This window comes from Salmo salar, chromosome 16, assembly GCF_965601325.2.
Source record: "Salmo salar chromosome 16, fSalSal1, whole genome shotgun sequence".
Taxonomy (NCBI): domain Eukaryota; kingdom Metazoa; phylum Chordata; class Actinopteri; order Salmoniformes; family Salmonidae; genus Salmo; species Salmo salar.
In genome coordinates, this window is record NC_138306.1 from 51847244 (window position 1) to 52051076 (window position 203833).

Consider the following 203833-nt stretch of genomic DNA (forward strand, 5'->3'; position numbering starts at 1 on the left):
ATGTCAGGAGAGACAGTAGTGATAGCCTGACAGATGGATGTCAGGAGAGACAGTAGTGATAGACAGATGGATGTCAGGGGAGACAGTAGTGATAGCCTGACAGATGGATGTCAGCGGAGACAGTAGTGATAGACAGATGGATGTCAGGAGAGACAGTAGTGATAGCCTGACAGATGGATGTCAGCGGAGATAGTAGTGATAGCCTGACAGATGGATGTCAGGAGAGACAGTAGTGATAGCCTGACAGATGGATGTCAGGGGAGACAGTAGTGATAGACAGATGGATGTCAGGGGAGACAGTAGTGATAGCCTGACAGATGGATGTCAGGAGAGACAGTAGTGATAGCCTGACAGATGGATGTCAGAGGAGACAGTAGTGATAGCCTGACAGATGGATGTCAGGGGAGACAGTAGTGATAGCCTGACAGATGGATGTCAGGGGAGACAGTAGTGATAGCCTGACAGATGGATGTCAGGGGAGACAGTAGTGATAGACAGATGGATGTCAGGGGAGACAGTAGTGATAGCCTGACAGATGGATGTCAGGAGAGACAGTAGTGATAGCCTGACAGATGGATGTCAGGGGAGACAGTAGTGATAGCCTGACAGATGGATGTCAGGAGAGACAGTAGTGATAGCCTGACAGATGGATGTCAGGGGAGACAGTAGTGATAGCCTGACAGATGGATGTCAGGAGAGACAGTAGTGATAGCCTGACAGATGGATGTCAGGAGAGACAGTAGTGATAGCCTGACAGAAGGATGTCAGGAGAGACAGTAGTGATAGCCTGACAGATGGATGTCAGGGGAGACAGGTCATTGTAGTGTTGTATGAGTGTGAAGTTGAACTGGGCTTGTTGTTGTTGTTGAGCGGTATATCAGACACAGTTTGTGACCTGGTGGTTCGCTGACCTCACATCAGTTTCTCTCCATGTGTGGAATGAAACAGTTATTGTTTCTCAATATTGGTTTTTACTGACCCACAACTCTCTCTTCTTCTGTTGTCATCCGTACTCCTCCCTTACCTCTCTCATCCCACCCCTCTCTCTTCTTCTGTCATCATCTGTCCTCCTCCCTTACCTCTCTCATCCCACCCCTGACTCTTCTTCTGTTGTCATCCGTCCTCCTCCCTTACCTCTCTCATCCCACCCCTCTCTTCTTCTTCTGTTGTCATCCGTCCTCCCTTACCTCTCTCATCCCACCCCCTCTCTTCTTCTGTTGTCATCCGTCCTGCCTTACCTCTCTCGTCCCAATCCTCTCTCTTCTTCTGTTGTCATCCGTCCTCCTCCCTTACCTCTCTCATCCCACCCCTGACTCTTCTTCTGTTGTCATCCATCCTCTTCCCTTACCTCTCTCATCCACCCCTCTCTCTTCTTCTGTTGTCATCCGTTCTCCTCCCTTACCTCTCTCATCCCACCCCTGACTCTTCTTCTGTTGTCATCTGTCCTCCTCCCTTACCTCTCTCATCCACTACTCTCTCTTCTTCTGTTGTCATCCATCCTCCCCTACCTCTCTCATCCCACTCCTCTCTCTTCTTCTGTTGTCATCTGTCCTCCTCCCTTACCTCTCTCATCCCACTCCTCTCTCTTCTTCTGTTGTCATCCGTCCTCTTCCCTTATCTCTCTCATCCACCCCTCTCTCTTATTCTGTTGTCATCCGTCCTCCTCCCTTACCTCTCTCATCCACCCCTCTCTCTTATTCTGTTGTCATCCGTCCTCCTCCCTTACCTCTCTCATCCCACCCCTCTCTCTTATTCTGTTGTCATCCGTCCTCCTCCCTTACCTCTCTCACCCCACCCCTCTCTCTTATTCTGTTGTCATCCGTCCTCCCTTACCTCTCTCATCCACCCCTCTCTCTTATTCTGTTGTCATCCGTCCTCCTCCCTTACCTCTCTCATCCCACCCCTCTCTCTTATTCTGTTGTCATCCGTCCTCCTGCCTTACCTCTCTCATCCCACTCCTCTCTCTTATTCTGTTGTCATCTGTCCTCCTCCCTTACCTCTCTCATCCCACCCCTCTCTCTTCTTCTGTTGTCATCCGTCCTCCCTTACCTCTCTCATCCCACCCCCTCTCTTCTTCTGTTGTCATCCGTCCTGCCTTACCTCTCTCGTCCCAATCCTCTCTCTTCTTCTGTTGTCATCCGTTCTCCTCCCTTACCTCTCTCATCCCACCCCTGACTCTTCTTCTGTTGTCATCCGTCCTCCTCCCTTCCCTCTCTCATCCACTACTCTCTCTTCTTCTGTTGTCATCCGTCCTCCCTTACCTCTCTCATCCACCCCTCTCTCTTATTCTGTTGTCATCCGTCCTCCTCCCTTACCTCTCTCATCCCACCCCTCTCTCTTATTCTGTTGTCATCCGTCCTCCTGCCTTACCTCTCTCATCCCACTCCTCTCTCTTATTCTGTTGTCATCTGTCCTCCTCCCTTACCTCTCTCACCCCACCCCTCTCTCTTATTCTGTTGTCATCCGTCCTCTTCCCTTACCTCTCTCACCCCACCCCTCTCTCTTATTCTGTTGTCATCCGTCCTCCTCCCTTACCTCTCTCATCCCACCCCTCTCTTCTTCTTCTGTTGTCATCCGTCCTCCCTTACCTCTCTCATCCCACCCCTCTCTCTTCTTCTGTTGTCATCCGTCCTCCCTTACCTCTCTCATCCCACCCCCTCTCTTCTTCTGTTGTCATCCGTCCTGCCTTACCTCTCTCGTCCCAATCCTCTCTCTTCTTCTGTTGTCATCCGTTCTCCTCCCTTACCTCTCTCATCCCACCCCTGACTCTTCTTCTGTTGTCATCCGTCCTCCTCCCTTCCCTCTCTCATCCACTACTCTCTCTTCTTCTGTTGTCATCCATCCTCCCCTACCTCTCTCATCCCACTCCTCTCTCTTCTTCTGTCATCTGTCCTCCTCCCTTACCTCTCTCACCCCACCCCTCTCTCTTATTCTGTTGTCATCTATCCTCCCTTACCTCTCTCATCCCACTCCTCTCTCTTCTTCTGTTGTCATCCGTCCTCTTCCCTTACCTCTCTCATCCACCCCTCTCTCTTATTCTGTTGTCATCCGTCCTCCTGCCTTATCTCTCTCATCCACCCCTCTCTCTTATTCTGTTGTCATCCGTCCTCCTCCCTTACCTCTCTCACCCCACCCCTCTCTCTTATTCTGTTGTCATCTGTCCTCCTCCCTTACCTCTCTCATCCCACCCCTTTCTCTTATTCTGTTGTCATCCGTCCTCCTCCCTTACCTCTCTCACCCCACCCGTCTCTCGTATTCTGTTGTCATCTGTCCTCCCTTACCTCTCTCACCCCACCCCTCTCTCTTATTCTGTTGTCATCCGTCCTCCTCCCTTACCTCTCTCTTCCTCTTTCCATCCATTCTTTTTCCTCTCCTTCTACTCACTCAGGACGGGCAGTCCAGGACAGTGCGGCAGTTCCAGTTCACTGATTGGCCGGAGCAGGGGGTGCCCAAGTCAGGGGAGGGCTTCATAGACTTCATAGGCCAGGTGCACAAAACCAAGGAGCAGTTTGGCCAGGACGGACCCATCTCTGTCCACTGCAGGTGAGGATCTTTTGTGTGTGTGTGTGTGTGTGTGTGTGTGTGTGTGTGTGTGTGTGTGTGTGTGTGTGTGTGTGTGTGTGTGTGTGTGTGTGTGTGTGTGTGTGTGTGTGTGTGTGTGTGTGTGTGTGTGTGTGTGTGTGTGTGTTTGCCCAACAATGTTGATGAGTATGAGACATTGTTGTTGGTGCTCTTTGTAATTCAGACTGAACCCATTGTATGTACCTAACAATGTCAGCATATAACCCAGTGTCCTGAGTCTGTAGGTCTGGGTTAGAGTGTATAGGCATCCAGCTCCCAGAATGTTAAGGGGATTACAACCAGCCTCCCACCGTGCAGGTCTTAATGTTCTCCTTAGACATCATGCATGTCTCTCTCTCTCTCGCTCTCTCTCTCTTTTTTCCCTCTCTCTCTCCCCTCTCTCTTTCACTCTCTTTCTTACATCTCTCTCTTTCACTCTCTCTCTTTCACTCTCCCTCTCTCTCTTCCCTCTCTCTCTCTTTCACACTCTCTCTTCTCTCTCTCTCTCTCTCTCTCTCTCTCTCTCTCTCTCTCCCCACCTCTCTCTCTCTTCCCTCCTCTCTCTCCCCCTTCTCTCTCTCTTTCACTCTCTCTCTTTCACTTTCCCTCTCTCTCTCTCTTCCCTCTCTCTCTCTTTCACACTCTCTCTTCTCTCTCTCTCCCCCCACCTCTCTCTCTCTCTCTTCACTCCTCTCTCTCCCCCTTCTCTCTCTCTTCCCTCTTTCTCTCTTTCACTCTCCCCCCTCTCTCTCTCTCTTTCTCTCTTCCCTCTCTCCTTACTGCCACTGCAGTGGCCTGGTGTTACAACGTCATAGGCTCAGCTCATTCATAATTGATCACTCAGAGAGGCAGCCTCCTGGTATTTGTAAAGGGGAAGCCATTTGGTTCAACAAAAGAAGTCCACTTTGCATCCTTTTTCCTTTGCAAAGTCACCAAACACTATCCTGTTCCCAGATCGGTTTGTGTTGTATAGCCAACTCCTATGTTTGCATTAACAGATCTGGGACCAGGCTAACCAAACACCAGATCTACCTATATGGACATTGTTATGATGTCACCAGACTTTCACCACCATACTCTCATTGGGAAAGTATGATATCACCACCATACTCCCATCGGGAAAGTATGATATCACCACCATACTCTCATTGGGAAAGTATGATATCACCACCATACTCCCATTGGGAAAGTATGATATCACCACCATACTCCCATTGGGAAAGTATGATATCACCACCATACTCTCATTGGGAAAGTATGATATCACCACCATACTCTTATTGGGAAAGTATGATATCACCACCATACTCCCATTGGGAAAGTATGATATCACCACCATACTCTCATTGGGAAAGTATGATATCACCACCATACTCTCATTGGGAAAGTATGATATCACCACCATACTCCCATTGGGAAAGTATGATATCACCACCATACTCCCATTGGGAAAGTATGATATCACCACCATACTCTCATTGGGAAAGTATGATATCACCACCATACTCCCATTGGGAAAGTATGATATCACCACCATACTCTCATTGGGAAAGTATGATATCACCACCATACTCTCATTGGGAAAGTATGATATCACCACCATACTCCCATTGGGAAAGTATGATATCACCACCATACTCCCATTGGGAAAGTATGATATCACCACCATACTCTCATTGGGAAAGTATGATATCACCACCATACTCCCATTGGGAAAGTATGATATCACCACCATACTCTCATTGGGAAAGTATGATATCACCACCATACTCTCATTGGGAAAGTATGATATCACCACCATACTCCAATTGGGAAAGTATGATATCACCACCATACTCTCATTGGGAAAGTATGATATCACCACCATACTCCCATTGGGAAAGTATGATATCACCACCATACTCTCATTGGGAAAGTATGATATCACCACCATACTCCCATTGGGAAAGTATGATATCACCACCATACTCCCATTGGGAAAGTATGATATCACCACCAGACATTGACTATAACCTTTAAGAGCTCGGTCATCTCGGTTAACGAATGTATTGCGTAATTGTTGAGATAGTTGAGGGCAAGTCTATGGGCCAAATGTCCCCTCCCCTTCTGAAATTCAAAAGATGCAAAATCGGGATTTGTCCAAGTAATCAGTGAGGAAAAACCCAAGGAATGGATCTACTGCTGCTCATTGTCTCATGCATCCTGTTGTATAATGACAGATCAACAGCACCATTTATGTTTACCTAGTCTGCCCACAAGAGATTAAGAGAGAAGGCTGTGTCTAAGGAAGCTGCAGTAAAGCAGAGTTGTTATTCTCTCTCTCTATCTCTATCTCTATCTCTATCTCCAGACAGACAGACAGACAGACAGACAGACAGACAGACAGACAGACAGACAGACAGACAGACAGACAGACAGACAGACAGACAGACAGACAGACAGACAGACAGACAGACAGACAGACAGACAGACAGACAGTAGCAGAGCCCAGCTGTCAGTACGGGGCTTCCGGAGCTTTCCAAGAACTAGCAATGGAGGGAAGCAACATCCCTGACTCCTTCCCAATTTCCCAACATGGATTTTGACAGAAGACAGACAATTCCCGAGGTGTTCGAGTACTGCAATAACACTTCCGGTCTGTCCTCAAATGGCAGGGTTGCATCCCAAATGACACCCTATGTTCTATAAAGTGCACCATTTTTGATCAGAGACATATGGGCCCTAGTCAAAAGTAGTGCACTATATAGGGTACCGCTACTGTTAGTCTGTCTGAATTATCTGTCTGTCTGTCTGTCTGGACTATATAGGTTCCCTCCTTTGTTATCCTATTGTCTCTGTCTGTCTGTCTGTCTGTCTGTCTGTCTGTCTGTCTGTCTGTCTGTCTGTCTGTCTGTCTGTCTATCTGTCTGTCTGTCTGTCTGTCTGTCTGTCTGTCTGTCTGTCTGTCTGTCTGTCTGTCTGTCTGTCTGTCTGTCTGTCTGTCTGTCTGTCTGTCTGTCTGTCTGTCACCCCTCCTTTGTTCTCCTATTGTCCTCTCGTCATCCTTCTCTCCCTACCTTTCTAATCTTTGTGTGTTTCAGTCTCTTTCTACCTACTCGCACTGTCATATCAAAAGATGGTACATTCTTTCTTTCTTTCTCTCACACTTTCTCTCTTGCTTTGGTTTCCATCCCCCTCTATCTCTCATCCCTCCATATATTTTCTCAGTCCCTTGCACTTCCCGTCACTCTTCCCAATCATCCAATTATCTCTCTCTCTCTCTCTCTCTCTCTCTCTCTCTCTCTCTCTCTCTCTCTCTCTCTCTCTCGCCGCTCCCCCAATACCTATCTAATAGAGCCTGATGGTTTTTGTCATTAATTGGCTGATTACTTCCTGTGAATGGGAATGTAAATCCTCTCATTCAGCGCTGCTTTCCACATCTGTCAGATTTAGAAGTCTGTCTATTTAAAAGGGTTTGATGGAGTTTAAGAGCCAAGTGATGATCATGGCTAGATGGAGTACAGCTTATGTCAAATTAGTGTCAAAAGTTGAGCATTTTAGCATTTTTTCTAACCTTAACCTAATTATCCTAACCTGCTACTGTAGATTAATTCTCCTAACCTGCTGTGTAAGTTCTCCTAACCTGCTACGAAAACATTGTTTCTGAGAAAAGCTGTACCCCATCTAGTCCAAAACCCCCATGTGACAAGCTGTGACCAGCTCCCAGGGAAGAGCTTTCTCCACACTGCAGGGGAGGATAGGATTGGTGTGGATGGGGTTGGAGGGATGGAGGGATAGCAGTGGGGTGTGGTGGAACAGTTGTTGAGAGGACTGAATGCGGACAGACTTTGTGGTGACACAAGAAGGCGAGGAAGCAAGGACTCTATAGGGATGCTCAACTCTTTGTCCTTAGTTCTGTTTTTTTTGTGTGTGTGTTGGGGTTTTATCATTGGTGACCTTTCAACTCCAGTCCACTCCCGACTTTTGCAACCCCTGTCTTCTCCTCTTCCATCTCCAGTCAGAAACCGTCATGGGGTGGGTAGGATGAAAATACATGTCTGCTGTCATATCAATTATTGTCCCATTGGTGAAGAGGAAGTCATTTCACACCAAAGCAGCTTACGGAGACAGCCCTCAAGAATTTCAGGATCAGACATAAGACTCCCTATTTCTGGGGACTGTTACAGGGAAAGGTTTGCAATGGGGACTTAATGAGGAAGAGTTTATGTGTGTGTGTGTGCATTCATGTGTGTTCGAGATTGTGTACGTTCATGCGCGTGTGTGTTCATTTTGTGTTGTGTTGGTGTGTAGCCAGGCATCAAAGTCAATTGTGTACATGCTTCACATCAAGATAACCTCTGACATGATCAGGTTAGAGTCAGGTGTTAAACTGTGTAGCGACGGCACATGATGACTGGTATCCAGGGACAGGAGAAATAACTACCTTGATGACTGGTATCCAGGGACAGGAGAAATAACAACCTTGATGACTGGTATCCAGGGACAGGAGAAATAACAACCTTGATGACTGGTATCCAGGGACAGGAGAAATAACAACCTTGATGACTGGTATCCAGGGACAGGAGAAATAACAACCTTGATGACTGGTATCCAGGGACAGGAGGAATAACAACCTTGATGACTGGTATCCAGGGACAGGAGAAATAACAACCTTGATGACTGGTATCCAGGGACAGGAGAAATAACAACCTTGATGACTGGTATCCAGGGACAGGAGAAATAACAACCTTGATGACTGGTATCCAGGGACAGGAGAAATAACAACCTTGATGACTGGTATCCAGGGACAGGAGAAATAACAACCTTGATGACTGGTATCCAGGAACAGGAGGAATAACAACCTTGATGACTGGTATCCAGGGACAGGAGAAATAACAACCTTGATGACTGGTATCCAGGGACAGGAGAAATAACAACCTTGATGACTGGTATCCAGGGACAGGAGAAATAACAACCTTGATGACTGGTATCCAGGGACAGGAGAAATAACAACCTTGATGACTGGTATCCAGGGACAGGAGAAATAACAACCTTGATGACTGGTATCCAGGGACAGGAGAAATAACAACCTTGATGACTGGTATCCAGGGACAGGAGAAATAACAACCTTGATGACTGGTATCCAGGGACAGGAGAAATAACAACCTTGATGACTGGTATCCAGGGACAGGAGAAATAACAACCTTGATGACTGGTATCCAGGGACAGGAGAAATAACAACCTTGATGACTGGTATCCAGGGACAGGAGAAATAACAACCTTGATGACTGGTATCCAGGGACAGGAGAAATAACAACCTTGATGACTGGTATCCAGGGACAGGAGAAATAACAACCTTGATGACTGGTATCCAGGGACAGGAGAAATAACAACCTTGATGACTGGTATCCAGGAACAGGAGGAATAACAACCTTGATGACTGGTATCCAGGGACAGGAGAAATAACAACCTTGATGACTGGTATCCAGGGACAGGAGAAATAACAACCTTGATGACTGGTATCCAGGGACAGGAGAAATAACAACCTTGATGACTGGTATCCAGGGACAGGAGAAATAACAACCTTGATGACTGGTATCCAGGGACAGGAGAAATAACAACCTTGATGACTGGTATCCAGGGACAGGAGAAATAACTACCTTGATGACTGGTATCCAGGGACAGGAGAAATAACAACCTTGATGACTGGTATCCAGGAACAGGAGGAATAACAACTTTCAAAATGGATGCCTGATAGAGCTGTTTGCATGATTGTTGGACTTCATCTGTTATAATAATAATCATCATCATCATCATCATAATAATAATAATTTGGTGGGTGCTTATATTTGTTAAATTTCACACATGAACAAGTGTGTATTAATATGCATGTGTGAATTGGAAATGTAGTTTTTTCAATATCCCAGCATATCCCCTGAGACTGGTGTGTCTGTGTGTGTTTCCAGTGCGGGGGTTGGCCGGAGCGGTGTCTTCACCACACTCAGCATCGTGCTGGAGAGGATGCGCTATGAAGGCGTGGTAGACATCTTTCAGACGGTCAAGATGCTGCGGACACAGAGGCCGGCCATGGTGCAGACAGAGGTGAGGGGTCACTCCAAACCCACAGGTTCTCATGGATAGTGTAGGTTTTTGGTTGAACATGTAGTTTTGCCATGGGTGCTAGGAATATGCATCAGCATTGTGTTAGCATTGATACTGGCTGTAAGTCTTAGAGCTGCTGCTAAGTTTGGCTTGTAGTACTATATTGAATATTATAAATTGGGTGGTTCGAACCCTGAATGCTGATTAGCTGACAGCCGTGGTATATCAGACTGTATACCACGGTTATGACAAAACATTTCTTTATACTGCTCTAATTACGTTGGTAACCAGTTTATAATAGCAATAAGGCACCTCGGGGGTTTGTGGTATATGACCAATATACCACGGTTAACGGCTGTATCTAAGAACAGCCCTTAGCCGTGGTATATTTGCCATATACCACAAGCCCTCATGCCTTATTGTTTAAGTGAAGTATATTCTGTTTGCTGCTGAACAAAAGTAATGTTGAATGTTGTTTATTTTGTCTATGCAGGATGAATATCAGTTTTGTTACCAGGCGGGTCTGGAATACCTAGGAAGCTTTGATCACTATGCAACGTAAAAATCCATCTCGTCCCCCGAATCCTATGTCCCCCTCAACAGTCTCCTGAGCCATAGAAATGACAACAACAACAGCAGCCAGAAAACAAAATTCAACCAACAGAATAGCAAACGAATTGTAGATTTTTTTTTTTTTTTTTTAAAGCCAACAAGAGTGCAATTCCAATTGGACCCAATGGACTTTGATGCCGGTGAGGAAACCGTAAATGACTCCATCAGCAGAACTAATTGACGCCCCTCACTCTGAAGAAAGGAACCAAAAGTGGTGGCTCAAGCTGTGGGGTGGGAATAATTAAAGCGTCGGACTGCGAACCTTACCTCAAGTGTTCAGATGTGGAGGTGGACATTGTAAACATTTCGTGGACATCTATTAAAAAAATAACTACGTTACAAACAATACAAAGATAACAGTGAATGAAGGAAAAACCAACTAGGCGAACGTGACTGAGGTAAAAAAAAGGGATTGGTAAAAACTGCGAAAATGGTGGAGTGGATGTAGCTTAGATGGGGAAGCGTTCGCCTTTTTTACCATGTAAGGACAGAGGTTCAGAGTTCCTAGTTGTTTAGAAACACTTCTGATGGAAAACTGTGGTTGTCTGTGTACACAGATGATTGTCCCCAAAATGTCAGACACCTCTGATGAGACAAACACACTGAGTTAACGGTAAGGTACTGGCAAGAGAAGTCATCCTCCATTCGGTACCCCCTACCACACTCATTCTTCTCTCTAAGCAAGATAACTTCTACTGCCCATAGTTCTGTTACAACTTTAGAAGCTCAACTCCCAACTCCTCACATGTCCATCATCTCGTACAAAGGGCAGCCCTATATCCCTTCAACTCTTTGGGCTAAGAGGAGCTTCTGCAGTACAGAATATTCTGGGGGAAAGTGATGACGGTGTCATAAAGTGACTGTCAGCGGTGGATATCGTCAAATGCCAATTCAATCAACTTACCGTTTCAGTTTCTCCATCACTTGACGTGTGGAGCTTCTTGAGGACAAACCCCAACATGTTTATACAGTAACCACTGATATAGCTCTCTTAGCCTCAGTCACCATGGAAACTGGGTAAAAAGAGACCGCTCTTGCAAGACCAGATAAATGACAATGAAGTCCCTTGACTTTTTACTGTCACTCTTCGTTCAGGACTAGTTTTTACTGGTGCAGTGCCCAACATATTGAACGAGTGGAATCACCACAGGAGAACTTGGCATGGTGAATGGCGGCAACTGAGCTCTCTTTGCAAACTTGTACAGTGACCAACAACCCATTGTAATCATTTGTTAATTTTGTCTTACAATTACTTGTATTTCTGGGGGGTTTCTGTCAATACCAAACATGCTGCTTATTCTCCTGTATGCTGTAAGTGTGACTCTGGTATGGAATGACAATGGAGGTGCCTGGTCTGGCGGTGTCAGTTTGCACCCATACGGCTGAGACTGAAAACGCATCCACATGTTATGGTCCCCCCCCATCAACTCCTCTCAGCCTCCTCTATACTCACTGTCTCACTCGACATTCATCCCAAGCTTGACTTAAAGAGAGAGACTAGTGCTCTACTAACAGTGGAAGGACAGTGGTTCAAAGTTGTGAGGAACTGAGTTGATAAACCAGAGAAAGATTCCTGTCTATTCCACTATGGATGACTGGCCAAAGACCATTGTGGATGACTGGCCAAAGGCCACTGTGGATGACTGGGGAAGAACTGGCCATTTTGGATTTGAATGTTGTGATGTGAAAGTTATGTCCACGATACAAATGACTTGCACATCACTAAACTTTAAATCTAAACAATAGCAGGGCCGATTCTACGCACTATGTACACGTGTCTGATAAAAACAAGCCCTCAAAGCCCACAATTTTATTTTTTCTCAGAGGTCAGTGCTTTGGTATACCCAGGGGTATGCTTTTACAATGGATTCTGTGAAGGTTTTTGGATTGGTATATACACTAACAGAATGATGAAAGGAACTGTGTGTAGTCTTTCTGATTTCCAAAAAAGCCTTATTGTTATTGTAACATTATGGAAACATGAATGTTGTGTTATGATGACTATTGTTATTTTACTTTACATAGCTTACTTTTTATTTTATTTTTTTGTTTCGTTTTTTTTACAGAGATATTGTATCACATTTTTTTAAATTAGCAGGAAAAAAATGTATGCTTATTTGTTCATATTATGTTAAAAGACATTCTATTTTTTCACTATAGAAATGTTATGTATAACGTGTGGATGTGTGCCTATATATATATATATATATATATATATATATATATATATATATATATATATATCGCACATTCATATATATTTAAATGAAGAATATAAAGATGTATCCAAATGTATTTTTTTCTGTTTCTTATTTTTATTGTATTTTTTACCACCCATAAACTTTCAATTGCTCATGTAAAAGTCTGATGGATTTTTTTTGTTTTGTAACCATGAACTTAACCTTAAATATTGTGTGTTTCTCTGGAAACAATTAGGGGAGGTGTCTGGCCGGGCGCCGCTCCTGCAACCCTTTTTAAATCCTACCACTTGGTAGACCTGTGCCGATAAGGAGATGGTGTCTTTTTAATTGTTGTTGAAATTACTATTATCATTAGCTAACAATAGTCATGTATTTGTTTGAGTATTATTTTCATATGTAGTAGATTAAATAGTCTACAAAGCATTCAACTGGAGGAAAGGTATTACCCATTTTGCTGAATTTGCCAGACTAAAGGTACTGTACTTTTTGACCATGTACAGACCGTCATCTCCCTCTTTCTCAGAAGTCCATTATTTCCTCCTCTTTATTTGGGTGTTTCTTTTCAGACACAACACGATCATCCATTTGTTAGATATCAACTATGATCCAGAATATAACACCTGTAAATAAACAAACATATAGATTATATGTATTTGTTTAATTTAACTCTCAATGCTCTCTTACTTCAGATCACATACTGAACTGCAAAGATAAGGTTCTGCTCATTGCAAAGTTCACAGTGTAAAGTGTACTTTCTCCCTTTGTAACATTTGTAGTCCACTCTGCTCTCTGTTCTTAAGTCCCCTCTTTCTTTGTCATATCTACCATGTTAGCAATATCCCCTGCTAGCCACCCACAGCTAACTCTGTTATGAGATGCCAATGATGACCCCTCAGCACAGGCTGTCTAGCCCTAAAGTGAACAGGGCTGGGAAATGATGGCAACCAAAGGACTATTCCTTTCCAAAACAAAAGCTCTATCTTTCCACCCAAAGAAAGGAGAAGTGCTAGTTCCCAACTGCCTAAAAAGCCAATAAGTGGATTGTCCATTGGCAGTCATAGAGAGAAACAAGAGATAGTTTTGCTACTTAGCAACTGGCCATAGTGCGATGACACAGCCATTAAGGGCAAAGTACTACAGTACACTACCACTGATTCTGAATCATAACATGATGTAAGAGGGTTCATTATACTGTAAGAACCTAGTACCATACTGTGTTCATTCTTATTCTTTTTTTAATGTTTTGTTACGGGATGCAGAATGAGTCAGGACTGAATGGGAAGGAGCCGTGTGATGCAAAGACTAGGATGAAGGAAGACGAAACAACAAAGACATTTCCAGCATAGCCTTTTCAAGTGGGAATCGCAGACCTTTTCATATGAACAAATCTTGAAATTAGGACTTTTTGTGACTGAATTCAAAGACTGGTTAAGGGCCCATGACAAAAAACAAGACTGGACATCTTTGGAAGTTTGTGCGATGTGTTACTCTTTGACTTCATGTTAAGATGCCAGACGTTTGACAACAATAGCAGCCAAATCTACTGGAATATTCCGCCGAGGTGGGGAAATTAACAAAAGAGAAAAATTACTATCAAATAATAGAACCTATACGTACAACAGCCAACAAAAAGATAAAGAACCTAAGCTCAATCAAAATAGTTTTTTCTTTGTATGAGGGCCAAGTGCTATCGCTTTCAAACTGTTACTTCTAACTGAAACAATGATTGGTTAAAAACCACTGTGTATGTAGATATGTTGACTTTGTATTAAAAAAATGTTGTCTGAATGTGTGCTCTTATGTTGTTTTATTAATCTTTGCCCAACTATTGCACAGGTTTAAGTACAGTTAATTAGACCATCTGTGTATGGTAATAGTACACACATTATAACAACAAATAATACATTAATCCTAATACTTAATTATAGTATTTGAAAGGAAGGACAACATCTACAGGTCACAGAGTACAGGCTAGGTGCATAGTACATAAAGCGGTCTTTCTTCCAGGAAGACATGCTACTGTACCAATAGTCACTGTTCCTTTATGCCGTGTTGCGTTCGTAATCATTGGTAAATCATGTGTTATTGCTTAAGACACTCTGTTTGTTTCTTCCACCACTTGTTGCAAGTCATGGCTGTGTCCCCCAAATGGGAGCTTATTATGACAAGACAAAATCAGATAAACGAAGTTGTATTTGCATCTTTTTTTTTTTGCGAACTAATGTATCTGCACTAATCGGTACATCAACCTATAGCCCAGTAAAACATAAATTATCTCAAATAGCAGACATAACAGGTTGTTTAAAATGTGTTAAAAACATCTGTAGACCTACCTAGTCCATTTGACTGAGAACCACTGTGGGCTTGGACCATCCTTCCATAACATCTGACAAACCATGGAAGGGATAATCAACGGGGCTCTATGCGTTCTCTGGAAAATAATGAACGACGTGAAACCCCAAGTTGATTATCCCTTTTATACCATGGCTATAATTGAACAAATTTACCGCTACAAATGTGTTCATTTGCAGGTATAAATGTGTTCAACGTCCATTGAAGTAGCTAGCAAGTTTAACTAGATAGCGACAATAGTTGCCTTGGTAACCAAACCAAAATATTTGCTAGTTTAACTAAACAGGCCATCAGTCCTATCTTGCTATTATGAAAATGTAATTCAACAATGCCAATAATGTTTTCAATTCGACTTTTGCTTTCAAAAGCAGCTCAAACAGAACATTTAAGAACTATAGCCATTGAATTCTACCGTGCAATTATAATGGGCTTTATAGGGAAATAATGCACGCTTCTAGAATGCCCTTCAAGCCAATCAGAAATGAGTATTCAACAATGCCATGGTATAAATAGATTTACAATGTGAACACCCATTACATTTGAAACCCCTACTTGTTAAGTGTAAAATTCACCACTTAATGGTCATTAAAATCAATTAGTCTCCCTACAGATCCATAACTGTCCTGTAAATCACTTGGTTTTGTGTTTTCCCTATATTTGCTCATGCCCTAATTTAGAAACAGAGAAGTTGGTACAATGCCTTCAGAAAGTATTCACACTGCTTGACTTTTTCCACATTTTGTTGTGTTACAGCCTGAATTTAAAATGGATTAAATTGAACATTTTTGAATACTTATGTAATCAAGATATATTCGTGTTTTATTTTCCATAATGTTAGAATTTTTCTTCCACTTTGACATTGCAGACTATATAAATCAATTTTAATCCCACCTTGTAACACAACAAATTGTGGAAGAAGTCAAGGGGTGAGTATACTTTCTGAAGGCACTGTATGCAGTATATACAGTGAGCTCCAAAAGTATTGGGACAGTTACACATTTATTGTTGTTTTGGCTCTGTACTCCAGCACTTTGGATTTGTAATGATACAAGGGCAATGAGGTTAAAGTGCAGACTGTATAAAAACATATTCCTACAAGTATTTTTTTTAGAGTACTAATAATACTGTCTTCAATACAACAACAAAAAATACCAATATATGTCATATTTCTTCCTTGAAACATTTTATTGAAATACTGTAGAATTCAATGCATTCATATGAAGGACTGCTCCTTGTAAGGAGTACCAAAATGGCATCCAGTGGCTTCAAAGCCTCTCATTGGCCATGTTGTTACAATTTTCATTAAAAGATTGCACGTTTAGCTATTTTAACAAGTCACAATGACAGCATTCACACAAAAATGTCATAACCTTATTATGAAAAAGGAAAATGTCCGTCAAGACTGAAATGTTAAACTTTTTTATGATTCATTCAGGAAATACTATACGCCTTTAAGTTTCCACAGGCGTATGCTAAGTTGCTTGTAATAAGACATGGTAATCAGTTATGCCTGTCATACGAAAGATCAGTCTGTTAGAACACAGAGTATGTTAATCCAACATTATTGTCTACATTATTAGGTTATGTAAATCTCCTAGAAGAGTGTAATACAGTTAATATGACACACTACTTCAAGTATACTGGTAGTAATTGTTTTATTTAACAGAAGTGGCTGCTGAAGTCAATGACAAGCCCAGAGACAGCCGAGCTAGGGAAGTAGGATGGTACTTATGCAGTGGTTCAAACGGAAGCTTGTTAGGACCTAGCTAAGCAAGCGATCAAAGAATCGATGTGACACTGGACCCAAAAGGAGGAGAAATGTGTAATAAATGGCAAAGCGATAAATTGGATTATCCACAGCCCCGTGGCCGAGCTCTCTGTTGCAAATGACAAATCAATCCAATCAGGCCTGGGAAAGGGACCTATCGGAAAAGGCCTCATGCTGTGCAATTTTTTTGTAGGTTATCTATTTGCCAAGGCTTTTCGAATGCTGCATTATGGGTTTTCTCTGTAGTAGGCCTATGTGGTAGCATGATTTTTAGAAATTGAAAAAATAAATAACTTGCCATTTAGATGTTTATGTATGATCACCTTTATTGGCAGAATTGTACTAATTTGACAGCCTGATCTCATAGACTAGACGTAACATAGCAAATGTAAATCCGGGACACTCAAATGAGTATGATATGTTAGGTTTGGTATGGTCACATAAGACAGATGGTTACTTAAGGCAAAAATGAAAGGAAGGTGGTTGGCAGGGTAGAATGTGAACATCTAGCAACACAAAGGTTTTTCAAATCTCATCACAGGCAACTTTAGCATTTTAGATAATTAGCTACTTTTGAGCTACTTAGTACTTTTCAGCTACTTTGCAACTACTTAGCATGTTAGCTAACCCTTCCGCTAACCCTAACCTTAACCCTTCCGCTAACCTTTCCTCTAACCTTAAACCTTTAACCTAGCATCTAAACTTAAGCCTAACCCCTAGCCTAGCTAAACTTAACCAGCTAGCTAGCATTAGCCACCTAACCACCTAGCTAGAATTCGTAATATATCATACGGTTTGTAAATTCATAACAAATAGTACATTTTGCAAATTCATAACATATTGTACGTTTGCAAATTCGTAAAACATATAATACGAATTATAATTCCTAACATATCACAAAAATGAATACATACCATACTAAAAGTAACATATCATACTAAATGGAATATCTCGGATTTCCAGGTTGAATTTGAAAGGGCCATACTCTGCCACTGTTGCTCAAATTCGACTGAAAATAATCCTCATCTCAAATCCGCACAGTGGTGGTGGTCATTGTGTTAAAGTTAATCATCTATAGCTCAAGGATATGTCAGTTTGATGTAGGGTGTGACTGTCCTTTTTTTTATTTAACCTTTATTTAACTAGGCAAGTCAGTTAAGAACAAATTCTTATTTACAATGACAGCCTACCCCAGCCAACGCTGGGCCAATTGTGTGCCGCCCTATGGGACTCTCAATCACGGCTGGATGTGATACAGCCTGGAATCAAACAAGGGACTGTAGTGACACCTCTTGCACTGAGATGCAGTGCCTTAAACCGCTGTGGCACTCGGGAGCCCTCATCATGAGGGATGGGTTGTTAACTTTCATTCCATAGGCTACATGTGATAAATTGTCTCATACTGTGCATGTTCTCTAACAGATCCACACAATCATATTACTCCTATAGACTGAGAATGTGGAGAGACAATCCTAAAGTAAAATAGATCGCTGTCGGATGATATGCTTAAAATGTTTTGTGGCTTGAAATCACCTAATGTTAGAGGGCATTTATTTTATAACTTGGTAGTTTTACGTGTTATCTGGTTCCCACATAATGTTTAATATGAGAAGCAAGCGATTAGCTATTTCTCACTAGATCTCTCATGCATCAGAAACATCAGTAAGGAGACAGCAGTGGCCTTTATCATGAGAATAGCTCTCTCTCGCATCCACATGGCTTTGCTGCCATCTCCTGGATACACTGTAGAAAATAATTGTGAATTGTATTATTTTGTCATAGATTCACAGCGGTACTGTTGAAACCCCGATGATATTTACATAATTTCTTAGTGAACAAATGGTAAATCAGATTTAGTTATGTTAGTCTGCAAAGAATGAAGACGCATTATGTAAGAAAATACACATTTAAAGACATTATTGTACAGTGCCTTACGATAGACCATCACCGTTGCATTAATTGATAAATAGTCTATAGTCAGAAACTTTCATTGAATGTATGGCTACGTATCATAAATACAAACTCCACATGTAAAGTGTTGGTCCCATGTTTCATGAGCTGAAATCAAAGATTGCAGAAATCTTCCATACTCACAAAAATCTTATTTCACTCAAATTTTGTGCACAATTTATTTATTTATTTTAGAACATTTTTACCTTTATTTAACTAGGCAAGTCAGTTAAGAACAAATTCTTATTTACAATGACGGCCTACTCGGGTCAAACCCGGATGACGCTGGGCCAATTGTGCGCCGCCCTATTGGACTCCCAATTCCGTCCGGATGTGATACAGCCTGTTTACATCCCTGTTAGTGAGCATTTCTCCTTTGCTAAGATAATCCATCCACCTAACAGGTGTGGCATATCAAGAAGCTGATTAAACAGCATGATCATTACACAGGTGCACCTTGTGCTGTGGAGCTATTGGCAAAGAATGTAATGTTAATTTCTCTACCACAAGCCGCCTCCAATGTCGTTTTAGAGAATTTGGCAGTACGTCCAACCGGCCTCACAACCGCAGACCATGTGTAATCACGCCAGCCCAGGACCTCCACATCTGGCTTCTGGATCTGGATCATCTGAGACCTGCCACCCAGACAGCTGTAATAAAGTATTTTTGTGTGGAAAAACTCATTCTGACTGGCTGGGCCTGGCTCCCCAGTGGCTGCACCCCTGCCCATTAATGTGAAATCCACAGGTTAGGTCCTAATGAATTTATTTCAATTGACTAATTGTCTTATATGAACTGTAACTCACTAAAATTGTTGAAATTGTTGCATGTTGCGTTCATAATTGAATGATTTTTTTTTAATCTGCATCCATCATTGTGGTTACTTATGGAACTCCTTTTGAGGGGCTTGCTGAGAGCTGCGTTTAAGTGTCTCCCAGCAGTTAAGGGAAGAGCAGTTTGTCTGTCTCCCAGTGTCACGTCCTGACCAGTAAAGGGGTTATTTGTTCTTATAGTTTGGTCAGTACGTGGCAGGGGGTATTTGTTTTATGTGGTTCAGGGTGTGTTTGTGTATGTGTTCATGTAGAGGGGGTATTTGGTTTATATGGTTCGGGGTGGTTGCGTATGTAGAGGGGTATTTGATTTATGTATTCCGGGGTTTTTGGGTTATCGTTCTATGTTAGTTTATTTCTATGTTCTGTCTAGGTGTTTGTATTTCTATGTTTTGGTAATGGGGATTGGGGCCTTCAATTGGAGGCAGCTGTCTATCGTTGCCTCTGATTGAAGGTCCTATATTTAGGAGTGTGTTTGTCATGGGATTTTGTGGGAGATTGTTTCCGTGTATAGCTTCATGCCTTACAGGAATGTTAATCGTCGTCGTCGTGTTTTTGTATACGTGTTTGTTTTGGTTTTCCTTCTTTGTCCTAAATAAAAGAAGATGAGTGTACATAGTCCCGCTGCGTTTTGGTCTACACCCTGTGACACCCAGCAGTCAAGGGGAAGAGCAGTTTGTCTGTCTCCCAGACGCCAAGGGGAAGAGCAGTTTGTCTGTCTCCCAGCAGTCAAGGGGAAGAGCAGTTTGTCTGTCTCCCAGCAGTCAAGGGGAAGAGCAGTTTGTCTGTCTCCCAGCAGTCAAGGGGAAGAGCAGTTTGTCTGTCTCCAAGCAGTCAAGGGGAAGAGCAGTTTGTCTGTCTCCCAGCAGTCAAGGGGAAGAGCAGTTTGTCTGTCTCCCAGCAGCCAAGGGGAAGAGCAGTTTGTCTGTCTCCCAGCAGTCAAGGGGAAGAGCAGTTTGTCTGTCTCCCAGCAGCCAAGGGGAAGAGCAGTTTGTCTGTCTCCCAGCAGCCAAGGGGAAGAGCAGTTTGTCTGTCTCCCAGCAGCCAAGGGGAAGAGCAGTTTGTCTGTCTCCCAGCAGTCAAGGGGAAGAGCAGTTTGTCTCCTAGCAGTCAAGGGGAAGAGCAGTTTGTCTCCCAGCAGTCAAGGGGAAGAGCAGTTTGTCTGTCTCCTAGCAGTCAAGGGGAAGAGCAGTTTGTCTCCTAGCAGTCAAGGGGAAGAGCAGTTTGTCTCCCAGCAGTCAAGGGGAAGAGCAGTTTGTCTGTCTCCTAGCAGTCAAGGGGAAGAGCAGTTTGTCTGTCTCCCAGCAGTCAAGGGGAAGAGCCGTTTGTCTGTCTCCCAGCAGTCAAGGGGAAGAGCAGTTTGTCTGTCTCCCAGCAGTCAAGGGGAAGAGCCGTTTGTCTGTCTCCCAGCAGTCAAGGGGAAGAGCCGTTTGTCTGTCTCCCAGCAGTCAAGGGGAAGAGCAGTTTGTCTGTCTCCCAGCAGTCAAGGGGAAGTGCAGTTTGTCTGTCTCCCAGCAGTCAAGGGTTAGAGCAGTTTGTCTCCCAGCAAAATGAATCTGCATCTACTCCATGTCAGTACTGTTTACAGTATGTATCCTTGCTGCTGCATGCTGCATCAAACTGTCTCTTCCTCCCTCCTTCTCTCCCTCCCTCTCTCCACTCTTCCCTCTTTCCTCTGTATGTGTCCAGGATCGGCGACGCCACTGACTTATGGCTCCCATTAAAGTTGGATCATGTTCGAGAGAGAGGGAGAGGGCCACCGTTAACTCGCTCTCTTTCTAGCTCTCATTCCCTTTCTCTCTGCATCAGTGTCCCGAAATCGGGACAGCTGCTGCTCAACAGAGGTGTGGACTCGAGTCACATGACTTGGACTCGAGTCAGACTCGAGTCACAAATATGATGACTTGCAACTTGACTTTGACTTTAACACCAATGACTTGTGACTTAACTTGGACTTGAGCCTTTTGACTTGAACTGACTTGATACCCTCCCGAAGCCCAAATATTTAAAATTATGCTATTAAAAAAAGTGTGCAGCGCATCAACTCTTCATTTAACGGATTACAGTTTGAATCGGACAGCAGCCAGAGGAACGTCGGCGTGTGAATTCAGATGGAGCCATTGGATAGATGATACGCAAAATTATTATTTTCGGATATAAAAACTACGCAGTAAAAAACAAAAAAATGGATTGCAACTTGCAAAACATGCGGGAAGAAAATGACAGACTGAGGCGCAACAACTTCCAACTTTGTTCGACATTTGAAGCTGCACAAGAATGTTAAATCGGGGCTAATATAGCCGACAGCTATATCATTCATAACTTTGCTAGTGTAGCATGTTGGCCAACGTAACGTTAAATCAATGAGCCTGCACACAATCAGTCAGTGCGGGAACGTGATCATTGCACCCAGGTTTGAGCTGCAACTGGCTAGGCAGTTGGTAGCCTAAATCCTGCATGATGTTACTGCTGTTCCTAAAGACATTGACATATGTTAGCCTACTGTAACCACACACACAGTGTGTGTATGTGTGTGTTAAGGTTGGGCGATTGTGTACAAGCCTACATCGCCCAATTGCGCCCAAAGCGATCCTCGATAGTCGATCTCTATTGGGAGGGGTCTTTCTTATGGCTACCCATGTATTTCCATGGAAATATAACGTTTATTTGGAAAGTAAGAAATATATTTTTAAAAGCATTCATGATTTGCGTAAATGTATTATACTAACTATTACTCTTGTTAAAAATATGAAATGGTATTACATTTGGTGAAGGACTCAAAGTTTAGGACTTGAGAGTTGACTTGAGACTTGTTGGTCTTGACTTGAGACTTGACTCGGACTTGCCTGTCTTGACTTGGGACCTGACTTGGGACTTGAGTGCTAAGACTGGAGACTTACTTGTGACTTGAAAAACAATGACTTGATCCCACCTCTGCTGCTCAATATGCAATATTTGACTAGAATGGCTTTGTAAACAAAGCCAACATAGACATGTCTTATATGGTCAGAAAGCTTAAATTATTGTTAATCTAACTGTAGTGTCCAATTTACAGTAGCTATTACAGCAAAAAAATGCCATGCTATTGTTTGAGGATAGTGCACAACAACAAAACACTTTAATCAAGGCAACTGGTTTGACACATTCACCTCTGACAGTATATAATGTACTTACATTCAGAAATCTTGCTCCGATTTGTCATCCTGAGGGTCCCAGAGATAAAATGTAGCATAGTTTCGTTTGATAAAATCAATTTCTATATCCTAACATGATCCATGTTTTGTACAGTGTTTCGCATGAATTCCGACTCTTTCAACTTAAAACAATCTTTGAAATCTAAACTTTGTTTCACCCGGTCAAGTTCGGTTTCTGTGCAATCCTCAGACACTCTAGAAGGAATCCAAACATTGTTTCATCATTCTACATTACATATTGGCTACACAACACGTCTATTAGCCCACGAAGGACAGACATCATTACGCACCAATGAGACAGGCGGTGTTCACTTGATTGGCAATCTCTTTGTCCAATGACCAACTATCGTTTCAAAACATAGCTAGCTAGATAGCCAATGAGCTGGGCTTTACATGAGTAAGCGATGGCCTTTTGTAGGGGTATCTGCCATTGTCCTATGGCTGTGCGCAACACAATTCATTGTCCATTGAAAATCAACAGGACACAGGGGAGTTTACGTTGTGCAAGGCGCTCGTTTTCTTCTACAAACATTTCTCAAAACTTAAAGTACAACATGGCTACTAAGAGTATAATCGAACTTCAAGTATACACATTTGGATGAGATTGGATGAACACATTTGGATGAAATTGACCGGGAGAGTGACACGAGGAGTCCTGCGCGTGTGAAAGATTGGAAGGAGAAGATAAAACGTATTTTACTTCCTGATCTAAAAATAACGTTTTCTTCTCATGCTAATCCAGTTGTTTAAATGGTTGCATATTCATTTAAGATATTTGTCTTTGATTTCTATATACAGTTGAAGTCGGAAGTTTACATACACCTAGATTGGAATCATTAAAACTCGTTTTTCAACCAATCCATACATTTCTGGTTAACCCCTGTACGGCCTTGGACGGACATCCAGCGAAAAATCATATCGCCATTAGCATAACAAAATGTTATCATTTTTTTTATATTTTTTTTTATTCAAATTATATCGTTTTATAGATACACCTCTCCTGAATCGAACCACGTTGTCCGATTTCAAAAAGGCTTTACAGCAAAAGCAAAACATTAGCCATTTTCCGACCAACCACATGCATCACAAATAACCAAAAAACAGCTAAATGCAGCACTAACCTTTTACAAACTTCATCAGATGACACTCCTCGGACATCATGTTACACAATACATGCATTCTTTTGTTCGATAAAGTTCATATTTATATATAAAAACAGCATTTTACATCGGCGCGTAACGTTGACTAACTATTTTCCCTCAAATGCATCCGGTGAAACAGAGCTACAATTTACTAAATTACTATTCGAAAACATTTTTAAAATGTAATATTGTCATTCTAAGATTTATAGATGAATATCTCTTGAAAGCACCTGTAATGCCAGATTTAAAAATAACTTTACTGGGTAATCACACTTTGCGATAAAAGGGGATGCGATACTCAGAACAATAGGCTAGCAATAGCAATAGGCTAGCCATCTTGGAACAATCGCATATCACATCTAGTCTTGTCAATAATCCCTTACCTTTGATTATCTTCATCCTTAGGCACTTCCAGGAATCCCAGGTCCACAACAAATGTATTTTCGTTCGAAAAAGTTAATCCTTTATGTTCCAATAGCTTGTTCTTGTTAGCGCGTTCTGAAGGCTTCGCCAAAAGTTCCGACGTGCGCGGGGCTACTCTTTCAACAAAATGCATTTTTTTCTTATTTAGGTTCGTTCAAACATGTCAAACGTTGTATAACATAAATCTGTAGGGCCTTTTTCAATGAGAGCTCCAATAAGATTCGAGGGGGACGATTGCATTGTGTTTCAAAACGTTTCGAAAGGGGAGGGTAACCAGGGGCGCCGGCGTCATAATGGTGATGGCCCTCTCCGTGTGACCACGTTCCACAGCGTGTCATTCTGTCAGTTTTCACAGTAGGAGACTCAAATCACTGGGGACATCTAGTGGAAGCAATAGGAAGTGCTCAATGAACCATAGCTCACGGTGTGATTAATTGGCAACGTGATGAAGTTGAGTTCGCAATTCAGAATTCCACTTCCTGTTTCGATCTGTCTCGGGGTTTTGACTGCCATATGAGTTCTGTTATACTCACAGACACCATTCAAACAGTTTTAGAAACTTTAGGGTGTTTTCTATCCACAAGTATTAATTATATGCATATCCTAGCTTCTGAGTTTGAGTAGTAGGCCATTTAAAATGGGCACGAATTATTTTCAAAATGCGCTGTGGCGCCCCCTATCCTAGGCGACCGTCAAGAGGTTAACAAACTATAGTTTTAGCAAGTCGGCAAGTCGGTTAGGACATCTACTTTGTGCATGACACAAGTCTTTTTTAACACCAAAAAAGTGTTAAACAAATCAAAATGTATTTTAGATTTTAGATTATTCAAAGCAGCCAACCTTTGCCTTGATGACAGCATTGCACACTCTTGGCATTCTCTCAACCAGCTTCACATGGAATGCTTTTCCAACAGTCTTGAAGGAGTTCCCACATATGCTGAGCACTTGTTGGCTGCTTTTCCTTCACTCTGCGGCTCGACTCATCCCAAACCATCTCAATATGGTTGAGGTCAGTGATTGCGGAGGCCAGGTCATCTGATACAGCACTCCATCACTCTCCTTCTTGGTCAAATAGCCCTTACACAGCCTGGAGGTGTGTTGGGTCATTGTCCTGTTGAAAAGCAAATGATAGTCCCACTAAGCGCAAACCAGATGGGATGGCATATCGTTGCAGAATGCTGTGGTAGCCATGCTTGTTAAGTGTGCCTTGAATTCTAAATAAATCACAGACAGTGTCACCAGCAAAGCACCCCCAAACCATAACACCTCCTCCATGCTTTACAGTGGGAAATACACATGTGGAGATCATCCGTTCACCCACACTGCGTCTCACAAAGACCAAAAATCTCAAATTTGAACTCCAGACCAAAGGACACATTTCCACAGGTCTAATGTCCATTGCTTGTGTTTCTTAGCCCAAACAAGTCTCTTCTTCTTAATGGTATCCTTTAGTAGTTGTTTCTTTACAGCAATTCGACCATGAAGACCTGATTCACACAGTCTCCTCTGAACAGTTGATGTTGAGATGTGTCTGTTACTTGAACTCTGTGAAGAATTTATTTGGGCTGCAATCTGAGGTTCAGTTATTTAATTTATTTATCCTCTGCAGCAGAAGTAACTCTGGGTCTTCCTTTCCTGTGGCAGTCCTCATGAGTGCCGGTTTCATCATAGCGCTTGATGGTTTTTGCAACTGCACTTAACCTCTATGGACTATGTGGGACGCAAGCGTCCCACCCCTGGTACACCCTATCAACAACAGGTGAAATATCAAGAGTGCCAAATTTGAAAACAATTAAATGTCATAATTCAAATTTCTCAAACATACAACTATCTTACACCCTTTGAAAGATAAACATCTCCTTAATCTAACCACGTTGTCCGATTTCAAAAAGGCTTTACGGCGAAAGCATAAAGTTAGATTATGTTAGGACAGTACATTGAAAATAGCTGTGTGTAATGTTTTGTCAATGCAAAGACACCCGTCACCAAAAGCAGAAAACCAGCTAAAATTATGCACTAACCTTTGACAATCTCCTTCAGATGACACTCCTAGGACATTATGTTAGACAATACATGCATTTTTTGTTCTATCAAGTTCATATTTATATCCAAAAACAGCGTTTTACTATGGCGTTGATGTTGAGGAAATCTTTTCCCTCCAATACCGCCAGTCAAATCAGCACAACAAATTAAATAATTACTATTCGAAAACATTGGTAAAATATTATATTGTCATTCAAAGAATTATAGATTTACATCTCTTGAACGCAACCGGATTGCCAGATTTAAAAATAACCTTACTGGGAAATCACACTTTGCAATAATCTGAGCACTGCGCCCAGAAAAATACGCTTTGCGATACAGACTAACCGCCATGTTGGAGAGATCTAAAATCGAAAATACTATGTAAATAATCCATTACCTTTGATTCTCTTCATCAGATGTCACTTCCAGGAATCCCAGGTCCATAACAAATGTAGTTTTGTTCGAAAAAGCTCATAATTTATGTCCAAAAAGCTCTGTGTTGTTAGCACATGATCTATGCCCGCCGGACTTGTCTTCATGAACGAGGGGGATATATACGAGGGGGATATTTACGTTCGTTCAAACATGTCAAACGTTGTATAGCATAAATCATTAGTGCCTTTTTCAACTAGAACATGAATAATATTCGAGGCGGACGATTGCATTCTCTTTTAAAACGTATTGGAACGAGAGTACCCAACATGAACTCGCGCGCCAGAGTCTAATCGGCCACCACCGTTCCAAGGCTCTTGTTCGTTCATTTCTCACAGTAGAAGACTCAAACCACTTTCTAAAGACTGGTGACATCTAGTGGAAGCCATAGGAAGTGCTCAAAGATTAATAAGCCCCTGTGTGTTTCAATGGCATAGGCTTAAAGGTAATTCAACACATCAGGTATCCACTTCCTGTCAGAATTTGTCTCAGGGTTTTGACTGCCATATGAGTTCTGTTATACTTACAGACACCATTCAAACAGTTTTAGAAAATTCTGAGTGTTTTCTATCCAAACATGAACAATAATATGCATATTCTAGCTTCTGAGTTGGTGTAGGAGGCAGTTAAAAATGGGCACATATTGTTTTCAAAATTCTCAATACTGCCCCCTAGCCCCAACAGGTTTTAAAGAAACTTTCAAAGTTCAAAATGTTCCGTATTGACTGATCTTCATGTCTTGAAGTAATGATTAACTGTTGTTTCTCTTTGCTTATGTGAGCTGTTCTTGCCATAATATGAACTTGGTCTTTTACCAAATAGGGCTATCTTCTGTGTACTACCCCTACCTTGTCACAACACAACTGATAGGCTCAAACGCATTAAGAAGGAAAGAAATTCCACAAAGGCACACCTGTTAATTGAAATTAATTCCAGGTGACTACCTCATGAATCTGGTTGAGAAATTACCAAGATTGTGCAAAGCTCTCATTAAGGCAAAGGGTGGTTACTTTGAAGAATCTCAAATATAAAATACATTTTGATTTGTTTAACACTTTTTTGGTTACTCCATGATTCCATATGTGTTGTGTCATAGTCTGATGTCTTTACTATTATTCTACAATGTAGAAAATAGTAAAAATAAAGAAAAACTCTTGAATGAGTAGGTGTGTCTGAACATTTGACTGGTACAGTGTATATATATATAATATATACACCTGAGGCATATAATATATTAGTATAATATATGTGTCTTAATGCCTATTGATCCACATATTTCATTATAGTGATTGTGTTCCCGATACTCTATATAATATATATGTTTATAGATATGTGTTGTGTATTTCATGTATTGATGCAGGGCTCACCCTCTGCTAAAATAAAGGTTAAATAAAATAAGTAATATTAACTTGAGTTGTAACCAATTTTTTTTAATCCTCAATAGTAGTAAAGAGTAACATGACCTGTGGGAGCAAACTTCAAAGAAACTACATTTAGGTCCTACATACCCCCACTCTTTCAAATGTAGGAACTGGCTTCTCCAGTCTGACCCGTTTGCTGTCTCTGGCTCCATACCCAGCCCCGCCCGGCCAACTAGTGTCACGACTTCTGCCGAAGTCAATGCCACTCCTTGTTCGGGTGGTGCTCGGCGATCGACGTCACCGGTCTTCTAGCCATCACTGATCCATTTTTCATTTTTCATTGGTTTTGTCTTGTTTTAACACACACCTGGTTCCAATCCCATTCATTACCTGTTGTTTATTTAACCCTCTGTTTCCCCTCATGTCCTTGTCTGAGATTGTTTGTATGTTATTTTGTGTTGTGTATTTTGTAGTAGTGAGCTACTGGTATTGTTGCCCATGTTATTTTATGTACATTTTGGTTAAAACAACTCCAGTAATACCAAGTTGGTTTCTCCTGCGCCTGACTTCCCTGCCACATACACACACGACGATGATAATTAGAGGTGTGAAGGTTAATACATTTTATGTTGGGAAGCTAATGATCCATCATACTTACATTTTTACATTCCTGGGACTGTGTAAACTTTAAATGTTGTATTACCATAGCATTTTTGTATGATCTCTATAGTTATGTACTTGGAAATGTATCAATTGACCAATTCGGCCACTTGGGTACATTTCGGCAAACTCGTGAGGGACACCAGGGAGAAAGTATCAGTCTGGGACTTTGCACACACACTACTGCCCTCTGGTGGACAACATCTAAATTACACTCAGCATTCTAGGTCATTTTATGGCCTTTCTTTTGCGTTTAATTTAATTGAATTTATTTAAAAAAAAATCTTTAACCACATCAAATGTATTATATTATCCTACATTAATTTCACATCTCCACAAATTCAAAGTGTTTCCTTTCAAATAGTATCAGGAATATGCATATCCTTGCTTCAGGTCCTGAGCTACAGGTAGTTAGATTTGGGAATGTCATTTTAGGCTGAAATTGAGATGAAGGGTCCGATCCTTAACAGACCAGTTTGTCTGTCTCCCAGCAGTCAAGGGCAATAAAATGAATATGTATCTTCAGTACTATTTATGTATCCTTGCTGAGGCTTGCTGCATCAATCTGTCTCTTCCTCCTTCTTTCCCTCCCTCCCTCTCTCCTCTCCTCTCCTCCCTCCTTCCTCTGTCTGTGTCCAGGCTCAGTGACGCCACTGACTGATGGCTCCCATTAAAGTTGGATCATGTTAGAGAGAGAGGGCCATCGGTAACATTCCCTCTCTCGCTCTAGCTCTCGTTCCCTCTCTCTATATTTCTCTGCCTCTGCAGTTGTTTCTTTCTTGCTAACTCTCTTTGGCTACACTCTCATTTTAAATTTCTCCCCTCAACACCTCTCAATAGACTGAGGCTTTTTCTCACTCTCTTGGCGTACACTCCCCTTTCTCTCCCTCTCTCAGCATACTCTCTCCTTTCTCTGCTTCTCTCTGTACACTCTCTCCTTTCTCTCCCTCTCTGTGTACACTCTCTCTTTTCTCTCCCTCTCTCAGCGTACACTCTCCTTTCTCTCCCTCTCTCAGCGTACACTCTCTCCTTTCTCTCCCTCTCTCAGCGTACTCTCTCTCCTTTCTCTCCCTCTCTTACCGTACACTCTCTCCTTTCTCTCCCTCTGTCAGCGTACACTCTTTTCTCTCCTTCTCTTAGCGTACTCTCTCTTTTCCCTCCCCTGCTCTTGCTGTGTGAGAATAATAGTAACTGCATTTGAGTGTTGTCTCTAGTGCGAGTGTATATTTACAGTGCTACTAACAACCTGAAGTCAGTGGTGGTTCTAGACCATTTCAACTGGGGGGGGCCAAGCTGGGGCCAGTTGTACTGTTAGAAGGGCCAGTTACATTAGACGTTATTGTTGTCATATAATTTTCTTCACTGCATTGCAGGCATTCGCAGGCAAAATACCATGTTCATAATCATCACTGTTGCCACTGTCTAATAACGGATGTAAAAAAAGAACGATAGCAAAAATTTGTTATGTAAAAATTATTTCATACTGCACATTTAGGGGGGCCACAAGGGGGTCCAAAATTGTCACAGGGCCCCCCCCCCCCCAGAACCGCTAGTGCCTGAAGTACAGAGCCTTCAGAAACTATTCAACCCTTTGCCTTTTTCCACATTTTGTTGTGTTACAGGCTTAATTTAGAAACGTTAGAAAAGGCTACCGAGAAAAGGAAACATACTGTATACTGTACAATAAAAACATTAGAGAGTGCCCAAAGTTTACATTTGGCGTGACTGTCATTGTGCAATGCTTTGTATTGTCATCACATGCTCACATGTACCCGTTTGGCTTGTCTCCAAATTTAACCCCTTCAAGTTAAAATGCCATACAATTTAAATTCTGCATAATGACACAACATTTCATAGACGTCACTGTGGGAAAGTTGTGTGGAAATGCTTCAGTCTTCTGACATGGTTTCACATTTGTCTCCAGATAAAAAAGTCAAAATAGATCTAATAGATTTATATATTTACAATCCCCTTATCGAAACGGCTTACTCATTTACCCAGCTCTTATCAATACCTCTTATTAATTTGTAAATTGCAGTGCATGGAGAACGGCGTTATTTGGAGAACGGTGTTATTTGGAGAATGGTGTTATTTGGAGAACGGTGTTATTTCTATCGGGAAAAGTAGATGTTAAATGTTGTTCCACTTGAAACCGACAGGTTGCTCATCTTGTTCCACCTTTTTGATCGTTTCATCGTGCATAAAGGTGGTGGAATTATGAGGGAATTAAGTCAAGGTCAGAATGTGGCATATCTGTAGACACACCTCCATTTCAGTGATCTCCACCCCGAACGAATAGCTGACTGAAACCTCATGTTCAAGGAGAGAAAAGTGCATAAAAAGGGATTGAGTTCCATTTAGGAGTGGGTTACTCTGAATTGGCCCCAAACAGAATACAGACAAAAAGTCAACATAGTCAACATATTTTTGCATTCCACAGACAAACAAACATAATCCACAAACAAAAAGAAACAAAGGAGCAACTCCTAAACACCATGACATTTCACACTGTGAGAAGTTTCAATAGGAGGAGCCCACTAGAAACACAACGTCAATATAGTTCCCTCACCAAGACAACCCATTTGTCTCAGACTGTCACGTCCTGGCCAGTATATAAGGTTAATTGTTTTGTAGTTTGGTCAGGGCGTGGCAGGGGGTATTTGTTTTCTGTGGTTCGGGGTGGTGTGTTTGTGTAAAGGGTGTTTAATTTAGTAATTCCGGGTTTTGGTTTATGTTTAGTAATTCTATGGTTAGTCTAGGTTGTGTGTTTCTATGTTTGGTTGATTGGGGTTGGGACTCTCAGTTGAAGGCAGGTGTTGTCTATCTGCCTTTGATTGAGAGTTCCATATATTAGGGTGTGTTTGTATGTGTGATTTGTGGGTGATTGTTCTGTGTTTCGCCTTGTGCCTTACCAGACTGTTTTTGTTGATCGTTCGTGTTTTTGTTATTTTGTATGTTCGTTTTGAAAGATAATTAAAAAGCAAGATGAGCATTCACGTACCTGCTGCGTTTTGGTCCTCATTCACCGACAACAACCGTGACAGAATCACCCACCACCAAAGGACCAAGCAGCAGAGGAAGGAGCAGACGGAGTTCGAGTTGGACTGGCGGGAGAAGTGGACTTGGGAGGAAGTTCTGGACGGGGCCGGACCCTGGCATCAGGCTGGGGATTATCGACGCCCGCAGGGGGAAATGGAGGCAGCCAAGGCAGAGAGGCGGTGGTACGAGGCCAAGTACGCGCTGAAGGAGAAGCACGAGAGGCACCCCCAAGAACATTTTGGGGGGGGGCACACGGGTAGTTTGGCTAGGCGTAAGAAGAGCCGGAAGCCAGCTACTCGTGGTTATATGGAGGAGCGTATGGGGTGGAGAGCGCTATGTTTCGCTGAGGAGCGCACTATCTCACCCATACGCACGCACAGTCCGGTGCGCGTTATTCCAGCCCCTCGCAGGTGCCGTGCTAGAGCGGGCATCCAGCCTGGTAGGAGGATGCCTGCGCAGCGCATCTGGTCGCCGGTACGCCTCCGAGGACCAGGCTACCCAACTCCCGCTCTACGCACGGCTACCATCAGGCCCCTGCACAGCCCAGTCTGCCCTGTACGAGCACCCCGCTCGTACAGGGCTACTAGTTCCATCCAGCCAAGGCGGGTTGTGCAGGAGGTAAGATCTAGACCGGCTGTGCGCCTCCATAGCCCTGGGTTTCCAGCTCCTGTCTCTCGTGCGGACCCGGAAGTGCGTCAACCCAGTCCGACTCGTCCTGTTCCCGCTCCCCGCACTAGCCTGGAGGTGCGTGTACATAATCTGGTAATCCCAGTACCAGCACCACGCACCAGGCTACAAGTGCGTCAACCCTGCCTCGCCAGTCAACAGTCATCGTCAGAGCTGCCCGCCAGTCAACAGTCATCATCAGAGCTGCCCGCCAGTCAACAGTCATCATCAGAGCTGCCCGTCAGTCAACAGTCATCGTCAGAGCTGCCCGCCAGTCAACAGTCATCATCAGAGCTGCCCGCCAGTCAACAGTCATCGTCAGAGCTGCCCGCCAGTCAACAGTCATCGTCAGAGCTGCCCGCCAGTCAACAGTCATCGTCAGAGCTGCCCGCCAGTCAACAGTCATCGTCAGAGCTGCCCGCCAGTCAACAGTCATCGTCAGAGCTGCCCGCCAGTCAACAGTCATCGTCAGAGCTGCCCGCCAGTCAACAGTCATCGTCAGAGCTGCCCGCCAGTCAACAGTCATCGTCAGAGCTGCCCGCCAGTCAACAGTCGTCAGAGCTGCCCGCCAGTCAACAGTCGTCAGAGCTGCCCGCCAGTCAACAGTCGCCAGAGAGGTCAGACTGCGCTGAACTGCCGGAGTGGCCAGACTGCGCTGAACTGCCGGAGTGGCCAGACTGCGCTGAACTGCCGGAGTGGCCAGACTGCGCTGAACTGCCGGAGTGGCCAGACTGCGCTGAACTGCCGGAGTGGCCAGACTGCGCTGAACTGCCGGAGTGGCCAGACTGCGCTGAACTGCCGGAGTGGCCAGACTGCGCTGAACTGCCGGAGTGGCCAGACTGCGCTGAACTGCCGGAGTGGCCAGACTGCGCTGAACTGCCGGAGTGGCCAGACTGCGCTGAACTGCCGGAGTGGCCAGACTGCCCTGAACTGCCGGAGTGGCCAGACTGCCCTGAACTGCCGGAGTGGCCAGACTGCCCTGAACTGCCGGAGTGGCCAGACTGCCCTGAACTGCCGGAGTGGCCAGACTGCCCTGAACTGCCGGAGTGGCCAGACTGCCCTGAACTGCCGGAGTGGCCAGACTGCCCTGAACTGCCGGAGTGGCCAGACTGCCCTGAACTGCCGGAGTGGCCAGACTGCCCTGAACTGCCGGAGTGGCCAGACTGCCCTGAACTGCCGGAGTGGCCAGACTGCCCTGAACTGCCGGAGTGGCCAGACTGCCCTGAACTGCCGGAGTGGCCAGACTGCCCTGAACTGCCGGAGTGGCCAGACTGCCCTGAACTGCCGGAGTGGCCAGACTGCCCTGAACTGCCGGAGTGGCCAGACTGCCCTGAACTGCCGGAGTGGCCAGACTGCCCTGAACTGCCGGAGTGGCCAGACTGCCCTGAACTGCCGGAGTGGCCAGACTGCCCTGAACTGCCGGAGTGGCCAGACTGCCCTGAACTGCCGGAGTGGCCAGACTGCCCTGAACTGCCGGAGTGGCCTGAACTGCCGGAGTGGCCAGACTGCCCTGAACTGCCGGAGTGGCCTGAACTGCCGGAGTGGCCAGACTGCCCTGAACTGCCGGAGTGGCCTGAACTGCCGGAGTGGCCAGACTGCCCTGAACTGCCGGAGTGGCCAGACTGCCCTGAACTGCCGGAGTGGCCAGACTGCCCTGAACTGCCGGAGTGGCCAGACTGCCCAGACTGTCCCGAATTGCCAGACTGCCCAGACTGTCCCGAATTGCCAGACTGCCCAGACTGTCCCGAATTGCCAGACTGCCCAGACTGTCCCGAATTGCCAGACTGCCCAGACTGTCCCGAATTGCCAGACTGCCCAGACTCTCCCGAATTGCCAGACTGCCCAGACTCTCCCGAATTGCCAGACTGCCCCGACTGCCCCCCGGCGAAGCCAGAGTGGCCCGACAGCCTGGAACGGCCGGAGCCAGAGCCACCTCCAGAAATAGGTGGGTTGGGGAGGGGGGGTGTAGCACAGTGCCGTCGTTGACGGCAGCCACCCTCCCTTCCCTCCCTTTAGAAAAGGGGACTTTTTGTTGGTGTTGCTTGGGGTTATTTTTTGTTAAGGTGCTTCTGGGGTAGCACCTTTAAGGGGGGGGTACTGTCACGTCCTGGCCAGTATATAAGGTTAATTGTTTTGTAGTTTGGTCAGGGCGTGGCAGGGGGTATTTGTTTTCTGTGGTTCGGGGTGGTGTGTTTGTGTAAAGGGTGTTTAATTTAGTAATTCCGGGTTTTGGGTTATGTTTAGTAATTCTATGGTTAGTCTAGGTTGTGTGTTTCTATGTTTGGTTGATTGGGGTTGGGACTCTCAGTTGAAGGCAGGTGTTGTCTATCTGCCTTTGATTGAGAGTTCCATATATTAGGGTGTGTTTGTATGTGTGATTTGTGGGTGATTGTTCTGTGTTTCGCCTTGTGCCTTACCAGACTGTTTTTGTTGATCGTTCGTGTTTTTGTTATTTTGTATGTTCGTTTTGAAAGATAATTAAAAAGCAAGATGAGCATTCACGTACCTGCTGCGTTTTGGTCCTCATTCACCGACAACAACCGTGACACAGACCCTTCAAAGACGCCACTGAAACTTTATTTTTGTTACTACAGCTACAAATTATTGTCATTCTCTGCTGTACTAATAATGGCATGTTTTTAAGGGAAGCGGACTCTTCACTTGAAAGGAAATTATTTATGTTCAGGCTCTAAAATTACAGTAACAATTATAGCAATGAAAATGTCACCATGAAAGCTTTCAGGGAAGAGGTTGCTATTGTCAACACTTCAAACCAGTGGCGGATTTAGGTATTTAGCTATTGGCGACATGGGCAGCCGCCCAGGGCGGCATCTTGCCGGGGGGCGGCACGGGGCGCCGGCACAATTTTTTTTAAAATAAATAATGATTATATCATATTTGGAATGGTGACATTTGTGCGATCGGTTTTCTATCGATCGTTTGCACATCACGTCAATGATATCATGTCACCGTGTGGGACTGTGGGTATATTAACCTTGTCGGAGTGGGCGCCCTGATTCTAGTTTGTGAGCTAGGCAGGCTACAGCCTGGGAAGGTCTCCCACTCAGAAGTACGAGATGGGGAGGGGGACAGGGGTAGGTTGACCTCTGGTCTCCCCACTGGAAGCCCGAGGTAGGGGGAGCAGGGGAATCTATCAAATAGTGGACCTCTAACTTTGTACAGTACTAATGCAATTAGATGTGCAATTTAGTTTGTGTGTTTCTTGTTTCAATAGTGCAATAATCAGGTTCTCTTTATAAGTGTGTTATTCTACTTGTGTGATTTAGGATTTGTGCAATTTAGTTTTAGTTGTGTTTTTTGTTAGCACTAGGGTAATAGTGTAATAATTAAATTCTCTTTATTTGTATTTATATACTACAATTTGTTTCTATTGCTAATTAAAGCATGCCCAGAGTAAACTGCCTGTTACTCAGGCCCAGAAGCTAGAATATGCATATAATTAGTAGATTTGGATAGAAAACACTCAAAAGCTTCCACAACTGTTAAAATAATATCTGTGAGTATAACAGAACTCATATGGCAGGCGAAAACCTGAGAAAATCCAACCAGGAAGTGGGAATTCTGAGGTTTGTAGTTTTCAAGTGAATGCCTATCGAATATCCAGTGTCTGTGGGGTCAGATTGCACTTCCTAAGGCTTCCACTAGATGTCAACAGTCTTTAGAAGTTGTTTCAAGCTTCTATTGTGAAAGGGGAGCGAATAAGAGCACTCTAAGCAGATGGCCCAGGTGAAAGCCTTTAGTTTAGTCACGCGCGTGTCCGTGAGCACGAGCTCCGTACCCTTTCCTTTCTAATGAAAACAGTATTGTCTGGTTGAAACATTATTGAATATTTATGATAAAAACACCCTAAGGATTGATTAGAAACATCGTTGGACATGTTTCTACGAACTCAAATGGAACTTTTTTGACTTTTCGTCTAGACTTTGTGCCCGCGCTTTGTGCATTTTGATTACTGGACGCATGAACAAAAAGGAGGTATTTGGACATAAAGATGAACTTTATCGAACGAAACGAACATTTATTGTCTAACATGGAGATCTGGGAGTGCCGTCACATGAAGATCATCAAAGATCATCAATTAATTTTAATGCTATTTCTGACTTTTGTGACACCTCTCCTTGGTTGGAAAATGGCTGTATGGTCTTTGTGGCTAGGCGCTGACCTAACATAATCGCATGGTGTGCTTTCAACGTAAAGCCTTTTTGAAATCGGACACAGCGGCTGGATTAACAAGAAGTTTATCTTTAATCGTATGTATAACACTTGTATCTTATTTCAATGTTTATGATGAGTATTTCTGTCATTTGTTGTGGCTCTCTGCATTTTCACTGGATGTTGTTTGAGACAATGCATTTCTGAACATAACACAGCAATTTCAAATGAGGTTTTTGGACATAAAGATGAACTTTATCGAACAAAACAAACATTTATCGTCTAACATGGAGGCCTGGGAGTGCCACCAGATGAAGATCATCAAAGGTTAGTGATTCATTTTAATGCTATTTCTGACTTTTGTGACACCTCTCCTTCTCTGGAAAATGGCTGTATGGTTTTTTGTGGCTAGGCGCTGACCTAACATAATCATATGGTGTGCTTTCACCATAAAGCCTTTTTGAAATTGGACACTGTGGTTGGATTAACGAGAAGTTAATCTTTAAAATGGTGTATAATACTTGTATGTTTGAGGAATTTTAATTATGAGATTTCTGTTGTTTAAAATTTGGTGCCCTGCAATTTCACTGGCTGTAGGCCAGGTGTTCCGCTAGCGGAACCCCCTTCCCAGAAAGGTTAACTGGAAGAGGAAAAGTTCAATGTGAGGAATATTCCCAGTGCGACACTGCGTGGGAGGAAGAGCCAGCCATAGCAACCAAACAGATACAGCATACACAAGCTCCACTAAAGCCAGACCCAGTGGTGGAATCTGCATATATGTTTTGTGAGTGGCTGGAAGATTACGTGAGGAGTTGAAGCTTCTCAAATAGGCTATTTTTAAATCTGCAAAGGCAGGGTCTGTACTGATGATGTCTTTAATGTATAATGCAGCTTTTCCTGCTGCTCGATTGAGTTGCTGCACTAGTACTGGAGGATAGGATAACCTTCGGCTCGATAGGCCTACTTTTATATATGTTAACGTTAAGGTATGAAGTTTCTGCTTTAGGATGGAATACAATTTACTTTCTTTCCCAGAATTATCCTGGTTGAGATTGAATTGTGTTCAAATGTACCTGCTCATATTTATGTAGTGGATGGTGATGACATTTGTTTGGTTTAAGTGTAGCAGTAAAACGCCAAAGGACATTTGCATGGCTGTTTACATAGCCTGAAACAGTGCAGCCTAGCAATAACAGAAGGAATGAGAAAGGTAGTCAGGTCTAATAGCAGAATGACACAATGTGTAGAGTATGTGTTGTATTTATCAATGGGAAACAGTCCAATCCAGTGGCTTTCAGGAAGAAGGCCTGAAATGGAGATGTCCCTGCGATGAAATCCTGGAGTCATACATGTATGTGTTTCAAATGCACTAGCACCGACCTTGCTAATGAGGTAGTGTTTTCTTCCGTCTAAATGGTGATTCAGAAACTTCATCACAAATATAAAGTGAACACATCATCCCAGCAGGAATTCCTCCATCAAATTTCTCATGTCCTTTTATGGACATTATCAAAGCCTAAGAGATGAAATAGAACATGCTTCAAAGACAGGCCAAATACTTTTCATCCCATTACAGGATTATTTGTAAGTGCACTTGGCACTGTGTGTATTATAATGCAAACAGCACTGTTTGGCTCTGTGTGGCATTAGTTGACTCTGTTCAAATCAAATCACATTTTATTGGTCACATACACATGGTTAGCAGATGTTATTGCGAGTGTAGCGTAATGCTTGTGCTTCTAGTTCCGACAATGCAGCAATATTTAAAAATTATTAACTAGGAAAGTCAGTTTAGAACAAATTCTTATTTACAAAGACGACCTCGGTACAGTGGGTTAACTGCCTTGTTCAGGGGAAGAATGACAGATTTTCACGTTGTCAGCACAGGGATTCAATCTAGCAACATTTCGGTTACTGGTCCAATGCTCTAACCACTAGGCTACCTGCTGCCTCATACCTAAATATGAAACATGTAATCTAACAATTCCACAACAACTACCTAATACACACAAATCTAAGTAAAGGAATGGAATAAGAATATATAAATATAAATATATGGATGAGCAATGAACGAGCGGCATAGGCAATTTGGCTCTGTTAGGCTCTGTTTGGGTCTGTTTGGCTCTGTGTGGCACTGATTGGCTCGGTTTGGCTCGGTTTAGCTCTGTTTGGCACTGTTTGGCACTGTTTGGCTCTGTTTGGCTCTGTTTGGCACTATTTGGCACTGTTTGGCTCTGTTTGGCTCTGTTTGGCTCTGTTTGGCTCTGTTTGGCACTGTTTGGCTCTGTTTGGCTCTGTTTGGCACTATTTGGCAGTCAGACTTAACTAGAATGCCTTTAGAAAGTATTCATATCCCTTGTATTATTCCACATTTTGTTGTGTAAAAGCCACCCATCTACACGCAATACAACATACAACAAAGTGAAAACGTGTTTTTAGACATTTTTGCATATTTATTGAAAATTAAATATATATTTCATTTGCATAAGTATTCACACCCCTGACTCAATGCATGTCAGAATCACCTTTGGCAGTGATTACAGTTGTGAGTATTTCTGGGTAAGTCTCTAAGAGCTTTGCGCAAGTGGATTGTACAATATTAGATTTTATTGTTGATCATTGCTAGACAGCCATTTTCAAGTCTTGCCATAGAATTTCAATCAGAAAGACTTCTGGCTCCCAGGTGTCTTTAATACAGGTAACGAGCTGAGATTAGGAGCACACTCTTAAAGGGAGTGCTCCTAATCTCAGCTTGTTACCTGTATAAAAGACACCTGTCCACAGAAGCAATCAATCCATCAGATTCCAAACTCTCCACCATGGCCAAGACCAAAGAGCTCTCCAAGGATGTCAGGGACAAGATTGTAGACCTACACAAGGCTGGAATGGGCTACAAGACCATCGCCAAGCAGCTTGGTGAGATTATTTGCAAATGGAAGAAGCACAAAAGAACTGTCAATCTCCCTCGGCCTGGGGCTCCATGCAAGATCTCACCTCGTGGAGTTCAATGATCATGAGAACGGTGAGGAATCAGCCCAGAACTACACGGGAGGATCTTGTCAATGATTTCAAGGCAGCTGGGACCATAGTCACCAGGAAAACAATTGGTAACACACTAAGCTGTGAAGGACTGAAATCCTGCAGCGCCCGCAAGGTCCCCCTGCTCAAGAAAGCACATAGCCTGTCTGAAGTTTGCCAATGAACATCTGAATGATTCAGAGGACAACTGGGTGAAAGTGTTGTGGTCAGATGAGACCAAAATGGAGCTCTTTGGCATCAACTCAACTTGCCGTGTTTGCAGGAGGAGGAATGCTGCCTATGACCCCAAGAACACCATCCCCACCGTCAAACATGGAGGTGGAAACATTATGCTTTGAGGGTGTTTTTCTGCTAAGGGGACAGGACAACTTCACCGCATCAAAGGGACGATGGACGGGGCCATGTACTGTCAAATCTTGGGTGAGAACCTCTTTCCCTCAGCCAGGGCATTGAAAATGGGTCGTGGATGGGTATTCCAGCATGACAATGACCCAAAACACACAGCCAAGGCAACAAAGTAGTGGCTCAAGAAGAAGCACATTAAGGTCCTGGAGTGGCCTAGCCAGTCTCCAGACCTTAATCCCATAGAAAATCTGTGGAGGGAGCTGAAGGTTCGAGTTGCCAAACGTCAGCCTCCACCTGTCACGACTTCCGCCGAAGTCGGCCCCTCTCCTTGTTCGGGCGGCGTTCGGCGGTCGACGTCACCGGCTTACTAGTCACCACCGATCTATGTTTCCCTGTTCGTTTGGTTTTGTCTTAATTATACACACCTGTTTATGATTCCCTGATTATGTTCATTATTTAACCCTCTGGCTTCCCTGTTTGTCTTGTCCGTGATTGTTTCCTGTTTTGTGGTTGTTGGTGTTTCTCCCAACCATGTCTTATTGCTGTGGGAGAAGTTTTATTATGGTTTTGAGTAAAACGTTTTGTTTGCACTCATCCCTGTGTCCTGCGCCTGACTCCGATACTTCTCTAAATGAAATCATTACACAACCTTAATGACTTGGAGAAGATCTGCAAAGAGGAGTGGGACAAAATCCCTCCTGAGATGTGTGCAAACCTGGTGGCCAACTACAAGAAACGTCTGACATCTGTGATTGCCAACAAGGGTTTTGCCACCAAGTACTAAGTCATGTTTTGCAGAGGGGTCAAATACTTATTTCCCTCATTAAAATGCAAATCAATTTATAACATTTTTGACATGCGTTTTTCTGGATTTTTTGTTGTTATTCTGTCTCTCACTGTTCAAATAAACCTACCATTAAAATTATAGACTGATCATTTCTTTGTCAGTGGGCAAACGTACAAAATCAGCAGGGGATCAAATACTTTTTTCCCCTCACTGTATCTATATCATGATGCAGCCACCACCATGCTTGAAAATATGAAAAGTGGTAGTTGTTGATGTGTTGTGTTGGATTTGCCCCAAACATAATGCTCTGTATTCAGGACATAAAGTTATTTTCTTCGCCACATTTTCTGAAGATTCACTTTAGCAAAAAGGATGCATGTTTTGGAAAAATGTTATTCTGTACATGCTTCCTTCCTCTCACTCCGTCATTTAGTTACTTGTCTAACAGAACACAGAGGGTGTTCTTTAATAATGGAAGCCTCTCAAATATAACCCAGTTAGAATCAGGAATTCCCCAGCGTAGCTGTTTAGGCCCCTTGCTTTTTTCAATTTTTACTAACGACATGCCACTGACTTTGAGTAAAGCCAGAGTGTCTATGTATGCGGATGATTCAACACTATACACGCCAGCTACTACATCAACAGAAATGACTGCAACACTCAACAAAGAGCTGCAGTTAGTTTCAGAGCAGGTGGCACGGAATAAGTTAGCCATAAATATTTCTAAAACTAAAAGCATTGCATTTGGAACAAAACATTCACTAAACCCTAAATCTCAACTAAATCTGGTATTAAATAATGTGGAAATTGAGCACGTTGAGATGACTAAACTGCTTGGAGTAACCATATATTGTGAACTGTCATGGTCAAAACATATTGATGCAGTAGTAGCTAAGATGGGGAGAAGTCTGTCTATAATAAAGCGATGTTCTGCCTTGACAAAACTATCAACGAGGCAGGTCCTACAGGCTCTAGTTTTGTTGCAGATTAACTACTGTACAGGCGTGTGGTCAGGTGCCACAAAAAAGGATTTAGGAAAATTGCAATTGGCTCAGAACAGGGCAGCACAGCTGGCCCTTGAATGTACACAGAGAGCTAATATTAATAATATGCATGTCAATCTCTCCTGGCTCAAAGTGCAAGAGATATTGACTTCCTCACTACTTTTATTTATTAGAGGTATCGACATGTTGAATGCACCGAGCTGTCTGTCTAAACTACTGGCACACAGCTCAGACACCCATGCATACCCCACAAGACATGCAACAAGAGGTCTCTTCACAGTCCCCCAGTCCAGAACAGACTATGGGAGGCACACAGTACTACATAGAGCCATGACTACATGACTATTCCACATCAAGTAACTGATGCAAGCAGTAAAATTTGATTTAAAAAAACAGATTAAAAAAACACCTTATGGAACAACAAACATTGGGACAGACACACACACACACACACACACACGATAACATACACACTATACATACACATGGATTTAGTACTGTAGATATGTGGTAGTGGTGGAGTAGGGGCCTGAGGGCACACAGTGTGTTGTGAAATCTGTGAACGTATTGTAGTGTTTTTAAAATTGTATAAACTGCCTTAATTTTGCTGGACCCCAGAAAGAGTTTGTTTCTATTTGTCTTTGTTACTGCTTTTTGATATTTATGAATCTTATATTTGTATATATTTTTTATATTTATATAGTTTTAAATTACATGATTATTTATTTGTGTTGTTCCAAATGTCTGAGTAAAAATTACAGTTAGTGCAGAATGGTGCTTTTTTTAAAAGTTGTCCTGAAAAATTACAAGAGTACAGAAGCCTATCAGTACCTCCACAGTGGTAAGGAGGGCCGAGTTATTCTTCACCAGGAGGAGGGAAAAGGATTGGTATTTTTGAAGGTCGATGTTCATCCCAGCCAATCAAGCAGCTCTTACCACTCTGCTTGGGTACTTGTAACCAACAACGTCAGAAGTCTATTTCCAAAAATAGACATGATTAGAATATGGGCCAAACCGACAAATGCAGACAAAATGGTTTTATCAGAAACTTGGCTTAAGAAATCTGTGTCAAATAACTCGATTTCTGTTGATTGGTCCATGGTTTTGGAAGGGATCGGATGAGTAAAGGAGGAGGGGTTGCAATTTTTGTTAAATCCGAGTTTAACTCGATTACCAAAGCCAAACATTTTGAATTGCTTGCGGTTAAAGTGAACATATATAAGGACTCCCACATCACTGTAGTCGGCTGCTACAGACCGCCCTCGGCTTCGGGAAACGCACTTAACTCTCTTTCTGGTGTCCCGCACAAGCTAAATGATTCTGAATTCATTCTCTTTTTTAATGTTTTATTTTTGCATTTTCCAATTAAGAACATTCAAAACAAAAGTGAAAAGATATTAGACAACAATAGGACAAAGTGACAGTAACAGACGAGCGTAACTAAAAAAATATATATAATTATATATACAAACATACAATAAATAAGTCATAATAAAGAGTAAAATAAAAATAATGAGACATTGGATCATATGGTCACCTGCCGTAAGCTACATATTATACATTACGTGTGAAACATTATATAAGGGTTATGTAGAGATTCAATCAATGTGATGTGGGGGGAGATTCTCCATAGTCAATAAAAGGTTGCCAAATTCTGTAAAATGTCTTTAACTTATTCCTCAAGCAGTAAGTGATTTTCTCCAGTGGGATACAACTATTAACTTCCGATAGCCACATTGCAACTGGCAGGGAGGAATCCGATTTCCATTTCAAGGCAATACATTTCTTGGCAATTGGTAGCAATATTTCTGTTAGCTTTATAGTATGACTTTGCCTAAGATTGGTGTTAGTAAAGTTACCCAGTAGACAGACCTCCAGGTCTAAAGGGAATGCAACCCCGTGAATTGAGGATATGGTATCGCATACCCCCTGTCAGAAACCATGTAGTTTTGAACACTGCCAAGTGGAATGGAGGAATGTTCCTTCATCTGAGCCACATCTAAAACATAGGGAGGAGATATCAGGGTTGAACTTGTGCAGTCTAGATGGGGTGATATAGAGCTGATGGAGGAAATTAAACTGGATCAGTCTGTATCTGGAGTTCAATGTGGATGTAACACCATCCCTGCATAGGTCACTCCATAGACCCTCATCAAGATCAATACCCAGATCTTTTCCCCATCTAAGTCGGTGTTTATCTAGCTCAGGCAGTGTTAGTCCTGACATAAGAGCATCGTAAACACGGGAAATGGTCTTGAACAGTGGTTGGTCTGCGTGGCAGAGTTGTTCAATAGGTGACATCTTAGGTAGGTTCCATTGTCCCTTCTGAGTATGCCTAATAAAGTTTCATAGTTGTAGGTAGCTAAAGAAGTCCCTGTTAGGCAAGTGGTATTTCTGTTTCAGCTGATCAAAAGACATAAGAACTCCCTCCTCATAACAATGTTCCAGAAGAGTGATCCCCTTATCAGACCATGGTCTAAAGTTACTATTCTGGAAAAACATAGGGATCAATCTATTGTTCCATAAAGGGTTTTTAGGGGAAAGGAATCCCTCTCGTCTGAACAGCTCATGCAGTTTGCACCATGCCAGGACAGAATGTATGATTAAAGGGTTGTCTGTGATGGTTTTTATAGATTTTCTGTCCCATTTGTAAAACAATTCTGCCCCAGTGTCATCATTTACCTCAAGCTTTTCGATGTTCAACCATGAGGGAGAGGAACCATTGTCAAACCTCTGAGTCAGAAACCTAGACTGTGCAGCCCAGTAGTACATTCTAACATTGGGGAGGTTTAAGCCCCCTTGACAGTAATCAAGGGTCAGTTTATCCAGGCCAACCCTAGGGGTTTTGCCGGGCCAGATAAACCGTCTGGTCAGCTTGTCGAGAGAGGAAAAGAATGCTGCGGGTACAGGGATAGGGAGAGATTGAAACAAATATAGAAATCTGGGCAGGACATTCATTTTAATTACATTTATTCTACCCAGTAGAGTGAGAGGCAAGTCCATCCATTTACACAGGTCACCCTCCACCTTTTGCAACAAACTGGCCAGATTGAGTTTATAGAGGTTGTTCAGATTACCATCCACCATTATGCCCAAATATGTGAAGCCCATAGGCGACCATCTAAAAGGAAACTTGTGCTTGATGGTATGATGGTCAAAGACAGACAACGGTAAGATTTCGTTTTTATCAAAATTGACCTTATATCCAGAGAAAGAACTATAACACTGTAGTAGGATCTGCAAGTGTGAGAGGGAATGTTCTGGGTTTGTTAGAAATAAGATAAGGTCGTCTGCAAAGAGTGATAACTTATGGGTATGGGGGCCCACCTCAAAGCCATGTATGTCAGGGCACGTTCTAATAGCCTCAGCCAACAGTTCGATGGCGAGGGCAAAGAGTTGGGGGCTAATTGGGCAACCTTGTCTGTTCCCCCTATAGAGAGGGAAAGAGGAGGAAGTAATCCCATTGGTAGCAATCCTAGCTTTAGGAGATTTGTAGAGTGATTTTATCAAATTTACAAACACGCCACCTAAACCAAACTTTTCCAAGGTGTGAAAGAGGTATGGCCATTCACCCTATCAAAGGCCTTTTCAGCGTCGAGGGAGACTGCGACACTAGGTATTTTGTTTTTGTTAGCATGGTGAATTATATCAAAGAACCTTCTGAGATTATTGGAGGACAATCTATTAATTATGAACCCAGTCTGATCTGGGTTGACCAACAGGGGAAGACATGACTCCAGTCTCTTAGATAGCATCTTGGTGACCAGTTTACAATCTGTGTTAAGGAGAGAGATTGGTCTATAGGAGGCGCCCTTTAGTGGGTTTTCCCCTTTCTTGTGGATTACAGTAATCACTGCTTGAGAGAAAGACTCTGGAAAGCAGTTGTCTTCCCCGGCTTTTTTAAGTACCTCCATAAGGTAGGGGACCAACAGCTCCCTAAATTCTTTATAGAACTCTGGAGGGAAGCCATCCTCCCCAGGAGATTTATTAGAAGGTAAGGATTTAATGGCTTTCAACAATTCAAGAACTGAAGTGTTCACTCAGGCACTCTCTGTCTTCCTCTGACAGGCATGGGAGGTTGAGAGTGGAGAGAAAGGAGTCGATCTCTGATAGATCATCGCTTGATTGGGAAGTGTAGAGGTCTTCATAGTATTTCTTAAGTATTATTAATTTCAGTAGGGTTGCTAGATATCTCATTAGTAAGAGTTTCTATAGCATTAACTGTCCTCTTACTTTCCTCTGCTTTCAGTTGCCATGCCAATACTTTGTGAGCTTTCTCTCCAAGCTCGTAATAACGCTGTTTTGATTTAGTGATGGTCCTCTCAGCTTGATATGTGTTCAGAATATTATATTTCAGTTTTTTATTTACCAAAAGCCTGTATAGATCTTTAGTCGGTTTTCTCTAGCTCGGAGATTCCAGATTCAGTTCCGCACCGTGTTTTCTCTTCAACTCTTTTGTATAGGAAATGATCTGTCCCCTCAGATAGGCTTTGAATGTGTCCCACAGAATGAAACTGTCAGGAGCGGTGGGTTTGTTTGTCAAAGTAAAAATATTGATCTTTTCTTTGATAAATGCACAAAATTCAGGTTGATTTAGGAGTGTAGAATTCAGTCTCCATCTATATGCTCCATTTACCTTGGTAGGAATGGAGATTGATAATACCAGAAGAGAATGGTCACTAAGCAATCTGGGGAGATACTCGATATCTAACACTCTATGAAACAGTTGGGTCGATAGTAAAAAGTTATCTATGCGTGTGTGTGTTGTGTGGGTGTGAATAAAAAGAGTAGTCCCTATCCTGTGGGTGCATCTGTCTCCAGATGTCTAGTAAGTTAAGATCTTTCATGAATGACATGGTGAGCTTGCCGGCTTTGGTAAGAAGTGAGGTTTATCAGAGGACCTATCAAGAACTGTATCTAAACAAAAATGTAAATCTCCTCCAACCAGTAGCCATCCTGGTGGTGCCTGAGCGACCTGAAGACATTCTGTATAAACATATGGTTAAAGAAGTTAGGAACATAAATATTCAATAGGGTCCAAGACTCTAAAAACATATGCCCCTGCACCAAAACAAACCTGCCCGAGGGATCAGAGATGGTGTTGTTGACGCAGAAGGGGATGTGTCTACTTATCAAAATTGCAGTTCTGTAACGGCCGTCGAAGGGAGTAGACCAAGGCGCAGCGGGTTGAGTGCTCATAATTAACTTTATTTTAGAACACTAAACAAAACAAGAAATGAACGACAGCCAAACAGTTCTGTCAGGTAACACGAAACAGAAAATAACCACCCACAAACACAATGAGAAAAAAAAACTACTTAAATATAGTCTCTAATCAGAGGCAACGAGATACAGCTGCCTGGACGGGGCACTGTAGCCGGAAGTTCTGGACGGGGCACTGTCGCCGGAAGCTCTGGACGGGGCACTGTCGCCGAAAGCTCTGGACGGGGCACTGTCGCCGGATGCTCTGGACGGGGCACTGTCGGCGGAAGCTCTGGACGGGGCACTGTCGCCGGATGCTCTGGACGGGGCACTGTCGCCGGATGCTCTGGACGGGGACTGACACTGAAGGCCTGATGCGTGGGGCTGGCTTTGGAGGCACCAGACTATTGACACACACCTCAGGGCTAGTGCGAGGAGCAGCAACAGGACGTACTGGACTGGGCAGGCGCACTATAGGCCTGATGCGTGGGGCTGGTTTTGGAGCCGCACGCCTAGTAACACGCACCTCAAGGCTAGTGCGAGGAGCAGGAACAGGACGTACTGGACTGGGCAGGCGCACTAGAGGAAGAGTACGAGGAGCAGGAACAGGATACACTGAGCCATGAACCCTCACCGGCGGTCTGATGCTTGCAACTTGCATCACCGGTCCTGGCTCGATGCTGGCTCTAACATGACACCTGTGAGGAGCTTTCACCAAGCGCACCGGGCTATGTACGCGTATTGGCGATACCGTGCGTATCTCCGCATAACATGGTGCTTGCTTGATCCGTCGCTCCCATAGCTTCACCCAGTGGATATTGACTAAACCAAAATATACTCTCCATATACTCTCCTGTAAATGTAATCGAACTCACCACGGGAAAAAAATGGTTAGTTGAAAATGTACAAATCAATTATAGCGACCGGATAGCGGGGTAAACGGATTCAAATTCCAAGAAGATATCAGCAGTTCAGTCCGGATAAGAGAGAACAAACAAACTGCATCTTATCCCCCAGAGACCTTCCTGGTTCAGACGCGGTTCAGTTCTTTGAGAAAAGTGAACACTTCTCCCGGTGTGTTGAAGAGATGGCTTCGGCCTTTGTACTGAACTTTCATCCGCGCATGGTGGATGAGGTAGCCGGTGATGTTCTTCTCCTTCAGTGCTTTGGCGGCAGGTCTGAACTGCTTGCGACGTCTGGCGAGATCCGCGCTCATATCTGGGAAAAGGCTGACCCTCTTGCCATCGATGGTGATGTCCCCTTTGGCTCTTGCGAGTTGCAGTATCTTCTCTCTGTCTTGGAAACGGAGGAACCTGATCAGGACGGCCCGTGGGGACTCATCTGGCCGGGGTTTCGGCGCTGATGTTCTGTGGGCGCGTTCGATTTCCAGCGGCTTGGTGAAGTTGATTATGCCTAGGACATCCGGAGGCCATTGAGTGAAGAAACGGACCGGGTCATGGCCCTTGCTGTCCTCTTTCAATCCCACCACACGGATATTACTATGTCTGCTCTGGTTCTCCATCTGGTCTACCTTGTTTTTGAGGTAGGCATTGTACTTCTGCAGTTGTATCAGAACCTGGTCATGTCGAGCAATGGTTTCTTCAACTGTGCTAATGCGCAACTCAGCCTCAGTCGTTCTCAAAAGGAGATCATTCATGGAGGATTTCAGGTCGCCAATGGAAGAATGGAGTTCAGACGATTTCTTGTCAATTTTCATAGAAAGACCTTTGTTACCATCCTGAATTTCCCGGAGGAGAGTAGCCAGTATGTCGGCAGGTTCGCAAGAGTCTGGAACTGTCGTCTGAGTTATGAGGGCTAATGCTAATCTTGCTAGCTGTAGCGTTATCATTATCTTGGGAATCAACAACGTTTTGGTCGTCCTTCTTGCCTCTCGGTCGGAGGTCCATGGCTCTTTGGGAAGGTAAGTACTTGACAATTCATCAGCCGATGTTAGAATATTGTTTCAATGTTGTTATTTAGGTAATAATAGAATAACTTTGAAGAGCTCGGTTTGTCAACGTCTGTTCAGCTCCGCGGCATCCCGTGCTCCCTCTCTGAATTCATTCTTTAAGGAGATTTGAACTGGGACATGCTTACATCTGTATCGGACTCTTTTAAAGAACTGTGTGACTCTGAATCTCGCTCAATTAATTAATGTGCCTGCAAGACCGAATCCCAGAGCGCCTAACAAATCAACGTTATTGGACATTATTCTAACGAATACCCCTCACAAATACACATCGACTGGGATATTCTGTAATGATGTCAGTGATCACTGTGCAATTGCTTGTGTTAGAAATACAAAAATGATCAAAGCCAAGCCCCGTTATATTTTTAAAAGACATTTTAGACAGTTTGATGAGCAAGCGTTCTTACATGATCTGTACCATCATATTGACAGAGTAAGTCTGATTCCCAATGTTGACACTGCCTGGGACAATTTTTATATGAAATTTGTGTTCATTAGAAAGAGAAATGTCTCTTGGGCTCAAGCTAGACATACAAATGCTCCTGTTGACTGGGCCTCCTTCAGAGCGCTAAGAATCGAATCAAATCAAACTTTATTTGTCACATGCGCCGAATACAACAAGTGTAGACCTTATCATGTAATTCTTACTTACAAGCCCTTAACCAACAGTGCAGTTCAAGAAGAGTTTGGGTCGCACCCTAGTCAACAGCCAGTGGAATCGCGTGGCGCGAAATACAAATACCTCAAAAATACGATAACTTCAATTTCTCAAACATATGACTATTTTACACCATTTTAAAGACAAGACTCTCGTTAACCTGTTGGGGATAGGGGGCAGTATTTACACGGCCGGATAAAAAACGTACCCGATTTAATCTGGTTACTACTCCTGCCCAGTAACTAGAATATGCATATAATTGTTTGATTTGGATAGAAAACACCCTAAAGTTTCTAAAACTGTTTGAATGGTGTCTGTGAGTATAACAGAACTCATTTGGCAGGCCAAAACCTGAGAAGATTCCTTACAGGAAGCGCCCTCTCTGACTATTTCTTGGCCTTCTTGATCATCTCTATCCAAAACAGGGGATCTCTGGCATAACGTGACATTTTCTAATGCTCCCATAGGCTCTCAGAAGGCGCCAGAACGTTGAATGATGACTTTGCAGGCCATGGCTGAAAAACAGTAGCGCATTTGGATAGTGGTCGATGTGAGAACAATGAGACTGGGGCGCGCGTGCACGAGTCGACTCCATGTTTTCATTTTCAGTCTTTGAACGAAAACTGGGTTTCCCGGTCGGAATATTATCGCTTTTTTACGAGAAAAATCGCATAAAAATTGATTTTAAACAGCGTTTGACATGCTTCGAAGTACGGTAATGGAATTTTTGATTTTTTTTTGTCACGAAACGCGCCGGGCGCGTCACCCTTCTTTACCCTTCGGATAGTGTCTTGAACGCACGAACAAAACGCCGCTATTTGGATATAACTATGGATTATTTTGAACCAAACCAACATTTGTTATTGAAGTAGAAGTCCTGGGAGTGCATTCTGACGAAGAACAGCAAAGGTAATCCAATTTTTCTTATAGTAAATCTGAGTTTGGTGAGTACCAAACTTGGTGGGTGTCAAAATAGCTAGCCTGTGATGGCCGGGCTATCTACTCAGAATATTGCAAAATGTGCTTTCACCGAAAAGCTATTTTAAAATCGGACATAGCGATTGCATAAAGGAGTTCTGTATCTATAATTCTTAAAATAATTGTTCTGTTTTTTGTGAACGTTTATCATGAGTAATTTAGTAAATTCACCGGAAGTGTCATCAAGGCAAAGGGTGGTTACTTTGAAGAATCTCAAGTGATTCATTTAACACTGTTTTGGTTAGTACATGATTCCAAATGTGTTATTTCATAGTTTTGATGTCTTCACTATTACTCTTGTCACGCCCTGATCTGTTTCACCTGTCCTTGTGCTTTGTCTCCACCCACATCCAGGTGTTGCCCATCTTCCCCACTTATACCCTGGGTATTTATACCTGTGTTTCTGTCTGTCTGTGCCAGTTCATCTTGTTTGTCCAAGTCAACCAGTGTTTTGTCTCTGTTCCTGTTTTTCTCCAGTCTCTCTTTTTCTCGTCCTCCTGGTCCTTGTACCCGCCCGCCTTACCACTCTGCCTGTCCCTGACCCTACATGCAGTCATATACCTTTGCTCCCTCTCTGGGTTACTGAACTCTGCCTGTCCCTGACCCAGAGCCTGCCTGCTGTCCTGTACCTTGGCCTCTACTCTGGATTATCGACCCCTGCCTGCCTTGACCTGTCGTTTGCTCGCCCCTGTTGTTACAATAAACATTGTTACTTCACACAGTCTGCACTTTTGTCTTACCTTGATTCCTGATAACTCTACAATGTAGAAAACAGTAAACATAAAGAAAAACCCTGGAATGAGTAGGTGTGTCCAAACTTTTGACCGGTTCTGTATGTACTGAAAACTCTATTGAATGAAAATTCTCCGAAAAAATCTGTTGGTCAGCAGGTGGGAGCGTTTCCAGCGGTTTAATTAAATGTATTCAGCGTGAGCAAGGGAACCACGCATGCAAACCCTTAACGCACCTGTATAAGTCTAAATCGGGTACTTGCGAATAAAGTGATTCTGACTTCTGATGATGCCTCTTAATTAGCTATTTCGGTTCTGTTTGAACATGCCTCCTGTATGTGGTTGAAATTAAATCAGCCTGCAGACGTTTCTGTATCTCCTCTTTCATGCGTTTTTTTCAAGAGAGGGATATTTCACATTCCTGCCTCAAGAAGTCAAAGAGTAATTAGTCTCTCCTTTTCAATTGTTTCCTGGTTGTTTACGTGCATATTGAGACGAGGAATGTATGTCCGCCCAACCTTGAAGGGGCTCGGTCTTATAACAGCAACAAGTTTGTTTTGTCTGTAATGATGAGAGACTTGCCGCTGGTGTGATCTTAATGTGTAAGGTTCAAGGGGAGTTTGTTTCTGCTCTGCAATTCTACAGCTCCTCATGGCTAACAACAACAACATGCCGCTGGGTTGGTTTCAGCTGAATGCTTCCACCAGTACGATAAGGTATTTAAGTTTGGTTGCTCTTCCTCTTTCATGCTCGTGTGTGTGTGTGTGTGTGTGTGTGTGTGTGTGTGTGTGTGTGTGTGTGTGTGTGTGTGTGTGTGTGTGTGTGTGTGTGTGTGTGTGTGTGTGTGTGTGTGTGTGTGTGTGTGTGTGTGTGTGTGTGTGTGTAACAATGGTATAAATACTCTAACAAAGCCCTCTACTCATGTCTGGGCACATCTCACTTGAACTTTGACCCCTCACCTCTAACCTCTGCCTCCTACCATCAGGTATTCTTTTCCATGCCCCAGGCAACTTCATTACTAACCTTTAGACATACGAGTTACCATACCCGGTCTCAGGGATGGCCAACTCTGAAAATCTCTACAGAGTTCCCTACAACAGGATGTCCATGTATGGAACAATCTACAGAGTTCCCTACAACAGGATGTCCATGTATGGAACAATCTACAGAGTTCCCTACAACAGGATGTCCATGTATGGAACAATCTACAGAGTTCCCTACAACAGGATGTCCATGTATGGAACAATCTACAGAGTTCCCTACAACAGGATGTCCATGTATGGAACAATCTAGAGTTCCCTACAACAGGATGTCCATGTATGGAACAATCTAGAGTTCCCAACAACAGGATATCCATGTATGGAACAATCTACAGAGTTCCCTACAACAGGACGTCCATGTATGGAACAGTCTAGAGTTCCCTACAACAGGATGTTGTGGAACCTCTCGGGCAGTTCAACATGTTGATTGGAGACCTCTTTGCTGATGAATGTGATAATTTTTCTGCAATGTATTTGTATTTTTTTATGTAAAGGATGTGAAGGGCTGCCTTGTGAAAAATACATTTGGACTGAATGGGACTCGGTTTAAATATATATATATATATATAAGGAATCCAGGCAGCACCCAGTGAAAGGGGTGAAAGGGTTAGCATATCAGCTTGTGGGCTTTGGCACCAGGCCCTTATTGTAATTAACTGGCAAATTGGCAGATTAGTAGAGAAATCAAGCAGAACCTGTCTGTTTGTTCGTACTGGCCGCCAGCCCTGCTTGAGTGACGGATGGGCTGAAGATCCTGGTGCCACTGAATAGTGTAACTGTCATGTCCATGCTGGAGTGTATTTGTATTCATTATAAATTCCCATTACTTCCTGCCAAGGCAGCAGCTACTCTTCCTGGGGTCCGGCTAAATTAAGGCAGTTTATTCAATTTAAAAACAATTACAATACATTCACAGATTTCACAACACACTGTGTGCCCTCACGCCCCTAATCCACCACTACCACATATCTACAGTACAAAATCCATGTGTACATGTGTGAAAAGTGCGAGTGTACAGCTGTGAAAGGCAGTGTGTGATTAGGAAATGCGACAGGGAGATTTTGACGTCTTTAGTACATTGTAAATAGCAGTGCCTATGGAGCTGGTTAGAGAGATATCGCCCTGTGTTTTGTTTTCCCTTCAAACATGCCATAATTTCATGTGGGTCGGGGGGAGTCCCACAGGATGGTATGGCCACAAGGGTATTTCTTTAACAAATTAGGTCCCTTGGCTCATCTCTGTAACTCTTCCCTGGGCTCGGGAGAGGCAAAGGTGGAGTCATGTGTCCTCAGAAAAGTGACCTGCCTGGCTGTCTACTTCTCATCTCTTAACCCAGATGTCAGCTGCACCGATATGTCATAGGAAACACTGTTCGACTGACAACCGGAGTCAGCTTGCAGGCTCCCAGCCTTGTCACAAGGAGTCATTAGGAGAACCTCTAAGAACTTTGCACCCCTGGATTGTAAAATATTTGCACATTATTCTTTTTGAAATTATTCAAGCTCTGTCAAGTTGATTGTTGATCATTGCTAGACAGCCATTTTCAGGTCTTGCCATAGATTTTCAAAGCAACTAAGAGGACAAATCCTCTAATCATCATATACAGTGCCTTCAGAAAAAAAGTTTTTACACAAGTATTCACACCCCTGACTCACAGCTGCAATTGCTGCCAAAGGTGATTCTAACATGTATTGACTCAGGAGGGAAAATACTTGTGTAAATTCGATATTTCTGTATTTCATTTAATACATTTACAGAAATGTCAAAACATATGTTTTTGCTTTGTCATTATGGGGTATTGTGTGTAGATGGGTGAGAGGAAAAAGTATATTTAATCAATGTTGAACTCAGGCTGTAACACAACCAGATGTGGAATAAGTCAGAGGGTATGAACACTTTCTGAAGGCACTTTATATGATGGGTAAGAGGAGAGATTTGTCCTCTTAGGTGTGAACTTGCTTTTCATCATGGTTTTGCTGCTGCTGCCAGGGACGGACTGGGACCAGAAATCGTCCCGGTTATTTATAAAAAATATGATCATATTACTCCAGTGCTAGCCCCTCAACACTGGCTTCCTGTTAAGGCTAGGGCTGATTTCAAGGTTTTACTGGTAACCAACAAAGCATTACATGGTTTTCTCCTATCTATCTTTCTGATTTGGTCCTGCCGTACATACCTACACGTACGCTATGGTCACAAGACGCAGGCCTCCTAATTGGTTGGAGACATCCCTCTAGTGGTGTGGGGGCTGTGCTTTGGCAAAGTGGGTGGGGTTATATCCTGCCTGTTTGGCCCTGTCCGGGGGTATCATCGGATGGGGCCACAGTGTCTTCTGATCCCTCCTGTCTCAGCCTCCAGTATTTATGCTGCAGTAGTTTATGTGTCGGGGGGCTAGGGTCAGTCTGTTACATCTGGAGTATTTCTCTTGTCTTATCCGGTGTCCTGTGTGAATTTAAATATGCTCTCTCTAATTCTCTCTTTCTCTCTTTCTGTCTTTCTCTCGGAGGACCTGAGCCCTAGGACCATGCCTCAGGACTACCTGGTATGATGACTCCTTGCTGTCCCCAGTCCACCTGGCCGTGCTGCTGCTCCAGTTTCAACTGTTCTGCCTGCGGCTATGGAACCCTGACCTGTTCACCGGACGTGCTTGTTGCACCCTCGACAACTACTATGATTATTATTATTTGACCATGCTGGTCATTTATGAACATTTTAACATTTTAACATTTTGACCATGTTCTGTTATAATATCCACCCTGCACAGCCAGAAGAGGACTGGCCACCCCTCATAGCCTGGTTCCTCTCTAGGTTTCTTCCTAGGTTTTTGGCCTTTCTAGGGAGTTTTTCCTAGGGAGTTTTTCCTAGCCACCGTGCTTCTTTCACATGCTTTGCTTGCTGTTTGGGGTTTTAGGCTGGGTTTCTGTACAGCACTTTGAGAATATCAGCTGATGTACGAAGGGCTATATAAAAATAAATTTTTTGAAATTTGATTAATTGTCCCTTGAATTTCTAAGCAAACAGCTGGAGGCAGGGTTTCTCCTATAGAGCTCCATTTTTAAGGAATGGTCTGGCTGAAGCTGTTTCTGTCCCATTGGGACGTGACTTTGGCATGAGTTTGATGTGACTAAGCCAATATCCCACTGTGTTATGTGAGTCTAAGGGATCATTAGGAATTTCTCATGTATCATAATCCACATGCCTTCGTGTTTTCCAGATAGTTTCTCGAGAACTATGCAGTTCTAATAAGGGTATCTATCCAGAATCTAAACCATTAGGCACACAACAACATTTCAACATCGAAATTACATTGTAGAATAATAGTGAAGACATCAAAACTATTAAATAACACATATGGAATCATGTAGTAACCAAAAAAGTGTTAAACTAATCCCAAAATATTTTAGATTTTAGATTCTTCATTCTTTGTCTTGATGACAGCTTTGCTCACTCTTGGAATTCTCTCAACCAGCTTCACCTGGAATGCTTTTTGATCAGTCTTGAAGGAGTTCCCACATATGCTGAGCACTTGTTGGCTGCTTTTCCTTCACTTCTATTCATCCCAAACCATCTCAATTGGGTTGAGGTCGGTGATTGTGGAGGCCAGGTCATCTGATGCAGCACCTTATTGGCCAAGTAGCCCTTACACATCATAGAGGTGTGTTGGAACATTGTCCTGTTGAAAAATAAAAAATGATACTCCCACTAAGCGCAAACCAGATGGCATGGGGTATAGCTCCAGAATGCTGTGGTAGATCACAGACAGTGTCACCTGTGGTCAGCACAGGGAGAAGCTGTCAGAGGCAGCGGTGTGTTTGGCAGATCTGAAAGAGAGTGTACAATGTTTTTTAATGTGAGTTTAGCCCACTTGACAATTTAACAGAATTCAATCTTCTTCCTGCTGACGATCTGTACAACATGAGACAGAAAGCAATACAGTGCAAAATACAAATAGATTAAAACATAATGTGGAATATAATAGAGACACAGATTTATGCCATGTTTCAAATAATAATGTTACTACTACTACTAGCTTTCTCTATCCCTTCTTTTCCCGAAAATATCTATCTGATATAACTAACTAGTTGTTCTTGTTCTATAGGCTGTCTTCCTCCTCTCTGGTCTGCAGATGCATGACAATTTGATCATGATGTTGTGGCTGTAACAATTGATGGAAATTGAAATCGAACTAATCAAGATATAATCTGAGAGATTTTACCTTTTTATATCTCTGACTATAACTAGCCGTTTGTAACTAGCCGTTTGTAACTAGCAGTTTGTAACTAGCAGTTTGTAACTAGCAGTTTGTAACTAGCAGTTTGCTCTCACCTCATCTGGGCACTGCAACAGCCAGATAGAAGCAGCTGCACATCTGATCTTCTTCCCCATCCTCTTCTGTCTAGATTCTACAGAGAGCTAGCCTGTTCTCCTCAAAACATTACTAGCAAGCTAGCTATAGCCAACTTGAGAAGAGATCTCAGCTTTCTACCTAGCAAAGCCAACCAACTACACAGCAAATATACACAAAGCAAACAATCAGCCATGCTATTTCAATGGAAAAAAAAGCTAGCTAGCTAGCGTTAGCTTTGTAGCTGCTATGTGGAAACACTATCATTTCTTTTCTTAATTTATCTCACCAATGCCTTGCTGTAGCTTTCAAATTCTGTAAATGTAATTTAGTCATTTTAACAAATTTGATCCATATTTAGTAACGGGCCAGAAGTCATACAGAAGTCAAACAGAAATGAAACCTGATATGAAGTGAGATGGAATGTAGGAGGTGCTAGAATGCATTGATCCTATTTGCAAACCGATTCTACATGTACATTGCCAAAAATGTCGTCAGTCAGACGCCCACTCCCAAATACACACCGCACCAAACGAACGGCGAACTGCGAATGAACGGCAGATCAACATTCTGTGTGTGCATTCCCTTAGGCCATGGTTTATTTGTCTATCTCTCCCTCTCTGATCATGTCTAGATTATTCATGCCTTTTAATGCCTTGTATTTGCCTTGTTTAATGGAATCATTCATTTTACAATGTTGTAAAAAATATTTGCCTATGATAGACAATTCTCAGATCTTTCTTGATAGTCTATTCCTGTAATTCAAAAATAGTCCTCTTGCACATTGCTTAGTCCTCTTTATGGAGTCAGATAATGTAAATGTTGATATGCTTAATATTGATATTCATAAACTACATTACATAGTCATATTACGGGTTGCAGGTATAAAGGGATAATTAACGAGGGTCTATGTGTTCTATGGAAAATAATGCACGACGTAGAGTTGCATTATTTCCCAGAGAACGCTTTTAGTCCTGAGTTGATTACCCCGCGTTATACCACGGCTATAATTTAACACATTTGTCTCTAGAAATGTGCTAATTTGCTGGTAAATGTGTTTAACATCCACTGAAGTAGCTAGCATGTTTACTAGATAGGTACCGTAGTTCCCTTGGTAACCAAACTAACAGATTTACTAGTTTAGCTAAACCAAGAGAGACCACAGCCTGCCGTTTGCAATGGGAACAAATGAGTCATAATGGGCAGAGCTAGCAAGTAGGTGGGCAGAGCCAAGCACGAGCTAGCGAGATCCTATTGGCGCGTTCTAGCATGCATCTGCATATTTCCGTTAGAGAACGCCTACTCTGTAAAGTGTGCATGTGCAATAACTCAATTCGCCTTTGCACTCCTTCTAAACAATGTGATTTTTAAAAACTTTTGCAAAGGGTAGAGTCTACAAAACATAGTCCACCCTGTTCATAACTGAGTTTAGTTTTGGGAATTTGCAAAATCCATCTCATTCCATCTTCTCCCACTGCCGGCCAGTGGGCTTCATCTCACGAGCAGCGTTGCCAGGCGAGAGTTAGCCGACAGCCAGGGAGAAGTGCGCCGGCGCAGCACATCTGGCCACCAGTGCATCTCCTCGGTCCAGTTTACCCTGTTCCTGCTCCTCGCACTAGCCCTGAGGTGCGTGTTACTAGGCTGGCACCTCCAAAACCAGCCCCACGCATCAGGCCTCTAGTGCGCCTGCCCAGTCCAGTACGTCCTGTTCCTGCTCCTCGCACTAGCCCTGAGGTGCGTGTCACTAGTCTGGCGCCTCCAAAGCCAGCCCCACACATCAGGCTTCCAGTGCGCCTGCCCAGTCCAGTACGTCCTGTTCCTGCTCCGCGCACTCACCCTCCAGTGCGCCTCCATAACCCGGTACAGCCAGTGCCTGCTGTGAGCACTCGGCCTCCAGCAACGCTCTCCAGTCTGCAGCCTTCAGCGACGCTCTCCAGTCTGCAGCCTCCAGCGACGCTCTCCAGTCTGGAGCCCCCTGCGACGCTCCTCAGCCCTCGGCCTCCAGCGACGCTCCTCAGCCCTCGGCCTCCAGCGACGCTCCCCAGCCCGGAGTCTCCAGCGACGCTCCTCAGCCGGGAGTCTCCAGCGACGCTCCTCAGCCCGGATTCTTCTGAACGGGAGCTACGCCCAGAGCCAGAGCCACCTCCGTAGTGGGAGGATTGGGAAGGGGGGTGTAGCACAGGGACCGTTGTTGACGGTGGCCACCCTCCCTTCCCTCCCTTTAAGTTTGGGTTTGTTTTTGTGTTTTTGTTTTGTTTTTGAGGTGCATTCGGGGTCTGCACCTTTGGGGGTGTACTGTCACGTCCTGACCAGTAAAAGGGGTTATTTGTCATTGTAGTTTGGTCAGGGCGTGGCAGGGGGTGTTTGTTTTGTGTTTTTGGTTTATGTTCTATATTTTCTATTTCTATGTTGGGTTTTTGGCAATGACCTCCAATTAGAGGCAGCTGGTTGTCGTTGGCTCTAATTGGAGGTCATATTTAGTTGGGTTTGTTTTCACTTGTGATTTGTGGGTGGTTGTTTCCAGTATAGTCTGTGCACCTTACTGGACTGTTTTCGTCGTCAGTTTATTTTGTTTAAGTGTTTTCTTTAATAAAGAAAGAAGATGAGCACTTTACCCGCTGCGTTTTGGTCCAATCCTTACGACGCCTATGACACTTTGACAAAGTGGGCACTGCATATCACGGGGCGGCATCGGCACTCACCTAAAAAGCCCATATGCCACTGGGTGAGAGAAATTGTGATTGTTTTTGGGTAGTATTATTTGAGGTGTTACGTGTCGTTGGATGAGCATTTTGGCCAGTTTAGCTCGGAAAATGCCTCCCTGGTCAATCTGCCGTACTAGGCAGCTGCCTAATCCTGCCTAATGGCCAGGTCACAGAGGTCACAGAGGTCACTGGGATTTTGGGGAGCCAGTTTATGATCCCCACCCCAGTCTCTCTGGCACCATCGGGGCAGGGGATGGGGTGGAGTGCGATAACAGAGGAGCAGCACCACTGAGAATTCACTACAATCCCACTTTCGGATTGGTTCACCAAAATGTTATCGAAAGGTTGCAAGATCGAATCCCCGAGCTGACAAGGTAAAAATCTGTCGGTCTGCCCCTGAACAAGGCAGTTAACTGTCACATCCTGACCATGGTAAGCTGTTATTTTCTATGGTAGAGTAGGTCAGGGCGTGACGGGGCTTTTTCTAGTTTAGTTTTTCTATGTTGTTATGTTGTAGTTTTGTATTTCTATGTTGGGTTGTTCCAGTTTTTGTATTTCTATGTTGGGCTTTGTTTGAGATGATCTCCAATTAGAGGCAGCTGGTCATCGTTGTCTCTAATTGGAGGTCATATTTAAGTTGGTGTTTGTTCCACCTGGGTTTGTGGGAGATTATCTTTGAGTAGTGTATGTTTCACCTCTGCGTCACGGTTTGTTGTTTTGTCATTCAGTTTATTAATGTATTGCATAGTTTCACAATGAAAATAAAATGTGGAACGACACACACGCTACACTTTGGTCCACTCATTCCTACGACAACCGTGACATTAACCCACTGTTCCTAGGCCGTCATTGAAAATAAGAATTTGTTCTTAACTGACTTGCCTAGTTAAATAAAGGTTAAAAAAATTAATTAAAAATCATGCACTAAAATAAAAATTAATCTAGAACCACTGGAACCACTTTGAGTAATCTAAAGTGGAATTGTAAATGACAAATTACACTGTAATGCACTAGAACATTTTGTACATTGTACATTCCTATTGTGGGAACAGGAAATCCTTTATGTGATAAAAGATGGGTGCTGTGCTCACTCTGTACAAGGGAGATTTAACCCTGGTGAGACCAACATGTTAGACCAATATAAATGTTGTGAATCTGTATGATTGTGTACATGTAAGGGCACCCTTGTAAAATAAGCCTTAGTCTCAATGGGATCTCCCTGTTTAAATAAAGGTTAAATAAAAAATAAAATATATTGTAACATCATACAGTCCATCTACAGACATTATGGTTGTACAAGTGTCTAGTTTTCTTGCTGTAAAGCTTATTACTCTTATCTAAAGTATGCAGCAGGTCAATAATATGCATATAATGTGACAACGTTCAGCTGCATGTAGTCAGGGTCTGTTAGAAGCAGGCAGGCAGAAAACATTGATGAAGGCATCTGTTCATCTTTACAGGATAAGACGATAGAGCCTGACAGCAGGAGTATCTCCCTTTGAAGATATCAGGTGTAGCGCCTAAATCGCATAATGCCTGTTTAAGAGGACATTATCTGGATGTGATTTAGGAAAGCCAGACTGTAGGACCCTTTTCACATGTTACTACATGGAACACAAAATAGTTTTACCTGGACCCATAAATGGGTCAGCCGAAGAACCCCTTTTTGAACCCTTTTTTTCAAATAGTGGTAGCCTATATTGGGAAGTTGTTTGACCCAAAAGGATGGCCTCCTTTCAAAATGGCAGTTCAATGTGATCTTCAAAGGAAGACTACGGAAGTACAGTACAGTACAGTGGATACATAATGGCCTTTGAAATAGCTTTCAGCTGTAACACTTCAACTGGAAAGCCAATAGTTAATCTGCCCATTAATCATCTGGCAGTGTCTGGTACCTCAGGCCATCCCTGTCTCCTTCGAAGGCGTCGCCCTCCTCTTATCACGAGAGACTGTTTTAATTCACTCAGTCACTACTCATAGATGGTGTACAGATTCAATGTTGCCTTGGGTACATCCTCTTGTTCCTGGACTGGAGCAGCAGTGCTGTACACTGTTGCAGCTAAATGCTACTTAAGTTGAGCATTGATGTAACTGCCGGCGTTAAAATGTCTCATATTAGTGACATAAGGTTGTCTACATGGTTTGGTTGTATAGGCTCTGTGTTTCCTTCAGACTAATGGGCCTCCCTCATTGACCAGTGAAATAGGCTACTGCTGAGATTATTAATAACCATAATTGTCTGTTTGTTTACACCCTCATAAATATTTCACATTTAGGATATTGTAATGTACATAGTCATCATTGACCTGTGTATAAAGTTGATTGGACTTGTGGGGCCTCTAATGGAGCTTGTCTAATAGGAAATGATTTAGAAAACATACATGTTATGCCAAAAGCACTAATACTTAAAGGGGCAATCAGCAATTGAAACAATAAAATAAAAAAATCCCTGTCACTTTTCCTGTAAAAACGATGGAGAAATGCAACCACTCTCAAATTCAAAGACAGAACTATGAATGCATTGACTGAGCAGCCATATCAACATTATAGTTTTACCCATGTTTTAAGGCTATACAGTGTTTGTTTAGACTTTGTTTACAAACATTGGAATAAACAAGTTCATATTTTTGGTTCAGATGGGCTACAACACTTAAAGCAGTAATCAACAGTTTCCACCCCTGGTTCAATAACTAGCTGAGGGATAAGGTCTGGAGAAATGTAACCACTCTCAAATTCATAGGCAGAGCTTTGGATGCAAGGATTGGCCATCCATCATAACAACATTATAGATTTAACCATGTTTTAAGGCTATACAATGTTTGTTTACATTTACTTTTTTTTTTTTTACAAACGTTGGATTAAAACAAGCTTATATTTTGTGTTCTGATGGGGTACAACAGTTGAACTAAGCTCATGAAACATGTATAAGTTAAATTCTTCAAGAATCAATGGGTACATATTATAACTGTATAAGCAAAAAATCGATGTAGCAACTACCCCTAATCCCTTTTTTTCTGAAAGTCACATTTCAAAGCTGTAAACATATTATGATCATTATATTCACACTTTTTTTTATCTACAAGAAGTTTCAATGATTCAATCAACGATGTTGCATTCTCTCGTTGCCTATTATAGAATTTTGCTGATTAGCAACATTTGCATTTGGAATGCTCCCCACTGTCAATCAATTTTCTTCCAGGGACGAAAAAAATAAACGTTTTAACTGCTGCAGATGGGGAGTTCAGACGATTTTTGCATTGGGTTATATCAATTATGTATATTTTCATATACCGATGTCACTCGTGAGGTCCATTGCCGTAAGCCTACAGCTGTTACAACGTCATAAAGATAGTCTCGTGTGGACACGGTGGACTAGAGTCTACTAAACGGACCACAACCGAGGCGCGCGCACAGTAGCAGGCTGAAGACGCTTCGCCCTGATGTTTGAGTGACAGAGTGACTGCCGTAAAAAGGTAGGCTACATGTTACTAATTATCTTCTCTAAAATAGATAGGTTCATTCTAGGCTTTTATATTTCTATAATGTCCAGATAGTCACTATTTACAAGGTTGATATGCCTCTAACATATTCAAGGAGGATAAGGAAGAGTGGGGTAAGCTGAGCCTTTTTTTCACATTCAGTATTACTCCTTCAAGGGAAAAATAGAATTCATTCAAACAAAGATATCTGCATACATTTCAGGATGTTGTGTATCCCTGGAAATAATCAGAATTCATGTAAACATTACAGTTCTGAAAACATAGCTTGTTTTTGTATGGGGTAAATTGAGCCGCAGTACAGGGTAAATTAAGCCACCTACAAATGCCTGTACTAATGATATTTAATCACTACCTTTTTAAAACCATGTCTATCTTTATTTCCCAAACACAATTAAACACATTCACAATCACTTTGTTTTGTATTTTAATCATTTTAAGCATATTTTTACATCTTTACAACACTTATTTAAACACTTTTAACATACTCCATGCCCTGTTGTTACCTCATATCCCACCAATAATCCCTTGTATCAATTTGCTCAACTTGCCATTGGCTCAACCATTGGCTCAACTTACTCCAAAGCAAACATTTTGACTATATTAGCCCACACAGCTACAGGAATGCACTTTCATGCTAGGTTTATGACCTCATATTGGAGCTGATAGAGACCCCAACTGATGTATAAAACAATCTTTAAATGATCTACTTTGGTTTAGATAGAGGTTTCATGATGCTTCTAAAACAAAATAATTTGACTTGGTGAAAATCATTTTTTATTATTTTAATTTTACTTACCACTTATTCCATGTGGTTTCTTCCTACAGACTCCATGAAATTATGACCTCTTCCTAAATATTTGTCCCAAAATATATTTTTTGTATGGTTTCCTAGAAACAAGGAAGGCTCAACTTACCCCTTTGGCTCAATTTACCCCATGCTTCCCTACCAGGAGTTGCTCCCCTACAGCTTATTTGAGTGTAGAAAATAGTTTGTGTTTTGCATGCCTACATTACACTGTATTGTAAGCAGTTTCTTACACCATTTATCATGTCTTTTTTTATTTGACTGTACTATAGATTTGTTTTATTTGCTTATTGCTGTTTTTATGGCCTCATGATGGAATTGTTTTTTTAAATTAATGTCTCACTTTGTGAGACATATCAAGCAATCCCAAGCTTAGCATAAAACAATAAGGGTAGAACAGGCTACGTGCAAACGATACATTTAGGCCCTATAGGCTATTTAAAACTGGTTAGGCTACAGTAAATTCATTGACCACAGCCAGACTTCAAAAACTATACATTAGTAATCTGGTCTCACTGAAACATTTTGAAAGTTCTAAATCACCTAAATAAAACGAAAATCTAAATTCACATATTGTGTGAACACAGCACACTTGTTGCTCTTGAAAAGGATTCAGTTATCTGGCTGCCCATTCTGTAAAACTGTTGAGTTTTATGATATTGTAGAGTTGTATGATGTTACAGTGTTTTGAGGTTGGACTTTAGCACGTATAGCTCGTTAGCACGTAGGGCACATCAATTGGTGTTGGTGAACGTAACAATGATATTGTAGCATTGTATGATATTGTAGAGTTGTAAGATATTATAGGTAGTGTTAGTTAGCGTTGTACCAGCTATACCTGAGCCAACAGTTGCGAGGTCAAGCAATATGGAAATGAACTAGCCTTTATGCTCAGTTGGGGATGGTTATATACAAAACGTTATACTTACAAAGTACAAGCTGTTGAATATTGTTCAGTCAAAATCAATAGCCCGGCTATTTCTAAGACTGTAGGCTACAGTAATTTGTTAATTACTGTTAATTGACAGTGTTTTAATAATAAAAGGGAACCCATTTCAACCCAAGACCTTGTTCTTTCTAATAATTGTTGACAAAAGTCTCAAAAAATGTGTGAAAAGTGCCACACAGCCTCGGTCTCCCCTAATCTAATGAGTTGTGCTGTTTCCCACAGTGTTTTCGGCCTGCCATTCATCTAATTCAGCACTGCATGCGCTTTCTATCATGGGCACCAAAAATATGCGTTGGGAACGCCCCGCGTTCTGTGGTGATTTGCTAGTGTCAAAGGAGATCGACTTGATGGGACAATCAGAATCTCTGGAAGAATTTCAACCAACTGTCTCCACCACACTCGGGACATGATCACGAAATTCTCTGAATGAATTGACATATAAGCTACGGTACTTAAGGTGAACTTACTTCTGGCCTTTGCCTTCAGTTCCCAGCATTGGTTCCATGTTTAGGTATCGTGTTCAGCAACATGAACATATCCATTTGATATCATGATAATATGTCATTTTTTTTAGAAGCTTTGATCCAAAATGACTTACAGTACAGTAAATGCATAAATGTTTTTGTAGACGGGATCCCTGTGGGAATTGCTATCACCATGGTCCTACCAATAGAGCCACCCTGGAGCACGTAGGCTATTTCAACTGTAATATGGATAGTTTGAGATTGCAGGTGTATTTAAGCAAAAAGTCTAAGGATCAACACCAGCTTGTTTTTTATTTGTAGATTTTTATTTTCTCTTGATTTCAGTGCATTTATCCAGTGGTAATCCACTCTCATTAGTTGGAAAACAAAATTGAATGAGTATAGAAATTAGGATATTGGCTGATTGCTTCAGTGTAATTACTCGTGATTCTGCAGTCAAAACACGCAGGGAGACGGGGAAATCTGGAGCCTGATTGCAACAACATAATGCCATTCCTCCAAGGAACACAGGTGAAATTTGACCAGATAACTATTCCCAGTCTGGTCCCAGAAAGACTGACTGTCTAGCCATAGCTGGGGATAGAAAGGTCTCAAACAGTAAACACAAAATCAGTAACTACAGTGCATTCGTATTCAGACCCCTTTTTCCACATTTTGTTACGTTACAGCCTTATTCAAACATTGATTAAATATATTTTTTCCTCATCAGTCTACACACACTACCCCATAATGACAAAGCAAAAACAGGTTTTTAGTATTCAGACCCTTTACTCAGTACTTTGTTGAAGCACCTTTGGCAGCGATTACACCCTCAAGTCTTCTTGGGTATGACGCTACAAACTTGGCATACGTGTATTTGGGGAGTTTCTCTCATTCTTCTCTGCAGATCCTCTCAAGCTCTGTCAGGTTGGATGGGGAGCGTTGCTGCCCAGCTATTTTCAGATCTCTCCAGAGATGTTCAATCGGGTTCAAGTCCGGGCTCTGGCTGGGCCACTCAAAGACATTCAGAGACTTGTCCCGAAGCCACTCCCGCATTGTATTGGCTGTGTGCTTCGGGCCGTTGTCCTGTTGGAAGTTGAACCTTCGCCCAGTCTGTGGTCCTGAGCTCTCTGGAGCAGGTATTCATTAAGGATCTCTCTGTATTTTCATTTTTATAAATTAGCAAACATTTCTAAAAACCTGTTTTCGCCTTGTCATTATGGGTTTTGTGTGTAGATTGATGAGGAAAATATTTTTTTAATCAATTTTAGAATAAGGCTGTAACGTAACAAAATTAGGAAAAAGTGAAGGGGTCTGAATACTTTCCAAATCTTAGCAACTACATCCTTAGCAACTACATATTTAGCAACTACATATTTAGCAACTACATCTTAGCAACTACATCTTAGCAACTACATCTTAGCAACTACATCTTAGCAACTACATCTTTAGCAACTACATCTTTAGCAACTACATCTTAGTAACTACATCTTTAGCAACTTCATCTTAGCAACCCCAACTATCTACTAAGCTTGGTGAACTTCTTTGATTATTTTATTTTATTGAAATGAGAGCATATGATTTTCTGGACTCAGTGATTTGGGTTCATACCTTCAATGCAGTTAGCACAAGTTCCTCAGTGAAAGCATAGTAGGATGGCATTTGGAGAATCTGTTTCCTGTTTATCCTCTCTTGTCATGTCCCCATGATAGTCTCTAATTTTACCGGTGGGCTATGTGATCTCCATTTAGTTTGATGGCAGAAGTGAATGACTAGTAAGCTGACCTCTGACCTCTGTTAAGGACAACATTATATTAACGTTGGCGTAATGTTGATGTAACTGCATTTCCTGCCAAGAGATGGGCTACTACAGTTGTGTTTTTTTACTGTCTCCCACAATTTGGAATTCATGGGGTCAAAGTCTCTATGGGGTCAAAGTCTCTGGTGGAACCGGCCTTATCGCTGTGTTCAATAGAATTGTAAACGTAGCAATCCGACTGGTTCCAAAAGGCTATGTAGACAATGACAGTATGGCAGACAAAAGTTTTCAGTTGGTTCTGTGAACATTTTTGAAAGCTGTATGTAGTTTTCGAGGTCAGTCGAGTGTAAGCATTCCAGTTCTGTCAACGAATAAACATTCCTGCCACAACATATCATATCATATATAGTCTCTGCTGAATGGAAGTTTATTATTCTGTCCTGTGAGCTAAATCTGTTACTGAGCTAAATCTGTTATTCTGTTACTAATGCAGAGTTCTGTCCCATTTGTCAGGATGAAGAATAAAGACAACGGAAATCTGAAATGGACTAGTTCCTCCTCTTCTGAAGTGTTGGGAATAGCCGAACTTCCTGCAACCGCCACCATGAACCTCTCCAACGAGACGACTCCACCGTGCTTCTCCATCAACAATCCCCCCTTCAACTTCACCCACTCCATTGCTTCCGTCTACTTCTCCACTGTGTTCAGCCCTCTGGGCCTCACCTTCAACCTCATCGCTTTTGTGGTCCTCCTCAAGTCCTTCCAGCGCATGCACAGCCGCTCGCGCTCCTCCTTTCTCGTCTTCCTCGGCGGCCTGGTGGTCACCGACTTCATGGGCCTCCTGGTCACCGGCATTATCGTGATCTCCTTCCACTTCACCCAGTTCAACTGGCGCCGCCTGGACCCGCACTGCCACTTCTGCAACTACATGGGCATGTCCATGGTCTTCTACGGCCTGTGCCCGCTGCTGCTGGGCGCCACCATGGCTGTGGAGCGCTTCGTGGGCATCAACCGGCCGTTCGCCCGCTCGACCAGCATGCCCAAGTCGCGGGCCGTGTGCATAGTGCTGATGGTGTGGGCGGTGGCGGGGTGCATCTCACTACTGCCCCTGGTGGGTGTGGGGAGCTACCATATGCAGATACCAGGCTCCTGGTGCTTCTTCAACATTAGCTCTAAGGCTAGCGACATGGTCTTCTGTCTGCTCTTCTCTCTGGTGGGGCTGCTGTCCATAGCCGTGTCTTTCCTGCTCAACACTGTGAGCGTGGTGACCCTGGTCAAGGTGTGCTGTGGCCAGGACAGCACGCAGCGTCGCCGCGACTACGAGGTGGAGATGATGGTGCAGCTCATCTGGATCATGATGATCGCTACCGTCTGCTGGTGCCCCCTGCTGGTGAGTAGTGGCAGCCTATCAAAACGTGCACGCATACATACATACACACACATATACACACTATACCAAGCACGTACGGTACATGTCAGGAGGACACAATATCCACTCAAACACATCATTATAGTCATCATTCAGTATTGATGTGTAAGAAATTATCACATTTGTTCTTTGTAACATATTTAAGCAACAAGGCCCAAGGGGGTGTGGTATATGGCCAATTTACCACGGCTAAGGGCTGTTCTTATGCACGACGCAATGTGAAGTGCCTGCACACATTCCTTAGCCGTGGTATATTGGCCATATATCACCAACCCCCGAGGTGCCTTATTGCTATTGTAGACTGGTTACCAAAGTAATTAGAGCAGTAAAAATACATGTTTTTTCATACCCGTGGTATATGGTCTGATATACCACGGCTGTCAGCCAATAATGTTTGTACCCTGTTTTGTGCTGCTACCATGTTGTGTTGCTGCCATGTTGTGTTGCTACCATGCTGTGTTGTTGTCTTAGTTCTCTCTTTATGTAGTGTTGTGTTGTCTCTCTTATCGTGATGTGTATTTTGTCCTATATTTTTATTTAATTTATTTTTATTTTTAATTCCAGCCTTTTGCCTTTAAGGAAAGCCATCATTGTAAATAAGAATTTGATCTTAACTGACTTAACTAACATATATAATGCAATAGACCATCACTGCTGCATACTGTATACGTACTGCATTTGTATGGCAAATTAAGTCAAGAGATAATGATCAACTCCCACTTGATACAGGCACCAATACATGTGTATCAATATGTGCACACAAAAAGCTCTGATAATTGAGGTTGCTCTCTCGACCCTCCGCTAACTGAACTCTCTTTGGCTAACTTTCCGGTACCACTGCTGACTTGCCTCTAAAGCTAAGCAAGGTTGGTCCCTGGATTGAAGAACAGCTGCTGCTGGAAATGCTGTTGGAGGTCCAGAAGGGGGCCCTCTGGTCTATGGAGATCCCAATGCCCCAGGGCAGCGAAGGGGACATTGTCCTGCGTAAGGTGCCGTCTTTCGGAATGGGATGTTAAACGGTTGTCCTGACTCTCCGTGGTCACTAAAGATCCCATGGCGCTTATCGTAAGAGTAGGGGGTGTTAAACCCAGTGTCTTGGCTACATTACCAACCTGACCATCATGGCCACCTAATCATCCCCAGCTTCCAATTGGTGGTTTTATCCCCTCTTCTCCCCCTGTAACTCTTACCTAGGTTGTTGCAATAATATGTTCTCAGTCAACTTACCTGGTAAAATAAGGCTGAATAACTGGCTGAACAGCATAAACTGTGGGGCGTCTTTGTAAGCAATGTGCATTGCTTACAGCTAAGGTCAAGTTCAGGAAGAGGAACTGGCCCCTGTATTAGGGAGTGGGGCTGTATGCTGGCTGGAGATAAGGCCTGTAAGAGAGGGCCATCTCCGGCTGCAGACATACGGGGATATCCGGGCCAGAGTCTCTTTCCTAGATCTGCCTCTGTCCCTCTGTCTCTTTGTGTTCAATCGATTCAATTCAAAACTGATACAAAGTTTTCAATCGCACAGTGAATGAGTTCAGTTGATAAAAGTACTAACAAATACATAAATGTTATATTACATAAACAAACTGTCTCAGACATGTAATGTACAGGGCATTCAGAAAGTATTCAGAGCCTTTCCTTTGTTACGTTACGTCTTATTCTAAAATTGATTAAATCATTTTTTCCCCTCATCAATCTACACACAATACCCAATAATGACAAAGTGAAAACAGGTTTTAAGAAATGTTTGCAAATGTATTAAAAATAAAAAACAGAAATACCTTATTAGGCTACCTGGGACGGCAGGTAGCCTAGTGGTTAGAGCGTTGGGCCAGTAACCAAAAAGTTGCAAGATTGAATCCCAGAGCTGACAAGGTAAAAACCTGTCGTTCTGCCCCTGAACAAGGCAGTTAACCCACTGTTCCTAGGCTGTCATTGAAAATAACAATTTGTTCTTAACTGACTTGCCTAGTTAAATAAAGGTAAAAAATAAAATGTAAAAAGTATACAGTTCTCTGCAGCATTCCACCAATAAGGCCTTTATGGTAGAGTGACCAGACAGAAGCCACTCCTCAGGAAAAGGCACATGACAGCCCACTTGGGGTTTGCCAAAGGCACCTAAAGACTCTCAGACCATGAGAAACAAGATTCTCTGGTCTGATGAAACCAAGATTGAACTCTTTGCCCTGAATGCCAAGCGTCACGTCTGGAGGAAACCTGGCACCATCCCTATGTTGTGGCATGCTTTGGAATGTTTTTCCGCGTCAGGGACTGGGAGACTAGTCAGGATCGTTAATCTTTCCCTCGATCCTGACTAGTCTCCCAGTCCCAGCTACTGAAAAACATCATGATGCTGATCCTTGATGAAAACCTGCTTCAGAGCACTCAGGATCTCATACTGGGGCGAAGGTTCACCTTCCAACAGGACAATGACCCTAAGCACACAGCCAAGACAATGCAGGAGTGGCTTCAGGACAAGTCTCTGAATGTCCTTGAGTGGCCCAGCCAGAGCCCTGACTTGAACCCGATTGAATATCTCTGGAGAGACCTAAAAATAGCTGGGGAGCGACGCTCCCCATCCAACCTGACAGAGCTTGAGAGGATCTGTAGAGGGAAGAACTCCCCAAATACAGGTGTGCCAAGCTTGTAGTGTCATACCCAAGGAGATTCGAGGCTGCAATCGCTGCCAATAGTGCTTCAACAAAGTACTGAGTAAAGGGTCTGAATACTTATGTTAATGTCATATTTTTTATACATTTGAAAAAAAAAATGTAAACCTGTTTTTGCTTTGTCATTATGGGGTATTGTGTGTAGATTGATGGAGGGGGGGGGCTGGCTGTAACGTAACAAAATGTGGAAAAAGTCAAGGGATCTGAATACTTTCCGAATGCGCTGTATACACATCTCGTTATTTCTCACTCTCAAAGAAATGGGGCTTAGTCTGGTCTAAGCTACCAGTCTCTAAATGCCTCATTTCTCCTAAGCAATGCAGACTAAATTAGCTGACCTCAAAGTGCTGTAATACTTCTGGACCGTAGCCATTCAAGGCTCTTTGTAATCAACATTATGGCTTAGGTAGATGGGAGGCCAAAAACCACATCAACTCCCATCACAGCCTCACAATGTGGGTGTATGAAGTGCTACTATTCCACTGCTCTTTGTGTGTTCTGTAACACTTTATTTTGAATACAGTTGAGCATCTATCTACACAGTACCTACCATCAAAATAAAGTGTTGACTGTCAGTGTTTGTGTTTGTCAGTGTTTCCGTCAGTGTTTCCGCTAGATTATTTTTTAAGCGCCACCAAATCAATATCGAAGGCCTTTTTTAACCAACATTTTCATTTAAAAATTGAAGCCTAATTATTTTAGGAAGGAAGGGAAAGTGTTAGGTAGTGAGGTGGAAATAATGGTAGGGTAACACTTTATTTTACAAGGCAAGTCAGTTAAGAACAAATTCTTATTTACAACGACAGCCTATGAACAGTGGGTTAACTGCCTTGTTCAGGGGCAGAACAACAGATTTTTACCTTGTCAGTGCAGGGATTCGATCTTGCAACCTTTTGGTTACTAGTCCTCTAACCACTAACCACTCTAACCACTAGGCTACCTGCCGCCCCACTATCGTATGTTCTTCAGCACTTCTGGAGCCCTTTATCCAGTCTAACCTCCTGACTGTCCTGTACAGATATATAGTCTGAAAGGTGCTGTGTACGGCAAACCCGTAGAGCCTGTCTTCATGTTACACAGCCTGCGGATGGCCACCTTCAATCAGCTATGTGACCCCTGGGTATACATCCTATGTCAGGAGTCCAGACTAAGGCGAGTAAAAACAGCTAATGTTTATAGTGCCCCCTATCTTTACTCACTGCACATTGCTTTGGGCTGTGGCTCCTCCGGACCTCATCCATAGCCAGACCATCCAGATTAATGTATCATTCGTGCCACAACTATGGACTCATCTGCTTTGGACAGCCATCTTAGCCACTTCACTTCTCCTTAACAGCTTTTGAACTACATTATTCATAACCCCCAACTGGAGCATGCTCAGTCCAAAGGACATTCGAGGGATATTCGTTTCTGTTCTATTCCATATCAAGCCATTCACTTGCAATCTCGCTTTTTCCAGTGCACCCCCCCCCCCCCCCCCCCCCCCCCCCCAATGGACCAACGATGGCGGTATCTAAAAAAAACGTATAAAAATGATGATCAATCGAAATCATAAGCAACGCTTTGGCCATGTGGTCGTTGTGTATCTGCGTACTCTATGCGTGTGTGTTCCGTTGTTAATGATGCATGCGTGTGTGTTCCGTTGTTAATGATTCATGTGTGTGTGTTTGACCACAGCAACTCACTGTCTGCCAGCTGCAATCCAGAGACACTAAAAGGGACTGTTAGCATTTTTTAGATGCATCTGGAAAAGGCTAATTATTTGCTAAACACAAGCGCATATGTCATTTCTGAGGAGTAATGCTTATTTGTGTGTGTGAGTGTGTGTATGAATGTGTGAGAGAAGGCCCAAACTGCTGCACTCGTGTTCAAACTACTGATGACAAATCGTTCTCCCTCTCACTTCCCCTCTCTCTCTCTAACTGTTATTCTCTCCATTTCCCTCCCTATTCTTCTCATTTTCTTTCTGTCTCTCCATTTCCCTCCCTATTCTTCTCATTTTCTTTCTGTCTCTCCATTTCCCTCCCTATTCTTCTAATTTTCTTTGTCTCTCCATCTCCCTCCCTCCCCCTACATTTCACAGGTGTTTATTGCGCAGACTGTGTTGTCAGAGAGCCCAGTTCAGGTCAGCTACCTGCTGCTCTTCATCCGTTTCGCCACCTGGAACCAGATCCTGGACCCCTGGGTGTACATCCTGTTTCGCCGCGCCGTCCTTAAGCGCCTCTACCCCAGCTGGGACTGGTCCCGGGGCTCCATAAGGACCCTGTACCCGGCCTCCTTCGTCGGCACCATCCGCCGGTTCACCCGGTCTTCCCTGGGCGGTGACGTCCTGGGGGGTGGCGAAAGGCACGAGTCAGTCGAAACCCAGTCATTTAACGTGAAAGCTCCACCTTCATCGCCTTGACTGTTTCCTGTTGTTGTGCATTGGTACTCATCCTCGTCAGTGACATTTTTATTTATATGGTTTTTAGGTGCTGTCTAAACAGTTCTAAAAAGAGACTGAACGTGGATACGGCTGTGGCATTTCACTGGGCACAAACAGGTTGAATCAACGTATTGTGACGTGGAATCTATGTGGAAAATACATTGGAATTGAAAAAAACGTAAAATGTTTTTTTCAACCACAAGGTTATGTCGTCATTGTAACCAATTTTCAACATAGACAAACCTTGTATGAAATATGTTAAATTTGTATCTTTGAAACAATGGCAGAACTTCAACGTTATATCCACTATCAGAAGAAGAAAAAAAACAACAGGCTGAGCAGCACCTCCTACTGGAGAGTTGATCTATCTACAACTATAAATTTGGTTTCCCATCCAGGGTTTCAACCAAGCTCAGCCCTACTTAGTTGTTATGTACTATGTCACTGACTACTACCAATGTGCTATTGTGAGAATGATTATTGAGAGATCTCTTAATAACTAAATATACTGCTCAAAAAAATAAAGGGAACACTTAAACAACACAGCCTAGGTCTGAATGAAAGAAATAATCTTATTAAATACTTTTTTCTTTACATAGTTGAATGTGCTGACAACGAAATCACACAAAAATAATCAATGGAAATCCAATTTATCAACCCATGGAGGTCTGGATTTGGAGTCACACTCAAAATTAAAGTGGAAAACCACACTACAGGCTGATCCAACTTTGATGTAATGTCCTTAAAACAAGTCAAAATGAGGCTCAGTAGTGTGTGTGGCCTCCACGTGCCTGTATGACCTCCCTACAACGCCTGGGCATGCTCCTGATGAGGTGGCGCCTGGGCATGCTCCTGGACAGTCTGTGGTGCAACGTGGCGTTGGTGGATGGAGCGAGACATGATGTCCCAGATGTGCTTAATTGGATTCAGGTCGGGGGAACGGGCGGGCCAGTCCATAGCATCAATGCCTTCCTCTTGCAGGAACTGCTGACACCCTCCAGCCACATGAGGTCTAGCATTGTCTTGCATTAGGAGGAACCCAGGGCCAACCGCACCAGCATATGGTCTCACAAGGGGTCTGAGGATCTCATCTCGGTACCTAATGGCAGTCAGGCTACCTCTGGCGAGCACATGGAGGGCTGTGCGGCCCCCCAAAGAAATGCCACCCCACACCATGACTGACCCACCGCCAAACCGGTCATGCTGGAGGATGTTGCAGGCAGCAGAACGTTCTCCACGGCGTCTCCAGACTCTGTCACGTCTGTCACGTGCTCAGTGTGAACCTGCTTTCATCTGTGAAGAGCACAGGGCGCCAGTGGCGAATTTGCCAATCTTGGTGTTCTCTGGCAAATGCCAAATGTCCTGCACGGTGTTGGGCTGTAAGCACAACCCCCACCTGTGGACGTCGGGCCCTCATACCACCCTCATGGAGTCTGTTTCTGACCGTTTGAGCAGACACATGCACATTTGTGGCCTGCTGGAGGTCATTTTGCAGGGCTCTGGCAGTGCTTCTCCTGCTCCTCCTTGCACAAAGGCGGAGGTAGCGGTCCTGCTGCTGGGTTGTTGCCCTCCTACGGCCTCCTCCACGTCTCCTGATGTACTGGCCTGTCTCCTGGTAGCGCCTCCATGCTCTGGACACTACGCTGACAGACACAGCAAACCTTCTTGCCACAGCTCGCATTGATGTGCCATCCTGGATGAGCTGCACTACCTGAGCCACTTGTGTGGGTTGTAGACTCCGTCTCATGCTACCGCTAGAGTGAAAGCACCGCCAGCATTCAAAAGTGACCAAAACATCAGCCAGGAAGCATAGGAACTGAGAAGTGGGCTGTGGTCCCCACCTGCAGAACCACTCCTTTATTGGGGGTGTCTTGCTAATTGCCTATAATTTCCACCTGTTGTCTATTCCATTTGCACAACAGCATGTGAAATTTATTGTCAATCAGTGTTGCTTCCTAAGTGGACAGTTTGATTTCACAGAAGTGTGAAAGACTTGGAGTTACATTGTGTTGTTTAAGTGTTCCCTTTATTTTTTTGAGCAGTGTATATCCCCTGTTGCTATCAAAGTAATTCCAAAGGGAAGGTTTAACAGCGCAAATTAAATGTATCCATACTTTATAAGTCATGCATCATCAATTATACTATTTAGGCCTATATAGCATTTGCAAAGTCATCAACAGCTATTATTTCAATTCAACCATGGTAAAAAAAAATATAGAAACTGGGTGGTTCGAGCCCTGAATGCTGATTGATTGACAGCCGTGGTATATCAGACCATATACCACGGTTATGACAAAATATTTATTTTTACTGCTTTAATTACATTGGCAACCAGTTTATAGTAGCAATAAGGCACCTCAGGGGTTTGTGATATATGGCCAATATACCATGGCCAATATACCACGGCTTAGAGCTGTATCCGGGCACACGTTGCGTTCTGTGTAAGAATAGCCCTCGGGCTGTATTGCTTAAATAGACAATACATATAGGCCTAGGGTTTCAAGCTTTGGTTCATTTCAAATTGACTCTTCAAGGTAATTATTAATATGTTGGATTCATGTCTCCATCTCAACCAAAAATTGAAGTTAAAGAATATGGACTAAATTTAAATCAAAGTTTATTTAATGTGCGTTTAAAGTTTGATTTGATTTAATTTAGTCCTATTCTTTAAGTTAGATTGTTGGTTGCGATGAAGACGTTAATATGTTGTCTCCATGTCTATTTATTTAAAGTGCATTTAAAGTTTATTAGATTACATTTAGTCATATTCTTTAAGTTAGATTTTTGTTTGAGATGGAGACGTGAATCCAACATATCAATAATTCATTTTGTAGACAAACTGAGTATTGAATTGGGTTTGACTGTCAATGCAAGTAAATATCAACATTTGAAAGAGATCTTCTGCTTGTAGAGTTCCATCTGTGCCACTGGCTTAATCTGGCTTTAATTCCAGTTTGTCTACAAATAAATTATTGATATGATGGATTCACGTGTCCATCTCAACCAAAAATCTAACTTAAAGAATAGGACTAAATTAAATCAAACTTTAAATGCACTTTAAATAACGTTTGATTTGATTTAGTCCCCATTCTATACAATTGATTCTTGGTTGAGATGGAGATATGAATTGAACATATCAATTATTAATTTGTAGACAAACTGGAATTAAAGCCAGACTAAGTCAATGGAACAAAAGATAAAACTACTTCAAATGTTAATATTTGGTTGCGTTGACAACCAAACACAATTAAATTACAATTTTGCAATACAGTAAATAGCCTATTAACTTGTCGACAACTTAACCAAAAATGTAAATTAAAGACAAGGATTAAGCCAGAGGCTCAGATGAAACTTACCAAGCATTAGATATCCTTTAAATGTTGATATTTGGTTGTGTTGTAAACCAAACACAATTCAATAATACTTTTGTATCACGGTAAACAGCCTGAAGTTAAGGCTATCTTACAAACTAACATAACAGTATTTATTCAACCTTAAAATGAGTAACACATCCATGGCCACATTTTAAGGTTACCCTACTATAACTATAAATGTCTTCTGATGCAATGATAGAAAGCGTGCATGTTCAAGGTTGCATTCAAAGGTGGCAGGTCTGAGGAAATCGGGTGGATGCGTCATCTAGCTCGGACATCAGCTCTACCACCAGTATCACAGCATCGTCATTAGCTGCACCAGCTAAACTATATAGTTTTACATTTGATAGAAATTTAAATACAGAAATATCTCATTTACATAAGTATTCACACCTCTGAGTCAATTAAGTGATATGCCCGAGAAGCCAGTGTTTGGAGGATATCTTGGCACAGGTGTTGTTAGGCCCAAGAAGACAAACACCGGCTTCAAGGGCATTATCACTTTTATACAACAGGTTACCAACATATTCAAATAATGATTGACATATGTTCATTAAAAACGTTATTTTGATTAATTTATTCATACTATTTCTTCCTTCCACAAGATATAGTCCTGATACAAATCTTGGGTTGCTAGAGACGCGCGACCCAGTCGTTCAGTCTTTTTGTTCTGTATCTATGGACGCGACCCAGTCATTCAGTCTTTTTGTTCTGTATCTATGGACGCGACCCAGTCATTCAGGCTTTTCGTTCTGTATCTATGGACGCGACCCAGTCATTCAGTCTTTTTTTTCTGTATCTATGGACATGACCCAGTCTATGGACATGACCCAGTCATTTGTTCTAAAATGTTCCATTGGCATACTGGCTGGCAACGTTCTTATCCCTTGCTCGCTAGCTAGCCAACTATGGCTAACTTACAGTTATGTCAAAAAGTTCAGCCAGAATAACAGCAAAGTAGCTGCATTTGCATTTGTTTAAGCTGTTTTCTAGTGACATTTATTTGGATACAGTACATAACAATAAGCTGGTGAGGCGAGATTTCGCCTGGCATAGAAAATGTGCTCGCTCGTCAGAACACTGTTGTTCAGAGGAGCTAGCCAACAACACAGCTACAGTAACACAATCACTTCAAACTGAAGCTGGAAAGACTGCAAATGAGCTGTGTTTTATTTTACATTTTTTAAATAGATTTTTTTTTGTATCCATAAAAGTTATGCCATCTGAATTATGATTTAGACTGGCTGAGAAACGCTGCCTGCCTTTCTGTCTCGTCCCGACTCATGACATGTTCATTACTATGGGACAGCTGGAGATCGAATTTGAATATTGAAACAATGTTGCAAATGTCGGAGAGAGACAGTAAGGTTTGTACAAATCTCCGCTGTTGAAAACTAAATGTTAGTCTAAAAGAAATATTAGATAATATCTAGATTATTTTTATAGTGGAGATCAAGTTCATAATTTGCTTGGCTGGGCTGATGAGACAGTAGAATGCGCAGTCAGATGGAACAAAGTAAATAGGCATTATTATGTCATAGATTTAGCTGGTGGCAATTTGTGGAATAGACACCGGCTGGAATGCGGTTTTAACCAATCAGCATTCAGGACTAGACCCACCCGTTGTATAATACTTTGTAGAAGCACCTTTGGCAGTAATTACAGCTGCACTTTAGTTTCTAGGCCAAACTGTTCGGCCGCTACAGACATTTCTGTGAGAAGACCGATTTTCTGACAAACACAGCTGTAGCTCGGCCACTTTCCAACACAGATGCGGAAGTCCGACAGAGGCATATGCGGTGGATTAAGACGCATCTGTAATCATAGAAAGCGTGCATGTTCGACATAGCATTCAAAGATCGCAGGTCTGTGGAGATCTTCCCAATTGCTATAATAATCTGCGCAGAATCTCAAACAGCATTGATCTTTTGCACCATGCTCTTTTAATGTAATCTCAACAACAATCCAGGTCATTTGGTTGTGCTATTAGATAAAGCACATTGATAACACATTGAAGTTGTTGTATAAATATAAAATATCTGACATTGTATTCCCATTTGAACTTTGATGTGCTTTTAAATGGTTCAAAGTGCTGTGATAATACATTTATATGACAACTAAACCAGAAATCAGACATTGTTTTTCCATTGGAATTTGGCTGTGCTTTTAGATGGTTGAAAGCATAGTGAAAACACATTGGGAATTCAACAAACTTCTGGCTGTCTTTTAGAGTGGGTTGAGTAAAGGCTGAAATCTCATTGATCAACGTCTCAACCAAATATTAACAAAAATGTCCAAGTTGAAATGGCACGGTGTGCCCAGTGGGATGGCATTGGAGCTGAGAGCTGGTTATTCCTGTGCCCTAAGCACATGGTGTTGCCAGTGGGGTGATATTGTGTGGTGGTATTCAGCATTGTTTAGTAGAGACCAAAGAAATGTAGAGGCTGACAGCAGCATCTGGCTTAGATTTAGACTGGGTGACGTATCGCTGTGCTCATCAGTCACACATAAAAATGGATAAATGAAGTCCCTTCCTACACCAGAGTTTGTATTGAAGAATGCACTTCCTTGTCAGATTCCATGCCAAAGACCACCAGGTCATGGTGTGTGTGTGAATGTACGTGACTATGTGAACGTATGGGTGTATCACTGTGGTTAAGTGTATGCATGCGTGTGTACTAACTTTCTCCTGTTGCTATGCAGCTGCTTCACCTGACATTAATCACCCACAGTATTCATCACCAAAGATAACCAAAAGGACAACTGTCATCGGCTCTGTTGAGGTATCTGGCCTCCGCTGGTTGGTTGGCTGACTGCCCTATCTCCATCTGCTTTATGAATCCTATGACCCTCTGTTCTGTCCTCATGTTCAACTATGGTTGACTTTTATACCAGTGACGCATGGATGGGCCAAAGAAGAGGTGTTACTATGTAGTTTTACGTATACACTTCCTATGAAAGATGAGGAGAGATGGTCCCTGATGATATAGACATGAATTCATCAATACGTTAGCCATACGCATGTACACCGGTATACTCTTCCTTTTTAAACAGTGTTACAAATTCAAGTAATCAAGTTTCAAAGTCAACCCAAAGCTAGGAAAAGTGTTAAAGACAGTGTTATTGTGAAATGATGGCGAGGAAGAATACATGTCATGTTGCATGTTAGATCACTATGTATGTGTATAATGTCTCTTCTTCTTCTTCTTTTGAAGGATAACCGATGAAACAATGTAATATCTGGCTGTGTGGGGTTTGATGTATGCCATGATGACACAGGTGTAGTGTCTGAGCATGTGCAATGCAGATGTAAAATGTATACAGTCGGTGGAAGTTGGAATGTATTTTCTCCCAGGGGAAATAAAACCTGAAAGGTTCAACTAAAAGTGAGCTCTGTTTTATGGTTTGTTTGTATTACCCTTTGATTCAAACACCGCACTGATCTATTATTTTTTACTTGAAGTTTGACTAAATTTGACTTTTAAATTTGTGTTTTTGGGCAAAGGTACTTCCTAAGAATAATATATATTTTTTTTTAAATAGTATAAACTGTTATTGATACTGTAGTTGCTCTAGGAAGCACACAAGAACATTTGAACTTGAGAATGAGTTATAACATTTTTATTACTAATTGTAACAACACACATGAAATATGCCTTATATTTTCAGGTCTCCATAAAGTGATATATCAATACACATCAGACATAAAGTCTACCACACAACATTATGCTGATGTTCTGGTCAAGTCATGATTACATGTCATTTGTTTTTATACATTTATGATTCAAAACGTATTTATTTCTGAACTTTTCACACATATTTGACAATTCAAATAACTCTTATTTACATTCTGTTTCTAAAACAACACTGAATCATAATATAAAAGTTGTATTTGATGAAGAAAATCCTGCATTATCAATACTTGAAATGAAAAGCCTTTGAGAACAAAACATGTGAGCACATGATAGCTAACATACAAAGAATATGAAGACTTCCTTTTTCAGGCAAACAAGATAGAATAATGGAAAAATACTCTGCAATTAAACAGGAAGTTTCAAACGTATTTTTCCAACTTTCTTCACCATTCATCTTGAAATCATGTTGTTTTTCCCATTTCAAATCAAATCATAAATCACATTTTATTGGTCACATACACATGGTTTGCAGATGTTATTGCGAATGTAGCGAAATGCTTGTATTCTAAGGTCTGCACAACTAATTTCCTGGTTGTGAGTCAGAGTAGCCTTTGTATTCGAAATATGTTGACTCAAGTTGCTTCACCGTAGGAAACTTATGGGTTGTATTTCCTATAAGAGGATGTTGTAATGCTTGGTATGGCCGTAGAACAACTTTAGGGAATTCTAGCATATCAGTATCAATTTTAGAGATCTTTCCAAGGGTCATTACTGAAAAAAAGGTACACTTGACCTCTGTTCTTTCTCAGATGTCAAGAAGATCACTCTACTGACTTCTAAGTTACCGATTGCTGGATGAGTCTGTACAGGGCACTCATCCATTTGGATGAAATTAATGACAACACTGGTGGGGATACTGTGTAATGGGGGTGCTGTTCTCAAAATGAGGCATTATACTGAACTCTTTCATCACTCTGGGTATTTGAAATGACGATGTAAATACATATTGTATAAGTATGCACCTTGATGTCTTGGCCAAATACCCAATTTAACACTCCAGCCTCCTTTGTTAAGAAGGCTAAATCAATCAGCTCACTATTGCATAACTAATGTATGGGGAGTGCTTTGATTCAAAATGTCAAAATGGCCGCCATGGTGGTTTCTCAACCATGGTGGTGGAATATGAAACGCCACACTAATGGTGCCGCCCAAGGGTCAACTCTTTGATCATTTTTCTTATCCTGGTCCCTCTGTATCTGGAACAAACAAGCTCTTAACTCACTTCCTGGTTTCAGAGATGGATGGGCGATAACTTCCTCTATTGTCTGTATAAATATACAGTATTTCACATGCATGTGCCCGTGGACAACAGCGATTGGGTTTTGTACACATTAATGACATAACGGGGATATTTCCCTCTAGTATGGTGAGCCCTGAGCAGTATCCAAGAACACAATCAACACAATGCCCACTGCAAAGATTACGTAACCCACTTATGCAATGTCATTCAAAACTTAACGTATTCGGGAGGAACTTGTTTCATACCAAAGTAATAGAAATACATAGAAAATAGTTTGGGGAAGAATGGCTGAGTAGGCCTGCGTTAACCATCTAATACGGCCATTGAGAGGACAATTGTAAAATAGAAATGTTTGAAAGACATGAAAACAGTAATAACTGACTGACACCTCTACATTCTGTCATCCTTCACATCTCCAATGGCACCCCACACATCAAACAAGAAGACATCTGGGAAGGCAAAGTCCCCCAGCACTGAGTCCATAGCCTCAGCAAAGTCATCTGGGTTCATCTTGTCTTTGCCGGCCTCCACAATGGTGGTCGCTGCAAGAGAGTGTTCCCACATGAATGTTAAATAGTAATTCATCTCTTTTTGGTTTCACACAGTTATTAGATATAGGCCTAGTCTTGTGTTGCTTCACTTTCAAGTCTTATTCACTCATCTATTTAAATTAGTCTATTTCTGAACGAACATGAGAAAGCCTGAAATCAAGGTTCGATATATAGGCCTAACTATGTTGATTGATCTTACACAGTGCTTTTCCTTGGATTTGTTGATGTTTCATGGCATGTTATTATGTCAGTTGCCAATAGCATTCTGTCTACGTCGCTCGCTAGCCACTATCTTCCGTACAACTGTACTGGAAGTCAAATAGAAAAAAATCTGTTTATATTTAATGACACATTATTCAACTGAGTGTTTCATACAAGCCTGGCACATGTTTACTGGTTTATGATTAGAGGCAACCTCTTCTCTTTTCCAGACTTAAGAGTCCTCCAATTCCCTCTGATATGTCTTACTGCCAAGAAGAAGAAAGGCTCCTAGGGAAAAGTATCAAAACACCAAAAAGCACTGCAACATCTATATAGATTAGGATCTAAAGGTAATAGGTATTTTTTACTTGGCGCTCATGGAAAACAGCTAACTCATGTCTCTGGTATGCAACCTTTAAGATGTTGGGTTGCTCTGTATAGTGTCTGACTCTCCAACAGATGTCTTTTGGTATGAAGGATTTTTTTATCAGCAACCTAAGATCGAGTGATAACCTGCTCTTCAATGTCCCCAGGACCAAGCGGGGGATCTAGCTTTCTACTTGACCAACCCTCCGCCTCAGGAACGCACTCCCGGACCGCCTGAAGGCACCACAGACTCTAGGCTCCTTTAAAAATGTGTTCTTCGTGTCAGTGTCCCTGTCTAGTTTGCCAAGTCAGCTGTGTTCTTTGTACCAGTGTCCCTGCCTGTCTGGTTGTAGAGTCAGCTGTGTTCTTTGTGCCAGTGTTCCCGTCTGGTTGTAGAGTCAGCTGTGTTCTTTGTACCAGTGTCCCTGCCTGTCTAGTTGTAGAGTCAGCTGTGTTCTTTGTACCAGTGTCCCTGCCTGTCTAGTTGTAGAGTCAGCTGTGTTCTTTGTGCCAGTGTTCCCGTCTGGTTGTAGAGTCAGCTGTGTTCTTTGTACCAGTGTCCCTGCCTGTCTGGTTGTAGAGTCAGCTGTGTTCTTTGTGCCAGTGTTCCCGTCTGGTTGTAGAGTCAGCTGTGTTCTTTGTACCAGTGTCCCTGCCTGTCTAGTTGTAGAGTCAGCTGTGTTCTTTGTGTCAGTGTCCCTGTCTGGTTGTAGAGTCAGCTGTGTTCTTTGTGTCAGTGTCCCTGTCTAGTTGTAGAGTCAGCTGTGTTCTTTGTGTCAGTGTCCCTGTCTAGTTGTAGAGTCAGCTGTGTTCCTTGTGTCAGTGTCCCTGTCTAGTTGTAGAGTCAGCTGTGTTCTTTGTGTCAGTGTCCCTGTCTAGTTGTAGAGTCAGCTGTGTTCTTTGTGTCAGTGTCCCTGTCTGGTTGTAGAGTCAGCTGTGTTCTTTGTGTCAGTGTCCCTGTCTGGTTGTAGAGTCAGCTGTGTAATTTGTCTCAGTGTCCCTGTCTAGTTGTAGAGTCAGCTGTGTTCTTTGTGTCAGTGTCCCTGTCTAGTTGTAGAGTCAGCTGTGTTCTTTGTGTCAGTGTCCCTGTCTAGTTGTAGAGTCCGCTGTGTTATTTGTGTCAGTGTCCCTGTCTAGTTGTAGAGTCAGCTGTGCTCTTTGTGTCAGTGTCCCTGTCTAGTTGTAGAGTCAGCTGTGTTCTTTGTGTCGGTGTCCCTGTCTAGTTGTAGAGTCAGCTGTGTTCTTTGTGTCAGTGTCCCTGTCTGGTTGTAGAGTCAGCTGTGTTCTTTGTGTCAGTGTCCCTGTCTGGTTGTAGAGTCAGCTGTGTAATTTGTCTCAGTGTCCCTGTCTAGTTGTAGAGTCAGCTGTGTAATTTGTCTCAGTGTCCCTGTCTAGTTGTAGAGTCAGCTGTGTAATTTGTCTCAGTGTCCCTGTCTAGTTGTAGAGTCAGCTGTGTAATTTGTCTCAGTGTCCCTGTCTAGTTGTGTCCTCTGTCTACTCTTGTTTTTATTTATTTTAAAGCACTTTGAGATATTTTTTCATTGAAAAGTGCGTTGTAAATTCAATGTATGATTGTTATTGCTGCTGTTACAGTATTTATGACAATATCTTGTGGGAGCAGTAAATAGTGAGCGGAGATTGTCCCTTTAGTTGCTTAGCGGCTCACATTTTTCTCCAGCATCTGTGCTGGAGAAAGTTGGATGTGCCTAAAACCGTCTCCTTTCAACTGTGGTGAGTTTTTCCCATTGCAGTTGTAGACTTCATCGTACAGCTGTAGCATCTTAATTTTATTTATATTGTCACATCAAAAACAGGATTTGAACATTTAAAGTAGGCTACATGAAAAGTGCAATATTGTTCATATAATCGTGTGCTAGTGTGGGTTTTCAGTGAATTTCTCTAAATGACAAAGCTCCTCTGCATGTCCTGCATTGCAGGAAAATTCTTAGCAAAATTAAAGAGTGATCAAATTAAGATCCTACATATGTATAGTTCACAAATAGAATCGAAAACCCAAATCTGACCCTAGATCTTTGCTTTGGCCATTTTGACCAACTTTAACCCTAACCCGAATCCCGAGGTCAATGGCTTATAAGGTTATAGCTAATTCTGTTTTCTTAAGAAGGTGAGCAGCCATCTTACCCAACTGGAGGTCTCAGATGAGCAGCCATTATACCTAACTGGAGGTCTCAGATGAGCAGCCATCTTACCTAACTGGCGGTCTCAGATGAGCAGCCATCTTACCTAAGTCGAGGTCTCGAATACCCATGTAGCTCTCCAGTAGATCATCCACTTTCTTGGTGGCTCTCTCCTCAAACTCATTCGGCTGGTGGGGAGAAGGCACGTGTGTTTAGGTAACTGCATTTTAAGGGTACTGCAGTACATCATGCTACAGTTACAAGATTATTACTGGCACATCGACACTAGACAGTCATTACACTCGCATGCCAGGCCTCTGCCTGTAAAAAAGTCAAAGGTATGTCGCCCACCAGTACATACGTGTTCGGTATGTATGTACTGTCATAAGTGTACTACAGACCAGTGGCGGTTGGTGCCGTTTAAGATGAGGGAGGATGATAAAAAAAAAAAAATATGAACATGGACTTTTTTCTATTACAGCATATTGGATGACTGTCATTCATATTCCATTCACCCAGTTCAATGTAACATCAATAACTTCATATCATGACCGCTAACCACTACACACAGCCTTCATAATTTGTCAGTCATAGTTAACATAGCTACTAGAACTAACGTGTTAGTAAACCCATTACAATTGTGCAGCACAGTGTACAGTCAGCAGCAAGCAGTTTAGCAGTTACACTGGTGGGCCCCAGTGGCAACAAATTAAATCTCTCTCTTGCTTCACCTTCAATTTTGAATAAATTAATTTGTTCAAAACTGTTAAACTATTGTCTTTCTCTTTGAGTCAACTACTCAACACATTTTATGCACTGCAGTGCTAGCAAGCTGTAGCTTGTGCTTTCAGTACTAGATTCATTCTCTGATCCTTTGATCGGGTGGACAACATATCAGTTCATGCTGCAAGAGCTCTGATAGGTTGGAGGACGTCCTCTGGAAGTTGTCATAATTACTGTGTAAGTCTATGGAAGGGGATGAGAGCCATGAGCCTCCTAGGTTTTATATTGAAGTCAATGTACCCAGAGGAGGATGGAAGCTAGCTGTCCTCCGGCTACACCATGGTGCTACCCTACAGAGTGCTGCTGAGGCTACTGTTTTGCAATATTGCATTGCAAAACAGTGGGCATATTGGAAGACACCATGTCAGTAGGGATGGGATATTGTAAATGTATTATATTGTTATATTGTATTATGAGAAACGGATTGCAAAGGTGCAATGAATATAATGCATGATGTTTAGCTGAGTGGAAAATGTAGGCTTTGATGATGGTAATTGCTTAATTAATTAGTGTTTGGTATGTTCTGATGGGAGGGGCTTCCCCTAGAAAAGGAGCCTCTCAGTTCAAAGGGGGGGCCATTTTGGATTGAGCTGTTGGTGGGGCAGCATTGTTTTCAGCTGTCCCCATAATGAATACTTTTGATGGCAGTACTGTTGTTTTTCTTCCGGATTCACTATGTAAATAAACACCCAGAAGCACAGAAGTACTTTTGCGGCTCCCCCATCTTTTTATTTTATAGAGGCTAGGTTTTTAGTTTAGCCTTCTGGCATACTCTACTCGACAGTGTTTTAATACATTTTTTGGTGACGTGAATATATTTAGTATAGTTTTATTTTCAAAGGATAACTTAAATATTTTACTATTTAAAATTTTATGAAATACACTTATAAAGATGGTCCTCCCCTTCCTCCTCTGAGGAGCCCCCACTGCTACAGACCCATGGCTGGTAAATGAAACGTCTCGATATACGATCATAACAGGTTGGGATGTATTTAGTATTTTGTGTTGAATAGATACATTTTCCGTACCCCTATTATATATTGTGTATAGTCTGTGAATAGTATGTGGTGTCAGTGATTTCACCATATACTGTACAGAAAACGTATTAGGCTTTTTTATATCTAGCAATACTCTAACTCTGGACAAGCCTTGGTTTTTAGGTTCATCAGCCTCCACTGACCCTGACAGCTTGTTGGCTGTGTTCTGTAAATTAGAGTTACAATCTAGAACATTAACTGATAGTGGGGTCAACAAAAGGATTGGGGGGTGTCACCCCACTACATGCTCACACGGGGGGGGGCACACAAACACACACATCCACACCCGCGCACACAAGTAGGGCTCCCGAGTGGTGCAGCGGTCTAAGACACTGCATCTCAGTGCTAAAGGTGTCCCTACAGACACCCTGGTTTGAATCCAGGCTGTATCACAACCGGCTATGATTAGGAGTCCCATAGGACGGTGTACAATTGGCCCAGCGTTGTCCGGGTTCGGCCGGTGTAGGCTGTCATTGTAAATAAGAATTTGTTCTTAACTGACTTGCCTAGTTAAATAAATATGTGTGTGCCAAAACTGTTGTGATAAGAATTCGACAGAGTTAGACCACCACCAGGGTGTGTGTGTGTGTGTGTGTGTGTGTGTGTGTGTGTGTGTGTGTGTGTGTGTGTGTGTGTGTGTGTGTGTTTGGAGTTGACATTGTGTGCATGTGTGTTTGTGAATGTCTGGGTGCGTAAGCTGCTCTGGGGTGGCCAGTCGGTCACAGAGAAGGTCATTGGCCAGTGGAACGTGTGAATTGAAACTCACCACTTCCTGGACTGTAGCTGACCCCTTGGAGCGCAGACGCAGGGTCTCCTTCCCATTCACCATCTTACCCTCACTCGACTTGGGTGCCCTGGTCCTCATGCCGATCATATCTGACACATGCACAAACGCACACACGCACAAGTACACACACATACAGTTGAAGTCGGAAGTTTACATACACATTAGCCAAATACATTTAAACTCCGTTTTTCACAATTCCTGACATTTAATCCTAGTAAAAATTCCCTGTCTTAGGTCAGTTAGGATCAACAGTTTATTTTAAGAATGTGAAATGTAGTAGAGAGAATGATTTATTTCAGCTTTTATTTCTTTCATCACATTCCCAGTGGGTCAGAAGTTTACATAAATTCAATTAGTATTTGGTAGCATTGCCTTCAAATTGTTTAACTTGGGTCAAACATTTCTGATAGCCTTCCACAAGCTTCCCATAATAAGTGGGGTGAATTTTGGTCCATTCCTCCAGACAGAGCTGGTGTAACTGATTCAGGTTTGTAGGCCTCCTTCCTCGCAACCACTTTTTCAGCTATGCCCACAAATCTTCTATAGGATTGAGGTCAGGGCTTTGTGATGACCACTCCAATACCTTGACTTGGTTGTCCTTAAGCCATTTTGCCACAACTTTGGAAGTATGCTTGTCATCATTGTCCATTTGGAAGACCCATTTGCGACCAAGCTTTAACTTCCTGACTGATGTCTTGAGATGTTGCTTCAATATATCCACATCATTTTCCTCCCTCATGATGCCATCTATTTTGTGAAGTGCACCAGTCCCTCCTGCAGCAAAGCACCCCCACAACATGATGCTGCCACCCCTGTGCTTCACAGTTGGGATGGTGTTCTTCGGGTTGCAAGCCTCCCCCTTTTCCCTCCAAACATAATGATGGTCATTATGGCCAAACAGTTCTATTTTTGTTTCATCAGACCAGAGGACATTTCTCCAAAAAGTACAATCTTTGTCCCCATGCTTTTTTTGTGGCAGTTTTGGAGCACTGGCTTCTTCCTTGCTGAGCGGCCTTTCAGGTTATGTCGATATAGTACTCGTTTTACTGTGGATATAGATACTTTTGTACCTGTTTCCTCCAGCATCTTCACAAGGTCCTTTGCTGTTGTTCTGGGATTGATTCGCACTTTTCGCACCAAAGTCCGTTCATCTCTAGGAGACAGAACGCGTCTCCTTCCTGAGCGGTATGACGGCTGCATGGTCCCATGGTGTTTATACTTGCGTACTATTGTTTGTACAGATGAATGTGGTGCCTTCAGGCATTTGGAAATTGCTCCCAAGGATGAACCAGACTTGTGGAGGTCTACAATTTTTTTCTGAGGTTTTGGCTGATGTCTTTTGATTTTCCCATGATGTCAAGCAAAGAGGCACTGAGTTTGAAGGTAGGCCTTGAAATACATCCACAGGTACACCACCAATTGACTCAAATTATGTCAATTAGAAGCTTCTAAAGCCATAACATCATTTTCTGAAATTTTCCATGCTGTTTAAAGGCACAGTCAACTTAGTGTATGTAAACTTCTGACCCACTGGAATTGTGATAAAGTGAATTATAAGTGAAATAATCTGTTTGTAAACAATTGTTGGAAAAATGACTTGTGTCATGCACAAAGTTGATGTCCTAACCGACTTGCCAAAACTATAGTTTGTTAACAAGAAATTTGTGGAGTGGTTGAAAAACTAGTTTTAATGACTCCAACCTAAGTGAATGTAAACTTCCGACTTCAACTGTACACGCAACAATTCTCATGAGCACAAAAATATCTCTCCCAGCTTAGATCCAGTTGACATGACAACGCCAACGCCCTGATCAGCGTAACCTGTGAGGATGTCCATGTGTTGGGTGGTGAACAATTGCTCTGATTCTATGAGAAATGCTGTGGGTAATATGAAATTAATCAGAGTTTCCTGCTTTGCTCCTTCCTGTCTGTTATGACTCTGGTCATCAAAACAAGGCGCACACATCCTGTCTGTTATGATTCCGGTCAGCAAAACAAGGCACCACACACATCCTGTCTGTTGTGACTCTGGTCAACAAAACAAGGCAGACACAATTGTTTTTGTCCAGATCTGTATACAACATCGTGGAATGAGAGAGACTATAGCAAAGGTGGACAAAGGCTGACTTTTTGACAAGTCATGTCAGCTGACCATAAATTGTTAGCTTTAAAGTCTATTCCACACTTAGTTATCCATGTAGCATACTGTTCACAAGTTAGGTAACGGGCTATATCAGTGTAAGAGAGTTTATCCATATCTTTGACAAGAATTTCCATATATTTTCCAGTAACAGTTTACCTCTGGCCTACCTAGCCACAGACCTCGCATCACTGTTTTCCATATCAATCAACAAATGACCAGATTAAGTTCATGTGTCCTCTGAGGTGTTCTGAGTGCACTCAGCAGTGTAATAAAGCATGAAACATAATCCATCATAGTCAACCATCCATTTAGCCGATGTTATAATGGTAAGTAAAGGCTCTTCAATTATTAACAGCCCTCATTTACTGCCACAGACAATGGAAACATTTTACTGGCAGCCTCATATGATGTGCATGGATCCATGTTTGCTTAGTTTTGATGGGTTCTAAACTTGAAATATCCTTATTCATGTTACTGAGGGAGAGAGGGTAATGCAGAGAGTTTACAATCTGTCAGAACATGATATTGTTAGATGCTAGGTTATAACGACACAGGCCAAGTCCCAGATGCAGACACAGGAGGCAGATGGTTAGAGTCTCTGATATTTATTAAAATACAAGGGACAGGCAATAGGCAGGTCGAGGACAGGCAGAAGTTCATTAATCAGGTCAGAGTCCGAAAGGTACAGGGCAGGCGCGAGGTCAGGGCAGGCTGAATGGTCAGGCAGGCGGGTTTAGCGTCAGGACTTGCAGAAAAGGTCGGAACAGGGAGGGCTAGAAAACAGAGACTAGGAAAAACAGGAACATGGGAAAAAACACACTGGTAGGCTTGACGAGACAAGACAAACTGGCAACAGACACAGGTATAAATGCACTGGGGATAAAGGGGGAAGATGGGCGACACCTGGAGGGGGGTAGAGACAAGCACAAAGACAGGTGAAACAGATCAGGGTGTGACAGTACTCCCCCCCAGGGGCGCCACCTGGCGTCCTACCTGGGCGCATACCTGGTTGACAGGGATGCTGGCGGTGAAAGTCGATGAGGGCCAGGTCCAGGATGTCCTTAGCTGGGACCCAGCACCTCTCCTCCGGGCCATTACCCTCCCAGTCAACCAGGTACTAGAAACCTCTACCCCGAGGTCGAACACTCAGGAGGCGTCTCACCGTATACGCCGGAAGGCCGTCAATGAGACGGGGAGGAGGGGTTGGCCTGGAAACAGGAGACAAAGGGCTGTGAGGCAAGGGTACATGAAGTGGGATGTATACGGAAGATACGAGCAACAGAAGACAAACAGGAGTGGGACTAAGGACTTTAGAGATGGGGAAATAAATAATAAAACAGGGGGAAAGTTTACGGGACTCCAACCCGGAGGGGCAGGTTTCGCGTAGACAGCCGGCAGGGAGCCGGAGTCCGGTGGTGGTCCGCTTGTCGACGATACCTGGAGGTGGTCTTGAGAAGAGCAGACCGAGCGCTATTCCAGGTACGCCGACAGCGGCGGACGAACATATGGGCCGAGGATATTTTGACCTCTTCTTGCTCTGGGAAGAGCGGGGGCTGATACTCCATGGAGCACTCGAAGGGCGAGAGCCCAGTGGCCGAGCATGGAAGATTGTTCTGGTTGTACTCCACCCACACAAGTTGCCAGCTCCAGGTGGTGGGGTTGGTCGAGATGAGGCACCTAAGCATCGTCTCCAGGTCTTGATTGGCATGCTAAGACTGGCCGTTGGACAGGGGATGAAACCCAAATGGGCGGCTTTAGAGAACCTATCCACTACTGTCAAGATAGTGGTGCTGCCGTCAGATGGAGGAAGCTCAGTGACAAAATCCAGGGATATATGGGACCAGGAGCGATGAGGAACAGGAAGTGACTGAAGGAGGCCAGCCGGAGCTTGCCGCAGAGTCTTATTCTGAGCACACACTGCATGTGGCAACGAATGCTGAGACGTCAGGAACCATAGTGGTCCACCAGAAGCGTTGTCGGAGGAAGGCCAGCGTTCGACGGGAGCACGGATGGCAGGTGAGCTTGGAGGAATGAGCCCATTCCAGGACCTGAGACCGGGCCCAATCAGGGACAAACATCCGATTATCCAGGGTCCGGCTAGGAACATCGTGCCTTGCGAATCAGGCTCTCGATACATCAGACAACTGTAGCAGCAAGACATGAGGTAGGGAGGATGGTCTCAGAGTCAGAAGGTGTGGCAGCGGAACTATACAGGTGAGAGAGAGCGTCCGGCTTCACATTCTTGGACCCTGGGCTGTAAGAGATGGTGACGTTGAACCTGGTGAATAACAGAGCCCCACTGGCCTGTCTAGAGTTAAGGCGCTTGGCGGTGCAGAGATATTCTAAATTCTTATGGTCGGTCCACACCAAAAATGGATGTTCCGCCCCTTCCAGCCAGCGTGTTGGACTAGTAACCGAAAGGTTGCAAGTTTGAATCCCTGAGGTGACAAGGTACAAATCTGTCGTTCTGCCCCTGAACAAGGCAGTTAACCCACTGTTCCTAGGCCCTCATTGAAAATAAGAATTTGTTCTTAACTGACTTGCCTAGTTAAATAAAGGTAAAATAAAAAAATGTAATCTCGACCCTCCAGAAGTTCCCAATTTCCTACGTCGTAGTTTCTCTCAGCAGGGTTGAGACGATAGGACAGGAAGGCACAGGGATGCAGATTTTGGTCCTGGGCAGACCGCTGGGAGAGGACGGCCCCCACTCCAACATCAGAAGCGTCGACATCAACCATGAACTGACGGGACGGGTCCGGATGGATGAGGATGGGGGCTGTAGTAAACTGATGCTTAAGGTCCAAAAACACCCTGTCAACAGCTGGGGAACATGTGAATGGCACCTTGGGAGAGGTGAGTGCAGAGGGGAGCCGCCAGGGTGCTGTAGCTCCGAATGAAGCGCCGGTAGACATTAGCAAATCCTAGGTACCTTTGCAGCTGCAATCTGGATGTGAGTTGGGGCCAATCCATCACCGCTATCATTTTCACGATCCATCTGAACATTCCCTTCAGCGATAACGTATGCCAGAAAGGAGATAGTGGAGCGGTGGAATTCGCACTTCTCTGCTTTCATGAACAACTGGTTCTCTAGGAGGTGCTGAAGGACTTGTCAGGCATGGAGGACGTGTTCCTGAGAAGAAAACAAAAATGTCGTTGAGGTAGACAAACACAAATTGATTCAACATGTCACGGAGCACATCGTTGACCAGGGCCTGGAACACTGGTGAGTCCAAACAGCATGACCAGGTACTCATAGTGCCATCTTCCACTTGTCTCCTTCGTGTATCCAAACTAGGTGGTAGGCATTCCGAAAGTCCAACTTGGAAAAGATGGTTGCCCCCTGGAGAGGTTCGATAGCCGAGGAGAGAAGTAACGATTCTTAACTGTGATGTCATTGGGGCCCCAATAGTCAATACATGGATGCAGGGTCTTGTCCTTTTTTTCCACAAAGAAGAATCCCTTGCCGGCAGGGGAGGGAAAAGGGCAAATGCTCCCAGCAGACAGAGAGTCCTCAATGTACTCCTCTATGGCCTTGGTCTCCGGGCCAGACAGGGAATATAGCCACCCATGTGCCCGGGAGGAGATCAATAGCGCAATCGTAGGGACAGTGCGGTTGGAGGGAGGTGGTGCGTGCCTTGATGAAAACCTCCAGGAGGTCCTGGTACTCCGAGGCTTTACCAGAGCCCACAGGAGGACATCCCGTGGCAGGCTGCGCCGCTTTAAGGCAATGTGAGTGGCAGAACGGGCTCCAACCCAGGATAGAACCAGTGGTCCAGTCAATAACGGGGTTGAGCCTCTGGAGCCATGAAAATCCCAAAACAGGAACATGGGGAGATTCAATGAGAAGAAGCTGTATGGACTCACTGTGATTGCCCGACACACGCAGGTTAATGGGCACCGTATTATGATTGAACCTGCCAATGGTGCATTCCGTCCAGTGCTCTGGCGTCCATGGGAACGGAGAGGAGTTGTGTGGAGATACCCAGCTCCGATACCAGATTTGCATCCATAAAACTCTCATCAGCCCCAGTCAATGAGCACCCGGAGAGATTTAGACTGGTCACCCCACAGCAGGATAACAGTACGAGTAATGGGAGTTGGAAAACTCCCAGTATGCCCACCATAGTACTCGCACCAAACTGATGAGTCTGGTCTTTGACTGGACATGTGGATTTGTAATGCCCTGTAGCACCACAATACAGGCAACTGTTGGAGTTAAGCCTATGCAATCGTTCCTGAAGCGACAATCTAGCTCTGCCCTGTTGCATAGGCACAGTAGAAAACGAGTCGCCCGTTCCCGATGATTCCCGAGGGGACTCAGGTGACTTCGGATCCTCTCGGAAATGCAGGCGTCGGGGACTTCCGGGGTTCTTATAGTTTAGGCTATGAGGGAGTCGAGGTATAGGGGTAACTCCTGAGCAGCGAGCTCGTCTTTAATCTCCTCTGATAGTCCATGAAGAAAAGTATTGAAGAGAGACTCCGGGTTCCAGGCACTCTCGGCGGCCAACGTGCAAAAGTCTACCGCATAGTCTGCCACACTACGGGGTTCTTGACGTAATCAAAGTAGCTTTCGGGAAGCCTCTCTCCCGGACACCGAAGAATAGAATACCTTCCTCACCGTCGCCATGAAATCCTCCAAACAAAGGCAAATGGCAGATTGTTGCCCCCAAACCACCATAGCCCAGGAGGGCGTTTTACCAGACATTAGCGCTATAAGAACGAAGAGGGCTGCAGCTCAAAGATGAGGGAGCACTGGGAAAGAAACGCCCGGTAGGTTCCAGGGTCCCCAACAGAGCGCTCAGGAGGAGGTAAGTGGGGTTCTCAGAAAGCCGGGGTAGGCTGCACAAAATCATTACTGGCAGGAGGATTACTGAGCGTCCGGGAGGTCTCCGTTGTGCCACGCTGCCTGATAGATATTCCAAGTAATTGCTCCAGTAACGTTTTGAAATCCTGGTCATGGCATCCCGCCAGGGTATGGAGACCTTCCATAAGATTCTGAAGTAGCTCCTCATGCTTTTCAATGGTGGCTCCCTGCAGGGAGACAGCATTGTGGAGCCAGTCCGAGTCTGCTGGGTCAGTCATGTCCAGTTCGTACTATAACGACACAGGGCAAGACCCAGATGCAGACACAGGAGGCAGATGGTTTGAGTCTCTGATATTTATTCAAATACAAAGGGCAGGCAACAGGTAGGTCAAGGACAGGCAGAAGTTCATTATTAACCAGGTCAGAGTCCGAAAAGTACAGTGCGGCAGGCAGGCTCGAGGTCAGGGGAGGCTGAATGGTCAAACAGGCGGGCTTAGTGTCAGGGCAGGCAGAAATAGGTCGGAACAGTGAGGGCTAGAAAACAGAGACTAGGAAAAACAGGAGCACGGAAAAAACACGCTGGTAGGCTTGACGAGACAAGACGAACTGGCAGCAGACAACACAGGTATAAATGCACTGGGTATAATGGGGGAAGATGGGCGACACCTGGAGGGGGGTGGAGACAAGCACAAAGACAGGTGAAACAGATCAGGGTGTCACATTAGGTATGGAGTTATGGTATGGAGGTATGGAGAGGAGAAGGACCACAGTCTGGTTTCAGTTGTTGGGTTGTAATTTGAAATACTTGCGACACCAGAAGTTAATGGTTATCTGTAGGAGGAATGTACAGTTGAAGTCGGAAGTTTACATACACCTTAGCCAATTAAAAATCAGTTTTTCACAATTCCTGACATTTAATCCTAGTAAAAATTCCCTGTTTTAGGTCAGTTAGGATCAACACTTTATTTTAAGAATGTGAAATGTCAGAATAATAGTAGAGAGAATGATTTATTTTTAGCTTTTATTTCTTTCATCACATGGGTCAGAAGTTTACATATACTCAACTAATATTTGGTAGCATTGTCTTTAAATTGTTTAACTTGGGTCAAACGTTTCGGGTAGCCTTCTACAAGCTTCCCACAATAAGTTGGGTGAATTTTGGCCCATTCCTTCTGACAGAGCTGGTGTAACTGAGTCAGGTTTGTAGGCCTCCTTGCTTGTACACGCTTTTCAGTTATGCCCACAAATTTTCTATAGGATTGAGGTCAGGGTTTTTTGATGGCCACAATATGATGCTGCCACCTACCTTGACTTTTCATCCCTCATGATGCCATCTGTTTTGAGAAGGGCACCAGTCCCTCCTGCAGCAAAGCACGACCACAACATGATGCTGCCTCATACCTTGACTTGGTTGTCCTTAAGCCATTTTGCCACAACTTTGGAAGTATGCTTGGGGTTATTGTCCATTTGGAAGACCCATTTGCGACCAAGCTTAAACTTCCTGACTGATGTCTTGAGTTGCTGCTTCAATATATCCATATAATTTTCCTCCCTCATGATGCCATCTATTTTGTGAAGCGCACCAGTCCCTCCTGTAGCAAAGCACCCCCACAACATGATGCTGCCACCCCCGTGCTTCACAGTTGGGATGGTGTTCTTCAGCTTGCAAGCCTCCCCCTTTTTCTTCCAAACATAGCGATGGTCATTATTATATTACAGAAACTGTTTGGCCACATTTCTCCAAAAAATACGATATTTTTCCCAATGTGCAGTTGCAAACCGTAGTCTGGCTTTTTAATGGTGGCAGTTTTGGAGCAGTGGCTTCTTCCTTGCTGAGCGGCCTTTCAGGTTATGTCGATATAGTACTCGTTCTACTGTGGATATAGATACTTTTGTACCTGTTTCCTCCAGCATCCTTTGCTGGAGGAAGTCCTTTGCTGTTGTTCTGGGATTGATTTGCACTTTTCGCATCAAAGTCCGTTCATCTGTAGGAGACAGAAAGCGTCTCCTTCCTGAGCGGTATGACGGTTGCGTGGTCCCATGGTGTTTATACTTGCGTACTATTGTTTTTACAGATGAACGTGGTACCTTAAGGCATTTGGAAATTGCTCCCAAGGATGAACCAGACTTGTGAAGGTCTACAATTTTTTCTGGTGTCTTGGCTGATTTCTTTTGATTTTCCCATGATGTCAAGCAAAGAGGCACTGAGTTTGAAGGTAGGCCTTGAAATACATCCACAGGTACACCTCCAATTTACTCAAATGATGTCAATTAGCCTAACAGAAGCTTCTAAAGCCATGACATCCTTTTCTGGAATTTTCCATGCTGTTTAGGAATGGGGGTCGAGGTCAGGTCAGGTCACATGAAGGAACAGTTTATTACCCATATCACTTAACTTCCTGCTTAGCAACAGAGATGTATTGGCTGTCCAGATGTGTAAGGAGGAGACTCAGCATAGGAGGACGGTTTAAATACCAGTGCTTGCGTAAATGTGTTTTTGTCTTATACAGCTGTGTGACCCAGTGGGTGAATAAACTTGGTTTGAGATTTACTAGTTGTCCGTGAGTTTTTAATTCAGTTTATTTAGAACCTAACAGTTTATCAACCATGGTGGGGTCATTTGATCAAGTGCATTTGGTCAAGTGCACCTGCAAGATAAATAGTTGTTTTTTGGCTGGTCTGTAGCTTATTCTTTAGATGTTAGGGGATGCTGATGAACCATGATGTGCAAGCATAATCAAAGTGACACTGGACTAGCGCACCTGACAGAGTCTTTAGGGTGTCACTATCAAGATATTTTTAGGTTCGAGCTAGAAATGAAATGTTTTGGTTTATCTTTGTTAACTTCTATGGGCTACGTGGGACGCTAGCGTCCCACCTGCAGGACACAGCCAGTGAAATATCAGGGCGGCAAATTCAAAAACAACAAAATGTCATAATTCAACTTTCTCAAACATACAACTATTTTACACCATTTTAAAGATACCCTTACATTTTTTTTCATTTTAGTCATTTAGCAGACATTTTTTTCCAGAGCGACTTACAGTAGGGAAGACATACATTTCATCAATTTTTTTCCGTACTGGTCCCCCGTGGGAATCGACCCCACAACCCTGGCGTTGCAAACACCATGCTTTACCAACTGAGCCACACAGGGCCACTTCTCCTTGATGTAACCACATTGTCCGATTTCAAAAAGGCTTTACAGCGAAAGCAAAACATTAGATTATGTTAGGAGAGTACATAGACAAAAATAATCACACATCCATTTTCCAAGCAAGGACATGTGTCAATAAAACCCAAAACACAGCTAAATGAAGCACTAACCTTTGACGATCTTCATCAGATGACACTCCTAGGACATTATGTTACACAATACATGTATGTTTTGTTCGATAAAGTTCATATTTATATCCAAAAACAGCATTTTACATTGGCGCGTGATGTTCAGAAAATGTATTCCCACCAAAACGTCCGGTGAATGTGCACATCAATTTACAAAAATACTCATCATAAACGTTGACAAAATATCTAACAATTATTTAAAGAATTATAGATAGACTACCCCTGGATGCAACCGCTGTGTCAGATTTTAATATCTTTAAAATCTTTACAGAGAAAGCACATTTTTCAATATTCTGAGTACATAGCTCAGCCATCACGGTGAGCTATTCAGACACCCGCCAAGTTTGGGGCAACCTAAACTCAGAATTAGTATTAGAAATATTCTCTTACCTTTGCTGACCTTCGTCAGAATGCACTCCCAGTACTGCTACTTCCACAAGAAATTTTGTTTTTGTTCGAAATAATCCATATTTTTGTACAAATACGTCCGTTTTGTTAGTGCGTACAGATCACTTATCCAAAGGCATAACGCGCGAGCGTGGAACGAGAGACAAAAAGTCAAAATGTTCCATTACCGTACTTAGAAGCATGTCAAACGCTGTTTAAAATCAATCTTTATGGTATTTTTAACGTAAAATTGCGATAATATTCCAACCGGACAATAGCATATTAATTCAAGAAGAAAAAGAAGGAACGGCGTGCTCGCGCATATCCAATCCCTTTGTTGCCAGGCAGTCCACTCAGAAACTGAGCTCCTATTATCTGCCCAGTGACAGGTGAATGCTCAAACCACTTTCTGAAGGCTTTAGACAGCCAATGGAAGCCTTAGGAAGTGCAATGTCACCCCACAGACACTGTAGCTTCGATAGAGAATCAAAAGAAGAACTACAATTCTCAGACTTTCCACTTCCTGCTTGGATTTTTCTCAGGTTTTTGCCTGCCATATGAGTTCTGTTATACTCACAGACACCATTCAAACAGTTTTAGAAACTTCAGAGTGTTTTCTATCCAAATATACTAATAATATGCATATTCTAGTTTCTGGGCCAGAGTAGCAACCTGTTTAAATTGGGTACGTTTTTCATCCGGCCGTGAAAATACTGCCCCCTAGCCCAGACAGGTTAAACCCTTTAGGGCCATAGTTTGAGGATTCCTATTTGACTCAGCCATGCCTCCTTACCCGTCCAACATTTCTTCATCTCCCAACCCTTCTAATGCGACTAACCCCAATGCTCCTCCCTCTTTTTCTCCTTCCCCACTACAAAGTCTCTCCCTGCAGGCATTCACTGAGTCCGAGGTGCTAAAGGAGCTCCTTAAACTTGACCACCAAAAAAACATCTGGGTCAGATGGTGTTGAACCTTTCTTCTTTAAGGTTGCTACCCCTATCAACGCCAAGCCTATCTCTGACCTTTGTAACCGGAGATTGGCTTGGCGATGATAGGTGCTTTTTGATCCTCTGTGAGGAGGTTCCCATTGCTTGGAAGGCAGCCACGGTGCGTCTTTTATTTAAAGGGAGAGATCAAGCTGATCCTAACTGTTATAGGCCAATTTCTATTTTGCACTGTTTATCAAAAGTGTTGGAAAAACTTGTCAATAATCAACTGACAGGCTTTTTTGATGTCTATAGTATTCTCTCTGGTATGCAATCTGGTTTCCACTCAGGTTATGGATGTGTCACTGCAGCCTTAAAAGGTCCTCAATGATGTCATCATTGCCCTTGTTTCTAACCTCTCTGGGCCAGTGGGACGCACCTACTCAACAGCCAGTGTAATCCCATGGCGCGATATTCAAATACCTTAGAAATGCTATTACTTCAATTTCTCAAACATATGACTATTTTACACCATTTTAAAGACAAGACTCTCGTTAATCTAACCACACTGTCCGATTTCAAAAAGGCTTTACAACGAAAGCAAAACATTAGATTATGTCAGCAGAGTACCCAGCCAGAAATAATCAGACACCCATTTTTCAAGCTAGCATATAATGTCACATAAACCCAAACCACAGCTAAATGCAGCACTAACCTTTGATGATCTTCATCAGATGACAATCCTAGGACATTAGTTATACAATACATGCATGTTTTGTTCAATCAAGTTCATATTTATATCAAAAAACAGCTTTTTACATTAGCATGTGACTAGCATGTGACTAGCATTCCCACCGAACACTTTCGGTGAATTTACTAAATTACTCACGATAAACGTTCACAAAAAACATAACAATTATTTTAAGAATTATAGATACAGAACTCCTTTATGCACTCGCTATGTCCGATTTTAAAATAGCTTTTCGGTGAAAGCACATTTTGCAATATTCTGAGTAGATAGCCCGGCCATCACAGGCTAGCTATTTTGACACCCACCAAGTGTGGTACTCACCAAACTCCGATTTACTATTAGAAAAGTTTGATTACCTTTGCTGTTCTTCGTCAGAATGCACTCCCAGGACTTCTACTTCAATAACAAATGTTGGTTTGGTTCCAAATAATCCATAGTTATATCCAAATAGCGGCGTTTTGTTCGTGCGTTCAAGACACTATCCAAAGGGTAAATAAGGGTGATGCGCCCGACGAGTTTCGTGACAACAAATTTCAAAATATTCCATTACCGTACTTCGAAGCATGTCAAACGCTGTTTAAAATCAATTTTTATGCTATTTTTCTCGTAAAAAAGCGGTAATATTCCGACCGGGAGTCGTTGTTTTCGTTCAAAGAGAGAGAAAGTAAACATGGTGTCGGCTCGTGCACGCGCCTCCAGTCTCATTGTCCTCAGATCGACCACTTACCAAATGCGCTAATGTTTTTCAGCCATGGCCTGCAAAGCCACCATTCATCGTTCTGGCGCCTTCTGAGAGCCTATGGGAGCGTTAGAAAATGTCACGTAATGCCAGAGATCCCCTGTTTTGGTTAGAGATGATCAAGAAGGCCAAGAAATAGTCAGAGAGAGCGCTTCCTGTTTGGAATCTTCTCAGGTTTTGGCCTGCCAAATGAGTTCTGTTATACTCACAGACACCATTCAAACAGTTTCAGAAACATTAGGGTGTTTTCTATCCAAATCAAACAATTATATGCATATTCTAGTTACTGGGCAGGAGTAGTAACCAGATTAAATCGGGTACGTTTTTATTCGGCCGTGCAAATACTGCCCCCTATCCCCAACAGGCTAAGCAATGTTGTGCTGCTATTTTTATTGACTTGGCCAAAGCTTTTGATACAGTAGACCATTCCATTCTTGTGGGCCCGGCTAAGGAGTATTGGTGTCTCTGAGGGACCTTTGGCCTGGTTTGCTAACTACCTCTCTCAAAGAGTGCAGTGCATAAAGTCAAAACATCTGCTCAGCCATCTGTTCCTAGGCCCCACACTCTTCTCAATTTACATCAACAACATAGCACAGGCAGTAGGAAGCTCTCTCATCCATTTATATGTAGATGGCACAGTCTTATACTCAGGGGGCCCTTCTCCGGATTTTGAGTAAAACGCTATACAACTAAGCTTTCTTAGTGTCCAACACGCTTTCTTTGCCCTTAACCTTGTTCTGAACACCTCACGAAACATAAGTCATGTGGTTTGGTAAGAAGAATGCCCCTATCCCCACAGGTGTGATTACTACCTCTGAGGGTTTAGAGCTTGAGGTAGTCACCTCATACAAGTACTTGGGAGTATGGCTAGACGGTACACTGTCCTTCTCTCAGCACATATCAAAGCTGCAGGCTAAGGTTACATCTAGACTTGGTTTCCTTTATCATAATCGCTCCTCTTTTACCCCAGCTGCCAAACTAACCCTGATTCAGATGACCATCCTACCCATGCTAGATTACGGAGACGTAATTTATAGATTGGCTGGTAAGGGTGCTCTCGAGCGCCTAGATGTTCTTTACCATTCGGCCATCAGATTTGCCACCAATGCTCCTTACAGGACACATCAATGCACTCTATACTTCTCTGTAAACTGGTCATCTCTGTATACCTGTCGCAAGACCCACTGGTTGATGCTTATTTATAAAACCCTCTTAGGCCTCACTCCCCCCATCTGAGATACCTACTGCAGCCCTTATCCTCCAGATACAACAATAGTTCTGCCAGTCACATTCTGTTAAAGGTTCCCAAAGCACACATCTCTGGGTCGCTCCTCTTTTCAGTTCGCTGCAGCTAGCGACTGGAACGATCTGCAAAAAACACTCAAACTGTACAGTTTTATCTCCATCTCTTCATTCAAAGACTCAATCATGGACACTCTTACTGACAGTTGTGGCTGCTTCGCGGGATGTATTGTTGTCTCTACATTCTTGCCCTTTGTCCTGTTGTCTGTGCCCAATAATGTTTGTACCATGTTTTGTGCTGCTACCATGTTGTGCTGCTGCCATGTTGTGTTGCTACCATGTTGTTGTCATGTGTTGCTGCCTTGCTATGTTGTCTTAGGTCTCTCTTTATGTAGTGTTGTGTTGTCTCTCTTGTTGTGATGTGTGTTTCGTCCTATATTTATATTGTATTTAGGAGGCCTTTGCCTTTTGGTAGGCCGTCATTGTAAATAAGAATTTGTTCTTAACTGACTTGCCTAGTTAAATAAAGGTTAAATATAATATAACATTTTTAAAAATAAGGCTGTAACGTAATTTTTTTTTTTTAAGTCAAGTGGTCTGAATACTTTCCGAATGCACTGTACACTCTCCAACACTCTAAATGTATCCCAACATTTTAATTTCAGGACTAAATACAGCATTACTAGGCATACTTCTCACAGCATTTTAGCAATGGGCATACAAATAAATACAGTTGCACATTGCAACAAGTTCAAGTTTACCTTACAGTAATTATGTTTCATAACTATTTTTATCTTTGATATGTGATGTGTTTACTCTGACAGAGTAATTGAGTGTTACTGATTGTTCACAGGAAGTCATAGCATGGCTTCAGGGTTTTTTTCCCTCTCTGGACAGATGTTGATAAGGAGTAGTCATTTACTGCAATCAAGTGTTGGCTCCAGAGGCATTTCCCCTGTGAATGATTATGAAACCATTTTCCCATTAGCTCATTTATCAGTAAATGTAGTTAAAAAGTGAAGTATGTTTTTTCAAGATCCATGGGGTACATTTTAGTTCAGTGTTCATAACCTCCTGATAGCAGGTCTAGGGTGAATGTCAGAGGGATTGTAAATCTGTTTTCTGACCAGGGGAGGGTGCTGGCAGGGCTCTCCAACCCTGTTCCTGGAAAACTACCCTTCTGTAGGTTTTAGATCCAACCCCAGTTGGAACTAACCTTATTCAGTTTATCAACCAGCTAATTATTAGAATCAGGTGTGCTAGATTAGGGTTGGAGAGAACCCCTACAGGATGGTAGCTCTCCAAGAACAGGGTTGGAGAGAAACCCTACAGGATGGTATCTCTCCATGACCAGGAACCCTACAGGATGGTAGCTCTCCAAGAACAGGGTTGGAGAAAAACCCTACAGGACGGTAGCTCTCCAAGAACAGGGTTGGAGAGAAACCCTACAGGATGCTAGTTTTTCAGGAACAGGTTGGAGAGAAACCCACAGGATGGTATCTCTCCAGGAACAGGGTTGGAGAGAAACCCTACAGGATGGTAGCTCTCCAAGAACAGGGTTGGAGAGAAACCCTACAGGATGCTAGCTCTCCAGGAACAGGGTTGGATAGAAACCCTACAGGATGGTAGCTCTCCAAGAACAGGGTTGGAGAAAAACCCTACAGGATGGTAGCTCTCCAGGAACAGGGTTGGAGAGAAACCCTACAGAATGGTATCTCTCCAAGAACAGGGTTGGAGAGAAACCCTACAGGATGGTAGCTCTCCAAGAACAGGGTTGGAGAGAAACTCTACAGGATGTTAGCTCTCCAGGAACAGGGTTGGAGAGAAACCCTACAGGATGGTAGCTCTCCAAGAACAGGGTTGGAGAGAAACCCTACAGGATGGTAGCTCTCCAAGAACATGGTTGGATTGAACCCCTACAGAATGGTATCTCTCCAAGAACAGGGTTGGAGAGAAACCCTACAGGATGCTACCTCTCCAAGAACAGGGTTGGAGAGAAACCCTACAGGATGCTAGCTCTCCAAGAACAGGGTTGGAGAGAACCCTACAGGATGCTAGATCTCCAAGAACAGGGTTGGAGTGAAACCCACAGGATGGTATCTCTCCAGGAACAGGGTTGGAGAGAAATCCTACAGGATGGTAGCTCTCCAAGAACAGGGTTGGAGAGAAACCCTACAGGATGCTAGCTCTCCAAGAACAGGGTTGGAGAGAAACCCTACAGGATGATAGCTCTCAAAGAACAGGGTTGGAGAGAACCCTACAGGATGCTAGCTCTCCAAGAACAGGGTTGGAGTGAAACCCACAGGATGGTATCTCTCCAGGAACAGGGTTGGAGAGAAACCCTACAGGATGGTAGCTCTCCAAGAACAGGGTTGGAGAGAAACCCTACAGGATGCTAGCTCTCCAAGAACAGGGTTGGAGAGAAACCCTACAGGATGCTAGCTCTCCAGGAACAGGGTTGGATAGAAACCCTACAGGATGGTAGCTCTCCAAGAACAGGGTTGGAGAGAAACCCTACATGATGGTAGCTCTCCAGGAACAGGGTTGGAGAGAAACCCTACACAATGGTATCTCTCCAAGAACAGGGTTGGAGAGAAACCCTACAGGATGGTAGCTCTCCAAGAACAGGGTTGGAGAGAAACTCTACAGGATGGTAGCTCTCCAGGAACAGGGTTGGAGAGAAACCCTACAGGATGCTAGCTCTCCAGGAACAGGGTTGGATAGAAACCGTACAGGATGGTAGCTCTCCAGGAACAGGGTTGGAGAGAACCCCTACAGAATGGTATCTCTCCAAGAACAGGGTTGGAGAGAAACCCTACAGGATGGTAGCTCTCCAAGAACAGGGTTGGAGAGAAACCCTCCAGGATGCTAGCTGTCCAAGAACAGGGTTGGAGAGAAACCCTACAGGATGCTAGCTCTCCAGGAACAGGGTTGGATAGAAACCCTACAGGATGGTAGCTCTCCAAGAACAGGGTTGGAGAGAAACCCTACAGGATGGTAGCTCTCCAGGAACAGGGTTGGAGAGAAACCCTACAGGATGGTATCTCTCCAAGAACAGGGTTGGAGAGAAACCCTACAGGATGGTAGCTCTCCAAGAACAGGGTTGGAGAGAAACCCTACAGGATGGTAGCTCTCCAAGAACAGGGTTGGAGATAAACCCTACAGGATGGTAGCTCTCCAAGAACAGGGTTGGAGAGAAACTCTACAGGATGGTAGCGCTCCAGGAGCAGGGTTGGAGAGAAACCCTACAGGATGGTAGCACTCCAGGAACAGGGTTGGAGAGAAACTCTACAGGATGGTAGCGCTCCAGGAACAGGGTTGGAGAGAAACTCTACAGGATGGTAGCGCTCCAGGAACAGGGTTGGAGAGAAACTCTACAGGATGGTAGCGCTCCAGGAACAGGGTTGGAGAGCCCTGAATTAGAGGTTACAGCTCCAGAGTCAGACAACTTTTTATCTTCATGCTGTGGAGTCAAGATGTCTTTGCAGTACTTATAACTCCATATGCATAAACTGTATTGCAGCTGTTCATTAAAAACAAAATGAAACCGGAACTACTAGTAATAATATGCCATTTAGCATATTATCAACCAGCTAATTGGAGTTCAAGTAACAGACACATCTCAACATCAACTGTTCAGAGAAGACTGCGTGATTCAGGACTTCATGGTCGAATTCCTGCAAAGAAACCACTACTAAAGGACACCAAAAAGAAGAAGAGACTTGCTTGGACCATAAAACACGAGCAATGGACATTAGACCGGTGGAAATCTGTCCTTTGGTCTGATGATTTTTGGTTCCAACCGCTTTGTCTTTGAGGCACAGAGTAGGTGAACGGATGATCTCCACATGTGTGGTTCCCACCGTGAAGCACGGAGGAGGAGGTGTGATGGTGTGGGAGTGCTTTGCTGGTGGCACTGTCTGTGATTTATTTAGAATTCAAGGCACACTTAACCTGCATGGCAACCACAGCATTCTGCAACGATAAGCCAACGATGGTTTGAGCTTAGTGGAACTATCGTTTGTTTTTCAACAGCACAATGACCCAAAACACCTCCAGGCTGTGTAAGGGCTATTTGACCAAGAAGGATAGTGATGGAGTGCTACATCAGATGACCTGGCCTCCACAATCACCTAACCTCAACCCAATTGAGATGGTTTGGGATGAGTTGGACCACAGAGTAAAGGAAAAGCAGCCAACAAGTGCTCAGCATATGTGGGAACACCTTTAAGACTGTTTGAAATGTATTCCAGGTGAAGCTGGTTGAGAGAATGCCAAGCGTGTGCAAAGCTGTCATCAAGGTGGCTACTTTGAAGAATCTCAAATATAAAATATATTATGATGTGTTTAACAATTTTTTGGTTACTACATGATCCCATAACTGTTATTTCATAGTTTTGATGTTGTCGCTATTATTCTACAATGTAGAAAATTGTTTAAAAAAAATAAACCATTGAATGAGTAGGTGTGTCCAAACTTTTGACTGGTACTGTATATATTTACCCCAAAAATATATGGGGGATTGGAAATGATGCAGACAAGTACATTGATGGTAGCTACAATTTATCCGCAATATTAAAACTGATCTACCCCTCCCCCCCAAAAATTCTAAATCATAAAAGATCCTTCAAATAATCAATGAATGAGTATTGCCTCGGATGAAACTGTTACCTCAACAACATCCTATGAATTAGTTACTCACCAAAGGCTTTCTTGGGCCCTACCAAACGTAGTGTGAAGGGTGTTCCCCTTGGTTGCTCCTTTAGCATCTTAGCTACTTCATAGTGCCGACACCCGACAATGCTCTGGTCATTGATGGCCTCAATGTGATCGCCCACGCATACAGTCTTGAGCTGGTCAATGGTGCTATCTTCCTTTATCCTCTGCAGAAGAAACAGACAGGGTCTGGGTAGGATGTAGTCCATCTACCTAATCCTATTAATTGTTGACATCTTGTTAAGTATCTAGGCTACACTACTACATTTTCATCATTATAACCTGAGTGGTTCGAACCCTGAATGCTGATTGGCTGAAAGCCGTGTTATATCAGACCGTATACCACGGGTATGACAAAATGTTTATTTTTACTCTTCTAATTACGCAATTAAGGCACCTCGGGGGTCTGTGGTATATGGCCAATATACCACAGCTAAGGACTGTATACAGGCACTCTGTGTTGCGTTGTGCATAAAGAACAACCCATAGCTGTGGTATATTGGCCATATACCACACCACCTCTGGCTTTATTGCTTAGGCATAAGTCAGGAAAATGTTACAGGGAAGCTTCAGTCAGGTGGGAAGCAAAACTATTTGACAGTTTTTTGTTGTTATTTTGTGGTTAAAATGCATTGTTTTGCTCCAAAAACACATTGTGTAGGACAGATAGGCCTTTATCATGTAGGCGAAAATACAGTTCATCTCAAAGACCGCCTTGAGTCTGCTTTGTGACAAATTTGACCATAGTTTGGAGGAAGGGAAAGGTAACAGAGTGTCGTGGAAGCAGAGCCTCATCGTATTGTATTTCCCTCTACTAAAATATGGCAGAGTCCTTAAATGTTTTAATCTGGTTTCACAGTATGTTTCAGGGCGCATTCCTCCGCCCAGGTTTTGCTGACTCATGTCAGAACTATTTTAAATATCATCTAACCACATCATGTTATAGCAATCTGGTGCCAGACTGCACAGACGATGACATGGCGCGCAACCATTGGTTGATACATGCAAAGTCTGAGCAGGGGGAACATGACCTCTCTCTTCACTTAAAACCTGGCCTTTTACTCTGACCTTTAACCTCTGGCTTTTACGTCTATGGAACGTTCTGACTCGGATAAGGTTTACTTACTTACTTTACGTCTGGCTTTTACCTTAATGAAAGCGTACCCTGCTCCGTTGTCAGTGATGGTCAGCCCAAGGGCGTCCTCCGTCTTGGTGACCTCCACCTCTTTGGTCTCACCCCTGACGTGGGCGAAAATGAAGTCCTCCAGGCCGATCTGACCACCTAACAGCTTCTGCATATCCACCTTGTGGGAGTTCAGAGTACAGAAAAGGATCTATGCCCACAGAGAAAAGAGAGAGGAGCAATGGTCAGCAGGAAATACATGAGGGTAGTTTGGAACATGAATGATTGTCATCCCATTCAAAAGAAGAACCATTCAAATGTTCATCTGTCATCGTCCTTAACTTGTTAAGTCACAGCAGTATAGAACAACCTGAAGTGGTGTGAAAGAATGGATGTGGCTTTTATCTTAATTCAGTAAATATGCCTACATTCCTCTAAATGGAGAGTACTGTAGCTCCGCAAAATGTAATGACATCTAAAGATCTGTATGGAATTTAAGAAGGGTCGTCAACATCAAAGGAGATGACAGGGTCGTGTTCAGTAGGGAGAAAAAGTTATAAACAGAGTGAAATGTTATTAACTGAACTTGCCCAATAAGAACACAGATTTTTGTTTTCTGGTCAAACAATCAATCAATCAATCACATGTATTCATAAACCCCTTTTCACATCAGCAGTTGTCAGTAAGTCTTTTTTACAGTGACCTGGCCTAGACCCCAAATAGCAAGCAAAAGCAGAGGAACTTTGGCACAAAAACTTCCTCGAAGGAAGAAACCTGCTCTGAAGGATGGCTCATTCATCCCCTTCTGGTAGTATTGAAATTTTTCCGTAATATTGTGCCCTATACTACACTCAACCTTTAACATTACTCACAAACCTCTCCTGACTCCCATGTCATACTACTCAATCCCAACAGCAGAGGGCAGTGTTGCAACATAGATTCACCAAAGAGACTGCCCTTCATGTGGCCATTTTGTGATCTTATCTGGACAGGACAATCCTGGTCCTGGAGAGCCACAGTGTATGCAGGCTTTTCTCCAGCCCAGCACTAACACATTGGATTCACCTAGTGGTCAACTAATCATAGTTTTCAATCTTGTTAGTTTAATGGTAGTTTTGGGGACAGAAATATAAGCATGCTCTCACTTCCTGGATCCTTCTGGATTTGCCACCCCAACTTGTTTTACTCCCTCTCAGTTCTGCATTTATTACCTGTAGGTCATTTGTTACCTACACCAGTGGAGGCTGCTGAGGGGAAGACGGATCATAATAATGGCTGGAATGGAGCGAATGGAATGGCATCAAACCATGTGATTGATGTATTTGATACTGATTCCGCTCCAGCCATTATCACGAGCTTGTCCTCCCCAATTATGGCCCCGCCAACCTCCTGTGGTATAAACTCTCGTCTCAGCCTTGCTGGGTGTCATTGACACTAGTTCAAGGACAGGCATAAATAATCCTGTGTGGAAAGCGAGACAACAGCTTTATTGCAGGTTGTGATGTGAAATGCTGCCAGCTTGCTGACTTTACTTTTTTATGCCTATGAACACAGACTGTCCTGTCCAAACGCCTAGAATTAGAAATATAAATCAGAATATGATTAGAAATATAATCAGAATATGATTAGAATATAATCAGAAATAGAATCAGAATATGATTAGAATAGAATCAGAATATGATCGGAATATGATCAGAATAGAATCAGAATATGATCAGAATAGAATCGGAATATGATCAGAATATGATCAGAATAGAATCAGAATATGATCAGAATAGAATCGGAATATGATCAGAATATGATCAGAATAGAATCAGAATATGATCAGATTATGATTGGAATATGATCAGAAATATAATCAGAATATGATTAGAATATGATCAGAATATGATCAGAATAGAATCGGAACATGATCAGAATATGATCAGAATAGAATAAGAATATGATCGGAATACGATCAGAATATGATCAGAATATGATCAGAATAGAATCGGAATATGATCCGAATATAATCGGAATATGATTAGAATATGATCAGAATAGAATCAGGATATGATTAGAATATGATCAGAATAGAATCAGAATATGATCAGAATAGAATCGGAATATGATCAGAATATGATCAGAATAGAATAAGAATATGATCGGAATACGATCAGAATATGATCAGAATAGAATCAGAATAGAATTGGAATATGATCTGAATATAATCGGAATATGATTAGAATATGATCAGAATAGAATCAGAATATGATTAGAATATGATCAGAATAGAATCAGAATATGATCAGAATATGATCAGAATAGAATCGGAATATGATTAGAATATGATCAGAATAGAATCGGAATATGATTAGAATATGATCAGAATAGAATGAGAATATGATTAGAATATGATCAGAATAGAATCAGAATATGATCAAAATATGATCAGAATAGAATCGGAATATGATTAGAATATGATCAGAATAGAATCGGAATATGATTAGAATGTGATCAAAATATGATCAGAATATGATCAGAACATGATCAGAATAGAATAGAATATGATCACAATAGAATCAGAATAGAATCGGAATATGATCAGAATATGATCAGAATAGAATCAGAATATGATCAAAATATGATTGGAAAATGATCATAAATATAATCAGAATATGATTATAATATGATCAAAATAGAATCAGAATATGATTAGAATATGATCAGAATAGAATCAGAATATGATCAGAATAGAATCAGAATATGATCAGAATAAAATCAGAATAGAATCAGAATATGATCAGAATAGAATCAGAATATGATCAGAATATAATCAGAATATGATCAGAATATGATCAGAATAGAATCAGAATATGGTTCGAATAGAATCAGAATATGATTGTGCTCTTCTACTGTTCACTTCTTTTATTTGTCCTTTTTGCTGGAATGTGTTTCGCATTCAAGAGCACTGAGCAAAATACAAGGGCACAAACGAAGACATTTATGAACATTTCAGTGTACTCCCACTAATAAGCCTTAAATACAAAGAGCACGTTATAATATCACATATACAAACTACAGAATTATTAGGAACATTGACAAACAACCTCCCCCCCACAGTAAAAAAAGGAACCTTCGCTATTACAGTTAAAAAAGGAACCTTCGGTACTACAGTAAAAAAAGGAACCTTCTGTATTACAGTAAAAAAAAAGGAACCTTCTGTATTGAAGTATTATAGTATCAAATGTCTTCTTGAAACTATATTATATAATTCTCCTGACCTACCTTCAATCATCCATATCTTTCTGTCATCTGTCATGGCATTGAGACCAGATCAGTAGATTTCGCTCAAGGACATTTTGTATGTTCTTCCAGCTGCTTTTACGACATTACTAGAAGGTCATCCTCACATTGGAGATGTTCGATGTTAAAAGCGTTCATTAGTTACCATAAAGACAACTCAGTAACTAATAATTTTGGCAAATTTTGCACCTGTCACTCAGAATTCGGCTCTGGAATGTTCTGGAAATGTTTAATTAATTATTTTAAAACTGACTATTTGTATTTCATCTGTGACAGTTAATCAAAAGTCAAAATGATCAAAGTCCAAAACTATGAACATAATCCTGAGAAAATGATTGTGTAGTACATCATGGAAACAGGTCTAATTTGAGACAAAAATAGTCAATCAACCTTAACCAAACAAGGAGACTATTTATACATTACATAATAATCCAAACTGTCAGCATGACCTAAAAGCAGAACATCCAAATGATCAGATTATATACTGTAATGGCCTAACCAGTCAGCAGAAATGAACAAAGAACACCCTAGCCTACCGTACCTCCGAGGGAGAGATATGAAACACCTCAGCGATTTTGGCATACAACTCCTTGACATTGGTGAAGCCATGGATGCGGCCTGTAGGGCTGCCATGGGCCAACTGGGTGTGGAAGACGAGCCTGGGCCTTGGGTACTCAGGTGGCCCAGGCGGAGGCGGGTCTGAGGGGGGCAGCGGCGGAGCTGAGGGCTCCACACCCCCATGTGTCTGGCTCTTCTCCTCTTCCTCTGAAGCCGGCCCTCCGGCCTTGTTGCTGTCCTGCGCTAGCGGGCTCATCTCTTCTCCGTTCTGCATCAGCCCCAGCTCTGCGTTGGTGGTCCTCCGTGAGTCCTGGTGTATGCTGCCCTAGCTGGCCAGAGAGAGAGTTGGGACCCTAGGTGCTGCTGAATTAGTGATGAGAGTAGCCAGGTAACGGCAGCCCAAGGAGGCCTGCTCGGCCAGGTGGAAACCCAACACCCAGAAGCGGGCTATCGTATGTGTGACACCGGAGACCGAGAGCAGATAGGGAGAACAACAAACATATCACACCAGTTAAGCTGCCTTTATAAAGACCTCATATAACAACATTAGCGTCTGTCTGGGCACTAGGTAAAGGGACTCACACATGACCCCAAAAGGACGGTACGTTTGTGGTAGGGGCTAAAAACTCTGACCATATCCATGATATCACGTGTCACCTGGAGTCGGTAGACAGACAATGTCCCGATGTTAGTGGTAAGGAAACACTCTGTACTGAGAGTAAAGTCCCTCCAGTCCTCATTAATGAAGAATTAGTAAAGTCAGGGTGGATCCTCCTCAACTTGTCGGCCTTTTTAACCCTACAGCCAGCCCACGGATACACAGGAAGAGTACTTAGCCTGATAAATGGTTGTTTAATTCGACCCCATGCTGAAATGTGTGCCAACAACTATTTAGAAGTTAAGAAATATATTGTGATGTAACGATAGATCATAGTAAGACCTAGCTTTGATATGTATGTCTGCAGTTTTATCATGTTATTCACAAAACCGTGGACCAATCCTGCAAAATTATGTAGACTACCTAAAGCACAGGACATTCCCTAGGTTTAGGAAACTAGAAGTAAAACATTACCGGATAGTTGTGAAGTACAGAGAGAGAGGCAGATATCAAGAGGTGTACAGGAAGTGGCCAAGAGGGGCTCGACCCACCCTCGCAAGGGGTCATGTGATTGGCGAATGTTACCACTACAGCACACTGGAAATACACTGACTTTATGATTCCTTATTGATGTCACTTGTTAAATCCACTTAAAATAGTGCAGATGAAGGGGAGGAGATGGGTTAAAGAAGGATTTTTAAAAGCCTTGAGACAATTGAGACATGGATTGTGTTTGCTTACCACTAAGAGGGTAAATGGGCTTGACAAAATATTTAAGTGCCTTTGAACGAGGTATAGTAGTAGGGGCTAGGCACACCGGTTTTTGTCAAGAACTGCAACACTGCTGTTTTTTTCACACTCAACAGTTTCCTGTGTGTATCAAGAATGGTCCACCACCCAAAGGACATCCAGCCACCTTGATACAACTGTGAGAAGCATTCGAGTCAACATGGGCCAGCATCCCTGTGGAATGCTTTCAACATCTTGTAGAGTCCATGCCTCGACAAATTGAGACTGTTCTGAAGGAAAGGGAGGGGGCGCGTCTCAATATTAGGAAATGTTTGGTATACTCAGTGTATATATATATTTTTTTTAGCATTAGTGGTGTATCTAATTTATTTATTTGCCTTCTTTTAAAATGTGAATAAACATTTATAAAAGTTGGTTTAGGAGCATGAATATGTCCTGTGATCCCTGACATGTCTGGGCTTTTCCCAAGACACAAAGGTCTTTTATCTCCCTCTTGAATATGGAAATACCAGCAAATTACTCTTGCTCTTGTTGATGATACTGTACTTGTACTTGTACCATAGCTGCATGCTCTTGAATTGAGAGACACACACTGATGATGAAAACATTGATATGGAAAGCAATTGTGTGTCAAGAAGAATGCACTATTTAACCATGATATACAGTATATACTATACTTCTGTGTTTTGCTTGTCTTGTAACAATGTCCTATTTAAGTCATCCAGTTGTTCTTTTGCATTACAATATGTTACATTTAGACTGGGATGTACGTAACTTGAAACATATTCCTGCTTAGATCATCTTGGTGAGCGACTACTTGCAGTGTCTTTTTCCTCAGGCTGCGTGTGTACATTGTTGTAGTCATGCTGAACCTGCAATTCTGCAGCTGCTGTGGCTTCGCTGTGTCTTTAAAAGCCAAGGTGTTTCTTATCACAAGGCTATTACTCAAAGAGAATGATAATGAGGAATGTTCTGACAAAACATACCCTTTTTACAACATCTGATATAATGTTCTCTAACCAAAGAACGTCTTTCACTTTTCCTTGAAGAAGAAAAGAAAACTGAGAGACCAAATTTTTGGAACATCTGTGAAATTTATACACATGGGATATCTTCTTACGTTTGCATCATATGCCACAAATGAAATATACTTCTTGTGTTCTTCCTTCCAATAAACTCTTGGTCTTCTCTTAAGTCCCCATGATATTTCCTCCTTCTTTTGAGGTAGTGAATAATATTTGAACAGGCCAATGTTTGCCATAGGCTATGTCAATAAAACCATATATCATTTTTATGAGTCATATGGTCAATATTGATAGATGAACAGAATAAATAAAGACAGGGCTGAAAGGATTTATTAATATCAATCATTTATAGGCACTGACATTTTTGTAGATAGTTCCCAATGTTTAGCTCCTTTAAATGTTTACAATAAATTGAAATATTTTATTCAAGCTATTATTCTATTCCAATTCTATCTGGTTGTGAACTTCAGTTCCTCTGTGTTCCTGTGTGGGCGATCCAATGCCTGGGATGAACTATGGTCTGGCTGAATGAAAGATATTTATTTATTTAATTTAACATTTATTTAACTATCAAATGCTCTTTCAGTGTAAGCCACAAAACACTGAACAAGAATATAAATCTAATTTTAAAAAGTACAATCCATCATCATGCTTCATTAAAACCGACTCCACTGAGCAATTAGGAAAAATGACCACCACACCCATATTATTATGAAAGCTGATCTGCATTTCCTTTTCAAAATATCATCAATGTATAGCCATCAACCTCTCCCAGCTCCATAAAGGTTTCAGTCGAAACAGGTCGGAAGAGTTCGTGCATATATTCTGTTGATTTTTCTGATGTTTTTGTTTGTTTTGAACTTCGGTTTGGGTTTTTTGGGCTGTTCGAGCACACAACATTTTTTCGAGAAGTAAGCAGAAATTCGGAGCGGAATTCTAAGCCATCAACCTCTCCCAGCTCTTTTTTTATTTAACTAGGCAAGTCAGTTAAAGACAAATTATTATTTACAATGACGGCCTACCCAGGAACAGTGCCTTGTTCAGGGGCAGAACGACAGATTTTTACCTTGTCAGCTCGGGGATTCAATCCAGCAACCTTTACTGGCCCAACGCTCTAACCACTAGGCTACCTGCCACTCTTTAATAAACTTTGTTTCCTAATCCTCTACTTTAAGTGTAACCGATGTGAAATGGCTAGTTAGTTAGCAGTGGTGCGCGCTAATAGCGTTTCAATTGGGTGATGTCACTCGCTCTGAGACCTGAAGTAGTTGTTCCCCTTGCTCTGCAAGGGCTGCGGCTTTTGTGGCACGATGTTTCGTGGGGTGTCAGTTGTTGATGTGTGCAGAGGGTCCCTGGTTCAAGCCCAGGTTGGGGCAAGGAGAGGGACAGCAGCTATACTGTTACATAAGCACCCTCTTTATCTTCCTAGTCAGGCGGATTTTGGGATGTATCCCTTACAAAAACAGATTTCAGTTTTGAAACTGCAGTATTTTGGACGCAGTAACTGCAGAATAACTGCAGTTACACTGCAAAATTACTGAAATAAATGTTTTTATTAGTTTGGACGCAGTACTTGCTGCATATTGATATACTGCACTCTGCAATCGTTTTTCAACAAAGAAAGGGGCTTTGTGTTTGCTGTGGCATTACAGTGCCTCCTCGGTTTCCTTATCTGAAGTGGCGGTTCCAACATATACTGTAGTCATATGAGCTGGTCTGTCATGAGGGCCTTTAAAATTAAAATAAAAAAAGCCTATTCTACTTCTCCCAAAAAGTACCACTGCCGATGAGTCATCTTTTTTTTTGTGAAACGTCTTGAGGATTTCCAACGTATTAATGACTCAACGTTCTTTCAAAATTAGTGTGAAATGGCAAGTAATGTGCATTTTCAGGGAACACTATAATCAAATGCCATGGATTAAAAAAAAGCGGTGTGATCATGACCATTTGGTGCTGCAGTTTCTGCCTCACAGGAAATGGGGGGGAAGGGTGACAGACAGTGGTCACTGGCCACAGTCCTATGGTGTAAAACAAAAGGCACCAACATACTTCTTGAATGCCACTGCAGTCTTGTTTAACAAATTTTAGTTGATTTAAATGTATTCACTATTTAGACTTGATGCAGCTGACTCTGCTTTTAGCCTACCTCTTTTTTTGGGCATAACGTAATTCCTTTTGGAGCCACTGTTTTAGAGGATGTCATGTTGAAACGCAACAATACCATAGGCAGATGCTTTTAAAAAGCTAGGATTTATTAACGTCCACCAACATCCACTAGTTAAATAAATAAGATAATAAAAACGTCCACCAATGTACAAACAGAAGCCACTCTACATAGGTTGTGCATAATATACCATAGGGCAGGCATGTCCTTGAATATTTAAGGAATTTATACATAAAAAAAACGACCTGCTGCGGTGGTGATTGAACCAGGTTCATAACTCTATATAATATTAGTCATACAACAGGCTAATTAATACCTGTAACACACACACACACACACACACACACACTTCTCTTCGCTAGAGATTATATATTTAAAATATGAACTCACTGAAATGACCATAGAATAGATCATTGAAGTAGACTAGGCCCCCCCCCAAAATAAAGAAAGATCCAAATGCTTTCAAATTGTAGGTACAATCTCTTGGTCACACGTTGTCGTTTTGATAGCACAATGACGCGGGTTTTGTGTCCAATAAAAGGCAATGGGCGGAGACGAAGAGACAAGTACTGCGAACTGATTGGAAGGTTTGTTTGCTACGACATTGTTTTTTTTTTAATATATAACTTTCCTCCTCTCTCATTGGTCAATTGGCTTGGTCCGATTTAAGCTAATGTAATGTATGGTCACAGCTGGAGTGGGAGAAAAACACGCAGGAGTCGGCGTGAAACAGCTCTGGTGGAGCGGCGTTTGGAGTCGAACACCGGTTGGAAGAAAAATGCTTGAAAACAAGACAGATCGATTGAAAACCTTCCTGAGGAAAATGGATGAAAATGCAATCGTCAGAATCAAGCACTTCATGAAAGAAAGGTAAGGATAGCTAGCTAGCTAACTAACTGTTCTACGGAAACCGCTAGCCCAGCTTTAGCGCTCTGTACCAATGGGTGGATGTGCAAACAAACAGATGCTAACCTGACTAACGTTAGCTGGCTATCCGCTTCTTATAAAAAAACGAACTTAGTTAGCTAATATCAACGTTTTGCGTTCAATGTAACGTAACTAGATATTTGTATCATTGCATTAAGCATGTGCACTTAATTGCTTTATATAGTTATTACTATTGTTGCACAAGTCGTTATGTTCGTCAAGGGGTGCATATAACGTTACAGCCCTGTGCGATATGTAACTTGTTATGAGGCCAAGCCTTGCTAGTTAGTTACATCCTAGGTGACATAGCTAACTATGTAACTAAAGTTGTTATTGAACACATTTTCAAAGGTAATCATATTTACTGTCTCACAAATAAATGCACGTCAGCTGTTTGGAGTGTCAACATTCGTTGAGCAAACAGCTGGACCTAAGGCACGTGTATTTTGATGCATAGAGCTTCCTGATTTAAAAATGGCTGGCTGTGCTGTATAAATATAGCTAGTGTTGGATGTTATGCTTTAATTAGGTCGCAGTGGAATGAATACTTTTTACACTCAGGCCTTCATATTATCATTGACACCCTAACTAGCCAAACTCACAAATTACGCAAGCCTACAGTCAAGGAAAGTGAGTTTCTTTACATTTAAAACAGGCCCATAATATTAACTTTTCACCACTGTTAACAGAAGGGGTATGTGTTGAGTGTTTTATGAAAATGGACAGCTTACATTGTTCAGTTATTGCATCTTCCAATGCTCAGGTTCTAAATCTCATTGCCTCTCTCGCAGAGGAAAACACAATTACCTCATCGTCCTCCTGCACCTCTATGTGGATCAGAATGACTCCACTATTTATTTCTCCTGCTGATGACGGTGATGATCCTGCTCTGAGAATAACCAGAGACTGTATGGATTGCTGTCACAGCAGGGGACACACAGGAGACATGTTCTCTTTTCCATTGAGACTTAGCCCCACATCAGTGTGTCACTGGGGTTTTGATGTTAATGACAGCTCTAGTGTTATTGTTTTCATCCGCAGTGTGCCACTACAGACTATCAGAATCAACAATCCCTGCATCATTCAAGACAGTTTCTTTGTGACAAGGTGTTAAAGTTCAGTTAGCCATTTATGTAAGTGACAGTTAAAGTATCCGGAGGCTTGGCCCCAATTCAGGGCATGTCTGCCAGAGTCATGAGACACGGTTGCCGGTCCGTGTAAATATAAACAGAAAAGTCAGTCTTTAGGGTAAAACACCAGGGTAAATCGTCAATGGAAACGCATCATTTTTTTGTCCCCATGGGTCAACCACAGGTGGTCTTTCCCTTTTTATATCTTGGCCGTAGAATATCACCGTTTAAGCCCCATACAATAGAAATCCTGTTACTTTCCATCCTCAGTCCTCTGGAAAACAATTAGATTTCCTATTATCCCTGACCCTCTAGGTGATCTCTTTCACTGTTACTGGTATGTGAAAGTGACATTGGTGGGGGTAATCGCTCAGGTCCTCGAGTGTTCAGTTATAACAATCTGTACTTGTCTAATGGAGGATGCGTAGTTTTGAAGTTCAAATAGTCCTACGTTGAAGCTGGGAATCAACGGGGACGGGCTGAATTTTAATTGGATTTCCTCTCGCCTCCCTCTCAAGACCCATTGGATGAGAAGGTCTGTGGTAGAGGTCGACCGATTAATCGGAATGGCCGATTTAATTAGGGCCGATTTTCAAGTTTTCATAACAATCGGTAATCGGTATTTTTGGCCACCGATTTGCCGAATTTATTATTATTTATTCATATTATTATTTTATTTATTTTTTTGTTTTAATTTAAATATTTTTTTATTATTAATATATATTTTTTGTGTAAAAATTTTTAACCAGGCAAGTCAGTAAGAACACATTCTTATTTTCAATGATGGCCTAGGAACCGCGGGTTAACTGCCTTGTTCAGGGGCAGAAGGACAGATTTTGACCTTGTCAGCTTGGGAATTCAAGCTTGCAACCTTACGGTTAACTAGTCCAATGCTCTAACCACCTGCTTTACGTTGCATTCCATGAGGAGCCTGCCTGTTACGCGAATGCAGTAAGAAGCCAAGGTAAGTTGCTAGCTAGCATTACATTTATCTTATAAAAAACAATCAATCATAATCACTAGTTAACTACACATGGTTGATGATATTACTAGTTTATCTAGCCTGTCCTGCGTTGCATATAATCGATGCGGTGCGCATTCGCGAAAAAGGACTGTCGTTGCTCCAACCTGTACCTAACCATAAACATCAATGTCTTTCTTAAAATCAATACACAAGTATATATTTTTAAACCTGTATATTTAGTTAATATTGGCTGCTAACATGAATTTCTTAACTAGGGAAAATGTGTCACCTCTGCAACAGAGTCAGGCTATATGCAGCAGTTTGGGCCGCCTGGCTCGTTGCGAACTGTGAAGACTATTTCTTCCTAACAAAGACAGCCAACTTCGCCAAACGGGGGATGATTTAACAAAAGCGCATTTGCGAAAAAGCACAATCGTTGCACGACTGTACCTAACCATAAACATCAATGCCTTTCTTAAAATCAATACACAGAAGTATATATTTTTAAACCTGCATATTTAGCTAAATGAAATCCAGGTTAGCAGGCAATATTAACCAGGTGAAATTGTGTCACTTCTCTTCCGTTCATTGTACGCAGAATCAGGGTATATGCAACAGTTTGGGCAGCCTGGCTCGTTGCCAACTAATTTGCCAGAATTTTACGTAATTATGACATAACATTGAAGGTTGTGCAACGTAACAGGAATATTTAGATTTAGGGATGCCACCCGTTAAATAAAATACGGAACGGTTCCGTATTTCACTGAAAGAATAAACGTGATAGTTTCCAGATTCTACCATATTAATGACCTAAGGCTCGTATTTCTGTGTGTTATGTTATAATCAAGTCTATGATTTGATAGAGCAGTCTGACTGAGCGGTGTTAGGCACCAGCAGGCTCGTACGCATTCATTCAAAACAGCAATTTCGTTTTGCCAGCAGCTCTTCGCTGTGCTTCAAGCATTGCGCTGTTTATGACTTCAAGCCTATCAACTCCCAAGATGAGGCTGGTGTAACCGATGTGAAATGGCTAGCTAGTTAGCGGGTGTGCGCTAATAGCGTTTCAAACGTCACTCGCTCTAAGACTTGGAGTAGTTGTTTCCCTTGCTCTACATGGGTAATGCTGCTTCGAGGGTGGCTGTTGTCGGTGTTCCTGGTTCAAGCCCAGGTAGGAGCGAGGAGAGGGACGGAAGCTATACTGTTACACTGGCAATACTGAAGTGCCTATAAGAACATCCAATAGTCAAAGGTATATGAAATACAAATCGTATAGAGAGATAATCCTATAATTCCTATAATAACTACAACCTAAAACTTCTTACCTGGGAATATTGAAGACTCATGTTAAAAGGAACCACCAGCTTTCATATGTTCTCATGTTCTGAGCAAGGAACTTAAACGTTAGCTTTCTTACATGGCACATAATGCACTTTTACTTTCTTCTCCAACACTTTGTTTTTGCATTATTTAAACCAAATTGAACATGTTTCATTATTTATTTGAGGCTAAATTGATTTTATTGATGTATTATATTAAGTTAAAATAAGTGTTCATTCAGTATTGTTGTAATTGTCATTATTACAAATAAACAAATAAAAATCGGCCGATTAATCGGTATTGCAAAATCATAATCGGTCGACCTCTAGTCTGCGGTCCTGCCCCTGTGACCTTCTCATCCAATGGGTTTTGAGTGGGAGGCAAGGAGAGAAGACATGAGCAATCAAGGAAATGTAATTGAAATTATCCCCAGGTGTCCATCTGGCTCCTTGAAGGTGCTTTTTATTTTACCAGGTAAGTTGACTAAGAAGACATTCTCATTTACAGCAACGACCTGGGGCACAGTTACAGGGGGGAAGAATGAGCCAATAGGAACCTGGGGGTGGTTAGGTGGCTCACAACCAGGGGCACGGGAGGCTTACATTACCAGACTAAGGGGACTTAACCAAACCTTTGAATTATTGTTATTTAAGACTAAGCCTAACTCTTGAGGTTTTGATATACTCATTTTTGTACTTACATGGTGTGAGAGCCAGGTGGGAGTTTCCTGCTTGGTGGTGTGACTATTGTGAGGCTCTGCTGGAAGAATTGCCTTCTGTCTGCATTGGCTGAACATGGAGGAAGTGGCAAGAGCCCATGGGTGGTATGACACTCCCAAACACACTGTTCTGCTGGGCCTGACGGCACGCCGCACGTTGTTTGGCACCCTGCCTTGTCCTGTTGGACCAGTCTGCTGCAGGGTAAAGCTGCACCCTCACTGAACCCTCGGTTCACATCACTTGATTAGTTGACTGTTTTGCTCTTGCTCAATACTGGGATGTAAAGTAGATTTGGCATATTTGCTTGAATTGAACTGTGCTGTTTGCCCTTGTGGCACTTAGATTAGGCTGAACAAAAAATGGTTTTGGATTGTTCTGTTAACCTTAGTTAGTTGTACGAAATATTTATGTATGGTTAGGCCATGTGTGAAAGCTTTGGAATTTGTATTTTCCCGTACTTTTAATCAGTGCACTGTAAAACATTTTTTTTTTTTTTTATATATAGCAAGTTCAGGAGAGCCCATCTTTTGTCACCTGGTCTTTGTGTTTGGCTGCAGCCAATATGATTGGAAAATAGAAAATCAGCAGTTCACCTGACTGGACTTTTTTTTTTTTCCTGTTCTGAGGACCACCACACCTGTCAAAGCTCTTGAGCACCACCATTCGCGGAGTCGTGGGACAACTTTTGCTCCTCTGAAATGCCTCCCCACCCCTGATGTGGTAAACAGAGGAACCTATCTAGTCCACCCTTTAGCTTATGCAATGCAGTTGCTTTCGCAGACATGAGGAGATATCGTATACCACCTCAATGAGGATAGTGTACTACCAGATCCGTAACAGCTTCCCATCTGCACATAGTCTGTACAAACTGATATTAATAAATTATTATTTTTTGTCATTCCCCACACACCTCAAAGCCCGCTTCTATTGGGAGGCCTGGTGTTTCGTTTGATACCCGGAAGTGTGTTTTAGGTTAGAGCCCTGCACGGGCATGAATTTTAAGACTGAGCCTTACCCATGCCTGCGACATTCAGACCCTACCCAGGCTCAATTGCTTCTATCAAATGTAAGGCTGCCGAAATCAGAAATAACTTCCTCTGTGAGGACAAATTAATTAGCTGTTCCTCTCTCACTCGCACCCTGTGCACAGCTCGTTCTGCATGCGCTCTGCTCATGGCGAACTGAGTCTGGGTATCCATAGCAACGGCTATGTCAGTCATGTAAACTACACATGCTAGAAAAGTAACTTTTTTGCTTTTGACTCTTCCACAGTCCTCAGTAAAGGCCTGTTATAGGAGTCTATGTTAAGTGGTCCTCAGTAGCTCAGTTGGTAGAGCATGGTGCTTGCAACGTCAAGGTAGTGGGTTCGTTTCCCGTGACCACCTCTATGTAAAATGTATGCATGAATAAGTCGCTTTGGATGAAAACGTCTGCTAAATGGCACATATAAGTGGATTTACTGTAAGGGGCTAGTTTAAGACTGCTGGCCATTTATGTTGTGGAATCTCTGTCTGTCCAGGAGGTGTTAAGCATGACAATCCTTGGGTCAGACTTACGGTGAAAGGGAAAGTGAGAGATCTGCCTTTTTTTGTACTTACCCAGAGTCCGATTTAACTGATGAATACAATTTATGTCTCTACATTTAAGGTAGTTTCTGGACCAATTTGCTAACTAGCATTGGCGCAATGACTGGAAGTCTCTGGGATCAGCTAGCGTTAGTGCAATCAGCTAACATCTAAGAGTGAGAATGAGTCGCTAAGTTATAGCCTCAGTCCCAAGTGGCTACCTCTCCTTGTGTCCTCCTGAAAACACAGATGCCAATGTTTTTTTTCTTTCCCCCACTAACATTAGAAAAATTTACAAAAGTGTAAAAAAATAAAAGTGCATTCAACCTGAAGGCCTACTAAAATGTGGATCCACCTACGGGCTTAATTTGAACTCATGCCTCTGAAAGGTGTCCTTATTTATTTATTTTTTTAACAGGCACCATTGTCCATGTGTATTTTGATTCCTTGCTCATTGTACTGGTTGCTTTGTAGCAACATCCCTTGAGTAATTTTGAATTTGACTGCCATTTCAGTGACTCGGTGTCATTTGAAGCCATTTTCATGCTGTGGTGAGAATAGAGGCTGGTGTTATTTCCACACCTCACGCTCTTCCCTTCCCAATGTCGGCTGTTTCCAAGGTAACACCAGGTGACACAATCTGAGCGGGGTCAGTGTGGCTTGGAATCGAACCCTCTTGTTTTTTTTTTTTCATCTCTCTCTCTGTCTTTGTGTCTCTCTGTCTCTGTCTCTCTGTGTGTGGTGCTTCTCTTCCTACCCTTCCATGTTGTTTTGAACTGCAGCTGTAAAAGATAGAGACCTTTACACCCTGACTACCTGCAGTTGCTCCCAGGTCCAGACCAGAGAGCAAAAAGTACACTCCTTTTTCCTCACACACTGCTTGCGCTCGGACTAGCGGGCGCTCTCTCTCTCTGTAGCAGCTGAAGAAAAGGTCGTTTAGGACAAGCTTGGCTGATCATGGAAAGAGGAAACAGCCAGTGGTATGACCAGGATGCTGCAGACTGTCGTCGTGCAGGGAATGGGGCGAGGTAGGGCTCGTTTATCCTCTTCACCTGTCACAGCCTACTCACTGCCTTTTTTTTATATTCTAGACTGATCAGGGTGTAGTCTAAGTGTGAGTGAATGCCGTCAATGCTTTTCCATTTTACGTGAGTATGACTTTTCTCCCTCAGTGTCGACTGTGGATTTAGCCACACGGCTTCCTTGACTCCAACCAGCAGTGTGTGTTCAGCAGGACGCAACGTTTAGAAAATTTCAGATAGAAATAGGCTATGTAGAACAAACATGCCTCTGACGTGTAGAATAAGGAATAGTATCAGCTCTAAATCATGGCACTTCTATCTGCGACGTTCAACAACGTTTGATTGCTGAACCGTGGCCCAGGATTAGTCATGGCCTCCATGTCGAAGTCCAGTACCAGAGGGAGTGGAACCATCTCTAGATCACAGCCTATTGGCCTCAAGTGATCTGCTGGTGAATTCCTTGGGGCATACAGCGGGTTGGCTACACTTCCAGGATTACAAGCTAGTTGATGTGCTGCTGCTAAACCAATATAGAGGACATCATAGAAACTATGGGGGGAAACACTGTTGTATGACGATGTGAATTACTTTAATAGACTACAATTTCCCTTATACATCTTCTAGCATGCAACAAATTGGTTGCTTGACTTTGTTATTCCCTTGCATTTCATTGGCTGTTGCATTATTATTATTTTTTTTGTAATTGTATTCTGTGATTTTGGACCTCACTGACCACATGTTACAAGTAGGCTACAGTACGGTGGATTCTCACCTCAAACTTAGCAGACAGGCAGCAAATCTATTTTTTTGGAAGGCCCCCATAACAGTGTAGCCAGCAGTACTGTGTGACTGGCTGCCAGCCAACACTCCAAATAAGCTCACACGTATGTTACGTGGCAGGATCTGAGAGTTCAACCGTTTAAAGCATGCATATTCCATCCCCATGTTTGCTTTGAGACCTGGCCCATGTGTCCTGTCTTCTGTAGAACAGGTCCTGTCTGTGGTATCAGATTCTCTCATCTTCCTCATTTTTGTTTATAGAAAAACACAATGACAGGCATGATCTAATTGTCAGACATTCCCCAATGAGGTGGAAATGTTAATGTATTTTTTTTCACTGTAATGCCTCTACTTAACATGCCCTATACCAGCGATCATTGACTGGATTCAGCCGCTGGCCTATTTTGTTTGTTTTCTTGAGCAGATGGTCGGGGGGGGGGGGGGGGACATAATTACAAATAATTTGTAGACTGCAAATTGACCGCAAGAAGCCTGACTAAAACATAATAGTTTCAAACCTTGCTTACATTTGTATACGGTCATGTGTGTCTATAATGCATGATAATACTTGAACAGACTTCCAAAAATCACTGGTGTTTTTTTTGTCTTATGTCCAACAATTTTAAAATAAGTATTTGCTCAGAAAACATTGGGGGGGCGGGGCGGGGCAAATGAAACCAAATTGGGCCCGCTGGCTGCTAGTTGGGGAATCGTGCTCTCTGTTTTATACCTAGACTGTAAGCCTAAAGGGAAACCATAACGTGTTTAACCTGTGTTCCTGTAACAGTGTAAAGTGTTGTTCTATTTGGGAGGTTTTGCTGGTCATTGTTTGCCTTATACAGAGCTGATCATGTCAGCCGGTGAAGTAACTGTCACATGGTGCATGATGTAATTAGTTTTCCAGTCAACTACAATTTTGTAATTTGTCTGTGACTTGTGTTTTATACAACACCTTATTGCTCTATGATATAGCCTAGGCCTAATGGGTTTTGAAAGTGCTGTGTTCCTGTGGTATAATTGGCAGTTCATACATTAGTGAGAGGCATATTGGCAATTTATACACTAGGTGGTACAGGCCCTGAATTCTGATTTGGCTGGAAGCCATGGTATACCACGGGCAGTTTTACTGATCTAATTATGTTGGTAACCAATATATAATAGCAGTAAGGCTCCTCGGGGTTTGTGATATATGACCAATATACCACAGCCAAGGGCTGTGTCCAGGCACTCCGCGTTGCGTCATGCTTAAGAACAGCCCTTAGTCGTGGTATATTGGCCATATACCACACCGCCTCGGGCCTTATTGCTTAATTTGTGACCGCTCATGTATGTCATGTAGCTAAGGATGTATGTCTTGAAGGAACCAGTGCAGGTCTAGAGTAGACAATGCTGGTATGCCATGTCTGTCACCAACGGTTAATGTGTTACCGGTTTTCTAAACGGGACTCACTTGGCAGGATTAAGAGTTGCGTGTGTATCTAGTGTGGGTGGACATCGTAGAAATATTATTAAATGCCTTTCAAGGAAATGACATTGTAATGGGGGGGGTGATGACGGAGTAAACTCATCAGACCAACTTTTTTGCTCAACAAACTACACGCACCTTTCTCACAAAAACCAAGAGCAGCAGCATAAATGATGATAAAAATGTATCTGGCTCTACTGCAGCAGTAGTGTTCGGATCTATACACTTCAGTTAAAATTACACATACCCGTGACAATCGGAGCCGACCCAGATCCGTGACACTATTAAGAATTCTTGATTTGGACCTGCTCGGATCGGGTCTTGGGTATTCGGGTACAGGTGGCTCCGTGAAGACCTCTTCACACCTCCCTGGGTTTCTCAGACTTTCCCTAAACTAGATGTCTTCAAGCTAAACAAGATCCACAGGCTAGCCTATATGAAAAATGATCGGTAGTTCATTCATTTTCACTCTGAGCTAGTGGAACTTTTTTAGATTACGGGAAGGGCTTTTTTAGTTTTTTTACATGTCCCCACCTGTGCATTGCGCCACTAAGTGCAGGAGGCGTGGGCCCTTAGGCTTACGTCACCCACTACGAAGTGTCACACCATTTCAACACAAAGCCACATCCTTTAGGTAATAGAAGAACTGCTTTCACTTGAAGGATATGGCCAGACTGAACTGGTTCAGAAGTCACTCAGAAAAAAAACATTCCATTGCAGCAGTGTTGGAAAACTTTTAGGTCCTCCTTTTCTTTCTTCAACTGTTGTTTTGTTTTGACTGACGGCACATTATGGATTGAATTGTGTTTTTATTCAGATAAGGTCTTGCTATGAATAGGTATATGACTCTTCGCTCATCTGGGAGACTGCGTCTGAATGGGTAAGACTTTAGACGGCAGTTTACTAATTTGGTTGTATAATTCTTTTCAGGAAAGTGATTTAGACTTCTGCACAGACATTCTCTATTCAGGTTGAGACCTGTTTTGTCATGTTACGTTGATCTTCGTCTAGTGTGTTTGTTTGTAGCCTAAATCCATTGAGATTTATGTTTTTTATTTTTGTCCTTTGAAAAAAAAATATCAACTCTGTCCTATGATTGCCTTTTGTATTGCCTTTTGGATTCGACTTGAGTAACATTTTGAAATGGAATTGATTTGAAGATGTTTACTGCAGTCATATATGGGTGATTCTCACAACTGGCACTTGACAAAGAAATGTATATGTTTCCTCTTGGGTCGCTAAGGTTAGGATCTGTATTTCTCTATTTTAATAATAATTATGTTTATTGATCAGATAATATGCATTTTACCACAATATCTGCAAAAATTATCATTCGCATTTATTTATTTTTTTACATTGCTCACCTAATGGAAAAAGCCTGAGTTAAACACAACACTGAAAACAAATAGATTTAAAATGAAATGAATGGAGTTAATTTCTCATTACCGCAACACAATATAAAGTAATGAAGTTACTTTATTCACCCCCCTTTTTTATTTTACCTTTTATTTAACTAGGAAAGTCAGTTAAGAACAAATTCTTATTTTCAATGACAGCCTAGGAACAGTGGGTTAACTGCCTTGTTCAGGGGCAGAACAACAGGTTTTTACCTTGTCAGCTCGGGGATTCGATCCAGCAACCTTTCGGTTACTAGTCCAACACTCTAACCACTAGGCTACCTGCCTCCCCAGTTACGGGAAGGGCTTTTTTTTGTTGAGTCAACACATGTTAGAAACACCTTTTGGCAGTAATTGCATCCGAGTAGTCTTGGGTGAGTCTCGTAACAGCTTGGCACACCTGGATGGTGCAATATTTGCCCATTTTTATAATTATGAGCAAGGTGAATACATGACCCCCAAGGTGTTGGAGGTCATGGCCACAAGTTTTGAAGTTTTGCCATAGTTTTGACTTAAATTTGCTTAAATCTATCTTGGCCACTCAGGATCATTCATTGGCTTCTTGGTAAGCAACCCCAGTGTAGATGTGGCCTTGTTGTGGGCTATTGTCCTGCTGAAAGGTGAATTTGTTTCCAGTGTCTGGTGGAAAGCCGACTGAAGCAGTTGTTTTTTTTGCCTGTGCTTAGCTCCATCTCGTTTAATTTTATCCTTATGTGTCAAGCATACCCATAACATGATGCAGCCACCACCATGCTTGAAAATAAGGAGGCAGTTACTCTGTGATGTTGGATTTGCCCCAAGCATCAGGCTTTGCATTTAGGGCAAAAGGTTTATGCCTTTTGTGTTTTCTTGCAATATAACTTTAGTGCCTTGTTGCATACTAGAATATTTGTGTTTTCAAACTGTCATTTAGGTCATTTATTGTGGAGTAACTACAATGTTGATTTAATCTTTCTCCCATCACAGCCTAGGAACTCTGTAGCTGTTTTAAAATCACTAATGACCTCATGGAGACATCTCTGAACAATTTCCTTTCTGTCCAGAACAGTTCAGAAGACAATTTTTGTGTCTGGGTGGTTTAAATCATCATCCACAGCCTGACCATGCTTAGAGATTGAAAATATATATATTCAATGTCTGATTTGTTATTGTTACCCATCTACCAATCACTGCCCTTCTTTGAGGCTTTTGAAAAGCTCCTTGGTCTTTTGTAGTTGAATCTGTGCTTCAACACTTGACTGAGGGACCTGACGTATGTAAACTCAGCAAAAAAGAAACGTCCTCTCACTGTCAACTGCGTTTATTTTCAGCAAACTTAACGTGTAATTATTTGTATGAACATATCAAGATTCATAACAACTGAGACATAAACTGAACAAGTTCCACAGACGTGACGAACAGAAATTGAATAACGTGTCAGTGAGGACTACTTTTTTACCAGTCCTGTCTGGTCCAGCGACGATGGGTTTGTGCCCATAGGCAACATTGTTACCGGTGAGGACCTGCCTTACAACAAGCCTACAAACCCTCAGGCTGAGAGAGGCTGGACTATTGCGGACAGTCTGAGCACTGATGGAGGGATTGTGTGTTCCTGGTGTAACTCGGGCAGTTGTTGTTGCCATCCTGTACCTGTCCCGCAGGTGTGATGTTCGGATGTACCGATCCTGTGCAGTTGTTGTTACACGTGGTCTGCCACTGCAAGGACAATCAGCTGTCCGTCCTGTCTCCCTGTAGCGCTGTCTTAGGCGTCTCACAGTATGAACATTTCAATTTATTGCCCTGGCCACATCTGCAGTCCTCATGTCTCCTTGCAGCATGCCTAAGGCACATTCATGCAGATGAGCAGGGACCCTGGGCAACTTTCTTTTGGTGTTTTTCAGAGTCAGTAGAAAGGCCTCTAGTGTCCTAGGTTTTCATAACTGTGAACTTAATTGCCTACTGTCTGTAAGCTGTTAGTTTCTTAACGACCATTCCACAGGTGCATGTTCATTAATTGTTTATGGTTCATTGAACAAGCATGGGAAACAGTGTTTAAACCCTTTACAATGAAGATCTGTGTAGTTATTTGGATATTTACGAATTATCTTTGAAAGAGTCCTGAAAAAGGGACGTTTCTCTTTTTTCTGAGTTTATGTAGTATGTATGGGGGAAAGATGAAGGGGTAGTCATTAAAAATCATGTCAACCCTTATTTCACACAGTGATTACATGTAACTTATTATGTGATTTGTTAAGCCACATTTTACTCGTGAACTAATTTAGTGAATAAATAATAGTATGTGAATACTTACTATTTTTATTAATTTGTAAACATTTGTTGAATTTTCTTTTCCCTTTGACATTATGGCGTAGCCTGTTTTGTCTACATCAATGACAGAAAGTCACAAATCCATTTCAATCCTACTTCGTAACGCAACAAAATGTGAACATTCAAGGGAGGTGAATACTTATGATACCCACTGTACATGGGGTTTATACACCCATATTTCTTGACAACCCCTACTTAATCAAATAACTGTTTTACAAAAAAACTCTACAATGGGTGTAAGCAGTGATCCTAGTAATTAATTATACTTCTTTTCTCTGTATATATCAACGATGTCGCTCTTGCTGCGGGTGATTCCTTGATCCACTTCTACGCAGACGACACCATTCTGGATACAGCTGGCCCTTTGGACACTGTGTTAATAAACCTCCAAACGAGCTTCAATGCCATACAACACTCCTTCCATGGCCTCCAACTGCTCTTAAATGCTAGTAAAACTAAATTCATGCTCTTCAACCGATTGCTACCCGCCCGACTAGCATCACTACTCTGGACGGTTCTGACTTAGAATATGTGGACAACTACAAATACCCTGGTGTCATCTGGCTAGACTGTAAACTCTCCTTCCAGACTCATATTAAGCATCTCCAATCCAAAATGAAATTTAGAATCGGCTTCCTATTTCGCAAGAAAGCCTCCTTCACTCACGCTGCCAAACATATCCTCGTAAAACTTACTATCTTACCGATCCTCGACTTCGGCGATGTCATTTACAAAATAGCCTCCAATACTCTACTCAGACTACATCCAATTTGCTATCACAGTGTCATCTGTTTTGTCACCAAAGCCCCATATACCACCCACCACTGCGACCTGTATATTCTCGTCGGCTGGCCCTCGTTACATATTCGTCGCCAGACCCACTGGCTCCAGGTCATCTATAAGTCTTTGCTAGGCAAAGCTCTGCCTTCTCAGCTCACTGGCCACCATAACAACACCCACCCGTAGCACGCGCTCCAGCAGGTATATTTCACTGGTCGTCCCCAAAGCCAACACCTTTGGCCGCCTTTCCTTCCAGTTCTCTGCTGCCAATGACTGGAATGAATTGCAACAATCGCTGAAGTTAGAGACTTATATCTCCATCACTAACTTTAAACATCGGCTGTCTGAGCAGCTTACCGATCGCTGCAGCTGTACACAGCCCATCTGTAAATAGCCCATCCAACTACCTACCTCATTCCAATATTTATTTTTATGCTCTTTTGCGCATCAGTATTTCTACTTGCGCATCAGCATCTGCACATCTATCACTCCAGTGTTAATTTGCTAAATTGTAATTACTTCGCTACAATGGCCTATTTATTGCCTTACCTCCTTACACTGTATATAGATTTTTCTATTATATTATTGACTGTGTAACTCTGTTTTTTTGTCACACTGCTTTGCTTTATCTTGGCCAGGTCGCAGTTCTCAACTGGCCTACATGGTTAAATAAAGGTGAAATAAAAAAATAAGGATTAGCTTAATATCGTTACCAAGATTAAGGTTCTACTTGCCAAAACTGACCTAAAAATGTTTTTTTGGCAATGAGGCCCTTCAATATGCAAATAATAGATGGCCATTATGAATCAGCTAACAATTGACCCGATCATTCATGCCTCCATGTTGGTAAGTTATTTTTTTTAAATGTACTTTTTAGTCATTTTGGTAATGAGAAGGTAAAGGGGGTATTAGAGACTAAGAACCTAATTATGAAGGCCTATAAGTCAAGAAATTAAAATGAACTTGTGAGGATGACGACTCCTAGATTTGATGCATCATGGGTGAATAACTTTTAAATATTGTATTTTGTTACAGTAACTTGAAAAAGTGTTACGGTAATTAGAAATGTCCACAGATGCATTTTACGTATTAGTTTTTAATGTAAACTACTATTACATTTTTTTTAAATCTGATTCATGGACAAACTACAGCAACCTATTGTTTCTTTTTTTTTCTCTAAAGTAAAATTGTATAAAATTATCCAACCATTTAATCATGACATATTTCGGTAATGAGAATTTTGGGTGCCAATGTTTGTTTAAAAAAAAAAATCTGTAAAATGTATTTAAAACAAGACAATGTGCCATAAACTAGGCATCTTAGTCTTCAGAGTGATATTTGATTGTTGGCAGATGCATCATGGGTTTTCTAACTCAATTTACTACTGCCATAGTGAAACGCCTCAATATATAACTTTAGATCTGTCATTCTCATTGGAAGCCAGTCTAAGATGCAGTATGTCTGTGCTATTTCTATGCTCAATGTTGTAAAGTTTGGTTTTTGGGTCTTGTACTTTCTATTCTGCACACCAACTGAAAATACAATATTCTTGGTTATGGAAAATATTTTTTTGCAGTGGTTTAGATGGTACAATGATTATCTACACTAGTTGCTTGTTTTGTTACAAACTGTAATACAGGCAAACTATTAGAATTTTAGCAACCAGAAAATGGCGGAGGGATTGGAGCATAGTGCTTCTTTGAAACTGGTTTCATGAGAATCACCCATATGATTTGCCTACAGGAAGCTAGTCGCCAAACGCCTCGCTTTGCTGTATTTACCAGAAAGCTGTGGTTTACTAGCTAGCACCTTACAGACTGTCAGTGTGCAACACCATTTTGACTGATACGATAAGGCAGGTCACCTTTTCCACTCATCATAAAGACCTTTTTCTCTCATTTCACAACTTGTTTTATCCCAGTGGCTGAAATATTCATATGCATCTTAATGGTGTGAATTTAAGGCAGCCCTCTGAAGGAATTAGGCTAGACACCATGTTTGGAAAGCAGTGCTTCATTACGTAATATTCATATTCGATACTTTGTGGTTCGACAATTGTCAAGTCTAAATACAAATGGTGCGTTTTAGAAAATGGATGTATATGTTCTCTCTTTTAGCCCCTCATACATCAGTGGCTTAAGATTGATGTGTGTTTTGGTTGATCTATTTTGCCCTGTCACTGAACCCTTCTGGTCCTCTCTTCTAGCTACCAGGTGGAGAGTGGAGGGTTGTCTGTGAAGAGGGAGAGTAAGACGCTGGAGAAGACCAGGAAACCCCTCAGTCTGGAGGAGACCCAACTGGAGCTGCTGCTGCAGCAGAGCAAAACTTTCACCAGACAAGCCTCTGTCAGGTAACTACACTGACCCTGTGCAACCATGTACACTCAAGACTTGGGCCTTTCATAGTCTTATAAACATACCTGTTTTCTCTTTGAAGCTAAAGCCTCTGTGTGACTGTCAGCAATCTGCTAAAGCCAGTAACGTCATGCTGACGATCTCGATCTTCCACAGGTCTCGGACGTTCGATGTGGACAGAAGTTTGGAGAGGACTGTAAGCATCGGTTCACAAAGTGTACGTTCACTCTTCTGACTTTTTGACACTGTTTGTTTGTGGTTGGGATACTCAGCTGCTTTATCAAGTGTTCAAAACTACTCAGTACTTTAACATGGTCAATTTAGTAAGCTTTTCCTCTTCTGTTCTACAGAGTTTTATAAAGCACAACAAAACATTCCACAAGCTGTTTCCTGACATTCCAGAGACTGAAGACTTGCTACATGGTAAGTGACATTTTGAATATTACTGAAGACTTGCTACATGGTAAGTGACATTTTGAATATTACTGAAGACTTGCTACATGGTAAGTGACGTTTTGAATATTACTGAAGACTTGCTACATGGTAAGTGACGTTTTGAATATTACTGAAGACTTGCTACATGGTAAGTGACGTTTTGAATATTACTGAAGACTTGCTACATGGTAAGTGACGTTTTGAATATTATCGGTGGCCAATGGTGACTCTCCAAACAACATGTGACCCCTGTGCCAAATAGTAATGTCATGGAAACAGCTAGTCATGCTTTTCACAAAGTCCTAAATCACAAAAACATGAGCGGTGACTTTTTTTAAACTAATTGTTCAAACGATGGCATGGTTAAGTGAATCTGCAGGGGCCGTAGTAACTGACAATGGTGCACGTTTATCTGGCAGTCATTTTGGCCTTTACCCACGCTGACTGACAGTGCTTGCTGTGTGTCATCACGCTGCCAGGACTTATGTAACTAACGCTCCCCATGTCCTCCCTCTCTCCCCCAGCGTACATCTGTGCCCTGCAGAAGGAGGTGCTCTACCATGGCAGGCTCTATGTCACCAAGCATCACGCGTGCTTCCACTCCTCCGTGCTGCTCAAGGACACCAAGGTAAGCAACCCTTGATGGGCGACCCTGACCCTTGATTGTTCGTCTGTATACTTTATTTTCTCTCCATGGCATAGCAGTAGGCTGTTCTGTGTGGAATATGGACTAGGCTGTTCAGTTAAACAACATGGTTTGAACTTTGTCCTATTTGTCAATGGACAGTTTAGAAGTCCTATTACTAGCTAATGGAGAAATGTCTACATATCTTTCCCAATGACGTGTTAATGTTTAACACAATTTATTTATATACTGAACAAAAATAAACACAACATGCAACAATTTCAGATTTTACTGAGTTACAGTTCATATGAGGAAATCAGTCAATTCATTAGGCCCTGATCTATAGATTTCACATGACTGGGAATACAGATATGTATCCGTTGGTCACAAATACCTTAAAAACAAAGGGCCTCAGGATCTCGTCACAATATCTATGCATTCAAATGGCCATAGATAAAATGCAATTGTGTTCGTTGTCTTTAGCTTATGTTTTCCCCATACCATAATACAACTGCCACCATGGGGCATGTTCACAATATTGACGTCAGCAAACTGCTCGCCCACACAACGCCATACACGTGGCCTGCGGTTGTGAGGCCGGTTGGACAGTACTGCCAAATTCTCAACAAAAATACGTCGGAGGTGGCTTATGGTAGAGAAATGAACATTAAATTCTCTGACAACAGCTCTGATGGACAGTTCTGCAGTCACCGTGCCAATTGCACACTCCCCCAATTTGAGACATCTGTGGTGTTGTGTGCGACAACTGCGCATTTTAAAGTGGCCTTCTATTGTCCCCAGCTTCTTGATATGCCACACCTGTCAGGTGGATGGATTATCTTGGCAGAGAAGAAATGCTCACTAACAGGGATGTAAAACAAATTTGTGGCCAAAATTTCAGAGAAATAAGCTTGTGTGTATGGAACATTTCTGGGATTTTTTATTTCCGCTCATGAAACATGGGAGCAACATTTTACATGTTTATATTTTCGTTCAGTGTGTTAGTTTAACTTTTAGATGTACAAAGTCATGAAAAAAAGCCACAATGCAGTAAGTGAATGTTTGTTGTTCCTCTATCTGTTTCTACAGTTAGTGATCCCTGTGACCAGCGTGCAAATTGTGAAGAAGCAAAACACTGCCCTCCTGGTGCCCAATGCCCTGTCTATCCGCACCACCGAGGGAGAAAAGGTCAGGGGTCACTTTCTCAGTTGTCCCATTGGCACAGTGCATAGTCCAACTTTGTCTGCCACTTTAATCAGATGATTAGATCTATACTGGTGGTTTTAATATCAATATGTAATAGAGGGCTGTCTAAGTCATCAGACAAGTTACGTACCACCCATTGACCTCTGATGGATGACATGTAAGATTTGAATGTGATTAATGACTGGCTTATTTAACAGTGTACATTTTGAAGGTGAACGGTTGCAGCCTTGCCTGTTCCAGGGCGCACATCCAGGCTAAATGTCTCTCCTGTGTGTTTTCAGTACCTGTTTGTGTCTTTGCGGAACCGAGAGGCTTGTTACAAGCTCCTGCGGTCCGTGTGTCCTCAACTGAAGGGTGGAAGTGCCAACAGCAGCCCTCTGTTCTCTTCTGCAGAGAATAGTTTTGATCAGGACAAGCTGGTGGTAAGTTATAATCTTCAAATGAATAAAGATGTCATTTTCTAAAGTTTAAAGTCGGTCTAATGGATTTCCCTGAGCGACAGTACTGCAGATACTACAACAGCCCTTTGTAACCTACTGATACTTCCTCATATTCCACTGTAGATCTTTTGGCCTCTATTTTGAAGCTGGTTTTAACCCACTGTTTCTCTCCATGGACCTCTCTCACAGAACTCCAGTCAGTCCAGTCTAGAGGACAGTTTTGACCAGCCGGACGGGTCAGACCCGAAGCTCTTCCTCGACTCACCCCCACCCAGACCAAACAAAGGTCAGTAAGCCTAACTGGAATACCAGACTGGTATTTTATGAAGCAGGTTTGATGAGTTGGCGAGGTAACTTTGGTCAACTCTGAGTTCAAGTTGGGATAACCAGTCATACGAAGTGGGTCACGTTTTAACTAGGTAAATGTCTATGGCAACAAATCCCTCAGCACTACCCTGCTCCGGGGCAGGCTAACTCCATTTATCCTGAATGAAGTGTCTGAGCTGCGAATTGAGGACCAATGAAATCAGATTTCCTCCCTCTCGCAATTTAGTATGACTTAATACAATTATTTTATTGATAGGAGTGGGGGGGAGAAAGGTGAATGTGGTTGTGCATTGATAAGCACACAAGGCTGTATTAACCATATATAATAAAATAAAGACAGCACTTCTAAAAACCTATTTCACACCATAGCCTGCTGAATTTGCAAGATACATTTTCTTTCATTTTGATTTTGGCACCAATGGAAAATGTGCCACTGACTCGCCCATGGATTGATGCTCCAGCATTGTCTCAATGAAGAGTTCTGTGTTTGACTAGCCATGTGCAACATTACACGCAAACTTACAGCCTGATAGATTTTAATGGAGGATGAGCAATATCCACTGGCCTAGTACGGATGAAGCCTGAGTTGGAATGTGAAGCTAACTGACGCTGGTTAGCTTCAGAAAACCCAGAGTAGAAGTATCTTTCTTCGTAAGATACCCCTCTGGCCAGTAATGGCCTGTTTTCCCTTGAGCATGCTTTTTTAGTCTAGGACTAGGTTTCATATTAAGCACAATGTTCAACCTCTCATATAGGTCCTAATGTGTAGACTAATAAAGTTTACAGTTGGCTACAAGTTAGCGTTATCTGTTGTGTATGTACCTGACCTCTATATGCAAAGTCCAAGGTCATGTTTTCAGAGATGGACTAACGTGTATGCCCGCCCCCCCCCCCCCCCCCCCCCTTTTTCTTTTCTTCTCAGACCTAGTGCCTCAAGGGAGCAACTCCACCCTGAGGAGCATAAACACACAGCAGAGAGACGGCTCCTCAGAGGACCTCTCAGCTAACCACACACAACGTAGGTCTATGTTTCCGGCTGGCTCCTTTTCTCACACAAACAGAAATGCACGCGACTGTACAAAAACTTTCATGCAGCGAGCCACTGACGAGCCTGTTGTGTGTGCTGAAGTGGATTTTATTTTCTTTGGCGATTTTTAAATAAAAGCTGTCCTGGCTGGCGATAACCTACAGATGCTAACCAAGTGTCGTTCCATCTCTTCCGGGTCAGGTGGCTCATGGGTGTGGAGTGTGACACAGAACGCCTGCTCCCTTCTCATCCAGAGAGACGCCAGCAGCCTCAACACTCTCCTCTTCATCTACCTAATACTGTAAGTGACCTCTAAATAACCTTTAACCTGTAAGTGACCTCTAATGTCTCAATCAAATGTATTTATAAAGCCCTTCTTACGTCAGCTGATGTCACAAAACACGACCAGGTGGACTGGGGACAGCAAGGAGTCATCAGGCCAGGTAGTCCTAGGGCTCAGGGGAGAGGGGGAGGTGAAATACTCCAGATATAAGACTGACCATAGCCCCCCCCCCCCATGACACACACACACACACTATTGCAGCATAAATACTGGAGGCTGAGACAGGAGGGGTCGGGAGACACTGTGGCCCTGTCTGATGATACCCCCGGACAGGGGCCAAACAGGCAGGATACAACCCCACCCACTTTGCCAAAGCACAGCCCCCACACCACTACAGGGATATCTTCAACTACCAACTTACCATCCTGAGACAAGGCCGAGTATAGCCCACAAAGATCTCCCTCACGGCACAAACCCAAGGGGGGGGGCGCCAACCCGGACAGGAAGATCACGTCAGTGACTCAACCCACTCAAGCGACGCACCCCTCCTAGTGACGGCATGGAAGAACACCAGTAAGCCAGTGACTCAGCCCCTGTAATCGGGTTTGAGACAGAGAATCCCAGTGGAGAGGGGAACTGGCCAGGCAGAGACCGCAAGGGCGGTTCGTTGCTCCAGTGCCTTTCCATTCACCTTCACACTCCTGGGCCAGACTACACTCAATCATAGGACCTACTGAAGAGATGAGTCTTCAATAAAGACTTAAAGGTTGAGACCGAGTCTGCGTTTCTCACATGGATAGGCAGACCATTCCATAAAAATGGAGCTCTATAGGAGAAAGCCCTGCCTCCAGCTGTTTGCTTAGAAATTCTAGGGACAATAAGGAGACCTGCGTTTTGTGAATGTAGTGTAGGTATGTACGGTAGGACCAAATCGGAAAGATGGGTAGGAGCAAGCCCATATAATGCTTTGTAGGTTAGCAGTAAAACCTTAACAAGCCTAGCCTTAACAGGAAGCCAGTGTAGAGGCTAGCACTGGAGTAATATGATCACATTTTTTGGTTCTAGTCAAGATTCTAGCAGCCGTGTTTAGCACAAACTGAAGTTTATTTAGTGCTTTAGCCAGAAAGTAGAGCATTGCAGTAGTCTCAACCTAGAAGTGACAAAAGCATGGATTCATTTTTCTGCATCATTTTTGGACAAAGTTTCTGATTTTTGCAACGTTACGTAGATGGGGGGGGAAGCTGTCCTTGAAACAGTCTTGATATGTTCGTCAAAAGAGATCAGGGTCCAGAGTAACGCAAAGGTCCTTCAGTTTTATTTGAGACTACTGTACAACCATCAAGATTAATTGGCATATCCAACAGAAGATGTCTTTGTTTCTTGGGACCTAGAACTAGCATCTCGGTTTTGTCCGAGTTTAAAAGTAGAACATTTGCTGCCATCCACTTCCTTATGTCTGAAACACAGGCTTCCAGGGAGGGCAATTTTGGGGCTTCACCACGTTTCATCGAAATGTACAGCTGTGTGTCATCCGCATAGCAGTGAACGTTAACATTATGTTTCCGAATGACCAAGAGGTAAAATGTATGTAGTGAAAACAATAGTGGTCCTAAAACGGAGCCTTGAGGAACACTGAAATTTAGTTGATTTGTCAGAGGACAAACCATCTACAAACTGATATCCTTCTGACAGTTAAGCTCTAAACCAGGCCAGAACTTGTCCGTGTAGACCAATTTGGGTTTCCAATCTCTCCAAATGAATGTGGTGATAGATGGTATCAAAAGCAGCACTAAGGTCTAGGAGCACGAGGACAGATGTAGAGCCTCAGTCTGACGCCATTTAAAAGGTAATTTACCACCTTCACGAGTGTAGTCTCAGTGCTATGATGGGGTCTAAAACTGAAGTGTTTCGTGAGAGGAATGGGAGATTCGATATAGGCCAATAGTTTAAAAAAATATATATAATAATTCTGGGCTAAGGTTTGGCTTTTTCAAGAGAGGCTTTATTACTGCCACTTTTAGTGCGTTTGGTACACATCCAGTGGATAGAGAGCCGTTTATTATGTTCAACATAGGAGGGCCAAGCACAGGAAGCAGCTCTTTCAGTAGTTTAGTTGGAATAGGGTCCAGTATGCAGCTTGAAGGTTTAGAGGCCATGATTATTTTCATCATTGTGTCAAGAGATATAGTATTAAAAAACTTGAGTGTCTCCCTTGATCCTAGGTCCTGGCAGTGTTGTGCAGGACAACTGAACTTTGGAGGAATACGCAGATTTAAAGAGGAGTCTAATTTTCTTTCTAATGATCATGGTCTTTTTGTCAAAGAAGTTCATGAATTTATCACTGCTGAAGTGAAAGCCATCCTCTCTCGGGGAATGCTGCTTTTTAGTTAACTTTGCGACAGTATCAAAAATACATTTTGGATTGTTCTTATTCTCCTCAATTAAGTTGGAAAAATAGGATGATCGAGCAGCAGTGAGGGCTCTTCGATACTGCACGGTACGATCTTTCCAAGCTAGTCGGAAGACTTTCAGTTTGGTCTAGCGCCATTTCTGTTCCAATTTTCTGGAAGCTTGCTTCAGAGCTTGGGTATTTTCTGTATACCAGGGAGCTAGTTTCTTATGACCAAATGTTTTTAGGGGTGCAACTGCATCTAGGGTATTACGCAAGGTTAAATTGAGTTCCTCAGTTAGGTGGTTAACTGATTTTTGTACTCTGACGTCCTTGGGTAGGTGGAGGGAGTCTGTAAAGGCATCTAGGAATCTTTGGGTTGTCTGAGAATTTATAGCACAGCTTTTGATGATCCTTGGTTAGGGTCTGAGCAGATTATTTGTTGCGATTGCAAACATAATAAAATGGTGGTCTGATTGTCCAGGATTATGAGGAAAAACATTTAGATCCACGTTTATTCCACGGGACAAAATTAGGTCCAGAGTATGACTGTGGCAGTGAGTAGGTCTGGAGACATGTTGGACAAAACCCACTGAGTCGATGATGGCTCCGAAAGCCTTTTGGAGTGGGTCTGTGGACTTTTCCATGTGAATATTAAATTCACCAAAAATTAGAATATTATCTGTCATGACTACAAGGTCCGATAGGAATTCAGGGAACTCAGTGAGGAACACTGCATATGGCCCAGGAGGCCTGTAAACAGTAGCTATAAAAAGTGATTGAGTAGGCTGCATAGATTTCATGACTAGAAGATGAACACACACTTTTTGGGGGGGAAATTGAAATATGCTATCGTAAATGTTAGCAACACCTCCGCCTTTGCGGGATGCGCAGGGGATATGGTCACTAGTGTAACCAGGAGGTGAGGCCTCATTTAACACAGTAAAGTCATCAGGCTTAAGCCATTTTTCCGTCAGGCCAATCACATCAAGATTATGATCAGTGATTAGTTCATTGACTATAACTGCCTTGGAATTGAGGGATCTAACATTAAGTAGCCCTATTTTGAGATGTGAGATATCACAATCTCTTTCAACACTCATCCTTCAATAATCTCTATTTACTAAACACGTAGCCTCTTCTGTGTTTGATGGCATTCGTGAGTGTATAAACTTTAGGGCCTCTCGTTTCACAGAACACGTTTCCGGGCGTGTACTCTGCGGGCATGGTAACCAACGCGTTTCCGGGCGTATACTCTGCGGGCATGGTAACCAAACCGTTTCCGGGCGTATACTCTGCGGGCATGGTAACCAAACCGTTTCCGGGCGTATACTCTGCGGGCATGGTAACCAAACCGTTTCCGGGCGTATACTCTGCGGGCATGGTAACCAAACCGTTTCCGGGCGTATACTCTGCGGGCATGGTAACCAAACCGTTTCCGGGCGTATACTCTGCGGGCATGGTAACCAAACCGTTTCCGGGCGTATACTCTGCGGGCATGGTAACCAAACCGTTTCCGGGCGTATACTCTGCGGGCATGGTAACCAAACCAACGCGTTTCCGGGCGTATACTCTGCGGGCATGGTAACCAAACCAACGCGTTTCCGGGCGTATACTCTGCGGGCATGGTAACCAAACCAACGCGTTTCCGGGCGTATACTCTGCGGGCATGGTAACCAAACCAACGCGTTCCTAACAGCATTTGCATACGTGTGCTTAGTCACACGTGATAAAACAATGAGATTAGCAAAAGCTATGCGACTGGTTAAAGATGCACTATGCAGAAATCACGCTGCCGTTTCCTGATTGCTAAGATTCTAATCGTTTGGCAAATTTCAGTTTGTGACAAAACAAGCAAGAGAACCATTGTACCATCTAAACCGTTGTGAAAAATATTTTCCATAACCCAAAATATTGTATTTTTAGCTGGTGTACAAAACCGAAAGGAAGAGGCAGAAGAACGGGAAGCATAGAAATGGCGCACATCTTCTTCGACTGGCTTTCAATGAGTGACAGATCTATAACTCACATTTCTTTGTATTGTCGGGTCGCCCCCAAAAAAGTTACATATTGCAGCAACAGCTCTGACCTGTGAGTTACATAAGGCCCAGCAGCGCCATATATAGTACTGCCTGCTGTGTGAGACTAAGTTTAAGCATTGGAATGTGCTCTTTGAAGACTACAGTGCCTTCGGAAAGTATTCAGACACCTTGACCTTTGCCACATTTTGTTACGTTACAGCCTTATTCTAAAATTGATTCAATTGTTTTTTTTTTCCCTCATCAATCTACACACAGTACCCCATAATGACAAGGCAAAAACAGGTTGTTTTTTGCTAATTTATGAAAAAAATAAACATTACATTTACATAAGAATTCAGACCCTTTACTCAGTACTTTGAAGCACATTTAGCAGCGATTACAGCCTCGAGTCTTCTTGGGTATGACGCTACAAGCTTGGCACACCTGTATTTGAAGAGTTTCTCCCATTCTTCTCCATGCTCTACCACACGATGACAATAGATTTGGAGGAAACTCATTTTGCATGACCTATGTCTACTTTGAATGATGTAAAATGAAGTTGCATGAGAGTGTATGGGGAGTGTGACTTAACATTCTGTGTTTTTAGGGTGGTACTGCTGCTGCTATCGTCGGGGTACATCGGCCTCCGCATCGTGGCTCTGGAGGAACAGCTGACCTCTCTAGGCGCCCTCCCTGAATTCTCCTCACAGAGTGGGTAAGATGACCCCCACCCACCCAACCATACCATAACCTCCACATAACATGTCACAACCACGGTACAACTAGCAACCATGTAATTTCTTTAATTTAAACTTGCCCTTTTTATATATGAATGTAAGCATGACTATTTTCATTGCCTGGCTTCAGATTCTGATGAGCTTTAGGCAACTATCTTTGATGGCTATACAGTGGTAGGACCTGGTCAGTTGGCTCAAGCAGATTGATCATCAGCCTGGTCCAAGATCTCTATGAGAGACATATGCCGTATCTGTGCTGTAGTTTTACACAGGTGTGATTTCAGACAATTATTAACTGAGACTTCTGATGACCTAAGATATCTTATCTGCCCTTTTGTGGTTGTGCAAGTTGCCTCTCCCTCCCTTTTCAGAGTTCTGACTTTCAAATTCCCATAAGAGATACAGCTCAGCTGATGCAGCTCAGCTGATGCAAAGCCAAATCCTTTTGTATCGCAAAGAGGTGTGTTCAGGCCTTTATTTTAAAATATTATTATACTCAACTGCTTTCTTTCACTTTCTTAGGTATAAGGACACATAACCCTGATTGGCCGGAGGAGATGCTGGATGTCTCATGAGTGGAGGATGTGACGCCAGTTAAAGATCTAACAATGAAAAAAGAGAACTGGAGCTCTCGTGTTGAAGATATACTGTCCTCTTCCTAGAAGAACTTGAAGGAAGAAGTAGGAGACATTTTGATGGTGTTCAAGTGATGGCCCGTCACCTCCCTGTATGATTTCAGAAACCGATGGGTATCTCAAAGGGCTATATTTAAGAGAGCTAGGCCAGCCACGACTTGCAGCAAGCAGAGCCAAGCCAACACAGGACACACAAATGACCTGCTGTGTGTCTGACTTGAAACCAAAGCCAACTGGCTCAAACTGAGCAACTGAAGACGGGAGGCGATAGTCAACTCGATCTGCTCTCAGATCAGATTGACAAGAAGCGATTACTCAGAGAACTCTGGAATGTGTGCTCGTCTCCATTCAAGAGCATGTGGTCTGTGCAGACGACTTAATTCCAGCCTAGTCCTGGGTTTGCTTTTTTTAACACCTCCCCTAAGGTACGAGTGCTATGCAAGGCCAAAGATGCAGAGTGCACAGAGATGACTTGACTCTTATCTCCTACTATGGTATCACTTCATCAGGGTGTTACAAGTCGATCTGTATTTAATCTTTCACTACTAAGTCATATGCGGGTACTCTTGAAGGATTCTTCTGGTAATCGGCCATAATGATAACAATGAATATCTTCTCTTACACGGATCAGCTAGCCGAGCAGCCATTTTGATTTCCTCTTCTGACAGTCTCTTCCTCTCTTTAAGATCAGCAGTATTAATCCTGCCATTGGCATGATTTAAACCTGTTTTAATGATTAATGCTTTGGAGGACACTCCCTTGATTCTCACTGGATGTATGCATCTTCAACGTGCCAAAAAGAGTAAGATCAGGTTGAATATCGTCTCTTTTGTAGAGGTTACATTTTCTACTACGTCCATTTTTTCCCTCTTCTACTACTTCTACTATATTCCAAACCAATACTATTGTCTTGTTCAGATTTTAATATCTGATGACTTCTGTACTGTTTTTTTTTTAGAAGGAACTGACATGTGAAAAACAAAGAATCAAACCTCTAGTCGTTGACAGGCCTGTTGAGAACAAACACTTGTTCCTGCTGGTTCAGACGTTTCAGGACTGTTCAAGTAGCAACATACTGTATTGTATGTTATTGCATGTGTCTGGAACATCGGATACTTGACTGATTATATTATGCACACTCATTTGAGTGAACAACCATAAAAGTGTAACTATCAAGTGACGTTGTTAGTGAGGTCCTAATTTTAAACAGAGCAAAAAATAGGTGGTCCAGAAAATGTATTTCAATATGCAATAAAGATTATCCATGGGGGAGGGATTAGCAACCTGTAGGTTTTTTTTTTAAATGGAGTCTGTTGTGAGAATTGTTTGTTAAAAAAAACCAAAAAGAGGCCAAAATAATGGCTCTGGTGAGCAAGCGAAGGCACTTTAAGTTGCTGAACCTGCCCAAATCCAAAGACATCAAATATGACTAAGGTGGTGGGGAAGCAGGCATTTTCATTCTTTAGTTTAGTAATTTGATGGTGCAAAGACCTTTATGTTCTTCTCAGGGGTGGGTGCGACCTGCCAGTTTCAGGGTCACAGCACCACTCAGGGTTGGTTGTCACACTCATTGAGTTTGTCCTTGTCCACCACAGAGATAATGCACTCTTCATTGAGAATCACATTGTACTGTTGCAATATATCAGTCTGTGATTTTTGTTTTAACTTGGGGGTTTTTTTCTCTTGTTTTTCGACCGACAAATTGTCTGTTTCAATCTAACATCTAGCTCGATACTGGGTACTCTGTGTTGACGGGACATGAAGAGTGTTGAAGTGACGTCTGTTATATCGTGTTACGGTTGGGTAGTTGTAGTCAGATGTTGGGCTAAAAGATGTATGCCTACATGACACAAAGCAGTACTGTCAGTCGCCGTCCTTCCCCACCAGTGGACAGCACATGTAATACGTCTTCAAATGGCCACAATGAAGATCCCAGTGTGTGGTTTTGCATTATTGAAGTGTTGTAAATAATTATGTCCTTTTATTCTATTTGATTACTGTATTTATTTGCATTCTATGTAAATCAAAGTCTCTGTGAGATTTTGCTTTGGTATTGTTAAAATAAATCAACTGTTGCAAGCAGTACTGTATGTGTCCTTTCTGTTTAGTGGGAAGAAAAAGTATGAACCCTTTCAGAATTACCTGGATTTCTGCATAAATTGGTAATCAAATTTGATCTATGTCACAACAATAGACGGTGTGCTTAAACTAGTAACACACAAATTATATATTTTGTCTATATATTAAGTACATCCTTTAAACATTCACAGTGTAGGTTGGAAACGTATGTGAACCCCTAGGCTAATGACTTCGCCAAAAGCTAATTGGAGTCAGGAGTCAACTAACCTGGATTCCAATCAATGAGATTGGAGATGTTGGTTAGAGCTGCCATGCCCTATAATTTTTTTTTTTTTAAGTTTGCTATTCACTAGAACCGTTGCCTGACATGAACCATGCCTCGAACAAAAGATCTAAGATTAAGAATTGTTGACTTGCATAAAGCTGGAAAGGGTTACAAAAGTATCTCTAAAAGCCTTGATGTTCATCAGTCCACGGTAGGACAAATTGTCTAAATGGAGAAAGTTCAGCACTGTTGCTACTCTCCCTAGGAGTGGCCGTCCTGCAAAGATGACTGCAAGAGCACAGCGCCGAATGCTCAATGAGGTTAAGAAGAATCCTAAAGTGTCAGCTAAAGACTTACAGAAATCTCTGGAACATGCTAACATCTCTGTTGACGAGTCTACAATATGTAAAACACTAAACAAGAATGGTGTTCATGGGAGGACACCACGGAAGAAGCATCTGCTGTCCAAAAAAAACATTGCTGCATGTCTGAAGTTTGCAAACGTGCACCTGGATGTTCCATAGTGCTAATGGCCAAATATTCTGTGGACAGGTTAAACTAAAGTTGAGTTGTTTGGAATGAACACATAACACTGGAGAAAAAAAGGCACAGCACACCAACATCAAAACCTCATCCCAACTGTAAAGTATGGTGGAGGGAGCATCATGGTTTGGGACTGCTTTGCTGCCTCGGCCTGGACAGCTTGCTATCATCGACGGAAAAATTACTTCCCAAGTTTATCAAGACATTTTGCAGGAGAATGTTCGGCTGTCTGCCAATTAAAGCTCAACGGAGGTTGGGTGATGCAACAGGACAACGACCCAAAACACAAAAGTAAATCAACAAGAGAATGGCTTCAACAGAAGAAAATGTGCCTTTTGGAGTGGCCCAGTCAGTCCTGACCTCAAACCCAATTGAGATGCTGTGACATGACCTCAATAGAGCGGTTCACACCAGACACCAAGAATATTGCTGAACTGAAACAGTTATGTAAAGAGGAATGGTCCAAAATTCCTCCTGACTGTTGTGCAGGTCTGATCCGCAACTACAGAAAATTTGAGGTTATTGCTGCCAAAGGAGGGTCAACCAGTTATTAAATCCAAGGGTTCACATACTTTCCCCACCCTACACTGTGAATGTTTACACCTGGTGTTCAATAAAGACATGAAAACGTATTGTTTGTGTGTTATTAGTTTAAGCAAACTGTTTGTCTATTGTTGTGACCTAGATGAAGATCAGATCACATTTTATGACCAATTTATGCAGAAATCCAGGTATTTCCAAAGGGTTCACATACTTTTTCTTGCCACTGTACATGCAAAAGTTACATTTAGAACGTTTGTGTCATTTAGCAAACACTCTTATCCAGAGCAATTAGGGTTAAGTGTATTGCTCAAGGGACAGATTTTTCATCTAGTCTGCTCGGGGATTCAAACCAGTGACCTTTCGGCTACTGTCCGAACGCTCTTAACCGCTAGGCTACCTGCCGCCCAGTTACATACATATGTTAATGTAGGGATATTTTCTGGCCTGCAAATGTAGCCTATAGTATTTTTAAGGCTCCTGTTGCGGTTTGGCCCTTTCTATCGCTCTACTCTGTTGCCTTTACACAACTAAAGTGCCATCCAGAAGTGAGTAGGTATGGATTTGTGGAAGCACAACCCTAACCCTGCTTTAAACCACGCCCCCAGGCTTAAGGGTATGATTCAGTGACCCGGAAGGTGGTCAATTAGCATTTGTTTAAACAATTAGAACATCCCATACATGGCTTCATTGTCTATTAGCCAGAAAACAGATTCAAAGACTAAGCAGTGAGCTAGAGACCAAGCTGGAGTCAAATAGTCCTATTTATTCTGTTGAGCAGATTTTTCCATGTTGTTTCCATAGCTGCTGTCACATTGCTATCTGTGACAATAGTAAAGACGAGTGGTTGGTAGCTGTTTCTTTAGTGTGCAGGTAAAAGATTACTTCCATTTAGCTTTCTTGAACATTGGTAGGAGGCAGTTCGGCAATGTTCTTCTGATAGGCACAGAGTTGGAACCCACCTGAAAGATCGAGCAACAAGGAAATGGTCACTACCTTACATTGACAATCTGCCAAGACCCTGTACTTAGAGGGACTAAGACTTCTGGCAAGTCTGAATTTGGATGGCCTGAAAAGCTATTTGCAGCCCATGTGACATTGACACAATCTACAGCACCTGCACTGTTTGTTGCTGGCAGATCCATCCTAACCACGTATCTATGGAAGGAGTGTGAGTATTGCTAATCGAAAATCGATTGCAGAGGATCCTAACCCCGCTACAATATTAACACTACAGACTGTACACTACATAGCAATATAGCTTGTGTACAATACATACTAAAACACAAAGGCCGATGGGTTTATTAGAGAAGGAGTTTACCAGCAGCGAAAGATAAGATGATGGCCACCCAAGCTACGATGTAGGACCAGGAGAAGCGCCAATCAAGGAAGCGCTTGCCAAAGAAGTTGACCGTCACGCCAGTGTAGATGGCCAGAGCTAACAGAGCTAGGAAACCTGAGGGATGAAACAGAGTGGTGGAGGAAGAGAAACACCTGTTGTGGTCAAAGCAGAAACACTTTTTGAAGAATGGTGATGTTCAAGTCTATAAAGAAATCTATTAAATGATGTACTAAAAATAATTATTGACTGCTCCACTATCCCATACTTCCTACTTTCATAGTCTCCTTTCCTCTCCTCTACCTCATCTCCACCCCACCTCTCCCTCTCCTCTCATCCACCTTTCCCCGAAGGAACTGGACAGGTCAAAGTAAACCCCCTGTAGGTCTTACATGCTTTTAACTTTCCTGTCTTTTCAGATCGGGTGTTTACCTGACAGGAGCAGAGCGAAGCCCCCAGTCCGGACCCTCCTGCTCTTGGTGCCGTTGCCGAAGGCACTCAGGCCCAGCAATACGCCAGCAAAGCAGCTCAGCACAGACAGCAGCATGAAGGCCCTTGTCGCATCCCAGAAGGCTGTGCAGAGAGGACACCGTCATATAAGTATATTAACATTGGTAAGTGATCTCCTTCATCTGTGCAGCTATCATTTCTTGGTCTGTCAGTATGTAGGCCTACATATGTATTGGAGTTGTGTGATTCATACATTTCTAAATAGTTGGCAGCTCTGTGTTTACCAAAAAATGGTTATGACACGGTCATAACCATGTCAATGTCTGCTGGCAACTTGTCATTATATGGTCATAACACTGTCATGAAAGTAAGACAAATTAAGAGAGCGGATCCTAAAACACAAGTTAAAAGGTCGAGCGGATCCTAAAACACAAGTTAAAAGGTCGAGCGGATCCTAAAACACAAGTTAAAAGGTCGAGCGGATCCTAAAACACAAGTTAAAAGGTCGAGCGGATCCTAAAACACAAGTTAAAAGGTCGAGCGGATCCTAAAACACAAGTTAAAGGTCGAGCGGATCCTAAAACACAAGTTAAAGGTCGAGCGGATCCTAAAACACAAGTTAAAGGTAGATTGAACACTCTACTACTCAGTACTCACCCACAGTGATGGTGTGGGCGTGGCACTTGTGATTGATGCAAAACCTCCAGAGGCCCTGATTGGCCGACGCTCCCGAGTAGCGGTACTGCATCCAGAAGTCGGTCGCCGTGGAGACGATGAGGAGCACGAGGGCGGCCACCCCACAGAGTGTACCCCCTCCTGCTAAAGTGTACAGCATCAAGGAGAAGCCTGGGATAGCACAGTCCTCCTAAATGCACCGCAACTATTTTATGTAAAAAAATGAGAGAGGAATAGACAGTTAATCACTATGTATCACTCTATATGTTGTTATATCCTGTACATCACCAAGTATAGGAAAACATTTGTTACTTTTCAAAAAGTGAACCGTGTTAAGTTTTTTACAGCCTGTTTTTAAAATAGATCAGAGGGAACCATGCTTCATACTCATGACATACATTAGACAGAAGAGACTTGCTGTTGAATTAATAGATTTTTACTCCTCTGAGAAAACCAGCCAGAAAGTTTCATAATCACATAGAGAAGCGATAGCCTGGGCCTTTTTGCCTATGTAAGCCTTTTCTTGTCTTTTTGCCTTTTATAGCAGGTTCAGAGACATTGAAATACATCAAACCATCGTCAAATGCGAAACATATATTTTGTTTTTAAATAAACTTTATTCAAACTCCCTTCAACAGTTGCAGTCTAACCGAGCAAGTCTAAGTTCAAACTAAAGGTAAAGGAGGAAGGTCCGTGTTAAAATGTGCATGACAGAATTCTGTTGATACTTCAGGTTATTATTGTTGTTGGCACTGAGGGCAAGGTGATGGTGATGAACTTTCCACACAGCTCAGATCAGCACATTGTTCCCACTAGGACATCCACCAGCCCTTTGCTTTACCCTCCCCATCTGCTGGGGTGGACACGTGCTGGAGTAGACACGGGTGGACACTGCAACGGTGTGTGGCATTGTAAACTGTTTCAGCCATGAGCTCAATTTAATCAAATGCATCCGTCCTTGGGTCTAATCTGTCATACTTTCATAAGGGAACACAATGTAGTCTGATCTGTGATTAGGTTTAAAAGGAAGGACTGAAGGAAGGATGCATTTTTGAAGTATTCAAGCAGGGCCTTTATTTGGAAGTCAACCTTAACACCTTTACGCTTTAGAGTGGACACATCTCTAGTTTTATGACATGTGAAGGTGGTGACACGTACCCTAATATAAGCACACCAAAGACCTCTGCACTTCTAGTCATTATGCTAAGTGTTTAAGCAAAACAAACATTTCTAATCCATTCTAAAATGTAGTTTCATTTCAAAACCTTTTGAATGCACATTTCCATCTGATCAAGAGCAACCAAGTACAGAAAAGCAAACAAAGCTAAAGGCATGTTAATGAGAATGCTGAACAAGCTGATTCAAACCATTGTTTCCAAGTAATTCCCCCAACGCTTCACAACTAATCTTCTGATGCTAAGCAATAGATCTGTCAGCATGTTGCTCTGTGACCAGCATGATGGGGTGCCATACCGCGCTGGCCTAGTTATCCATCCACCATAGCTGCTGGAAAGGGCAATGTGAAAATATATGATGTGAAGAAATATCCACGTCAGCCCAGTACAGTTCAGGGCAGCTCAACAGTGAGAAAAGGGTACATTATTCCATAGTTGCCATTTCAATTCCTGCAGCAGCCTCAATTCATCAGAAGACCAAAAGCTCTAAAACAAATGAAAACGGGCCCATTTACACAAAAAAAAAAAAAATTCAATTAATTACTTTTAATTCTTCATATACTTTAATAACAGGAAAGGGCCCCAAACCCAGGGGTATCTCCAAAGATATGGTTTTGTATAAAGTCCATAAAAAAAGGATAGATACCTGTTGGTTGCTGTCTCTGTCCAGGGTAGTTGGCTGTCTGCGTGCGTCTATCCTTTTTAAGCCCTCCACCCATGGCCCTTATTGTCCGCCTGTACAATAGAGGGAATGATCGAGTGCAACATGTGAATGATGGTAATCCCTCTCTCTCTCTCGTTCCCTCGTTTACCATCTCTCTATTGCACACCATTACCCCTGGGTCCTGTGCCTCCCCTCTCTCCCTCTAACCTGTACGCTTGCTTATTCTTCCCATGTCTTTAACCTTCCCTCATGGCCTCCCCCCCTCTCTCCCTCTAACCTGTATTCTCTATGTCTTAAACCTTACCTCTTCTTCTCACTTTCCTCTTTGTATCTTTCCTCTCAGAAAGTGGCTGATCAGCCCTGGCAGGCAGCGCTCTACATCATGGGACTTTGTGGCGAGGGCCACGACCCCCCGAGTTCAACCATACCCGGGCTGGGTTCACTATGTTCATTACCGCAGTAGTGGGTACCATCCAGGGTCAGAGTGGTGGTGGGTACCATCCAGGGTCAGAGTGGTGGTGGGTACCATCCAGGGTCAGAGTGGTGGTGGGTACCATCCAGGGTCAGAGTGGTGGTGGGTACCATCCAGGGTCAGAGTGGTGGTGGGTACCATCCAGGGTCAGAGTGGTGGTGGGTACCATCCAGGGTCAGAGTGGTGGTGGGTACCATCCAGGGTCAGAGTGGTGGTGGGTACCATCCAGGGTCAGAGTGGTGGTGGGTACCATCCAGGGTCAGAGTGGTGGTGGGTACCATCCAGGGTCAGAGTGGTGGTGGGTACCATCCAGGGTCAGAGTGGTGGTGGGTACCAGGGTTCTCCAGGACTTAGTCCAGGGTCCTCCAGGACCTGGTCCAGGGTTCAGCCCTATATTAACACCACCCTCAGAGGGTGTCTCAGGGGGAGTTGGGATATGCAAAAAATACAACTTTCCAATTCACAGGTTTATAATACACACTTGTACACGTGTGAAATAGGACAAATATAAGCACCCACCACTGCATCTGTTTCAGCTAAATAGGGTTCAGAGAGAAGACCATAACAGTGAATACTTGAGTCTGGTGTGTTATAACAGAGCTGGATTGAAAACCTGCACAGCCAGCTCTTCGGGACTGGAGTGAGACAACCCTTCAGTAGTAACCCTGGTTACTGCCTGTTGCCTGGTATAGGTCTTGGAGGGCCCTGGAGTAGTCACTGCCTGTTGTCAAGTATAGGTCTTGGAGGGCCCTGGAGTAGTCACTGCCTGTTGTCAAGTATAGGTCTTGGAGGGCCCTGGAGTAGTCACTGCCTGTTGTCAAGTATAGGTCTTGGAGGGCCCTGGAGTAGTCACTGCCTGTTGTCAAGTATAGGTCTTGGAGGGCCCTGGAGTAGTCACTGCCTGTTGTCAAGTATAGGTCATGGAGGGCCCTGGAGTAGTCACTGCCTGTTGTCAAGTATAGGTCTTGGAGGGCCCTGGAGTAGTCACTGCCTGTTGCCTGGTATAGGTCTTGGAGGGCCCTGGAGTAGTCACTGCCTGTTGCCTGGTATAGGTCTTGGAGGGCCCTGGAGTAGTCACTGCCTGTTGCCCGGTATAGGTCTTGGAGGGCCCCAACAGACAACGCAGAGATCATCCCTGTTCAGATAGAAGTTGGGTCATTGTGAGTCCAGTTGGAGCAAGGTCCTGACACCTGCCATGGTCCATGACCTGCAGTAGTATTAGGATGTAGCAGAGCAGTTCAGAGTACTGCAGATGGAAATGTAATGGACATGTTTCTCTATCATGTGGAGTAGAGGGTTGTGTACACCTTGCATTTCTATCTGCAGTATGCTGAACATCGGGCCAAACTGAATAAAGCTGGGATTCAATCCAATCACGGGTTATAAGCAATTTCTGATTGCGTCGACATATGCAGCATTTACCGTGAATGTAATCTCTGCAAACACAGCAACATTACCTTAATACCAGGTGCTAACATGGGTCCTGATCTTGTCCACATTCTGATTGTGCCCTCATTTTTAGACCAGTGTAGATAAAATAACAGATTGTGCCCTCATTTTTAGACCGGTGTAGATAAAATAACTGATTGTGCCCTCATTTTTAGACCAGTGTAGATAAAATAATTGATTGTGAAGGTTAGAGGATTGTTGGGGTGAGGTAAGAAAAAACAAACGCGTATTTGAACTAGAAAAACATGTTTTACAAACCACTGTCAGCACACTTTCTCCCCAAACTAAAACCACAATGGAACAGAAAAAGGTTTTACTCCAAAACAGCTTGATACTTTGTTTTAATTAACAATAATCAAAACAAACCATATAGGCAATTCTACAAAGAATACAAAAATATTCATTTTCACCAACATCTGTGTTCAAATAGAGCTGATCTATTCCAAAATCACACATCAACAGAACAGAAACATAGAATAGGTGTGCATAGGGAACTGGGTGTGTGTGTGTGTGTGTGAATATTTTTTCATTGAGGACATCTCTTCAGTGGCAGGTTATATGAAGCCCTGTATGTCATCGTTATAGTCGCTGTGGAAACCCTCTCTGTGGGACTGTTGTTGCATGTGAGGGTGGTGGGATGTCTCTGAACTGGAGGTATAACTGCAATGGAGGGGGAAGAGGAAGCTGTCGGACCACATCTGTCTGCATCAGAACCACTGAACCTAACTCTTCCCTGACCCGCAGCCTGCAGAGGTGAGAGAGAGATGGCACACACTCTACACACACACACACACACACACACACACACACACACACACACACACACACACACACACACACACACACACACACACACACACACACACACCACTATTATTCATCTGTTGACAGTTTGTGTGTGTGCGCATGTGTCGCTCTTAGTTGTGTGCATTTTATCCAGTGGTTGAATGCCCTTATTTTAAGTCAGTCTGGATAAGACGTTCTTCAGCTAAATGCAAAAAAGTGAATATTTGTACATGTGTCTTACCGTGGTGTGGCCTCCAGGTGCTCTCCTTTCGGTGTAGCAGTATATCCTTTAGTGGGTGAGAAAGAGTCGACCAATTGACAAACTGCAGGAAGTAATTCAAAACCTCACTGTCCGCCTTCCCCAGCAGGTAAGGTTGCTGCAACAGTAGGGAGGGCTCCAGGCCTGCCTGAAGTAGCGTGGGCAACCAGTAGGAGGCATGGCATACCATGTCGAGGGCCTCACACACCAGCCCACGCAACTCTTCTGGACTGAGTGGGCTGTTGCTCTGCTGCTCTGGCCTAGAGCAGAGCGAGATGGTCCTGCTTAGCTGCTCTGGTCTGGGGATGCTCCTTTGTTGTAAGACATACTGCAGCACATCGGATTTGCACATGGCCAGAATGTAGAGCCATTCCCGCCTGGTCAAAGTGGCCCCTGCGGCTACCAACAAGCGTGCCGAATCGCTAAAGGGCTGGAAGGATGTGCATTTCAAGGCGAGGGTGTAGGCGAGTGGCGATGTGGTGTCTGAGCTGAAGAGGGAGCTACAGTCCTGGGCGTCTGGGCTGAAGCCGGCCCTCAGCAGCAGATCTACACAGTGGCTGTGATTGTTCTTCACAGCAGAGTACAGCGGACTCAACTCACCCTCTCCACGGTCACACACCCGGTCTGTCACAGCAATCAGCCTGGCCAGGACAGTGTTGTGGCCGAACTCAGCAGCTGCGTGGATGGGGAGCTGTGGCCAGTTGTCGGAACAAGACAGGTTCGGGTTGGCATTGTGGTCCAGAAGAATCTCCACACAGCCCTCGTGGCCCTCCTGTGACGCAATCAGCAGCGGTGTTGCCAAGTCTGACGCCTGGGCGTTCACATTGGCACCTACAACCCCAACATGTAAACAACATACAATGTTTATACAGCGACTTAAAGGCCCAATGCAGCCATTTTTATATCAATATCAAATCATTTCTAAGTAACAATTAAGTACCTTACTGTATAAGGTGCATTCACACTGCATTTCCGCCCAGGGCTAAGGGAGATTTTGGCCCTGGTCTAAGTGAGTCTTCAGACTTGTGCATTGTAAAGTGGGCTAGCGCCAACATTAGCCCGGGGCTAGCAGGCTCTGGGCCAGAGCAGGGTTAGCACCAACTTTTTGGGGCTAGCCCCAGAAACATGGTGCCAAAATAGCCAGTGTGAAACGGGATCAAGAACAACGCATAGAATTCACTGTCCAATCACAATAACTGCACTTTCACTTAATTAGCACGTGATGCGTTCTGCACGCTATATTAATAAGTACATTTATAATATTTCATCCATCCATATGCAGACAAAAACTTACTTTAATCCCTGCAAAAACATTGGTTGTTATGGCTATTTTCTCAATTTTCATAGCTTTTCTATTGTCATTTAATTGGATATATCCATGATAATATCGTTGCATGATTTCGCCTGGATCAGAAAAGTTAATGTCTCGTTCCTTCATAGCATTCTCTGGACAGGTGTGAGATCGCATTTCGAAAGTGAAACATTGTTGCCGAGGTCAGACAGGCAGACTGCAAGGTTTATACAAACCATCACTTTTGGAAATCAAATGCTAGGCTAGAAGCAAGAGGACTTCAAATGCTAGGCTAGAAGCAAGAGGACTTCAAATGCTAGGCTAGAAGCAAGAGGACTTCAAATGCTAGGCTAGAAGCAAGAGGACTTCAAATGCTAGGCTAGAAGCAAGAGGACTTCAAATGCTAGGCTAGAAGCAAGAGGACTTCAAATGCTAGGCTAGAAGCAGGAGGACTTCAAATGCTAGGCTAGAAGCAGGAGGACATCATGTGTTAATAAATGTCTTATTGTTTATAACATTGGTCGCGTGGCAGAGAGAGAATGTTGGTCGCATGTGTGTTTGTCCGTTAGCCCAGGGCTCTGGAATACAAGTGTGAATCCTTAGCCCAGGGCTAAAGCTTAGCCCAGGGTTAACAAATGGTTGTGTGAACACAAGATAAGCTAAGACTAAGGCTAAGAACAATGCAGTGTGAAAGGGCCTATAGATTTCCATTTAAAAATGGGCAACAATTGCTTTTTAGCAACAATAAACAACCTCTGAAGCAATCATTTTGTTAGGGCTGTCGGAGTGGTCTATGTGGGGAGGGTAAAATTGAAAACTAGCTGTAATCGGCAGTTTTGGAACTTTTTGTTGTTGGTCTAATAACCAATTTACTGTGATGTCACCATGGAAAGCCACAACTTTCGCCCTTGCAAACCTGCTCATTAGAAGGTCCTGTGTAGATTGTATTTTTAACCAGCAACTATCAGGAAATAACACATCCAATTTTTACACGTTTCTACAGTGCTTGTTTCATCAGCTGTGGTACAATATAATATAAAACACAGAGAAAAAAAAACAGAATTTTGACTGAACTGGGCCTCTTAATTTTTTAAAAATAAATATATATTTTTAAATCAGAAAGCGCACACACAAATGTGTACCTGCGTCAGCGAGGATCTGGAGACACTGCTTTTGTCCGTACTGTGCAGCCACAAACAAGGGAGTGATCATGTGGTCATCAAACACCTCCAGGCGACACACGCCCACCAGGATACGCACAATGTCACTGTGACCTTTATAGGCAGCCTGATGAAGGCAGGTCCAGCAGGAGGCCGTGTGTGTTCCGTTAACCTCTGCCCCTTTCCGCACCAGCAACTCCACGATATCTGTGTGCCCACAGTCTACTGCTACACACACACACACACACACACACACACACACACACACTTTTAATAAGATCTATAACACAGTTCAAGAGTTTTGTCTGTGTGGGTGTGCCTTACCTGCGTAGAGAGGGCAGGACAGGTCATTGGTTGGCTGGTTGATGTCAGCGTGTGCTCTGAGGAGGAGCTTGACCACGTCCAGGTGTCTGCGCTGCGCGGCCAGGTACAACGCCGACTCACCCTCATGTGTCAGAGAGCCCACGTAGGCACGGCAACCACGGGAGGCTCCTGCTGAAGAGCCAATGGAAAGAGGAGCCAAGGAGGTTAGTGAAGGATCCACTTTTAGAATATTGAAATGCCCCTTTTAGTTGCCCTGTTCAGATAGGCTATATTTCAATTAATTGAAAACCCATCCTTTCACTAATTGGAAAAGACTTGACAGGTGAAAACAATATGGTGGAAGCTCAGCACTAGGTTGCAGTGGAGGCTGGCTCATAATAATGGATGGAATGGAGTCAGTGGGAATGGTACCAACCACATCGTTGATGTGTACGACACTATAATGGAATGGTACCAACCACATCGTTGATGTGTACGACACTATAATGGAATGGTATCAACCACATCGTTGATGTGTACGACACTATAATGGAATGGTATCAACCACATCGTTGATGTGTACGACACTATAATGGAATGGTATCAACCACATCGTTGATGTGTACGACACTATAATGGAATGGTATCAACCACATCGTTGATGTGTATGACACTATAATGGTACCAACCACATTGTTGATGTGTACGACACTATAATGGAATCAACCACATCGTTGATGTGTACGACACTATAATGGAATGGTATCAACCACATCGTTGATGTGTATGACACTATTCCATTGACTCGATTCCAGCCATTTATGAGCAACCTCCACTGTTAGGTTGGGTTTTCACTTGGTCAGTTCCTTCAGATCAGAGCAATGAAGGAGATGGATTTATTTTATTTTTTACAAAGAGCCATAGAATTAGAGAGATGGTTCCCTTCTCTCAACTCAAACCTTACCAGCAGCCTTAAGTAGCTGGCGCACACATACGATGGTCCCGGCGGCTGCAGCCTCGTGGAGGGCGTTCCAGCCACGGTTATCCCTGCTGTCCACACTGCAGCCTCTCTGGATCAGTAAGCTCACACGCCTGGCATTTCTCTCGCGTGCTGCCACGGCAAGACTGGACACCGTGTCGCTGTAACACTCAGTAAAGTCCATCCTCCTTACCTCTCACCTGAACGACTCTGACAAACAAAAGACACGGATATAATAGGACTATATAATGAGGAACGAGAGGCGACGGAGAGATGGATGAAAGGACAAATTGGAGAGATCAGAAGAGATGTGGGGGAAGAGGGAAAGGAGGTCCACTTAATATAGCCTGGAACTAGATCGGTTTGTGCTCTTTTCAACTCCGTTGCTATCATTATCGAGACAAACAATGAGTTGGGGTGATGGCACAAAAGGATTGGCATGCAAACAAATTTCAATAGTCTAATATATTAACTTGTATGTATAACGTTAGCTATCGTTACTTCTCTGTGGCTACTAGAAGTAGCCAAAATCCTCTAGTGGTGGTCCTGGCTAAGCTAACGGGTTAGCTAGCTAACAGAAGTAATAGGCTTGTAAGACTGCATGTTTAGTCGACAGAAGTGTGATTGGCTATCAGAATTATTCTTACGCTGCTACAATTTATAATAGGACATATTAATTCAATAAGAAAGCACTTTAGCTACCTTTTCTCGTCCTTTCAGATGTTTGCAACATCGACAAAACACCCGCGTTGAACCACTTCCGTACACACTCGATGTATACCCTATCATTGGACTAAAAGTGAAAACCCCGCCCATCCAGCGGGCCGAGGATGGTGACGTTGACCAAGGCGTTCACCAATCATGAGCGAATGATGCTGGGAACATAGTTTAAGAGAGAAGGGCTGACAGTCCATCAGATTAACATGAGTAAAAATATTGATTTTCAAATCTTTGTAGGGGTGACCATTGGATGAAGAAACTTTAGTTAAAGAGAATCAGGGAGGTACAGATAATCAATTAACTTGTTTCATCAAGAAATTTATTGTGAAATCATCAGTATTTACAAGATTTAAAAGAACATCTGTTGAAAGCACATGTATTTTAATACACATTACTATTCATGTGAAATCTTGATCGAAACCATTTATTACAGAGTGGTTCAGGGTGTGCACTGAAACAGCTTCAGTCAACACTGGATGTAAGGCAAGTATGTCATCCTCTCATAGAAAGATGTACACACAGCACTCATTTTATTTACCCAAAAGATTGGAGGATACCTGTATTGTTTTATCATGCTTTTCAGTACGGCGGTCACTGTTTCGGTAGAGGGTCTCAAAGTACACCAGGGAAGTTTTGTTACCCACAATTCCACTGTAGCAGAACCAGCAGTGTGGCAGCCATCTTAGCTTGCCTATATGACAACTCTCAGATACAAAATGGAGGGGAAAGTTAATTTAACCTCCGAAAACAAAAGGAGGGGACAGAGCGGCGTTCTTTTACTCATTTCCTGCCAGGACGTCCTTTTCCACCCTTCATCCCTCCTCTTCCACCCTTAAATCCTCCTCCACCACCACCACCACCTCTGCCTTTTCCTTTGCCCCCTCCTTTCCCCTTCCCTCCTTTCTTGCCCCCTCTCTCGCGCTGCTCTTTCCTCTGCATGCCTCTCATGTCCTTCTTCATGCGGCCGTCCACCACTTTGAACTGGCCCTTGACACCGCCCGGACGACGAACCCTCTTGGTACCAGAGCCCTTCTTGGCCACGACGTACGTGATCTCCCTCTTCTCCTTACCAAGACCCGCCTTCTTATAGATACTAAAAAACAGAGAGAGAGAAGGGACTTCAGTAAGTAAAGTAAAATATTAGTGGTACATGTCACTGCTAGAGGTAGAGTAAAGTGGTAGTTATATAGCTAGCCACAGGTGTAGTAAAGTCCTACTGTAATGGTACATGTCACTGCCAGAGATTTAGCAGTGTAAATGGTTGTGGTACATGTAGTCGCAGAGGTTTTGATGGTGTAAAATGGCATTTGTACCTCTTTAGCTGGGCCATCTTCTCCCTTTCACCAATGTCCACTGTGTTGACCACGGTCTCCGCCTTCTTCTTGGCTGACTCCATCTTCTTCAGCATCTGTCACACCGCACAGATAAACAAAGGTCACATACTGTATGCTGCATCCTCCATCTTAACACCCTTTCTCCATCTGTCACCTACCTTTTTACCCAACATCCTCCTCTACCCTCATTCCCCCGTCTCCCTTCCATTTCCCTTCATAATATTATCTTTCCCCCTCTACTTCTACCCTCTCGTTCCACCATCTCTCTCTCTCTTACCCTCCTCTTCTTCCTGGCCTTGGCCTCAGCCACTCGTTTAATGGGCCTGGCATTGATCTCCTTCCATTTTGCCTTGTACTCCTCCACCATCTCCTTGGTGACGGGGATAGGCTTATTCCTGTGTTTCTTCTCGTCATCCACGAACCACTCGGGCACCTCGCACTGGTCCTCCGAGCTAGCAAACCTGAACACATACATCGTCACACAGAAATAATACATGGCATGGCTAAATAAGTGGTATCATTAGTGAACACACACAGAGAGTATTCAGCTAATCTTGCCTGTGGAAGGAGCCGTCAACTAGGTCCCTTGATCTCTTCTTGGAGGTGGCGATCTGACAGCCCAGGGCCAAACCCTCCGCATTCATGATGCGAGCACGCTTGCCTGGGGCAACACACACCAGTTAAAGCTTCAGGACCGCTTAAAATCTTGCCATTGGTCTAAACAGTCACTCTAAGGCCCGCACCCAGGACATGTTCTCTTTACTCACTGGTGCTCTCCACTGGCACCACCTGGAAGTCGTCGCCGTCGGCGTCTCCTTGGATACTGCCGGACCCTTTAGCCTTCTTCATCTGAGCGATGCTCCTGTAGACCACACATGATGTTTACACTTTTAGATGACCAGGGAAAGTGCTTGTTTTGGTCATAAGCCAAGTCATAATGTCTACCAGCATTACCCCTGTTGGAATCTGTCAAATAGAAGACTGTGCAATCTAATATTAATCTCAAATCAAAGAATTCCTCCAATCATTTTTCAATCTGTTCGCTATCAGAATCCTGCAAAATTATTGAAAAGGTATTTTGTTAACAATATGACAAAATGGGACAAAAGTTCTAGTCTATTCTTTAATAAGTCATGTGACCCTGACCTCTCATCATCCTCGTCACTGCTGTTGTCATCATCAGAGTAGCTGTCGCTATCCCCCTCTGCCCCAGCTTCCTGCGAAGGCCCTGCCTCTTCCCCCTGGGGCTGGGCCGTATCAGGCTCCTCTTGGGTTTTCCTCTTCTTCCCCTTGGCTGGAGACACAACAAATGGTGTTACAAAAAGTTCATCCAACACTCTTCTCTCACTACGGACGAATCTCAGTCTAAAGTGGACTCTTCCCTTTTACCTACACTGGGCTGAAAGCAATATGGTGGACACCTACTGGGAATTTCCACCTATCAAACAGGAATGAAGAAAGACACTTTATTGCGACACAGTCCTGCTGTACTCGTCCTGTACCTGTAGGGTCCTTTTTCTGTAGCATCTGTGTCTGTCGCAGCTCGCTCGCTGCATCTCCGTCCAGATCCAGTTCAGAGAAGATGTCCTGTCGGGGGTCAGAAAGTCACATCATAAGGTCAGAGGTCACAGAGATGAGAGAACCAAGGGTACTATAAAAGTACTCCATGTGCATGAGGAAGTCTGTGTTAGTGGGTGGGCGCGTACAGCGTGTCGGTGAGCACGTATGTGTGGGTGGGTCAGTGAGTGTGTGTGTGTGGGTTTGTGTGTGGGTGGGTACAGCGTGTTGTTGTGTGTGTGTGACTGTGTGTGTGGGTTTACGTGTCAGTGTGTGTGGGTGGGTGACTGTGTGTACTACAGACCTTGCTGAACCACATGCTGGTCTCACGGTCCCTCTTCTCCTCCTTTCCCTCCAGCTCCACTATCAGTCCACTCCCTTCCTCCTCCTCCTCCTCCTCCTCCTTCTCCACACTGAAGGACACTCTACAACACACACACACCAAGCATTAAAAAAAAATAAAACAGTAACATTTATGAAGTTATGAACCAAAAGTGGATTGAGTAGAAGTAACTTAATGTACGAAGTTAAAGTGACTGCCCTGAGTGTCAAAAGCAGCGATACAGACAGATGCAGAGAAAGAGACAGAGAGAAACTGAGTGAAAGACATACTTTTTCTTGGTGGCCTTGTCCTTGGCCATCTCCTTCTGTTTCTCTATGATCTCATCCAAGTCGTCATCGTCCAGGTCAGAGACCAGGGAGACCTCGTCACTGTCACCTTCGTCAGAGAAGTACAGGTCCTCCTCCCCTTCCACCATGGCATCAGCTAACTTCATGTCCCCCTTGGTGAGCTCACCCAGAACCTAGGAGAGGGACGGAATGAGGGGAAAGATTAAGCTTTTCACAATCAGGAGAAATACATCACCATTTTATGAGTCAAAAACAAAAACGACCTTCTAAAAATCTATTCAAAACCATGTCCATGGTCAATTGGTGTGTGTATGTGCATGCATATCAGTCTCTGTGTTACCGTGGCCTTGTTAATGGTTGCGAGGGAGAACATGGAGGAGTCGTTGCCATCTGCGATGGAGACTCCCGGCAGGTCCATCTTCAGTGCCACCCTCTCCCTCTGCTTCCTCCTTTCCTTCAGAAGCTTCTTCTTCTTCCTGGTTGGCACAACACACCAGCACGCACGTCAGCACAACACCTCACATTGGACAATACAGCACTGGTCACAGAATACACCAGCAAACATGGCAACATGCCTTACAAACAGGAAATATAGCACATCTGTCATATCATAACTCCCCCCCCCTTAAAAAATAAATGAAATCAGGAAGCAGTTGCCATCAGGCCGCAGACTCAGGTCTCTACCTCTCAAGACCAAGACACCAGTTTTGTTCCAGCATCAGTAAGGCTTTTTAACCTGTCTGGGCTAGGGGGCAGTATTTTCACGGCCGGATGAAAAACGTACCCAATTTAAACAGGTTACTACTCTGTCTCAGAAACTAGAATATGCATATTATTAGTAGATTTGGATAGAAAACACTCTGAAGTTTCTAAAACTGTTTGAATGGTGTCTGTGAGTATAACAGAACTCATATGGCAGGCAAAAACCTGAGAAAAAAATCCAACCAGGATGTGGATTGTAGTTTTTCAAGACTGGGCCTATTCAGTATACAGTGACTTAGGGTTCAATTTGCACTTCCTAAGGCTTCCACTAGATGTCAACAGTCTTTAGAACGTGTTTCAGGCTTCTGCAGTCAACAGAGAGCGAACAAGACCTCCTGGAGTCTGACGACCGCGAGAATGACAGGCCACAATTACGCGCATTCACGTGACGAGGTAGCTGTGTTCCAAAACGTTTTTTTTTTCTTCAAGACACTGGAATCGTCCGGTTGGAATATTATTGAAGTTCTAAGTTAAAAAGGCCCTAAAGATTGATGTTTTACAACGTTTGACATGTTTCAACGAACGTAAATAACTTTTTGTCGTGACATTTTCGGCGCACTTCTTACATTTGGAGTAGCTTACTGAACACACAAACAACTAAGGAGTTATTTGGACATAAATGATGAACTTTATCGAACAAAACAACATTTATTGTGGACCTGGGATTCCTGGAAGTGCCTTCTGATGAAGATCATCAAAGGTAAGTGAATATTTCTAATGCTATTTATGATTTTAGATGACTCCAAAATGGCGGGTATCTGTATTGCCTGGTGTATTTTTCTGAGAAAAAGTACTCAGATTATTGCAAAGTGTGCTTTCCCCGTGAATCTTTTTTGAAATCTGTCACAGCGGTTGCATAAAGGAGATGTTCATCTATAATTCTTTGAATAACAGTTTAATATTTTATCAACGTTTACGATGAGTATTTTTGTAAATTGTTGTGCTGATTCACTGGCAGTATTGGAGGCAAAATATTTTCTGAACGTCACGCGCCAATGTAAAATGCTGTTTTTGGATATAAATATCAACTTTATCGAACAAAACATACATGTATTGTGTAACAATGTCCTAGGAGTGTCATCTGATGACGATCGTCAAAGGTTAGTGCTTCATTTAGCTGTGTTTTGGGTTTTATTGACACATGTCCTTGCTTGGAAAATGGCTGTGTAATTATTTTTGTCTATGTACTCTCCTAACATAATCTAATGTTTTGCTTTCGCTGTAAAGCCTTTTTGAAATCGGACAATGTGGTTACATCAAGGAGAAGTGTATCTTTAAAATGGTGTAAAATAGTCGTATGTCTGAGAAAGTTGAATTATGACATTTTGTTGTTTTTCAATTTGCCGCCCTGATATTTCACTGGCTGTGTCCCGCAGGTGGGACGCTACCGTCCCACCTAGCCCATAGAAGTTAATGAACATTGATTCTTGGTACTTGTGTATTGTATCTGTACTGTGTGAATAGTGAAGTTATTCTATATTGATCCATCAAATCCCATTGTTGGTATATGCATTAGAGAGCAGATAGGTGAGCAGTGAGTTTAGACTTAGTCTCAGCTCTGCCACCTCCTCAGTATAGACTTACCGTCTCAGCTCTGCCACCTCCTCAGTATAAAAGACTTACCGTCTCAGCTCTGCCACCTCCTCAGTATAAAATACTTACCATCTCAGCTCTGCCATCTCCTCAGTATAGACTTACCGTCTCAGCTCTGCCACCTCCTCGGCTTTCAGCTCAGCCAGTTTCTGCTCCATCTCTTCCTCCTCCAACTCAGCCTCTTCTTCCTTCTTTTCAGCCACCGTCATTTTCTTTTTCTCCTTCTCCTCTTTCTTCTCTTCTTTCTTCTCCTCTGCATCGCTCGCCTCCTCACCTGAACTCAGTCTGCACACAAGCACAACAATAAAGGCCAATGTTATTGATGCCTACTGCTCTGTATAATGGGATGTGCAACTTCAAATAATATTAATTTAGAACCTGATGTAACCGATGTGAAATGGCTAGTTAGTTAGCGGTGGTGCGCGCTAATAGCGTTTCGATCAGTGACGTCACTCGCTCTGAGACTTGAAGTAGGGTTTCCCCTTGCGTTGCAAGGGCCGCGGCTTTTGTGGCGCGATGGGTAACGATGCTTCGTGGGGTGTCAGTTGTTGATGTGTGCAAGGGTCCCTGGTTCGAGCCCAGGTTGAGGCGAAGAGAGGGACGGAACCTACACTGTTACACTGACATACCTCATACCTGTGTAAAAGAGATTATCTTGTTACCAAAATCAGGCCCAATCCCTAGATAGGCAACTCATGATACTCTCATGTGTTCAGACTGGATGGGTATAAAACAATATGGAGGGAACAAACGGAAGACCAGGTGGAGTCAGTACCTACCTGGATCTGTTCTACCAGGGGCCTTAGGGAGTCCAGGGGTTCAATCTGGACTGGGAGTCCAGGGGTTCAATCTGGACTGGGAGTCCAGGGGTTCAATCTGGACTGGGAGTCCAGGGGTTCAATCTGGACTGGGAGTCTAGGGGTTCAATCTGGACTGGGAGTCTAGGGGTTCAATCTGGACTGGGAGTCTAGGGGTTCAATCTGGACTGGGAGTCTAGGGGTTCAATCTGGACTGGGAGTCTAGGGGTTCAATCTGGACTGGGAGTCCAGGGGTTCAATCTGGACTGGGAGTCTAGGGGTTCAATCTGGACTGGGAGTCCAGGGGTTCAATCTGGACTGGGAGTCCAGGGGTTCAATCTGGACTGGGAGTCTAGGGGTTCAATCTGGACTGGGAGTCTAGGGGTTCAATCTGGACTGGGAGTCCAGGGGTTCAATCTGGACTGGGAGTCCAGGGGTTCAATCTGGACTGGGAGTCCAGGGGTTCAATCTGGACTGGGAGTCCAGGGGTTCAATCTGGACTGGGAGTCTAGGGGTTCAATCTGGACTGGGAGTCTAGGGGTTCAATCTGGACTGGGAGTCTAGGGGTTCAATCTGGACTGGGAGTTAAATCTGGACTGGGAGTCTCTCTCAATAGAACTTGCTGTAGATATGAAGATTAAGGAATGTTTAAAAGGATTCTTACTTGATGTCCTCATCCAGCTGTTTGGCCTCATCCTTTAGCTTCTTAGCCAGGTATCTCCTCAGCTTGGACCTCCAGTTCAGCAGCAGACTAAGGACACACACACATACACAGGGTCAGAGGGAAAAGGTCCTTGGAGAGCGCTATAGGAGGGCCGGCGATGAGACTTGAGTTGCAGTACGTATTTGGGTCTATAAAAAACACTTTATGAACTCAGTGTATTGTTATCATTACAGTACAACAATCTCATTGGCTTACCGGAGCTCCTTGCGGCCCAGAACCTTGATGTCACGGCAACACTCTATGACCTCGTCAGATGTGGCCTCGTGAGACTCCAACTCAGGGTTGTCAAAATTGATCTGGAGGGACACCCCAATAAAAACAATATTAAAATCTGCTCAGAGACAGAAATTCTATTGTAGCTAAATGTGGTTTAGCTAGCCAGCAAGTTAACTTGCCATCAATGCTGACTGCCATTGTAAAGTTCTGTATGATGCGTCTCACCTCGTTGGCTTTGCTCAGGAAGTCCACAGGGTTGTCAGCCTTGAGGAAGGCGGTCGCTGAGAAGGTGTGATACAGGGTCAGATCACCATCTGTGTATCCCTCCGCCTGAAACACAGCATGAGTGAATGAAGCCACTCAAATATACAGTCTGTTCATTCAGAAGACTTCACTGTGAAGACTTAGACACAGGTGCACACACACACACCTTTGGTTTCTTCAGAGGGACCAGGTCTTTGATAGCCTTGGCTTGGATCTCCACCTCTTTGAAAGCATGTTTGGGGTCGAAGAACTTGTTGTCAATTTTGTCTGGGGCCAGGTAGCCTGAAATGGAATGAAGTCCCATCCTCAGTTACTCAACAAGACCAACATTTACCACAATAAACGCTAAGTATATATTTCTCAATTTACTCTAGATACCTGGTGCTAAAGAGCAGGGTTGGAGTCAATTCAGGAAGTGAATAGGAATTCCAATCAGAATGGAAAAATCCTCAATGAAAATCAATGGCACTTCTCACTCTTTCAAGTCTGCTATAGAGAGTCGGGGTGAACCAACTCACCTTGGCAGATGACGAAGATCTCAGCCGACTCGTTTCTGGAGGCCTGGGGCTTGGTAGCCTGCACCTTCTTGAAGAACTGCTGGAAGATCCACAGCAGTGGCTGGTAGTCTTTGGAGCGGAACACCTTGGTGACAAACGTGCCCCCTTTGGCCAGGAAGTCACACGCCAGCTTCAGAGCCATCAGGGTCAGATGAGCTGGTAGGTAGAGGAGGGTTCAAGTAATACAAAGATTGTGTTCTGCTCCTCGAGACTGATTTATTACCTTCGAATGTCATTCATTTACTGTTAATTTAATACGCATTTCTACTGTACATATGTTATGAGTGTGAACATGCCATATAGCTGATGGACGGACAAACGTGGTGTTAAGCTTATTTCCTCTCAGTTTGCATATAAAGGTGTTATCAGTGCGTTACTTACCCTGAGAGAAGGCATCATGCACCCAGTTGGCTCCAACATTTGGAGCTCCGTCATTTAGGACCACGTCCACCTTCCATGTCTGGAGCTCCTTCCTCAGAGCCTGGCCAAAACAACAGTTACATCAAACACTGTCCTCTGTAGGACTAAAGTTGTCACAATTTGGTGATGTATGATGAAGTTACCAACACATATAACAGTGTATCAGAGAATACTGTCCTAGAACATTTAATAGGAGTTATGTCAACACTGTACTGTACTACATTAAAACACCATCCTGTTATGGTTAAATAACAGACTCACTAATTTGACCTCTGACCTTAGCGTTTGTACCTACCTGCCGGCATTTCTCTGTGGTGATGTCCTCTGTCAGGGTGACCACGTTGGGGATAGATTTGATTGGGACCAAGTCGACACCTTTGGCGATAGGAACGCAATGACATCATCAAATAACTATAACAGCACTGCAACAGGGATTTTTTTTTAAAGATGTCGGCTAAGTATTACGTACCACAGTAGTTGGTATATGTTAGAGGTGTCTGAGACGTGGTTTGACTCACCAATAACAAGACTGGAGATGGGCATAAACTTGGACGCCACCTGTAACCTATGGTATGACAGAGAGAAAGAATGTTGACAAAAAAATATATAAAACAAGATACGACCATATTTAATATTCCAACTACAGGACAAGTTGATGTTGAACATATCAAATAGCTAGCTAAAGTAAGACTTGACAGTCAGTAGCGTATGAGAGTATATTGAGATCATGTGACACGCGATGCAGATAGCTACTGTACCCACCAACCACCCGGAGCAGCGCACAAGTCCACCAGAGCCCTGGCTTTCTGTAAGAACTGGAATTTTCGGTTCAGCTGAATAAGCTTGAAGGAAGAACGTGAACGATACCCTGAGGGAGAGGAGAGCGAGTGTATTACACATGTATAACCAGACAATGTCATTTCTACATTGCTAGCCAGCTGTTTTAATGCTACACGATCCTGCTGAGAAGCCAGTTAGCTACAGTATCTCTCTAGATAGCTATGTTCTTGAATATTGATGGCTATATGATCAAGGATACCCAATCCCTGACGGGAAACAATAGCTAGGTAGCTAACGTTACATATACAGTATCTGTTTAAACTCAAAAGCACACAGTACAACTAGCTTACTGTTTAGCTACTGTATTAATTAACTTGGACTTGATTTAGCTAGCCCATTTAAATGAGGCTAATAGCACGATGAGTTCTCTGTGTTTACAGATCTTACCCGTTTCCTTTGCTAAGTGGTAGAATTTATCTTTTCTGGTCTTTCCAACTTTGAGTTTCTTCCCCATGTTTGCTGCTGTTGTTGATCACTTATTATTTAAATTGCGTTTCCTTTGGAATATTACGATTTACAAATTACCGAAGTAGATTACCAACCACCTCCATGAAAACATAACACGTGTGGCTTCTCTGCGCATGATATCTACGTCACATATACGTTTGAAGCCTGGAAACTTTATTGAACCAAGGACCACAACAGACAGTGAAACAGACAGATACATTCATTGCCAACTATAAAATAATGTGAGAGATATACTGCTTGGATTCTTTACCTACGATAGAAATAGGTTGAAACAATTTGATGTAATTCATTTCATTATTCTTTTGGCCAAATTTCATATTCACAAATGTAAATTTACAAAAAAACACCACATTTTCTTACCTTACAAAAATAATTATATTTTAAGACAACTAAAAATTCTACCAACAAAAAAGCTGTTCGAATTATGAGTGTGTGTATGCCCCTTTAGGTGTAATTTGATATTGTACCCCCTAGGCCAAATGTCCTTTGTATATTCTTCATATATACTTGTGTTCCCCCATGTACTTTTTGTATTGATTTGTTGTTAATAAAAAAAAAACTAAAAAAAAAAATGTATATATATATATATATATATATATATATACATTACCAGTCAAAAGTTTGGACACACCTCCTCATTCAAAGGTTTTTCTTTATTTTTACCATTTTCTTCATTGTAGAATAATAGTGAAGACATGAAAACTATGAAATAACACTTATGGAATCATATAGTAACCAAAAAAGTGTTAAACAAATCAAAATATATTTTTGATTTGAGATTCTTCAACGTAGCCACCCTTTGCATTGATGACAGCTTTGCACACTCTTGGCATTCTCTCAACCAGATTCATGAGGTAGTCACCTGGAATGCATTTCAATTAACAGATGTGCCTTGTTAAAAGTTAATTTGTGGAATTTCTTTCCTTCTTAATGTGTTTGAGCCAATCAGTTAGGTTGTGACAAAGTAGGGGTGGTATACCAGAGGAGGAGACTGTGTGAATCAGGCCTTCATGGTCGAATTGCTGCAAAGAAACCACTACTAAAGGACACCAACAGGAAAAAGAGGCTTGCTTGGGCCAAAAAACACAAGCAATGGACATTAGACTGGTGGAAATCTGTTCTTTGGTCTGAGGAGTCAAAATTTGAGATTTTTGGTTCCAACTGCTGTGTCTTTGTGAGATGCAGAGTAGGTGAACAGATGATCTCTGCATGTGTGGTTCCCACCGTGAAGCATGGAGAAGGTGTGATGGTGTGGGGGTGCTTTGCTGGTGACACTGTCTATGATATATTTAGAATTAAAGGCACATTTAACCAGCATGGCAACCACAGCATTTTGCAGCGATACGCCAGCCCATCTAGTTTGCTCTTAGTGGAACTATCATTTATTTTTCAACAGGACAATGACCCAGCACACCTCCAGGTTGTGTAAGCGCTATTTGACCAAGAAGGAGAGTGATGGAGTGCTGCATCAGATGACCTGGCCTTCACAATCACCCGACCTCAACCCAATTGAGATGGTTTTGGATGAGTTGGACCGCAGAGTGAAGAAAAACAGTCAACAAGTGCTCAGCATATCTGGGAACTCCTTCAAGACTGTTGGAAAAGCATTCCAGATGAAACTGGGTGAGAAAATGCCAAGAGTGTGCAAAGCTGTCATCAAAGCAAAGGGTGGCTACTTAGAAGAATCTCAAATATAAAATATATTTTGATTTGTTTAACACTTTTTTGGTTACTACATGATTCCATATGTGTTATTCCACAGTTTTGATGTCTTCACAATTATTCTACAATGTAGAAAATAGTACAAATAAATAAAACCCCTTGAATGAGTAGTTGTGTCCAAACTTTTGACTGGTACTAATATATATATATAAAATAATGTAGGCACGGTTTCTAAACCCAACGCCTCAACATTGCGGGACTTCCGGGAACGCTTGCAAACATCAGACAGACCAGGCCTGGGTTTAGGGTTTGAGAATAAAAAATGATTCCTTATTTGTTAATTTTCTTTAAATCTAAAGGCATAACCAGTTGTGTAAAGCACTTAAGTAAAAATACATGAAAGTACTACTTAAGTGCTTTAATTTACTATTTACATTTTTGACAACTTTTACTTTTACTTCACTACATTCCAAAATAAAATTAGGTACTTTTTACTCCATACATTTTCCCTGACTGCCAAAGTACTCATTACATTTTGAATGTTTAGCAGGATAGACATTTTTTCTTATTCACACACTTAACATCCCTGGTCATCCTTACTGCCTCTGATCTGTGGACTCACTTATTAACACATGCTTTGTTTATAATTAATGTCTGTGTTGGAGTGTGCCCCTGGCTATCTGTAAATGAAAGAAAACAAGAAAATGGTGCCATCTGATTTGCTTTATATAATGAATTTGAAAAGATTCATACTTTAACTTTTGATACTTAAGTATATTTTAGCAATTACATTTACTTTTGATACTTAAGTATATTTAAAACCAAATAGTTTTAGACTTTTACTCAAGTAGTATTTTACTGCGTGACTTTCACTTTTACTTGAGTCATTTTCTATTAAGGAATCTTTACTTTTACTCAAGTATGACAATTGGGTGCATTTTCCACCACTGGGCATAACCTAGATTCGAGCCAATGTCTTAAGTAGTTGAACATGTTATTACTCCAACCTTGTGAAAGTGACAAACTGACAGGATTTCATTTTCGTCAAAAACAACTTTATAGCGAAGGAGTGAGTACCTTTGAGTTGACCGTCAGCACATGCGCAATTCGGCGCGAGACTACCGTGACCCGACGACGTGTACCAATGATTTATATACACACTAGAAACGTTTTATGAGAGCGGTTTTTTAGTCTCCGTGCCTCCATTTTGGAACTCCCTCACCGATGTAAAATATTTTGGAAGCTATAGAATGCATTTATTAATGTCTACATTTGTTTTGACACATGTATTCTATTACCAGATATCTTAATGTATACTCTAAAATGATATTATGTGAGCTAAGAGTACAAATATAAATATATAACTATATTTAAACATTTTCCTTAAGGTATCATTTTTTTAAATGACTAATGTTACTGTCCCCACTACAACAAACAAATACTTAAATACATGTGATTTTGTCCTTGAAATACTTCATTGAAATACTGTAGAATTCCTTTCATTCCAATGCAGAACTGCTCCTACTGAGAAGTGCTAATAACGCCAACCGGTGGTTTCAAACTCTCATTGGCCAATACATTGCAGCAATCCAGGGTTTATATACAGTAAGTACCTCATTGATTTTTATGCATGAGTTTAGCCACCCAACATCGCCTACAAGTGTGATCAGGGATTTCTATTGGAGAAGCAGTTTTAGCCTATCTTCATACTGTACCTCTCTTATGTAAAGTGTGTCAACATACTTAACAGTTGATAAAACAATTCACAGTTCATTATTTTTAATTGTGATTCAGTTAGTTCTGTCAGTTTTCTTTTTGTGTTAGAATTGTAGATGCTATTCAGAACTATGTATGTGCTTGACAAAATTGAATTATATAACAAAAATAAAAGAACAGGTTATTATTGTAATAATAAAGACTAAAGACTCCAATAATGTTTCAGTTTTCTTTATGAATGATTCCTTTGTCACATTTTATATTCAATTTTCACCCAACCAATCCTTTCAACATCTCAAAATGTGTATCTCCAGCAAGATATAACATTTTCATTTTAATGTATGCAACATCTCTACCTTATAAAGTATTTGGTCTGCTTGGCCTTCAATACAAAGGATGATAAAATAGATAAATGCATAATTTTTTATGACATTGGGTTAAAATGAGGTATCCTCTTAAACAAAAGACTGAGGGGAAGTTTGAATCCCAGACCAGTAGCACAGGACAATACTGCTATTGTTGAGGGTCCTCAGAAGGGTCGGTTTCTGGAGCGTGTGTTGACCAGTCCAAGCACAGAGAAGGCACTTGCTGCAGCTGTCACCAATGTGATGGCCCCAATGGCCCGTGTGGCCTGTGGACACAACAGAAAATAACAATTGTACCTGGTAAATACAATAACGCCTAATGTAACGTCATTCAATTATACGCGTATGGTGGTGGAGAGGACGATAACTTATTGACTATACCAGGGTATATTGATTGTAAGTAGTGATAAGGGCTAGAATGACCTTTTATACATTGGAAAAAAGGAGAGAGTAATGCCCTATGTCCAAATTGTCACCTAGGCACTTCTGCATGTAGGTCTCAGAGGAATACTTAAGTATACAGTTTCAAATGTTCTGCCTGCGGCTATGGAACCCTGACCTGTTCACCGGACGTGCTTGTTGCACCTTCGACAACTACTATGATTATTATTATTTGACCATGCTGGTCATTTATGAACATTTTTACATCTTGACCATGTTCTGTTATAATATCCACCCGGCACAGCCAGAAGAGGACTGGCCACCCCTCATAGCCTGGTTCCTCTCTAGGTTTCTTCCTAGGTTTTTGGCCTTTCTAGGGAGTTTTTCCTAGCCACCGTGCTTCTTTCACATGCATTGCTTGCTGATTGGGGTTTTAGGCTGGGTTTCTGTACAGCACTTTCAGATATCAGCTGATGTACGAAGGGCTATATAAATACATTTGATTTGATTTTGATTTACAGCAATATGGTGGAAACTCCACCTGCCCTGTAAGAAGGCATAACAAGCTTTTATCATATGATTATTGTACACAGAAACCTATGGGTAGTGGCTAGATATCGATTTTGAATTGGGCATCAGCAGAGAGAGAGAGAGAGAGAGAGAGAGAGAGAGAGAGAGAGAGAGAGAGAGAGAGAGAGAGAGAGAGAGAGAGAGAGAGAGAGAGAATACAGGGCATACACAGGAAGAAAGAGACAGGAAGAGTGAGAGAAAGAAGGAGTAAAAGACCTGCTCAGACACTCCCTCTCCGTAGCGCAACAAGGTAACAAAGTGCTCGCAGTTACTGCCCAATAGGTCATAAGACACCTCCTGGCCAATGAGAACTTGAGATCGCTGAATGATGTCATCAACGGGCAATGGAGTGTGGTGGTCGTCGTATTTGTTGTTGACCTGGTACAAGTCGTCTCCAACCACTTCCTTTAGAAGCTGCATTCGCACCACTGCCTTCCGACTGAACACAGACTTCACACTGGAGATGGCTGCAGCCTGACTCTCATCTACAGGAAGGAGATAATATTCAGGGAGCGTAAAGCATTAGCATTATTAAATTGCAGTTATTAGTGGTTGAAATTCAATCAAACTTGTATTGATAAATGCGGAATTGATTGAATCCCACCCTTTGAAAATGCTGAATAAATTCACAAAGGGCTATACTCTTGATGTAAGATAAGTGTGATTTAATTCAAATGTTTTAAGCAGATTGTGCATTGGAAGCGTTTACATTCTGCAGCATCAAGTACGACACATACAACACCAATACAAAACATATACGACACACATACGACATACAGTACCAGTCAAAAGTTTGGATACTCTTTGCCTTGATGACAGCTTTGCACACTCTTGGCATTCTCTCAACCAGATTCATGAGGTAGACACCTGGAAAGTCCATATTATGGCAAGAACAGCTCAAATAAGCAAAGAGAAACGACAGTCCCTCATTACTTTAACACATGAAGGTCAGTCAATACGGAAAAAGTCAAGAACTTTAAGTGCAGTCACAAAAATCATCAAGCGCTATGATGAAACAGGCTCTCACAAGTACCGACACAGGAAACTAAGACCCAGAGCAATGGACATTAAACCGGTGGACATCTGTCCTTTGGTCTGATGAGTCAAAATTTGAGACTTTTGGTTCAAACCGCCATGTCTTTGTGAGACACAAAGTAGGTGAATGGATGATCTGTGCATGTGTGGTTCCCACTGTGAAGCATGGATGAGGAGGTGTGATAGTGTGGGGGTGCTTTGCTGGTGACACTGTCAGTGATTTATTTAGAATTCTGTTGGAAAATCATTCCAGGTGAAGCTGGTTGAAAGAATGCCAAGAGTGTGCAAAGATATCATCAAGGCAATGGGTGGCTACTTTGAAGAATATAAAATATATTTTATTTGTTTATTAACACTTTTTTTGTTATTACATGATTCCATATGTGTTATTTCATAGTTTGTAGAATAAAAGTGAAGACATCCAATGTGGAAAACAGTAAAAATAAAGAAAAACCCTTGAATGAGCAGGTGTGTCTGTAACCGATGTGAAATGGCTAGTTAGTTAGCGGTGGTGCGCGCTAATAGCGTTTCAATCGGTGACGTCACCCGCTCTGAGACTTGAAGTAGGGTTTCCCCTTGCGTTGCAAGGGCCGCGGCTTTTGTGGCGCGATGGGTAACGATGCTTCGTGGGGTGTCAGTTGTTGATGTGTGCAAGGGTCCCTGGTTCGAGCCCGGGTTGAGGCGAAGAGAGGGACGGAACCTACACTGTTACATGTCCAAACTTTTGACTGGTACAAATACACTTTTAAACCTGAGACTTGAAACACACATACGACATATTCTAACTCAAGTTAGGATTTAGTCTCATGTCAACACTGCTTTCACTGACCAACAGGTGTCAAGTTGATGATGTAACCGTCTCCCAGGTACAGAGCCCAGTGCTGATAGGCTGGTCTGAAGATCTCAATGAGGTCACCAGGCTGGGGGGTCCCGGGAGGGTCAAGATTGTCAGGGTCATTAGTGGCCATCTATAGGGGGAGGAAGTGATCAACAATGTGGATATTGCCTGCATTTACAATCAATATACTATTATTTAGTATCTACACCAGTTGAAAGAGTTTTCAATTTACACATTTACACTGACAACATGTGCATAAAACACTGCAGAGTCAGTCACTACTGCTACTGGTTTAAATGATAAATCAATCAAAACTGTATTTAGTGAGTGCACATTTTATTTCTTTATTTTCGGCATCCGAAAATACTTTTCTTATGTGTAGACTTTGTGTAGAGAATGGCAGTTGCACTCTCTACAGTTAATTAATTTAAAACGAAGTCAGTTGTCAAGGGAAACAACTGGAAATGTAAAAATAAAATAATTGGAATTGAAGAAAATGAAAGAAAATGGATGTACATAAAAAATGTGTACATCCATATATTGTTCCACCTCCCAACCTGGCCCATCTAGCTGAGCTTTAAAAATAAAATATATATATATATTGTTATTTGTCACACGCTTCGTAAACAACAGATGTAGGCTAACAGTGAAATGTTTACCTACAGGTCCTTTCCCAACAATGCTTTACCTAGAAGGTCAACAGGGTCATAGACATAGAGTAGACGCAGATATTGTATAGGCCTACATATTATTCATGCATTACAATAACAAATACAATTGTGAGGTGAAAATAAGAAACTTTTAACACACAAAACGATACTCACAGTAAAGGTTGCGTTTTTTCTATCCATCCCACATCATGCTTCCACAAATTCTGAAAACAGAGACATTAATGAAACTACGTCACCCCTCCCTACGTCACCCCTCCCTCCATCACCCCTCCCTCCCTCCACCCTCTGTTTGAGATAGCCTATAGTTCTCTTTGTGCTATTGACTGCATGCATGCTGTGCACTATAATTCCGCTATACCAAAATGGAATTTCAATAACAACCCTTCTCTGAAGGTTCAATCAAAAAAAAGGAAAGGTGAGATAGACTATTTACTTGGATTTTCATGTTTCTTTAATGGTAATATTATACTTTTAAGGTAGGAAAACTAATTTCATAGAGAGAGTGTGCTGGAGAACAGGGTACAATGTAGAGAGCAAAGGTCACACACATACACAGACAATAAACACACACACACACACACACACACACACACACACACACACACACACACACACACACACACACACACACACACACACACACACACACACACACACACACACACACACACACACACACACACACACACACACACACACACACACACACAGACAATACACACAAGCTATTGTGCCACACACAGTCACAATAGCACCTACATAATAGAGAAACTGACAGAAAAATAGTTTGTCACGACTGAAAATAGACTTTCACATGGGAAAAATCTAAATGTGTAAAAGTCACAGGTCAATAACATAATTGTGAGTCCATTGGAAAACTAGAGACAATAAAGTCCAATAGAAAACATGTAAAGGGGAGATAAAAATGTCCATTCATTTGTATTCTGCCACTCAGAGAATAATCTCTTGAGTTCACCTGGCATGTGATGAAATCTATATCATCCTGGGAGAGCTATGTATGTGTGTCTATGTTATCATTAATTAATAAGTCAAGTCTGAAGCTACAGTATGTGGTGGAAAATTACATGGTTTTTTTTTTCTCTACAAAATTATCAAACACATCAATATTTTAGTACTTCAACTTTAGCTACTTGACATAATTTAATAGAGGTCCTATTTGTCAATTGTTTAAGTATGTGCTTTAGTTAAGTATAACTAAACTACTATTGAACTGAATACAAAGACTTGAGGCAATACTTACTCAAATACCAACACCTTTTTCTTCCTCTCCATTTTAGCGTTCCATGATTTATATCGGCACCTTTTGAAAGTCAAATGAGAAAAATAATTGAATCCAAGTCCTTAAAATGGTCGGTTGTCTGAGAGAAAATCCAATTTATTCGGATTATAGGCACTCAGATTGCATGGCAAAAATGAAAGTGTTGCTTGAGGTCCTACAGGTAGGTAGTGTTTCATGTATCGATTTTGACAGATGATGACAGTCGCCGGGTTACCGACATCCACAGGCCACTGATGCTAGAAGGCGATAACTTCCGTAGCAGCACCGACAGCGTTGATTCATGTCATTGTTGTTCATTGCTAACTGGGATCCTTGGGACGTCCATACCATAAACCCTCACCTTAACTTCTACCCTTACCCAACCCGAACCAAATCATAACCATAACCATAACCATTCCTTAACCATAACCCCTACCTTTACCATTGTAATCTTCAATGGTGTAGGGACGTCCCAAGGATTCTGATTGCACGGACCGTTCATTCATATATCAATTTGTAAAATGAAGAATGCCTTGATATTATGAGGTACTGATGACTGACTAGTCCTGCAGCACATCATCACTAGCATGGAAATGATTAACATAATTAACATTTGTGGGCTTGATGATTAAAAGGTAAATCATTTTCGTGAGCTTTGAACATTTATTTCTGTTATGCGTTATAATGCCTGTTTTGAATAGGCTATAATGTAATTCCAATTGACACATTTTCTTGAGTTATACATTCATTCTTCAACAGAGGGCAGCATAGCCTACCTGCCTGTATTTGTTTTCTTTAGACTATGTAGATAGTGATATTTAATCGGGCAAAACTTGATATAGGCTACAAAATGAAAGATGTTACCCATGGACATAAAGACAATTAGTTTAACTACGGCCACACGTTATCTCACTTTCAAACACAGCCTATGGAAGTTATTCTCGGCATACTGCAGTCATGTTCAACATTAAGGTGAACAAACACAGCCTATTGAAGTTATTCTCGGCATACTGCAGTCATGTTCAACATTAAGGTGAACAAACACAGCCTATTGAAGTTATTCTCGGCATACTGCAGTCATGTTCAACATTAAGGTGAACAAACACAGCCTATTGAAGTTATTCTCGGCATACTGCAGTCATGTTCAACATTAAGGTGAACAAACACAGCCTATGGAAGTTATTCTCGGGATACTGCAGTCATGTTCAACATTAAGGTGAACAAACATAGCCTATTGAAGTTATTCTCGGCATACCGCAGTCATGTTCAACATTAAGGTGAACAAACACAGCCTATTGAAGTTATTCTCGGCATACTGCAGTCATGTTCAACATTAAGGTGAACAAACACAGCCTATTGAAGTTATTCTCGGCATACCGCAGTCATGTTCAACATTAAGGTGAACAAACACAGCCTATTGAAGTTATTCTCGGCATACCGCAGTCATGTTCAACATTAAGGTGAGCATATTCATATGGATACATTCCAGACGTTTGTAGTCTTGGCTTTTATTGATCAGTTGCACCATGCATACAAAGTCTATCGTACTGTAGTAGACATTTGTTTCCACGATTTCAGCTTTACTAATTGAAGCTGATGAAAAAGAGGTGCAGCGAAAATTTGCTTTCAGTTTCCTTTTTATTGCCGGTTCATTGAAGCACAATTTCATTGAAACAGCTCTGCTTCCTCGGGCTTTTAATCTTACAAAACCGGTCCTCTTTATGAATAGTCTCACCCTATGTGGTATTTTAACATTTTCTACAAGCAAACTAGTTATTGGACAAGATTCATCATGACATAGCTACTTAACTATTCATAATCCAGTGAACAACATCTGGACAACATTTCATGTAGTCAGTGGCACTGGGCAAAACTTGATATGGTAGGCTACTAAATGACAGATTCAATGTTACCCAAGTTATCTTACTTTCAAACATAGCCCATAGAAGTGTATTTTAATGTAATAGCCTACCGCAGTCATGTTTAAAATTAAGGTGAACATATTCATATGGATACATTTCAGCCTTTTGTTGTTTTCTATGTTTTGTAACATGCTTCAATAAGCATTGTTAAAAGTTAAGGTTTAACGAAAACAAACATATTCTGTCAGATTGTGTCAGATACAGTAACATTATTAATCCACATTAGTCCATTGTCCCTACCAGTTTAGCCAACTATCTGCAGCTGTTTGGTAACGACGTTGACATACATATCTTGCAGTGACATATGGGCAACTTTGGTCGTAGAGCTGTTGCAGACACCATCTTCTTAAATAAGAACTCTTGACTCTAGGTTTTAATGCACTCAGTCAAAACAATACTTGGGCCCTTTGCCAAAGGTGAAGAGGGGGACACCAAGGAGTTGGTTACATTCTTTGGCCATTGATTGGATGACTCGTGGTCACATGTCAACTCGTTGACATATAGTTCCACCCGTTTGCCCTCACCATTTGGAGCTGTTGGGACTCAGTAATAAATTAAATGTTAGCTAGCGACCCGTATCAATAACATTACCAAATATTGACTATTCATTATCGGCAATAAGGGTTACACCTGACGGTGGTATGAAAAGGTAGCTTTGGCCATCTCGCCTGAAGTTGTGGTAAGGGGAATTCAATTGACTACCATGAAGATAGCTAACGTTAGCTAGTTAGCTGACATAGGACAATGACACGCGTTACAAAACAGCTGAATTTCAATCATGCGAAATAACACACATTTGTTAGTTAGCAATGTGATATAATAAATAACATTGTTTGTAATGTAAAAAAATTCCAATGTTTGGTAGGTAGTTGGTTTCCTCTAATGACTTGTTAGCTAGCTAGCTAGCTGGGTGCAAATTGCTAACGTTAGCTACCCAGCCACATTCTTTCAGTCAAGATGTTTGTTGACATGTCAGTGTACGGTTACTCGACCTTTAGCTAGTTGCTAATGTTTTGTCGACTGCTGGAATGTTTTGTAGCCAACCACTTGTTTTCATTTGCTAACCAAATCCTGTTAACCAACCCAGATATGTAGCTAGTTGTCATACATAAGTCTTACAATAGTAACAGCTTGACTCATGAAGGCTGATTATGGAATTATTATAATTATTTTAAAGTTGTGGTGTGAATGTCTGTTAGCTGACTAGCTGTGTTCATGGGGAAAGTGGTGGTGATGATGATAATGCTAAGTATCTAGCATGGTCCAGGCACATGCTCTGGCATCATGGCTAGTCAATATGTCAAGGGACAGACTTGTCAGTATTTGGGGATAAGGACAACTTGCAGTCTATAATGAGGTAGTGCACTAACTATCATGAACATTCCACCTTTTTTGTAATGTGCATACTTTCTCTCTATCTATCTATCGATCTATCGATCAGATCAGATCAGATCAGAAAGCTGAAGCATGGATTCGCCTCAGGACGACTTCTCTCCACTCAAACGCTTTGTAGTGGCCAAGAAAAAGATAAGTGATGTGTTTGATCAACTGCTGGAGTATGTGAAGGAAGGTTCGGTGTTTGTAGAAGGTGAGTGTGCTGTATAGTAAATCAGATGTCGGCCACATTTTGAATGTCAAAGTAAATAATCGAATGCAGAAAGGGTTTGCTTTTTGTTGTGAGTACACTGTTCTCTTGTTTTTTTTCTTATTTTCTTTGTTGTGTGATTTGTCAGAAACTTGTCGGAATGACGCCTTAGAGAACATTGCAAGTCCGGAGCAACAGGAGCAGATTCGGGCGTATGCCGGCAAACTGCAAACTATAAAAGATGTGCTGGCACGCAGACACATGAAGGTGGCCTTCTTTGGCAGGTAAATGCGTGTAGTCTGCTGCATTTTGATTTCTCCATTTTTATTTATTTTACACAGCTTCCAGGCTAGAACTGAAGTGTGCAACCACATTTGAGCAAAGATCAATGCATCATGACATTGAGTTTGGCCTTTGTTGATCAGTTAACATTATTCATGTTACACCATTGCATATTAAACACTGTATTGTACTGTAGTAGATGCTTTGTGTCCCAAGCTTTCAGCTTTGCTAATCGAGGATGATGAAGAAAAGGTGCTGTTCTGCTTTCACTTTCCTTTTTACTGCGGTTCATTGAAGCGCACTTTCGTTGAAACTGCTCTGCTCCATCAGGCTTTTATCTTATGAAACCGATTCATAAAATCGTCTCAACCTATGTGGTAATTTAACATTCTGTATGTGCCAACTAGCTGTTGGACAAGATTCATAATGACAAATTGTCTGGTCATAAGCCAGTAAACCATAACAGGTTGAAATTCCTGTAGTTATTTCCTCATGAGATTGTATGTACAGTTGAAGTCGGAAGTTTACATACACTTAGGTTGGAGTCATTAAAACTCGTTTTTCAGCTACTCCACACATTTGTTGTTAACAAACTATAGTTTTGGAGAGTCAAAAGAAATCAGCCAAGACCTCAGAATTTTTGTAGACCTCCACAAGTCTGGTTCATCCTTGGGAGCAATTTCCAAACGCCTGTAGGTACCACATCTGTACAAACAATAGTATGCAAGTATAAACACCATGTGACCATGCAGCCGTCATACCGCTCAGGAAGGAGACGCGTTCTGTCTCCTAGAAATGAACGTACTTTGGTGCGAAAAGTGCAAATCAATCCCAGAACAACGGCAAAGGACCTTGTGAAGATGCTGGAGGAAACGGGTACGAAAGTATCTATATCCACAGTAAAATGAGGCCTATATTGTCAGAATCTGAAACGTTGCTCAGCAAGGAAGAAGCCACTGCTCCAAAACCGCCATTAAAAAGCCAGAATACGGTTTGCAACTGCACATGGGGACAAATGTTGTACTTTTTTGAGAAATGTCCTCTGGTCTGATGAAAGAAAAATAGAACTGTTTGGCCATAATGACCATCATTATGTTTGGAGGAAAAAGGGGAAGGCTTGCAAGCCGAAGAACACCATCCCAACCGTGAAGCACGGGGTGGCACCATCATGTTGTGGGGGTGCTTTGCTGCAGGAGGGACTGGTGCACTTCACAAAATAGATGGCATCATGAGGAAGGAAAATTATGTGGATATATTGAAGCAACATCTCAGGACATGAGTCAGGAAGTTAAAGCTCGGTTGTAAATGGGTCTTCCAAATGGACAATGACCCCAAGCATACTTCCAAAGTTGTAGCAAAATGGCTTAAGAACAACAATGTCAAGGTATTGGAGTGGCCATCACAAAGCCCTGATCTCAATCCTATAGAAAATATGTGGGCAGAACTGAAAAAGTTTGTGCGAGCAAGGAGGCCTACAAACCTCACTCAGTTACACCAGTTCTGTCAGGAGGAATGGGCCAAATTTCACCCAACTTATTGTGGGAAGCTTGTGGAAGGCTACCCAAAAAAGTTTGACCCAAGTTAAACAATTTAAAGGCAATGCTACCAAATAGTAATTGAGTGTATGTTAAGTTCTGACCCACTGGGAATGTGATGAAAGAAATAAAAGCTGAAATAAATCATTCTCTCCACTATTATTCTGACATTTCACATTCTTAAAATAAAGTGTTGATTCTGACTGAGCTAAGACAGGGAATTTTTACTCTGATTAAATGTCAGGAATTGTGAAACTGAGTTTAAATGTATTTGGCTAAGGTGTATGTGAACCTCTGACTAAAACTGTTTTTTACATATTTTATTTATATATTTTTATTATACTTTTTATTTTATTTAACTAGGCAAGTCAGTTAAGACATTCTTATTTTCAATGACAGCCTAGGAACAGTGGGTTAACTGCCTTGTCAGCTCGGGGATTTGATCTTGCAACCTTTCGGTTACTAGTCCAACGCTCTAACCACTAGGCTACGCTGCCGCCCCACACTGTTTGATGAAAATGAGGAGTCACTATAGACCTCTTACGTTGTGTTCTTTGCCTAGGACGAGTAATGGGAAGAGTACAGTGGTGAATGCCATGCTGAGGGACCGGGTGCTGCCCAGTGGCATGGGGCACACCACCAACTGCTTCCTGAGTGTGGAGGGCACGGACTCAAACAATGCCTACCTCAAGACGGAGGGCTCAGAGGAGGAGAAGAGCATCAAGGTAAGTTCTCTGGAGATGTGGATATACTGGCTGGAAGATTAGGCTAGCTCTTCTTACCACTCATACAGTGGGCTTTACACCTTCAGTGGAGTTGGAAACGTGCTACCTGATTGAGTTACTTAGATTAACTCTTCTTACCACTCATACCTAGTACCCTCAGTCACGTTTTTCTTTCTGACCCTCTAAGAAATTCATTATTAAACAACTTTAGTCTAGATAAGATTATTATGCCGTCTTCAACTTTGACCTAAGACACAGCCTCAACTTTGACCTAAGACACAGCCTCAACTTTGACCTAAGACACAGCCTCAACTTTGACCTAAGACACAGCCTCAACTTTGACCTAAGACACAGCCTCAACTTTGACCTAAGACACAGCCTCAACTTTGACCTAAGACACAGCCTCAACTTTGACCTAAGACACAGCCTCAACTTTGATTGCATACAAGTTGTCAGTCAGGCAGAGTTTGAGTGACTTGAAATCCATTTAAATGATACTATGACTCCCTCTTTCTCTCCAGACTGTGAACCAGCTGGGTCATGCGCTGCACATGGACCAGAGTCTGGACGCAGGCTGCCTGGTCCGAGTCTTCTGGCCCAAGACCAAGTGTGCCCTGCTCCGAGACGACCTGGTCCTTGTAGACAGGTACAGTAACGTTACCCTGACAACGCTACCACACCCTTCAATTACACCGCTCGTCTTAACAACTTGTACAGTGCTCCAGAGCTTTATGAATGGCAAGATATACACGGTTGTCTGTTTGTTATTTGATCAGACACTGATCGTTATATACACAGATCACCTATCAACTAAACACAAAGGCTGAAGAAGTGAACCCACATTTATCTTTTTTGCTTTTCTGTGTGCCTCCCTGTTTGAGGATTGCAATTTTACCTCTGTGTAGCTTGCTTGGAGTCCATACAGTGTGATCTGTACTATTGCTAAGTAGGATAACTAGAATAGCCATCAACCACCAGTGTCCCAAGCCCCATGGTACTGATTGACCATCAGTAAACGGAGGTTGATTAGGCTGTATTACTCTGAGAAGCAGTGGCCTTGACCTGCTCTAACACATCCTCCATCTTCTTTAGCCCTGGGACAGATGTCACCACGCAGCTGGACAGCTGGATCGACAAGTTTTGCCTGGACGCTGACGTCTTTGTGCTTGTGGCCAACTCTGAATCAACCCTCATGAACACGGTAACAGAGCTCACAATCTGACCAATCCCAACAGGATCTAGACAGAGCTGACCAGTCAATGCATCCACCTGAAAGATTGAAAAACTTGTCTTGTAGCAGAGCTTCCAGGAGCGCAGATAGCTGTGTGCTCATGGGTTTTTCTAACGGATTCATTGTAGTTATTTTTCCACCACGAACATCCTGGTCTTTTTGGAGATGGGAAATACAAAAGGATTTGATTTAGTCATGTTAACAGTTCTATCAAGAGGTTTATGTATTCTATAAAGCAGTTCTATCAATGTGTTCTATAAAGCAAAAATGTTAAGCTTATTTGACGCAGCCACACTGAACAAAAATAAAAGCAATTTTAAAATGTATAGATTTTTAAGTTAACCTTTTATTTAACTAGGCAAGCAGTTAAGGTACACTGGTGTAATGATCATGCTGTTTAAACAGCTTCTTGATATGCCACAGCTGTTTTTATTTATTTAACTAGGCAAGTCAGTTAAGAGCAAATTCTTATATACAACGACGGCCTACCCCGCCCAAACCCGACAACGCTGGGCCAATTGTGCACCGCCATATGACGGCTCGCAATCACGGCCGGATGTGATACAGCTTGGTTTCGAACCAGGGACTGTAGTGGTGCCTCTTGCACTGAGATGCAGTGCCTTAGACCGCTGCGCTACTCGGGAGCCCAGGTGGATGGATTATCTTGGCAAAGGAGAAATGTGCACTAACAGGGATGTAAACAGATTAGTGCACAACATTTGAGAGAAATTCGATTTTTGTGCATATGGAACATTTCTGGTAACTTTTAGTTCAGCTCATGAAACATTGGATCAACACTTTACCTGTTGCGTTTTATATTTTAGTTCAGTACAGAAGAAATAGTCAACGTATTTGAACTATCTATATATCATCTTTTTTTTTTAAGAAAATCTTTGCAAATTAAGCAGCTTGTTAAGGGGTTGTAACTTTAACTATGAGAATTGGTATGTCAACTGACAGTAAAGGAAGTGTTTTCTTTCCAAAGCTTGTTCGTCATCAGTGATGGGATACGGCCAGCTCCATTTTGCTCCAGCACTCTGTTTATGTCTGCCGACGCATTCATGTTATGTCAGAGGCACGTAGTCAATCACTGGGCTCTCTCGTTATCTGTGCCAAATCTCTTCAAGGCACAGGTCCCGTTTCCCCCTCTCCTCACTTACCTTTTTGACTATGCACCCTAGGATACCCAGCCTCTGATTTCAATCACAGAACCCAGTATATTGTAAGCTCTATGAAGTACATTAGATTAGCGTTATTAGACTGATAATGTGATGCACCTGGACACACTTGTTACGCAGATGAAGTGAAGAAGCATTTGTTCTGCTTTAGATTGGGTAGTAAACTCCACTGTTTGATAAATAACTAAGTGTTTCATTGACTGGAGCCCTTTTCCTAGCTTATTAACTATGTCATAACCTACAGTATCTTCGTGACCCTTTACAAATTCCTATCTCCTTCCCCGATAGACTGAGTGAAAGTGTGTACTGCACCTTCTCTGTAGTAAGGGCGTGTTTATGTATTTAGAGCACTTGCACGTGCAAACACGCTGTATTTACACAGAACTGCATTGGGACACCTTATCTCTGAATTGTCTGTAAAGGTTAAACACATGGGGAAGTCTGGTGTAGACTGTAAAGTTTGACTCCGTGTGCCCCTGGCAACGAGGTTTCCAGCCCCGTGTCAGCCAGCTGTCTGCCCTTCGTGTCTGTCCTTCCAATATCTATACCCCGCTTTCTCTTCCAACTGTCCTGTAAAATTTAAATCAATAAAATACAAAGGAATTCAGAATTCTCCTTACACAAAAATATAATTAGATCCAAAATAAAGGTTAACACTACACCATGGTGTTAAGACTTAATTAGTGCACTAACAATTCCTGACCTTGCATTTTTGTTGTTTTCCAGGAGAAGCATTTCTTCCACAAGGTGAACGAGAAGCTCTCCAAACCTAACATCTTCATTCTCAACAACCGCTGGGATGCCTCAGCCAGTGAGCCGGAGTACATGGAGGATGTGAGTGACTTAATGGAAGTTAAGAATTAGTCAAAGTGGAAATTACCTTTACTCCAGTTGACAATCAAAGTGTGTGTGTGACTGACAATTATGGACAATAACTGTGAACAAAATAAATGGTCTTAAAAGGTATGTAACATTTTAACAGGGAATTATTAGTTTAACTAGGAAAGTCAGTTAACAACATTCTTATTTACAATGCCGGCCTTACCCAGACGACGCTGGGCCAATTTGTGAGCCGCCCTATGGGACTCCCAATCACAGCCGGTTGTGATACAGCCTGTAATCGAACCAGGGTCTGTAATGACTTCTCTAGCACTGAGATGCAGTGCCTTAGACCGCTGCGCCACTCGGGAGCCCCAAAAACAACTCCACAACTTCCCCCATTAGCCTATTCAGAACCAATTGTCATCTAATTTCACCCTGTTTTAATAATACGTTTTCTGTATATTTGCAGAGACATTCTGGATTTGTCAATTGCTCTGTGACATCACTGGGGGAACCACTGAGTAGTGCACTGGCATTTTACATTTACATTTGAGTCATTTAGCAGACGTTCTTATCCAGAGCCACTTACAGTAGTGAGTACATATTCAGCTTTTTAGGTCATGTTGCTATTCGATGAAGTTATTTCTGAATAAAATGTTTTGACAAACGCCACAACCCTGGCGTTGCAAGCTCCATGCTCTACCAACTGAGGCACACGGGACTATGTGCCGATCATTACAGCTGTAATGGCATAACAAAGGGGGGAATTATTTAAGGTAGGGTTTCAAATTCCGGTAGATGGGAAGGAACACTGCTGTCCTAGCTTCATGGGAAGTTTATTCCTCCGTTGGGGTGCCAGGACAGAGAAGAGCTTGGACTGGGTTGAATGGGAGACCTGAGGTGGCAATATGATGTGCTTGGGTTGGGATGTAGGGTTTGAGCCTTATGGTAGCGACGGGCAGTTTCTCTTGCTGCACCTTAGGCAGGTATTGTCGTGAATGCGTGCTTTGACTGGAAGTCAGTGGAGTGTGTGTGGGGGAACTTGAAGGTTGAATGCCAGGTAGTCTGCAGTGTTCTGGATAAGTAGCAGGGGTTTGATGGCACAAGTGGGGAGCCCAGCCATCAGCGAGTTGCAGTAGTCCAGACTGGAGAGGAAAGGTGCCTGGATTAGGACCTGCACCACTTTCTGTTTTGAGGTAGGGTTGTACTCTACAGATGTTGTAGAGCGTGAACCTGCAGGAGCGAGCCACTGCTTTGATGTTTGCAGAGAACAACAGGGTGTTGTCAAGGTTCTTTGCTCTCTGGGAGGGTGACACCACAGGCAGGCCTTCCCCGGAAGAAAGAGCAGCTATGTCTTGTTGAGTTTGAGGTGTTGGGCTGCCATCCAAGTTGTTTTCTGCCAGGCACGCAGAGATGCGTTTCGACACCTGGGTAGAAGTAGTCATTCGCATAGCAATGATAGGAGAGACTGTGAGGATATGACAGAGCTGAGTGACTTGGTGTATAGAGAGAAGAGGGCCTAGAACCGAGCCCTGGGGGACACCAGTCGTGAGATTATGTTGAGTGACCTGTGTGCAGAGACGGCCAGCCCTGAGAGGGTGGAGAGTAGGATTGGATGGGTCACGGTGTCGAGGGCAGCGGATACATTTAGGAGGATGAGATTAGAGGACAAAGATTTAGCTTTGGCACTGTGGAGAGCCTCTGACACAGAGGAGCAGTCTCTGTTGCGTGACACATCTTGAAGTCTAGCTGGTTAAGGTAAAAAAAATAGTTCTGAGAGTTGGTCAGACCACACGCTCAAGTGTTTTTTTTTAATTTTAATTTTTTAAATTTTTTTGGAAGGGAGACTGTCTGTAGTTAAAAAAAAATTAAAACATTTTACATCTGTCGTCGAGGGTTGGTTTGAGGGGTGGGTTCAATTTCCTCTCAAAACAGACTACTTCTAATAAAGTTAACAAAGCACTTGCTAGTGTGGGCGATTTAGGCCTGGCTCGCAGTCGGCATTCCAATTCATTCGATGGGGTTGAGGTCAGGGCTCTGTGCAGGCCAGTCATGTTCTTCTACACCGATCTCAACAAACCATTTCTGTATTAACCTCGGCCGTCCCGTTCTGTGAGCTTGTGTGGCCAACCACTTTGCGGCTGAGCCGTTCTTGCTCAGACATTTCCACTTCACAATAACAGCACTTACAGTTGACCGGGGCAGCTCTAGCAGGGCAGAAATTTGACGAACTGACTTGTTGGGGAGGTGGCATCCAATGACGGTGCCAAGTTGAAATTCACTGAGCTCTTCAATAAGGCCATTCTACTGCCAATGTTTGTCTATGGAGATTGCATGGCTGTGTGCTCGGGTGCAACGGGTGTGGCTGAAATGGCTGACTCCACTAATTTTAAGGGGTGTCCACATTTGTGTGTCTGTATTGTATGTCAATTTACAGTAACTAATCAAAGCTGGTGGACATTCTCCTGTTTGATGGACCGGGAGTCACTTTGAATCAACTTGAGCGCCCTAGTCTCCACAGCCAACTTTCAACTACTAGGCTACTGTAGCTACTACTAGGCTACTGTATTGTGGTCGCAGTATTGACGACAAATGCTACAGTCATTTCAATAAATCAGTAAAGTACTTCAATAAAGTAGCCTACCTTTGGCTGGCTGTCATGTTCCACTAGGCCTAATGAGTTTATGATCCATTTTTGTACTGTGATTATTTTAGCTCACGATTGCATGACCAATGTTGCAAATGTGAAGTGCTTGATCATATAGGCCTGTTGTATGTTCAAAATATATGTATTTTTATTTCCAGAATCAGATACTTATATGAATGAATAGGCAGGTCTGTCTTAATTCTGGTATTAGGCAATCGGCTGTTGATTTCACAAATATTAATCCCTTTCACATTTTTGTTTCTTTCTATAGCCTTTGCTGTAGTAATATGCTGCAGTTGCTTGATTATGTCAGAGTGATGTCAAAGTCCATTGTTTCAGAACGCCAAACTTACAGAACGTTCATAAGTACTTTGCAAACTGTTGGTTTAAAATTCATATGACTTATTTTTGTGGATCATATGTTCATAAATGGAATGTGAATGCATTTCCTTGTTCCATATACAGTGCCTTCAGAAAGTATTCATACCTCTTTGTTACAGCCTGAAATCAAAAGGGATTAAATATTTTCTTTCACCCATCTTCACACTATCCCATAATGACAACGTGAAAACATGTTTTTAGAGATTTTTGCACGTTATTGAAAAAAATTCCATAAGTATTCGCACCGATGAGTCTTTATGGGTAAGTCTCTAAGAGCTTTGCACACCTGGATTGTACAATATTGGCAGTATAATTAAAAAATATATATTTTTTTTAATTCTTCAAGCTCTTTGAAGTTGGTTGTTGATCATGGCTAGACAGCCATTTTCAGGTCTTGCCGCAGATTTTAAGTTAGAATTGTAACTAGGCCACTCTGCAGCATTCAGTGTTGCCTTGGTAATCAACTCCAGTGTATATTTGTCCTTCTGTTTTAGGTTTATTTTCCTGCTGAAAGGTGAATTGTATCCCAGTGTCTGTCAGGAAAGCAGACTGAACCAGGTTTTCCTCTAGGATTTTGTCTTTGCCTCGCTCTATTCCGTTTTTCTTTTCATCATAAACTCCCTAGTCCTTGCCATAACATGATGCAGCCACCACCATGCTAGAAATGGTGATGATGTTGGATTTGCCACAAACATAGTAATTTATATTCAGGACATAATGTTATTTTTTTTCTTGCAGTTTTACTTTTGTGCCTTATTGCAAATGGGATGCATGTTTGTTTGGGAATTTCATTTTTTATTATTATTTAACCTTTTATTTAACTAGGCAAGCCTTTCAGTTACTGGCCCAACGCTCTAACCACTAGGCTACCTGCCGCCCCATTTTAAATTTGGAGTGTAACTCGACAAAATGTGAATAAAGTTGAGGGGTGGGAATAGGTTCTAAAGGCACCTTTTTTTTTATGCATTAATTTTAAGATTTTAATTTTCAAGTAAATATAGTTTAACAAATTTACCCTAAATGTAAAAATGTAAACTGCCACTGGGTAATAATTTTAGAACCAGAACGGAATGGTCGGGAGAAGAGATTTCCACAAGTTCCAAGCTGTCAAAACCATTAGTTTGAGACGGAGTTGTCACCAAAGCTGTGTTGTATTCTTTCGGTATGTCATAGTTAATTTTCATGCATTACACGCTCAAACATATATATTTTTCAACAAGAATGACATTTATGACAACCGTGGACATTTGCATTACTATGAATCGTTACCCAGAATTCCGTGATCATACACAGCTCTAGGCTCTGGAGTTTCTGTTATTGCTATGGGCTCTTAACATTGTGGTGATGTTGCTGTAACGTTCCCCTCCTACAGGTTCGAAAGCAGCACACAGACCGTTGCGTCAACTTCCTGGTGGAGGAGCTGAAGGTGGTGGACCGGGAGCAGGCGCCCAACCACATCTTCTTTGTGTCAGCCAAGGAGGTGCTCAACTCCCGCATGCAGCGCGCCCAGGGTATGCCAGAGTCTGGTAAGCCCGGCCGGTGGTGGTCCAACGGGGGGGGGAGTGTAGGCAAGCGTGTGTGTGAATAGTGGTAAACCATGGTGTCCACTGTGGTCAAACCAGGTGTGGACTGTGTGGATGGATTGGGTGTGTGGAGTGAGCAAGCATGCTCACTCAGGCCATGGGTTTTGTCCTGTCCACACTGTGTCCCTGATGGGCTTCTCCAAATTAGATCCACAGTGTCCCCTCCAAACAACACCTCCCCAGCCAAGCTATAAAACAAACTGGAACTTCACTATCAACTCTTGTCAACACCAGCTACATGGGATCAAGGCACTTGTGCAGTCCATTGGCTCACATGCTCCAACATGACCTTTTGTTTGGCTGGTGTCTGTCTTGAGCTCTGTTTTTGGCCTGGCGCCAATCTTCTCCGTCTGTAGTTTCTGATCCTTTCTAGGTTAAAGGGATATTTCACTTTGGAACTGTTAGCTTATTTTCAACTTACCTGATGCTTTTATCACCACCGTTCAAAAGCGAGTGGACCAAAGCGGTGCTCTGCAGAGCTCTTTCCCAATACTTTTTAATTCACTGCTAACTGATACAAAAGTGAAATGTCCCCTTTTTTTAAAATTATTTATTTTTGTAGTAGTTTATAGACAAAATGGTACTAGACTCAGTTTTGGAGAGATGTGGTGATCTTTGGATGACAATATGATGTTTCCCAGGTGGCGCTTTAGCCGAAGGTTTCCAGGAGAGGCTCAAGGAGTTCCAGAGTTTCGAGAGGATATTTGAGGCAAGTGTTTGTGTGGGTGTGACAATGTCTAACACCACTCGTTCTCAAGCCTCCCATGGTTTTAATGATTTAAATACAACTAATTTAATAAGAGAGCCCCACAGTATGAATGAAATGAGAGAAGTACAATGAAACATATTCCAAGCAATCAGGATGACAGTTAAAACAATGTGTAGTTAAGTCACAGTGGCAGCTCTTCAGGGTGCAGGCCAGGACATTCGGAACATGTACAGCAAGGCATACCAGGCTCTGTCTCTCTGTGAGTTCTCTAGCCTGGCTTTTCCAGTGGGACTCTGAACATAGTGTTGGAGCGATGTTGGACGAGGGACAGAACTGTGTCAAAGTGTGTGTGCTTGTTATGGTAGAGAAAAGATTAGTAATAGAGAGAATTCCTTGTCTAAAGCTCAGCTTAGTTACGCTGCCCCATACCATTTACCTCTATGGGGTCGGGCACCTAAAGGGAAAGCTGTGTAATGGATAGGAGGTTAACTAGATGATATTCCGTGCCACTGCAGATAGTGGTGAACCATTCTAATCACTGTATCTCTATGATCCTGTGCTGTGAGAAACAACTCTAGTCTTTCCATCTCATCACCGGACTACTCGTCTCTCCACCAATCACGCGTCTCCAAACCAAGCCCGCCCCGCTGACTCCCTGCTTAGGCCAATCAATGTGCATATTACCATCAATCTGCGTCTTCATTGCTGAAGTCTAGATTTGCTTTGGCGAGGATCATCAATTTCTTTCAAATCAATTTTAATTCTGTTCACTGTCATTTGTTGCATTCTGTTCTGTTGCCTGCATTTTGTCTGGTCAAAGTTGTTTTATCTTCAGGAAATACTAATCTCCCTTTCTTAGAATTGCTGTAGTTCTCCTATGATTTTGCTATGTCTACACTAACACGTTACTGTGAGCCTAAGAACCAAGGGGCTGTGAGACTTGAGATGCAGAGCTGCTGCCGGAATTCTTTATTTTTCCTTTTCTTTTTTTTACCACTTGATTTATTCCACAAATTCCCCCATAAATTGCGGCAGCAGGTGTATCTTGTCCTTTTTTGTCCTGCCTATACCCTTTTCACACGTGGTGACCCGAACCAAACTGTTCTGGCTTCACATGGTCCTTTTCAAACTATGGTGGATGCTTATGGCGCAATCAGGCCAGCACAGCTTGGTTGGGCTCGACTTAGTAGGTTGAAAAGCCCTGTAGGTTGTGTCGCAGCCCCCCATCACAGTAACGTGTGTTACTGGCCTCCCAGGAGTGTATCTCGCAGTCAGCAGTGAAAACAAAGTTTGAGCAGCACACTATCAGGGCCAAGCAGATCACTGAAACGGTCAAAGCCATCATGGACGCCATCAACATCAAGGCAGCAGAGAAGAGGTGAGTGTTCTCTGATCCGTCCGCTCACAACCCATCCCTCTTCTTCCTGGATGATCTGTTTATTCAGTCATTCCCAAATGTTTTGTATGGAAATGGTAACATTTATGATTTAGCATTGTTGTCCAATGACTAAGATGTTTTAGAATGTTAGGTGGGTTCCAACAGGGCAGGCCCAGCACTTTTCTAAGTAGTATGGATATTGGAACACAAACCTTTGCACTTCTGGTGGAAGCACTGACTTACTACGTGTCCCACCTTACCACTTCCTGTGCGTCCTCTAGAGTGGCCTCATTGGAGGACCGTGAGTACCAGATGGACCGTTTGGAGTTTGTGACGAACCAGCTCCAGCTGCTCATAGAAGACATCAAGAAGAAGATCAAAGCTGTCACAGTGGAGGTGGAGAGCAAGGTAAACCGTGGCCATCGAATAACATGACTGTCTACAGTATGTTTTGAAATCCCTTAAAGCCTTAACACTGCAGGGAATGGCCTTTCCTGGTCATGCTGCCAATGGCATTTTATGGATTTAATACAGCACTAATCCTCAATCCATTCCAAGGGTTACTTACCCCAGATGGTTAAAAATGTTTGTTTTAGCCAGGCACTGACAACTGTTTTCTCAAGGTGTCCAGCGCCATGGGCAAAGAGATCTGTCGTCTCAACGTGCTCATCGAGGAGTTCCACTCGGACTTCCACCCCTCGCCCCACATCCTCAAGCTCTACAAATCAGTGAGTTTGAGTACTGTTACACCAATGAGTGACACACAGGTCTTCTCCATGAAATGGAAGCGTTGTCACTGATGTAGCACACGGAGCATTCAGGTTAGGACCATCAGGACTCTATAACATCTCAGTAGTGACCTCTCTTCTACGCACTCTGTTTCTGTAACCACTCCATGACCTCCTGACCCTCCCTTACAGGAGCTGCTGAACCACATCGAAGAGGGCATGGGTAAGAACCTGGCCTTCCGCTGCTCCAACGCCGTCAACGCCTCTGTGCAGTCCTCCCAGAGAGACATGATCGGTAGGTAGGGAGCAGTCCTCCCCAGAGAGACGTGATCGGTAGGTAGGGAGCAGTCCTCCCCAGAGAGACGTGATCGGTAGGTAGGTAGGTAGGGAGCAGTCCTCCCCAGAGAGACGTGATCGGTAGGTAGGTAGGTAGGTAGGTAGGTAGGTAGGTAGGTAGGTAGGGAGCAGTCCTCCCAGAGAGACGTGATCGGTAGGTAGGTAGGGAGCAGTCCTCCCAGAGAGACGTGATCGGTAGGTAGGTAGGGAGCAGTCCTCCCCAGAGAGACGTGATCGGTAGGTAGGGAGGGAGCAGTCCTCCCCAGAGAGACGTGATCGGTAGGTAGGGAGGGAGCAGTCCTCCCAGACAGACGTGATCGGTAGGTAGGGAGGGAGCAGTCCTCCCAGAGAGACGTGATCGGTAGGTAGGTAGGGAGCAGTCCTCCCAGAGAGACGTGATCGGTAGGTAGGTAGGGAGCAGTCCTCCCAGAGAGACGTGATCGGTAGGTAGGTAGGGAGCAGTCCTCCCAGAGAGACGTGATCGGTAGGTAGGTAGGTAGGGAGCAGTCCTCCCAGAGAGACGTGATCGGTAGGTAGGGAGCAGTCCTCCCCAGAGAGAGGTGATTGGTAGGTAGGGAGCAGTCCTCCCCAGAGAGAGGTGATCGGTAGGTAGGTAGGGAGCAGTCCTCCCAGAGAGACGTGATCGGTAGGGAGGTAGGGAGCAGGCCTCCCAGAGAGACGTGATCGGTAGGTAGGGAGCAGGCCTCCCCAGAGAGAGGTGATCGGTAGGTAGGTAGGTAGTGAGCAGTCCTCCCAGAGAGACGTGATCGGTAGGTAGGGAGCAGTCCTCCCAGAGAGACGTGATCGGTAGGTAGGTAGGGAGCAGTCCTCCCAGTGAGACGTGATCGGTAGGTAGGTAGGGAGCAGTCCTCCCCAGAGAGACGTGATCGGTAGGTAGGTAGGGAGCAGTCCTCCCCAGAGAGACGTGATCGGTAGGTAGGTAGGGAGCAGTCCTCCCCAGAGAGACGTGGTCGGTAGGTAGGTAGGGAGCAGTCCTCCCCAGAGAGACGTGGTCGGTAGGTAGGTAGGGAGCAGTCCTCCCCAGAGAGATGTGATCGGTAGGTAGGTAGGGAGCAGTCCTCCCAGAGAGACGTGATTGGTAGGTAGGGAGCAGTCCTCCCCAGAGAGACGTGGTTGGTAGGTAGGTAGGTAGGTAGGGAGCAGTCCTCCCCAGAGAGACGTGGTAGGTAGGTAGGGAGCAGTCCTCCCCAGAGAGACGTGGTAGGTAGGTAGGGAGCAGTCCTCCCCAGAGAGACGTGATCGGTAGGTAGGTAGGGAGCAGTCCTCCCCAGAGAGACGTGATCGGTAGGTAGGTAGGGAGCAGTCCTCCCCAGAGAGACGTGATCGGTAGGTAGGGAGCAGTCCTCCCCAGAGAGACGTGGTTGGTAGGTAGGTAGGTAGGGAGCAGTCCTCCCCAGAGAGACGTGATTGGTAGGTAGTTGGTGCACCATGTAACACAACCCCATAATAAATACTATTTTTAGCCTAGCCCTGGTCATGACTAGTCTGGTCTCAGATCTGTTAGCACTAACTGATCTGGGATCAGGTTTGGTCATGACACCGGCTCATAGCCCCCCCCCCCCCCCCCCCCCCAAGTGTTTGTCATGAGGTGTGAGTGACACGGCCACCAGTCATAAAGCAGACCGACGTCAATGTTATTGACCTCTATAATGTTCAGGACTGAGACTATTGCAGGAGGGAGTAAACCAATTGAATGAGGGGAGAGTACGCCTAGCGCAACAGGATTGTTCCGTATTGCTCTCTTCTCACCCATCTATTCCTCTTGGATCATTGTGTATTTAGACACTATTATGGAAAGGAGGGCCCTTTTTGTAACAGTTGAATAGGTTGCCAATTCAGGTTCTATAACACAGCTTCCACTAATCCAGTTCTGTCAAATCTCTGACTTAAAGGAAATCAGGAAGCATTCAAAGTGTTTTGGTCTGATGTCATCTAGACCCTTCAAACTTAACTCTGGACCTTGAAGACTGTTCCACTGTCCGTCCCCCCCCCCCCCCCCCATTGTACCCGTTTAATTAGGGACTGATTTAGACCTGGGACACCAGGTGGGTGCAATGACTGATCAGGTAAAACAGAACCAGCTGGCTCTTCACTCGTAGGGTTAGAGTTGAATACCCCCTGCTCTAGATTGGTGTCATTGTTTCCTTCCTTGTTTTCCCACCACCAGAGAGTCTGCAGCCTCTGCTGCCCCCTGCTGTTCAGAACCAGATACAGATGCTGGTGCCCTGTCACAAGTTTGACCTGAGCTACGACCTGAACTGTGCCACGCTCTGCTCGGACTTCCAGGAAAACATAGAGTTCCAGTTCTCCATGGGTTGGACGGCGCTGGTCAACCGCTTCCTGGGGCCCACCAACGCCAATCGGGCCCTCATGTTGGTCGACAAGAACTTCCCGGTAAGGTGGCTCCAGGGTTTAAGTTTCCCCTAGGTGCAGAGCTAGAATCAGCTTCCTCTACCAATCTTAACCATAACCATTGGTGAGTGGGAGCGTGTAGGGGGCAACTTCACCTTACTCCAGTAAGGCATGAGGGTGAGAAATGATGGGGATAGATGTCATCTGTAGTGTATTATGTTGTATAAACGGTATGACATGTTATGACTGTACTAGATGGTTAAGAGTTGTGATGCTGGTCGACCAGCATCTTCAGGTAACCACAGTTAAAACACATGGGTGGGTTGAATGGTATCTCCAGAGTGCAGGGTTCAATCCCCACCTCTCTCACTGTCTCTTCCATCTGTGTCTTCATCTGTGTCTACCTCCTGTTTCCATGTCTAATCAAGCATCACAAAACCCAAGGCTGAGGAACAGTCGTTGGTGAGGATTGGTGATATGTTCTTGATGTTGTATAGATAGTTTTGGTCATGAAGTGTATGTGGACACCTGTTCGTCAAACATCTCATTCCAAAATCATGGGCATTAATATGGAGTTGGTCCCCCCCCCCCCCCCCCCCTAATAACATCCTCCACTCTTATGGGAAGGCTTTCCGCTAGATGTTGGAATATTTCTGCAGGGATTTGCTTTCATTCAGCCACAAGAGCATTAGTGAGGTCGGGCGCTGATGTTGGGCAATTAGCCCTGGCTCGCAGTCGTAATTTCAATTAATTCCAAAGGTATTTGATAGGGGTTGAGGTCAGGGCTCTGTGCAAGCCAGTCAAAGTTGGAAGCACACAATTATCTGGAAAGTCATTTGTATGCTTTAGCATTACGATTTTCCTTCACTGAAACTAAGGGGCCAAGCCCGAACCATGAAAAACAGCCCCAGACCATTATTCCTCCTCCACCAAACTTTACAGTTGGCGCTATGCATTGGGGCAGGTAGTGTTCTCCTGGTATCTGCCAAAACAAGATTTGTTTGCTGGACTGCCAGATGGTGAAGCGTGATTATCACTCCAGAGAACCTGTCTATTGCTCCAGAGTCCAATGGCGGCCAGCTTTACACCACTCCAGTCGACGCTTGGCATTGCACTTGTGTGCGGCTGCTCGGCCATGGAAACCCATTTCATAAAGCTCCCAACTATTGTGCTGACGTTGCTTCCAGAGGCATTTTGGAACTCTGTAGGGAATGTTGCAATAAAGGACAGACAATTTTTACACACTACGTGCTTCAGGACTCGGCGGTCCCGTTCTGTGAGCTTGTGTAGCCTACCACTTCACAGCTGAGCCGTTGTTGCGCCTAAACGTTTCCACTTCACAATAACACTACTTACTGTTAAGCAGAGCAGAAATTTCATGGACTTACTTGTTAGAAAGGTGACATCCTATGACGGCCGTGTTGAAAGTCACTGAGCTCTTCAATAAGGCCATTCTACTGCCAATGTTTGTCTATGGAGATTGCATGGCTGTGTGCCCAATTTTATACCTGTCAGCAGAGTCCACAAATTTGAAGGGGTGTCCACATACACATGAAAGTATGTATACAGTACCAGTCAAAGATTTGGACACACCTACTCATCAAATCAAACTTTATTTGTCACATGAATACAACAAGTGTAGACTTTACCGTGAAATGCTTACTTACAAGCCCTTAACCAACAGTGCAGTTCAAGAAGAGTTAAGAAAATATTTACCAAGTAGACTTAAATAAAAAGTGACAATGAGGCTATATACAGGGGGTACCGGTACTGAGTCAGTGTGTGTGTGTGGGGGTACAGGCTAGTTGAGGTAATCTGTACATGAAGGTGGGGGTAAAGGGACTATGCATAGGTAACAAACAGCGAGTAGCAGCAGTGTACAAAATGGAGGGGGGGTTCGATGTAAAAAGTCTGGTAGCGAGTTTATTAATTGTTCAGCAGACTTATGGCTTGGGGGTAGAAGTTGTTGAGGAGCCTTTTGGTCCTAGGCTTGGCGTTCTGGTACCGCTTGGCGTTCTGGTACCGCTTGCCGTGTGGTTGCAGAGAGAAGTCTAACTTGGGTGACTGGAGTCTGCCAATTTTATGGGCTTTCCTCTGACACTGCCATTCAAGGGTTTTTCTTTATTTGTACTATTTTCTACATTGGAGAATAATAGTGAAGACATCAAAACTATGAAATAACACATGGAATCATGTAGTAACCAAAAAAGTGTTAAACAAATCAAAATATATTTTAGATTCTTCCAAATAGCCACCTTTTTGCCTTGACAGCTTTGCACACTATTGGCATTCTCTCAACTAGCTTCACCTGGAATGCTTTTCCAACAGTTTTGAAGGAGTTCCCACATATGCTGAGCACTTGTTGGCTGCTTTTCCTTCACTCTGCCGTCCAACTCATCCCAAACCATCTCAGTTGGGTTGAGGTCTGGTGATTGGAGGCCAGATCATCTGATGCAGCACTCCATCACTCTCCTTCTTGGTCAAATAGCCCATACACAGCCTGGAGATGTGTTGTGTCATTGTCCTGTTGAAAAACAAATGATAGTCCCACTAAGTGCAAACCAGATGGGATGGCGTATTGCTGCAGAATGCTGTGGTAGCCATGCTGGTTAAGTATGCCTTGTATTCTGAATAAATCACTGACAGTGTCACCATCAAAGCACCCCCACACCTCCATGCTTCACGGTGGGAACAACACATGCGGAGATCATCCGTTCACCTACTCTGCGTCTCACAAAGACACGGCGGTTGGAACCAAAAATCTCAAATTTGGACTCCAGACCAAAGGACAGATTTCCATCGGTCTAATATCCATTGCTCGTGTTTCTTGGACCCAGCAAGTCTCTTCTTATTATTGGTGTCCTTTAGTAGTGGTTTCTTTGCAGCAATTCGACCATGACGGCCTGATTCACGCGGTCTCCTCTGAACAGTTGATGTTGAGATGTCTGTTACTTGAACTCTGTAGAATTTATTTGGGCTGCAATTTCTGAGGTCCAGTTAACTCTAATGAACTTATCCTCTGCAGCAGAGGTAAGTCTGGGTCTTCCTTTCCTGTGGCGGTCCTCATGAGATCCAGTTTCATCCTAGCGCTTGATGGGTTTTTACGACTAAAAGTTTCTTTAAGTGCAAAGTTCTTAATGTTCCGTATTGACTGACCTTCATGTCTTAAAGTAATGATGGACTGTCGTTTCTCTTTGCTTATTTGAGCTGTTCTTGCCATAATATGGACTTTGTCTTTTATCAAATAGGGCTATCATCTATATACCACCCCTACCTTGTCACAACACAACTGATTGGCTCAAACGCATTAAGAAGGAAAGAAATTCCACAAATGAGCTTTTAACAAGGCACACCTGTTAATTGAAATGCATTCCAGGTGACTACCTCATGAAGCTGATTGAGAATGCCGAGAGTGTGCAAAGCTGTCATCAAGGCAAAAGGTGGCTACTTTGAAGAATCTCAAATATATAAAATATATTTTGATTTAACACTTTTTTGGGGGGGGGGGGGGGGGGGGGGGGGGGGGTTTACATGATTCCATGTGTTATTTCAGTTTGTCTTCACTATTATTCTACAATGTAGAAAATAGTCAAAATAAAGAAAAACCCTTGAATGTGTAGGTGTCCCAACTTTTGACTGGTACTGTCTGTATGTTTAAATATGACTGAAATAGATGCATAGTAGATATGTTTTTAACATGTAATGAATGATATAGAATAGACATGCCATCGATGCCACTTCAAAGTATTAACTAAATGTGTCGTTCTCTTCATGTTCCATTCATATTCTGGCTTTTATTGAAGTTACTGAGTTGTAAATGACCTGCTCCGTTTGACCAGTGAAACAATGGATCAGTTTGGAACCCAGGTTATCATTAGTGGTTCTTATTCAAATTAACTGGTAGTTAATTTCCTACATTGTCTCAATAACATCCCAGGTTTAGTATGTAATATTAGGAATCCCACCACACTCAGTAAGCCTGTGTCTGTCTCTCCTGTCCTGTTCAGATTACGCGCTCCCTGTCCACCACACCCTCCAGCGGACCCTCCAGTGTTGCCGTTGCCCAGCCCCAGGACGCCGCGCTCTCCCAGGAGGACCTGATGATGTCCATGGCCACCAACATGGCCTCCCTCGCCTCCCGCACGTCCATGAGCATGGTCATCGTCGGAGGAGTGGTGAGTGGTAGTCTTTCTGCACCCATCCTCCAGGTCACCAACCTGGCAACCTGTTTACAGTTATACAGGGCTACACTGTATGGCTGGGGCTTTAATCCAGCTGCAAGAGGCAGATGGCAGAATACTTTTATTTTTCCCCACAAAAATACAACTTTGTTTTTCCAGAATGTAGGTGGGTGCTGCTTTCCAACTTCCCTTCAATGTTTTGGAAACTATTTTATATCAACCCCCCCCCCCCCAGATTAGGCCTGTCAACCCATAGTGGTACACTGATCAAACTACAACCCACCTCCTCTCCCGTGTGTCCTAGGTGTGGCGGACAGTGGGCTGGCGGCTCATAGCCCTGTCGGCCTCCATGTACGGCCTGCTCTACCTGTTTGAGAAGCTCACGTGGACCACCAAGGCCAAGGAGCGCGCCCTGAAGCGCCAGTTTGTGGACTACGCCACAGAGAAGCTGCAGTTGATTGTCAGCTTCACCAGTGCCAACTGCAGCCACCAGGTCCAGCAGTAAGTACAATCTGTAGCTCTGGAAATAAGGATACTCTTAAAGGGGAAGTTTCCCCTGACATCAAGGTTTGTTTCTATTGTAGACTGCTTTTGAGGTATGAAAATGGCTGTCAGTCAATATTCCTGTGTCATCTGTCGAGTAGATCTTGTGGTGTGCATTCAGACAAATCTGCAGGCCTCAATTCCAGTACACTAACTCATAGTTGAGCCTCATATGTAGATGTTTCTGAAGACACTTCCTTTATGAATCAATTCACTACTGATGTATTGTATGGGGCTGAATCTGCTGATAGACAAATCTATGCCCCCACCCCATCTTTTCTGTCAAGTGGGTAATGAAATAAGTGATAAAATGCTTTGATCTTTGCATTGCCCAGGGAGATGGCCACGACCTTTGCTCGGCTGTGTCAGCAGGTTGACCTGACAAAGAGGGAGCTGGAGGGAGAAATCAGCCGACTGACTGCCAAGGTCCAGACTCTGGAGACCGTCCAGTCCCGCTCCAAGATCCTGAGGTCAGTCTAGCTATCTCCTGGGTCCAGTGTTACCCCTACAATTGCCAACCCTGCATAGCTCTGTTAAAATAATTCACACCCCAATTGTTTCCATTTTTGATGCCCGTGGCGCTTTAGTGTTTTGCCTCAAATGTCATGTCATTTCTTCACCATTGGTTCTATTGAGGGTTAAAGGTCAGAGTTGTAACCTTTGAACTGCATGTGTAGATTATTTGTTTCTCTTCAGTTGAACGGCATTCATTTACAGTAGGTGTTTTGACCTCAGTTATAATTGGTTCTACAATAATATTGTACCAATAGGTGTGGTCTGTGTGTAACAGCTTTTTTTCCTCCATGGATTCAGGCACAAAGCCACAGAGTTGGAGAGGCAGTTGGAGACTTTTACAGACCAATATCTGAATCCCCATCATTGATGGACTGGTCCCCTCTTCACTGGAGCCTCAGTCCTGGCATTGACTCGCCATGCCTGGACTCCCCTCCCCCTCAAAGAAAATATGTCAACGCTTGATAGTATTCCTCCTGGAATTTCCCCACCTCAAAACAGATGTTTCTCCAAGAGATTTGTGGAAGTGTCCAGTCTTCCACACACATTATAGAGAACAAACTGCCTGTATTACAAACTCAAACTATGAATCAGTTGTGTGATTACAGTTCCAGAGTTGGAGACATAAAACCTGGGCTGTGATGAGGTTGCTGTATATTGATTCTACTGCTCTTTTAACTGTGAATATGCCTTTTACTCATGAAGTAAATGTGTGTTTAGACAAATGTAGGCATGTGATTTTCATTCAGTGCTGAATTTGTTCTGGTTCACCCTTTACTGGTACCCCCGTCGTATAAAAATACAGACATCATTTGGAAAGTATTCAGACAGCCTTTATTCTAAAAAGAATTATTGCTCATTGATCTACACACAATACCCCATCAAGGCAGAAGGTGGCTACTTGGATGAATCTCAAATATATTTTGATTTAACACATGATTCCATAGGTGTTATTTCATAGTATGTCTTTACTATTATTCAATAGAAAAACCCTTGAATGAGTAGGTGTCCAAACCATTTTTACATGTATTTTTTACAATGGGGTACCAGTGCCAAGGACAACCAGATTCAGCTCTGAATGGAAATCACATGCCTAAATGTTGTCTAAACACTCTCAAACTTACTTCAGGAGTTAGTGGTTAGTGAAAGGCAGATGCGGTTATAAAAGCAGTTGTTGTTGTTGTGAGGGACCTACTTGAATTCAGCGGAAATCCATTTGACTAAAGGAAAAATGCATTTTCTCTTCAGAAGCAACTTTTTTTTTTTGAGTCAACTACTTATGAGTCATGTCTGACTGAGGAAATACAGTGTAGATAAGATTAACTATAAGCATCTTGTAGTTCCTCTGCTGTTTGTTCCATCATGACGGGTCAAATTAGTAGTCTCCACTTTGTAAAAATAAAAATTTTTCTTGAATTAATTTAAATACCTCATTTACCAGACTTTATTAAAATAATAGGCTATGTAATTATCCTAGATTTTTTTTTTTTTTTTCTTCCAAGAATCGCATTTGTTGTAGAATCTAATGGACTCAACATGAAGATGGACTCCACTTCTTAAAAGTGTATAGGGGATGTACAGTGCCTTGCAAAAGTATTCATCCCCCTTGGTGTTTTTCCTATTTTGTTGCATTACAACCTGTAACTTGAATAGATTTTTATTTGGATTTCATGTAATGGACATTCACTTCACCAATTTGGACTATTTTGTAACAACTTGTTTAAAAAATATAAAAAATATTGAAAAAATGGGAAAGTGGTGCGTGCATATGTATTCACCCTTTTGCTATGAAGCCCCTAAATAAGATCTGGTGAAACAAATTACCTTCAGAAGTCACAAAATTAGTTAAATAAAGTCCACCTGTGTGCAATCAGTGTCACGTGATCTGTGTGTGTGTGTGTGTTATATATATATATATATATATATATTACATTACATTACACACACCTGTTCTGAAAGGCCTGAGTCTGCAACACCACTAAGCAAGGGGCACCAAGGAGCTCTCCAAACAGGTCAGGGACAAAGTTGTGGAGAAGTACAGATCAGGGTTGGATTATTTAAAAATATCAGAAACTTTGAACATCCCACAGAGCACCATTAAATCCATTATTTTAAAAAATTGAAAGAATATGGCACCACAACAAACCTGCCAAGAGAGGGCCGCCCACCAAAACTCACGGACCAGGCAAGGAGGGCATTAATCAGAGGCAACAAAGAGACCAAAGATAACCCTGAAGGAGCTGCAAAGCTCCACAGCGGAGATTGGAGTATCTGTCCATAGGACCACTTTAAGCCGTACACCACAGAGCTGGGCTTTACAGAAGAGTGGCCAGAAAAAAGTCATTGCGTAAAGAAAAAAATAAGCTAACACGTTTGGTGTTCGCCAAAAGGCATATGGGAGACTCCCCAAACATGGAAGAAGGTACTCTGGTCAGACTAAAATTGAGCTTTTTGGCCATCAAGGAAAATGCTGTCACGTGCAAACCCAACACCTCTCATCACC

The 203833-nt window shown here is 42.8% G+C and overlaps 9 protein-coding genes and 1 long non-coding RNA gene across 28 annotated transcripts in view; 5 read left to right on the forward strand and 5 right to left on the reverse strand.

Annotated features, from left to right (window-relative positions):
• The window catches only part of ptprsa (protein tyrosine phosphatase receptor type Sa), a 422798-nt gene extending 408555 nt beyond the window's left edge, over window positions 1-14243 (forward strand). For all 7 annotated transcript variants that reach the window (XM_082962769.1, XM_082962771.1, XM_082962772.1 and 4 more), the window contains 3 exons: window positions 3389-3543; window positions 9507-9642; window positions 10136-14243. In XM_082962769.1, coding sequence (XP_082818895.1) covers window positions 3389-3543; window positions 9507-9642; window positions 10136-10204 — 360 coding nt within the window. In that variant the 3' untranslated portion in view covers window positions 10205-14243. The remainder of the gene's footprint in view (window positions 1-3388; window positions 3544-9506; window positions 9643-10135) is intronic.
• A 37360-nt stretch (window positions 14244-51603) lies between these two features.
• LOC145861115 (uncharacterized) lies at window positions 51604-55213 on the forward strand. The gene is made up of 2 exons (XR_014380917.1): window positions 51604-51899; window positions 54730-55213. It is a non-coding gene; the product is annotated as an uncharacterized LOC145861115 (long non-coding RNA).
• A 7276-nt stretch (window positions 55214-62489) lies between these two features.
• On the forward strand, window positions 62490-80034 carry LOC106574152 (thromboxane A2 receptor). 3 transcript variants are annotated; one of them, XM_082962775.1, is made up of 3 exons: window positions 62490-62746; window positions 67264-68140; window positions 71864-72328. In XM_082962775.1, the coding sequence occupies exons 2-3, from the start codon at window positions 67265-67267 to the stop codon at window positions 72086-72088; spliced, it is 1101 nt and encodes a 366-aa protein (XP_082818901.1). In that variant the 5' UTR covers window positions 62490-62746; window position 67264; the 3' UTR covers window positions 72089-72328. The 3 variants fall into 3 exon arrangements, with proteins under 3 accessions (XP_082818901.1, XP_014005272.1, XP_014005270.1); XM_014149797.3 differs by lacking the exon at window positions 71864-72328 and adding an exon at window positions 69037-71420 and having other exon boundaries at window positions 62491-62746; XM_014149795.3 differs by lacking the exon at window positions 71864-72328 and adding an exon at window positions 72929-80034 and having other exon boundaries at window positions 62494-62746.
• Window positions 80035-80250: 216 nt separating this feature from the next.
• On the reverse strand, window positions 80251-116514 carry gipc3 (GIPC PDZ domain containing family, member 3). 2 transcript variants are annotated; one of them, XM_014149793.2, is made up of 6 exons: window positions 116389-116514; window positions 107644-107829; window positions 106482-106662; window positions 87422-87531; window positions 84942-85023; window positions 80251-82121 (listed from the first exon to the last, which is right to left on the reverse strand). In XM_014149793.2, exons 1-6 carry the CDS (start codon window positions 116410-116412, stop codon window positions 81970-81972), a joined length of 735 nt encoding a protein of 244 aa, XP_014005268.1. In that variant the 5' UTR covers window positions 116413-116514; the 3' UTR covers window positions 80251-81969. The 2 variants fall into 2 exon arrangements, with proteins under 2 accessions (XP_014005268.1, XP_014005267.1); XM_014149792.3 differs by lacking the exon at window positions 116389-116514 and adding an exon at window positions 111445-111921.
• A 142-nt stretch (window positions 116515-116656) lies between these two features.
• On the forward strand, window positions 116657-144932 carry LOC106574150 (GRAM domain-containing protein 2B). 4 transcript variants are annotated; one of them, XM_014149789.3, is made up of 12 exons: window positions 116657-116868; window positions 132578-132721; window positions 132882-132942; window positions 133076-133148; window positions 133685-133788; window positions 134875-134973; window positions 135273-135413; window positions 135621-135717; window positions 136681-136776; window positions 136987-137086; window positions 142086-142193; window positions 142738-144932. In XM_014149789.3, the coding sequence occupies exons 1-12, from the start codon at window positions 116681-116683 to the stop codon at window positions 142751-142753; spliced, it is 1227 nt and encodes a 408-aa protein (XP_014005264.1). In that variant the 5' UTR covers window positions 116657-116680; the 3' UTR covers window positions 142754-144932. The 4 variants fall into 4 exon arrangements, with proteins under 4 accessions (XP_014005264.1, XP_045553337.1, XP_045553338.1 ...); XM_045697381.1 differs by having other exon boundaries at window positions 142086-142189; XM_045697382.1 differs by lacking the exon at window positions 116657-116868 and adding an exon at window positions 123472-123648 and having other exon boundaries at window positions 142086-142189.
• Window positions 144933-147023: 2091 nt separating this feature from the next.
• Window positions 147024-152649, reverse strand: lim2.2 (lens intrinsic membrane protein 2.2). The gene is made up of 6 exons (XM_014149788.3): window positions 150885-152649; window positions 150563-150651; window positions 148724-148946; window positions 148049-148189; window positions 147599-147733; window positions 147024-147239 (listed from the first exon to the last, which is right to left on the reverse strand). The coding sequence occupies exons 3-6, from the start codon at window positions 148899-148901 to the stop codon at window positions 147169-147171; spliced, it is 525 nt and encodes a 174-aa protein (XP_014005263.1). The 5' UTR covers window positions 148902-148946; window positions 150563-150651; window positions 150885-152649; the 3' UTR covers window positions 147024-147168.
• A 176-nt stretch (window positions 152650-152825) lies between these two features.
• On the reverse strand, window positions 152826-158085 carry asb3 (ankyrin repeat and SOCS box containing 3). Of its 4 annotated transcripts, none has more exons than XM_014149786.2 (6): window positions 157982-158085; window positions 157265-157489; window positions 156322-156489; window positions 155980-156225; window positions 153529-154377; window positions 152826-153277 (listed from the first exon to the last, which is right to left on the reverse strand). In XM_014149786.2, exons 2-6 carry the CDS (start codon window positions 157461-157463, stop codon window positions 153081-153083), a joined length of 1659 nt encoding a protein of 552 aa, XP_014005261.1. In that variant the 5' UTR covers window positions 157464-157489; window positions 157982-158085; the 3' UTR covers window positions 152826-153080. The 4 variants fall into 4 exon arrangements, with proteins under 4 accessions (XP_014005261.1, XP_014005262.1, XP_082818902.1 ...); XM_014149787.2 differs by having other exon boundaries at window positions 155980-156222; window positions 156322-156492; XM_082962776.1 differs by having other exon boundaries at window positions 154147-154377; window positions 156322-156492.
• Window positions 158086-158301: 216 nt separating this feature from the next.
• On the reverse strand, window positions 158302-168293 carry ftsj3 (FtsJ RNA 2'-O-methyltransferase 3). Its single transcript, XM_014149783.3, has 21 exons — window positions 168081-168293; window positions 167616-167721; window positions 167372-167418; window positions 167149-167228; window positions 166815-166914; window positions 166395-166589; window positions 166043-166158; window positions 165838-165942; window positions 165592-165692; window positions 165337-165423; window positions 163981-164160; window positions 161861-161996; window positions 161503-161693; window positions 161195-161315; window positions 160836-160920; window positions 160480-160627; window positions 160101-160195; window positions 159892-159994; window positions 159611-159794; window positions 159313-159407; window positions 158302-159092 (listed from the first exon to the last, which is right to left on the reverse strand). The coding sequence occupies exons 1-21, from the start codon at window positions 168145-168147 to the stop codon at window positions 158780-158782; spliced, it is 2655 nt and encodes an 884-aa protein (XP_014005258.1). The 5' UTR covers window positions 168148-168293; the 3' UTR covers window positions 158302-158779.
• Window positions 168294-171754: 3461 nt separating this feature from the next.
• LOC106574158 (phospholipase A and acyltransferase 1) lies at window positions 171755-176954 on the reverse strand. Of its 2 annotated transcripts, none has more exons than XM_014149820.3 (5): window positions 176661-176954; window positions 175553-175602; window positions 174720-174858; window positions 173150-173340; window positions 171755-172170 (listed from the first exon to the last, which is right to left on the reverse strand). In XM_014149820.3, the coding sequence occupies exons 2-5, from the start codon at window positions 175577-175579 to the stop codon at window positions 172069-172071; spliced, it is 459 nt and encodes a 152-aa protein (XP_014005295.1). In that variant the 5' UTR covers window positions 175580-175602; window positions 176661-176954; the 3' UTR covers window positions 171755-172068. The 2 variants fall into 2 exon arrangements, with proteins under 2 accessions (XP_014005295.1, XP_014005294.1); XM_014149819.3 differs by having other exon boundaries at window positions 173072-173340; window positions 176661-176952.
• On the forward strand, window positions 175793-202750 carry LOC106574144 (mitofusin-1). Of its 3 annotated transcripts, none has more exons than XM_045697389.2 (18): window positions 175793-175814; window positions 180047-180188; window positions 180334-180469; window positions 182565-182727; window positions 183249-183373; window positions 183820-183928; window positions 185863-185970; window positions 190359-190512; window positions 191211-191278; window positions 192535-192656; window positions 192938-193064; window positions 193280-193384; window positions 193577-193679; window positions 195909-196135; window positions 200101-200268; window positions 200579-200775; window positions 201153-201287; window positions 201631-202750. In XM_045697389.2, the coding sequence occupies exons 2-18, from the start codon at window positions 180068-180070 to the stop codon at window positions 201698-201700; spliced, it is 2238 nt and encodes a 745-aa protein (XP_045553345.2). In that variant the 5' UTR covers window positions 175793-175814; window positions 180047-180067; the 3' UTR covers window positions 201701-202750. The 3 variants fall into 3 exon arrangements, with proteins under 3 accessions (XP_045553345.2, XP_014005256.2, XP_082818903.1); XM_014149781.3 differs by lacking the exon at window positions 175793-175814 and adding an exon at window positions 179067-179279; XM_082962777.1 differs by lacking the exon at window positions 175793-175814 and adding an exon at window positions 179082-179279 and having other exon boundaries at window positions 180042-180188.
• Window positions 202751-203833: the final 1083 nt, after the last annotated feature.

Coding starts and splice junctions, on each gene's coding strand:
- gipc3 (XM_014149792.3), bottom strand. CDS start 111,735: ATGCAGAACGGAGAAGAGATGAGCCCGCTAGCGCAGGACAGCAACAAG. Junction 87,532..106,481: donor AGGGCCCAAGAAAGCCTTTG/GTGAGTAACTAA, acceptor TGCATGTGTCAG/ATATGATCGGCATGAGGACC. Junction 85,024..87,421: donor CAGCTACAGTCCAGGAAGTG/GTGAGTTTCAAT, acceptor TCTCCCCACCAG/CCGAATGAGTTTGAGGAGAG.
- LOC106574144 (XM_045697389.2), top strand. CDS start 180,068: ATGGATTCGCCTCAGGACGACTTCTCTCCACTCAAACGCTTTGTAGTG. Junction 180,189..180,333: donor AGGTTCGGTGTTTGTAGAAG/GTGAGTGTGCTG, acceptor GTGATTTGTCAG/AAACTTGTCGGAATGACGCC. Junction 201,288..201,630: donor TCCCGCTCCAAGATCCTGAG/GTCAGTCTAGCT, acceptor CCATGGATTCAG/GCACAAAGCCACAGAGTTGG.
- asb3 (XM_014149785.2), bottom strand. CDS start 157,463: ATGGACTTTACTGAGTGTTACAGCGACACGGTGTCCAGTCTTGCCGTG. Junction 156,226..156,321: donor GTCCTGCCCTCTCTACGCAG/GTAAGGCACACC, acceptor GTGTGTGTGTAG/CAGTAGACTGTGGGCACACA. Junction 154,378..155,979: donor CCAGATCCTCGCTGACGCAG/GTACACATTTGT, acceptor TTGGGGTTGTAG/GTGCCAATGTGAACGCCCAG.
- LOC106574150 (XM_045697381.1), top strand. CDS start 116,681: ATGGTCACAGCTGGAGTGGGAGAAAAACACGCAGGAGTCGGCGTGAAA. Junction 133,149..133,684: donor GACTGAAGACTTGCTACATG/GTAAGTGACATT, acceptor TCTCTCCCCCAG/CGTACATCTGTGCCCTGCAG. Junction 136,777..136,986: donor CTCAGCTAACCACACACAAC/GTAGGTCTATGT, acceptor CTTCCGGGTCAG/GTGGCTCATGGGTGTGGAGT.
- ftsj3 (XM_014149783.3), bottom strand. CDS start 168,147: ATGGGGAAGAAACTCAAAGTTGGAAAGACCAGAAAAGATAAATTCTAC. Junction 166,915..167,148: donor CCACAGAGAAATGCCGGCAG/GTAGGTACAAAC, acceptor TGTTTTGGCCAG/GCTCTGAGGAAGGAGCTCCA. Junction 161,694..161,860: donor CAACCATTAACAAGGCCACG/GTAACACAGAGA, acceptor TCCCTCTCCTAG/GTTCTGGGTGAGCTCACCAA.
- lim2.2 (XM_014149788.3), bottom strand. CDS start 148,901: ATGCTGTACACTTTAGCAGGAGGGGGTACACTCTGTGGGGTGGCCGCC. Junction 147,734..148,048: donor CTTCGCTCTGCTCCTGTCAG/GTAAACACCCGA, acceptor TTCATCCCTCAG/GTTTCCTAGCTCTGTTAGCT. Junction 147,240..147,598: donor CATCTTATCTTTCGCTGCTG/GTAAACTCCTTC, acceptor TCGATCTTTCAG/GTGGGTTCCAACTCTGTGCC.
- LOC106574158 (XM_014149819.3), bottom strand. CDS start 175,579: ATGGATAGAAAAAACGCAACCTTTACT. Junction 174,859..175,552: donor GAAAAAACGCAACCTTTACT/GTGAGTATCGTT, acceptor CTCCCCCTATAG/ATGGCCACTAATGACCCTGA. Junction 172,171..173,071: donor GAGAGGGAGTGTCTGAGCAG/GTCTTTTACTCC, acceptor TTGTGTCCACAG/GCCACACGGGCCATTGGGGC.
- LOC106574152 (XM_014149795.3), top strand. CDS start 67,265: ATGAAGAATAAAGACAACGGAAATCTGAAATGGACTAGTTCCTCCTCT. Junction 68,141..72,928: donor TCTGCTGGTGCCCCCTGCTG/GTGAGTAGTGGC, acceptor TACATTTCACAG/GTGTTTATTGCGCAGACTGT.